At 35.3% G+C, this 288,358-nt stretch overlaps 4 protein-coding genes across 22 annotated transcripts; 2 read left to right on the top strand and 2 right to left on the bottom strand.

The window, feature by feature from the left end:
- Positions 1 to 67,938: 67,938 nt before the first annotated feature.
- On the bottom strand, positions 67,939 to 127,607 carry TMTC3 (transmembrane O-mannosyltransferase targeting cadherins 3). 4 transcript variants are annotated; one of them, XR_006709192.1, is made up of 16 exons: positions 127,423 to 127,442; positions 118,272 to 118,488; positions 106,756 to 106,974; positions 104,922 to 105,021; positions 101,105 to 101,220; positions 100,486 to 100,658; positions 94,505 to 94,757; positions 89,295 to 89,443; positions 87,388 to 87,508; positions 84,828 to 84,939; positions 80,357 to 80,460; positions 78,223 to 78,392; positions 75,853 to 76,079; positions 73,163 to 74,145; positions 69,881 to 69,943; positions 67,939 to 68,417 (listed from the first exon to the last, which is right to left on the bottom strand). XR_006709192.1 is itself a non-coding variant. In XM_045465236.1 (14 exons), exons 2-14 carry the CDS (start codon positions 118,458 to 118,460, stop codon positions 73,331 to 73,333), a joined length of 2,748 nt encoding a protein of 915 aa, XP_045321192.1. In that variant the 5' UTR covers positions 118,461 to 118,488; positions 127,423 to 127,532; the 3' UTR covers positions 69,961 to 73,330. The 4 variants fall into 4 exon arrangements, 1 of the variants encoding a protein (XP_045321192.1); XR_006709190.1 differs by lacking the exon at positions 69,881 to 69,943 and having other exon boundaries at positions 127,423 to 127,607; XR_006709191.1 differs by having other exon boundaries at positions 67,939 to 69,943.
- Positions 127,608 to 127,664: 57 nt separating this feature from the next.
- Positions 127,665 to 220,482, top strand: CEP290 (centrosomal protein 290). Of its 9 annotated transcripts, none has more exons than XM_045465231.1 (55): positions 127,665 to 128,268; positions 128,830 to 128,959; positions 129,116 to 129,193; positions 130,163 to 130,232; positions 130,498 to 130,544; positions 132,985 to 133,128; positions 137,388 to 137,441; positions 138,030 to 138,050; positions 138,180 to 138,332; positions 138,753 to 138,935; positions 139,616 to 139,705; positions 142,437 to 142,559; positions 143,627 to 143,750; positions 147,838 to 148,010; positions 148,693 to 148,855; positions 150,314 to 150,414; positions 150,486 to 150,573; positions 152,060 to 152,172; positions 153,723 to 153,807; positions 154,365 to 154,504; positions 158,847 to 159,011; positions 159,380 to 159,529; positions 161,558 to 161,673; positions 162,919 to 163,021; positions 163,112 to 163,342; positions 167,810 to 167,983; positions 173,025 to 173,136; positions 174,968 to 175,173; positions 176,080 to 176,231; positions 179,196 to 179,307; positions 180,114 to 180,569; positions 181,343 to 181,507; positions 182,821 to 182,928; positions 183,139 to 183,273; positions 184,462 to 184,728; positions 185,369 to 185,476; positions 186,525 to 186,724; positions 188,896 to 189,109; positions 190,309 to 190,446; positions 192,421 to 192,642; positions 192,969 to 193,091; positions 196,696 to 196,841; positions 197,206 to 197,361; positions 199,989 to 200,112; positions 200,961 to 201,185; positions 204,592 to 204,726; positions 206,339 to 206,425; positions 208,114 to 208,278; positions 209,306 to 209,428; positions 210,896 to 211,068; positions 213,113 to 213,254; positions 214,407 to 214,480; positions 215,005 to 215,099; positions 218,393 to 218,472; positions 219,484 to 220,482. In XM_045465231.1, the coding sequence occupies exons 2-55, from the start codon at positions 128,858 to 128,860 to the stop codon at positions 219,712 to 219,714; spliced, it is 7,665 nt and encodes a 2,554-aa protein (XP_045321187.1). In that variant the 5' UTR covers positions 127,665 to 128,268; positions 128,830 to 128,857; the 3' UTR covers positions 219,715 to 220,482. The 9 variants fall into 9 exon arrangements, 7 of the variants coding, with proteins under 7 accessions (XP_045321187.1, XP_045321184.1, XP_045321185.1 ...); XM_045465228.1 differs by having other exon boundaries at positions 200,562 to 201,185; XM_045465229.1 differs by lacking the exon at positions 138,030 to 138,050 and having other exon boundaries at positions 200,562 to 201,185.
- On the bottom strand, positions 220,451 to 232,273 carry CB4H12orf29 (chromosome B4 C12orf29 homolog). 3 transcript variants are annotated; one of them, XM_045465244.1, is made up of 7 exons: positions 231,929 to 232,270; positions 229,208 to 229,325; positions 225,915 to 226,010; positions 225,056 to 225,172; positions 223,423 to 223,620; positions 221,939 to 222,108; positions 220,451 to 220,679 (listed from the first exon to the last, which is right to left on the bottom strand). In XM_045465244.1, the coding sequence occupies exons 1-7, from the start codon at positions 232,085 to 232,087 to the stop codon at positions 220,491 to 220,493; spliced, it is 1,047 nt and encodes a 348-aa protein (XP_045321200.1). In that variant the 5' UTR covers positions 232,088 to 232,270; the 3' UTR covers positions 220,451 to 220,490. The 3 variants fall into 3 exon arrangements, with proteins under 3 accessions (XP_045321200.1, XP_045321201.1, XP_045321203.1); XM_045465245.1 differs by having other exon boundaries at positions 231,998 to 232,263; XM_045465247.1 differs by lacking the exon at positions 225,056 to 225,172 and having other exon boundaries at positions 231,929 to 232,273.
- Positions 232,274 to 232,362: 89 nt separating this feature from the next.
- CB4H12orf50 (chromosome B4 C12orf50 homolog) lies at positions 232,363 to 274,469 on the top strand. Of its 6 annotated transcripts, none has more exons than XM_045465242.1 (15): positions 232,363 to 232,383; positions 232,791 to 232,913; positions 235,034 to 235,142; positions 237,867 to 237,986; positions 238,328 to 238,448; positions 261,016 to 261,174; positions 261,624 to 261,701; positions 261,783 to 261,893; positions 264,047 to 264,157; positions 265,360 to 265,467; positions 266,825 to 266,941; positions 268,462 to 268,566; positions 268,821 to 269,024; positions 270,890 to 270,982; positions 274,105 to 274,469. In XM_045465242.1, exons 4-15 carry the CDS (start codon positions 237,975 to 237,977, stop codon positions 274,128 to 274,130), a joined length of 1,245 nt encoding a protein of 414 aa, XP_045321198.1. In that variant the 5' UTR covers positions 232,363 to 232,383; positions 232,791 to 232,913; positions 235,034 to 235,142; positions 237,867 to 237,974; the 3' UTR covers positions 274,131 to 274,469. The 6 variants fall into 6 exon arrangements, with proteins under 6 accessions (XP_045321198.1, XP_045321196.1, XP_045321199.1 ...); XM_045465240.1 differs by lacking the exon at positions 232,363 to 232,383 and adding an exon at positions 232,384 to 232,695; XM_045465243.1 differs by lacking the exons at positions 232,363 to 232,383; positions 232,791 to 232,913; positions 235,034 to 235,142 and adding an exon at positions 235,518 to 235,617.
- Positions 274,470 to 288,358: the final 13,889 nt, after the last annotated feature.

The raw sequence follows: 288,358 nt of genomic DNA, 5'->3' as shown, positions 1-288,358 counted from the left end.
CTGGTTCTGGAAATAATGAAATAAAAAAGATAGATATAGACCCTTCTTAAAGAAGTTTGACATCTGGTGGGGACATAGAGTATAAAGAAGTGATTACAGTATAATAATAGACATTAAAGAGGTATAAACAGGATACCATGAAAAATAACTGGTTATTGAAACACAAATTATTTGCAATTCAAAGTTGAGTACAACAATAAGTATATGAATATGTGATATGGGACCATAAAGGGCTCAAAACACTGAAGAAGTCAGGGAAGTGTTCACGGAAAAGGTATATTTCAGCTGAGGTGGAAAAGCTGAGTAGGGTACACCAGGTGAAAATATTCCGGTTGAGTGAAAGAAAGAACAACATATCAGACCATAAATTTGTCAACAAGCCTGTCTTGGGTAGGAAACACTAAGAATTTTCCTAAGAAGAACAGTAGGGTACTTATCAGGGAGTGATGTAAAATAACACCAGAGTAAGAGGTAGCTACAGAAAGTGAAAGGTGATTTGGAGTAAGCCAAAAATTGAACTTTTTCCTGTAGGCAGGGAGCCAAAATAACTTTTTACAAAGAGGAAGAACATGGATCAATTTTTAAAATTTATATCCAAGTTAATTAGCATATAGTGCAATAATGATTTCAGGAGTAGAATCCAGTGATTCATCCCCTACATGTAACACCCAGTGCTCATTCCACCAAGTGTCCTCCTTTACGCCCATTGCTCATTTAGCCCATCCCCCCTCCCACAACCCCTCCAGCAACCCTCAGTTTGTTCTCTATGTTTATGTTTTGCCCCCCCCATTTTTATATTATTTTTGCTTCCCTTCTCTTATGTTCATATGTTTTGTATTTTAAAATCCACATGAGTGACGTTTTATGATATTTGTCTTTCTTTGACTAGTTTCACTCAGCATAACATATTCTAGTTCCATCCACGTTGTTGCAAATGGCAAGATTTCATTCTTTTTGATTGCTGGGTAATACTCTATTGCATATATAGTCCACATCTTCTTCATCCATTCATCTGTCAATGGACATTTGAGCTCTTTCCATACTTTGGCTATTGTTGATAGCACTGCTATACTCATTGGGGTGCATGTGCCCCTTTGAAACAGCACACCTGTATCCTTTGGATAAAACCTAGTAGTACAATTTCTGGGTTGTAGGGTAGTCCTATTTTTAACTTTTTGAGGAAACTCCACACTTTTCCACAGTGGCTGCCCAAGTTTGCATTCCCACTAGCAGTGCAAAAGGTTTCGTCTTTCTCTGCATTCTCGCCAACATCTGTCTTTGCTTGAGTTGTTAATTTTTGCCATTCTGACAGGTGTGAGGTGGTATCTCATTGTGGTTTGATTTGTATTTCCCTAATTATGAGTGATGTTGGGCATTTTTTCATGTGTCAGTCATCTGGATGTCTTCTTTGGAAAAGTGTTTATTCATGTCTTTTGCCCATTTCTTCACTGGATTATTTGTTTTTTCGGTGTTGAGTTTGATAAGTTCTTTATAGATTTTGGATACTAATGCTTTATCTGATACATCATTTGCAAATATCTTCTGCCATTCCATCAGTTGCCTTTTAGTTTTGCTGATTGTTTCCTTCACTGTGCAGAAGCTTTATTTTGATGAGGTCCCAGTAGTTCATTTTTGCTTTTGTTTCCCTTGCCTCCAGAGATGTGTCGAGTAAGAAGTTTCTGTCGCCAAGATCTAAGAGGTTTTTGCCTGATTTCTCCTCGAGGATTTTAATGGCTTCCTGTCCTACATTGAGGTCTTTCATCCATTTTGAGTTTATTTTGTGTATGGTGTTAGAAAGTGGTCCAGGTTCATTCTTCTTCAAGTCACTGTCCAGTTTTGTAGCACCACTTGCTGAAGAGACTGTCTTTATTCCATTGGATATTCTTTCCTGTTTTGTCAAAGATTAGTTGAGTTGGCCATACATTTGTGAGTCCATTTCTGAGTTTTCTATTCTGTTCTATTGATCTACATGTCTGTTTTTGTGTCAGTATCATACTGTCTTGATGCTTACAGCTTTGTAATACATTTTGAAGTCCGGAATTGTGATGCCTCCAGCTTTGGTTGTCTTTTTCAGGATTGCTTTGACTACTCAGAGTCTTTCTGGTTCCATACAAATTTTAGGATTTTTGTTCCAACTCTGTAAAAAAAATGCTGGTGTTATTTTGATAGGTATTGCATTGAATGTGTAGATTGCTTTGGGTAGTATAGATATTTTAACAATATTTCCTCTTCCAATCCATGAACATGGAATGTTTTTCCATTTCTTTGTGCCTTCTTCAATTTCTTTCAGTGTATAGATTTTTCATATCTTTAGTTAGGTTTATTCCTTAGCATTTTATGGTTTTTGATGCAATTGTAAATGGGATCAATTCCTTGATTTATCTTTCTGCTGCTTCATGTTTGGTGTATAGAAATGCAACCGATTTCTGTGCATTGATTTTGTATACTGCAACTTTGCTGAATTTAAATATCAGTTCTAGCAGTTTTTTTGGTGGAATCTTTTGGGTTTTCCATATAGAGTATCATATCATCTGTGAAGAATGAAAATTTGACTGCCTTCTTGATGATTTGGATGCCCTTTGTTTGTGTTATCTGATTTTTAAGGCTAGGACTTCCAGTTCTATGTTGAATAACAGTGGTAAGAGTGGACATCTCTCTTGTGTTCCTGACCTCAGGGGGAAAACTTTCAGATTTTCCCATTGGGGATGATATTAGCGGTGGGTTTTTCATATATGGCTTTTATGAATTTGAAGTATGATCCTTCTATTCCTACTTTCTTGAGGGTTTTTCTCAAGAAAGGATGCTGTATTTTCTCAAATGCTTTCTCTGCATCTATTGAGAAGATCATGTGGTTCCTGTGCTTTCCTTTATTAATGTGATGTATCACATTGATTTGCAGATATTGAACCAACTCTGCATCCCAGGTGCAAATCCCACTTGATCATGGTGTATAAATCTTTTAATGTATTGTTGGATCTGGTTGGCTAGTATCTTGTTGAGAATTTTTGCATCCATGTTCATCAGGGAAATTGCTCTATAGTTCTCCTTTTTAGTGGGGTCTTTGTCTGGTTTTGGAATCAAGGTAATGCTGGCCTCATAGAATGAGTTTGGAAGTTTTTCCTTCCATTTCTATTTTTTGGAAAAATATTTTATCTCTTTCTTTCTTCCTTCCTTCTCTCTCTTTTCCTTCCTTCATCCCTTAATTACTATGTAGAAAGTGAACTGGAGTAAAAGAAGACATTGGTGGAAGAAAACCCAGTTGGGAGATAGTTGCTAAAGTTCAAAATAACAGCAATACACATCTGGAAAAAAGCAGTGACAGTGGAAATGAAGAGGTAAGGATAAAATTGAAAAGCATTTCTGAGGTAGAATTTGTAGATTGGTTCCTACGCAGGTGAGATTGTGTGGAAGGTAAGATAACAGGAGCAGAGACAGAAATGTAAGAATCGGGAAAGCTGGGAAGATTTTTAGCTTGAAGCCTAAGTGACATCATTGCCTTAGATGGACCATTCAAGGAGACAAGTAGTTTTAGGAGCAAGAAAACATTTCAGAAAAGAAAAAGTGATCTACTTTGCAAATTTAATTTCTAGGTATCTTTATAGATAATAAAGACATGAAAAAGGACATTTGAAATGGTTGATTTTTCAATGTAACATCCAGTTCTCAGGGAGAAATTGTATACAGTTAACCCTTGAACAACACAAGGGGTTAGACATGTCCCTCCACCTAGAGAAGAGAAAGTGTTATTAAGAAAATCATAAGGAAGAGAAAATACATTTACAACACCATACTGTACTTACTGAAAATAATCCCCATGTAAGTGGAGCCATGCAATTCCAACCCATGTTGCTTAAGGGTCAACTAGAAGCCCAGAGATAGTGAAGAAGTAAGTGGAAGGGATTTTCTAATCAACTTTCCTTTCTCTAAGAAGAGTCATTGTTACCTGCTGAGTTCAGGGTGAGGTCAGGTTGAGGATAAGAACAGTGAATAGAGATGGGGGAGACCAGAAGAAATTGGAAATGAGAAGGAAAACTTAACAAATACAAGTGAAAGATTTAGCAAGGAGCCAAAGTCAAGATGAGATTAAAAACTCTAAATTTATAGTTCTATAATGCTCTATAGCAAGAGAGGAAAAAGAAAATGATTGGGTTATTCTAAAAAGGTGGAATTTAGTTCCTCCTTGGAAAGCCGCAATAGGAAAGTTTGTAAAGTTTTGACACAAGCTAATAATACATGTACTAACATCTCTGGAATGTGGAAGCATGTTATATTTGCTTAAATACCTACGTGTGTGAGAGAGCTGTAGTGCATTCTTGGCTGGGAGAAACCAACAGATTAAAATGAGCTCTGTGGTGCCTGGGTGCTCAGTTGGTTGAACATTTGACTTTTGATTTCAGCTCAGATGATGATCCCAGGGTGGTGGGATTGAGACCCCCTTTCAGCTCCAAGCTAAGAGTGGAGCCTGCCTAAGATTCTCTCTGCTCCTCTGCCCTGCTCTATCTCTCTAAAATAAAAATAAATAGGGACGCCTGGGTGGCTCAGTAGGTTCAGCATACAACTTCAGCTTAGATCATGATCTTACAGTCTGTGAGTTTGAACCCCACATCAGGCTCTGTGCCTCTATGCTGACAGCTCAGAGCCTGGGCCCTGCTTTGGATTCTGTGTCTCCCTCTCTTTCTGCCCCTCCCCCACTCATGCCCTGCCTCTCTCTCTCTCAAAAATAAATAAACATTGAAAAAAATAAAAAAATAAAAGTAAAGAAATTGGTTAATTTTAAATATGAGCTTCCTGGTCATTAAAATATTATTACCAACATTTAGCAAACTGCTATACTAGACCATCTTGTGTTACTTTATCCATTTTAGAAAGGTGAAATTCATCTTATAAAAAGCTTAATTAAATATACAAAATATTTGTAATTTTCTTGACTATTCTTGACTTTTTTTTTTTTTAATTTTTTTTTTTCAACGTTTATTTATTTTCGGGACAGAGAGAGACAGAGCATGAACGGGGGAGGGGCAGAGAGAGAGGGAAGCACAGAATCAGAAACAGGCTCCAGGCTCTGAGCCATCAGCCCAGAGCCCGACGCGGGGCTCGAACTCCCGGACCACGAGATCGTGACCTGGCTGAAGTCGGACGCTTAACCGACTGCGCCACCCAGGCGCCCCTATTCTTGACTTTTTAATGCAGTGATATCCTTAAGAGTGTACTGTTTTCTTCCATTCCCTAAATAAAAACATAGTTGCATCATGACTTCTGATTATAACCAAAATTATACTTTATTCTTCTTGGTCCTTGACCAGTTTCCTCAGTAGTAGATAATATGATGCATACTAACTGGTTATTGACCTTTTGCTGACCTTGCTCTGATGAACATTAAATTCAGATGGAGAATCTGTAATGAATAGCGAAACACAAAGGCAGCTATTTTATTCCTCTGTCCCTTGACTCTTTGAGCTGAGAGAAGTGCCAACAAAATACAGCAGAACACAAATATTCACTGCTTGATATGCATCAGCTTATCTTGTTGTTGGCTATGCATTACCTTTTTCTGAATGGCACACAAGAAATTGTATGAGATACTAAGGCAAAATATTCATGTTCAAGTTTGTCTATGAACATGAATCTCCTTATATCACAAACAATTTAGTTTTCTTTTGAAAGAGTTCCTTTAAAGGGTAAAAGGACGTTCTATGAACAAGAAGATTCCAGGTCATTATCCTCAAACCTGGAGGGCTGAAGTGGAGGGGCATAATACAAATGTCATATTGAAATTGACTTAAGTGACTTGATCTGTTTGAAGTTATCCAAGTTCCAGAGCTTCCTTTTCCAGATCATAAACTCAGAATTGCCTCAGACTTCATATATATAAGCCTCCCACAGGATTCATAGCTTTTAGATGGTATTTGTTTTGACCTTTAAGGCCATCTGCATGCTTTTACTATTCTTTCTTGGTTATTCTAAAGATTAAAATGTGTATGTTGGACTTATATGAAATATTAACTTATATGCTTCCCTGACAGCTCTAGAACTTTGGAATACTTCAATTCCATTTCCTTTAATGGTAAATTAGACCATTTCCTCCAATTCTTCACTTCTTCCCTTGTGATAGAAACATACATCTATAACCTTTGATTTAAGGCTGGAGTGCCCCCACTAGAGCAAGCAGAGTATCTTTCCTTGAATTACTGATATTCAGCCTAGCTGAGCACCTGCTTCATCCAATGGCATGTTAATGGACATAATATGAGCAGAAGTTTTAAATGTGACTTTTAAGTTTATTTATTTTGAGAGAGAGAGAGAGAGAGAGCGAGCTCACACATGAGCTGGGGAGGGGCAGAGACAGAGGGAGAGAGAGAGAATCCCAAGCAGGCTCCATGATGTCAGCTCAGAGTCAGACATGGGGCTCAATCTCACCAAGAGTGAGATCATGACCTGAGTCAAAATCAAGAGTCAGACGCTTAACCAACTGAGCCACCCCGGCGTCCCAAGACTATGTTATCCGATTCCAATGATTAATCTTAATCTAAGTTTAATAGATAAATCCTGCCAGATGCTTGGGCTGTCAAGCATTTATTTCATTTAACTGACTTGGTAAAGCTATAGATAGAAACATAGCAAATCAGTTAGGAAGGCAAGTTCTAAAATAAGACTAACTTGGGTCTTAATCCTATTCTCCCATTCAATAGCTGTTTGATTTTAGTTGTTAAATTTCTCTGTGCAATTTCCTCATCTATAAACTGAAAATTATAATGGTAACTTCTACATGGGATTGGTATAATAATTAGCACATATAAAATACTTAGACCAATTCTTGGTACTAAGTAACTACTAAATACATGCTAGCCATTATTATTACCTGCTTCATCAGGGAGATTTGTGAGGCCTCCCTTGTATTCTTCTCCTATCCCCATAAACCAGGAATACCATAATAAAAGTACAAAATAGTGGGAGGAAAGACAAGATGTGACCCAGTGATAAATTCACAATACTTCTGCCTTCATTTGTGCTTGCTTGAATGTGTTTGGGGGGTAATGGAGATACTTCTCTTCTTTACTTCTCCTGGCCACAGCCTGGGAAACGAGTAGAGAAGAATGCAAAAATCTCACATTGCAGAAGAGAGAGATGATAAAATTATCTTGGTAATGCCCTGGCTCCTGGATGGGTGGTATGTTTGTCTTTGTCTTTATTCTTACTTTGGGTGTTGGCTGCTTTTAGTTCAGATATAATACATTCTATCTGGAATAAACATTACTAAATTTGGAAGAAGAACAGTTTGAAACTAATGGAAAATGGCCAGTGAAAAATGCTAAATCCAAATTACCAATGTTTGTGGCATATGGAAAATAAAAAGTATGAAATCAATTCATAATACAATGCTGGTGTGTAATTATTTCTAATTTCAGAAATAGTCATGGGCTAGATGAGTTTCTATTAAGTATTAAATGGATACAAATAAATGAAAAATTTATAACAGAGATCAGGTCTTGCAAGGAACTAGAGGTTACCTGCATAAAATTCCCTAAGAACAAAAAATGCAAAGAAAACTAAATGTGAGGGTTGAGTAAGTAAATTATGGCATAAATGGTGCAGCCATTTAAAAATGCTATAGATCTATTTTTTTAATCTAATCGTTTCTCAGCCTTTTGGCTAAGATCAAGTGAAATCTAAATGTGTCCAAGATATATTTTATGTGATAAAATCTAATTATAAAGTGGTCTTATAGCATGAAGTAATTTTAGTTACTTAAATTAAAAGGAGAGGGAAAAATTGCCTGTGTCCCTGTAAGTGTGTGTTTGACTATGAAACATTTTAGAAAGATGTACATAAAAATGTTAATACTGGTTACCTTTGGATGATAAAATCAGCAATGATAATTTTTTTAAAATTATTTGTTATTATTATTATCTAAAATTTTATAAATATTTTTCTTATGTATTCAAGGAAAAAATCTGTAAAGCTATTTCCATTTTCAAAAAAGTTTGATTGAAAAAGGTTAATCTTATCCATAAAAATTTAAATCTGAGTCTGCATTCATATGAATCATTTTTGAAGAGCAGTTGAAATAGTGACCAAGATAGACAGCAAAGGAATGCTTGCCATTCACTTTTTCAATGTGCAAATTTGAATCAAATTAGATTTCCAGTAAAGATGATGGTATATGACTCCATGTCTGAATATCACACTAAGCAAAATAATAAGCACAACAGAAAACAATAAAGGAATTTCCATTTATAAAGACATTAGTAAATTACCAAAATCTCTTCCTGTAGAATCTACTATATATTTGCCATTTTTAAAATATTTGATCTACAAAAGGGAAAGATACTCACCTTTGACACATATCTCCCATAATCAAGAGTGGGATGCTATTTGGGGAAAGAAAGTAAGCAGTATCCCTAAAAATCCTTTACTTGGAGATTGGACCCCTTGTAGTTTGGATGGGTTGCAGGAGAAGTATGGGTCACCATTTTGGATACCCTAGACCACAAGACCACAAGCTTTGTGAAGTCTGGAACTATAATTTTGTTGTTGTTGTTGTTAACAATCTTAACCTCAGTTTCTGGCATCTAATAAGGGCTGAATAAATATTTGTTGAATAAATGCCTGGAGTTGTTTTCCTTCCCACATAATGGCAGCAATGGAAGGAGAAACAAAGTGGTAATGTCATTTTAATTTAACCTAACCAAGTTTCATAACCAGGAGGAAACAGCTGCTCAGCCACAGAGGAAAGTTAACCAAACAGACATAAATATTCATCCATCAAGTAAAAATCCTGCGAGCCTTTGACCATTACACTGATATGGAAATCTGCCAGGATAATCTGAATCAGACTCTCTAAAATGGAGGAACAGCTGAAATCCAAAAAACTTAAGATTTGAAATAATGTGAAATCTTTTGCTTTTAATCACTGTATTGTACTGTGTCTTTTTCCAAGAAAGATGCAAGTAATCTTCCCAATGATTAAATTGTAATGATAGAGTTGTAAGATAACATTAGACTAAAATACTATCTTGTCCTTCCAGATGGCTCTAAACTAATTAGAGTAATAATAGAACTTCTCTGATGCACCTTTAAGCAAAGATTTAGTAATTCGGAACACTTCCTGAGAGAATGCACAAAAGCAACATGACTCAGAAAGTCAGTGTGCTACCCTACCAAGATCTGGTCTCAAGCTGTGTCCTATGCATCAAGGGTTCACAGGGTTCTGCTGGGTTTTAGAAAGGACTTGAGGTTTTATGGTTTTGCCTTCAAAATGTTTAAGTGTACAATACAGTAACATTAACTATAGGCACCATGGTGCATAACAGATCTCTAGGACTTCTTCATCTTGCATGACTGAAACTACACACACCAAACAGCAACTCTTCATTTTCCTTTCCCTAAGGCCCTGGCAACCACCATTCTATTTTCTGCTTCCATGAGTTTGACTACTTTAGATACGTCATGTAAGTAAAATCACAAGCCATGTGTATATACCACTCCATATCCGTAATTACATGTATGTAAAATTATAGAAGTCAAATAAAAATAAATAAGAAAAATAAATGGAAAGTGTTAACCGGAATTGTAGAAAAACTTACCAAATAGACACTAAGTAGAAATGCCTTAATTATTTTTCTGTATATCCCACATATTCTGGCTTTCATCAGTCTACAACTATAATAAATTTATACTTATTTACTCAAAAAATCATAACCAATTTAGCTATAAATCTTAAAGCAGAAGTTTATTTAATAGGGATGTAGTATATAAAATAGGTAGGTCAATACATAACTGTTAAATAACTGAAAATTACTCTGGATAACTCAAGCAAAAGAGTTAAATTTATTAGAATATTAAGATAACACACAGAAGTGAAAAACATTGAACCACCATCCTGCCTTGACAGTCTCAGGACAAAGACCGTTTGTGGGTCTTTAACATCAGAAACTATTGAACCTTCTCTTGTGTGTTCATATTAGCTATCTTTGTGCTAATAACCTTCATTCTCTCTGGGGCTCTGATCAAGTTTCATGTTTCCAAGAAAGAGAATTGGATTTGCCTAATGCCAGATGTGAAGCTATCCAAACAGCCTGATGGCAGGGCCCGGGCGGTGGACGGATCGGGACTGCATGGCGGCCCACCGACAGTGAAGCTTCTTGTACTCCTGCTTTTATGTAATTTGGCCTTAGCGTTGGTCAGGGCAGCCCCCCTACCAATGAAAGTACCTGGGGATTTGTCGGTTGGGGAATTGCCCACAACAGGCCCCCCAGGAAAAGAACCATTGGGGAAAGAAATAAGATTCCACAGGGAAATTATGCGGCCCTACATCCAGCCCTTGAGACACCCTATAAAGACTTCTCTACCTAAAGGAAGGATAGCCGCATATATTTCCCAGCCAAGAGAGGGACAAATGGGTTCAAAATCCCCACTCTGGCAACAAAGGAATGTATCTATGGATACAAGTTACTCCAACCCCTAGGCCCACTTGGCCCCCAGGAGGCATTCCAGATGATAACTGGACCTGGTGGGTTAAGGTACAGAACGGTTCATTAGTTCCTAGGTATACATGGTCTCTCCGGGAGCACATAAGGCGTGGGTTCCCAGGGCCCTCTTGGCTCCCTCCGGGAACCCCAGACCAAAGCGAATACTTTTGTTCTTTATACTGCAAATGGTTCAAAGAAACAAGAAGTCAGGTCCCTATAAATGTTCCACTTGAGGTGCTGAGAGCTAGATGACCTTTCATGAAAATAGCGAAGCAAACGCTTTATAAACTATAAATAAACATAGATACATAGTGAAAGTAGTATGAAGAAATTAATCAATAAGCAAAAGGCAGGAGGGAACATTACAAAGAAATAACCATGAGGTTCCTTAATGGGTGATTACACAAAGGAACATTTTTAGAATTAGGTAAAGCCGAGAAACATAGATGACACACGCTACAAGGAAATTGCTAACAAATATAATGCCAGGCTTGCCACAATAAAATGGCCAGTCTAACACACTGCTGTTTTCTGTGTCCATTTGTTATTTTCACTGATGCCATTCATCCTTCGGGAACCCCTGGACCTGCTGGGGCTGGACTCCGGCAACCTAACTTAGATTAAGGTATCTAGGTCCTTGATAAATCAGCCAGGTAAGTGTTTGGGGGGCAGAGGATGTTGACATCAACAAGGTACAGGGTAAGAAGTGAAAACAAAGACATTGTCCCAATTTGTATCACTGTAATGGGTTATCCTTATGATCAGAGCAATGCTCTCTTGAGGTAAAAATAGATGGTGGTGCATGAAGAGTCCTCTCAGAATGTGGCTTGACCACAATTGAGTTTGCTCTAGGACTAAAGCAAGAAGTAGAGTTATATATCTTAAGTTGATTTAAATAAGCAGAATGTAGTATGCCAAATCCTATATCCCTGGCCTACTACTAGAATTTAATGTCAAAGTTTCTCTCTCCTTCCCTTTCCTCCAGCTTCTGTTGATAGACAGTAGCCGTTATTTTCTTTGCTTCATCTTTCTCAAGATTGCTCCATAATGACTGAGAGCTGATTTCTCATGCACTTATGTAGCTCTTTGTTTAGCTCATTAGACATGGGAGGAGTGCATCTTGTTGGCTCATTGATCATGCTAAGTAGACAATATTACAGTAATAATATGCTAGAAAATGCAAGATTGTATCTAGCTTTTTTAACCAAAATTGTATATTCTGAACTTAAACATAGTCCAGCATCTTGCAATTCTCAGATTTCCACCTTTTTTAAGGTAAAATAATTATAAAAATATACTTGTAAAGCTTCCCTTATATAAGAATATCAGAAAACCATATGGCTGAGTATTTTGATTATCTATTGCCTTATAACATATTCTTTCAAAATTTAGCAGCTTAAAAAATGGAACATTTATCTCACTGTCTCTGTGTGTCAGGAATTTAAGTGCGGCTTACCTGGGTGTCTCTGGCTCAAGGTCTTTCATGGGGTACAACACCCATTTGGGGTGTTGGCTAAGACTGTGATCTCACTTGAAGGCTCAGCTGGGAAAGCATCTACATCCAAGCTCCCTCAATATGGTTGTTGATAGGATTTAGTTCCTCATGGGCTGTTGAACTGATGACCTAAGTTCTTTACTAGCTGATGGCTAGAGAGAGACTTCCAAGACAGAAGCCACGGTCTTTTTTGTACCCTAATCTTATAGGTGACATCCCATCAACTTTGCTACATTCTGCTCCCTAGAGAGGAATCGCTAGGTCTAATCCACACTTAAGACAAAAGAATTATTCAGGGTTCAACTCCCAGAAAGCAAGAATCATTGGGAGCTCTCTTAGAGTCTGCATTTAACACCAAGGAAACCCAGATCTATGATATTTTAGTATTGGAACCACAGGTATATTTTGATATTTAGGAAGTAGAAGAAAGTCACACAGCAAAGCACAATAAAGGAACATTAAGACTAAGAAGAGACTTTGGTTAAAAATGAAGGGCATTTATGATTATGGTTCTATAAACCAAGAGGAAAAATGGCTCAGTTGCTAAGACAGATATTCACAAACATGAAGACTTTTATACCAAACATTTACATCAAACATTTACTAGGCCACATATTTCTGTACAAATTTTAAGTGTATGCCTAGTTACCCTCTACAATAGGTATCTGTCCATCATGACTTGTGGTTATCAGTACAGAGTTAGGCAAAGATACTGGCAAGCTCTAGACAGCTTATAAAGGAAACCCTTGTCAATGCAAGAAAAATGAAAAAAAAATTAAATAATTTTAACAAAGTGTGCTTTCTTAAAGCATAAGAAAGACACATAGAAAGAAAAAAATGCAATAATTTAAATTGTTTATGTTAATACAAAAGCAAAATACTTTGAGGCAAAACAATTCAAGAGCTGTGGGCTTTCTTTAGCTCTATAGGAAACAGGCTAATTATACCTCCTCATATGAAAAATAAGGAGGATAACCAAATTCCCTAACCAAAAAATAAAAATCAATAAATTTAGATATTTTAATCTTCTTAATGAACTATGAATACAGATACAGATACACAGAATTAATGCCATATGGGAAAATAGAAAAAGAAATTTAACAGACATTGGAAGAACAGCTTAAAACACACAATTTGGCTATGTTAAAATCAACATGGCATGTTTTACTTAGGAAATGGCTGATGGTCTACCTTACTAATTACCCTAAAGTTTTATTTCTCAGATAACAGGAAGCTCTCTTTTATGTTTTTTTTTTTCCAAGATGAAGAATGGATAGGTGAAGCCAATAATGATACATTGGTGCCCTATTTAAAAAGCTGGGGAAATAATTTTAAATACACATTTTCAGATTAACTCACCAGGCAATTTAGGAACACAGTGATTGAAAGCTTTAAAAAGATATGAAAAAAAAACAAAAAACAGTGGCCCTAATATTCCTAGCAGTTCACCAAGATTTATTGAATGTCAACAATATGAAGAACACTCTACACCAGAGGTAGGAAGCCAGTGAACCATAGTTCACATCATTATTTTGTTTTACAATAATATTTTTTCTAATATTTATCATTTGTAAAAAGTCCAAAAGCATAAAAAAATATAAAATCACCCACAATAAACATCATAAACATTTTGGTATGTTTCCTATTAAAAAATACGTGTTTTTACATATGGATGTGTGTAGATAAATTTTAAATATTGACATATAATTTTTAGAAACTATTATGCAAATTTAATTTTTCCCACCTACAATGTCAGTGTTTTTTAAAATTATTATTACTGAATATACTTTTAAAAACATGACTTTTAGAATGTGTGTAGCATTCCATCGTGGTTGTAATACAATTCACCAGATCTGCTTGTATAACGGATATTAGATTGTTTCCAACCTAAATATTTGTTTTGTTTATTTTTTGTATTCATGTAGTGATAAACATCCTGAAGCAAAAATGTACTGGTCATTTATCATGCAGCAAACAGTCTGTGCTTTCAGAGTTCCTACTCTCATGGGGAAAAAGAGTTATAAATAATTACATTTTCATTAAAAGAGGTACAAACAATTATTGGCATATGGTAAATTCTAAAAGACAAATATCAATTGCAGGGCAAGTATAGGCAATACAGAACTACCTGCTTTCTGTCCACGGACCCAGCTAAGATCTCACAGAGCTCACACTTGCCTGAGCCTTGAAAGAGAAATATGAGCTTGTCAGACTATGAATTTAAAAGTTTCCAGGCAGGGAGGATCACGTGCAAGGATGGCATTTGAACTGTACTTAAGTGTTTTCTTCTTCTTTTTAAAAATATTTTCTTTTAATTTTTTAAATGTTTACTTATTTTTGAGAGAGAGACAGACAGAGAGAGACAGAGTGTGAGTGGGGGGCTGGCAGCAAAAGAGGGATAACAGACTCTGAAGCAGGCTCCAGGCTCTGAGCTGTCAGCACAGAACCTGATGAGGGGCCTGAACTCACTAACCGTGAGATCAAGACCTGAGCCAAAGTTGGTCGCTTAACCAACTGAGCCACCCAGGAGCCCCTTAACTGTTTTCTTTTTGAAACGCTCTCTTAATTTCCATGATTCCAAACTCTCTTCCTCTTCTCTTCCTCATGTTGGTGGAGGAATACACATATTTGCCTTTTCTCCTGTTTCCAGCAGTTGGGACTCCCTAACATAAACTCCTGGCCTCTTGCTACACTCCTCAAACGCTCCTCTACATGCAGAAGACAGTAGGTTCTGCTGTGGCTGAAAGTCATTGGTTTACATTTTATGTCAATCATCTGCTATCTCTGAGGATTTCAATATCTTTTCTCCTCTTTCTACTGGACCGGTGGGAACAGAAAGCTTAAGTTCATTTTTGAACACTAAATTTACGTACAGAACTTTTTTAAGACACAGATGGAAGTATGAGAGGAAAGAGGGGCTACCATGACTTTCCAGTCATTTAACTCCTCTACGACTGACTTCAAGCATTTAGCAGTAATTTTAGGCAATATCATCATTTCTGCTTTCTGACACTGTTTTTCAATTGGTTCTGCACTGACCAAAGAATAGGGGGTACTATGTATTTACCACCTAAAATCCCAGTAATTTGTATCCTATTTGAAATTTCTATGTCTGTTTGCTCTGAGAAGAACTGGTGTTTGGTTGGATGTGGGAGGTTAGGGATAGAGAACCAGATGACCCCAGATGCTAGAAGAAAATCTCTACCAAAGAAGGGAGAGAATGGGTGAACACAATGATTTTGGTTTTTGAGCTTAAGGCATCTGTGGGGGTCCCTAATGGAGAAATCAAGTGAGAAGTTATAAGAAGAGTTACAGCCTTGTTATGTGAGATGTCAAAAGTTTACTTCAGAGTATGTGATGAGTTGATCATAAATCAATAAGAAAAGAAAGTCAATTTGCAGATTATTAGAGGCAGTACAACATAATCATAAATAACAATAGCTTCATAAGAAGACGATCATATTGCAGAAGAAAAAAGTTTAGGAATCAGAAATATTGAAACAATTTCATTAATTTGAAATTTTGTATAATGTGAAAAGTATTTGCAATGATAATAAATTGTTGGTGTCTATATTTCTTTAAAATGAAAGTATGACAGGCTTTCCCATTTCTTTCTTTTCCTCTTCTGTCTTAATCTTAACAGCATTAATGTAACATGATTAACTGGAAAATGTCAGTGTCTTGGAGACCTAACTTAAATCTTACCAGGCTAGGTAAAGGAAATGTTATAGATTATCATTTAATATGTAAACTCTGACATTGGGAACTATGCCAGCTTTTAAAGAATAATTTATGACTCAAAAGCAAGCAGGAAAGTACCTAGCAGGTATGTGTTAAGTATTAGCTACTAAGATAAAATATAGCTTCCAAGAGGAGTATATTTGTAGTGGGTGACAAATATCCTTATCATTTTTCTCTTAATAAATGTGTGTATGGTTGTAGCACTTCATCATTTAGTTCACTAAAAGCTACATACAATGTGTCACATAAGGGGTCATAATGTATGTCAACCTAGGCTTCTGTGAGTTTTCAAACCTGAAAGACCCGTTTGCTATTTCACTGTGCTTACAAATTTGTATTCTTTACAAACAATATAAATAAAATCTGCAGGACTTTAAAGGAAAAAATAAATCACATCTGATTGGAGGACTGAAAAAGATTTCAGAGAGAAAGTCAAACTTGAACGAGACCATCATGAGTTGCACAGATGATAATGTGGCAGAAAGAAAAAGACTAGAAACACGGTGTTTCTCAAAGCACATTAAACATCCTAAAATTTTGAAATGGGATATTTTGAAATAATATTTTTCTCTCTCCTTGCTACTTTAACACTATGCAATCAAGTCAGCCGGACCTCTTGAAGGCCAGAAATGAAAATGAAAATGAGCCCCAGGTCCTTTTTGGGAATTCTTCAATTCCTTCTTAACTGACTTGTATTCTCATCCTTTTATTTCTATCTGGCTCTAAACTGAAACTATATATTTTACTTTTTGGATTTGGGTGTCTACATTCAGTTTCCCTCACTTTTGGCTATTAATTATCCTTACTAATTCTTTGACTTGTACTCAACCCTGCGCTGTGACACGTCCCATGCTAGGCTATTTCTGATACGATGGCTCTCCTTTGTTTTGGCCCTTTGGTACCCACTCCCAGTGCCAGGAATGGTTGGCACCCAGGACAGCTAATATGGATCCACATGAGGAAGGATTTGGACATCAACCATGGAAGTTACTTTTGTTTTATTGCTATTTTTTTTTCTGGAAATACAAATGTTTGTTGAAGGAAAGTATAAAAAAGAAGAAAAAAATTACCTGCAACTCCACTCCTCAAGATAAACACTATTAACCTGTTGATATATTTCTTCCTCATCTTTTTTCTATTTGTTTATATACATATTTTAAAAAATAAAATTGTGTTAATAGTACATATACATTTTGTGTTTTGATTTTACATACTTATTTTATAATAATAATTCCCAGTATCATTAGTTTTGGCAAAAAATGTGTTTTTTAATGGCTTGTACATTTATATATAAATAAAACACGATGAAACTGTATTATTAATTTATGTTGTTTTTTAATTTTTCACTATTGTATAAGAAACCCTAATATCCTGTGGTCTATATAGTACAAGTCACAATCAAGGAACTATAGGTATAAAGCTAGATGTAAGTACAAATAACACTAATTCTATACTTGCTCATGGAAAACATTCTTAAGAAATCCATTCACAGACAACTGAAAATTTTTGTAATATCCCTTAATCATTTGAGTCTATGCAAATATCCTGTTTCTCCTTAAAGTCTGCCCACCAAGTATAACATTCATCAGTAGACTGTGTCTACAGCAAGTATTACTGTGATGTTCTATTAGTGATTTTCTATTTCCCTCATTTCTTCTATGTCCGTTAGCTGAAAATCTTCAAAAAGGAAGACACATCTCTTCCCTCTCCTCAATTCATTCATTCATTCATTCATTCAATCATTCACTTATATCAGTATAGATTTATATATTGGGGGAGTGTATAATTCAATATTATTACTTTGTTCAAATTGTTATAGCACTGGTTGTTGGGAACTTTTTTAAGTAGGCTCCTTTGTTCTTTTGATATAACTCCATCTATGCATCTCTCTCTCTCTGAACATTCCCTTACTTTCTAGTATCACACAATGCTTTACACTAATTTTACATTTTCCATGACCAGCCCTGGGATCAACCATTTCTCTAAGGAGCCCAGATTCCTTTTATTGGATAACTATATTGACAAACCAAGATCTGGGCACTAGGTATACTCACTGCAAAAAAGACATCATTGCTTACAGGCCTTTTCAGCAGACAGAACTAGGAAATATGTGTGTGTATACTAATGACTATGCACACATAAAAATGTTTGCCTCTGTATCTATCTGTATGTATAATATAGTAAATACGGGTTTATGCTATTATCTCCAACTCTGACCCAGTACCACAAGGTTCGTTCTAGTCTTTCCCCTACTGGCTTATTTGTAAATTCCTTTTTTGACAGTGAGAAAACATATCCACTACAGCAATACCATGCAGAACAGTTCCATCACCCTAAAAATGCCACTGTATGGCTCCTATATAGCCATTTCCTCCTTTCTTTCCTAATCTTCAGCAACTAATGATCTGTTACCCATTCCTACAGTTGTCTTCTTCCAGAATGCCATATAAAGGAATCATACAGTTGACACCTTTTTGGGGTCTAGCTTCCTTCACTTAGCAAAATGAAGGCAGTATTTTAAACGCACTTCTACTAAACCTCAAAGGAAGTATTGCAAAAGCCCCAACAGGAGGAAATATGGATATAAAACGAACAGCACTTTGAGTCTTCCACTTCTGCTTGAACAGAACAAATGTGCTTTTATCTGTTATATATAGGCTTCCATATGCCATTTGGCTTTCAATTCTTTTTCTACTGGTTTAAGAAAGTGTTTATGCAGTAGTAGTAATAACGGAGGACTTTGGAACAATTGGGAAAGATATTAAAGATGAATAACAAAACATGGAAACTTGTTTGAATATGTTGAATAAGTGCACTATGAAAAATCCCAGGTATTTGTGTTGAAGAGTAGATATATGTAGACATCTCATCAAAACAGATTCAGAAGAAGAGAAGATCTGGAAGAAAAGCTAAATTCTGTTTTGAAATTTTTCTAAGTGAGAGGTCTATACTAATACTTTGAAGCTCAGTAATTAAATCTGAGTTAAAGATACAAAGTTGGAAGTTATTGCCTCATACACATTAATAAAATACATGGATATGAGTGAATTATCTGAAGGAGAGTATAGAAAAAGGGAAAATAATAAAAGCTCAGGATGCTGGTATGTGAAACACTCATATTTAAGAAGTAAAATATGAAAAGACCATGAGGAGACAAACAATCTACATAAAAGAAAGTCCAGGAAAGAATGATATCACAGGCTTCAAGAAAATGGGGTCTTTCAAGGATTTAGGTGCTTAACAATGTTAAAGATCAAAAAAGAAGAAGTAAAAGACATTAACAGAAAAACAAAAATGTTCCCCCTAGATTTGGCTGTTAAAGTTTGTTGGTGATGACAAGTTTCAGTGTGTCAAAACTGAAGTATATAGCAATTGAAAGAAATAAAGGCATAGTAAAAGAGTAGGTACAGCGTATTCTCTATAGAATAGAGCAAAAGAAAATAAAGGCATAGTAAAAAGAGTAGGTACAGCGTATTCTCTATAAAAGTTTGAGTTAGAAGAGATAAAGAATTAGGAGAGAAAAAAATGTGACCTGTGGGATGTACAGGGTTGGTAGTCTACATTAAAGCTCCTCTTTAGGTTTAGAAAAACTTGGTTTTTCACGTGTTTTAAAAATAATTGCTATCATTTATTCTCAAAATTACTCTTTTTGGTAAATATTCCTAAATGTGCTTAAGCTAAATTTTAGTTAAATGTTATATAAGATAAATAAAATTACATTCAATTAGTAGAAAATCTCTAGAATTTCTGAAGTCATATAAAAGAAAAAGTGTTTAAGAAATGTAAAAATTTACTTTTTGGAGTTAAGATGGAGAAGTAGAAGCAGGAACCTGGACTTACCTCATCTCTCAAACACAGCTAAATTAACATCACATCATTATGAACACCTAGGAAATCAATCTGAGGATTAAGAGAATAATCTGCATGCATAATGAGAGAGAGAGAACATGGCAGGTACCAGGTGCAGAGACAAAAACTGGGGGAGAGAAAAACCAAAGTGCCACAGACGGAAGGGAGCCATTTCTATGGAGAGAAGAGAGAGAAAGAGAGAGGGGGAGAGAAAACTGTGAGTCAAGTTCACGCAAGAAAAACGCTTCCTCAAAACCACTGACTGGGAAATCGAGAGGAACCGACTATTGCAAGTTTTCACCTACAGTGGAGCTCAAATTCTGAGGTTTTAGAAATGCGTGGCATTCGCTGGAATCAGGGACAATGCTGCTCCAGGGGAGAAGGAGCAGAGGACTAGGAGCAGACAGCATGGTTAGAGATCCCCTGGGTTGCATTGGGAGAGAATGTTCCCCTTCTTGGAGTACATTTGGAAGAAGGTATATTACCTGTCAAAGGGCAAAACACCTGTTGGGCACCTTTGAGCGGCTGTAACAGCAGGGGACAGAGGCATGTACTGAAGGCTGATAAAGTGGTCATGGTTTTTTGCTGTGTGTCACCTTAAGCTCCAGCTATGCAGCTGCTTTTCTGGGATAGAACAGTATTAGGCACAGTGCTATGAGGCTCTCCTCCAGAGGAGAGGGGATGGGGTCTACACCATGCCAGGTCTTTTATGATTTGTTGGAGTTTTGAATCCCTGCCATGCACCAGAGATAAAATACAGGAGAACTGTGGTTCCAGGAATGCCAACTGCCCAGGCACAGACAGAATGAGGGCAGGAATCTGACATAAGCCTGGGATACAGGAAGGGAGATTGTTTGCTTTTCTTTGAGGACTTCCTGAACAGCTGCAGGCTGAACTCCCGTGTCCAGGGAGGAGAGAGTGGGGTGACGCCATTTACCACCTCTAACTCCCCCACCTCCAACTCACCAGCATGGTCAGATTTCAGTGAGCAACACAGAGCCCCCAGTGGAGCCTGGGGCCACTTATACCAAACCCCACACCCCTGTGCCCTACAGGTGCATCTTTACTATGGCAGGACTGACTGTGAATCAGCCCAGTGGGCCTCTCACCCAGAAGACCAGCATAGGCCCCACTGCATGTACCAAGTCTACTGATCATAGAGTGCTTCAAAATGTCAGCTTCAGTTATGGCTGAAATAGGACTAGGCTTCTTCTTCTTTACTTTCGTTCTTTTTCATTGGAATCAGGCTTATTGTTTTCCTTTTTTTTTTTTTTTTAATTTTTTTTAATGTTTATTTCTGAGACAGAGAGAGACAGAGCATGAGTGGGGGAGGGGAAGAGAGAGAGGGAGACACAGAATCCAAAGCAGGCTCCAGGCTCAGAGCTGTCAGCACAGAGCCCGGCACAAACTCACAAACTGTGAGATCATGACCTGAGCCGAAGTGGGTCGCTCAACCGACTGAGCCTCCCAGGCACCCCTCCTTTGTTTGTTTTTGTTCCTTATTCTTTTCTTGTTTTTGGATCAGGGTGTTTTTTTATTTTAATCAGGTTTATTTTAACAAACAGATCAAAACACGCCAAGTTAAAGGTCCAAACACTTACTATTTCAAGCCAGAGAGGCTCTGCAGATGACTGACCTGTGGGAAAGAGCAGCCAAAACACAACAGCAGCGTGTTCACAGCATACACCAGAAACACTTCTTAAAGTGCTATGTCCTGGAGAGTGTATGACCCATTTTGATATAGCATTACTCTCAGGAGCAGGAAAAACATAATAAGCTTTGATAACACACAAAAGACAGAAACCTAGACAAAATGACAAGATGGAGGAATGTGCCCCAAAAGAATGGTCAAGAAGAAATCACAATCAGGGATTTATTCAAAACAGATATTTAGAACAAGAATTTAGAACAACAGTCATAAGAATACTACCTGGGCATGAAAGAAGTATGGAAGACACCAGAGAAACTTTTGCTACAGAGACAACAAACCTAAAAATTAGTCAGGCAGAAATAAAAAGTGCTCTAAATGAGATGCAAAACTGACTGTATGTAATCACAACGATGATGAAAGATGCAGAGGAATGAATAGATGACACAGAAGATAAAATTATGAAAAATAATGCAGCTTAAGAGGAGAGGAAAAGAAAACTATTAGATTACAAATGTGGACTTAAGAGCACAATAATATCCATATCATAGGAGTCCCAAAAGAAAAGCAGGAAGAAGGGGCAGTAGGTTTATTTGAACAAATTATATCTGAGAACCTCCCTAATCTGAGGGAGGAAGCAAACATTCAAGTCCAAGAGGCACAGAGAACTCCCCTCAAAATCAATAAAAACAGGTCAACCCCAAAACATATCATAGTGAAACTTGCAAAATACAAAATAAAGACAGAATTCTGAAAGCGGCTAGGGACAAAAAATTCTTAACCTACAAGGCTATACACATGAGGTTAGCAGTAGACCTTTCCACAGAAACTTTGCAAGTCAGAAGAGAATGGCATGATATATTCAACAAGAAAAATGGAAAAAAATATGCGGCCAAGAATACTTTATCCAACAAGGCTGCTGTTCAGAATAGAAGGAGAGATAGTTTCCAAGACAAGCAAAAATTAAAGAAGCTCATGAACACTAAACCAACTCTACAAGAAATTTATTAAAGGGGCCCTTTGAGTGGGAAAGAGAGACCAAAAGCAACAAAGACAAGAAAGGAACAGAGATTATCTACAGGAACAGTGACCTCACAGGTAATACAATGGCACTAAATTCATATCTGTCAATAATTATTCTGAATGTAAATGGACTAAATGCTCCAATAAAAATACACAGGGTATCAGAATGGATAAACACACACACACACACACACACACACACACACACACACAAGACCATGGATATGCTGCTTACATAACTCATTTTAGACCCAAAGACACCTCCAGATAGAAAGTGATGGGATGAAGAACCATTTATCAGGCTAAGGACATTAAAAGAAAGCTATAGTAACCATACTTATATCAGACTAACTAGATTTTATGTGAAAGACTATAATAAGAGATGAAGGAGGGCAATAAAACAAAAAGGGGCCTATCCAACAAGAAGATCTAACAATTATAAATATTTATGCCTCCAAATTGAGAGCAGCCAAGTATATAAATCATTTAATAAGCTTAAAGATACTCATTGATAATAAAACAACAATGGTAGGGGACTTTAACACACCACTTACAACAATGGATACATCATCTGAGCAGAAGATCAATAAGGAAAAAAATGGTTTTGAATGACACATTGGACCAGATGGACTTAACAGATGTATTCAGAGCATTTCATCCTAAAGCAGCAAATACACATTCTTTTTGTGTGCACATGGAACATTCTCCAAAATATATCACACACTGGGTCACAAATCAGGCTTCAACCAGTACAAAAGGATTGAGATCATAGCAAGCATATTTTCAGACCACAACACTATGAAACAACACTATTAAATCTAAAGTACTAGAAGTCCTAACCTCAGAAATCAGACAACAAAAAGAAATAAAAGGCATCCAAATCGGCAAGGAAGAAATCAAATTTTCACTCTTTGCAGAAGACAAGATACTCTATGTAGAATACCGGAAAGACTCCACCAAAAAACTGCTAGAACTCATGAATGCTAGAACTCATGTTGATACATGAATTCAACACAGATGCAGGGTACAAAATCAATGTATCGAAATCTGTTGCATTTACCTATAATGATGTAGCAGAAAGAGAATCAAGGAATCAATTCCATTTACAACTGCACTAAAAATAGTAAGACACCTAGGAATAAACCTAACCAAAGAGGTAAAAGATATGCATTCTGAAAACTATAGAATACTTATGAAATAAGTTGAAGATAACACAAGGAAATGGAAAAACATTCCATGCTCATGGATTGGAAGAGGAAATATTGTTAAAATATCTATACTATCCAAAGCAAGCTACACATTCAATGCAATCCCCATCAAAATAATACCAGCATTTTTTACAGAGCTGGAACAAACAATCCTAAAATTTGTATGGAACCACAAAAGACCCTGAATAGCCAAAGAAATCTTGAAAAAGCAAAGCAAAGAGGGAGGTATCACCATTCCAAACTTCAAGCTATATTCCAAAGCTATAGTGATCAACACAGTATTCTACAGGCACAAGAACACACACATAGATCAATAGAACAGAATAGAAAACCCGGAAATGAACCCACAAGTGTATGCTCACCTCATCTTTGACAAAGCAGGAAAGAATATCCAATGGAAAAAAGACGGTCTCTTCAAAAAATGGTGTTGGGAAAACTGGACAGCAACATTCATAAAAATGAAACTGGACCACTTTCTTACACCATATACAAAAATAAATTCAAAATGGATGAAAGACATATATGAGACAACATCAAAATCCTAGAGGAGAACACAGACAGCAACCTCTTTGACCTCAGCTGTAGCAACTTCTGACTAGACACGTCACCAGAAACAAGGCAAGCAAAAGCAAAAATGAACTATTGGGACTCATCAAGATAAAAAGCTTCTGCACAGTGAAGGAAACAATCAACAAAACTAAAAGGCAACCAACAGAATGGGAGAAGATATTTATAAATGACATATCAGATAAAGGGCTAGTATCCAAAATCACTAAAGAACTTATCAAATTCAAAACCCAAAGAATAAATAATCCAGTTAAGAAATGGGCAGAAGACAGGGACAAACATTTCTCTAAAGAAGATATACAAAGATATACAAGACACATGATAAGATGCTCAACATCACTCATCATCATGGAAATAACAAATCAAAACCATGAGGAGACACCTCTCACCTGCCAGAATTGCTAAAATTAACAACTCAGTAAACAACAGATTTTGGCGAGGATGTGGAAAAAGAGGAATCCTCTTGCACTGTTGGTGGTAATGCAAACTGATGCAACCACTCCAGAAAACAGTATGGAGATTCCTCAAAAAGTTAAAAATAGAACTACCATACAGTCCAGCAATTGCACTACCAGGTATTTATCCTAGGGATACAGGTGTGCTGTTTCAAAGGGACATGCACCCCAATGTTTATAGCAGCACTATCAACAACACCCAAAGTATGGAAAGAGCCCAAATGTCCATCAATAGATGAATGGTTAAAGAAGATGTGATATACATACATACATACATACATACATACATACATACACACAGTGGAATATTACTCAGCCAGCAAAAAAGAACGAGCTCTTGCCATTTGCAACTACATGGGTGGAACTAGAGTATGTTATGCTAAGTGAAATACATCTGTCAGAGAAAGACAAATACCACATGATTTCACTCATATGTGGAATTTAAGAAACAAAATAGATGAATACTGGGGAAATAAGATAAAAACAGAGAGGGAGGCAAATCATAAATTTTTAACTATATAGAACTAACCAAGGGTTGCTGGAGGGGAGAGGGGGATGGACTAAAAGGGTGATGGGCATTAAGGAGGGCACTTGTTGTGATGAGCACTGGGTGTTATATGTAAGTGATGAATCACTGAGTTCTACTTCAGAGACCAATAAGAAAGAAAGAAAGAAAGGAAGAAAGAAAGGAAGAAAGAAAGAAAGAAAGAAAGAAAGAAAGAAAGAAAGAAAGAAAGAAAGGAAGGAAGGAAGAAAGAAAGAAAGGAAGAAAAGGAGAAAAAGAAAGAAAGATAAAAAATTAGAAGTGGTTCACTAGTCCTCCTCAGCAGCCTGAATATTAAAGACCAAATTATAAATGTGTTGGATAAGAGTTTGTTGGATGAGTCCATTTTCAACTAAAAATAAAAAATTATCTTAAACAAACACAAAAAAATTAAATGCTGAATCCTGAAAATTTTGGAGTCAGAAAGGAAACAAAACACGACAATCCAAAGTTAAAACTAAGTCTGGTTGACATGATAAATTCAATCATGTTGGATTTAAGGAGAAAAAATACATATAATTCAATGACAATAAACAGTGGGATAACAGGGACAAAAAAAACCATATTGGTTATAAATTATTCTAATTAGAGCTCTTGACTTCAAACCTATGTAGTCAATAGATGCAGTTAGCTCTTCCCCTTAAGAACTGGAAATTTAATCTCTTGGAGCCTCCAGGGCTCCAAGAATAATAACAGCATCCTACCTTAAGTTTGCTTGAGGGGATTAAATGATGAAATAAAATGATGCTGTGATATCAAGTTCTGGAACAAAGTAAGTCCTCAACAAAAGGTTGATGATGACGATGGATTACTTCATTTTCTCAGTCCAATATAAGTTTACCTGGTATAAGACAGTAGGAAAAATCAAACAGGATTTCTAGAGCTTCTTTCCAAGTTTATATCATTTTCTAACTAAAAAAGTTTCATGATGAAGTCACTTGCACTGAATTTTCTCACACTTTTGATATATCACTAGCCCTCAAATGCTAAAGTATACCATACCTCTTTTATGAAATAGAAAATTAATGGTCAATTATGTCCAGAAAGCAATAAAAAAGAAAAGAAAAAAAATGATGTGGCAAGAATCTCATTTTCTTCCATAAGTAATAGAAAAAGTATAGTTGGAAACATCTTCTGTAAACTATTTTTAAAAAGGAAAATCAGAAAATTTCATTTTTCAATGATTTTTATTTTATTTGGCACACTTAGGTTGAGTCACATGAATTTGAATAGTTTACCCATATGATCAAAGTTAAAATTTGTTTTGACATTTTGTTGGCCTACTGTCTGGGATTTTTGGAGTAATTTGTTTAAAACTCTGACAGGAAACAATTGTTTTGGAGAACATTTTAATTCACAAAGTTTCAATAAATTATATCAGCAAGTATATTTGCTTTCAAAAACGCTTAAAAATACTTACTTTAATTATGTATTAAGAAAAAGAATTCAATTGGAAAAATGGCCCAGGAAAACCAACAAAATGTGGAGAGTTGTCTCAAACAAACTTAGAGAAAAAAATGTTTTTAATGCAAACTAAACACTGATTGAAAGGTGACAGACAAAAAATGGATGACACACCACAGTTTTTGTCTTGAGGATTTTAAATATACCCTTAACTGGGATATAGAATAAGATGTATGGACAAGAGTATCTAATTTCTTAGAAAATATTCAAAGAAACATGAAAATCTTGTATGTTTCCTCTTCTTATATGTTTGAAGTACCCTCTAGGAAAGCAGTTTAGGAATGTTAATTTTACTTAGAAAATTTTTAATTATTCTAGTACTACTATTTTTATTTTTAAAGTAAAAAATCAAATAAAAAGAAACATGAAAAAAGTAAAAAGTAATAATTTTTATCATAAACAGTTTCTATTTGTATCATTTGTAAATTATGCTATGCCTTTATTTTATAGAATTAGTTGAATATCAGTAATAGCATTTTTTTGTTGTCTTTTTTTTTTTTTTTAACAGAGCACAAGTAGGGGAGGGGCAGAGAGAGACGGAGAGAGAGAATCCCAAGCAGGCTCTGTGCTGTCAGCATGGTGCCTGATGGGGGCCTTGATCCCATGAACCATGATATCACGACCTGGGCCTAAACCAAGAGCTGGACATTCCTGAGTCACTGAGGAATCCCAAAGAGAGAGAATCTTAAGCAGGCCCCATGCCCAGTGCAGAGCCTGATGCAGGCTCCATCTCACAACCATGAGATCATGACCTGAGCCAAAATCGAGTCGGATGCTTAACCGGACTGAGCTACCCAGGCACCCCAGTGGCAGCATTTCTATTGCCTAATTTTTATATCACTAAGAATATATTGATTTATAATTAAATAGTGAATAACATAAATATCTCATTAAGCAAGGTATACAGTCATTAGTAAATATAAAGAAGTTCATCTTACATGAAAAACTTACTTAAAGGAAGATTTTCTCTAATTGAGAAAGGATTGGCACTAGAGTAAGTTACTGAGGTTGGCTAGAGAATATAAATTTTTGGAAATATTGATGTGTGAAATAAATGGTGATGTGACTTGCATATCCTTCACTTTCCTTGTATTCCAATATTATAAAATAAATTTGTATTTATGTATTTATGTTTCTCACTTCATTTGGGTTTTTGCTCAGATATAATCTTCTCAGAAAGGTTTTCCCAGATCATTCTATTTAAAATAGTCTCATTTCCAGCATGCCTGGGTGGTTCAATCAGTTAAGCATCCAACTCTTGATTTCCACTCAGGTTATGATCTCATGGTTTGTGGGATTGAGCCCCGTCTCTCTCTGTCTCTCTGCTTGGGATTCTCTCTCTTTTTCTCTATGGCCCTCCCCTGTCTCTCTCAAAATAAAAAAAAATAAACTTAAAAAATTAAAAATAAAATAGCCCCATTACCTTAACTTATTTTTGTTTATAGCACTTCCAGTACCTAATATTATGTATTTTATTATGTATTTATTTGTATGCTTATTATTTTTCCTCTCTTTAATAATTTCCATGAGAGCAGGTACTTTATTTTATTTACTGGTGTATCTTAGAACATATTTAAGTGACTGGAGTAAAAATGTGCTCAATAAAAATTATTTGAACAAATGAATGAATTATTGTTTGTCTTCCCTAATAGAGATTGCTCTTGAGGGCCAGAATATCACTCTCCAGCAGAATAATGTGCTTTAATATGGTTGCCTTATAGCAGAGAACTAACAAATTTTATTTTAATCCTATAAAAATCCTTGGAGAGTTCAGGAAGTTAATGTAGGTTTTGTGAAAAAAAATTAGAGTACTCACTTTCTGAAATGTCACCCACTTAATTTGGGCATGTTGTATAAATAACATAACATTCAAAATTCTCCTCCAAATTTATACAAATTGGTTTTCCAAATGATGATTTACTATAAGCAAAACTACATATATTGCAACTTCTCAGAGCTTAACTTTGCCTGTAACTGAAACTCCTCCTTGGTGGGATTATCTGCATCTGGTCCCTACTCATCCCCACCCCACCACCACTTCAAAACCTCAGGAAGGCTGGATAATGTCTCATGATCCAACTTGGATTACCAAATTTACTCTCTCTGCTACTCTTTTTACAGTTTTGCCTTATAGATCTGATCAGTTCCTTAGCTTACATTTGTCTCTCTCTAAATTAAGAGGTGAACTAGATAGAGGTTAACAAAGTTCTCTTTCATATCTTTCTATGATGTATATATCTGTTAGAAATTCTAATTGGTATATCAGAACGATAATACATTACAAAATACTTTTATTTAAAACAACTGCTTCTAAAAATAACTTTAAAACAGAAGTCATTTGATCATAAATTAAAATCACAAATATGACCTGCTACGAAGAGGTGACACTTATTGACCTACTGACACTCTAAATAATTACTTGGTTATCAGAGCAAAGCTAAATTAGAACTGATGTTTCTTACAAATGGGTTAACTCTTTTTTTTTTTTATTTTATTTTTTTTTTTCAACGTTTATTTATTTTTGGGACAGAGAGAGACAGAGCACGAACGGGGGAGGGGCAGAGGGAGAGGGAGACACAGAATCGGAAACAGGCTCCAGGCTCTGAGCCATCAGCCCAGAGCCTGACGCGGGGCTCGAACTCACGGACCGCGAGATCGTGACCTGGCTGAAGTCGGACGCTTAACCGACTGCGCCACCCAGGCGCCCCTGGTTAACTCTTATAATAATTTTTATTTGTCTAAGTTATATTATGGCAGAGTATGATCCACTACTCTGAATTTCTCTTCCAAACTGAGATGTAATTATTATTGTATATATACTGCCTTGTTTTCTATGCACCAGATTTATTCTGTCTGTTGTTAATGATAGAGTAAATACTGAGTGTTTTCTTTTACAACTAGGATTGCCTGTTAATTGTAAAAAGTATAGAGATTTAGGAAAATTAGTTATTCAACTACTGGTAACATTGTATTCCCTTCTAGTCATAAAATTATGAAAGGCCAAGATGATTATATAATAAATATATATTTATATATGAATGTATATGTACAAATATATATGTAATATATAACATAAATATATATTTGTATATATTAATATATGTTTTTATGTTTATATATACATGTGTACATATACCTATTTCCTTATAGTCATACAATTATAAAAGATCAAGATGATTATATCATAATCATGGTCACATATCATATATCATCATATAAATGAAGTACTAACTGAAATTGTTTTTACCACAAGTTTTTAAACAACATAGATCACACTTTGTCTTTTTCTGCATCTGTTTTAATGTTAAAATCAACATTTTCCCACATCATCAGTCTATTTTGTAATAGTCTTTACTTTCTAACAGTTTTTATTTTTATTTATTTTTATTTCTAGCAGTTTTTATTAGTTTTGTCAGTTATCTGTTACTGCATAAGAAAGGAACTCAAAGCTCATGGCTTAAAAAAACTACTTTATTATATCTCATTATTCTGTGGTTGACCAGGCTCAGCTGGGCAGTTCTAATTTACTATATCATGTTGACTGGGGCTGCAGTGATCTGGGGGCTCATTTGGGTTGGAATTTGTCCAAGGGAGCTCACTCATATGGCTGACAATTGATGCAGATTGTCAGGTGCTCTGGCCTCTCCAAGGGGCTTGGGTTTCTCACAGCATGGTGGCTTTGTTCTGAGAGAGAATGTCCCTACAGTGAGCATTCCAAGAGACAGGAAACAGAAACTGCTATTCCTTTTAACAGCTAGACATGGAATTAGCACAATGTTGCCTCCATTGCATTTCATGTGATAAGCAGTCACAGGACTTTAATTAAGGGGAAGTAAAATAAACTCCACCCCTCAATGGAGAGAATGAGAAATTTGGGTCCATATTTAATCCACAAGAATAGCTGCATAATTTCTACTTGTGTAGGGACCATAACTTAGTCAAAGTTAAAAATAATCTGCTAAAAACAACCAACAAAAGGAGAATGTTTATTATAATTAAGGCTAAGACACATCTGTGCAACTTTCTTTGGGTTTAGCCTGCTTAGGATTCACTTAGTTTCTTGAATTTGAAGGTTATGTTTTTTTCTGAATTTGAGACATTTTCAGCCATTACTTCTTTAAATACTTTTCAGCCCCATACTATTTCTACTCTCCTTCTGGACTCCAATTTTATTTATTTATTTTTTTGGACTCCAATTCTAGATCTTTTATTATAGTCCTTCAGGTCTCTAGGTTTTTGTTTTTATTTTTCAGTCTATTTTCTCTCTGTTGCTCAGACTGGGTAATTTTTACTGTAGTATCTTCTAGTCCACTTACTCTGTCCTCTGTCCACTTCTTTCTGCTATTGAGCCAATTCATTGAGTTTTTGTTTTTTGTTTTTTTGTTTTTTTTTTTTTTTTTGGTTACTACATTTCAGTTTTAAATTTTCTATTTGATATCTTCTATTTTTTGAGATTTTCTAATTTTTCATGTTTCAAACTTGATCATAAATGGTGCTGAAGTATTTTTATGATGGCTGCTCTGAAATCTTTATCAGTTAATCTCAACATTGGTGTCATCTCAGTGTTATCATCTATTAATTATCTTTTCTCATACAAGTTGAGATTTCCTGGTTTTTGCTTTGGGGGGTGCTTTTTCCTCTTCCAGGCAGTGTGGTGTCATCAGATACTTCATGGAGAACATGAAATACCACTTCTGCTTTTGACTATAACAAGGTTTTCCTCCCTGTTAGGATGTCAAAGAAGGTTGAACAAACCACCAAGACTTTCATCCCTATATGTCAGAGGCGGTCTGCTAAAACAGGTATTTCAATGAGGTTCATAGTCTCAGAACATAATACATAAAATGTGCAGGATATGATAAAAAAAAAATCCTATGCTTCCTGCATGACCTCCACTGACATTGCAGTTGAAGGAGGGCTTCTTACCACTAGATCATGATGAATGTTCTGGTTTTTTGCTTTGTCTCCTCTCACAGTAGTGGAAAGAAGGAGGGTGTTTAATATGGGCGGGCAGCAATAGAAATCCAGAATCTTCATGTGGCCTCTACAGAAACCATATGGTAAAAGGCCTGCTTATCACCAGGCAAGAGTGAAAGTCCTAGCTCCCTACTCAACCTTCTCTGATAACACTCTGGTGAAGAAGTTGAGAGTCTTTGTTATACTCCCAGGTAAGGGTGGAGGTCTAGGCTCCCCTTGGGGCTTTTGCTGACTGGGATGCCTACTTGCCTACTTGATCCAGAACTGTGTTTTTAAATTCTGATTATTTTCACTTCACATTTCATGAACATTTTCAAATGTTTTTAAACTCATCGAGAAATTGTTACACAGACCTCTCGAACATCATTTTTAACAGCAATCATCTACACTACCTTATGACAGAAATATCTTTAGATGGTGTAATTGCATGTAATTTTTATTTTCTCTGTCTCTTCTTGTCTGTAGTGTCTACATTCTCTTTTGAACATATATTGCTTTTGTGGTAGGATATCACTAGGTAATTATTAGTAGTAAACAAGTATTTTTATTCTAAATCAGACTAGCATTACATATATCAATAAAAATAAATGGTACAATATTATTAGAGGCAAATCACAGGAATTCTATCCATAGTTTAGAAGATTTGACAGAAAAAGTTTAGGAGTGCTATGTTCTTTAAGTAGCATTAAACTTTGTAAAAGTTAACTCCCCAATTTCTATCTTATAAGTCAGTAATATTTAAGGCATGTCCCTTTGTGTTCCCTCCCCTCCTCTTTCTCCTTCCACCCACTTAGTTATCACACAGAAAAACATTTCAGTGCTTCTTTTTTTTTTTATTCTCTGTTCTTCCATTGAAAAGATAAAAGTTAAGAATATCCTTAATAATCTAACTAAGGGGCAGATGGTCGTACAAAAATAACCAAGTTTACCAGAATCATGGTAAAAAAAAAAATGCCACATTTCTCTGAACATTGCCACTGAGCAATATGAATAAAAGTCAAGGTTTTTATGCTTCCCTTCCTCAGAACTGAAAAGTAAGGTAAAATAACACCAACAGAATTAGTTAAAAAGAATACTTCCCTTATTTATTTCACTTTGATTATTTAACCTAAAGCCTAAATCAGGAATACTTCAATCTCTACCTCATCTAGCCATTGAAAATCCTCAAGGTCCACAAGGCTGTGTTCTCTTTTCCTCTGTGCTAGACAAAGTAGGACCTCTTAAACTGCTTTATCTTTCAGCTTCCTCATCTGTAAAATAAGGAATTACATCCTCAAATGTTTTCCAACTTTGAAATGATTTTTACTCCATAGATGAGAGTGTCAGTGACTGTGCTTTCCTGGGAGGTCTGAGTCCTTGCTCTTAGCTCTGCACACCCCCCTCACAACACCTTCCACACAATGTAACCCAACATCCTTTGTTGACTGTTAGTAAGCTAAATGGAGTTTTTACCTAAGTGATAAACTAGTTCACTAAGCACTTGATTGAAAAGAAAATATTATTTTAATAACAGTATTCAGTAATTTTAAATCTCCAGTGGAAGACTGGATTCCATTCTTCTGATTTTTGTCAGACTACCTCCAAACATGCAGGTAAGGCAGCTAGTGGCATCAAAAAGAGAGATTTCTCCATTTATTTCTTTTTTTAATGTTTACTTATTTTTAGAGAGAAAGAGAAAGCATGCAGGGGAAGGTCAGAGAGAGAGGGAGACAGAGGATCTGAAGCAGGCAGCACATTGACAGCAGACAGCCCAGTGAAAGGCTCTAACTCACAAGCCATGACATCATGATCTGAGCCAAAGTTGGAAGCTTAACCTGAGCCAACCAGATGTACTAAGAATACTCCATTTCTAAATTAGAATCAAACTGGTAGGAACCTCTGGAGTCAAGAGAACTGTCTTTTAGTAAAATGATTAGGAAATATAAGCTTAAATGTCATTTTTTTTAAAGCACTGCTGTGCCATTTTGTTCATGTGGATGCAGTCCAAGTCACTAAGCTCTTTTCATTCATTCACTCATATATTCAACAGGCATTGAATTAAGTAATAAAAATTGTATTAACTACTAAAATATGGAAGACATACTCATTATGTTTGTGAATCTTAAAATTTCATTTATACTGGAGTGTGTCTTCAGAAGATGTTAGTAACTTGGTCTGTTTCTTAACGATGATAGCTCTGAAATGTGCTAATAGATTTACAAAGCCCTTAAAAAAGGGTGCCAGCAAAATAGAGATAGAGATAGGAGCCATTTAGCTTGTCCTAAAAAGTATTTCCTATATTGAGAGTATTCTCAATGAATATAGACAAGTATTTATCGTCTATAAAAGTGATTGGGGGAGGGTGGAGGTGGAAGAAGAGAGAATTTGTACAGACATGCTGACAAGGGATCATTTCTTTCAGATCCTGTGTTACATTTCACTTTCTCTATTGAAGTAATTGCCTTCAGGGGCGCCTGGGTGGCGCAGTCGGTTAAGCGTCCGACTTCAGCCAGGTCACGATCTCGCGGTCCGTGAGTTCGAGCCCCGCGTCGGGCTCTGGGCTGATGGCTCGGAGCCTGGAGCCTGTTTCCAATTCTGTGTCTCCCTCTCTCTCTGCCCCTCCCCCGTTCATGCTCTGTCTCTCTCTGTCCCAAAAATAAATAAACGTTGAAAAAAAAAAATGAAGTAATTGCCTTTGTTAGTGAAGTTTCCAAGATATTAAAGCTCCCTTCCCGCACTGCATCTATACCCTACTGGGTGGCTTGCCACTAAAGATGGCTGAGCTATATGACACTAGCTACACTTCAGCAAAAAGTGTGTACATTATTCCTTGCTAGCATTATTTCCAAACATCTCTGCTATAATGAGTTTGTCTGGAAAAGTCATAAACATCAAAAATCTTTCTCACTTTTATATCTATTCCTTAAAGTTTAATACATAGCTAATCTACCCTCCCTTGATCCTTTTTCCCTTGATTCTATGTGGGCCCCCAGATTGTTTTGTAATCCTATAAGAAATATTAGTCCCCTATCACAGAAGTCTTTCCCAAGAAAAAATTGCCAATCCAATCATAACATTCTGCTAGGAAGGTAAATCACAAGGATAAAGAGAATTCTGATTCCTCTTTCTTCCCATAAAAAGCCCCAATCCAGTATGGAAATCTCACTGTGTATAGATTAGCATCCACTTCATATCATTAGCCACTCTGAAGCTAGAGTAATGACAGTGTGGGAAATAATTTTTACTGAAAAGAATAAGATTACGGGAAATGTAGCATTTGAGAAAATTTTAGTCACGGCAATGTTGACCCAACTAGAGGGAAAAAAGACAGATAACCTAATCAAAAGAAATTCTTGGGCAATAAAAAGCTGATATTACAGAAAGATTTTACAAAAAGGAGACAGTCTTAAATTTTATATTCATTCCTATCTCTGAGACAAATAATGTTGAGCAACAAATGATGAAATGCTGAACAATTCTGCATGGGAACATTGACAGTACTGGGCAATTGATTTTATTTTATTTTATTTTATTTTTTTTTGCAATTGGTAGCTTTTATTTTTATTTATTTATTTATTTATTTATTTATTTATTTATTTATTATTTTAATATGAAGTTTATTTTCAAATTGGTTTCCATACAACACCCAGTGCTCATCCCAACAGGTGCCCTCCTCAATGTCCATCACCCACCTTCCCCTCCCTCCCACCCCCCATCAACCCTCAGTTTATTCTCAGTTTTTAATAGTCTCTTATGGTTTGGCTCCCTCCCTCTCTAAATTTTTTTTTCCTTCCCCTCCCCATGGTCTTAAATTTCTCAGGATCCGCATAAGAGTGAAAACATATGGTATCTGTCTTCTCTGTATGACTTATTTCACTTAGCATAACACTCTCCAGTTCCACCCACGTTGCTACAAAAGGCCATATTTCATTCTTTCTCATTGCCAAGTATTATTCCATTGTGTATATAAACCACAATGTCTTTATCCATTCATCAGTTGATGGACATTGAGGCTCTTTCCATAATTTGGCTATTGTTGAAAGTGCTGCTATAAACATTGGGGTACAAGTTGGGCAATTGATTTTAAAGCCCTGATACCCCTCCCTGATACAAGGGAAGTGGCCATTTCAATTCAGATGAGAATCGACACAGACTTAAAAGAGGGAGAAATGAATTTAACAATTAAATAAAAAGAAAAAAATCAAATACAACTGGTATAATATCTTTAGAGATTTTCCTTGGCCACATATCCCAAGGGTTTCAGCAGGTAATTCAGTTTAGTTTCCTAAGAACTGCATTCTTGACAGCAGGCTGTATTTATAGTTATTCTTAAGGTAATTGCATGGTAATGCATTATTTTGTCAAGTCTTAGTATATATTTAGTTATTTTCAAGATATTCCTACATTATCTTTGTAAAGTCCCAAGTAAAATAACTCTTTAAGCTTTTATTAAAGGCAATGATCTAATCCAATAAATACAAGATAATTGTTAATATTCAGAGTCCTGAATGGCTAAGGAAGCACAGCCATCAGAGAGAGAATAGTGCTATATTCTATACTATATAACTGATTCCCATTGAGATGTGCAAAGAGCTCCTGCATCAACCATGTCATAGACCCTGCTACTAGTTGGCAGGTAGGAGAAAACCCTTTACAACAATTTGTATTGCCAGCGATCTGAAATGTTTATGTACCTCCATTGTCAATGAGAGCATTCTTGGTTTCCTAACCAAAACTATAAGGAATAATAAATAGCAATAAAAATGACCACTTAATGTAATCCTAAAAGATACAGATTCAGAATATAGATTTAAAAAGGCACTTTAATAAAATATTAACTAACTGAGTATTGGAACTGGGAACTTAATGCATCTTAAAATTTATTCTAGACTTAAGGCATGTTTTGTTTTCTTCCAATTTCAGATTTACTAGCCATGACTATTAACTTCTTTAAGTTCTGTTTCAAATACCATCTCTTTAGTGAAGCTGTCTTTGACCTCTATCTGCAAATAGGGATACTTTCTCCAGCAGGACTCACTGTTCTCCATATGGGCTCCTAGAACACTTTGTATTTAACTCTGTCATAATTTGTTATTAGAGTTGGTTGTTGTTACGTATTCCTTTCCCACTAGCTGTGAAATTATCTAAGGACAGCATTTTATTAGTATGTTTATCCCCAGTGCTTAATACAGTGCCTAAAACTGAGTGGTCACTTATTAAATATGGGTTTGGTATATCCCATGTGCATCTTCATTTTCAAAATTCTCTGTGGATTATGTTCAGCCAAAAGACAAAAGACCTACTGACTTAAACAGACTTCCCTTCTGTTAAGAACTCTTTAAGCAAGTCTCAGATTTTGATGCCTTTATACAGCTATGGACATATATTATGAAATGTATTATCAGATAGATCATATGTCTGGATCACGTTTTTAAACTACATTTTATTTAAAGTCTATATGATCCATCCAGAGACAATTCAACTATTAAGAAGCAAAAAACTCTAAGCAGCTACTGAAGAACATTGTGTGATAGATCAAGTTCTTCTGGGTGCCTGATAAAAGGTTTTAAAAGGCTTCTGATTGAATTTTTTTTTTTAATTTTTTTTTTTCCAACGTTTATTTATTTTTGGGACAGAGGGAGACAGAGCATGAACAGGGGAGGGGTAGAGAGAGAGGGAGACACAGAATTGGAAACAGGCTCCAGGCTCTGAGCCATCAGCCCAGAGCCCGACGCGGGGCTGGAACTCACGGACCGCGAGATCGTGACCTGGCTGAAGTCGGACGCTTAACCGACTGCGCCACCCAGGCGCCCCTGATTGAATTTTTAAAGGAATTCATCTTTATAACCCTTGTAAGAATAAAATAATGTGATTAGTGTCTGACTGACAACAGGGTGTCCTGAATTCTTCTACTGATGTGGGTTTACTCTGAAGTATCCCAAGTGAAGTTGCTTTCAAAAACTTAACTTACTTACAGGAAAATGTCAATTGTCATGAGCACATGGTAATCATTAGACTGATGAGTACATGGCTTTCCTGTTTTGTGTTTATAGCCATTTGTTTCTAGTACACTTACCATTGTGTGTATCTTCCTTGTAGTGTTTTTGCTGGTGTTGATTTAGATTGAACTATGAAATTTTTGGCTAAGTACAGAAGACAAGAATTTCTTTAGGATTATACTGATATTTTCAGTCCAGGCCACACACAGAAGACAACACTGTCAGTGCCAGTGTCATGTCCTCAGCACATGAAAGGATGACTGAATTAGCATGGAAGTCTAATTTAACAAAATCCTGTAATGTTCAGTAATTAAATAATTACTCCTATTAGGAAAACTAGGGCACTCCTCATTCACCAGCAAGACAACAAAGATAGCATCAGTCCTAATCTCAATTCCAGAGGGTTTTTTTTTTTTTAATATATAGAAACTAACAAGCTAATTTTAAAATGTATCTGGAAATGTTAGAACCCAGAATATTCTACATAGTCATGAAAAAGAAGACTAAGGTTGGAGAACTTATATTACCTGATTTCAAGACTGGATATAAAACTATAATAACCAATCAGTGTGGGTCTGGCATACAGATCAACAAATAGATCAATAGAACAGAATAGGGAGCTCCGAAATGGACTTACACTTAGTTATTTGGTTTTTGATAAAGGCTCCAAAACAATCCAATGAGAAACAAAAGCCTTTTGGCAAATGGTGCTGAAATAAATGTTCACATGAAAACAATAAACTCTGGCCATACACACACCACACACAAAACTAATTTGATATGGATCACAGATGTAATCCAAAATTAACATCATGAAAATTTTTAAATGAAATATAGAAAAACCATTGTGACCTGGGGGGGTAGCCAAAGTTTTCTCAGATAAGAGAAGACATTAAATAACAAAACAAAAAATAATAGAATTCATTAAAATAAAAATTTACTCATTAAAATACACCATTAAGACAATTAATAGGCAAGTAATAGAGTACGAAAAAATATTTATTAAACTTATATGTACTAAAGGACTGATATCCTTTACTATACATATAGATATGGTATGTCAACAGCATGGTTATTTTGTTGGCTGTTTATAAGTAGGAACTAAAGAGAAACTGTAGCCAGATCAGCATTGGTAAGAGGAAGTTCAGATTGCTGAGCCCATGTATAGCTTCTATCCTGTCACCATGGCCAGTCTACCTATGAGTTCACTGAACAACTACTAGATGGAGAAAGAGATATTTGACATTTTGGAGAACATGTCCTTTGTACACTTAATTGTTGAAAGAGTTCTCTATAGTAGATGCCATTGAGTGAGGACTCACGAGACAATTATTTTCACACTAGATATCAAGCTTGAGAAGTTCATCCATATGCATTTTTCCAAACCTCCTTGCCACTACACTTTCAGTCCTGTTCTTCCTAAGTCCCTGGTCATAAAACCAAACCCCTAGCAATTTCCCATAAGTCAATGTAGATTCATTCTTCTGATCATCTTTTTTTTCTAGACAAGGTAGACACTAAAATGTCCCACTCAATGTTCTGCCTACTAGGGTGACTTATATTCCCTCTCTTCCTCCAGACCACCCCTGAGTGAGGTTGTCATGTTACAGCAGTGCAGCTATGGTTGGTGCTAGCAAATTATGTATACCCATCTATAAACCAGGCTTTTTTTTTTTCCTCCTCAACTGACTGGTCATAAGGAGCTCTCCATAATATCACAGGTGTGTACTGAAAGCAGTGAGAAAATGCAGCAGCTGGAGTCAGTGTCAAAGGAGCCTGAGCCTATATATACTATTTCCATTTGATGACAGAGTGCTGTTGTACGTGTCCAACTTAATGGCAGGTCAGAAACACCCAGTTTGAGATGGAAAGCTCAGGTCACATGGTCACTTGATGTTCCATGGCTAGGTATTCAGTCTCTATCAGGACCCAATAGGAAGTTAGGATGTATTTCTCAAAGGAGGAATAATAATCTGCAGAAAAAGGCAAAAGTTTACTCCAAAGTTCTGGAGGTCTGACATTCTCCTATTGGTGCTTGCAAGCAACTCCACAGTACATCAATATTTGCCATAGACGCTCTGAGTATCATTGGATCTGCTAGGTCATGAGGCCCAATTAGCAGAGCAACCTGTATTTGATGCCTTAACTTGCTGCACAGACTTCTCTTGCTCTGGTCCTTACTCAACATCAGGACCCTCATGGGTTACTCAGTAAATGGTTTCAATTAATACATTCAAATAAGGTGCACATTATCTTCCAAATCCATAATGGCTATGTAGCATCGAGCCCCATTTAGTGCTAGGTGGTACGGCACAACAACCTTTGAGGGGATATGTTCATTGGTTCCAAACCATTGGGCTTGAAATTTCAATGAAGGGGCAGACCTCTGAATTTTCATGTGATTTCTCTCCCTTCCTCTGCTTTGCAAATATTGGGCCAATTAATGCAATCTGTGAGTTGTGGTTTCTCTTTTTCTTTTTTTTTTTTTCAATATATGATATTTGTTGTCAAATTGGTTTCCATACAACACCCAGTGCTCATCCCAAAAGGTGCCCTCCTCAATACCCATCACCCACCCTCCCATCCCTCCCACCCCCCATCAACCCTCAGTTTGTTCTCAGTTTTTAACAGTCTCTTATGCTTTGACTCTCTCCCACTCTAACCTCTTATTTTTTTTTCCTTCCCCTCCCCCATGGGTTTCTGTTAAGTTTCTCAAGATCCACATAAGAGTGAAACCATATGGTATCTGTCTTTCTCTGTATGGCTTATTTCACTTAGCATCACACTCTCCAGTTCCATCCACGTTGCTACAAAAAGCCATATTTCATTCTTTCTCATTGCCACGTAGTATTCCATTGTGTATATAAACCACAATCTCTTTATCCATTCATCAAATCATGGACATTTAGGCTCTTTCCACAATTTGGCTATTGTTGAGAGTGCTGCTATAAACATTGGGGTACAAGTGCCCCTATGCATCAGTACTCCTGTATCCCTTGGGTAAATTCCTAGCAGTGCTACTGCTGGGTCATAGGGTAGGTCTATTTTTAATTTTCTGAAGAACCTCCACACTGCTTTCCAGAGCGGCTGCACCAATTTGCATTCCCACCAACAGTGCAAGAGGGTTCCCGTTTCTCCACATCCTCTCCAGCATCTAGAGTCTCCTGATTTGTTCATTTTGGCCACTCTGACTGGCGTGAGGTGATATCTGAGTGTGGTTTTGATTTGTATTTCCCTAGTAAGGAGTGACGTTGAACATCTTTTCATGTGCCTGTTGGCCATCCGGATGTCTTCTTTAGAGAAGTGTCTATTCATGTTTTCTGCCCATTTCTTCACTGGGTTATTTGTTTTTCGGGTGTGGAGTTTGGTGAGCTCTTTATAGATTTTGGATACTAGCCCTTTGTCTGATATGTCATTTGCAAATATCTTTTCCCATTCCGTTGGTTGCCTTTTAGTTTTGTTGGTTGTTTCCTTTGCTGTGCAGAAGCTTTTTATCTTCATGAGGTCCCAGTAGTTCATTTTTGCTTTTAATTCCCTTGCCTTTGGGGATGTGTCGAGTAAGAGATTGCTACGGCTGAGGTCAGAGAGGTCTTTTCCTGCTTTCTCCTCTAAGGTTTTGATGGTTTCCTGTCTCACATTCAGGTCCTTTATCCATTTTGAGTTTATTTTTGTGAATGGTGTGAGAAAGTGGTCTAGTTTCAACCTTCTGCATGTTGCTGTCCAGTTCTCCCAGCACCATTTGTTAAAGAGGCTGTCTTTTTTCCATCGGATGTTCTTTCCTGCTTTGTCAAAGATTAGTTGGCCATACATTTGTGGGTCTAGTTCTGGGGTTTCTATTCTATTCCATTGGTCTATGTGTCTGTTTTTGTGCCAATACCATGCTGTCTTGATGATGACAGCTTTGTAGTAGAGGCTAAAGTCTGGGATTATGATGCCTCCTGCTTTGGTCTTCTTCTTCAAAATTCCTTTGGCTATTCGGGGCCTTTTGTGGTTCCATATGAATTTTAGGATTGCTTGTTCTAGTTTCGAGAAGAATGCTGGTGCAATTTTGATTGGGATTGCATTGAATGTGTAGATAGCTTTGGGTAGTATTGACATTTTGACAATATTTATTCTTCCAATCCATGAACACAGAATGTCTTTCCATTTCTTTATATCTTCTTCAACTACCTTCATAAGCTTTCTATAGTTTTAAGCATACAGATCTTTTACATCTTTGGTTAAATTTATTCCTAGGTATTTTATGCTTCTTGGTGCAATTGTGAATGGGATCAGTTTCTTTATTTGTCTTTCTGTTGCTTCATTGTTAGTGTATAAGAATGCAACTGATTTCTGTACATTGATTTTGTATCCTGCAACTTTGCTGAATTCATGTATCAGTTCTAGCAGTCTTTTGGTGGAGTCTATCGGATTTTCCATGTATAATATCATGTCATTTGCAAAAAGCGAAAGCTTGACTTCATCTTTGCCAGTTTTGATGCCTTTGATTTCCTTTTGTTGTCTGATTGCTGATGCTAGAACTTCCAGCACTATGTTAAACAACAGCGGTGAGAGTGGGCATCCCTGTCGTGTTCCTGATCTCAGGGAAAAAGCTCTCAGTTTTTCCCCATTGAGGATGATGTTAGCTGTGGGCTTTTCATAAATGGCTTTTATGATGTGTAAGTATGTTCCTTCTATCCCGACTTTCTCAAGGGTTTTTATTAAGAAAGGGTGCTGGATTTTGTCAAAGGCCTTTTCTGCATCGATTGACAGGATCATATGGTTCTTCTCTTTTTTTTTGTTAATGTGATGTATCACGTTGATTGATTTGCAGATGTTGAACCAGCCCTGCAACCCAGAAATGAATCCCACTTGATCATGGTGAATAATTCTTTTTATATGCTGTTGAATTCTATTTGCTAGTATCTTATTGAGAATTTTTGCATCCATATTCATCAGGGATATTGGCCTGTAGTTCTCTTTTTTTTACTGGGTCTCTGTCTGGTTTAGGAATCGAAGTAATACTGGCTTCATAGAATGAGTCTGGAAGTTTTCCTTCCCTTTCTATTTCTTGGAATAGCTTGAGAAGGATAGGTATTATCTCTGCTTTAAACGTCTGGTAGAACTCCCCTGGGAAGCCATCTGGTCCTGGACTCTTATTTGTTGGGAGATTTTTGATAACCAATTCAATTTCTTCGCTGGTTATGGGTCTGTTCAAGCTTTCTATTTCCTCCTGATTGAGTTTTGGAAGAGTGTGGGTGTTTAGAAATTTGTCCATTTCTTCCAGGTTGTCCAATTTGTTGGCATATAATTTTTCATAGTATTCCCTGATAATTGTTTGTATCTCTGAGGGATTGGTTGTAATAATTCCATTTTCATTCATGATTTTATCTATTTGGGTCATCTCCCTTTTCTTTTTGAGAAGCCTGGCTAGAGGTTTGTCAGTTTTGTTTATTTTTTCAAAAAAACAACTCTTGGTTTCGTTGATCTGCTCTACTGTTTTTTTAGATTCTATATTGTTTATTTCTGCTCTGATCTTTATTATTTCTCTTCTTCTGCTGGGTTTAGGCTGCCTTGCTGTTCTGCTTCTAGTTCCTTTAGGTGTGCTGTTAGATTTTGTATTTGGGATTTTTCTTGTTTCTTGAGATAGGCCTGGATTGCGATGTATTTTCCTCTCAGGATTGCCTTCGCTGCGTCCCAAAGCGTTTGGATTGTTGCATTTTCATTTTCGTTTGTTTCCATATATTTTTTAATTTCTTCTCTAATTGCCTGGTTGACCCACTCATTCGTTAGTAGGGTGTTCTTTAACCTCCATGCTTTTGGAGGTTTTCCAGACTTGTTCCTGTGGTTGATTTCAAGCTTCATAGCATTGTGGTCTGAAAGTATGCATGGTATAATTTCAATTCTTGTAAATTTATGAAGGGCTGTTTTGTGACCCAGTATATGATCTATCGTGGAGAATGTTCCATGTGCACTCGAGAAGAAAGTATATTCTGTTGCTTTGGGATGCAGAGTTCTAAATATATCTGTCAAGTCCATCTGATCCGATGTATCATTCAGGGCCCTTATTTCTTTATTGACCATGTGTCTAGATGATCTATCCATTTCTGTAATTGGAGTGTTAAAGTCCCCTGAAATTACCACATTCTTATCAATAAGGTTGCTTATGTTTATGAGTAATTGTTTTATATATTTGGGGGCTCCGGTATTCGGCGCATAGACATTTATAATTGTTAACTCTTCCTGATGGATAGACCCTGTAATTATTATATAATGTGCTTCTTCATCTCTTGTTACAGCCTTTAATTTAAAGTCCTGTTTGTCTAAGTATGGCTATTCCAGCTTTCTTTTGGCTTCCAGTAGCATGATTAATAGTTCTCCATCCCCTCACTCTCAATCTAAAGGTGTCCTCATATCTAAAATGAGTCTCTTGTAGACAGCAAATAGATGGGTCTTGTTTTTTTATCCATTCTGATACCCTATGTCTTTTGGTTGGTGCATTTAATCCATTTACATTCAGTGTTATTATAGAAAGATACGGGTTTAGAGTCATTGTGATGTCTGTATGTTTTATGTTTGTAGTGATGTCTCTGGTACTTTGTCTCACAGGATCCCCCTTAGGATCTCTTGTAGGGCTGGTTTAGTGGTGACAAATTCCTTCAGTTTTTGTTTGTTTGGGAAGACCTTTATCTCTCCTTCTATTCTAAATGACAGACTTGCTGGATAAAGGATTCTCGGCTGCATATTTTTCTGTTCAGCACATTGAAGATCTCGTGCCAATTCTTTCTGGCCTGCCAAGTTTCAAAAGAGAGATCAGTCACGAGTCTTATAGGTGTCCCTTTATATGTGAGGGCACGTTTATCCCTTGCTGCTTTCAGAATTTTCTCTTTATCCTTGTATTTTGCCAGTTTCACTATGATATGTCGTGCGGAAGATCGATTCAAGTTATGTCTGAAGGGAGTTCTCTGTGCCTCTTGGATTTCAATGCCTTTTTCCTTCCCCAGTTCAGGGAAGTTCTCAGATATTATTTCTTCAAGTACCCCTTCAGCACCTTTCCCTCTCTCTTCCTCCTCTGGGATACCAATTATGCGTATATTATTTCTTTTTAGTGTATCACTTAGTTCTCTAATTTTCCCCTCATACTCCTGGATTTTTTTATCTCTCTTTTTCTCAGCTTCCTCTTTTTCCATAACTTTATCTTCTAGTTCACCTATTCTCTCCTCTGCCTCTTTAATCCGAGCCGTTGTGGTTTCCATTTTGTTTTGCATTTCGTTTAAAGCGTTTTTCAGCTCCTCGTGACTGTTCCTTAGTCCCTTGATCTCTGTAGCAAGAGATTCTCTGCTATCCTCTATACTGTTTTCAAGCCCAGCGATTAATTTTATGACTATTATTCTAAATTCACTTTCTGTTATATTATTTAAATCCTTTTTGATCAGTTCATTAGCTGTTGTTATTTCCTGGAGATTCTTCTGAGGGGAATTCTTCCGTTTGGTCATTTTGGATAGTCCCTGGAGTGGTGAGGACCTGCAGGGCACTTCCCCTGTGCTGTGGTGTATAACTGGAGTTGGTGGGCGGGGCCGCAGTCAGACCTGATGTCTGCCCCCAGCCCACCACTGGGGCCACAGTCAGATTGGTGTGTGCCTTCTTTTCCCCTCTCCTAGGGGCGGGATTCACTGTGGGGTGGCATGGCCCGTCTGGGCTACTTGCACACTGCCAGGCTTGTGGTGCTGGGGATCTGGCGTATTAGCTGGGGTGGGTAGGCAAGGTGCACGGGGTAGGAGGGGCAGGCTTAGCTCGCTTCTCCTTTGGTGATCCACTTCAGGAGGGGCCCTGTGGCAGCGGGAGGGAGTCAGATCTGCTGCTGGAGGTTTGGCTCCGCAGAAGCACAGAGTTGGGTGTTTGCATGGAGCAAGTTCCCTGGCAGGAACTGGTTCCCTTTGGGATTTTGGCTGAGGGATGGGCGGGGGAGATGGCGCTGGCAAGCGCCTTTGTTCCCCACCAAACTGAGCTCTGTCATCTGGGGGCTCAGCAGCTCTCCCTCCCTTTGTCCTCCAGCCTTCCCGCTTTTTGAGCAGAGCTGTTAACTTATGACCTCCCAGACGCTAAGTCGCGCTTGCTGTCGGAACACAGTCCATCCGGCCTCTCCGCTTTTGCCAGCCAGACTTGGGGGCTCTGCTTGGCCGACAGGCTGCCCCTCCGCCCTGGCTCCCTCCCGCCAGTCCGTGGAGCGCGCACCGCCTCGCCGCCCTTCCTACCCTCTTCCGTGGGCCTCTTGTCTGCGCTTGGCTCCGGAGACTCCGTTCTGCTAATCCTCTGGCGGTTTTCTGGGTTATTTAGGCAAGTGTAGGTGGAATCTAAGTGATCAGCAGGACGCAAGGTGAGCCCAGCGTCCTCCTATGCCGCCATCTTCCCAGTCCTCTCGTGGTTTCTCTTTTTCAACAACACTAAGATAACTCTGTGAACTATTCTAAACTGTCACACTGGATGGAGTTTTACATAATCCTGTGACTTTACATAGCATATACAATATCTTCTGTATTAGTTTCCCATTGCTGCTGTAACAATTGCCACACGTTAGAGGCTTTAAATAACATATACTTATTGTCTTACAATTCTGGACATAAGAAGTTCAAAATGTGTTGGCAGGTCTGCATTCCTTCTGGGGGCCCTCAGGGAGAATTGATTACTTTCCCTTTTCTAGTTTCTAAAGACTATCTGAATTCCTTGTCTCATGTCCCTGTATCACTCTGACTTTGTCCATGGTCTCATCACCTTCTCTGACTCTGACCCTCCTGCCTTTCTCTTATAAGGACCCTTGTGATTATTTTGGGCCCACTTGGATAATACAGGATTAATCCTTTATCTCAAAATCATTAACTTTATCACATCTGCAAATCCTTTTTACCGTGTAAAGTAGCATTTTCACAGGTTCTGGGGATTGGGATGTGGACATATTTGGGTGCCATTATTCTGTCTGCCACATCCTAAACTGAGGGCTGCCTTGAAAACATTTCAGAAGAATTCCAATCCATATTTTCTTTCTTTTGTGGTTCTTGCCCAGAATTTGTATAAAAATCAAAGTAAATACTTTTCCTTTGGCTGATTTCTGACTGATCCAATTGTTGTCTGTTTAACCCTTGCTTTGGTGTCTTGGAGCAAAGTGGAGAGAGATGGTGTTTCAGAGAGAGAGTGTGGGATCTGAGTCTTGGCATTGCTACTGACTATGGTGGGTTTGGTATGTTTTCTTATATGTAAAGTAAAAGCGCTTTTACTCTAGAGATTAAACTGCATGATGTAGGTTAAACACCTAGCTTGATATGTGACACAGAGAGGAACACTTCACAGATGCAGGTGGTTATTTATAACAGCTACAATTACTCATTTAGATTAGACACTCTTAACTCTAAGTGTCCATGAGAATCATTAACAAAACAACAAAGTCCAGGAACCACCCTCAGAGATTATGATTTAATTGCTCTATGATGGCTTCTGGACATCAGTATTTTTTTAAAAAGCCCCCCAGATAATTCTAGTTGACGATCAAGGTTGAGAAAACACTGACTTACATGAAGTTGGCTAGGATATTAACCAAATCTTTTCTTGTATTGTGGCACATTTAAAAAACTCTTTCTTTTAAAGTCATTATTTAAAAACATATTTTGCAAGGGGGTGCCTGGGTGACTCAGTCAGTTAAGCATCCAGCTCTTGATTTCAGCACCTGTCATCATCTCACAGTTCATGGGATCATGCTCCGCATCACTTTGGGGCTCTATGCTAACAGTGAGGAGCCTGCTTGGGATTCCCGCTTCCCCCCCCATCCCCCACCTCTCTCCCTCTCTCTCTTTCTCTGTCCCTCCCCTGTTTGTGCTTACTCTCTCTCTCTCTCTCTCTCTCTCTCAAAAATAAATAAATATTAAAAAATACATATTTTACAAATATAATTTGACTGAAGCACACATGTGGTGAACAGATGTACATTGATTGCAAAAGACTCTTTTTTCTCTAATGTGTTTAGGCTCTAAAAAATATTATAGTTTTATCTTTTTGACAAATAATGATTTTACTTGAAAAAAATTTATTCTCTATTGAGCATCCATAAGAGGTTTTCAACATTTTAATATAGTTTTTGAATATAGTGGGAAATAGTGACTCGTTTAAAAATTATCATTTAATATTTAATGTCAGTATTTTAACATAGCTCAGAAATTATTTCCAATATGTCTGAGGATATGTTCTTGCTAAAAACAATCTCTATGAATTTTGTCCTGTGGCTTCAGAATAAGCATTTGTCTCAGATTATCTGTTGAAGATTCTGATTGTGTGTCCATAAAATTAACAAGATGATTTAATGAACTCAAAACAACCAATTGATGAGGGTAAAATAATTTTGAAGCAAACTAACTGAATGAATTGACAGGTTATTTGAATTTATCTACATTTCTAAGTATCATCTATAGATTTAAAAATTAAATTATTGGTAATGTATAGAAAAGAGATGTATACCATATTCCAAATTGCAGGGGTTTGTGTTACTGTTATTTTAATTTTGGAATCAGTATTTTAAAGATAACTTTTAGTGAATTAAGCCTTTATTTGGGTTCAAATAGACTCTGACCCAGACTCATGTTTAGATATCTTTGTGAAGAACAAAATAAAACTGTGTATCCATATCAAGTTATTTTTGGGAATAGCTGGAGCAAATATCCTTCACAGCCAACTATTTTTATATAAGGATAAATAATGAGAAACAGAACATATATTTGAGTATCAAGCTAAGCAAAACAGGCAAAAATCAGGGTTCTCTCATTCATGAAAAAACTATCATATTTCCCCTTAATAACATAGTGCGTTAATCCCCTAAATATTTTCAAGAGAATAAATAAATCCTCTTGCCAAAAGTATCATTCTAGTAAGTATCAAAAGAAAACTAGCTTTTCTTATATTCTTTTCTACCAATTATTTACCATTTGCTACAAGTATTTTTTTTTCTAGATAAAAGGAATACATTCCTTTTGTGAAAAGGCTTTTTTTTTTTTTTTTTTTTTTTTTTTTTTTTTAAAGAAAGGTAATTGTAGGTCCCTCCTGGTCCTCTCTGTTGCTAAAATTATGGTAGAACAATAGTCTGCAAAATGAGATGATCCCATTCCAGTAGTTGTGCAAAGCAATCCATTGGGGAATGGGAAGAAAATATTCACTTACCTCTATTTATTATGTAGCATTTATACAGAAAGAAATAAAACACATTCAGATTTAAAATACGAATTGACAGTGGTATGTGTATATAATTTATAAATGAATTGCTACATATTGGGACTGTATACAAAATTATTTTTCTCTGAGTGATATGTGATCAAAGGAGTGTGAAGATTTGCTAGCATTGGTGCCCTTTTTCCAGCTGCATCCATGTGAACTCTGGATATGGCTGCAGAGTGCTTGATTTAGAAGTGTCTGAAAAGAGCGAATTTCTCTACGATAGAATGAGAAGATATTGGAATAGGATGGAGTGAATGGCCCATTTCTACATCCTAGTGGGAGGGATGAGGAAAAAAAGGTGAGGAAAAAGAAAGAAGGAAAAAATGGAGAGTCCAGGTTATTGCCTGTAAGAAGACCACATTTAGAAGTGTTATAGGGTAGTTTTGGGGTGCCTGGGTGGCTCAGTCGGTTAAGCGTCCGACTTTGGCTCAGGTCATGATCTCACGGTTTGTGAGTTAGAGCCCTGCATCGGGCTCTGTGCTGATAGCTCAGAGCCTGGAGCCTGGAGCTTGCTTAGGGTTCTGTGTCTCTTTCTATCTCTGCTCTTCCCCCACTTGTGCTCTGTCTCTGTCTCTCAAAAATAAATAAATGTAAAAAAAATATTTTTTTAAGAAGTCTTATAGGGTAGTTTAATAGCAAAGATTTTTTAAAACAGGGGCTTCTTTTACTTAATGTTACATAATTTAAGTGTTAGTTGATGACCTTTCTCCCATGATTCCCAAATCTCCAGTAAAAGTTTTTCCATCTGCCACAGCCTTGAATATATGGTGACTGGGAGGAGGAAATAAAGAGAAGAGGCCACATTCATATCATTGCCATGGCAGCAATTGCATTATCTGCTTCCTAGCTGTGGAATCATGAGCATCATGTAACACTGAGGCTTATCAATTTATTTCTAAAACTCCTCTTCCAGCCTTGCCCTGGAACCTTGACCCAACACTATGCTGCCTAACCTGGATTTCACCTTTTTTGGGTAACTCTGTTTATTTTTTTCTCAGTTACAATCCTTGAGTCAATACTGGTAAACTATAGTTAGTGTATTTGATTAAGTTACCTTCAGAATTTTGACGTATTTTCAGAAACATGGGCATATTAATGATGGTGAGAGTGTGAGTGTTAGTAGAGGAAGAAAAGGCAGTATTCCCAGGATACCACAGGGGATTTTCTAGCATATAAAAGGAATAGCACAGTCTCTGGAGTTTATCCAAGAAAAGAGGGCTTAAATTCAATACCAGGACCTGCACTAACAATGGAAATTTGTGCTATGATATAATGTCTTTGAGTCATAAGTTCCTCATTTAAAAATGGAGATAAGAATACCTACTTACCTAGAGATGTTTAAAAAAAAAGAAATGTTAAAGAAGTTAATTATATATGCATATAAAATGTCTGGCACAGAATACTCAGTTAATAGTAGCTGTTGTTGTTATTATTATAATAATAGTATATATATAATCAAATCTGGTCATCTAAACATTTATTAACCTCACAGTATAACACAGGATAACTTGGACAGGCAAACTACATAACTGATGTCCCAAAGTACTTCAATCCTAACTGATTAAGTCAGGCAAGTACCCTCTCACATATACACTGGATTTGTTTTACTCACACTATTATATTTTTCTCCTTATATGTTACATAAACAAACTACAAAATAAAATAGTACTTCAAAATCTCTTATGTTTATTCTTTTTTCATATAGCCTTACCTTATCCTTATCTTATTCTTTAAAATGTTTATGTTGCTGGCTGGCAAAAACAACCTAAAGACTTAAAAAAAATCCATGCCATATAAGCAGGGAAAAGTTTAACAGTTTCTCAGAATATGTGTTTTCTCTGTGTATGTGTGTGTGTTACAATAGAATCTTGAAGAAAAAGATTTTATACAAATCTAATAACTTTTTAATTATTGATGTGTTTTTCTCTTTTCCTTTCTTTGTCCAAGTTATCTTGAAATACCTGTTTAACAGGAAGGAGATAAGAACTTCTTACTAGAGAAATACAAAAAGTGAAGAGGTTGGATTCAGCCACTAATATGCAAACTAGCGCTCTGTGTAACCAAGAAACAAGATTACAGTTAAGAGAGCAAGAGAGAAAACTTTCCAGATTACTTCATTTTCTCCATTAAAATATCAAGAGCTTGAAGGACCTATCTCACAGAGCTCTCCTGTCCCACAGAGATACTTCTTAACCCATGACAGAAAAGCAGCCAAGCTTGCTTCTCCTCTGTGGCAGAAAGGAGATGCTATGAAGGAAAAGGAAAACAAACAAAAAGCCCATTTTCTGGTCCCAGGAGAGAATGGGAAGGGACAGCAAGAAAAAGAAGCATGAGGTGAGTGTATGACAACCTCCACCCCCTATCCCAATTTACTTTCAGAGAGAGGAAAATGTGGTTTAGAAAAGTGAAGGTAACGTGGGAGGAGAGTGACTGTTCCCCAATTTCCTATTTAAGATGTAGAAAGAGCTCACCTTATGTGATGCTCTTGTGGCTTGGCCATACTTCCTTGATGTTCTATGAGATAGGAGAGAGGGGCCTTAGGGCTTAACTTTGCCAAGCTGCTTTCTAGACTTAAATGATATGAATGAATGTTGAGAATAGAGAGATCAGCTATGGGGCTTACTGGGAGCAGCACAATGATCTCTGGCAGAGATTAAGGTTTGAGAGTTGGAGGACATGGAAGAATCTTGTGGGTCTGCAGCTAGCCAGGAATCAAGTCAGCTAGGGAATGCCATCAAAATCTGGTTAGGACAAGAGGCATCATTTTCTGAGTAACACTCCCTACAGACCAGCAGTAGAGGCTGCATCTAATTGAAATCAGATGCTAACCAGGGCTCCTCCACAGTAATTCTGGACTTTCTTTCCAACCTCATCTGGGAATCCCTTTCACCTTTCCTAGGTTGGAACACTTGTTTCTTGAAGCACATACTTCTTTGTTTTCATCCTCATTATTTTCTGGAACATACCAGTTTCCTGAAAGAGTTTTTTGGGGAGAGGAATGATCTTAGGTACCTGAAAATGTCTTTATAATATTGTAAGTATTATATTACACATATCCCTCAATTAACAGTTTTAGTTTATTTCTGAGAACCCATTGCTAACTCAAAAGTTGTTAAAAAAAAAAAAGAATAATTCCATCAGTTTTAAGGGGGGAAAATATATTGTATTTCTTTCCCAATGCAAAATAATACCCAAATGATTTTCACAGAAAAATATATCAATTGAGCAAATAATTACTTATATAACTAAACTATAATAATCTGAAAATAAATATACATGGTTTGTAGGTGAAATTTAATAATAAATCTTTATTGTGCTCATCAAGAGAAGAGTCAACTTGACAGTGGGTTGTGGTTAGTGGAGGAAAGTATAGGAAGCAATTCTTTGAGAGAGTGGAAAATGTGATAGATAATGAACTTTTAGTCAGGCATTCGGTATCTGAAGCAGGTATGCTTTATAATTTTGTTTTCTTTGAGACTGTGATAAAATAAATGCCATGCATGACCACATTTTTAAATATATACACATAATATTTATGTACTAAGGGTCATAGAAAACCATGTGTTTTCCTCCTTGGCTATTTATTCATATTTAAGAATGGGGCACTAAAATGCTGACTGGACAGTGTATGTTCAGAGGTTAGATGTGTGGATTGGGGGGTTGAGACTGTGTGGTGACTGAAAGGGGACACAGATGCTTGCTTTAGAACCCTCAAATTATAGAAGCTGTAGGATTTTCCTTTTAGACTGGTTTGTTTCTCCAGAAAGCACTGCTCCAATCTTTAACTAAGGAATGCATTTGATGGATGGCATAGGCTTAGCTATCAGTATTCTCAAAGCTGAATATGAGAGGACGGCTAGGGTCTCCTAGTTCCCTCCATATACTTTCAATTAATCAAGTCTTCAGTATATGTCTCTAAGGCGAGTGCCAGGCTGACTCAATTTCTCCAGAGAACAAATTTCTTTTATACTACCAGCATGCAGGAAGGTAGATACTGGCAAAAGGATGGAATTAAGATGCCTAACAGACTTTCAAACAATCTTTCTGCCCTCTTTGGTACCTAATGCTTCTGATTCATGAATGTTTATGGTTCTCTGATGCTTATCCTCTTGTGTCATTTGACATCTTTGTCTATAAAAACTTAGATTTCCATTTTTTCTTCTTTGCTTACATCAGTTACTAATTCGTTCATTGGCTTTCCCACTTCAAAAATTGGTTGACATCTGTTATATAACATCATCTCCCACCCTTTTGCCCCTTCTAGTTTATACATTGTTATTCATTTACAACAGTTTTGAAAGAAAAAGGGCAAACATGAGTTCCTCTATAATATTTAACTAAAAATTTTCTTCTCTCTCTTTTTCTCAGGAAAAGACAAAACAAAAGTTTGCTCATTCAAATGATTTTGAACTAAAATTTTCAGACCAAAGAGTAAAATTGAAGGACTATAATGACAAAAAAATGAGAACTTAGGAAGTGTTCTAATTGACCTGGAAGTGAAACTTGGGATAGTGTGGTATGGGGAGTTTAATTATTAAATGGTACCACAGTCATTAATGTGTAAAAGAAAAGACTTCAGTGTTAAGTAAACCTGGATTCAATTTGGGACCTGCCATTTATTAGCTGTCACCTAGAAAAAGTTGCTTTGGCTTCCTCCTTTGTAAAGTGAAGACAGCTAATGTCTATGATAAGGTTTTCGTGAGGCTTAAAGTAGGTAATATTAAGTGCTTAATCTAATACCTCACACAAACATGGTGCTCTTTGATAGTTATTACATAAATTTGGCTACCCATCATAATATTTTGTACTCCTGAAGAGTTCTAATTTCATAACACTATTATTTTTTTACTGTTTTTATATAGGATTTATATGGTATATATAGTAAATACATCATATAGAGTATGAGCATATTATATTGTATAAAGTATGAGTGAGCAAGTTGAAGAGGCACCGGCAGAAGAGGGATGCAGAAAGAAACATAAAGAAGAACCAGAATCTGAAGTTTCATCTTTGAAACCACCTATTCCCATTCTACTCTACCTGCCTTCCACATTGTAAAGACATTTCTACAAGTGGTGGTTGCTCAAAGTTATCCACTGAGCTCTCCTGTGGATGTTGAAAGGATTCGATCTATTCCAGGAAAAAGGAGTAAAATTTACAGCTGAGCTAAACCTCTGAGTGTCACAAAGGGTTGAAGGTTATGAACAGACACTTCACCTGGCTTCTTCCACTGACTCTATTCTCTGCTTCCCTGTGGTCTTCTTTGGGATTTTAGCATAAGTCTATCTTCAGAATCACAGGCAAACTTCCACCGGAGTTGTTGACCAGGGATCAAATGTACAGTATCATGTTTTGGTATTTGTTTGAAGTGCCCAAGGATATCAAATCTTGCAAAGAAAACCTGGAAAAATGCATGTGTTGGTCCTTCATTAAATTAAACTTCAGATTAAGGTCTAAATCTGAAACTTGAACTGCTTAAGGAAAATTGTAAATATTAAAACCACTTTTCAATCATTTTCCAAGCCAGGCAAATTTCCCTTAACCCAGCCTCTAACATATCTATATATGTATCTATCTACCTCCTTCTCTGTCTGTCTCTCCATTGATACCATTATGGAGTTACTAAAGTAATTCTCTTGTTTAAAGCCTTTTTTTTTTTTTTTTTTCTGTTCTAAGTTGAGCATGGCTACAGACAGAATCAATTTTGGAATAATTTGTCAAATAATTTATATTGAAAATTTCAGTGGGAGGAAAAGATAGAAACTCCACATATGCATAAAACTCTACCTAAATAAATAATACTACATGCACATATAAACGCATTTTAAGTTTAATTTACCCATTCTTATTCTTTTAACACCTTCAACTAATAACCACATTTATAGCCTGAACATTTCCTCTGGGCATAGAGAAACACTCTTTTATTTATTCCAAATTTTCTACCTCATTATTTTTAATAACATACATTGTCTTCTCAGTTATTTTCAAGGAGAAAATGATTAAAAGGCAGTTACAGATAAGAGAGCCTTTAAGGACTTCAAGGAAAGGGATCTGGTTTCAGGCTGAATTTACTATCTTCTTGATGCCTGATTCAGACTGAAGGCAGGAACTTTTTAGTATGCTAAGTTATAATTTAAAATTTTTCACATGTGGAAATTATGCTGGTGTCTGATAGAGTTTGGGGCCCAATCTAATCACACTAGTCCATCACAGTGGAAAACCCTTCCTGGCTGTGATCAGAGAGAGAGAGATGCAACAGACAAAAGGATCAGTGAGAATCAGCATGAGAAGGACTTGGTCTATTTCTGGGTATGGAGACAGAGGACAGGGAGCACAAGACAAAGAATGCAGGTGGCCTCTAAAACCCGAAAAAGGCAGAGAAATGAATTCTTTCCTAGAACTTCCAGGAAGGAACTCAGAGGTGGCCAATACCTTGTTTATGCATCTAACTTCTGACCCACAGAACTATAAGATAATAAATTTCTGTTGTTTTATATCACTAAGTTGGTAGTGACTTGCTATGGCATCCATAGAAAACTAACACACAAACTTCAGTAAATTTTATAATCTAAGCATTTCCTTAGTGTTTCAACTGTGTTAAAATAGAAATTATCTTAATAAAATATTTTCTATAATAGAGTAAGTAATTAAAATTTTTCAATATTTCATACGACAAGTCTAGGAGTTAATAAACTTTGTACATGAAGTTTTTACTCACAAGAATGCAAACAGCTATCTTAATCACAAGTAAATTTTAAAATTCAAAAGAAACTTCCAGTTATAAGACAAGTTTTGGGGATGTAATGTACAGGATATGGACTGTAGTTAATACTGTATTACACATTTGAAACTTGCTAAAAGAGTAGGTCATAAAAGTTCTTATCAGAAGAAGAAAAAGCTTTGTAATGATATGAAATGATGGATGTTAACTAAACTTATTGTGGTAATCTTTCACAATATATATTTATACCAAATTGTTACATTGTGCACCTTAAACTAATACAATGCTACATCTCAATTAAATCTCAATAAAACTGGAAAATATTAAGGGGCATCTGGGTGGCTCAGTCAGTTAAACTTATGACTCTTGGTTTCAGCTCAGATCATGATCTCACAGCTTGTGAGATCAAGCCCTGTATCAGGCTCTGTGCTGACAGTGCAGAGCCTGCTTGGGATTTTCTTTCCCTCTCTCTCTGCCCTTCCCCTGCTCACACTGTCTCTCGTCTCTCTCAAAAATAAATAAATTTTTAAAAAATTAAAAAAATAAAACTGGAAAATATTAAAAGTGCAAAACAAAGTGCTTTCATAATACCAAAGAAGAAATCTTATGTAAATATTAAAAATAATATACAATATCTCTTGTCACAAAGAAGCTATCAAATTAATTTCTTACTATGTCTCAAAGTCTATACTAGTCATAGCTACGTCCCAAGTGATCAAATATTCTTATCAAGGCTTGAAGAAATGACTTATAAAGCTGTTTGTGACATGTTCTAAATATATTTCAATTCCAGGTCTTTTGTGTATGAATAAAACCAAATATCAAGATTCACAAGCACAAATTGAAGAAAATACACTAACATCTGGAAATTTACATCATAAGAAGAGATGGTGTCATGGAAAACAAAGGAATAAATGATTCATCTTTTGGGAATGTTTGCTTCCTAGAAAGTAAAGGCGATTTTCCTCTAAAGTGAGAAATGTGGTGAATTTAACATAAAAACAGAATAGATAAGACAAAACAACCTAACATACTCAAAATCAAATTCCTATAGCAGAGAATAATCTGGATATTTTCTATAATAACATGCTATTTGTCAATGTATGTAATCAGTACTCAGAATAAGGCACCAAGCATGTTTAGATCTCTGCTGTGCAGAACATTCTGTTAGGTACTGTGAGATATTTCAGAAAATCTGGTCCCTGACATTAAAGAGTTTACTCCCTGCGAGTCAACGTAAGTACAAGTGAAATCATGTAGAATTACTACATGACAATTATCAAGGAGCACACAATATTAAAATGACATAGAAGAATGACAGGAATAAAATGTGATTAGTCAGGGAAGAGAATAGATAGGAATCCATATCCAGAAATAAATAGAGTTGCCAGGTGCACAGTGCAAATGGAGATGTGCTGAGAAAGCCACTTTCAGAGAAAAAATATGTCCCCTACCAGTCCTTCAAGATGACTTAAATTTTTGCCATTTATCTGACCTGTCAGCTATTCATCTATCCAGAAAATATTTATTGAATTCTACACACCAAGTTGCATGCATGTCAATGTAAGTATTTTCCTTTCTTTCTTCTTTTTTCTTCATTTTTGGGTCATTTTAAATATGATTGTTCTGTGGAAGAGATAACATAGATAATCATTATTAGATCCTAACATGTAATTATGACCCACATTTTCCTCTCCTCCCTCTTTCTCACTTCACTGAAGAATTACAGTAACCTTTTAGTTCATGTTCCAAACACCCATTGTCTACACTACTGTCAGAGCAATCTTCTAAAATTGTAATTCTCATTATTTTCTCATGGTATTGATTGCTATTCAAAATTTACCTGTCCAGTGGCTCGATTCTCCAGGGCCCTAAAAGAAAAGCTGAAGTGAAATGATGAAAAGTTTAGACACACACAGTGAGTAGTTCAAGAAATGACCTGAGCTTGACCACTTTTATGAAGTCTAGAGGTCCTGGTAAAACACCCACATGAGAGATATATAGGTAATGATATAATGGAGCATGGGTGCATGAATATATTTTTGAAAGGTATCATTTTCTGGAAAGAAAGATAACAGGTTAGCATTTGCTATGAGCATGATTGGTCTACATACAATCACCAGGAGTTTGGAACTTACACATTTAGCAATCAATCCATACAAAATTGGCAAGTCATAACATGAGGATGGGGTACCTTCTGAAGAAGATGAATTTTAAGGGAAAAGAGCAAAGAACAAGGGATTAATTCCTGGAAATCTCTATAGGGTGGTAGAAAAAAAGGATATCAGAGAAAGAGCATTGAGAGAAATAATAGAAGAAATGAATCTTATAAAATTTGTATTAGTGTTGTAAAAAAAAAATTCTATGTCATTTGCAGTCAGAGTTTGTATATGGGACGATGTTAAGTAAAATAAAGTATTCTGTGAAATTACTCCTGATTCTTCTCTGGGTCAGGAGGGTTTTGATATTAAGCAGGCTAAATGGTTCCAATTCTTCTTTTCTTGAAATTAAATAAACCAGAGCTGCTTTTTTGACTGTTTATAAAAGAAGAAAATGAGCTGCCAAGATGCAGTTAATAATATTGTGTATCTTTGAATTTGTCACGGAGGGACTTTTAACAAGCCCTAGCATGGCATCTTGTTTTTGCATACCCCAGCCAAATAACTTCTCAAATTTCTTATTCTTAAAACTGCTCATTAGTACAAGCTGGTAACCTAACTACAGCAATAGCCAAGAAACATTGCTTATTCAGCCACTAGAACAAACTGAGCTGCTTTAAGTGATTTTACCTACTGACTCATTAAAATGAACCATCATAATCCAATCTTTTTATTTATGCTGAAGTAGCTAATGGCTAAAGGTGTTTTAATTTATCAACAAGAGTTTATACATAACTTGCCTATGAGGAAAAACATCATTTTAGGATGTTATCCAAGAACATAGACCCTACAAGAAGAGACAAGAATCAAGAAATAAAAAGGCAAAAGGGGAAAGTTTATACAGTCCTGCAACTTTTAAATTCCCATTATTGAAGTGTTTCAGAGGTTGATCTGCCCAGAGATGGCCATGGCTCTTCCCTCCCTAGCGCCCCCCCCCCCGCCCCAATTCCAAAGCACATCACAACCTCTGCTTCCATTGTTAATTTCCCTTCTGCTGCTTTTTTAAAAAAAAAATTTAAAGTTTATTTATTTTTGAGAGAGAGAGTGAGGGAGGGGCAGAGAGTGAGAATCCCAAGCAAGCTCCACACTGCCCTTGCAGAGACTGATGTGGGGCTCAAACCCACAGACTGTGAGATCATGACCTAAGCCAAAACCAGGAGTCTGATGCCCAACTGACTGAGCCATCCAGGTGCTCCAAGGACCCTTCTGATTACATTGGGTCCGCCCAGATAATCTAAGAATAAATTTTTATCTAAACATCCTTAATTTAATCACATCTGTAAGAGCACTTTGCCATTTGAGGTAACATATTTACAGAATCCCAAGATTAGGATATGGACATCTTTTGAAGGCCATTATTCAGCTTACCACAATCACTATACCAGGGAACTCATAACTAACTGGAAAAGACTCTCAGCTGATTCATGAACTTCTTTAATTATATCTAACCTGCTACTTTTACAAAAATTTTTCACTGTATAGATGCACATTTGGGAAAGTGCCAGTTCTCTAAACTTTGTGTCTTTCACCTATAAAATGGAATTAAGGCCTACTTCCATAATAGGGATGTTCTAAGGATTAAATGACATAGTGGATAAAGAGCAATCCCCACTGCATCATACAAGAGTGCTGTGGCATTGTGCTAAAAAGTGAGTCTTCGGTGCAGAGGGGACACATTCAACTTACTGTTGCATGTTTGCAGTACACTGGAATTTCATACTAGTCACACTGAAACAACTTGAATTAAATTGCATGCTTGATGAGAGAAAGAAATAATGTAAAAATATATACCATGCTACCTGTCATTCTACCCAATAGACATATGAAAGAGTGAGTATGTAATGGGTTACCTGAATCTGCTCTTCCTTGGTAAGGTTCAGTGTTCTCAGTTGCCCATCCCATGTCTTACTCCTGAACTTTGTGTGAATATCAAGGATTTCTTTGCCTTTTTCTGTTTGAAGACATGAATAGAGACTACTTGCTCCCTTCCCACTTGCCCCTCCATGGAAATTCAGGCTACATTTCAATTTCTCATAATTTCCACCATTCATTAAGGTCATGAGTAAAATGTCTACCTCACAGACTCCATCCTCTGAGCTACACCTTGGCCATACTTGACTATTCAAGATTTTCAAAGACCTTCTGAGAAGTTGCTCCTAGATATGATCCCATATATGAGCCATCTATGAAGAGAGATAACTAAGGAAAAATAAATATCAAAAGAAAACACATCAAAAAGAAGAAAACACAACACAGGCATCTATTTAAAAAAAACGTATTTGGGGCGCCTGGGTGGCGCAGTCGGTTAAGCGTCCGACTTCAGCCAGGTCACGATCTCGCGGTCCGTGGGTTCGAGCCCCGCATCGGGCTCTGGGCTGATGGCTCAGAGCCTGGAGCCTGTTTCTGATTCTGTGTCTCCCTCTCTCTCTGCCCCTCCCCCGTTCATGCTCTGTCTCTGTCCCAAAAATAAATAAAAACGTTGAGAAAAAAAAATTAAAACAAAAAAAAAAAACAAAAAAAAACAAACGTATTTTACAGAATCATACCCTTTACTCCACTCCCTGAGACCTGCACAACCTGCCTCAATTACCCTTGTATGTGCTGACATTAGGTACATCCATTCTAGGAAAGCTGTGCCCTAAACAGTGAACTTGAAGACAAGACCTCCATGGTAATTACTTCAGTTGCTCTTTACAATTTTTAATAATTCTCTTTCAAGGATTGGTTTTTCTATTATCAATGTTCTGAGCTATAATCAATTGTTACCTTTTTCTCAGCTCTTTACCCTTATGCTTTCTTTCTCATTGCATTTGGTGTTCAATTTTGAGAAGAAATCTAAAGGATTTAGGAACCCATATGGCTACCTGAAAGAGGAGTGTTCTATGACCCAGCAATTGCACTAGGAATTTATTCAAAAGCTACAAAAATGCTGATTCAAAGGGGCACATGCACCCGATGTTTATAGCAGCACTATCAACAATAGCCCAATTATGAAAAGAGCCCAAATGTCCATTGACTGATGAATAAAGATGTGATTATATATCTATATATCTATATATCTATATATCTATATATCTATATAGATATATAGATATATATACATACATACATACAATGGAATATTGGTGATCAAACAGAATGAAAGCTTGCCATTTGCAACAATATGGATGGAACTGGAGGGTATTATGCTAAGCGATATAAGTCAGTCAGAGAAAGATATACAATTTCATTCATATGTGGAAATTTGAAAAACTCAACAGATAAACATAGATAGGGGAAGGGATGGAAAAATAAGATAAAAACAGAGAAGGAGGCAAACCATAAGAGACTCTTAAATACAGAGAACAAACTGAGGGTTGTTGGAGGAGAGGTAGTTAGGGTTAAATGGGTGATGGGCATTAAGGAGGGCACTTTTTCAGGATGAGAACTGGGTATCATATATAAGAAATGAATCACTGGGTTCTACTCCTGAAGCCAAGACTACACTGTACATCAACAAACTAGAATTTAAGTTAAATAAATTTTAAAAAATAAACTAGGAAGAAGAAGGAGGAGGAGTAGAAGGAGGAGAAAGAAGAAGGAAGAAAGAAGGAGAAAGAAGAAGAAAGAAGAAAGAACTGTTCTAGACAAAGAATGAGAAGTACAAGGGACTTGAAGTGGGAGCTCAGTAAGAAGACTGGCTGACAGGAAGTGAAACAGTTGAGAACGAGAGAGGTAGGAGCTAAGCCAGAAGGATAATGTAGGTTTTAAAAGCACATTAGTCAGACTTATTTCTTGAAAAATTTTCAAAAGGATACAAAATCCAGAAAATGTGAAAAAAAATTCCCTATTGTCCCCACTGTTGTGCAATTTTATCAGTTCCAATCTGTCTTTCATTAATGTCAGACTGACTCCAGAGAAAAACGTTGCTTTGAAAAAATTTTTTCTTGGATTATGAAGCATTGAAAATTTAAATGCTTAAAAATTGTGTATCAGATTTTTTTATAATTTCATGTGACAGGAAACCCAATCTAAAAGGGATTAAGAAGGGTTTAAGAACAAAGGGAAAGTAATTGCTTCATGTATCTGAAAAATCAATTATTTGATGGGTAAAGCGGAATGGGAAATTTAGGCTTCCAATTATGGAAAGAATAAGTCACAGGGATAAATGTACAGATACAGCATAGGAAATGTAGTCAATGGTACTGTACTAATATTGTATAGTGTGACACATGGTAACTACACTTGTGGTGGACATAGGATAATGTAGAGAGTTGTTGAATCACTATGTTGTACACCTGAAAATAATGTAACACTATGTGTCACCTATGTTTGAGCTAGCTGCTCTAACTCTAGACTTGGATTGTTCCTCAACCAAATCTAATGGAAAAAGAATGAGAGATTTTGGGAAGTTCCAGCATGTTACTAATTTTTATCATGTCACATACAAACTCCTGAACTTGGCTACAAATGGCCATATCCAAGGGGATGGAATATGTTTATTTCTCTCAGTTCCTATCCAGTAGAACATCCCTGAATGAATCTCCAAATGGTGGTACCAGAAATAGGGTGACTTGATGTTTGACAGCAAATAGACAACCGAGGAAATAAATGTTCATTTATTTGTCTACCCCATCTTTTCATCCAATCATCTTTTAAAATATCTCTATCTACATAAAAAAAACTTATGCTATGTCCCACAGAAAACACAATATCCTCACATTTCCCAAAGCAGTAACAAGTCTCATTCACTTACTGCATATATCTGTTAAGTACAAAATATCTTCTCAGTGCACAGTCTTTTCAGACCCATCTCTAACTCCTCTCAGCCCACAGAACTAATGCTATATAATACGTTTAATGAATACCAAAACATCCAATACACCTTTCCTTGCTAATCTGACATTGGGGAAGAGATACAACATACAGCAGTTGCTGCTACATAACTCATCATATCTTGCACATAGAGAAGGCAAAGACACTTCAACTCAGTAGTGAAATGTGGTTCCTTGGTCAACAAATCTAGTTGTCCTGTGCTCTCTAGAAGGATCTTTATTGCATTGTTGAGAAGGAAATGATTAATGACAGGTTAATAAACCACTTACTAGTGGGGATAATGGGGGGAAAGAATGATGTCCAACAGATCTTCTTGCACATAGGGATTCCCTAACTACAATATAGGATATTTCTGATCCATCTATTGTTCTTACTGTAGAAAAACCTGACATTTACAGATTTTGCCTGTATCTGGTGTCTGTAACCTTTGAAATATTAATAAAGTTTGATGTAAAGTGAGATCTATGATTTTAGTGGGTGTGTTTTGATAATTCAATCTAGTGAGTTAACACAATTGTTTTCCATGACCGTAACTGAGATGAGTAACGTAATTCTTTATCAGTGTTCTTTGTTTAACCTCAAGTTCTGGAGCCTGAGGATGATTTTCAGGTTTGAGACAACCCTAGCCTCTTGTTTGTAAAGAATGAGATTTCTCTAATAGTAAAATTTATTTAAACTCTTGATATAATTTTAATCTATTTTCATTCACTCTACAGCATGGGGTAGTAAACAAAGAGAGATATGAAGAATCAGTGTTTAAATCTGAAAATCACCCTTCAATTTCCTGTCTTCTAGAAATTGACTATGACCACTATTTGGCTTTAATTATGTGCTCCTAAAAAATATGCTGAAGTCCTAACTCTTGGTACCTCAGAATGTGACCTTATCTGCAACCAGGGTCATTGCAGATATAATTAGTTAAGATGGGATCATACTAGAGTGGGCCCTAAATCCAGTATTACTGGTGCCCTTAAAGGAAGACACATAGACACAGAGAGAATGCCATGTGAATGGAGGCAGATTCAAGTGATACATATACAAACCAAAGAATGTAAGAATTGTTGACAATAGTCAGAAGCTATGAAGAAGTCATGGAACAGATTCTCCTTCAATGCCTCCAGAAGGAACCAACACTGCTAACACCTTGATTTTAGACTTTAGCCTCCAGAAGTGTGAAACAATCAATTTCTGTTTTAAGCCATCCAAGTTTGTATTTTGGTGCAAGTTGGTACTCTGTTATAGCAGCCCTAAGAAACTAATACAGCTACAATGCACTGCTAATGACATTAGGCCTGGGCTGAATGTGTTTTGTTTTGTATCTGTGCCCCTGGACTGCATATTCCCAATGGGAGTAATTTATCCCCTTTTTGGGCCATGACTGCTTAAATGGAAATATGTGTGAGAAGTCGGAGATACTAGAATCTCTTCTCAACTACCATTCTTGCTAAGTTGTCCCACCTCTGATTTTGCTTGAGTCAACAGTAGCCTGGGGCAGAGAACTTGGCTTTTCCAACCCTGTCAATATACTTGCAGCTATCTCAGATTTCAGACTGCAGGTAAAAGGACCATCATACAAAACAATATTCTCTGATTTGTTTTCAGATGGAACAGATCCAGCTTAAAACTTCCTCGTTCTGGTTTGACCTTACTAATGACTCTATTTTGCTGAATTTTTCAAAACAAGTTCCCTTGTCCTGTAGTCTTGTTCAGCACAAGACACAGAGTGGACAATTTAACCAGTTATTTTGCTTATGCTTAATTAAAATTCTTTTCAAGTCTGGGATTGAGAGACCTGCACTGCCCACCATGGGACCTCATGAGCTTGGCCAGACAACATACACAGTATAGTTCCTGCTCAAAAGCTGGCACAACCAAATATGGCTCAAGATTCTTCCACTTTGGTTTACTTTATTGCCTTTCCAAATGTAGTTAGACCAGGTTTCTAACAATATCCACTGTGACCTTTTTGTCTCTATAATCAACTACTTTGTCCTGGCTGTATTCTCACATAAGATCTCTCCATATGGTGAGATGGTTGTCACAATTTTAAACTCACATTTTCTCTCAAGTCATTGAAGTGTTAGCAAAATCAAGGGTCATTTCATTGGCTTTGATCTGGTTACATTCTCATTCCTAAATGAATCATAGTAGATGGATTAATACCAAGTGCTTAATGACAAGTCTGAGCCATATGCTCTGGCCTCCACACCTCCAAAAACACATGGGCTCATTATGAGGAAGGACTAAATCCCCAAATGGCCATTTGCAGAAGTGGAGGACACTGAATATCGACAGTCAGAAAATGTGTAAATAACAGAATTAAAACTTTTTTTTAAATTTGTATTTGAAAAATATATAATGCCTACAGGAGAAAATAAAAACCACTGGACCAGTCAACTGATGAATGGATAAAGACTATAGCATATCCATATAATGGAATATTACTTGGTAATAAACTATTGATGAATGCGTCTAAAATTTTTTTTGAGTGTCTTAGCTTGGGTTGCTATAACAAAATGCCACAGACTGGGTGGCTTAAACAACAGGATATTTATTGCTGATAGTTCTGGAGGCTGACAACAAAGAGCCAGCAGGTACTCACGCCCAGTGAAAACTCTCTCCTTGCCAAGCAGATGGCTGCTGTCTTGCTGTGTTCTTATCAAGTGGGAAGACAGAACTCTGATCTCTCTTCCTCTTCTTATAAAAACACTAATCCCATCCCATCCCCACTGTTATGAACTTATCTAAACCTAATTACCTCCCAAGTGCTCCATCTCTGATTATATTAGGGGTTTAGACTTCAACATATGAATTTGTAGGTGGGGCACAAACATTCAGTACATTGCAAGAGTGGAAAGCCAGACAAATAATGTATGATGCCATACTGTAGAAAAGGTAAACTAATCTACAGAGGCATAAAGCAGATCAATTGTTTTAGGGACAGGGCTGGAAAGGAATAGTGGGACTGGAGGGACTACTCAGGGCATGAGAAACTTTGAGAAGTGTATATGTTCACTATCATGGTTATGGTGATGGTTTCACAGGTGTATATAAGTGTCAAATTTAACCAATTGTACACTTTAGATATGAACAGTTCACTGTATGTCAATTATCTCAATAAAACTGTTTTAAAAATATTCTATGGTACATTCTTCCAGTCATTCTCTGTATTTGATATTACTAAACTGATTGTAGAATTCTTTTATAAATGGTTCACCTAAATTTTTATTTTTCCACATTCTTAACACATCTTTTAATATTACACTTCTTTTTCAGGTTTATTATACATCTGGAAAAAAGCATGTATCATGAATTGCCAAAAATTGAACATATCTGTGCAAATATCCCTCCGACCAAGAAGCAGAACACCAGAACATCAATGCCCACCTCACATTCCTTTCCAATAAACATTCTATTTCCCTTCCTAAGAGAACCACTATTCTGACTTGTAACAGCACAAATTCATCGTGCCAGTTTTGAGTTTCATATTAATAGAATTGTAATAGTAGTATCTTTTGTGTTTGGCTTTATCCAGTATTATATTTGCGAGACCCATCCATGCTGCTTCATGTAGCAGTGATTCATGCATATTCGTTATATATTCATAGCATTTCATTGTATGACTATATCATAAATATCTCGTCTGTTTTTCATGAGTATTTTGGTTATTTCAAGGTTGGAGCTTGCACAGTTAATCCCAAGATTATTCTTGTACCTTGTAGAGCATGTGTAGGTATATTTTTGTCAGTACACCTCAGAGTAGAATTGCTGGGTCATGAATATTTGTATCACCCTAAAAAATTCCTTTGGCTTCCTTCGCTCCTGACCCATACTTTAGTACTAGAAATTTACAAATAGTCCGCTCTGGAATTGCATATAATTGAAATCATATATGATGTACTCTTGTATATGGCTTCTTTCTGCTCAGAGATACAATTTTTTTTTTTTTAATTGCTGAAGAGTGTTTCATTTGAATAGATTGCACTTTGTTTATCCATTTATCTGATGAGCATTTGGGCTGTTTCCAGTTTTGTTACCATGAATAAAGCTACTATGAACATTTGCATTATGATCAAAGAGCACAGTCTTGGAATTTACTGAGGTTTCCTTTATGGTCTGATACATAGTGTGGTTTTGTAAAGATTCCTTATGTGCTAGGAAATAATGCATATTGTGTCAAGTGACATTCTATATAAATTTAATAGGTCAAGGTTATTTAGATCTTTATCCACTTATTTTTTTCTCTGCTTGACCCCTTAGTTTCTCAGAGGATTTTGTTAAAATCTCTAGTTACAATTTCTGATTTCCCTGTACTATTACTCCTTAAAATCTCTAGTTACAATTTCTGATTTATTTCCCTGTACTATTACTCGCTGTTGCTTATTTTTAGATTATATTGTTGATGTATGTGTTTATGATGGACATGTCTTGTTACATTGTTCCTTTTACTAGTATGCATCATTCATTTTCTCTTCTCTTTGGGCCTTGAATTTTGTTTTGTCATGTATTAAAATTGTTACCCTGGCTTGCTTTGGTTCATATTTACTGGTAGGCTTTTTCTCATACTTTTGCTTCTATATAAAAGCGTTTCAGGGACAACATGTTGTTGGACCTTGTATTTATAATTCAATGTAATTTTATAAAACTTAGTTGAATATAATGAAAACAAAAGAGAACTCTAACAGCTTATTTTTTCTTAGGTTTAACTTATTTTACATTCATTTGAATTACTGCTACATTAGTCCTTTATATCTTAGCATCTTTTTTTGTACTGCACTTTCATTTGCCCTGGCCCCATTACTAAATTCCATTGGGCTACGGTGAGTTTTCTTCTGATGGATTAAAAGTTACACATTTTTTGTATATTTGTAGTATTTGTTTTTAACCTAAACCCCATAATCATGTTTAATGATGTCTTAAACTTTGCCACCGTTATTGAGTAAATAAACCATTAGTAAGCTCTCTTGTTCTTTTGGTTTCTCCCCTACCTCCTCCTTCCCTGCTTTAAACTGGATATACTTTCTTTTTCTTTTAGTTTCTCTTTCTTAAACTTATCCAATAGGCATGGGGTTTGGAAGAAAGGATGGGAGGAATGAACACCTCTGGATGTGATGTTTAATAGATCACTGGGTTCATGGTCCTGAAGTTTAGAGAAACTCTAGGCTGGAGGTTTGGAATCCTATAAAGCTGAAACCACTGCTCAAAGGAAACAGGGAAATAAAAAGGGTAGAAGAGAGAACATTGGTATTTAAGGTACAGGAATAAATTAAAAAGCTTGCAAATGACACTGCAGATCCATTACCAAGGGAAATTGCGGTGTCATATAAAGAGATCATGTATTAAAAATGTACACACTACAAAAGGTTCCCAATTTACAATGGTTTGACTTATGATTTTTTGCCTTTATGATGGTGTAAGAGATATACATTCAGTAGAAACTGTATTTCAGTTTGAATTTTGATTCTGTCCTGGGCTAGTGATACGCAGTATGATACTCTCTAGTCAGTGGTGGGCAGGATCAGCCAGCCATGAGATAATCATGTTCTATACCCATACAACCATTGTTTTTCACTTTCAGTACAGTATTCAATAATTACATGAGACATTCAACACTTTATTATAAAACAGGCTTTGTGTCTGATGATTTTGCCCAATTGTGGCTAATGTAATTGTTCTGAGAACATTTAACATAGGCTAAGCTATGATGTTCACGAAGTTAGATGTATTAAGAACATTTTCAACTTACAATATTTTCAACTTCAATGGGTTTATTGGTATGTAACCCCATCGTAAATCAAGTAAGATCTGTATATTCACTACTCAGGAATTAGTTTTACAGATGTCACTATTGAGCTTAAGTCCAATTCTGCTGACAGTTTGATTACTCTGATTCCACTCTCAAAAGGCAGTTACCTGGCCTGCCAGTGCCCATCAAAAACAGGATTCTGGTCACAAGTGGCCTTCTTGCAGTTACAAAGATTTTCTGTGGTCTTTCGCAATTCCTTGCTTAGATAGGCAGAATGGTGGAGAAACTCCATATCCCTCAAATAACTCCCACTGTATTGCCTGCAACTTTATAAAGAAAGAAGTTCATTTGATTTAACTGTTAAGATGACTAACAAGACCTATCATTTGTAGTTTAACATGGATTAATCAGATGACTTTCCTAATATCAGAAACTAAATCCATGGGGGAAGGAAGGAATAAGGACAATGGAGTTTAACCACTAAAGTCTTTAAGAAAGGGAAAACTAGAATGGTTTGGTGAGAAGTATTTTGCCTAAGGTAAAAACTGAAGGCATCAGGTTCCTATACAATAAAAACACGACTTGATGGGAATTATGCTATCCATTGGCAGAGTCACAGAAATGTTACTTTGAATAAAGTGGGTTCCAAAGAACATGAATTTGCCTGAGATTAAGTCTTCAGAGACTTTTAGGAAAGATTTTATCTTATGCTACCTTCCTAAAAGCAGTGAACAGCAAAAGAACAAGTTCCTTAGCTGGCTAAGGAACCAGCATTAAATATCTAATAATTTGTTTGCTATACGACCATCATTAACATTATCTCTGCTAACACATAAAGCAAATCATATGTATCAAATGCAAGCCTAAGCCTTGTGATTACATTAATTATTAACATCTATTATTTACTACATACCTAAGCCTTATGATTACATTAATGATTAACATCTATCATTTACTATACCAAGAAGTATCCTAAACAATTTAAATATATTAATATTTTTAATATAAATATATAGATTTTTCCACTTGCTCAATTTATTTCAACAAATCAACTTAGAAATGTCATAAAACTTCTGACATATAAACATACTGCCATGTTATGAAACAGATGTTAACACCCACTAAAAGTCAATAATCACTTGTTAGGAAAGCTGTTCATTAGTAAGGCCAGTCTTTAGCAAAACTAAAACCATTCTGTTTCTTTAGTTTTCCCAATCTAATAAAATATTATCAAGCCACAATCAAATAAAATAAAGACAACACTGGATGGATAGATCAGTACTACTGGTTGGTTACAGCTGTAAACAAATTCATGTTAATACTATGTGAAAAAAAAATTAAGCCAATTACATCAAATAAATCATGGCTTTTCTTTAACACAATTTACTACGTGATGTTAATTATGGTCCTTATCAAACATGTTTGGTAAAGACTATTTACAATGTACATGGCTGAGCATGCATTATTTATAGTTACAAAAATACCTGCCAGTTTATACAATAGGATATATACATATTAAACCTATATAAATGTAAACCAAGGACATATAGGTTAAACATTCCTTTAAGTTGTATTAGTAAGGGTGGTACCAAGATTTGAATCCAGGCAGATCCATAACTCAGACTCCTAATTATTTCACCACACTGACTTCTACTTATGTGTATAAAATTCCATATTTGAATTTGTCTCATTTTCTTTAGTTTCTGTCACTAAGGGTTGAAAATGTATCACTGTTCTTGAAGCAATTTAACACATCCTTCTCATATCACTGCTAATAAAAACTACCCACCAGCTCTTCTGTCTTTGTGGGGCAGAAATCTGTTGATACACTACTGTATTTCTCATCTGAACACTAAAAGGCAATTCAGGTGAAGGTTTTAAAAAGCATTTTATACTGAATATTTAGAAATATGGTACACACAGACACCACCATAATATAAAATGCATATAATATTAAACTATTTTCTTATAAACCCTTAACATGGATGGCTGATAGCTTCCAAGAGACAAAATTTTGGACAAAGGTACCAGATATTTTGGGGGGTTCATTTTAAATATCATTTAGTCATGCAAACAATTAGGAAGTTTTTTAAAAAAATAAATATGACAAATATATGGATTTCTGAAGTAGAAACTGACGTACAAATCTATATATTTTCATAATAGTTCTCATTAAAGCATCTTCAAAGAAGTATTCTGCAACATGAAGTTGAGAGCTCAAATTAGATATAATGAAAACGCATGAGGTTTTATTAGAATTGTGTAATTCACATACTAAATATTTACATAAACGTAAACACAAAATTGCAAACATATTTGTTTTATCCTCCAAGTCATGAGCTTCATGAAATCACTTACTGGTATAGTTACAAGATAAACCTCCCAATTCTGAATGTTAACAAGGAAATACCATAGGAGCAATAGGAGAAAAATGTAATTCTTTCTTCTGAGAAGCAGTGAAAAAGTAACATAACTGCCCCTTCGGGATTGTCAAAGCTTTCCTAGAACTCCTGGGGGAATATATTCTTTTGTAAAACAGTGAGAACTAAAACTACATCGCTTTACCAGCACACAGACCTATGATAAGCTTTCTTTCCAAACATACAGATGCCTACAACTATGAACCATAGGTTAGTGAACTGGACTAAAATGCCCCTAACCATCCATATCCCCATAAAGGCAGTTCCAAAGAGGTGGGAAAAAATCTATTACCTTTTTTCACTTGAACAGCTTCAATCAAATTTCTACTATGAGTTTAAAGAGAATAATCACCTTACACATAAGCAAGCTTGACGGTACTTAAGATGAAATAAATACTAGTTATCAGAAGAGCATAATTATTAAAACATCAAAACTTAACCGGGTTATGTTACTAAATTAAAAAGTTAACACAGAAGAGATAAAGAGGATTTTCTTGAACTAATTTAGAATTTCCTGAACTAATTTTGAGCAGTGGTCATTAACCCTGACTACAAATTAGAACCTGAGAACTTTAAGAAAAATAGAAGCATGGCCCCCTACCTAAGAAATTCAGATTAAATTGTTGTGGGGTGGGATTCATATTTAAGAGCCCTCCAGATGATTCTAATATGAAGTGAGGGTTGAAACATTAATTTAGAAAAATCATTAATTATTCAGGGTGGATTTGACTTAAATAAATTATTTAAAACTCAAATACATGAGCACTTCCTACATGATAGGCATTGTTCTAAGTGCAAATAAGGAGGAAATTCTTTTTTTCTATAAAAATCATTGGATAACAATATATTTTTTATCTTTTCAATAGTTATACAATTTTATTAAAATATTACTCAAAGCTCTTATTATAATCTGCTGTCATGAAAGATTCTCTTTACTTTTCTGAATTATCTTTGTTTGATACTATAACAGAAGAGATCAAACTCAGAAACTTTTTCTCAAGATACGTGGAGAGAACATAAGATTAACATAGATTTTGTTTTTCAAGTCATAGTATATGAGGTATTCTCCATCTTATACCTGGAGTCACAAATCCATAATTTAAAAACTGAAACTGGGTATTGCTTTAAATCCTGAATAGAATCTCCTAAATCAAAAATGAACTATGATTGGTGTCAGTGCTTGATTTAAATTGCCTAAAAAATAATCTATGACACAACCTCAGGGAAGCTAGTAAGAGTGGGTCTTTAATGTAGACTATGTTTCTTGTGACCTATTTAGAAAATATTTCTTTATAAAAACTTACAGTAATGATTTTTGAAACAATTTAGTTATCTCAGAGGAACAGAAATACAGTTTTTTAAATTCTACATAATTAGAAATCAGTTACTATCTCAGGATGATAGTTTGAGCTTTAACATTTTAAATTAAAACCAACTTTATTTGATACTGTAAAACTCATTTGAAATGTATTTTAACTCAAAAAATCAGATATAAATTAATAAATTTGATTTATATCTACTCTTCAACCTAACAGTTTTCAGGTTTAAATTTGCTAAAATTAACTATTAATCCTATATGAGGCTAACTACCTTTTATAGCTGGAAAGTATGCCAAAGACGATGAAATTTTGGTTAAACTGTAATATATGCATTTATAGGAAAATGAAACAGCAATTTGTTTTCCATAGTTGATGGAATTAAAACAGCTTTAAATTTTTTATGAAAGCTCAGTAGTCAAAATAAATATTTAATAAAAATATACACCATAGGAAGATATCAAGAACTTAGTGTTTAAAAATAAAACTTTGTCACATTGTTTTGCCTTCAGTTAAATAAAGAACTCAATTTAGTTGCTTAAAGTATCTAAGAATGATTAAGTATGTTTTTGGAACAATTAAAATTCAAATAACACTAGAGAGAGAACACTAAGATGAAAGAGAATCTTACTATGTTTTAACTCAAAAGTTTAAATGAAGTTATAATTATTGGAACTTTTTCAATCTGACTAGACTCTAATAAACCTGAACAGTTTGGGGAGTAAAAAATCAAAGATAGCTATGATTTATGTGGGGTTCATGCTGTGAAACTCTCAGTATGTAAAAAAATAAAAATACAGTATATATGAGCACCATTAGAAATGTGTGTATTGAAAACTTTACCTGATTAAAAATTGCATTTCAGAGTAAAGTTAAGGACAAGCACACAATTATGAAAAATACATTCTTAAACTAACATGTCATAGGACTTATTTTAAAAAGTTTTACCTGGCAGTCCTTCTAAAAATCAACCAAAGAACATAACCTAAAAGAAGCCAGTATTCTTTTGTGGTGCCAAGTTCCTTTGTTAAACAGAAGTTACCAAAGAAAAAAGAATGTGTTCATTAAGTGTTTTCAATCCATAGTCAGATTCCAAAGGTAACAGAAGGTAATGAAGTCAACTAATAAATGCAAATTCATAGCATAAACTAGCATATGTTGAATCTGCCCCCAAGGGTTTATCATTCAGGCTTTAGATTATTTTTGAGAGTAGTCAAGATTACTCTGCAGGTAGATTCTTCTACATAAAAGATACAAATTTGCCAACTGTAATTTAGTATTTCTGCTATATTTGCCAGAACTCAGAACTACTGTCATATCTTATACAATACATACCCTGGGGTAACACAGGTATTTAATGAAAATCGTATTTTGATCCTATGTAGAGGCAGCTCATGATAGACTGTCACATGTACACTTGTTGTTTTTTCAAAGCTCCCAGTATAAACAATCACATAAGATAGACTGAAGTTCTTTGAAGACATTGTCACATGATAAATAATGCTATTCACCATTTAAAATACGTTCAATCTCTTCTAGTCTTTTTAAAGCAGCAACTCTTTTTTTCTCAATTTCTTTGATTTCTTTTGTTGTTTTATGGGGTGTCTCTTTGTCTGTACTTTTTCCTAATAGTTTGTTGGACTTAGACTGACTTTTATTATCACTCGGTTTTATGATCTGTGTAGGTCTGGGTTCACTTCTTACTTCTTTTACATTTTCAGTTGGAATTTTGTCTCCTTCTACACCTGAAGTCTTACCAGCTGGGGATACTGGCTGTTCTGCAAAACTAGATGAGGATATTTTATCCCTGACTATATTCAAATGGCGTTGAATATATTCTTCATGTGGTGCTAATGCCAATGTTTCAACCAGGCATCTTTCAGCTTTTAGTAAGTCCTTCTCTTCAAAATAAACAACACAAAGATTGTGTTTTCCTTGCACATTGTTTGGATCCATCTCCAAAATTTTTTCAAAACATTTTTTTGCTCCAAGTATATCTTTCTTTTGATTCATCAGAATGTCTCCCTTTAAAATGAGACCCTTGATATGGTCAGGATAGTATCTGAGTAACTCTTCCAAAATTGGCAAAGCCATTAATTCCTTTGCAGTCTGAGAATACAGGAGAGCCAGATTAAACAAAGCACTTCTAAAATCGGCTTGTAATTTTATGGCTTTCTTCATCCACATCTCTGCTTCACTGTCCTTTTTGTCATCCATGGCAAGCATTCCCAAATTGAAATAACCATTAGCATCTTGTGGCTCTTCATTTATGTAGCTAAGAAGGCGTTTTCTAGCTTCTGGTCTAAGTTTAACCTCACCTAAGAATAATTTTTTTAAAGAAAAAATACATATTGTTAACAAATGAATTAATAAGCCTGAGGAACAAAAGCCACTTTCAGTATTTATCTAGTTAAGATTACAAAAAGACAGCATCAAAACAACTAATTTCTGTACCTACATCAAAAAGTGGAATGAAAAAAACCCAAAGTTTTCACAGGAAAGACAGTTGTGTTTGAAACACTGAAATGATAGCCTATTTCTTTTCCTTTAAAGCAGAAAGAGTGCCTCAAAAATCAGAAGGGATGACATACTTCCTTAGTTAAGAATCTAACTGGTAGTAGCAGAGGAAGAAAACACAATTAGGGGGAAGAGGCCTGGGATTTGCCAAAAATGACATGTATTCTAATCTTGACTCTATTAACACTATGACTTTATACATTAAACAAATAACTTCTCTGGGTTAGCCTGCTGAATTTTCTAGGCATTACATGGGATATATGTAAAACAGCTCAGCAAATAGTAACTACTACTGGATAAACAGAATGTTTCAGTCTTACAAAATCAGACTTTTAATTACTTCAATTTTTTCAAGATTTTCAAAGGTAAAAATATACCATTAAATATAAAGCTTATAAATTTAAATATAAATTAGGATGCAAATATTTGAGATAATTTCTATTGCAAATAAACAGAAAAACTTCAAGTTCCACAACTACAAATCTTAGGGTGCAATCTTGTGTTGAATACTGGGCATTTTTCATGATTGCCAAGGTTAGCTAACTTTACAAAAACATTAGCTTTTCTCTAAATTTGTGTTTTGAATACTAGGCATAAATATCTCCCTCTATACTTTTATTTGACAGTAAGATGAATAAAAACCATTGTAAAATAAATCAGTCAGCTTAAGTTCTTATCTTGAACTAGTTTTACTAAACTAGCCATATGACATTTGGGGTAGTTATGAGATCTATTTGGTCCTTACTCTAATATACTAAATAGAACAATGGCAAAAGTAAATTCAAATACCCTCTTTAACTCAAATACTATGATTTTATGATTCTTTCATTTTTTGTAAAAGTTTTTAAAAAGTATCTAAGATTTAACTACAAAAATCTAAATGTACAAATTTTTTCCAAATTAAAAATTAAGATTATAAATTATAAATACTGCCTTTTGTTGTACTACTAAAATACCCATGTATCAAAGATCCTAATTTACTGTCACGAATGATTTAGTTTTGTTAAATTACAAAAAATAGTAAATTACAATAATACGTCAGAAAATAAAACTAGATATAAAATGATACCAAAAGTACTTGCTCTTACAAATCAAGGTAAAATACATTGTTCTGTTTTTTTTCTAAAATAAATAGAAATATAATGCTTGTCTCCCTAGAAATAATTATATAAGAATTTTTGCAAGTTCTGATTATTTGGATGGTATATTTAGGAGTAAGAAATTATATATTTCTGTGCATAAAATTGACAAAATAGATTAAAAAGGCACTGCTTAATAGACTGCTTGAATATTAAGTCTTAACATATACCCAAAGAACTAATAATTGTGTTAAGGCATATTACTTGAAAACTTTACTTCAAGTATTTTAAACATTCTTATATTTATCTGCAGTTTTGATATAAACTATTCATAAAACGTTTGCTACTCATAATGTAATTTAAGTTCAGATTTCATTATACTTCAAACTATAATGTGTTTAAATATAGAACTATTTTAAGAAAACATACCTGATTCTTGCATTAATATAGCAGAATTGAATAATGCTAGCTTATGCTTTGGATTTAATTCTAAAGCACGATTAAAATTTTTTAGGGCTTCATTTGGTTCTTTAAGTTCAATATGAACAATCGCCAAGTTGTACCAAAGATCTGCATTATTTCTGTCCAGCTCTAGTGCTTTAAGATATGCTTCTTTTGCCTTAAGAGGTTTATTCATTTTTAAAAGCAATTCTCCTCTGTGGAAAAATCAAACACAAGTTTTACTTACAACATTACCGTGTCAATGTGTAGATACTATTTTTTGTAAGTTTCAACTTTTTCCACATATTCACAGCTTTCCTTTTTCCTTTTAACCCAGGCTTTTAAAGTTTTCTACCAAAAATATCTGAAAATGTCCTCAAACCTGAACTCATTAGTTTAGCAAATTTGGTCTGTTAGGTTTTCAAGTATAATTAAAGAAAGAAACAGCATACCTGACTTTAAAGGGTAAGATGCGGGGAGGTATCCAAGAAAGGGGAACAGAGAAAATATATTTTTTAATTGTATCTTGAAAGAAGGCAGACCAGACTACATCATAAAATTGGCAGCGACAAGAACGGGAGATTAAGTTTTCAGGGGACCAAGTAATAGCATTTGAAGAAGGAAAATAAATATGGTAGTGATGGGGAAATTCCAGTATTCAAATCTATGTTAGAAGTCTCGTTTATAAAGAGAATAAAAATTTTTCCCCTTCTTATATTAATTTAGTATTCTACAATGTATTCTTATAAAATGGCCATTCATTAAAATGAAAGAAAAAACTCCCCAAAACAACAAAAAAAGAGTTTTTAAAAAAGCTGACTAGTAGGCAGGGTAGGAGGGCACTAGTGCCACCTGCAGGTACCTTTGAGGAACACATGTGGAACGGAAGATCACAGTTTGAAAACCATTTTACAAATCCTTCTAATACGGATCTATTATCTGTCAGAGCTTTAAAAAGTCATTTTGGGGGCGCCTGGGTGGCGCAGTCGGTTAAGCGTCCGGCTTCAGCCAGGTCACGATCTCGCGGTCCGTGAGTTCGAGCCCCGCGTCGGGCTCTGGGCTGATGGCTCAGAGCCTGGAGCCTGTTTCCGATTCTGTGTCTCCCTCTCTCTCTGCCCCTCCCCCGTTCATGCTCTGTCTCTCTCTGTCCCAAAAATAAATAAACGTTGGAAAAAAAAAAAAAAATTTAAAAAGTCATTTTGTTTAAGCGCATATGTGCAAATAAATTTAGGCAGTAATATGAGAATACTTTTATTATGATACCATTATTTCCTTTAAGTATAAGCATAGGAATGAAATCAAATGAATGACTAATATCCTCAATTAAAGCAACTTCTGGAAAGAGCATCTGTCCAAGATGTTATTTTTTAATGCAGATTGTTGAATAATTCTTCATAGATTAACACATGACAGATTCTATTTATATATGCAACCCCACTAAACTTAGCTAATTTCAACAACTACTGGATAAAACTGAACAAAGACAGCCTCCCAACTTATGAACAGATTTTATCTCAAAAACTAATGAAATTCTGAATGCATTTTCCCCATAGGAACAATGTTAAAAATTATGATTAGGTTTCTGGGCCAGGGGATGAAGCAGAGTTTAATATACAATTTTACTCAAGTATAATACAAATGATAATCTTTACATGGTAAAATATATTAAGTTCTCTCTAACATGTGTGGCCAAAAGTTTTTGTACTGACAGCTAAAAAGTTTCTTTGTGATAAATAAAAGGCATAACAACCAATCAGTTGTCAGTATTTAAGAAAGCTCTTGAGAGTTGGATATTAGAAGTAATTATTAGAAAATACAAGTTTCAAGTGCTTTAAGTAAAAAAGAATGTGACAAGAAGTAAATGAAACTAACAAGAAGCTTCTACTCTTTCTTCCGTATAAAACCTTAGTTTGCTACTACAAGTGACAGTCAATTTCAAATCAAATCAATTAAATTTGATTGTAAGTTTAAACTAGGGTATGTTTCTATGTTCTTGGTCGCCAAATAAGATTACTAAAAGAAAAAAAAAGGCAATTTAGTTCAGACAGTCAAAATGTACATGCAGATACAGCTTCAATTCTCTGTAATACAACTTAAAAGTGAACTACAGGGGCGCCTGGGTGGCGCAGTTGGTTAAGCGTCCGACTTTAGCCAGGTCACGATCTTGCGGTCCGTGAGTTCGAGCCCCGCGTCGGGCTCTGGGCTGATGGCTCAGAGCCTGGAGCCTGTTTCCGATTCTGCGTCTCCCTCTCTCTCTGCCCCTCCCCCGTTCATGCTCTGTCTCTCTCTGTCCCAAAAATAAATAAACGTTGAAAAAAAAAAAATTAAAAAAAAAAAAAAAAAGTGAACTACAAATACCTGCTAATATAAGCCTGCTTGAAGTCGGGTCTCATGCTTATTGCTTGCCGGTACAGCTGATCTGCTTCTTCCAGCCGGGACTCATTTGCTCTGATCAGATTGGCCAGATTAATATAAACATTTAGGTGGTTAGGGGCAATTCTGGCTGCATATTTTTTACCAGGAATAATCTGTTCAGAAAAACATAATTGGATGTTTCAGTACCACATAAAAATAAAAAATAAGTATTCTTAGTAGCTTACTTCAAATATATATGACATAAAAAGGTTATGGTACCAGTTTGTATTGCTATACTGAAATAAGTCATAAAAATGTGAAAGTACCTACAGTATTTATAAAATGTTAATAAAATAATTAATATTTTGTGGTATTAAAGGAGATAATATTTTTCACTCATGCCAGCTCAATGGAATATTGTTAGCTTTTTATTTACATGCATCATTTTATAAAATCGTAACTAAATCTAAACTTTTGAGACTAAGGTCTGTTAGCATATTTGTATCAGACAAGGAATAGAAAGAACTCGGGTATCTTTCCTCTCAGTCTAGTGTATTTGTTACAGCATGTCAGCTTCCATGTTGTCAGCAAGGTACTTCCTGGTTGTGACAGGGTGGTTAATTTGTTAAGAGTTATACTAAAGCCTCATTTGGTAGAATTAGGAAGTAAAATTCCCTTGTTAACTGATTATTCAGGTTAAGTAAAGATTATAAAAGATATATAGACCCAAATTTTCAATGAAAGTAATAAATTATATCTGAAAAAAGTCTATATTGAACACAATATAACTTTAGAATCTTAGGACTGAAACAATGCTTAAGATCATGTGGTCCAACTGTTTTTGAAACATTTATCAAACTATATCTAATTATTTTAATATTATAATTATTAATATAATATTAATATATACTACCATTGAGAAGACTGTAGTGCAGTTTTTTTTTAATGTTTATTTTTGAGAGAGAGAGAAAGAGAAAGACAGAAAGAGAGAGAGCGTGCACCAGTGGGGGAAGGGCAGTGAGGGAGGGAGACACAGCATCCATAGCAGGCTCTAGGCTCTGAACTGTCAGCATAGAGCCTGACATGGGGCTTGAACTCACTCATAAACCGCAAGATCATGACCTGAGCCAAAGTCCGACACTTAACCAACTGAGCCACCCAGGTGCCCTGCAAACTATCTTTTCTGATGAAAGACAGGATCTGACTTTCCAACTTTCATGCTATAATATCCAATGAATTTTCTGCATGTGTCATTGTTACAACTGAACACAATACAGCAACAGAGGTGTATCCCCTCACTTTATTAGTTTTTTATTCATTTATCTTTTGATAGGAATAATGTTACATTTAGTGCTTAATGTACTATATAAAAATCTCTTCACTTAAAGTTACTTAACTCATTGATAACTTGTAATCAAGAATATCTAAAATTCATAGCTTTATAAAATTTTTTACAAACATAAGTTTAATCTTTGCCTTTTTAAAATTTATTTATTTATTTTTGAGAGAGTGAGTGTATGCACACAAGCATGTGGAAGGGGCGGAAAGAGAGAATTGCAAGCAGGTTCTACACTATCAGGCACAGAGTCCAATGCGGGGCTCGAACTCACCAACTGTGAGATCACGACCTGAGCCGAACTCAAGAGTTGGATGCTTAACCAACTGAGCCACCCAAGCTCTCCTAGAAATTTTTTTTAATTAAGTGAGCTAGAAAAGTAAATATAATCCTTTATAAAACTTGTAGTACTGTGCTCAGCAAAATAAGTCAGAGAAAGACAAATACTATATGATTTCACTCCTGTGGAATTTAAGAAACAAGCAAGCAAAGGAGAAAGAGAGGTAAAACAAGAAACAAACTCCTAAATATAGAGAACAAACTGATGGTTACCAGAGAGAAGATTGGCGGGGATATGGGTGAAATAGGGAATGGGGATTAAAGAGTGCACTTGTATGAAAGTGTTGACTATTATCACACTATATGTTAATTAGAATTTAAATAAAAACTTGTAGTAATAAATAGTTTATTGGACACTTTACATTTGTATCAACAAATTGAAGAAAAGATAATCTAGGTAATTCTATTCAATATGGACATCTAGTAGATATGACACAATAGGAATAAATTATGACAACTTACTTGGGGCATCAGGGACTTAGCCATCATGTAAGATTCTTCAGCTTCTTTGGTTCTATTTAAATTTTTATAAGTTCTTCCTACATTCATGTGAGCACCAATATCATCTAAAATAAAAAAAAAAATCATTTGTTGGCAAATATTCTAAATAGTATTCAATGTAAACCCAAAGTTTCTAGCAACAAAACACTAGGCAAAAAAATACAAAAGCAAGCAACAGGTCCTGCATCCTCCTTAAAGTTCTTCTAACACAGAATGATCGATGCTATACTAGAAAATTATGTCATGAAGTACTCTAAGGACAGAAACTGCATATATGACATGAAAGGGGAGATATAGAGGTAATAAAGAAATCTGTATCATTTCTCTTCAGATTTTACTATACTATACTAAGGCTTGTTTCCATTTCCTTGATGCATAGTTCTGGAATTCCCTCAAAATGTATGGCTCAACTCTAAAAGTAAAAAGATCTACAAGTGAAAAAGATCATGATTCCTAGAATTATTTCGAGTATTATAACTAACAAATATACACGCATGGTGGGATGGGGCAATGAGACTGAAAAAACTCTACAATTTTGTTTTTTAAAATTTTTCTGAATGTGGTCAGAATGCAAGTATAATAAAATATTAGGATTCTCCAGTACCACTTAAGATGCAGCAGCCCATCCTACATAACATATTTATAACTTTTTAAAAGGCTGTGTTACTATCAGTATGTCAGAAACTTTTATCTGATTTTCTGGTATGGAGAATCAAACCCACAGCAAATTTTTTCAGGGAAACAAAAAATATGTTATTTAAATAAGAAAGATATTAGGGCCCATTGCATACTACTTTTAGGACACATTTCCCAGTAAATATTTCAAAGGTTTGGAATAAAGATAGAAGAGAGAAAATCTTAAATCAGACAAATGTTATTGAATGAATCTCTCGCAGACATGACAAGGTTTCACATTATGATTTCTACTTGCCTATGACACCAATGATTTTGCCTGCTGAATAGTTTTCTGCCTGCACCTCCTAGGACACATAGGGGCCAAGCATATATATCTTAGTCATTCTCTTAGGACGACAGTAAACAGTCCTAAAATCTTGGTACATTATGTTTCAGGCTGGTAATTGTGCACACTGCACAGAAAATGTCATATGCAGCACAGGTTTGGTTAAAGAAGTAAGGGACAAGATTGGGAGGAAAGGGCTGATTTTTTGTTTTTTGATGTATTGCTGAGTCTTTTTTTTAAAAAAAAATTTTTTTTAACATTTATTTATTTTTGAGACAGAGAGAGACAGAGCATGAACAGGGGAGGGTCAGAGAGAGAGGGAGACACAGAATCCAAAGCAGGCTCCGGGCTCTGAGCTGTCAGCACAGAGCCCGACGCAGGGCTTGAACTCACGAATGGTGAGGTCATGACCTCAGCTGAAGTCGGGCGCTCAACCGACTGAGCCACCCAGGCGCCCCAATGAGTCTTAAGGGGTTTCAGGAGAGGTCAAGAGGGAAATAAAAAAAAAAAGAAAAAAAATTGCTTAGGCAAACCATTCCCAGTCCTGGCTGCAAATTAGGATACCTATGTACTTTCAAAGAGTCAGATAACCTCAGCACCACCTGACTCTATCAAAATAGAATCTATAGAAACATGATCTGGGAAAATGTTTTTACAAGGTTTCAAAGGAGGTTCTGATGTAGAACCAAGGTTGAAATTCACTGCATTACCAAGAGCATATAAAAATAGAGTAGGTAGTATTTGCTCTTATATAGCTCATTTTTTAAAATTTCAAATAAATCTATATCATTTATTTTTACGTATTTTTAATTTAAAAAAAAATTTTTTTTCAACGTTTATTTATTTTTGGGACAGAGAGAGACAGAGCATGAATAGGGGAGGGGCAGAGAGAGAGGGAGACACAGAATCGGAAACAGGCTCCAGGCTCTGAGCCATCAGCCCAGAGCCCGACGCGGGGCTCGAACTCACGGACTGCGAGATCGTGACCTGGCTGAAGTCGGACGCTTAACCGACTGCGCCACCCAGGCGCCCCGATTTTCTAAAGTTTTTATTTTTTTAATTCTTTTTTTTTTTTTTTAATATTTATTTTTGAGAGAGAGAAAGAGCCTGAGCAGGGGAGGGGCAGAGAAAGAGGGAGACGGAGAATCCAAAGCAGGCCCCAGGCTCTGAGCTATCAGCACAGAGCCCGAAGCAGGGCTGGAACTAATGGACCATGAGATCATGACCTAAGCCGAAGTCAGATGCTTAACTGACTGGGCCACTCAGGATCCTCAAATCTATACCATTTATTATAGAGATCAGAAAGTTACTTGGAAAAACTAAGTTACCAAGAACCTGAAAAAAATTAATTGTAAAGTGAGAATTTAAGGAAAGAACAAAGAAACTGGTAGTTTAGATAAACAAAATTCAGTGAAGTATTTACAATGTTATTGACATCAGCTCCAATCTTAGAAAGGAAATATGTTGGGGCGCCTGGGTGGCTCAGTCGGTTAAGTGTCTGACTTTGGCTCAAGTCATAATCTCATGGCTCATGGATTCAAACCCCACATTGGGTTCTGTACTGACAGCTCAGAGCCTCGATGGAGTCTGCTTCAGATTCTGTGGTCTCCCTCTCTCTCTCTGCACTTACCCCTTTCACACTCTACCTTCTGTATCAAAAATAAACATTAAAAAAAATTTTTTTAATAGAAGAAAAGAAAGAGGTTACCTACTTGGATGAAAGACAAGGCAAATTAATACCCACGGAAATCAGGTTCTTAAAATTATGGCCAGGAGATATTGTCATCAACGCAGACTTCAGACACTAGAGTAAGGCAGCCCTACTTTCTCAAAGAACTAAGGTAGCAATTAGATATCCTACAACACAGCTAATAAAATGAAAGACAAAATTTCTAAGCAGTTTCTTATAAGTTAACAGAGTTTTAAGATTTCAGAGAAGGAAATAACCATTACTAGAGTAAAGTAAATTTAAATTTGAAAACAAACAAAAAGGGTTGGAAAAGAAGACAAGATATAAAAAGCAATGACATTTAAATGACTTTTAAAAAGCTATAGGATTTCAACAGACAGTCCTGCTATTATGAGTGTGCTATCCAAACCAACAATAGCATGAATCTAGCAGTCTATCTTTAATTCAATGTAAATGAGAACTGACAAGTACTAGGCAACTTTGTACCTAATAATTCCTTTTCCACCAACAATGAAGCTAAGCAATCTCACACTGGTGGCCCTGGCATCTATGTTGCTTTCCAGTATTTCCTATCTACAAAATTATCTGTCAATTCATCTAAAGAGATAAATTTAAAAACACCTGAAAACTCATAAATACTCTTTAAACATTTCCATATTGACAACATCAAAGTTGAACTACAGGTCCATGATTTTTTTCTCGCATGAATAATTTCAAAGATTTGGACTTAGATAAAAATGAAATCAAAACAAACCTTACAGAATTCTGGTGTTCCTTGACAAAAATCTATCCTTGTCTTGTAAAGATGTTTATGGAAACTGCAATTCCATTTGTAAAAATTTTATCTTTGTGAATTGGAATTTTTTTTTTTTAAACACTGGTAACCATCAAAACAAAAAAACCACAATTCTTCGTTTAACACAACATGTGTGTCACCTTCTCAGACCACTGCATAATTTATAATCTTACTCGGGTTAAGCAAGAAAAGCCTTCAGACTCAATGTTTTATTTATTTTTTTAAAGTAATTTTAAAATGTTATGAATCCCTATTTATGTGCTCAACTGTTCTAAGGTTTTAAATATCTAGATACTTGTTACCCCACATTTTTACCTCTAGTCCCAATATCTATCCCTTATCTCCAGTCTTATGAATCTATCTGTGTATGTATAACACTGACAAAAAAGGACTCTTGATGTCCCTCCATATATGCCATTTCATCTATCAAATCTATGAAGAACACAACTAAAAAACAAAGAAAAAGCTAGGATGCCTCTAAATACCAAATTCAATGTTTCTAACTTTATGTACTTTTTCAAGTACTTTACGTACATAGAGGGGAGGGGCAAAGAGAAGAAGAGAAAGAATCCCAAATAAACTGGTTTACCTATTTTCTTAGCTCATGGCTAATTAGAAACAGCAATTTTGAGAATATTGTAGAGAAGTCATACTAATGGAAGTATCAGCAATTATCTCAAGAAAGGCAAAGAGTGACAACTGAATGAGGGGAAAAATTGTTTTAACACCGAGTACTTGTACTTGGCAAAGCTATACTTCACCAAATTGATTATCAGTACCACCCAACAACTCTGCTATATCAAAATAAATTCCTTAAATGTCTAAGTAGCTCTAACATATAATCCAACTCAAAATAAGCCAAAATCGAGCACTATAGTTTTCAAGTCACCTGGAATGAACAAACCTCTTACTTTTATTTTCCCAAATATAATTCAAGTTTTAAAAACAAGCTATCCAAATAGTTTTACTAATTAATAATGCTTACCTGGCTGAACATGAGTAGCCTGTAAGAAGTATTTCAAAGCTCTCTCAAAGTTCTTTTCATTTTCCAGAGCATGGCCCACATTATTCCATAATTTGGCATTATTTTTATTTACCTTAAATACATAAGCATAGATAGAAATTAGTTACAATTAAGAAAATACAACTCCAATTAACACAGATATTTATCTGGTATACCATTAGGAATGGAGTATTCTACAGAGATATCCACGAATGGGTGAAGGTGGTCAAAGATACAAACTTTCAGTTACAAGATAAATAAGTTCTATGGATGCAAGGTATAGTATGGTGATTATAGTTAACAATGTTGTATATTTGAAACTTTCTGAGAGTAGACCTTCAAAATTCTCATCAAAAGAGAAAAATTGTAAATATGTGACAGATGTTAACTTGTTGCAGTAATTATTTTGTAATATATCCATAAATTACATTGTACACCTTAAACTAATACAAAGTTATATGTCAATTATACCTCAATAAAACTTGAAAAAGTAATTGAGACTTTCTCCCAAAAAAGAAAAACTTGTGGATCTATATCTATATATAAATATATATATCTCCAATCAACACAGATATTTGTTTGGTATATTATTAGAAATGGAGTGTTTGACAGAGGTGTCCCCGGAGAGGAGAAATGAGCAAAATGAACATGGCTTCACCAAATTTACTCTCCTTCCTTTTAACATCAACATACTAAAACCACAGCAGTCTGATTTCATCTGTTTTATATATTAGAATTTTACTAAAACTTTTATTTGATCAAAGCAGCTTGGAGTTCTGGCTGGCTCAGTCAGTAGAGAATGTGACTCTTAATCTCAGGGCCGTGAATTCAAGTCCCACATTGGACACAAACCTTACTAAAAAGAAAACCAAAAAACAAGCTACAATGTTGTTTGAAAGCGCTCTATTTATATTCTTTTAGAAGAGAAGGTATTTGAACACGAGAATATATTTAACACTTCACTATTTATTTTTTAGGCTTATTATAAAGCTGTTTATGTCGTCTATTATGGTAATAGGAGCCCTGGGATTAAAGTTCTAAATTGATCTGTGCTTTCAGAGTTCACTGATGGGCATGGTGTTCCTGCAGGAAGAGGATGGTAGCTGGCCAAGGAACTAGCTTCAGTGACTAGGACTGTGGTTTTGAGGTTGTCCTAGGAGTAAGGATAAGCAAAAATCTTGAAAATTATGGGGCTCCACTGGTATTTTAGGAGTGCAGATAAAGACGAATGGTAATGAGGTCTCTTCTATTTATAAACTTCTGAGCTAGAGGAAAGAGTGGAGCTACTGAGACTAAATGATAGTCATGTGATCTTAAACTGATGTCAAATCAAGAAATGACATTGACTACTGGAATGAAGCAGTATTCTAGTAAAGCCAGGCAATGGGGAATACACAAATAGTCAAAAAGAATTCAAGAATTTACAGATTTGAAGAGAAGCACCTGAAAAACAAAATCATTGGTTTTAACTTTTACAGAAACCAAATTTTATGATTTTTAAAAAGACCTTATTCCTAGATGTTGTCCATTCTACAGAAATGCTTTATCACTCCTTCCTGCCGGTGCGTATCTTAACTACCATACTGTAACCACTGGTTATCTTCCACATAGTAAGGTGCCATTTTTGTTATGTATTTTATTTCATTGAATCTAAGATGCCATCATTTCTAAGACTCACCATTAAGAAAAAAATAAGCCACTAGGGGCGCCTGGGTGGCTCGGTGGGTTAAGCGTCCGACTTTGGCTCAGGTAATGATCTCACGGCTGGTGAGTTCAAGCCCTGCGTCAGGCTCTGTGCTGACAGCTCAGAGCCTGGAGCCTGCTTTGGATTCTGTGTCTCCCTCTCTCCCTGCCCCTCCCCTGCTCCTGCTCTGTGTCTCTCAAAAATAAATAAACATTTAAAAAAAAAAATTAAAAAAAAAAAAAGAAAAAAATAAGCCACTAATTGTTAAGATGGCTCTCACTCTAAGATTTATTCTGATTTTAGAGATGTTAAAAGGTAAAAATTAAAAAAAAAGAAAAAAGAAAAAGTGCACCTTTAGAACTAGTGAACCATATATAGTATTCTTAAATTTTTTTTTTTTAATGTTTATTTATATTTGAGAAAGAAAGAGCCTGAGCAGGGGAGAGGTAAAGAGGGAGACACAGAATCCGAAGCAGGCTCCAGGCTCTGAGCTATCAGCACAGGGCCTGATGCAGGGCTCGAACTCATAAGCTGTGAGATCATGACCAGAGCCAATGCTTAACCAACTGAGCCACCCAGGCTCCCCTACAGTATTCTTAAACATTCTATTATCATTTGAGCTTCTAACAACTATATAGTATTTAGAAAATTATTCATATATGCTGTAGACATACAACTAAGTACCATTCAGAGCCCTGGTTATGGTATATATTATATAAAGAACAAATTTTTATTAATCTTTTGGTGAAGTACTTAAAATTGACAGTTAAATGTCTAATTAAATGTAAAAACATCTTAAACATGACTATAAGAAATCATTAATGACATACTTTCCTGTCATTCTGGGTAATACTTTACCTTCAAGGCTGACATAAACAATGTATATTCAGACTCCCAATCCCAATTTCTGTGGAGTGTTTTTAAGGCATGAGTGAATATCACCATAGACAGACAAACCCAGGATAACTTTTTTAATACACTGTTTAAGAGAAAAAAGCAGAACAAAAACAACATTATCTATATCACCAGAAGCATTTTACCTTTTACAATAGAGGTAAGAAATATGTTAAATATTCCCAAATATCATGTTTGAGTTTATTTTAAGGAATGAGGATCCTTCTAACAATCATCCAACTTCAAAGGCAACACCAAAAAATTCAATATTATGCACACTGCCTTCTACTTCAGTCTTAAATTATATTAAATATTCCACTATTGGTCTCTATTTCAAAAAGTCTGCTTAAGTTTAATAACAAAAAATCCGATAAACCAATTTTTAAGTATGACTTTCTTTTTGGGGCCTTTACTTACAACTTGAACATTCTGAATTGTGTTTATCAACGGTCAATTTTATCATTGCTGTATTTTAAAAAAATTTGGCTTACCCAGACTGCATCTATACCACAGATTATCATGACATTCTTTGAATATTTTTACATTCTAAAGCTAGAGTTATTTATGATAAGTCATAGTAAAACTAACTCTTTATGTAATAGATACAATATAGCTTATATAGTTTTAGGCTAATTATTTGGGAAACAATTCCTCATGTATAAAAAGGTTACACTTCAATAATCCCTATGATCACATTCATTACTAATGTTCTCTGAATCTATTTTTTTTGTCTCAGTAACACAGTTTAACTTCTTTCATTTTGACAGATCCACTTAATCCGGATAAGAGTGCATGGATCAGAAAGAAAATGGACACTGAAGGCAGTAAGATGTAAATGTGAATCAAGAGTCTACTATTTACTAGCTGTGTGATCTTGAGGTAATCTGGTTCAGTAACCTGTATGAGTTTCAATTTTCAAATGTGCACACCAGAGTTAAGGAAAGTTAGATTAAATGAGAAAACAAATCTAAAAGGTCTATCATGGCTCTTGGCACCTAGGAAGCACTCAAAAACTGGTAGTAATTATAACTGGATAAACGGGTAGAAGAGAAAAGGCTTGGTAGATGTTAGCAAAAATTGTAGACATGGATGAGATCATCCAGAGAGAATATGCAATGTGACAAAAATGGCTGTGAATAAAACTCTGAGAAATAAATATTTAAAGAGCAGTTATAGCAATAAGAATCTGAGAAGAGACTGAACAGAGATGAAGAGACATGGAAGAGAATTAGGAGAGACACTTTTTACAGATGCCCAGGAAATAAATTTTAAATACAAGCACTGACTGGATTTAGTTACTAGAACGCAATGACATATAGAGAAGTCAGAATTCTGTGTGTTGAAGGATGACTAGAAAGTGAGAAAGCAGAGTCGGTGACCATTTCTTGCATATATGCAATGTGAATATTCTGTTCCTTAATTGTTAGTTTGAGGCCTCTAGGACATGGTAGTTATGATGAAGATAGTGATATCAAATTACAGACTGCTTACTATATGCATTTTACATATATTAAATCAACATGACTCACTTAAATAAGAAGCCTATATCTTAGTTCACCGCATGTGGAAGTGGCAATGGTAATTTGTAACTTTAGTCTCAATAATATCCTTGTTTTCATTTGGGTCTAACTCAAAGTGTGTTAGGTTTCAGGCTTACAACAAAATTATATAAATAAGAGAAAGAACATAGGGTGAGGTGGGTGCCATGGAGCTTTCTTAACTTCAATTACAGAAATATGAGGAAACGATCAAGATGGAAAATAAAAAGGTATAAAAATATGACTTATAAAACTAAACACTTTAAATACTTAAATGTATCACACTTAATTCTATAGTTTGTAAGCATTAAATGAACTAACATTTTAATTCACCTTTTGTTTGATATTTTCTGCCATCCATGGGCTACCAAAATACAGAACCCCATGCTAGGAACATATAATACTCGCTCAGCAACAACAAATCCCACTGGGAAGAAAAGGTTTGATGCAGGAATAAATGGTAATGCCATTAGACAAAGTGCCTACAAAGAAAAATAAGATATTTTATTTAAAAAATATGTGGACATTCAATAGCAAAATCCAAATATTGTATCATTTAACTTGAATGATAAATGACCATTAATTTGAATGGTTCACTGTACTGGTGGACCATTTTTAATAATACTCTAAACAATACTAGTTTAAACATAAGGAAGGCAACTTAGGGATAGTAATAACAGACATCAGGATTATGTCACCAAAGTGAGATCAAGCTAGGACTTATAACCAGAGATCATCCAATTAAATAAAAAAAATTTGGGGGGAATATATATAAATAAGACAATTTTTAAACATCCAACTAAAGTACGTGTGGTAAAAATAAACTGATAAAGATGTTAACAGGTTTTAACAAAAGAAAACCAACCATACAAGTTTTTATAATTTTACTACTGTAACTATTCAAATATTGGAAACTGAGGAAATGACATAAGGTATACTTCAGACAAGACAGTAGACTACTACTTCTGTACCCCAGCATTACTTGCATAACATTCTGATGGATCATATACATTTAACAGTGGCTTAGTATATACACAAAAATAAAACTGCCCCATTAAATAGTAGTCTTTTATTCTACAAGAATTTCTAAAATTCTAACACTGTACGTTGAAATAAAACATCATAAAAATGCTTAGATTGTTTTTGCCATTTTGAAAACGAGTTAACATAAGGTTGCTAGATTATAAAGCCATTAAAAAGATAGGATACAAACAGCTAGCACACAAATAACTTGTGAAAAGAAGTTGGTTGTTATTAAGACACCTGTTTCTATGGATATCTGCTTCCACAATTTGTTACCCTAACTTGTTTTATAGTATCTAACTGAATAACTGCAAATTGTTCCTTCAGCTTCAGAAGTTTGAGTCTTCTAACAGTTTGAGAGGAAAGATTGTTTTTCCTTTATTATATTTTTTTAGTAAAATATAGATACAGAGATGTGTATTTCTCCATCACAAATTAATGACTTGTAAGGAGGAAATAACTCTAAAGCACTACCAAACTGCTCAGTATCATGCTAATTTATAGATCTAAAATTTTAGTGTTTTCTTTTTGATCAAAAAGGTAAAACATTCAGAGTACATAATTCACTTTCCATTTCCCAAGAGTGCTTGATAAAAATAACCAGCTAGCTGCAAAAGAGACATTCCAAAATATGTAGTCCTTTTCTAAAAACAAATAAGCAAACATTTTTTTTAAATAATTCATGGCTTCCTTATAGTAATTTTATTTAAAAGAATTAAAAGTGTTAAATTCAATCAAAGATGCATTGGTTATGATGCATAAGCTGTATACACAAAAAACAATCTCACAAAAAACCTACTGGTTCCTAGATAAGGAATGCCTCTAATTAACTTAATGAAAAGTTCTAATATGTTCTCTACTGGTATATGCTAACCTAGGCAACTATGGCTACCATAAGTTCCTTCTTCAGTAATATAAAACTCTCTTTAAAACAACAGGTGTTAGGAGTGCCTTGCTGGCTCAGATGGTTAAGTATCTGACTTCAGCTCAGGTGACGATTTCATGGTTTGTTGGTTCGAGCCCCATGTCGGGCTCTGTGCTGACAGCCCGGAGCCTGGAGTCTGCTTTTGATTCTGTGTCTCTCTCTTTGCCCCTCCCCCACTTGCACTCTGTCAAAAATAACATTAAAAAAACAACAACAACAGAAAAGAAAAGGTGGTAGTGGAAAGCTCACAGAGTTTGGACAAATCTCTTTCACTTCTTATTTCTTATGTAACATAATAAGGTAAACCACTCAATCATCTTGCCAATCAGTGTTTCTTCATAAAAAGGGATTAATAACTGCTTATATTGTTGATACATATGGCATTTTATTTAGTAAGTGCTTATCATGGTATCTGGTACTTGGCAGGTACTCCTTTGATCTACTCAGTCCCTTCCATAGATCTTCAGAAAATATCACCATAAAAAATAACCTGTTTAGTACTCTCTTAAGGCAGTACTTAAGGTCACAATTGTTCTTTTATACACATAAAATAAAATTTATGTAAATCTATGCTTACTTCACTGGCACGATCCTCTCTTTATTTTTTATTCAGCTTACATTACATAAATCATTACTTTATTTGCCCAAATTTTAAATTCACCCAACCTTCCTTATTTTTCCTTTCTTTTAGCAGAACCTCAGCTTTGGATGTGTTCTACTATATATCTGCTTTGTATTTACCTGAACAACAAAGCACTACTAGAGACAGTCCCAAAGCAGAACAGATTAGTATCATCAAAAATTCATGGTCAACTTCAAAATGATTCTTAAGACTGCTCAGAATTTCTAGGTTTCTTTGGTAGGCTCATTCCCACTCTCCTAGATTTTAAATCTTGATTACTTTACTCAAACTTCTGATCCATGACATTTTCAGCAGGTGACTATACTTCCAAACATACAGAGAAAACTACACTCATAAAACAAGAATTCCTTCAATTCCCTGCTCCTATACCAACCAACATCCACATTCACATGTATTTCCATCCATTCTGAGATGTAAGAGGCATCTCCATCTGTCTCAGGCCAAACCTGAGCTGTATCTACATGGCCCTTGCTCCGCACAAATCTCACAATTAGCCATCCCTTCATTTACTCAGCCACTTTCTAATCAACTGTATCGTTCCTATCCATATTTAAATATGCTCGTCTCCCCAATCTTAAACATGTCCTTTGACAACATATATTTACGTTACCATTATGTAACGTTACCATTCATTATGTACTTCAGGTGTAAATCAAGTTCCCACACTCTTACGAAAGCACTTTTATAGTGGGGGTATGAAGTAGCTCATTTTAACCCCACTTAATCAACAATTCAAATCAATGAGTATGTTTTTGCAAATCAACCCATTATTGACATCCCCTGCTTCTAAAAGTCAGCCAACTGAGTACTCCAATGAAAGTGATTCTCCTACTTCTGAAGGTACACCAAATCTAGATCTTCATGCTTCCTCCAAGCTCTACATGAGATCAGTCTGTGATACTTGAAGTCGGCATAGTATTCTCTCACTTAGGTAGTAATAAATTCGAGTTTTCTCATCCTTTGAAATATTCAAAGTTGAGTTACCCTATGGGTTCGTTATCTACACTAGCAATCTTCACGTCCTCATCTCCTAATCAAATTTTTCCACAGAAATAAATTTCATTTAAGTAACTAATACACCAAAAGAGGTAAAATATGACTGATCTCACTTTTCTGCTTCACAGCATCTGTTAGTGATAACCATTCCATCTTCCTTAAAACATTTACTTACCTTTCTGTCCACTTGGTCTAGCTCCTACTTAGGTTCATTCTCTTCTACACAGTATCTAAATACAGAAGGTCTTTTTTTTTTTTTAATTTATTTTATTTTATTTTTATTATTTTCTCAAGTTAATATACAGTGTGCTCATGGCTTCAGGAGTAGAACCTGGTGATTCATCTCTTACATCTGACACCCTGTGCTCATCTCGAAAAGTGCCCTCCTTAATGCCTGTCGCCCATTTAACACACTCCTCACCAACCTTCAGTTTGTTCTCTGTATTTAAGAGATAATAATCTCTGTATTATCTCTTATGGTTTGCCACCCTCTCTGTTTTTATCTTATTTTTCCTTCCCTTCTCCTATGTTCATCTGTTAAGGTCCTCAAATTCTACATATAAGTGAAATCATAGGAGATCTTTCTCTGACTTATTTTAAGCAGGCTCTGCACTCAGTGTGGAGCACAGCGTGGGGCTTGAACTCAGGATCCTGAGAACAAAATCTGTATTGAGATCCAGAGTCAGATGCTTAACCAACTAAGGCACCTAGGCACCCCCAAATATAGAAGTTTTTTAAAGACCTACTTGTAGGTTTCTTTTCTTTTCACTCTATCTAGCCCCTTCAACTATCTACTGAGGAAGAATTAAGACCAAATACTCCAAGACATTAATTATGTGTATGAATTATCTTCTATTCCATGCATCTACAATGGTAATAGCTGATTATTATCTTTGAGAACAGTGACAAAACCCCAGGTGAGAAACCTCTAAAATCGCCATAGACTTTCTTAATCATATCCTGGTTTCAATTACTATCTCTATGCCAATACTGCCATCAATTTTTTATGTGTAGCTTAGGCGTCTCCTCTGAACTCCAGGCACCAGGTGCTATTCAAATTCCCCACTAGGATCAAACTCAACAGATCAAAAAATAATAGTAAATATGATCTTTCTCCCAAACCCTATATTCTTTCAATTGTCTCTATATATCAGAGATTAGCTTCAAATTTTTCCAAAATGCCAATTCCCTGGTAATCGGGGCCTTGTATTTATCATATCCTCAGTGCCTAAAATGCTGCCTGGTACACAGATCACAACAAAAAACTTTTAGTGAATGACTAAATTAATCTAGTGACTGCAGCTAGGTATGATGTATTTGTAAAGTATTAGAAACACTTTCTGGCATGTAGCAAATGCTCAAGAAAATGTTAACGATTATTACTGTCTTCAATAATTTAAAGGAAAACAAAACTGTCAGAAGTGACAGCACAGTAAGAAAATTACAAAGAAATACATCCTGAATAAGAAGACTTTGTACATAATCAGAGTCCTCTGAACATAGTAAAAAATAACTCATAGAATAATGAAGTCTTACTAATGAGTACTCAAGAGCTAATATGTTTCTAGCTGTCTACCTTACATGACATTCTTCTCTGTGTCAAGAAAACAAAGTATATAATATGATCCATTTCCTCAAAAAAAGTGTATAATCTACTTGGATAAAGAAGTAGAAGATAATGATGCCAAAAGGGATGCTTCATGATTTCAGAGTTCCTACCAAATAGGGAAATTTATAACCAGTTTTTATTTTACATGCTGAATATATATGCCTGCATATGAAATTCTGATATATATATATATATATATATATATATCTCCTAAAATAAATTAATAAATTACGGTGATGTTGAATAAACAAAAATACGGTTTCTAAGAAGATGCTTTGACAAATTAAAGGTGGTCTTTAAATCAACTGAATGTTGTATCAATTGAAAAATTAAGAAAGTTTTCTTACCATTAAAACAGTCTTGGAGGAATCACCAGGGTATCTGAGACTGAATACCCCCAAAGCCCCCAAAAAGCAAAAGAAAATAAATGTGGCAAGATTTCGAATATCTAGAAATGATTCTATAAGTGGTATTGTTCCCATGGTCCAATCACAGCACAGTTCCGAAGGATTTAATAGAAGCCAAGCATTCAAGGGAAGGAGGTAGTTAAAAGTTAGCTGCCTTGTAGGAGTTGGGCTTACAGCAGCTGGGTTATCAAATCTGTAAAAAGATTAAAAAAAAAGTTATTTAATCTAAAACACGTTTCAAACACAAAATTAATATGTAACATATAAATAAAATACCAAAAAAGCAGTATTTCATATGTAATCTCACTTAAAATGACAAAGTATTTTTTTATGAATACCTCAGTCCTTACTGAAGTTCAAAATGTCCAACCCTTATGAAATATCTAGTTGAGAATCTATGAGGAATGGTTGGAAGGGCAACTAGATCAGACATGTGTACCCTGCAGAAGTGCTTTCATTAAATTATAACCTGATTAAAAGTAAAAAGAACATTTTAATAGACTTGTAGGTGCTGTGCGAGTGCTTCTGAGAACACTAACCAATATTTTCTTCTGCATGAGACGCTTCTTTCAGCACTAAATGCTAATAAAAATTATGCTTCCTAGAAAGAAAGGTTTTCTTTTGTCATGGACAGAAAAAACTGTATCACCTATGAGCTTTTCCTCTTTGCTTAGACTTTTAGGAAGCTGAAACCAAATTTCCAGTATAGAATAGTAGCTGTATTTCCCTATGTAACATTTTATTTGTGTTCTACTTTTTCTCCTACTATGTACTAACATAAGCTTATACTTTTTTTCCAAGTTTTTATTTAAATTCTAGTTAACATACATGGTAAAACATATGTGGTTTCTGTGCAGAATTTAGTGATCCATCACTTATACATAACTTATATATAACATATATAACATATATATAAGTGCTATCCCAAGTGCCCTCCTTAATGCCCATCACCCATTTAGCCCATCCCCCACCCACCTCCCTCCATCAACCTTCAGTTTGTTCTCTATAGTTAAGAGTCTCTTACAGTTTGCTTATATCCTATTTTGTATTTGTCCAGGCCATGATATATTACATGTACGTTTCATTAATTCAGTCTGCTTCTTGCAAACTAAGTCAAACCATAGTCAAATCATTTTTTAAGTATATTTCAAATGAATGGCTTCAGATACTCATTTCTTTAGGCTACATTCAAAATTTTATTGGTTTTGTTAATATTAGTCTTTAAAAGCCCAATTTCTCATTTTATAATGAATGAGTTAATAAAAAAAATCAACCTCTACCATTTATTTGACTTGGTCTTCTTAAAAATTCAAATGGCTGGGAAACAGTAAATACTATTTAAACAAATAACATCATTTTTAAAACTTTCATATTTGAATGTCTACATATATGAAAAATAACAAATCTTGAGTCAAGGCTTGAATTACCAAATAATGAACAGAACTGAACACAAGGCTGTCTTTTTTCCTATAATCCACTATTCGAAGTTCAGTTTTATAATGAATAGTTTATTTAGAATAGCTGATTTAATAACTGTACTATAGAAAAAGAACATGTGGCAAAGCATGTGAAACCATATTATAGTCAACTTCACCGATAATTTAATACAAGAAATTTATATATACGCATACTTTTAAATGCTTATATTTGGAAAATATATATTTATATGTAATATAATCCATATAGCAATCCGCACATACACAAAATACATTAATACATATAAGCCACATTATCATACTACAGAAATGGAGATAAAAACAGTTGATGCAAATTCTCTAAAAGGGATAAAAACAGTAACACTGAATATGAGGGTAAAGAAGGAAATATAAAATATTTACAGTTTAATCTCTTTTCCATATTTTACTATTTAAATTAGTTGGTTCAGTTTAGCACAGCTAGACTCAGAAGTAAAAATTCATGAAATTAGAAAGTAATTATTCTTCAAAGAAAAAAATGCTACTGAAAGGAATATTGCGTGGAAATGTTAAAAGATCTTGCATGTAACGTTAGTCACTTAAATAAAATTGGATAAGAAACTAGTATAAATTTCATTTTTTTTTTAACTTTTTTATTTTTTTGAGAGAGAGTGTGAGTTGGGGACGGGCAGAGAGAGAGAGAGAGAGAGAGAGAGAATCCCAAGTAGGTTCTGCAATGTTAGGGCAGAGCCCCAATGCAGGATTCAATCTCACAAACGATGAGATCATGACCTGAGTCGAAATTGAGAATTAGATGCTTAACCGACAGAGTCACCCAGGTGCCCCTATAAATTTCATTATAAATTTTACCCTGAAAAAGGTGAAATGGGAAAATGCTAAATGTTAGAGCAGGAAAACAAGATATGTAGACTGTTAAATTCAGTATAACTTTTGCTTCTCGTCTTTTTTTTTTAATTTTTTTTAATGTTTTTATTTTATTTTTGAGAGAGAGACACAGAGTGCTAGTGGGGGGAGGGGCAGGGAGAGAACAAGACACAGAATCCAAAGGAGGCTCCAGGCTCTGAGCTATCAGCAGAAAGCCTGATGTGGGGCTCGAACTCACGGACGGTGAGATCATGACCTGAGCTGAAGTCGGACACCCAACTGACTGTCCCGCCCAGGCGGCCCTTTTTGCTTCTAGTCTTAAAGGAGAGAAGAACTGGACAAGACATAACACAGTTGGGTATCAGGCAAAGAAAGACAATGATACCCAAGAGAAGGAAAACAAATGAGGGAAACCCTACCTGGAAAGTTCAATACTTGGATACAGTTCTTAGTCTGTGGAGCATTGAGGGAGAACCCAGTGGAGCCTAGGAGTATCCCTGAGTTGTGAAGATGGAACTGGGATCCCTAGGAGCCCAGGTCGATAGAGTCAGTGGGGGAGAATACCAGAGAGAAGAAAGCTGCTGAGAAAGAGAACTCAGATCTGTAGAGGGTCTCCTTCCAGTTTGTAGTACTAATCAGAACCGATCAGCATATATATATGGAAATACTCAAGGTCAGTGTAGTGGGTTGAACCATGTCTCTCAAACATTCATGTCTATCCAGAACCTCAGATTTTTTTCCTTATTTGGAAATAGGTTCTTTGCCAATGTAATTAGTCAAGTTAGGATGAGGTCACACTGGATTAGGGTGAGCCTTAAACCAAATGTATAATCACTGCAGTGATACAGCAACACACCAAGGAATGCCAAAGACTGCTAGCAACCACTAGAAGCTACTAGGAAAGAGGCATGGAACAGACTTCTTCCTGAGAGTCTTCAGAAGGAACCAACTATGCCTGACACAGTTTGGACTGTGGCCTTCATCACTGTAAGAGAATAAATTTCTGCTGCTTTAAGCTACCCAGTTTCTGCTAATTTGTTACAGCAGCAGGAAAAATAATAGAAATAGGAAACTACCTCTCAAACGAATTAGATAAAAATTCTCAAATGCCATACAGAGCTAGGAATAGTTCCTCAGCAGCCAGAATAAAAGCTCTCATAAGTCACAGTCTATCAGACAGAATCGGTAGTGGAAGAATATTACCTCTATCATAAATGCTGCTGTGGTCTCATATAACAAAGTTTAAGAGCAAGACTAGAAGATGAAACATCTCTCAAATAACTTAAATGCATCCCAAAACAAAGCTCTAAAATATTTATAGGAATATATTAAAGTAAAACTCACATATGGCATCTACTAAAAAATTACTGGGCATGTGAAAAAGTAGAAACATATAATCTATGAGGAGAAAAATTATTCAATCTAAACTAAGAAATGACACACACAAGAAAATTAGTAGATGAAGACATTAAAGTACTAGAACATGTAAAGACATGAAACATAGAAAAAAGGCTTAAACAGAATTTCTAGAGATGAAAACAATGTCTGAAATGAAAAAACTAGAAAAAATTAAAGGGAGACTCGACATTGCATAAAAAAGACCAGTGAACTTGAATGCAAAGCAGAAGAAACTACCAAAATGAAAACGGAGAAAATAGTTTTGGGAGGGGAATAAACAAAGCATTAGTGTGACAACTTCAAAAGGCCTAATTTACATGTAATTGGGGTCCTAGAAGAATAGAAACAAATTTCAATGAGTAATGGCTAAAACATTTCCAAAATTTACATACTAAAACATATAGATTCTAAACTCAGTTAACCTAAGCACAGTACACATGAAAATAAAAGTAAGGGTAACCAGAAGTTTGTATCATTTGACCACCTTCACCCAAATTTTATTATATGATAAGTATGTCCTACAGTAGTAATATGCAGCATGGGGACTACAGTTAATAATACCATATTACATATTTGAAAGCTGCAAAGAAAGTAGATCGTAAAAGTTTTCATCACAAAAAAAAATTTTCTGTAATTATGTGTGGTGATGGATGTTAAGTAAATTTATTGTGATAATTTCTCAATACGCATATACTAAATCATGACACTGTATACCTAAAATTCATATAGTGTTATATATCAGTTATGTCTCAATTTAAAAAATAAAATAAAAAGAGAAACAATGGTGAGGAGAAAATAATAAAAGCAGGCATAGAGAAAAAGACACACTATATGCAGAAGCACAAAAATAAAGATGACAGAGGTTTTCCCAGTAAAAACAATGCAAGCTAGAAAATAGTAGAGCAACATTTTTAGAGTGCTGAATGCAAAACAGTCAGTGTAGAATTCTAAACTCAGGGAAAATATTTTTCAAAAACAAAGGTAAAATAAAGATATTTTTATATACAAAAGCTAAAACAATTTGGCATCAACAGACTTACAGGTCAAGAAATGATAAAGTCCTTTAGTCACAAACAAAAATGGTACAATACGAAAATCACATTAAATGTAAATAGCTGAAACACCTCATTTAAAAAACAGATTATCTGATCAAACAAAAAAGGAAAACTCAATTATATGCAGCCTGTAAGATATCAACTTCAAAGATACTGATAGTAGTGCCTGGATGGCTCAGTTGGTTAAGTGTTCAACTCTTGATTTCAGCTCAGGTCATGATCTCATGGTTTGTGGGATTGAGACCTGCCCTGGGCTCTGTGCTGACAGTTCAAAGCTTGCTTGGAATTTTCTTTCTCCCTCTCTCTGTCTCTTCCTGCTCTCTCAAAATAAAAAAAAAAGATATTGATAGATAAAAAGTAAAAAGATGGAAAAAGATAAACCACGTAACTCTAACAAAAGATATATAAAGTGAATTTCTGAGTAAAGATTATTACTAAGGATAAAGAAACTCATTAATAAAGGTAAAGGGATTAATTCATCAAGACATTATAATCCTAGATGTTAACCACTTGAAAATAAAGCTTTAAAACACATGAAGTAAAAACTACAAGAAGAAATAGACCAATCTACAATTATAGTCAAAGATTTCAACATCCTCTACTTAATAATAGAACAAGTAGATAAAAATCACTTAAACTATATAAGACATCACTTAATAACCAATTAAGTTAAAATAGGTTAAAGTTTCATTAGGTTAAAATCATTATTTTCATTCGTTGGTTTCATGAGTGTACTCAATATGTCAAAATTTACTAATTTGTACATTATAAATATATGCAGGTTTTAAAAAAATATTAATTATACAAAAAGCTGTTAAAAAAAACTTCAATGTAGGGGCGCCTGGGTGGCTTAGTCATTTAGCAGCCAACTCTTAATTTCAGCTCAGGTCGTGATCTCATGATTCATGAGATTGAGCCCCGCATCGGGCTCTGTGCTGACAGTGTGGAGCCTGCTTGGAATTCTCTCACCCTCTCTCTCTGCTCCTCCCTTGCTTGTGCTCTGTTTTTACTCTCTCTCAAAATAAATAAATAAACATGAAAAAAGAAAATAAAAACTCAATGTAAATCAAACACTTCTATTATAATCACTGAACATCAAGAGTTAAAGAAAGAATGAAAACAAAACAAAACAAAACAAAAACAAAAAAAAGAACCAGAATTTCCATACCTGGTGAATACTGGAAGTTGGGACTGAATGACCTGGACTCTAATCACAACAAGTAATAGTGTACTGAACATCAAAACAATGAGTTTTATTAGTGTCTGCAGCATAGAAAATGGAATATTACTCTTCCCACGGAAAAACTGTCCGGCAGTAGTACATAATAATGGCAAAGTATACTGCAAAAGGAAAAAAACAGTTTTAAATAACAATATACTACAACGTTTTCAATAATGCAATACATTCAAAATGCAAGATTAGATATAAATTGACTGTAATTATAAAATCAATATGGAGCAATGTGTGGAACTGATAAGGAATAAAACTGAGTCCAATAATCTTACCCAATAATGAATCATATTGGACGGTATTACTGTGTACATTTCAAATTACCTAATGATTCCATTATTGAAACTGAAACAACAGTCTTAAAAAACTAAAGGAGTTATAAAATGTTAAGTAATTTTCAGTGGCTACGAGGACAAAATATGCCAGTTTCTTGCAAATTTTTGGTAACATTATTGGTAAAGAGAATAATTTATAATGACACATTTAGAAACCAAGTTTATTATCATCAAATTCAAATAGGATAAAAGATAACAATAAAAATTGTATTTCTCCTTACCCCTTGGGCAATAAATACTTCATACACACAGCAAATTCCCACAACTGTTATTCCTTGTTCTTTACACAATGTTGCAACAGCAACTAAAACCACTGTCAAAGCAATTGGAGTCCATACTGCAATTTAAGAACAGAAAAATATAAACTACACAAAACAATTTTATAGTATCATAAATGAATATTTTAAGTTATACAACTGCTAGACATTACTAAAAAACTCATGATTCTATATTCACATTTGTGTTATTTCCCATTAACCTATACTTCATATTTCAAAATGTATTTAAATGTTGTGATTTTATATACCCAAAACAAAACATCGAAATGTATAACTTAAACTAAAAAATTTTTGTAGAGAGGAAAATTATCTAATGAAATGTTTTTAAAAAGTTTATTTAGTTTGAGAGAGAGAGACAGCATGCACGCATGCATGCACGCACACAGGGAGGGGCGGGGAGAGAATCCCAAGCAGGCTCCCTGCTGTCAGCACAGAGCCCAAAGCTGGGCTCAATCTCAGGAACCCTGAGATCATGACCTGAGCTGAAATCAAGAGTCAAATACTTAACCGACTTAGCCACCCAGGCGCCCTGAAATACTAATTTTTAAAACAAAGGTAGGGTGGCCAAATTGGAGAAGGGAAGCTTAAAGGCTGGAGTGTTGTGATTAATGAACCATGTATGTGAAATGAAGGCAAATTCTTTAAATTATTACACAGACATCTATATGTTTTATTATATCTGTCATTTATTAAAAACTTCAAACTGAAAACTACTAAGCAAAGTACAATAACATTCTTATTTTAAAGAGTATAAAAACTGAAACAGATAAATAGAATTTAAATTAATACTATTCTTTTAAAAAATCTGCATTAGAGGGCACCTAGGTGGCTCAGTCAGTTAAGTGTCAAACTCTTGGTTTCAGTTCAGGTCATGATCTCATGGCTTTGTGGGTTCGAGCCCTGCATTGGGCTGTGCTGGTAGTGTTCCTCTCTCTCTCTCTGCCCCTCCCCTTCTTGCACTCTCTCTCAGGATATATATACACACACATATATATGTACATATATATATATATATATATATACTTAAAAATACTATCAATAGAATATTCATAAGTCCTACTTAAATAGAAAACCTACTTCATCAACTTTAAGCAATATCAACTAGTTAGTAGTAATAATTTGATTCAAGAAGAATGAATTTTGAGAATAATTCCATATCTACTAACTTGCTTTATGACTTTGAACAAGTTTTCTGAGCTTAAGTTTTCCTACTGTAAAATATGACCTCCAATTCTTTTCAAGGTAAAAAAGCATATTGCAGTATAATTGTGTGACCTCAGGTTTATTTATTAAGAACATTAATCAGAGCAAAATCTCAAATAATTGACTTAAATCCAAGTATAAATAGAAAAATAATTCAGGAGTTTGATATATCTTCTTTTGTTGTTGGGCTTACTACAGAAATTCATTTATTTTTGAAATTGTTTTCAACTTTAAAATACTCTACTGATTAAAATTACTGAAAGGAAAATAACTCAAAAAACCTTCAAACACTATTGGAGATACCCAGTAAAACAGTATTCCTTTCCTAAAAAAAAAAAAAAAAAAAAATCTCATATTCTAGTCAGATCAAAACCATCAATACAAAAGTACATTATACCAAGGAATGAAACATAATGCTAAATTCCGTAAGAAATTCATACAGGAAAGAAATCAGTAGATGATTATTTACAAAACAAGCTGAACCTAAAGTTGAACCTTGAAGATATATACATAGAAAAACTAGGGAAGAGGTATGCATGCAGAGAGAGGAGGAGGGAATAAGCTTAGCAAATGAATGATACAGAGAATAGTATGAATGGAAGGGTATGAATATAATAAAAATTAGTGGGAAATAACGGCCTTGAAAAGATATTTAAAACAATATATCAAATGGCTTGTATAACCAGTTTAGCATATATTATTTGAGTCTCAAAATCACTCTACTGTGATATAAGGGAAGATGTAATCATGTGCATTTTTAAGATGAAGAAAGAATTTTAGAGGTGCAAAAAACAGTCATGCACAATAAAGATATCAGGACTTTAACTTGGTTCTTCTGACATTAAATTCAGAGCTTCTCCTAGTTTGTAATTCCACTCCAAGACAGAAAGCAAACAGCTGCATTCTGTAATGCTGGATTCAATCTCAGCAACTAACAGCTCTAATAAAGGCAAAAGCTTTATTGAAACTAGTCACTTCAGTTCTTCAACTTTTGGTGATTACATTACTGTATGAACACATACTTTGATTTTATAAATAGATCTCTGGGGTTAAAGTTAACCATGTGTAATTTTGTCCAAAACAAGTCCCCCTGCTAGATACACTAACAACACTTAAAAATATACACGTATAAATACAGAATCCATTTCAATCATTAAAATTCATTCCAATTTCAAAATATAGGTTTCTAAACTGAATTTTACATGTATAAAGATACAAACCTTTAGCAATCACATATATTCAAATAGTTATTTTAAGTATCTACTACATTTTGTGGAGGAGAAAGATAATAGTCATATAAACAAGATTTATTTGTTAACTGACGATCTAAGTGTTAATAAAGAAAAACAGAAGGTGAAGGGAAATAGAAAGGAATGGGAAGATGAGTGGTGCTGCTAATGGCATCTGAGCAGAAACCCAAAGTAACAGAAAGAAGCAAAGGCCCTGAGGTGGATCATGCTTTCAAAATGGGTGTGGGTCATGAATAACCTAGAATTTAAAGTGATCAAATAATTACAAATTGGAAACCTTTGCAAGGACACATATGTTAAATAGTGAATACAAAAGATGATGACAAATCTGTTTATGGTCTCAAGTATAAAATTATGTAATGTGGAATAGGACTATGGGAGTTAAGAGGACAGAGAGAGGTCCAAAGCAGGTTCGGCAATTTTTAATTATAATTTAATCGCTGACTTGGTCATTTGCTCAACAAGTATATACTGAACACCTACTGTATACCAGGAACTCCATTCCAGGAAATGGAGATAGAAACCTACCTATATTACAAATCTAAGACAACACTAAAGGTGTTTGGCTAAATCACTTATTTGTTGAAACTTAGTTTCCGTTAATGTAAAATTAGGCCCCTTATCATCAGTACTTTGGGTTTATAGTGAGAAAGTTCTCCAATGATGTAGGGAAAAAAAAATTAGAGTTAAAGTTTAGATCAACCAAATACAGGTTACTATTATGTAAAACCTCTTTCAGGTCTACTGTTCACACAAATCATTTTATTGCCTGGAACTTGTTTTCTGATAATACCTGGCATAATAACTAGGATTAATGAGCTAATGTGTACAAAGCATTTTCCAGGGTGGGCCACATGGTAGGGACTCCATAAATAGCTAAACTATGATCAACACCTAATAAAAGTTATATTCTAATAGGCTTTCAACTTTATCTAAACAATACAATTCATGGCCTTCACAGGTGTTATTACAGAAAGACAACTGAAGTATTAGTACTTGTATCTTTGATAGGTAACAAGAAATGGAACTAGGAATGACTCTAAAACTCCTATACTCTAGGGTAAATTTTTTAAGTTAAATTAAATACAGAATCTGTTAGTCATGATAAAATATAAACTGCATACAAAAATAATTTTTACTATTGACAATGTTGCATATCATGTTTGTATGTCCATACGTGCTGAAATAGTATAATATATAAAGATAAACCCAAGTGTGGCATATATTTTATAACAAATAGAGTAAATAAAAATTACTTAGCAAGTTTTATATCTATAGAAAAAAAAAATTAAATGTTAGACACTTACCTATGGAATTATCTGGTCCTTTTGATTTGGTATATGACAAAAATGCAGCTAGAAAAAAGATAGATGACAAAAGTTCTGCTCTTCCTACAACACCAGTTACCTAAAAAGGGAAAGGGAGAGGAGTTCATATTAATGAAGAACCTCTTGAAAATTTAACTACCATATATAATAGGAACAGCACTTTAGAAATTAAGTTGCCATAATTTTTCAAGCATATTTCAGTTTCTTAGACATTCTTTGAGTGCCCTCGTGTGGTGAATCTGTGTATCTTCCATAAAAATATATTTTCCAGTGACTCTACAATAGTTCTATCATCATCACTATTTTGAAATAATTACAGACCCACAGGGAATTGCAAAAATAGATACAGAGAAGTCCTGTGTACGGTTTACCCAGCTTCCATCAACAGTAACATCTTACATAATATTAGTACAATACCTAGAGTAGGTCTTAATTAAAAAAAAACAAAAAACCTAAGACCTTACATATTTTCTTAAAATACAGGTGTTCTTGGGGCGCCTGGGTGGCGCAGTTGGTTAAGCGTCCGACTTCAGCCAGGTCACGATCTCGCGGTCCGTGAGTTCGAGCCCCGCGTCAGGCTCTGGGCTGATGGCTCAGAGCCTGGAGCCTGTTTCCGATTCTGTGTCTCCCTCTCTCTCTGCCCCCCCCCCCCCCCCCCCCCCCCGTTCATGCTCTGTCTCTCTCTGTCCCAAAAATAAATAAACGTTGGAAAAAAAAAAAAATTAAAAATAAATAAATAAATAAACTTAAAAACAAAGTACTCTTGTGACACCTGGGTGGTTCAGTTGGTTAAGCATCAACTTTGGCTCAGGTCATGATCTCATGGTCTATGAGTTCAAGCCCCGCATCGGGCTCTGTGCTGACAGCTCCAAGCCTGGAGCCTGCTTCGGATGCTGTGTCTCCCTCTCTCTCTGCCCCTCCCTGGCTCATGCTCTGTCTGTCTCAAAAATAAACACTTAAAAAAATTTTTTTAAATAAATAAAAAATTAAAAAAAGAAAAAAAAGTACTCTGAATTCACTGTAGAATTTAAAACAACCTATCATTTTTATAAACATATGGAAAAATATCTGTTCAATTAGACATAAAAAGGTTCAAGACAGTGAGAGACACACACACCCCTTCTAATACACACAGACATTCAAACACTTGGAGTTTAAACATACACATTTTTGCTTACAACCAAAAGCTCATAACAAAGCAATCGAACAGAGTCCTCTTTGCTCTGTTGTGTGCAGTTTTGGGGTTTCACGGTTTTCAAGAAAAATAAAGTTATAGTTTAAGTATGTCTTAGGAGGTACTGGCTGACAGACATATTGGCAACAGCAGAGACAGCTAACAATTTTGAAACACATGGCAAGAGACAACATGAAAGTACTGAGTATCATCATTTGTTAGGATGTGTTTATGTTTACATATATTTTGATATATTTTCATCCTTTACTTAAATTTGCCTTACTAAATATTTCCTATCCTTTGAAACACAATGCCAAGTTGACAAATATTTTAAATCTATATTCATAAAAAAATTAGCAAAAAAGACCTATATTCATTTATATTTTACATTACTAATCTTGAGAAATTATATCTTATACCCTTAAATAATAAATGCTTGTTTCAAAACTTCTTTTAAATTTAAAAATTTTATGTAGCCTAGAAAGTTAAGACTTATACTAATTAAAAAATCTTCAATATTTGATTTAAAGCCACAGTTAAATTTTTTCTTAAAAACATATACCATTATAATCATTATGTAGGCTCTGCTAAAAAAAAAAAAAAGAAAAAGAAAAAAAATTGATTCACAGTTTTACTTACTGCTTCTGTGTGTATTGGGTGCACTGCAAAAAGTAAAGAAGCGATGACACTACTCCTGTTGTCCAGAAAAAGTTTGCAGACTTTAAGAAATATCACACTAACCACAGCATGAAAAATCATATTTAGGAGATGATATGACATTGGTTTCAGCTCACTAAACAGATAATTTAAGCGAAATGTCAATACTGTTAAGGGACGGTAAGACTTGTGGCTTCTCTCCTGAAAGGAAAAAAACAATCATCATCATTAAAGTACCATGGTCCTTCAGGGCACACAAACTAATTGCTGTATTTACTGTTGAAACTAGCAATAAAATAATGAAATGAATGCTCCAAGGATAACACAAACATAAAATATAGCTTTATAAGCTATGTTTTCCTATTTCCTTAGTCCCAAAACAAGGCAATTTCCTCTCCTAAATATAATGAAGAATCAACAGCAGAGGAAGAACATTTGACTTTTAACTCCTCTTTAACACACAAATTAAAAAAAAAAAAAAAAATAGGGGCACCTGGGTGGCTCAGTTGGTTGAGTGTCCGACTCCTGATTTCAGCTCAGGTCATGATACCAGAGTTGTGGGATCAAGTCCTGCATTAGGCTCTGCACTGAGGGGTGGAGCCTACCTAAGGTTCTCTTTCTCTGCTCCACTCTGTCCCTCCCCCCACTCTTGTGTGCTCTCTAAAAATAAAAATATAAAATAAAATATAAAATAAAATAAAAATATAATAGCACTGATCAAATTAGACCAAAAGATTCCTTCCAAAGCCTATATCCCCCATCTATACCAATGCCAGCATTTATATAACTGCTGGCTAGCTCTTCAAAAGGAAATATAAGAATTAAATGTTTACCAGCACAGTTTAAACGGTGAACTCTCAAAATGATACTGTCTAGTTGTTTTATGAAAAATAACTTTGTAATGTATACACCTGAATATATTAAGCCAAAAACTCACTAAATACTACACAGAGGATAATACAAAAGCAAAAACTTTCTTAGAGAACAGAAAACTTTATTATGATAGTCTCTACTGGCAAGAAATCAAATTTTATGTGAAGTTGCTGAATTTCTTTACAAACTGTAAGGTTCACTTAACCAGAAAAGTTTTACTGTAAGACAAAATTAAAGCCGATTTAAGAATAAAACATAGGTCAAAACCACATAAAATATTATCCTAGCTATTTTTAAAAATTTTAGCTCGGGAAGATGGCGGTGTAGGAGGACGCTGGGCTCACAGTGTCCTGCTGATCACTTAGACAGATTCCACCTACACCTGCCTAAATAACCCAGAAAACCGCCAGAAGACTAGTAGAAAGGATTCTCTGGAGCCAAGCGCAGAGAGAGGCCCACGGAAGAGGGTAGGAAGGGCGGCGAGGTGGTGTGTGCTTCATGGACTGGTGGGAGGCAGCTGGGGCGGAGGGGCAGCCCGCCGGCCAAACAGAGGCTCCAGTCTGGCTGGCAAAAGCGGAGGAGCCAGACGGAGTGTGTTCTGACAGCAAGAGGAACTTGACATCTGGAAGGTTATAAGTTAACAGCTCTGCTTAGAAAGCTGGAAGGCTGGAGGAAAACAGGAAGGAGAGTTGTTGAGCTCCTGAGGCGCTCACCAGGGCCATCTCCCTCGCCCACCCCCCAGCCGAAATCCCAAAGGGAACCAGTTCCCGCCAGGTAACTTGCTTGCACTGTGAAACACCCAATGCTGTCCTTCTGCGGATCCATCCCTCTGGCAGCGGTAGTGGGTGTGACTCCCTCCCGGTGCTGCAGGGCCCCTCCCATAGCAGATCATCAAAAGATAAGCTAGCTGAGACTGCCCCTCCTGCCCCTGTGCACCTTGCCTACCCACCCCAGCTAATATGCCAGATCCTCAGCACCACAAGCCTGGCAGTATGCAAGTAGCCCAGACGGACCACGCCACCCCACAGTGAATCCCACCCCTAGGAAAGGGGAAGAGAAGCTACACACCAGTCTGACTGTGGCCCCAGCAGTGGGCTGGGGGCAGACATCAGGTCTGACTGCGGCCCCGCCCACCAACACAAGTTATTCAAGACACCACAGGGGAAGTGTCCCGCAGTCCCGCACCACTCCAGGGACTATCCAAAATGACGAAACGGAAGAATTCCCCTCAAAAGAACCTCCAGGAAATAACGACTGCTAATGAACTGATCAAAAAGGATTTAAACAATATAACAGAAAGTGAATTTAGAGTAATAGTCATAAAATTAATCGCTGGGCTTGAAAACAGTATACAGGACAGCAGAGAATCTATTGCTACAGAGATCAAGGGACTAAGGAACAGCCAGGAGGAGCTAAAAAATGCTATTAATGAACTGCAAAATAAAATGGAGATGACCACAGCTTGGATTGAAGAGGCAGAGGAGAAAATAGATGAACTAGAAGATAAAATTATGGAAAAAGAGGAACCGGAGAAAAAGAGAGATAAAAAAATCCAGGAGTATGAGGGGAAAATTAGAGAACTAAGTGATGCACTAAAGAGAAATAATATATGCATAATTGGTATCCCAGAGGAGGAAGAGAGAGGGAAAGGTGCTGAAGGGGTACTTGAAGAAATCATAGCTGAGAACTTCCCTGATCTGGGGAGGAAAAAGGCACTGAAATCCAAGAGGCACAGAGAACTCCCTTCAGACGTAACTTGAATCGATCTTCTGCACGACACATCATAGTGAAACTGGCAAAATACAAGGATAAAGAGAAAATTCTGAAAGCAGCTAGGGATAAACGTGCTCTAACATATAAAGGGAGACCAATAAGACTCGTGACTGATCTCTCTACTGAAACTTGGCAGGCCAGAAAGGAATGGCAGGAAATCTTCAATGTGATGAACAGAAAAAATATGCAGCCGAGAATCCTTTATCCAGCAAGTCTGTCATTTAGAATAGAAGGAGAGATAAAGGTCTTCCCAAACAAACAAAAACTGAAGGAATTCGTCACCACTAAACCAGCCTTACAAGAGATCCTAAGGGGGATCCTGTGAGACAAAGTACCAGAGATATCGCTACAAGCATGAAACCTACAGACATCACAATGACTCTAAACCCATATCTTTCTATAACACTGAATGCAAATGGACTAAATGTGCCAACCAAAAGACATAGGGTATCAGAATGGATAAAAAAACAAGAACCATCTATTTGCTGTCTAAAAGAGACTCATTTTAGACCTGAGGACACCTTCAGATTGAAAGTGAGGGGATGGAGAACTATTAATCATGCTACTGGAAGTCAAAAGAAAGTTGGAGTAGCCATACTTATATCAGACAAACTAGACTTTAAATTAAAGGCTGTAACAAGAGATGAAGAAGGGCATTATATAATAATTACAGGATCTATCCCTCAGGGAGAGCTAACAATTATAAATATCTATGCACCAGATACAGGAGCCCCCAAGTATATAAAACAATTACTCACAAACATAAACAACCTTATTGAGAGAATGTGGTAATTGCAGGGGACTTTAACACTCCACTTACAGAAATGAATAGATCATCTAGACACATGGTCAATAAAGAAACAAGGGCCCTGAATGATACATTGGATCAGATGGACTTGACAGATATATTTAGAACTCTGCATCCCAAAGCAACAGAATATACTTTCTTCTCGAGTGCACATGGAACATTCCCCAAGATAGATCACATACTGGGTCACAAAACAGCCCTTCATAAGTATACAAGAATTGAGATCATACCATTCATACTTTCAGACCACAATGCTATGAAGCTTGAAATCAACCACAGGAAAGAGTCTGGAAAACCTCCAAAAGCATGGAGTTTATAAAGAACACCCTACTAAAGAATGAATGGGTCAACCAGGCATTAGAGAAGAAATTAAAAAATATATGGAAACGAAAATGAAAATACAACAATCCAAACGCTTTGGGATGCAGCGAAGGCAGTCCTGAGAGGAAAATACATTGCAATCCAGGCCTATCTCAAGAAACAAGAAAAATCCCAGATACAAAATCTAACAGCACACCTAAAGGAAATAGAAGCAGAACAGCAAAGACACCCCAAACCCAGCAGAAGAAGAGAAATAATTTAAATATCAGAGCAGAAATACACAATATAGAACCTAAAAAAGCTGTAGAGCAGATCAATGAAACCAAGAGTTGGTTTTTTGAAAAAATAAACAAAATTGATAAACCTCTAGCCAGGCTTCTCAAAAAGAAAAGGGAGATGGCCCAAATAGATAAAATCATGAATGAAAATGGAATTATTAAGACCAATCCCTCAGAGATACAAGCAATTATCAGGGAATACTATGAAAAATTATATGCCAACAAACTGGACAACCTGGAAGAAATGGACAAATTCCTAAACACCCACACTCTTCCAAAAATCAATCAGGAGGAAATAGAAAGCAGCGAAGAAATTGAATCAGTTATCAAAAATCTCCCAACAAATAAGAGTCCAGGACCTGACGGCTTCCCGGGGGAGTTCTACCAGACATTTAAAGCAGAGATAATACCTATCCTCAAGCTGTTCCAAGAAATAGAAAGGGAAGGAAAACTTCCAGACTCATTCTATGAAGCTAGTATTACTTTGATTCCTAAACCAGACAGAGACCCAGTAAAAAAAGAGACTACAGGCCAATATCCCTGATGAATATGGATGCAAAAATTCTCTATAAGATACTAGCAAATCGAATTCAACAACATATAAAAAGAATTATTCACCATGATCAAGTGGGATTCATTCCTGGGATGCAGGGCTGGTTCAACATTCACAAACCAATGTGATACATCACATTAATAAAAGAAAAGATAAGAACCATATGATCCTGTCAATTGATGCAGAAAAGGCATTTGACAAAATTCAGCAAACTTTCTTAATAAAAACCCTCGAGAAAGTCGGGATAGAAGGAACATACTTAAACATCATAAAAGCTATTTATGAAAAGCCCACAGCTAACATCATCCTCAATGGGGAAAAACTGAGAGCTTTTTCCCTGAGATCAGGAACACGACAGGGACGTCCACTCTCACCACTGTTGTTTAACATAGTGCAGGAAGTTCTAGCGTCAACAATCAGACAACAAAAGGAAATCAAAGACATCAAAATTGGCAAAGATGAAGTCAAGCTTTCGCTTTTTGCAGATGACAGGGTATTACACATGGAAAATCCGATAGACTCCACCAAAAGTCTGCTAGAACTGATACATGAATTTAGCAAAGTTGCAGGATACAAAATCAATGTACAGAAATCAGTTGCATTCTTATACACTAATAATGAAGCAACAGAAAGACAAATAAAGAAACTGATCCCATTCACAATTGCACCAAGAAGCATAAAATACCTAGGAATTAATCTAACCAAAGATGTACATAATCTGTATGCTTAAAACTATAGAAAGCTTATGAAGGAAACTGAAGAAGATATAAAGAAAGGGAAAAACATTCCGTGCTCATGGATTGGAAGAATAAATATTGTCAAAATGTCAATACTACCCAAAGCTATCTACACATTCAATGCAATCCCCATCAAAATTGCACCAGCATTCTTCTCAAAGCTAGAACAAGCAATCCTAAAATTCATATGGAACCACAAAAGGCCCCGAATAGCCAAAGTAATTTTGAAGAAGAAGACCAAAGCAGGAGGCATCACAATCCCAGACTTTAGCCTCTACTACAAAGCTGTCATCATCAAGACAGCATGGTATTGGTACAAAAACAGACACACAGATCAATGGAATAGAATAGAAACCCCAGTACTAGACCCACAAACGTATGGCCAACTAATCTTTAACAAAGCAGGAAAGAACATCCAATGGAAAAAAGACAGCCTCTTTAACAAATGGTGCTGGGAGAACTGGACAGCAACATGCAGAAGGTTGAAACTAGACCACTTTCTCACACCATTCACAAAAATAAACTCAAAATGGATAAAGGACCTGAATGTGAGACAGGAAACCATCAAAACCCTAGAGAAGAAAGCAGTAAAAGACCTCTCCGATCTGAGTCGTAGCAATTTCTGGCTTGACACGTCCCCAAAGGCAAGGGAATTAAAAGCAAAAATGAACTACTGGGACCTCATGAAGATAAAAAGCTTCTGCACAGCAAAGGAAACAACCAACAAAACTAAAAGGCAACCAACGGAATGGGAAAAGATATTTGCAAATGACATATCAGACAAAGGGCTAGTATCCAAAATCTATAAAGAGCTCACCAAACTCCACACCCGAAAAACAAATAATCCAGTGAAGAAATGGGCAGAAAACATGAATAGACACTTCTCTAAAGAAGACATCGGGATGGCCAACAGGCACATGAAAAGATGCTCAACGTCGCTCCTTATCAGGGAAATACAAATCAAAACCACATTCAGATATCACCTCACGCCAGTCAGAGTGGCCAAAATGAACAAATCAGGAGACTATAGATGCTGGAGAGGATGTGGAGAAACGGGAACCCTCTTGCACTGTTGGTGGGAATGCAAACTGGTGCAGCCACTCTGGAAAACAGTGTGGAGGTTCCTCAAAAAATTAAAAATAGACCTACCCTATGGCCCAGCAGTAGCACTGCTAGAAATTTACCCAAGGGATACAGGAGTACTGATGCATAGGGGCACTTGTACCCCAATGTTTATAGCAGCACTCTCAACAATAGCCAAATTATGGAAAGAGCCTCAGTGTCCATCAACTGATGAATGGATAAAGAAATTGTGGTTTATATACACAATGGAGTACTACATGGCAATGAGAAAGAATGAAATATGGCCCTTCGTAGCAACGTGGATGGAACTGGAGAGTGTGATGCTAAGTGAAATAAGCCATACAGAGAAAGACAGATACCATATGGTTTCACTCTTATGTGGATCCTGAGAAACTTAACAGAAACCCATGGGGGAGGGGAAGGGGAAAAAAAAAAAGTGGTTAGAGTGGGAGAGAGCCAAAGCATAAGAGACTCCTAAAATCTGAGAACAAACTGAGGGTTGATGGGGGGTGGGAAGGAGGGGAGGGTGGGTAATGGGTATTAAGGAGGGCACCTTTTGGGATGAGCACTGGGTGTTGTACGCAAACCAATTTGACAATAAATTTCATATACTGAAAAAAAAATAAAATAAAAATAAATGAATAAAATTTTTATGTAAGGGTATTCAAATTCAGCTTCTTTGCTCTCTTACCTCTTATCATATCTTGCTGGGTCCCTGGTATTATACTTGTAAGCTTTTCATCCCTACTAGGGAATGTTAGAAACCACAAGGAACAAATATTTCTCCTTTGAAAATAGGAACATTTTAGTATCTCTATACTGAGTACACACACCATGAGTGTTGTCTACTTAGAATGTTCTTTGCTGCTTAATTTCTGTACATCATTGGCTTTAGCTCAGGCAGACAAAATTATTTTTAAGGCACTATACTGAACTGACATGATTTGTATCCAAAAGCAAAAAAAAGGTTCTAGAAACCTTTTGGGAGCCTAAAATGTTACCATAGTTCCAATGGGACATATTTGCCAGCTGAATGGATGAAGTCTGAAAATGCAGGGGGAATAGGTTATTTTTAATTGCAATATACACGATTTTTTTTGTTAGGTCTATTAGAGAGCCATAGGTAATGGCCAATTAAAAAATTAATTATTAACATAACTAATTATAGTAAATCTTGGATTGCAAAAGTAACTCGTTCTTTAAGTGTTCCACAAAACAAGGAAATATTTCTAATAAATTTTAACTTGATAAATGAGTAATGTCTTACAATAGTAGTATGTGAAACAAAGTCACATGATCACAACTGAGCCAATGGCTCACTCTCTCCCTCTCTCTCTCTCTCTCTCTCTGTCTCTCTGGCTGTGAAATTGTGGGTGACCATCTCCCATGGTCACATGCTTGATCTCAGGCTGTGGCAGAAGTCGGTGGTTTCAGAACTCTGGAGGGTGCCCACAACTGGCACTAGTGTCTTGTTTGTCACTTCAAACCACCTATGTACGTACTTCACTTTTCCATACAAGAGTAAGCTAAGGAATGCTTTGTTTCATTTTAGGTCAGACTGCCTTCAGATATAGACTCTTTCCTCTGCTGTCTTACTGTCAGTTTCATTAAATATGACAAGAATTTATTAATACTGTATTGTAGTATCTCTGAAAGCGTATATGACGGCCCCCATGCAGAAAAAGGTTGAAAAGAAAGGCGGTGAGAAGGAGATGATCATGGTGGATGTTAAGAAGGAAATCATTGAGCAGTACAAACAAGGCATGCAAGTGGCCGAAATTGCAAGATTTTATGGGAAGTCTACATCTGCATCTCATCTGGAGAGGAGGAGAAAAAGGTAGAGGAATCCCTCACTTCAAATGAGATTAGGGAGATGTGTAAAATGTGGAAACGGTGCAAAATTTTATAGAAATGCACCACCCAAATAAGGCTGTGGCAGTATGAGTGATGAATTTAATGGCAATGCAATGTCACATTTCCACGAAATCCTCAAAAGGAGGCAAAAGCAAGTGCCAGTGGATAGGTTCTTTGTTTAAGTTGCATAAAAAGAGAAAGATTCCATGGAGTCTATAGATAGCAGTGATTCCGTTAGTGATTGTGAAAGTTGTCCTACACAATAACCCTCTTCTCTCTTGTCTCTCTCACACCAGCCACTAAAGTTTTCAAAGGTAAGTGCAGATTAATTTTTCTTTATATTTTGTATTTTCTTAATTTTATATTATATTGCAGTGTGGTAATGGAATAAGCTTAGGAATTCCCTGAGCCTGCACTGATGGGTTAACAAGGCATAAAGAATTAAAAAGCCACAGGATACTCACACCCAAATTTGGGTAAACAAGATTAGGTAAATAAGTATAAAGAGGGTGGGCCAATGCCCGCCCCAATACAAAAGTATATGAGGTAAATAAGATTAGGTATTCAGGGAAGATACCACCTGCCCCCCCCACCCCCCCAACTCCCCAACTTAGTATTATAGCAGAAAGCTGCTTTTGCAGAAGGACCAAATTAGGTAAACAGGTAAATAGGGCTATAGACCACTACAGGGCAAAGCTGCCCAGAGCAGAGCTAATTAACAAAAGAAAAGGTTCCCAGTTGACTCTGAGGTTACATGTTCCACCTTTCTTGTCCCCAGACAAGTGTAGGTAAACAGGTGGTGCCTGCGGTCTGCTGTAAACAACCTTCCTCTGGGCACCAGGATTTTTTGTTTTGTATTAACCCAAACCCCTAACCCCGCATATCTTCAAGATCCCCTTTCCCATGAGTCCACGAGTTAATGTTTACAGTTTCATTTTCTCTTTCTGCATGTTCATCACCATGTTTGTAAGCCTTCTGATCCTAATAAGAAAGGAGCAAGGACCCTTAATCAGGGGCTCTTGTCTTCTCCTGGACATTAGCCATCTTTCGCATTTTAATCCTGCATCCCGCTTTCTTGCTAGACAAGAAAGAACTCTAGGCCCAGAGTCTATAACATTACAGTACTGTGATCATTTTTATATGAATATTTTTGGGTTGTGGAACAAATCATCTGAGTTTCCATTATTTCTTATGGGGAAATTTGCTTTGACATATAAGTGCTTTGGATTACAAGCATGTTTCCGGAACAAATTATGCTCACAAACCAGTATTTTACTGTATTTACACAATTCATTAGTAATCTGAGACTCTGCTATGACAAATAATCATTAGCATAGCAGATAACAGGTTTACTCTGTGAAAGTACAGTAAAACAGTTATATTACGAACAAAATAATATAGATCATTATTAAATTCAGGTATATTAAAAGAAAATTTAATTACTCATATTATTAGGTGGCAATAGAAACATAGGCATGAATATAATGAGTGAATTAGCTGACAGTTCCCTGCTAATGTGAATCTCCATATAGCGGAGGCAATATCTAGTGCAATGGGATTATTTGCAAACGTTACCTTAAGATAGATATATTGTAGGCCAAATGCCAGAAGAGAGTGGCTCATTACAGCTCAGTGGTTCTCAACCATGGCTGCACCAGAGAATCACTTGGATAACTTAAGAAACACCCAATCCTCTACCCCCCCAAAATCCTACAATAAAAAAGCGAACACACACAAAAAGAACAAGACAAAAATATTGATGGTTACATCCCATTCTGAGCTAACTGTAACTAACAAGTTTGAGTAGAGCCTTGGTAACATTTTAAGTGCCCCAGGCAACTGTAATACGCAGCCAGATTTATAATACACCGAACCATTCAAAAACAGAGTATTACTATCTAAAGAATGGGTTTATAAAAGAGATGATCTAAACACTGAGAAGCCAAAAGGAGTCTAAAGATCCCTAATGTGCCAGTATTCATACAGTTCAGGAGAATGTTCTAAGCCCAAAATGTGTCTTTAAGCTCTATACTGGCACAAAAATCCTTATAAAGGTTTGGTGATCTGCACACAGGCTTCTAGCCTATCAGTACTTATGGACATCAACCATTAGATCTTTGTGCTAATTCCAGGCTTGTCAAGAAAACATATAATACCTAAATACTATTCAGAACAATTTTTCCCTAGTGGCATGTTTCCCAACAGGAAAAGAAGATGCCCATCTGAAAACAGGAGGAAGCAACAATCTCCACCATATATTGTTATTCTAATTTGTTCATTCATTTTGTCTGAGTCTATTGTTATGAGTATTTTCTTAGTGTGCCCACTTATAGGTGCTTTGAACAAAATCAAATATTGTATTTGTAAAGCTGAGGAAATCATATTGACACGAAGGTATGATAACTTTCATGAGACCTTTAATCTAGCCAGCTAACCTTTCAGTTTAAAATCTCAATGCCATGATTAAAATCACAACAGATACTAGCTTAAGTTGTAGGAATGGGTTCTAAGGGTCTCTGGGGATAAAAGGGAGGGGTAGAAGGAAATAAACTGACTAGAAAATAATGTATCTTATTATAGAACCATATTTTTTCCTCATTATCAAATATGTGTTTTTTTTAAAGGCTAGAATTAGGTGAGAACAGGAAGGTTTAAGAAAATAAAGTCTGCTTTTTAACAAGAAAAAATACTTATGTGCTGTGACTAAAGGAATGACAGACTTCACCCCCACCCTTGAGAAACTTCCATATTTAAAGCCTGCTTGGGATTCTCTCTCTCTGCCCTTCCTAAACTCATGATCACGTGAGTGCTCACATGCACTATCACTCTCAAAAAAAAAGTCTAATCTATTTATACTGAAGTCACATATTTTCAGATGGTTAAATATATCCAAAGTGGTCATCTCTTTGGCCTGAATCATGGAAAAAGAGAAAATTAGCAAGAAATAGATTTGTTTACACTTACTCATATCCTAATGTTTGGTTTTCACACACATATATTATTTTTAAAAAGATTAAACCAAGGTATACAACTAAGGAAAGAACCATGTACTGCTTTAAAGATGATAACCACATTTTCAACTTCCTATCTAACATACAAATTTTTGGGAAACAAATTCATAATTGCTATGATGCCAATGTTGATAAAGAATTACGAGTAATAAACTACTAGAATTATTTAAAATCTGAGATACATATAAGCAATAAATAACTACTTACCTCAGACATAGGGGTTCCCCAGAAGTCATTCTGAAATAAAGTTTTTAAAGGTGTAGATGGATGCAGGTCTTTATTATCCAGTATTGCTGAAACATCATCAAAAACAAAACCACAAAAGAGGCTGTTCCAATAGCAGGCAGTAACCACACCTACTATTAAGGTTACTTCTTTGAGGTTAATATCAGCCATCTTTTCCACAAGCACTTGTGGATAAAATCTAGGAGGGAAAAATCATGAAAATAAAATAAGCATCATTTTTTTCAAATAAGTAAAATTTTAGTAGAAGGATAAGTACAATAGCAAATGCTAATTCTCCTTGAGAGTATTTCAAAGCTCAGCTCAAATATCATCCACCTCTAAAAAGCATTAGCTGCCCACTCTCTTCAAATTTCTAACTTAAAATTATTTGCTGCTTCATGAATTTCATACCTCTACTACAATCACACCACTTAATCTCTGGATTTATATCTCTAGCTAACTAGATAGTGAATTCCTTATAAGTCGTCACAGGTCAGATTACTCAGGGAAACAGATATACATACAAAAAACTTTAAAAAAAACTAGTATGGTGTACTCAAGGAGTAGTAAATAAATCTTAGTGGGAAGGACAGTAAATTTTTGTGGGAAAACAAATATTTGAAAAAACATTGAACATGGATTTTCTGAAATGTATCTTGAAACTTCTATTTTAGTACTTAATATACTAGAAGATCAACTATTACCTAAATCAGGTGTCCAAACTTGAGGCCCACAGCCTTGCTTTGGTTAAAACCTTTTAAACATATCTCTCTTAAATGTCTCTATAGGAATTCTAAGCCTAAGCTAGCTGTATACTAGCCATTTAAGTATCGTCTCGTCTTTAACCCTGACTTGTTTGATTGATTTATGTTATCTGGCCCATATAAGCTTAAAACCCAGTTCTAAATAGTGTTTCTTTTTCTTTTTACCACAAATGGTTTTAATATAGGGAATGGGCTTCACACATGAAAATTCATAATTAAGTCATTGTTTTAGAGAGGATTCAGTGAGGGGTACCCGGGTGGCTCAGTCAGTTAAGCATCCAGCTCTTGATTTCAGCTCACATCACGTATCTCATGGATGCAAAGGATGGAGCCCCGTGTCTGGCTCTGCACTGACAGCGCAGAGCTTGCTTGCAATTCTCTCCCACCCCCTCCCGCTCCTCTGCCCCTTCTCATTGGTGCTCTCTCAAAATAATTTTTTTTTTTTTTTAAATAAAGGATTCAGTGAGAAAATGGTTTAGAGTAAAAGGCACTATAATAACTGGATGATACTGAAGAATCAGCCCTATAATTAAAATAAGGGTACTCTTGAAAAACAAGCTGATGATATACTTTTTTAGCTTGAGTAGTATCATTAGTATCATTTTAGGCTCATCACTTGTTGAAGATAGAACTATGCCCCTCTCCCAAACTGTCCACATCCAAATCCCCTGATCCTGTGAATATGTTACCTTACATGGCAAAAGAGACTTTACAAGTTGTGATTACACGGAGGGTTTTGAGATGAAGAGATTATATCCTTAATTATCTGGTGGGCCAATTCAATGACATGAAACCTTACAAAAGGCAGGCAGAAGAGTCAGAAAAGCAGAGATGAGAGTGATGTGACAGCAGGCTAGGGCCATAAGGCAAGGAATGATGGCAGCCTCTAGAAGGTGGAAAGGCAAAAAAACCACTTTCTTCATTAGATTCTAAAGGGACCACAGCCCTATTGACATTTCAATTTTAGTCTAGTGAAACCCATTTTGCATGTCCATAGTTATAAAATAAATTTGTTGGGGCGCCTGTGTGGCTCAGTCCATTATGCGTCTGACTTCAGCTTAGGTCATAATCTCCCGGTTTATGAGTTTGAGCCCTGCATCGTACTCTGTGCTGACAGCTTGGAGCCTGCTTGGGATTCAGTGTCTTCCATTTTCTGACCCTCCCCTGCTCATGCTCTCTCTTCTCAAGAATAAATAAACAGTAAAAAAATAAATAAATAGAATTTTTGTTACTTTAAGCCAGCATGTTTGTGATAATTTGTTATAGCAGCAAGAAGAAACAATACATCACTCACAGAGCCAAAAGATCTAAGGCCTGATATACATCTGGCCTAGATGTAGAGAGGAAGAATACAGTAGGGAGGGCAGAGAGAGATTTAAAATCAGACATAAGTTTATATAAAGATACACACAAGCCTATTAAAGTGCCTTTAGAATTGGATAGGAAACCTTAGAATATATTATACTTAAAGAAATGCAAAATCCAATGCTACCAATCACCAAAGGAAATTAGCTGTACCTTTTGAAGGATAGTTTTAACTAAAAGAAAAATTATCTAAGGGTTTATCTTGAGTCCACAAGTGACTTATCATCTCTAAAGAGTAAGACCTTACACCTTATTATCATAGAAAAAACTGATAGCACTTGTTTAAAGATTGGAGACTGACCAGGCATTATTTGCCTCACTCATTCTCAACTACACACTAAAACGACAAAGTATTAAATGAGAAAAGAAAGGGGGGTATAAATTCCCAAGGATAAACACCACTGGAGAGGCAATCATAGCAAGTTTTGGAAGCTGGAAAAACAAAATTTATCGAGTGACCTAACAGAGCTCAGGAAAGTGAATCTAAAGCTTAAGGTGGAAAACTTAAAAAGTTTTTTGCATCCCTGCCAGCATCAATCTCAAAACTGGTGACAAGATCTCAAGAAATAGGTTGGAACATATGGATTTGTTAGAATTTAGACCCCTTTCCCATTGGGTACAGGCAAGTGACCTCTTCTATAGCAGGGGAGAAGATCAGAGACTTCCTCTCTGAAATAGGTGAAATACAAGGTGTCTGACACAGAAGACACAAGTCAGAAGGTAGCAAACTGAAAATGAGGGTTAATCAGAAGTCTGTCTATATACATTTTGAGACACTCCAGCTCTTTTTTACAAACTGGTATAGAATCTTATAAAATATTACAACTCTGGAAACAAACAAAAAGGACTCTAAAAGTTTCCACAAAGAAAACAGGTTCCATACCAAAGATTATGAATCCAAACAAATCTTTTTTTTTCTTTCACTAATACTGGAAGCTAGATGCAGAAGAAAAAGGGAGTAATGCTTCAAGTTTCTGAGGGATAATAATTTCCAACCTAAAATTTTATGTTAATAAACACAAATTACCCAACTAAGAAACTAGAATAAAAATATTTTAAGACATTCAAGGTCTTAAAAACATTACCTCTGTCTCCTCTTTTCAGGAAACTAATAGAAGATGTATACCAGTAAAATTAGGGAGTATACTAAGAAACAGAGAGAGGGAAATCAGGAGACAGGGGATCCAATGCAAGATAGCAACAAAAGAAATACCCAGAAGAAAACAAAAACTAAACAAAACAAAGCAAAAAAAGAAATACCCAGAATGACAACCATGCAAGCAAGTCAACTAACCACTTCATACTAGAATAGGTCAGAAAGTTCTTGAACAACACTCCGAAGAAGATATAAACAGAGCACCTAATGGGTGAGAACCATGTTACTCTTACAGTGTGTGTGTGTGTAATTGAAATTTAGGAAAACAAAACAACTCAGAACATCCACCATGGGATAGATGAAAATCAGGTCTTGTGTATCGGTCAGAAACCTCTCTCCCATAAATAATGTCAGGTCCCTGACCTGGTGACACTTGGAGTTCTTACCCCAAACTGCTGTTAAACTATTTGGTTAAACATTCTCACCACAGGAAAAATTAAAATAAATAGAGGAAATAGGAGTAAATTAAACCCGTGGTTTTACTACTTCACAGTTATATTTGGGAATTAACATGTATTTGATTATTAGAGTACTTATAATGTTCAGAAGAATCTTATACACTGTAGACTCTTGATATATTAGCTTCAAAAATAATTTAAAATGCAATTTTATATGACACAATGATATGTAAAATATACATAATATTAAATTATTGGTCATGCAGTTTGTGGATTTAGGCTTTTTAGCTGAAAAGTATACTAATTTAGCCAAGTTTGCAAATATATTGGAATTTTTGTAAAGACTTGGGAGTTGCTATAGTTTTAAGTTTAATTTATTAGGTGTATACAAATTGTTTTAAGTATTGAGAAAATTTTGCTTTTTAAGTCAGGTGTCTTGAGTCCTTGAATAAAAATTAGGCTCAGTTGGTTAAGCATCCGACTTCGGCTCAGGTCATGATCTCACGGGTTCCTGAGTTTGAGCCTCCCATCTGGCTCTCTGCTCTCAGCACAGAGCCTGCTTCAAATTCTGTCTCCCCCTCTCTCTCTGCCCCTCCCATGCTCATGCTCTCTCTCAAAAATAAACATTAAAAAAATAATAAAAATATATTAAAATTATAAATGCAATTTTAAATTAAGGCAATTTAACCAAGTTTTAAATGTAGCTTATGCATTTAGTCCTTTCAATTTGAGTTATATAAAAAAGGGGGTGGGGGGGGGCGTGTAAGTTTACAAACATAATAAGACTTTTAGGTTGAATTTAAAGGTTTACAAAACATAAGGTTATAAAATGTTACTTTAAAAAACTTGGACGGTTCCCAGGATTTCTAAATATAGTTAGGTAATTAAGAGTTATACAATCACATTAAGTTGCAAACCGTTCCATTCAGTAATTGACGTGCTCAATGCCAACATAATAATCAAAACCCTCAACTTGATTTAACTTTAGGGATTGTCTTCTGCTCCAAGCTCAAGCTCACTGCAAATGAGAAGCCTTGTGACATGGAGAGGGGGTTCAATGCTTCTCTTTCTTTACCTAGAGATGATAGTACCTTACATGCTTGTTAAACATAAAGAAAAGGAAAGCAAAAATGCTTACTTGACCATTATATCAAAGATGAGATTCTCATAAGTGTTTGTTACCATGTACCCCTTTTTCTAAAAATCCAGTAGTACAACTGTGGAAAAAATAAACCTACAGGAAAATTTTATATGAATTTGTGACTAACCTGGAAAGTAGAGTTCTCTCAGTTCAATAATTTCATGATCTTCTTCAATAGAATAATCTATATTTTATGACTATTTTAAAGTGTATAAAACTTTGGCCTGCAAAGTTATGAAGTATTTACTCTGACTCTTCTAATCTTTCCAGTCTCATGTCAAGAGACAAGTGTCAGCTTGCTGCACACCAAGTCTTCTCTACTAGAACAGACAAAATGAAATATTTTATACACAGTGGATACTAAAGTTCTCATGGTTATGCTTTATTATAGATGCTGGAAAATAACCTACCATTCGTTTTCTTGATAAAGCAGCAAAAAAGGGAATGGAAGTAACATCTGAACAAAATAAGTTGACTGATACAGGGAACAGAGTTAGCAATTACAAAAGGGAAAGTCTTTTTTGTGAAACGATTTTGATTAAATAAAACTGCTCATAAAACCAGAGAGAAGACAGAAGGCAGGTCCAGGCAAGTGTTCCTGTAGCAAGGACATTTATAAAATTATCACATCTCTTGGTATCACTCTTCTCTTGGTAAAAACTGACTGATGCAGAAAATATGATAAAAAAAAAATAACAGTTTTAGTGATTTTCCTCAAAATTAGAGTGACTGAAGTAGAACTTGAGTTAAATTTGATTCACAGCTACGTACATACTATAATGCATAAGGACCTAGACCATAGCAAACTTGTTTCCTGTTGTATCACCCTTGTCTAGCTGTTGGGGAAGGTCATTGAAAAGATGTGACTGACAGGGGGGCCTGAGTGGGCCAGTTGGTTAAACCTCCGGTTTTTGATTTTGGCTCAGGTCATGTTTGTGGGATTGAGCCCCGCATCGGGCTCTGTGCTGACAGCACAGAGTCAGCTCAGGATTCTCTTTTTCTCCCCCTCTGCCTTTTCCCCACCTGCACGCCAAAATAAACTTATAAAAAACAAAAAACAAATGTGACTGCCAGCTGATCTATAAATTGGGCCCAAGCGATCTGTCCCCTCCAGTTGGAATGTGGGTTGTTTGCTTTTCATGCAAGCTTTGCTATCCCAAAGGCTACTGCAAGGACATAGCCTTGAGATAATGATATGGTGTTGAGAACACCTGCACAATATACTTGACTGAACCCAGTTAAGGCCTCTCTATATAAGCTTTTCAGATTGGGTGGGTGCAGGGGTTCATTAGTCTTTCCACTATGCAAGACAAGCCTCGTAGGTAAGTACCCTTTACTTAGTGAAGCTGCCACCTACCAACCTGGAATGGTCTTCCCCTTTGTCTCTCTGCCCTCCATGTTCAGAAGCCAGTTTCGGATTACACCTGGAAAGCTCCTAAGGAGGTTATAAGTCAATGCTAGGACAGTGTACAAGCTCAAAAATATTGTTAGAGTAAAAAAAAAAATGAAATTTAAGTAAGATTTTGCATTTTGTCAGGACTGTAATTGAGACCTGGGTAACAGTCTTAGATTCATTAACTATTAGGAAATTACTTAGCTTCTCTGAATTTATTTTCACTTCTGAAAAGTGAAAATAAAATTTACCATTAGACCAGGTACCTTGAGATGCTGGCAATATAAATGTGAACAAGAGGATGAGGGGAACTAAGGGTAGTAAAGATGAAAACAGACAAACGAAACTAGTAAATGAATATACAGAATAGTGATAATGAATGAAAAACAAGAAAAAAAACAAGGTGCTACAGAAAAATCAGATTCCACGAAAATAAATATGCAGTTTTAAGCACATGATTAGATCTCATCTCTTCCCTTCCTTGCTAAATTATGAATTAAAAACTGAACATGAAAAACGTAATTCAAATTCTTGAGTAAACAAAGTTACATCATTAGAATGTGATATTTACTACAGACAGCAAGACTGAAGAAGAAGCACTCCACAGATACTGGTTCCAGCATGCCTGAGGAGGTAGTATGGCAGTCAAGAGAATGTCCTCCAGCCAGAAAGATCCATGCCCAATATCACACTATTTAAGCACAGTACTTAAGTTCTCCAAGCTTAAGTTTTTTAACTTAGTTGGAAAATGAAGACAATATAGGCACCTACTCCACTGGATTGTGATGAAGAGTAAGTGAGATAGTGTGACGAAGTTATAGTATTGGCATTTGTATAGTTATGGTATTTGCATAAAATATACAGATTAATGGAACAAGACAGCCCAGAAATGAACAAAGGACCAAAAATACATAACGAAGAAAGTAGAGTCTAATAACTGGTGTTGAGAAAACTGGAGAGCCACATGTGAAAGAATGAAAGTGCATAATCTTACAGTACTCACAAAAATCAATACAAAATGGATTAAAGACTTGAATGTAAGACCCGAAACCATAAAACTCCTAGAAGTAAACATAAAGGTAAGCTCCTCGACACTGACCTTGACAATGATTTTTCTTTTTTGGATTTGAAACCAAAAGCAAAAAGGAAAAATAAACAAGTGGGACTACATTAAACTTAAAAAGCTTCTGCACACCAAACTATTAACAAAATGAAAAGGCAACTTATGGAATGGGAGAAAATACCTGCAAATCATACATCTGATAAAGGATTAGTATCTGAAATATGTAAGGAACTTAAACAGCTCAACAGCAAAAAAAACAAAAGAATCTGATTTAAAAACAGGCATAGGCACCTGGGTGGCTCAGTCAGTTAAGAGTCCAACTCTTGATTTCGGCCCAGGTCTTGACCTCACAGGTTCGTGAGTTTGAGCCCAGAGTTTCTTTCTTTTTTTTTTTTTTTTTTTTGTCAGGGCAGAGCCTGCTTGGGATTCTCTGTCTTCTTCTCTTTGCCCCTCTCCCATTCTTTCTATCAAAAATAAACATTTAAACAAACAAAAAAACAAAAGAACTTCTTCCAATGACTTACAAATGGCCAACAGTACATGAAAAGGTGCTCAGTATCACTACAGCAGGGAAATGCAAATCAAAACCCTGAGACACCACCGCACACCTGTCAGTTTACTGTCATCCTAAAGACAAAAGATAACAACTGTGGTCAAGGATGTGGAGAAGAGAGAACCCTCACACACTGCTGGTGGGAATGTCAACTAGTGCAGCCTCTACGGAAAACAGCTAGGAGGTCACTCAAGATTTAAAACAGAACTACCATATTATCAAGCAATTACACTTCTGGATATACATCCAAAGCAAATGAAACCACTATCTGGATGAGATATCCATTGCAGATACCCCCCATATCCATTGCAGAATTATTTACAATAGCCAAGACATGGAAATACCTTAAGTGACCACTGGCAGATGAATCAAGAAAATGTGGTATATACATACAATGGAACATTATTCAGCCATGAAAAGAATGAAATCTTGCAATTTGGGACAACATGGATGGACCCTGGGGGCATTATGCTAAGTGAAATAAGTCAGACGGAAAAAGACAAATACCGTATGACCTAACATGTCCAATCTAAAAAAAAAAAAAAAGAAAAAAAAAAAAAAACCAAACCAAAACAACCAAAAAACAAAAACGAACTCATTGAAACAAAGAACAGACTAGTCAAAAGGTAAAACTTAGAGTTACAAGGTACACAGGTTCTGGGGATGTAATACAAGCATGTGAAAAAGATAATGAACAGTATGTGGCATATAATCTCAGTAAAGGATACAACAAAATCATCATTCCTACATTTTAAAGACATTCATCAGATTTGTATCTTATGAAATCGGTATGTTTTTATTTTTTACTGAGCTATTTGTTTTACCCAAACACGTGGTTTGGAAAAAAATCTGTATATTTTCAGGAGGAAAATATATCAATTACAATTAAGAAAAAGTCCTAAAAAGAAGATAATTGTAAGAGGCAATGGTCCAAACAGTTGAAAATGTCATTTCAAGTTTAAGGCTTTTTGAGAAAGTTACCTACTAGTATATTATATTTCAGAATGGCTGAGCGCAGCAGGATGGGGAAACTTTGTCCAAAAGAACTGTAAACACCTGAGAACACTTTCATATAAGGGCATCTTCGGTAACCAAGCAAGTGACAGTTTCCGGGCTGGTGAGCACTGAGGCCCTTCTCTCTCCACCCCAGCAGTAGCCTGGACAAATTCTAAACTCCCCTCTCTGGAGCCTTCACTCTATGCCAGTACCTCAACCTTCAGGTCCTCCGATCCACGAAGGCTACGGTGCTACAGGTAAGGCGGACAGAAAAGATGTGTCCTTTTCTCGATTCTTTACTCACCCCGAAATCACGATCTTGGCGGCGCGGCCCCCACTCCACTGTACTGAATGGATTCTGAGAGCAAAGAAAACTAAAACTTTTTTTTTCTTACAGAGGGTACCACCCGGGGAACGTTTGCAAACCCCTAAGGAGAAGGGTGCTTCCCACCTCTTCAGACCTGGACCGAGTCCCTCCGCCCCAAAGCACGAGCTTCGTTAAGCCGGGACCGCTCCCCTCAACTCCTCCCCCGCCGCTGACCCGTAGCCCGACCTCACCTGGGAGCAGTTCCACCAGGAGATGGATTAGGGAAATCTCAGGAAAAGCGGCCCAGCGAGTGACGACACCGAAGGCACAGTCATGGTCTATCTAATTCTGGACACCGGCGCACACGCGCCTCAGCCACTGCGCCTCCCGCCTCCGGGTCGTTCCCCCACCACCCCAGCACCGTCGCAGCCTCCCGCATTGCACGCCGGGAACGGCCTACCTCCACATCTCAGAAACTTCATTTCCCAGCATGCACAAACTTTGCATGCAGAACTGCACTCTGGGATTTGGAGTCCTCATCCCTCACCTTCTCCCAGTCTTTAACAGAGAGTACAAGGGACCTTGCAGGAGAATCTAAACGCAAAGCATCACCCAGGGTCGTGAAATGTAGGCTCCCCTCGCATCCGGGGCCTTGTTCCGTCTTTAGCTGGGTGGGGAATGGTGTCGCCTAGCAGCCGCTGCCGCTCTTGATTGCACTGGACCAGTTGGCGGGATCCTGAGACCCGGTGGAAGCGCGCTGTGGAGCGGTGGGGCGTAGCGGCGGGACCAAGCTTGGTCCGTGGGGCAGATGAGGGGACGCTGCTGGTTGCCATCCTTGGTTAGGTGGGTGGATTTTGGTGAGAGGGAGCAGCCAGTTTCTTTCCAAGCAGGTTCTTTAAGCCTCAGGGCCCGTATGTAACAGCCTAGCTTCCCTGCTCCCTAGTCTTTGGTCGGCAACCCATTTGTCTTCTAGGTTCGGCCCTGGTTTCCTCGGCCTACCTGCGCCCATTTCAGCCGTTTCCTCACCCTTTTTACCCCCAGTTCCTGCTTCTCCGATCAAGATTCATTTTCAGCCTTATAGGCAGCCCCGCGCTTGGCACCATTAGATATTCGAGCGCCTCTAGTGGTAAGGGGGGGCGTAGAGGAGGAGAAGCGGAACCTTAGATCTGATCTACATGAGTCTTAGGAAGGGAACTTGTAGTTTATTCAGCTGGTGCAGCATCTGCTGGTTTGTGCCAGCTGTAATTTTGATCAAGGCTATATATATCTGTATATATGTATATCTATCATACAATTAAGGAGCCATCGCTCTTTGCTAACATCTTAGAGTTATAATGATGTAATCTACAAAAACAGTAATGTTGTTTACATTGAAAATGCTAATACCCACCTGTTTTGTTACAGAAGGTAAAGCGCAGTGAAAGATTTCACGATGCCACCTAATATAAACTGGAAAGAAATAATAAAAGTTGACCCAGATGACCTGCCTCGTCAAGAAGAATTGGCAGATAATTTACTGGTTTCCTTATCCAAGGTGCTTAACTGATAAACAATACATAGTTGTGTGTGTACATACACGCACAACTATGATTAAGTTGTCCACGAAATCAATGAATGTCACAAATGGAAGAGTTCTCATATTTTGCCTAAGGGTTATAAAATATAAAATAGTTGCTTTCTCTTTACTTAGGTGGAAATAAGTGAGCTAAAACATGCAAGTCAAGAAAATGTGATACACCTTTTCAGAATTACTCAATCACTAATGAAGGTTTGTATGCTGTGGGTTTTAACAATGGTTTTGATTATTAGAGGACGTTTAAGGAACTGTTCTTAAATAAGTTAATCTTTATGAAAGTACCAAGATCACTGAAAATGAGATTGCTTCAAATGTGGATTGAGGATTTTAGTGTGCGAAACATTGCTAGTTTCTGCTCTAAAGTTCCTAAAAGAATGTATAAGGGAAACAGGATGGGGGTGTTTAAAAATAACATACGGAGGTCCTTTGTTAATTATGTTAACATAATTCTGAAGTCAGAATGAAAAATATGAATGACTTCTGTAGGGATTTGTTAGGAGGGGGAGAGATTTTGGTGTGAGAGGCCTCATAAAGGGCAAAGGCCAATGAGTATACTGCAGGTAGAAATCACCCTAAATAAAAACTGGGGCTAGAAAATGTGCTTATTCTTTACATTCGAGGAGACAGGTGCAGAAAGTTAATAGTAAATTGTAGAGAAAATAAATGTTGGGTATAGTTTACAGTAGTCTAAGTGTATTTTATGCTATCGCCTATGAGGAGCTGTTAGGATTTTTGAGCCACAATTGATTGATTCAAAAGTATTCCTTAGGAAGGCTAAACTAGGTTTGTTAAAAGGACAGAATGAAGGGAATTGAAGCTGTTTAGACAGAACGTTGTGAAGGAGGTTAAACATAAGATTCTGGACTAGAATAATGACAATTGGAATGGGAAAAGATAGTAGAAAACATTACGGAAAAATTAGAACATTAGAAAAGTTACATTATCACATATGAGATTGAGGAGAAAAAGAGGAATCAAAGATATTTTGAAGCTGTCATATCCTTAAATAAGAAAGTCATCTATTCAACAAACATTTACTGAAAATCTCCATATCCCAGGTACTGAAGGCATTAAATACTAGGAGAGCAAATGAAACAAAGTCCTTGTTTTCACTGCTTTTGTAAAGGCATATTGAAATAACTTTTCTTTTTAAATGTTTAGATGAAAGCTCAAGAAGTAGAACTAGCTTTGGAGGAAGTTGAAAAAGCGGGAGAAGAGCAAGCAAAATTCGGTAATGCCCTGGAAGAAGTTTATCATAGTGTCCAATAGGGGACTCCGTTTAACATATTCTATAAAATGTGTGTATTCCCAACTTACTTTGAAAGACATGTCTAGAACTCCTGTTTTATGGATGAGGTATAGAAGTTACTTTCTCTTATGTTACCTTATTACAATCATGATGGAGTCTTTAAAAATAATTTTATTACTTTATTGAAATTTATGTAAAAGTTTGTTTTGAGATAAATCTGACCAATTGAAACTTTTTTTTTTAATAGAAAATCAATTAAAAACTAAAGTAATGAAACTGGAAAATGAACTGGAGGTATGTCCTTTTGTATTTCCCTAGGGTGTAATTGTTAATTTTATTACTTTGAATTAATACTTTTACAATTTTCTATTGTCTGGAAAATCACAAGAGTGATATTGTGTTCATAATTAATTGTTCAACATATATTTTATATATTTATTACATACCTTACATTCTAAGAATTGAGCATTCAGTTGTGAACAAAATAAAAACATTAAATAGCCTGAAGTTTACAGACTAGAGGGTTATACAGAAGATTACTAGTAACTGAGCTGGCATGGAGGCATATGGGAATTTGAGGAATAGTGACAGAAGGATATGGCAGAAGAAGTAGCTTTTGAGAAAGCGAAGAGCCAAAATATGAATGTAGTGTTAAGGAACCAATACATTGAAATTCCTGAGAATGTGGGAAGGAATGTGCTACAAAAATTAGCCTTTAAAAGGGAGAAAAGACCTTCTTTTTAATAGGAAGAATGGATGTGTATAGAAGCTTTTATGTTTGTATGTTTAGTACCTGGAAGTGGAGAGATTGAAGGGATTGCTAAAAATAAGAGGGGAAGATATATGGTCAAATTTTAAGGAAGATTAAGCTTCAACAATAGTGGAGAATGAAGTGGAGATTAGGAGATATAGAGTCAGATGATTTGAGTTCAAATCCTGATTCTTTTACTTATTAACTGTGAACTGGGAGGAGTTATTTTTTATCCCCTACTGTATATCCATCTCCTAGAAGAATATCAGCCACTCTCAGTTAATACTTACTAAATTAATTCTGAAGTTGGATTCATTCTGTTAGTGTTTAGCCAGGTACCTGCTGTGGAATGGAAGGATAGGGCTGTGGGAGATACTAGTAAGAAAGTGGTTGATGTGGTGATTATGAAATCTCAGCTGATGGGTAAAGAAGTCAAGATTTGATTGGTGGGAGAGGTTAGAGAGGAGTCCAGGGATTAGAGGGTCCTGTGAGGTCAGAGGGCAGGTATACTAGGAATCATGAGAGAATGTTTCTGCTGGCACAATGTTCTGGTGTGGGCATGAAAGTGGGAGGCTATAGTGAATTCAAGAAGCATGTAAAAAAAAAAAAAAAATGAGTGAGAGAGAGACCAGAATGAGAGTTATATGGATGTGGAAACTGCTTAGTGGGGCTTTTTGTGGAAGACTAGGAGCCATGTGCCAAAAATTCTCAATGAATTTTGAGAGAGAACAGTTGGGAAGTTAGTAGTTTGCTACTACCCTGAGTAGGTAGGGATTAGATAACTGGATATCATGTGGAATTCAAAGCAGCTGGAGTTTTCACAAAATGGTGGAGGAAGGATAGCCTGGAAGTTGCAGGTTGAGGTAAATCAACACCATGTCTTGACCCTAAGGTCTATGGGATGTGAAAGAATGAGCATCTCCCAATTAAAAGACTTCCAAAGGAATTAGTATATTAAAGGAACCAAATTGGACCTCAGGCTGGGAGATGGAGAGTATGATTTCAGTAAAAGGGCTGGGGGTATAAAATATTAATTTATCTTGATTTTTGAGAGCACAATGGAAGGTTTTCTGAAGGAGGAAAAGAGTGAGAAAAGTATTATATAGGATTAACACAACTGTTTTGTAAAGAAATGAATGTAAGACAGGTAGATGACAAAAGGATGTTTTGGACTATGAGTCCAAATAACAGGAACATGAAGTGAAATGGATTTAATTTGCCATAAGATTTTTTTTTTTTTTTAAAGTAAACTACCCCTAATGTGAGGCTCGAACTCATGACCATGAGATCAAGAGTTGAATGCCCTACTTACTAAGCCAGTCAGGTGCCCAATCTGGCACAACATTTTAAAGATGACCTTAGTCTAGGCCAATCTAGTACAGTAACACTAATCACTTGTGGTTATTTGCAAGTGGCTATTTAAACTTAAATTCATTACAATTAAAATTAAAAATTCAATTCTGTAGTTGCAGTAGCCACATTTCAAGTGCTCAAAGCCACCTGTAGGTAGTGGCTGTAGCACTCTACTGTGCAGAGAACATTTCCATTATCCTAGAAAGTCCTGTTAGACAGCAATGGTCTAAAGAGAGTCTGAGGGAAAGGGCAGGTTAAGAGCACCAGAGGTCAGCGACTGGTGGCCCTGGTGAGTTGTAGCCTGGTTTCAGAGTCCTGATGCTCAGGAGAAGCCTTCATAGCTCATTGCCTGTGTTCTCTGCCTGTGTAGTTTAGTCTGGGGTCTGTGGCTCAGTGGTTATAATAGAGCCTGAATGATTGACAGTCCATTTGTAGCTGTGGGTGGCTCAGAAAAAGCTTAAGGGTTTGCCAGTCTGCAAACTAAAGCTTAAATAAACAGTTTTAAAAACAGGTTCTTAAGCTAACATGATTTTAAACATCTGGTGCTGATTATAATACAAATTTAAAGTCAGTTTGTTGTTGATTCTCCAATTATAATGAGATTGATTTATAGTTTTGGTTTAATTTAAGATGGCTCAGCAATCTGCAGGTGGTCGTGACACTCGGTTTTTACGTGATGAAATTCGCCAACTTGAAAAGCAACTGGAACAAAAAGATAGAGAATTGGAGGACATGGAAAAGGAGTTGGAGAAAGAGAAGAAAGTTAATGAACAAGTAAGGAACATTTTTTCAATGAATCTTAACCATTTAAGTTACGTAAAAACACCTGATTATGCATTTTATAGTGGTAAGTATCAGTTAGTATGTTTTATGTGAGAATTGATGTACTGTATACTTATCTCTAAGGTTTTACATCACTGTTCATGTTGTCATCACATCTTTAAATCAAATTCCTTGTCTTCAAGAGTACCTCAACTTTATGCAATAAATAGCTATCCATAAAAAAGTAAAGGTTCTTAAGTTGTGTTAATGCCAACATTTTGTAAATCAATGCATATTTTAAATCATAATATTTCATCATTTATACAAATATAGTCATTACCTTTTAGGTTATTCCTTGTTATTTATAAAATACTTCATGCAGTGTACACTTAAATTTAGTTTGAGAGCAAAATTTTTGGCAGATGAATTTGTAAATTCCTGTCGGAAAACAACACGTTTCCTAATTTGCCTCACCTGTCAGTCAACTTATACAAAATCTGCTGCCCAAGTGTGGTAACTGTCCCATCCCAGATTCTCAGAAGCTTTCTCTACCTTTGTGTCCTTTAAGTGAATGGTGTATTATATCCTGAGAATCTTATTTTGTCCATTGTTCTCTTAGAAATAGAAGGTGGTAAATTTTAAATAAACAACAATGATTATAAGGTGATGTTGCTATTTAAAAGAATCTGTTATAAATTTATTTGTAAGGAAAAACATCCCTATTCTTGCTATATCCATTTTCTTATATAATTTAGAAGATTTCATATAAGAGTGAGCTATTTATACCCTTGTTGTAGTGGAAAAAGTATGGATTAATGGCACCTAAAGATTAGAAATAAGTTCTTAGAGGATTGTCTGTTTAGTTGACTCAGTAAAACGTAATAGACCTATGGCTTTCTTAATAATCATAAAGGATTTGGGGGCACCTGGGTGACTCAGTCAGTTAAGCATCCAACTTTGGCTCAGGTCATGATCTCACAGTTCGTGGGTTTGAGCCGCGCATCCACCTCTGTGCTGACAGCTCAGAACCTGGAGCCTGCTTCAGATTCTCTCTCTGCCCCTCCCCCACTCATGCTTTGTCTCTTTCTGTGTCTCAAAAATAAATGCTAAAAAAATAATCATAAGGGATTTAACCTATGATATACAGTAATGGAATTGCTTGTTGGGATGTTTGTGGTTTTCTAGACCATTGTTCTTCTGTCTAGCCCATGTATTAGTCAACTTTTTGTCATTCATACCACATACCCTTAGCGAATCACAACTACCTTGTCCATTCTTAGACTACTATCTTTATTCATAGGTACATACACAGAGAGCTTGAATACATAGGCTATATACCATTCTAGTTGCTAGATTCTTTGAGATGGAATATGAGTATGAGTTGTTGGCAATTTCTTCTTTGCCCTTAACCAGTCATTCAGTTTTATTGAGTATTCACAGCTTGCCAGAGACAGTTAGGGCAATAATATTCTGCTTCTTGATATTCATTGTCAATAACAAATGTAACATGGATGATACTCTGGGGTGGGATATCTAAATCAATCTTGAGGTTCAGGAAGTGATTTGTAAACTGAGACTGAAGTAGGAGTTAGTCTGGCAAGGGAATGGGATGGCCTTGGTGGTTAAAGAAATGGCATTCTGGGCTGAAGATACAGCATTTGCTAAGATCTAGAGGGAAGAGATGGCATGGTGAATTCAGGGAACTACAGTTACTCATTCTGGCTGAAATATAAGTAAAATAGCTAGTATAGAATCCTTACTAATTGCCAGTTACTTTATATGCACTCATTTGTTATTCCTCATTTCTTACTTATCATATAAGATAGGTAACATTTCCCCATGCTATAGATGAGGAAACTGAGGCACAGAAAGATTAAGTAATTGTCCATGGTTACAGAAATAATAAGTTGTAAGACCAGGATTTAAATCCAAACTTACTCAGTGAGTCTGTGTTCTAAACCACTATACTATCCTGCCTTCCTAGTTCAAACATTTGTGATTCTCTGGAGAGATAAGCACAGGCCAGTTTCTAAGGAGTTTGCTCCTTTTCCTAAAAGGAACCAATGAAGAATTTTGAATCCAAGAATATCATGATGAGATCTATATTTTTGAAATTTATTCAGCTTTAGAGAGAGTGGATTGAAGGGGACTAAGAATAGTAAGGAGACAGGTGTGGTAATTCAGGCAGGTGCCAATGATGGACTAATTAAAGTCATAACTCAAGGGATTAAGGGCTGGAGACACGTTTAGAGAGGTAGGTGTAATTGGATGTAGTGAATGATTGATTGTCAGACAAGAGGGAGGAAAGGAGAGGGGCCCCACTAAGTAGGGATGCAGGAGGGGTTTAGAAGGTGTGCAATTAGTTTTCACCTTTATACATGTTGAGTCCAAGGTCCCAGTGGGCATATTCACAAAAGAGATCTATGGATTTGGAATTCATGAAAGAAAGTGTGGATGATGATTTGTGAGTTATCAACATAGATATTGAAGCCATAGAAATGACTGTAAGGAGATCTCTGAGAAATGTCTAATGAATAGGAAGAGGTGCTTCAAGGAACAGCACTTTAGAAAGGACAAAAATAAAAAATGTGATGTTTGACAAAATAAGAGAAAAGAGCATGAGTAGTGTTAAATGCTTCAGTGTTCTTTACATCTCTGTCCTTGTTAAAATTTTCCAATTCATAAACGATGGGATTGTTTCTTACCTCCTAGCTGATGATGATGATGATGGTGATGATGATAGTAGTAGTAGTAGGTAAACTCCTCAAATTTGTGTAGCATTTTGCATTTTGTTATAAACTTTCTCTAACCTTTTTATTTTGAAAACTATCAAATAAACATGAATATACTCTTCATATAGATTCCCCAATTATCAAAATTTCACCACATTTATTTTACCTGTCAGTATCTTTGTTTTAAGAAAAAATCTTTTTTGAATGTTTATTTTTGAGAGACAGAGACAGAACACAAGCAGGGGAGGAGCAGAGAGAGAGGGAGACACAGAATCCAAAGCAGGCTCCAGGCTCTGAGCTCTCAACACAGAGCCTGATGTGGGGCTCAAACCCACAAACTGTGAGATCATGACCTGAGCCAAAGTCAGACTCCCAATGGACTGAGCCGCCCAGGTGCCCTTCTGTCAGTATCTTTGTAAACACATATCTCCCTCTCTTTCTCTTTGCTGCGTCAGTTAAGAGTTGACTGCAGATAAGATGATACTTCACACTGAAATATTTCAGCATGTCTCTTCTAAAAAGTGTATTCCCCAAAATAACCACTATATAATTACCATATGCAGGAAATTGAATATTTATTCAATACTCTACTAGTCTATAAACATATTTTTTTCTATTGGCCTAATAATGCCCTTCACAGTCCTCCACCCAATATCCAAGGTTCCATCAAGGTTCACATACTGATTTGGTTATTTATTATAGACTTTTAAATGTATTATAATTGCAAACCACTGATATTTTATTTTTTCCTTGAATAAGAGGCAAAAGCAGAAAAGTGAAAGGTCATAAGAGGGCTGGGGTTTGGACAATGGATGAAAAAAATCTATGATAATGGTTATAATATTTGTTTTGGGAAACAAAAAGAGTCATAACTGAAATCATCTATATGAGGAGAAGGAACACTCCATAATTTTTTTTGTTATTTCATGCACTGAGCATTGTGCTGATGACTTTATATACAATGTACTTAATTTTTACATCAACATATGAAACAGAAAAATTGAATTTAAGAGATGGTAAATGATTTGTTCATATCGTACTAGAAATTGGTGGACGAAGAATATAAACTTGGGCCAGTCTGATTTCAGATTGCTTCTTTTTAACCATTATGTTGTACTCCCTTATATTTCTAAGTAATTTAATGCTCAACAGAACACAGAATATTCTAGACCTGACATAGAAGAACTGCAAAATGCTAAAGATTTTGGACAGAAAATTACTGTTTATTAGATTTTGGCAGGAGTGGGGGTGGATAATCTGTATACAAAACTTTGGTTAGAGTTTTGGTTTTAGTTTGATTATTGAAGATTTTAAACTTAACCTGTTTTACTTTTCCCAATCCTTAGATTTCACAAATTTTGGGTTATTGTTCATGTCTTGGATTAACGTGAAATCCTTAACAGTTAATCATTCTCTACTTCATTAGAGAGGATTTCAAATTTAAATTGATCGGCTGAAAGCCTGGTTTTATATTGAATCACTGCTGAATTTTATTATTATTAATCTTCTTTTCTTTTTTTTTTTTTTTTGCTATTTTAGTTGGCTCTTCGAAATGAGGAGGCAGAGAATGAAAACAGCAAATTAAGAAGAGAGGTTGGTAAAAAATTTTAGTAGTGTGGCAGTTCAACAAAGATACTTGTTAAAAAAGTTTTTGTAAATTTATACTCTAACTAGAACTGGATTCTTCTAGTAATGTTTTCAAGCTGGCTGATTTTATGATATGAATTTGTCTCAGGGAAATAGAAAATGAGAGTTGAAGCCATCAATTACTGTATTCATCTCTTACTTTACGGTGGTAAATTTTGCTTTGTTTTATAAGCCATTCTTTGTTTGCTAACTGACTGTACAACTGGATTTCTGTCTTATCGCTCTTCTTTTACCTACTGTTCTTTTAAATGTTTTGTTTTTTCATGAAATCTTAAAAGTTCTTTATTATTTGGCTCTTTTGAGCCAAATAATATTTATGCATTGTTTACCCTTATAGGAGTTCTTATCTTTTTAACATAATCAAAATATTCTTTGTTTTGGTTGATTATGAGTATTTTTGCTTTCTTTGATCATCCAAAATAATATCTCATTCTCCTATAATTTCTCATTTTGGTTTTAATTTCTAATGCTTGTTTTTTAATTATATATTTCCTTTCTCGTTTCTAATTACATTTTTCCTGTTCTTTTCTGGAGAACAAACGTCTAAAGAAAAAGGTGAGACTTTAAGGGTGGTGATACCTTGGGAATTTCAAGATCTGTTTTGAGATCCCTGTTTAGAGGATGAAATTTTTGTTTCTCTGGATAGTTTCTTAATAGAAAATACTGTATTTGGTCTTCCTCCAGAATGAGCAACTTCGTCAGGATATTGTTGACTATCAGAAACAAATAGATTCTCAAAAAGAAACACTTTTGTCAAGAAGAGGAGAAGACAGTGACTACCGATCACAGTTGTCTAAAAAAAACTATGAACTTGTCCAGTATCTGGATGAAATTCAGGTAAAATAGAAGTCGTTTCAAGGCAATGATTCTTGTAAAATTTTAATCTTGTTATAATGTAAATCTAGTGTTTGGTCCAACATTTAAATCCTTTAGTAGAAATCTTCAACTATGCATTTGTAAACATGAAAGAAATTACATCTTTGAAGTTACAAATGTTGCAAATTCATTCATTTTATATGCCTATTTTGGGCATTGCTTAAAAAGAACTAAACTTTTTTAGGTGGAATTTGCTTTATATTTAATTTAATTGGTCAAAAACAATTGGTATTACAGACCTAGTAGAAAGAATTCTCTTGATCTAGTAGATCAAGTGGAAAGAATTCTCTGCTCTCCAGCAGACAGTTAAGACTCTGTTTAACTTTAATTTAGTTTAAATTTCAGTTTCTTAAGTTAACTATTACTTTTTAACTTTATTAGACTTTAACAGAAGCTAATGAAAAAATTGAAGTTCAGAATCAAGAAATGAGAAAAAATCTAGAAGAGTCTGTACAGGAGATGGAAAAGATGACTGATGAGTATAACAGGATGAAAGCTATTGTACATCAGACAGATAATATAATGGACCAGTTAAAAAAGGAAAATGATCATTATCGGCTTCAAGTAAGAATTGCTGTTAGATTAACTCATTTGTGCAGACTTCATATTGTATCATTACTATTTGTGTGAAGCTGAAAAGTACTTTAACTTTCTAGGATGTGTATTTTTGTCTTATGCTGTAATGTATTCTCTTATACTGTAATATGTTGCCATGCTGATCTATTTGTCCATATGTGTTTCTCTAATGGGACACAAGGTATCCTTTATGTATACCTCATTATTCTTGCCATTTAGGATATATAGTTGATACCTGAATGAATGTGTAGACAGCAATCCGGGAAGCTAATAAGTGTGGGGATTTTCTACTAAAGATTCTTAGAAGCCCTGTGGGCCATGAAGTTAAATTTTACACCTTAAAATAAATATAAATATCCTAGAAAAACAATACATTGCTCATTTTTTACATGGATTAAACTAGTGTAAAACATAGAATAATGCTGAAACATATACTTCTCTAGTAATGACAAATAATTATACCTTTGTAATGAGACAGAAACCATTAAATATTGCCTCTAACTACAGAACTGCTCCAATAATGAATGTGCATTGGTAATGTATACGTGTATACACGTATGAGGATGTATAATGTATATATGTAATGTATGTGTAAATGTGCATATATAACAAATATGTATATATTGTGCTATTTTGCGACAATTCTTGAAATAATTGTTGCCTTTTAGGTGCAGGAGCTTACAGACCTTCTGAAAGCAAAAAATGAAGAAGATGATCCAGTCATGGCTGCTGTCAATGCAAAAGTAGAAGAATGGAAGGTGTTTTTTTCAGTTGACATAAGGGGTTTTGCGTTCGTATTTTTGATTTCAATTTCTTAGTTTTCTTTAAAGGCCTTTGGTAGTTAATGACATTTTTATTAGGCAATATTTAAAGTACATCAAATGTCCTGGTTACAGGAGCACTAAGTGCTCTCTCTTGTGGAATCCTCTAGCTTATTTGTTAGTAAATGAGTTCTTCCACATCAGTGAGTTAAACTTTAAGCTGAACTTTTTGATAGAAGTCTAAGTCTAAATCATAACATATTTGTCCTCTAAAATAGATAATTCTAAGTAAAATTAAAACTTTTTCAACATAACTCATAGTTACTTTGCATATGTATTATAGTTCCAGGTTTAATTTTAGTTTTTTTAATTCTCACGTCAAATCAAACTATTGGTTTTCAGTGGAAATGGGAGAAAGGAAAGGGATCTTTTAGAATCATCTGAGTTTTTTTCCAAAAAACACCTTTCAGGCTCCTCCCCACTCTCCAACCCCAACCAAATCCCCTGGCCTTACCATATCAGAAGCTAGGGGTTATGATGACTATATATTTTGAAAAAAGTCTGAAGCTATTCTGAATGAGTAATTCTAATTTTAAAAGCTGTCATTTCCATAGTTAGTGTTTTTTAACAGTTCATATAAATCTTGTTGGCTATTTGGAATTGGTGATCTGGGAAGCTCAGATAACCTATATTTTAAACACAAGCAGTAGGAGTGGAAATGAGGCCCAAAGAGTCAATTGGAGATTAGTAAACTTTCTGTAAAAGTCCAGAGAATAAATATTTTAGACCATCTGGTCTCTGGTATAACTAAACTCTGCTATTATAACATGAAACCAGCCACAGACAATAGATAGATGAATGAGCAAGGCTGTTTCCTAATAAATCTTTATAAAAACAGGCAGCAGGCCAAATTTGGCCTTTGATTCTGTTTTTTCATTCCTGGATAAAAAGTTTTTACATTATTTTAATTTGGGAGGGAGAGATGGTAGTATAGTATTCTACTGCAGTTTACTTTGTTTTCACTTAATGCCTTTTAAGAATGATAAATAGAGTACTGGTTTATTCTTTTTAATTGCTTTGTAATTTTTCTTTATAGATAAGTTATTTATTTAATTGATTCTCTATTGTGTGACACTTAGCAAGATTCTGGTTTTTGATATTAGAAGCAATGTTTCAGGGGTGCAAGGGTGGCTTTGTTGGTTAAATCCAACTCTTGGTTTCAGCTCAGGTCATGATCTCATGGTTTCATGAGTTCCAGCCCCACATCAGGCTGTGCACTGACAGTGAGGAGCCTGCTTGGGATTCTTTCTCTCCTTCTCTCTCTGCCCCTCCCCCATTCATGTTGTGTGTGTGTCTCTCCCTCCCTCAAGATAAATAAATTAAAAAAAAAGAAACAGTGTTATAATTAATTCTTTATGTATTTGTTATTTTGCAAATATGCAGGTTAAATTGCTACAAGTTGTGATACATATCCAAATATATACCTCCAGTTTGACACTTGTCTTTAGGCTTTATGGTATTTTTTGCCATGAAGTATTTCTTTTTATATTATATAGTTTATTTTTTTTTTTTGTGCCTTTTTATCATAATTAGAAAGGGTTCTGAGTATAAAATTGTGTTCTCATACTTTCTTCTAGTGGCTCCTAATTTCATCTTTTACATTTAAGTCTTTGAAGCATGTATAATTAATTTTGGCATGAAGAATGAGGTATGGATGCAGTGGACCTACTCAGTCATCCAAACATTATATGTTGAACATTTTATCTTTCCCCTACTGAAATAGTTTTATTTTTAATATATACGAAACTTCTGTTGAATTTGAATTTATTTTTGGACTCTCTCCTTTATATTGATTGATATGTTTTCTAACCATGTATCTTTGTTTTAGTTATTGTTATGTATAAATATTTGTAAAAGCTGTTCATTTTTCAGCTTTTACATGCTTTCCTATGAACTTATTTTTTTTAATATAAATTTTAGAAACAGTTCTTAAAAATCTCATTTTAGAGACATCAGGTTGGTTCAGTTGGTTAAGTGTCCAACTTTTGATTTCGGCCCAGGTCATGATCTCACAGTCCTGAGATCAAGCCCTGTGTTGGGTTCTGGGCTGGGCATGGGACCTGCTTGGGATTCTCTCTCTCCCTCTCCCCCTTCCCTGCCCTCTATCTCTTTCTCTCTCTCTTTAAAAAAAAAAAAAAAGAAAGAAAGAAAAGAAAAAGAAGAAATCTTATTTTATTGGATATGTGATAAATTTATAAGCTAATTTATAAGTTGATTTTGGTATTTGGTTCGTCTAGCAAAGAACACAAGACATCCTTAATTCAAAATATTTTATGCCTCTTGGTGGCATTTTAAAGTTTTCTCCATAAAGATTAATTGTGCAAAACTTTTTTGTAGTTGTATGAAGGTATTTATAACATGGATAGGTTTTGGAAGCTTTTGATTGTTGAAAGATTGAATTTCTAAAGCAACAAAAATTTTTTAAAATGTTAAAACAGCAACTTAATGTATATTTTTGAATCATTTCTTACTTGAACTTAAGATTATACACACAAAAGGAACAATGATACGCAAATAGTTGCTGATACTTTGTTACTTCAAAGTGAATTTTATTTCCCGTATTTTCTTGAAATATGCTAATGGTATATATTAAGAGTATTTATCATAAGTGAAAAATGATTTGTCAATTTTCCTCTTATGTAACAGATCCTATGTTGTTTATATCTAGTTAATTTTGTCTTCTAAAGATGATGAAATTATTGAATATCAGCAAATGTTACATAACCTGAGAGAGAAATTGAAAAATGCCCAGCTTGATGCTGATAAAAGTAGTGTGATGGCTCTACAACAGGTAAAACCTTCTCAAAATTTGGTTTATTAAAGTAGTCAATGTGTTTAACTTAGTGGCTTGCACTATTGGGTATATAATAAAGTCTTTTAAAGTCCAGTCCCAAGAAACAATTAGAATTAAGTTTAGAGTTAGGAATAGAATCATTTTGTGTATTTTTCTGTGTTGATGCAGATAATACCCATATTGTTTTGATTGAGAATTATTTAATAAGAAACTTAAAAACTTTTAGAAACTTAAAAATAGCTTCATACTCTATTAACATTTATTATATCGTATGTTAGTGCTGAAATGTCCTGTATAATGTGAAAAAAGCTAAAAGTGCGGTTGTAAATTGTGCTACATATTTTACTTTTGGGACAGCTAGGTCGCTCGGTTGGTTGAGCATCTGACTCTTGATTTGGCTCAGGTCATGATCTCACGGTTCATGGGATCAAGCCCCATGTCCGGCTCAGCACTTACTGTGCAGATCCTGCTTGGCACTCTGTCTCCCTCTCTCTCTGCCCCTCCCCCACTTATGTTATCTCTCTCTTTCTCTCTCTGTCTCTTCTCTCTCAAAATAAATAAACATTTTAAAATACATAAAATAAAAAATAAAAAGATTTTTCTTTTGGTACAAATATATTCATGTAGCAGTTATACTTTCATCATCTGGGCTCTGTGGTCATAATCCAAAAGAGGGAAATTTTGGTAGTATTTGGAGGATAAGAACAATTGCAAGAGACAGTATTTTGAATGAAGCACTGTAAGGTAAAAGATGGTAATGGATGGGTCATGAGGAATGGTAGCCTGCAAGTCCTATGAAGCCATTAATATTAGAAAGTTCTGGAACTCCCTTTGCCGGGATGTTAGCCATTATATCCATCTGTGTTAGAGTGACAGCAGTGTACCTAACATTGTGTAGTGCAGTTGAGGGTCTACAAAGTAGTAGAAGACATAATTTTGATCCATAAAAAATATATTCTATGGTCTTGTTGAAAAAAACACAAGACCTACTTTTTTCCTTACTTTTAAAATGTAGGTTAACATTCATGAAGAAATAACATTCACTATTCAAAAATATTTTATAGGGTATACAAGAACGAGATAGTCAAATTAAGATGCTCACTGAGCAAGTGGAACAATATACAAAAGAAATGGAAAAAAATACTTTCATTATTGAAGATTTGAAAAATGAGCTTCAAAGAAACAAAGGTAATTCAATGTTGAATAAGTATATAAAGTTATTTTATGTACCATCCAATTTTACAAGTATTTTTATTATGTCTTGTCATTATATGTATTATTGGTTTTTCTTTTTGAATTTTATCATAATTTCAAAAAATTATACAGTATGTTATTACTACTTTACATATATTGCTAATGTTTAAATTTTTTTTTTTTTTTTTTTTAATTTTTTTTTTTCAACATTTATTTATTTTTGGGACAGAGAGAGACAGAGCATGAACGGGGGAGGGGCAGAGAGAGAGGGAGACACAGAATCGGAAACAGGCTCCAGGCTCTGAGCCATCAGCCCAGAGCCCGACGCGGGGCTCGAACTCACGGACCGCGAGATCGTGACCTGGCTGAAGTCGGACGCTTAACCGACTGCGCCACCCAGGCGCCCCAACTAGTGTTTAAATTTTTAAGTGATGGAGATATTTTCAGTAATTTTTCCCTGATGAAAATTACATTAACATTTATTACCAGATTAGTTACATGAAGAAATGAAAAATGGTGATATAATTAATTATACTTATTTATCCCCTTTTTTTATAATTAACAAAGAATAGAAGAGAATAAAATTGCGATGCATGTAGCAGCATTGTAGATAGTTTTCAGAAGTTCTTTGACTCATCAACATTTGAATTAACCTTACCCAATTTAATGTCTCATCTTATTCTCCCTACCCTGGGTCATACTGCTTTGCCTAATACATCTAAGTAGAAGCACATGCAACATCAATGGTCTTCTGTTTCCACAGCACTACATACCATAGTTATACCAGGGCACATTAATGCAAACTATTCATGATAAATTTATGACGGATTTAACATAGTTGCTGAAGATAAAAAAATAAAACACAAAGGGAAATAGCTAGGGAGTGTGTATGTGTGTAAGTGAAATAATGGTGGTGGTAGTGGTGGTTGGAGTTGTGGTTGTAATTTTTTTTACGTGTTTTTTTTGTTTTTTTGTTTTTTGTTTTTTGTTTTTTTTTTGGGAGAGAGAGTGTGTGAGTTGGGGAGAGGGACAGAGGGAGAGGTCTCAGTGTGAAGAACTACATGGGGCTCGATCTCATGATCCTGGGAGTTGGAGGCTCAACACACTGATCCACCCAGGTGCCCCTGTATGTTCTAATTTAGATAGTGAGGCAAAAGCCTCATTGAGGAGATACTTGAACAAATACAGCAAGTGAGGTAGTAATCCAGGCAGATATCCCTAAACAATGGGATGAGTGTAAAGGCACTGAAGCAGGAGTGTACCGAGCATGTTGAAGAACAACAAAGAAGCCTTTGTGGCTGGACCAGTGGCCAAGTGGGGTAATAGGTGATGAAATCAGAGAGGTAACCAGGGACCATGTCATATGGGGACTTACAGTTCACTATAAGGACTTTGGCTTTTATTTTAAGTGAGAAGAAGCACCAAAGAAAGTTTCTGAAGATGGGAGTGATATAATTTGATCCATGCTGTATCTGCAATAGACCATAGGGGTGTTAAGGACAGAAGTAGGCAAACCTGTTTAGGGCTGGGTTTCCAGCAGGTTCAGAAATGATCAGGTACTTAGTTAAATAGGACATGTTAAGTTTGAGATGCTTATCAGACATCCGACTGAAAGTATTAAATAGGCACTTGTATTTATAGAAGTCGAGATGGAGGACAACAGTCTCAGGCTCAACATCTAAATTTGGGAACCATATGTGTAAAAATGGTAGTTGGAGTCATGAAGCTGGCTGAAATCATCAAAGGAACAAATGTTAAGAAAAATAACAAAGATTGAGCCCGAGGATGCTTTTACTTAGAGGCTAGGGAGATGAAAGGGAGCAACCGAAGGAGGCTTAGAGATAGGGGAAATCAAGAATGTGTGGAGTCCTGAAAACCACATGAGGAAAGTCAGCAAGGAAAAGAGTAAGCAACTATGTTCAGAGCTATAGCCAATGCTGCGGATAAGTCATGAGGAGCACTGAAAATTGACTAGTGGATTTAGCAGTGGTCATTTTGGTTTAAGAGAAAGTAGGTAGAGATGAAATAAAACAGTATGGAAACTCTTTTGAAGACTTTGTATGAAGGGAAGGAGAAAAATGGAGTAGTAACTTGCATGAGGAAAAGTGTTTTTTCTTCTTAAAATGGAAGAAACAATCATGCTTCTAGGTTAAAGGAAAGATCCACTAAAGAAAAAAAAAATTGAGGCATTGATGAAACAGGAGAGAGAGAGAACTTCTGGAGCAATATCCTTGCGAAGGCATTGGGATGGGAGCTAGCGTTCCAGTGGGGTAGTTGGCCTTAGGAGCACAGAGAACTCCTCCATAATAACAGGAAGGAAGGTGGAGTGTGTAGATACAGAAGCAGGTAACTGTGTAGATGACCTGATGGTGGGAACAGGTGGAACTGTATTGATTGCTTCTCTTTTTTCAAGCAAGTTAGGATTGGGGAAGATGTGTTAGCAGTTTGAGGAGAGAGAAGAAAAGAGAAGGTATATAATGGCTATCTGGAAGAGTAAACACACTAGGGAAATGTAATATGATTGTTGAGCCAACAACAAAGCCCATTTGTTTTACTTATTTCTATGTGTATGTGTATTATGTATTTATTAGAATTATACTTTGACAGTAGTTTAAACTGCTTTAAAAGGGTGACTGATACCATGGGTTTTGCATATTCCAGCCACCAGGAGAAAAAGAGGCAGTTGATCTCTGCTATCAAATAAGAAACAGGTCTTACCTGATGACATTTCAGTCAGTCCACAGTCATATGACCCTAAAGTCACAGAAGGTGTGTCTACTAATATATACTGTATATCTGAAGTGAATTTGTAAATTGACCGAGGTTTTCATTGGCCAGCATTAGGTTTAGCTATTAGAAATAGAGATTTGGTAAATGGTGGCAAAATCAAGACAGAAGTTTATTTTTCTCCTTGTGTAATGATGTAGAATTAGGCAGTCCAGGGTATTGCCCTCATCTGTTTCATCCAAGATGGACCTTTCCCTTCCTATCCATATCCCAAACTGCAAGGTAGGGGAGGCAGAGCAGGAGGCTCTGTATATGACACACACTGAAGATTAGTCAGGTAAATATGTTGTGGAGAGCCATGTGGAAGAAGGAAGAATAGATACTGGGGAGGAGTCAGCCTCTGTTACATTCTCCATCTAGGCTTTTTACTCCAGAGAGCAGGGCTCGTTTCTTATAAACATACGTGATCTCCCACATGAATCCAGTACCACCTAAAGTATGTGCTCCAAATCAGTGGGTGCTCATGGTTAAGAATGATTTGTGTTGATCATAGGAATACGATATTTACCTCAAGCAACAGTTTGGTAGGGAAATCTAGGTGGAGATTTTGTAGCTATGAAGTTTAGCTGCAAGTGGCAGAAAAAAATCAAATGTAATAGTGTTTTAAACAGGACAGAAATATATTCTTCCATGATGTAAACAAAGTGGAAGCAACTAGTTTGGGGTTGGTATGATACCTGTTCAAATATTGGGTATCGGGCACCCTGTTACTTGTTGTTCTGCCTATCCTAACATGTAGTATCCATTTCATGTTCTGAGTTGTTTGAGTTCCAGACTTAATACCATATTCCAGACAGCAGGAAGGAAGAAAGAGACATCCAATCGTCTCCTTTAAAAACAGTTCCTGAAATACACATATGGCTTGTTTACTCGTGTCCCGTTAGTCACACAACCACATCTAGCTGTTGGGGTATAAGAGGAAATTTAGTCTGTATTTCAAATGGCTGTGTGTCTAACTAAAATTGCAAAGCTCTAAGGCAGTGGACAAAGGTTCAACAGTAGGAACAGATAGCTCATGGTTTTTGCCACAGTGATCATTCTTTGAAAACAGTGTTTTACAGTCTTTTATAATCCATAACCTTTCAGCTAAGATTTTATTGAACTTTTTAACTTGTTTTATCATGAAAATAAAAACAAATTTTATTTTAAAGATATAAAATTATAAATTAATATTAAAGGGATTTTCTTTAGTGACACACCTCTTTTCCTGCTTCCCGTATTGGAATCAAGGATTTAAAGGAAGAAGTAGTCAATTCAATTCTATTAATTCATGAATTTTTTTTTCCCCCTGTAGGTGCTTCAACTCTTTCCCAACAGACTCATTATATGAAAATTCAGTCAAAGGTTCAAATGTTAGAAGAGAAAACTAAAGAGGCTGAGAGAACAGCTGAACTGGCTGAGGCTGATGCTAGGGAAAAGGATAAAGAACTAGTTGAGACTCTAAAGCGATTAAAAGATTATGAATCGGTATGTATTTTTATCTTGTCCATCAAGGAGCTTACAATATTCTTGCCACTTACAGTGAGACTGTTCTATGCTGTATACTGTGTTCCTTTAAAAGCCTTCAGAAGTGCTTTGTGTTCAAGGTTCTCTTACTCAAACTTTTGAGTAGCATTTACTTTTCAGCAAGAGAACTGTTTTCTAATCATTTGATCAAAACATTTTGCCCAGAGAAGCAGCTTTGGTGAGGCAGCAAGTTTAGTTTTCTTGTCTAGATGTGACACCATTGGTTTATTTGATAAAAGTTATTTCAGGGACAGTTTTGCTGCCTACTGTGCCGACACACAGTGCTTACTCTGTACTTTTGGTATTTTTAAATCTAATTACCACTAAGACAGGCATCTAATGGCTTACGTATCCTAATAGTATCACTGATTTATTATTCCTTTCCTCCATTTTGTTATGTGTTTTATATGTCATTTTCTGAGTCACTTTGTTATTAGGATGCTATACTGGGAAGTTTCAGCTGTTCCATTTTCCATCATTATTGCTGGATTTGGTTTTTGAAAGAACAATAAAAAGCATTTATGACACAAATCTTACATATATGTGTACTTCCGCTTAGACTTAATAAGAAAATAAATTCACGAATTTGATAATTTATTCAAATAAACCATGTTATACTTAAATTAGATTGAATATTTTTCAGGGAATATATGGTTTAGAAGATGCTGTTATTGAAATAAAGAATTGTAAAAACCAGATTAAAATAAGAGATCGAGAGATTGAAGTATTGACGAAGGAAATCAATAAACTTGAGTTGAAGATCAATGATTTCCTCGATGAAAATGAGGCACTTAGGGAGCGCGTGGGTGAGTCATCTTTTAAGTCCATTGTTTGATCAACCCTAATTGTCAAGTCATTTTTTTGTTTTCCTTCTTGTTTATTCAGTATTACTTTAAAATAGGTGAGTGTTTTTTTTTTTTTTTTTCTTTTCCCAAATCGATCCTCTAAAAATATTTAAAACAAAAGTGGAGCTGCTCTGATTGAAGTGGGGTTGAGGATTAAATGGGGTTGGGATGGTGGGTGGTCAGACCTGGAGCAGCGTTTTATTCATTCTGGATCTCTTCATTAATAATTGCTTGTTTAAAAACTGAAAGTCTACTAAGTTAATACCACACGTTAGAAGTTAACCACCCCCCATCTGTATGACCCATGTTAGTTTGCAAAGTGCTCTTGTTCAGGTAAATTCATGGGGACATTTAGAAGAACTGGTTAAGTACTTGACTTTTATATTTATGCTGCTTAATTTTTACTTTGGTCTAGTATTTTAAGGTTACTATTGATTCTAAGAAGTAATTGGTAAATTTGGCTTGAAAGTTTATTGATTTCAGTAAATAGTTCATTAATGAGTATTTTTCATTTGAATGTTAAATTATGACAGTGCAATCTAAATTGCTACTTTGAAATGAAAATAAAAACCGAAATATTGATTTCATTATACTTGGTAAATCCCAGTTAATGCTTTCTTAGAGTTAAAATGATCATCTGCGAAAACTATTCTCTAGAGGAAAGAAAAGTAAATACTTATAAAGATGATTTATTTGTAAAATGTATGTAAGTATGACCCAGAATCATGCCAGTACCCCAGGTTAGCCTTCTGATCAGCTTCAGATCACAGCCAACTTTAAACTAGAGGTCGCTAAAGATGACTGAGCCAATTGGACAGCTGTCACAAACACCAGATTGTCTGTATTTGAAAGCCTCCAAATCTTGGTTTATACTGCTTGAGACGATCTTCATGTCTACTCAGTAATAGAAAGTTAGGCACGCTGGGGACATCAGACTAGTAATGATAATGCAATTTATATTGATATTAATAATGACTACTGTGTGCCGGGCATTGGACTAAGTATGTTGTATGGGTTAATTTTTTATACCCTTGACAACAAGCCAAAAAAATAAATACAGTATTATTCCTACAACTTAGTTAATAATTGACAGTGAGAATTGAGTGCAAGTCTGTTTTATTCCAAAGCTTTTGTTCTGAATTAACACATTCTAGGACTTTCATGATAACCTAACGTGGAGAAGAAGACTGATCCTGAAATATATTGTCAGGATTTCCGTTAATAATTGTGATAAAATATTGACTTGTAAGGTTATAGTTCAAATATCTGGAAATTCTTGCACAAAAAGTACCCCATTCTCTAGTGATACTGGCTAAATAAGTGATAATCATTTGCTTGATGATAACCAATTGCTGTATGAAGTTTTTATAGTTCATTTGATTGTTGATAAGGTTTTAATTGTATTGCTTTCTATTTTAGGCCTTGAACCGAAGACAATGATTGATTTAACTGAATTTAGAAATAGCAAAAGCTTAAAGCAACAACAGTACAGAGCTGAAAACCAGATTCTTTTGAAAGAGGCAAGTGTGATGGTCAGTTAGTTATTTTCTGGTTGAACTAAAAAGAAATACTAATAATTTGTACTTTGTAGATTGAAAGTCTAGAGGAAGAACGACTTGATCTGAAAAAAAAAATTCGCCAAATGGCTCAAGAAAGAGGAAAAAGAGCTGCAACTTCAGGTATATCCAAATCTATATTTGCAGATATATTCCAAATCTTTAAAAGAATCATTGGAAAATGAGTTGTCTGGAGCTGAAATCTTCTGTATTTTAGAAATATTAACATGGGTCTTCTACAAGTTTAATAAATGAAATGAAATAATGGCCTGATGAGAAGTATTTGAGTATCATTGGTTTCTATCCTAAATCTGAAACAGGTAAAAACAGAAAAATAAATAAATAAACAGAAAATAAGTGAAAAGAAAACTTTAGAATCATCAACTTTTGAAAACTTCACAGTTGGTCTGTTAATTTCTAGGCAATTCCAATACATTGTGATCAATAATGATAGAATTTAGTAATTTCTACATTAATATATGTGGCTGTTAATATTTTTTCCTTTCCTTAAGAGCAATGCATTGAAAACCTTTTGCAGATTATTCTTTTTAAGTAATGTTTTATTGAATAAAAATTAACTTTTTTATCTTACTTGATATCAGGAGAATAATTGGTTTAGTTTTCTAATAGCCATTGCATTGCCTTTTTTTCAGACCATAGAGAAGGAATTTTTTTTTAACTTCACCCAAGTCCACAAGTATCTGAATAACAGGGTTTTTTCATTGGTTTGTTTGGTTTGGTTTTGGTTTGTTTCGATTTTTTTAGCATCATGGTCTCTATATCAAAAAATTTCTAAAAGGAAAAACTCCATAATTTATTAACATATTAACTAGCTTACTCATTCATGGTTCTTAGCTATTTTATATGTCATTAAACTATTTTAGTAGTTATTAACAAACACTTTAATATAGAATAGGTAAAGAATGAGGGGCGCCTGGGTGGCGCAGTCGGTTAAGCATCCGACTTCAGCCAGGTCACGATCTTGCGGTCTGTGAGTTCGAGCCCCGCGTCAGGCTCTGGGCTGATGGCTCAGAGCCTGGAGCCTGTTTCCGATTCTGTGTCTCCCTCTCTCTCTGCCCCTCCCCTGTTCATACTCTGTCTCTCTCTGTCCCAAAAATAAAAAATAAACGTTGAAAAAAAAAATGTGCCCCTTAAAAAAAAAAAAAAATGATAGAAAGGCTAAAAGTCATATTAGTTTCTCATATTATTAATATTAAAAGTGAGCTGTGGGGTGCCTGGGTGGCAGAGTTGGTTAAGGGTCTGACTCTTGATCTCGGCTCAGATCATGATCACACAGTTCTTGAGATAGAGTCCCACAGTTCTTGAGCTCTGCACTGACAGCTTGGGGACTGCTTGGGATTCTCTCTCTGCCTGTCTCTCTGCCCCTTCCCCACTGGCACACACTCTCTCACAAAATAAATAAACTTAAAAAGAAGAATTAAAAGAAATAAGCTAGATTAGAAAGTTGTATAGGCTACGTGTGGATCAAGGATTTTGGAAATAATTCTTTTGTTTGAGTTAGAACTTGATTTTACTTTTTAAGAATTAAAGGATTGGAATAATGGAGAACTCTTTTATGTTTCTAATTTGTTAATTCTTTTATGTGTAGGATTAACCATTGAGGACCTAAACCTAACTGAAAACTTTTCTCAAGAAAATAGAGTAGGAGAAAGGAAATTCGATTTTGCAAGCCTCAAAAATATAAGTGAAACACAATTAAAGGTAAACAGTATAAAGTGTTGTTATGGCAAAGAGAACGAAGAAAAATGTTATTATCAGTGCTTTCATTTCTGCCTCCCATATTTTATTTTGGACATTGCATCTTTTTGTAGTTGTTAAATAAAAAATAAAATGAAACTTTTTAAAATTTAACCTGTTAATCCAAAGATCGATTAATGAGACCTTATTTACTCTGAGTATAGATTATGAGTTCAGATAAAATAGAGCTGCTGCATAGGAGACCTTCATTCAGTATTCCACAGTTATATCAGAATGGGCCAGAAGAGAATGTCACCATAGGATCATTATCAAGAATGTTATCTGAAATTCAACATAGTGTAGAAAGTGAAGTGGATCCTTTGGTCTCTTTAACTAAACATTCTTCATCCATACAAGTAAAAGATAATAATTCACCTCCAGAAATGATTACAATAAAGGAGATTTTTAAAGCACCATGTCTACAATCTTTAAGAAATCTAGAATCATTAGTCATTACCTTTAGTAGGAAGAGCCATGAAGAAATAGATGACTACTTATACTCTCTTTCTGACAACTCCATGAAGAATGTGTCTAGAAGCCATCAGGTACTTGAGAAAACTAGTTTCACACAAAACGGTTCATCTTTACAAGCCCTATCAACAGCTTCCGACTTGATGGAGAAGTTATCACTTAGGCAAAAATCTGTGATATTTTGTGAACAAATTCATGATAATAGGGCTGACGTGGAAAAATCACAAGTAGCAACAGCAGAAGATGAACAGGTTCATACCCAGATAAAATATGCTGATACCAGTTTGAAAGAAGGTATAATAAAGAGTGAAGTACCTTTACAGACAGAGGTTTTGAAAAGTGAACTTAAAGTTAATCTTCCAGATCCTGTGCCTATTACTGCACAATCAAAATCACCTCAGATAGATCCACTTGAAAATCTTATAGAACAGCTACAGAGAGAACTAGTATTTCTTAGATCTCAGGTGAGCTTTCCTCCAAATTACATTCCTGGGATCATTTTTTTATTAATGCCTTTTTAATGGCTTCTCTAACAAAGTTCTATAAAATAATAATTATAATAAGAATTTTTTGTTTGCATATAACACTAATTTATACACACACATTCTGTTTTTAAAAAATGTAAAAATGCAGTAAATTTGATATGAAATCATTGACTTGCCTAATTTATTATTTCTTTAGAATGAAGTGCTAGCACAGGATTTATTGATCAAGGAAGCACAGAATAGAAATGCAGAAATAGAGCTTGAACGTCATAGAAGCCAGACAGAACAGGTAGTATAAAGACAGACCATTAAAAGAGTAGATTGTGGTACTAAAGACAAAAACTTCCATTATATTTTTCTCCCTTTTGTTGTAGGGGCGGGGATCACCATCTGTTTTACCTTTCAGATTTTATTTTTATTACTGCTGCTAGGTTTCTATAGCTTGTTTCTTGTGTGTTACACCTCAGCTGATCAAATTTTCTTAACTTGGAAACTATAAACTATTGGGATAGTTTGTAAAAAAAAATAAATAAATTTTATTCTTTATGTTCTTTACAGAATGAATTTCTTTCAAGAGAACTAATTGAAAAGGAAAGAGATTTAGAAAGAGGTAGAACAGTAATAACCAAATTTCAGAATAAATGTGAGTTACTATTATCTCTTATTTTTCGATACTTATTTATCCTATACTGAAAACCATGAATCTAAAAGGATTTTAATACATTCTCTGTTTTCTAGTCTGTTTTTAACCTTTATTGTCTCCATAATACATAGACTTCAGTCTCATTCATCTGTTTGGTTTGCCTTGCTGTATTCGTTGTCAGAGAAAGTTATTAATCTGAATTTTTTGTAATGACAAATAAGTCAGTTTTTTTGTTGTCCAATAAAAGTTAAGTGAGAAAAACAAATTTAAAAGATTTTTAATAAAGTGAAGGCAAAGTATGTTCATGATTTCTTTCTTTCAACTATGAAATATAAATATGTATATATTTATATATATATGTGCATGTAATTTAATAAGGTATATCATTTAACTCAATTATTCACACATTGGATTTTAGTTAAAAAATTTTTTACATTTATTTACATTTGTATTTCCAAATGGGTATTTTTTCTGTATATGAAATATTTGTTATTTGTATAGAATAGCATAAATTGTGAAGAAGGTAGTCACTGAATGAGAAAAATGTGTCCTTTTAGTAAAAGAATTAGTTGAAGAAAATAAGCAACTGGAAGAAGGTATGAAAGAAATATTGCAAGCTATTAAAGAAATGCAGAAAGATCCTGATGTTAAAGGGGAAACATCTCTAATTATTCCTAGTCTTGAAAGACTAGTTAACGTAAGTTTTTTCATGTTAGTTTTGTTTTGTTGTTTCGTATTTTTAAGATGTTGTTCCACCGTTCTCTGGTCTTCATAGTTTATGATGAGATATTTATGGTCATTAGAGTCATTATTCTCCTGTTTGTTACATGTGGTTTTTCTCAGGTTGCTTTGAAAATTTCCTCTTTTATTTGGTTTTCACTAGTTTTACTATAATGTGCCTTGGTATGTGGGTAGGTATGTGAGTGTGCACATATATCTATGTATGTATGTGTATGTTTAGGGTTTGCTGAGCTTCTTGAATCTGTTTACTTATGCCATTTGTCACAATTGGAAAGTTTTCCACTTTATTTCTACAATATTTTTTCTGCCCCATTGTCTCTGGGACTCCAGTGACACATTAGACCTTTTGATATTGTCTCATAGGTTTTTGAGGCTTTGTTCATTTTTTTTTCTAATTATGTATCTTCTCCTGATTGGGTGATTGCTATGTATCTTTTTTAAAAAATTTATTTACTTATTTACTTTTAATTTACATCCCAGTTAGTTAGCATATAGTGCAAAAATGATTTCAGGAGTAGATTCCAGTGATTCATCCCCTATGTATAACACCCAGTACTCATTCCAACGGGTGTCTTCTTTAATGCCCCTTACCCATTTAGCCCATCCCCCTCTCCCGCAGCCCCTTCAGCAACCCTCAGTTTGTTCTTTGTATTTAAGAGTCTCTTATATATTTTGTCCCTCTCCCTGTTTTTATATTATTTTTGCCCTCCTTCCCTTATGTTCATCTGTTTTATATCTTTAATTCCACAAGTGAAGTCATATGGTATTTGTTTTTCTCTGACTTATTTCACTTAGCATAATACCCTTTAGTTCCATCTACATTGTTTGCAAATGGCAAGATTCCATTCTTTTTGATTGCCGAGTAATACTCCATTGTGTATATACGTATGTATGTATGTATACGTATATATGTGTGTGTGTATGTATATATACGTATATATGTATATATGTATATATATACATACATACACACATATATATACACGCCACATCATCTTTACCCATTCATCCTTCGATGGACATTTGGGCTCTTTCCATACTTTGGCTATTGTCAGTAGTCCTGCTATAAACATTGGGGTGCATGTGCCCCTTCAAAACAGCACACCTGTATCCCTTGGATATATATCTAGTAGTGCTGGGCTGTAGGGTAGTTCTATTTTTAATTTTTTGAGGAACCTGCATACTGTTGTGCAGAGTGGCTGCACCTGTTTGTATTCCCACCAGCAGTGCAAAAGAGATCCTCTTTCTCCGCATCCTCACCAGCATCTATTATTGCCTGAGTTGTTAATTTTAGCCATTCTGACTGGTGTGAGGTGGTATCTCATTGTGATTTTAATATGTATTTCCCTAATGAGTGATATTGAACATTTTTTCATGTGTCTGTTAGCCATCTGGATATCTTTGGAAAAGTGTCTCTTTATGTCTTTAGCCCATTTCTTTACTGGGGTGAAGAATTTGTTTTTGGGTGTTGAGTTTGGTAACTAACTCTTTGGATTTTGGATACTAACCTTTTATATGATATGTCATTTGCAAATATCTTCTCCCATTCCGTTGGTTGCTGTTTAGTTTTGCTGATTGTTTCCTTCGCTGTGTAGAAGCTTTTTATCTTGATGAGGTCCCAATAGTTCATTTTTGCTTTTGCTTCCCTTGCTTCCAGAGACCTATTGAGGAAGAAGTTGCTGTGGCCAAGGTCAAAGGTCACTGATATTTTCCTCTATCATGTCCATTTTTGTTTCAAGCATCAGCCTGAGACTTGTGAGACTTTTTAAACAGAATTTGGAGTTCCCTTTGGCTGGTTATTTTCTTTCTGGAATTCCCATCTCCGTTTCCTATGACTTCGGGCTCCATCTCTGGTTTTCTCAGCCAGAAAGATCACAGGTCACTACAACAAAGCCTGCCCACCCCACACCATCCCCTTCCCCCCGAAAAAAGGAATATTCACTTTTCATTGGTTCTGTCTTCCAAGTTTTAAGTCCTCTTCAAAATCTATTTGCCTTTGTTTATCTCCAGAACCTTTAAATAGTTGTTTTTTGTATTAACTTGTTAAGAATGGGTCTTTTAGGACCTTATACCACAAACTTAGAAGTATAATAGAATGTACTAAGAATATTTTAAATATTCCAGTGCTTACACATTGCTACAGGAATAATGTTAGCTATCAAATAATAAGCTATTTATATTTACTATGTAGAGATTGGAGAATTCTACAGTATTAATGAGCGTTACATAAACTTGAATAAAGTATACATTTTAAATTCTTAATATTTAAGGGGCGTCTGGGTGTTTCACTTGATTGTGTCCAACTCTTAATTTCAGTTTAGGTCATGATCTTTTTAACGTTTATTTACTTATTTTTAGAGAGAATGAAAGCGTTCGAGCAGGGGAGGGGCAGAGAGAGAGGGATTAGGACAGAATTCCTCTGCCAGTGCAGAGTCCATTTCAGACCTTGAATTCACAAACCCCAAGATCGTGACCTGAGCTGAAATCAAGAGTTGGACGCTCAACTGAATGAGCCACCCAGGCACCCCTAAAATCAAACTGCTTTCTTTTTTTTTTTTTTAATTTTTTTTTTCAACGTTTATTTATTTTTGGGACAGAGAGAGACAGAGCATGAACGGGGGAGGGGCAGAGAGAGAGGGAGACACAGAATCGGAAACAGGTTCCAGGCTCTGAGCCATCAGCCCAGAGCCTGACGCGGGGCTCGAACTCACGGACCACGAGATCGTGACCTGGCTGAAGTCGGACGCTTAACCGACTGCGCCACCCAGGCGTCCCAAGATCAAACTGTTTTCTAAGGGAAGCTCTACTTAGTAACCAAATACAAACAACAAATAGCCCAGGAAATTCTAATTTCGTCTATTTCAGTTGGCAGCTTCTGGTCTTCTCAGGACCCCTACTTCCAGAGATTTCATCTGCTTCTATCCTGGGTTGTCATTCTTTTTTCTGATTGGTATGCCCTCTGTGCAATTCACATGACCTTACCTGCTGTAAGAAATCTTCAGAATCAGTGATTGTTAGATATCTCTGCATTATGTACTTTATGTCACTTTCTATAGCCACAGGGTATTCTTCAATGCCTGTAATTACCATCTATTTTGACCTCATTTTACTAAAAGGCCATGTAGACAACATGGTGCTATTTGTCAGCAAGACAGTTAACTAGACTACCTTGTCGTCTGTCACAATACCTCCTTGCACCTACTTCTGTCTTCCTGGTATACCTTTTGAATTAGTATTAACTTATTTCTATAAGGCCTTCTCTGATCTCCTTGGGATAAAGGCTTGCTTTTATAAAACTACTGCCGCAAGTTAAACTCTGGATCACCCTCCTGAGCAGGAGATTGCACTTGGTTCTACTCATCTTAACCTTCCTTGTCTTCTGCCTTCCTTTGTGAAGCTTTACTTTGCAATTAGCAGTTTTGTTATGTATAGTTTATTTTTTTATTTTTATTTTTTTAAGATCTCAAATTTATCCTGAATCGTGAGATCATGACCTGAGCCGAAATCAAGAGTCAGATGCTTAACCAACTGAGCCACCCAGGCGCCCCTAGTTTCTTTAAAATGCAAATATATTTATATGTATGTACTGTATAGATGTGTATGGGGTATATGTATATTTATGTGTGCCATTGTCGGAGAATTAGGACCAGTGAAGCCTCTTGGAAAATATTTTACTGTTTGACATGTTATTTTTGTTTATCCAACACTCTTAGATAATACTCTGTTACCATACTTTGCATTTTTATCATCTGTGCTTCAACTGTGTGGAGAGGAAGCAATAAAAAGTCATTTAATTAAATGTAGTAACTATTTTATTCTTTTGCTTGTGCTTTAAATACAGGTGTTGCATAGTTTCAAAGTATTTGCATATAAGTTATCTCATCTTGACTGTATAAAAACTTTGTGAAGCAGACAGATCTAACATTACCTCTTTAGAGATAAGGAATTTAAGGTATAAAGAATTTAATTCACTGCTGAGCTAGTAAGAGATTGGTTAGGATTTGAACCCTAGTCCTCTTATTCCCTTCCAGTTTTTCCAGTCTACCAGTCTACTAAAATTAGGTAAATGTTTGTTAATTGTTTTAATGAGGTAATTACTATGCTTGGTAAAGCTTATGTAAGTTAATCTAGAGTTTTGTAAATTTAGATTCCTAAATAAATGGATTTAGCATATTTTGTTATACCTGGCAGTGGGAACAGTAAAATGCTTAAATGTGAATTTTATTTAAGGGTAATTTTTTAAATGATGATTTCAGTATTTTGCTTCACATTTCTTCAATATAATCTAAATATGTTAGGCTATAGAATCAAAGAATGCAGAAGGAATCTTTGATGCAAATCTGCATTTGAAAGCCCAAGTTGATCAACTTACTGGAAGGAATGAAGAATTAAGACAGGAGCTCAGGGAATCTCGGAAGGAGGCTATAAATTATTCTCAGCAGTTGGCAAAAGCAAATTTAAAGGTAAAAATTTTATTAAATAATAGAAAATGCTAAGCATTATGAACATAGGCTTAATATGAAACTTTTAATTTTTTTAAAATCACTGAGAAAATGCCTCTTAAATTAATTCAACAATAAGAAAACTCCTTTTTGGAGTTTTCTTAATTAAGTGGGAAATAACTACTTTCATAATAAAAAAGAATACAAAAATTCTAAGTCTATGCCTAGGTTTCTAAATAGAATTTGAAAGTATAATTTAATTAATGCCTGGTAGGGCATTCATACAGTTCCTTTTTAAAAATATTCTGTACGAAGTATAAGTTACTGCTTTTAAATTTGTCTTTGGGTGTAAGAGATGTGTTTCTCATTTCTGAACTCTGTCTTTCCAGATAGATCATCTTGAAAAAGAAGCCATTCTTTTACGGCAATCAGAAGGATCAAATGTTGTTTTTAAAGGAGTAGACTTACCTGACGGGATAGCACCATCTAGTGCCAATATTATTAATTCTCAAAATGAATATTTAATACGTATCTTACAGGTAGTAAAAATTTTGCATGTGAATAACAAAAGTAATTGATAGTATGTTTTTAATTTAGTCTTCATACATTCTTTTGAGTTCTTAGAATATTAGCATTGAGGTATATTTTTATAGATTTTGATATTAAATGGAATTTGTAAATAAAAGAAATTTATTCTTCATCTGCATGAGAAGCATGTTGACATATCTTGTGCACATACAGGTCATATGAAATATATGATAGTAGAATAATATGCAGCAGCCAAAGTAGTAGTGTATAATTAAGGGGAGACCTTTAATTTAGTGTTGGTTGGATAAGCAATTCAAGTGAATAAAGTCTTGACAGAGCTTTTTGGTGAAATGATTAGAATTGTTCCTTTTTTGTGTTAACTACAAGAAAAAGGTTTTAAACCGAATTGTCTTTAATGTTTTTCTTCCCTTTATCTTGTAAAGTGTTAGTTAATCCATTAGTGAATTAGGAAGGGAAGTGCTTGCCCTGTTTGTCATTTTTGCTGTCTATATTGTGGTCATTGTGAATGGCCTAATGAGAGGTGCTTTTCATTATTTCATTTGAAGTGTAAATACCCATAACATTATGTTCATTAAAAATATAATTATAGGGGTGTCCAGATTGAACGTCCAACTCTTGGTTTCAGCTCAGGTCATGATCTCATGGTTTTTGAGTTCAAGCCCTGCATCAGGCTGTATGCACACAGCACAGAGCCTGCTTCAGATCCTCTGTCTCCCTCTCTGCCCCTCCCCTGCTCACACTTGCACTCTCTGTCTCTCAAAAATAAATAAATGTTAAAAAATTTTTAAGGAAATATAATTACAAAAATGCGTTTGAAATCAATGAAAATGCATTTTTGATTATAAGCACTACTGTTTCCATCTCCTAGATGATCCATTTGTAACTGTACTTGAGTTCTGATTATCAAATACTTGTTTCTGTATTTGGAAATTAATCTTTTTTTGAAAATTAGAATTTGTGTGTTATCTAAGTCAGGGAGGGACAACCTTACCACTTATTAGAACATTACTTTATAGTGCATGTTATATTACTACTTTTAAGTTTATAACTTTAGCAAATTTTTTTAAGTTTATTTATTTTGAGAGAGACAGGCAGAGAGAGCAGGAGAGAGAGAATCCCAAGCAGGCTCCATGCTGTCAGTGAGGAAGGAGCCCGACATGGGGCTCGAACTCATGAACTGTGAGATCATGATCTGAGCTGAAATCAAGAGTCAGATGCTTAACCAACTGAGCCACCCAGGCACCCCTTAGCTCTTTATAACTTATTCTCCTGCAGTATAGGACACTGTCAACAAGTAATGACAGTATTGTCACGTTGCTTGAGATGAAATTCATTTTTTTTATCTTTATAGAAAAAAAAAAACATGAGAGGTATTGTGGTAGATTAGGGAGCACGTATTGGGACTCTGAAAACCTGTTCATAGTGGCAAAACAGGTACTTGGACTCCCATACCTAAGAGTGATGGACATAGCCAAAGCCTTTAGAGTCATGACCTGATTTCAGTGTTCGATCTGCATGTAAATGTAGCATCTGACACCAAGTTTGCCATACTATATATGCTTAGAAATGATTACCAAGTGTAGTGGTGATGAGTTTTTTAATGTTAAGCTAATCTTTCCAAGTCTCTTTCTTCATTTATAAAATGAAATAATTGGAAAGGACATTTGAATAGAGGCATGAACAGTTAAGTTCACAAAAGGGTCTGTGAGGCTGAGTGGACTGGAGGTAAGTTTGTAGCCATTGTATCTGATAATTTATATGGTTACGGAAACTAACAAATATGATAAAAATAATGTTACCAATTTTATAGTACTTCTTTTTAAACATATTGCCTCATTCCATATGCCTTAAACTAAAATGTTCAAAATAGTATAGAAATTATCTGAGCTGCTAATGGATTTGGTAACTATTCTCTTCTATATATTTTTCTGTAATCTTGTCAGATTATGAATTTATACTTTCGAATATAAAATATATTCTTATTCTTTTTTAATCCTTATTTCTAAACCAATTTTTAGGAACTAGAATATAAAGAAAATAAATTAAAAAATTTAGAAGATTCTCTTGAGGACTATAACAGAAAATTTGCAGTGATTCGTCATCAACAGAGTTTATTATATAAAGAATATCTAAGGTATAAATGTTAGCAAAACTTTATAATTTGGTTGCAGTATGTTCTTATTAATGATGAAACTAATGTAAGGGAACACTTAGGTATTTTGTTTTACCCTTCCCTCATACCTCTTTCCTCCTATTTTATGTCTTAGTTTCCTTATCTATAAATTTCTGAGATAGTAATGCCTTTTTCATAGGGTTGTTATAAAATTTAATTAAATTGTTATATGGAAATGCTCAGATATGAGCATTTGGTAAATGTCCTGGCACATGAATATTTTGTAAATGTCAGCTGTTAGCATCATTCTTCATCATCACTGTCAGCATTATTGATATATATCCATTGAGACTATTACATTTCTCCATATCTCTGCTATTTCATCTGTATCAACAGAAAAATTTTATTATTAGTCATTAGAATACCTGAGCAAAGGTAATTTAAACATGAAGGGTAATTATTATGTGATCTAACAAGAAACCCAAAGCTAATTATAGGGTAGGTCATGTTTAGGGGTTGTTATTATCTCCTATTATAAAACAGATGCAGGAGTTCAAGAAAGATGGAATCATGCCCGCTGAAGAAGAGGCAATTTTTTTTCCACATGACTTTTCATTTTTAGATAAAACATTTTTTCCAAAGTCTTCTAGCAGAGCAGATTTTGACTCAGATCACTTTAGCCAGAGTTGGGCCAATGAGCTGTCCGAGTCCTATGTTCAAGTCCAAACCATTCAGTAGCAAAGAGAATGAATGGTGTCACTGTAATTTGTTTATGCTGACTGGATTTCTGGTGACTGGAATGTCTCTTGGGTGGGTAGCAGTATCTTACACACCTTTTAAGTCAAATGATTTCTAATAATGTTTGTATTCTATATTTCGCAAGTATTTAACACTGAAGCTTAAGACTAGGGTCTGAAAATTGAGACCTAATTTCCAGAATTACTTTGGAGTGTTGATTATTTTCCTATTTTCTGTTTTCAATAAATTGTTTATAAGATCCATCATCAGTTGTTATATTGTAACAGTTGTAGAGTTGTGATTTATGGAATAATGAAAGTAACTTGATAATTTCTTTACACTGCATTTATTTAATAAAACTATAACTTACAGGCTAAATCCTTTTGGAATGGAATTTTGAGTTATTCTGTTATCGGATACCAGTAGCTATGATGTCTGTTATTTCATGAAAACTTTAAATTTCCATAATTTAAAGTTATCTTTTTCTGTAAGTATTAGGTTTATTATATTGTCATTTTTTATTTTAAGTGAAAAGGAGACCTGGAAAACAGAATCTGAAACAATGAAAGAGGAAAAGAAAAAACTTGAGGATCAAATCCAACAAGGTGCTATAAAAGTAAAAGAATATAATGTGAGTAAAAACCCTTCAAAATCAATATATACTATTGTACAAATTAAGATAGCTACGTTCACTAAATAATGTAAACGTGTCTTTGTGCAGAATTTGCTTAGTGCTCTTCAGATGGATTCGGATGAAATGAAAAAAACACTTTCAGAATATAGTAGAAAAATTACAGTCTTGCAAGTGAATGAAAAGTCACTTATAAGACAATATACTACTTTAGTAGAATTGGAGCGACAGCTTAGGAAAGAAAACGGGAAACAGAAGAATGAATTGATATCAATGGAAGCTGAAGTTGGTGAAAAAATTGGACGTTTGCAACGATTTAAGGTACATCTGATTTTCTTTTTTTTTTTTTACTCTATGAAAACTTTCAGTTATGAGGAAGAGAGGATCATACAATGAACAGCCATCACCTGGATTAATAGTTAACATCTATTTTTTTTTTTTTTTAATTTTTTTTTTCAACGTTTATTTATTTTTGGGACAGAGAGAGACAGAGCATGAACGGGGGAGGGGCAGAGAGAGAGGGAGACACAGAATCGGAAACAGGCTCCAGGCTCTGAGCCATCAGCCCAGAGCCCGACGCGGGGCTCGAACTCACGGACCGCGAGATCGTGACCTGGCTGAAGTCGGACGCTTAACCGACTGCGCCACCCAGGCGCCCCAATAGTTAACATCTATTAACGTTCTGCCATAATTGTTTCATCTGTTTTTTGTAGGAATAAATTGTAGACATTTCTTCCCTAAATATTTTAGTGTGCATTTCTAAAAAAGCCTTTTTTTGTTTACATAACCACAAACTTTATCACATCTAACAAAATTGGCAATAATTGCCTCACATGATCTAATGTCCCGACCATATTCACATTTCCTCCATTATCCCTGGATCCAGTTAAGGACCCTGTGTTGTATTTGGGTATTACATGTCATAAGTATTTTTTTTCATGTCTTCAATATTCATAGAATCTCCCCTGTTTTTCTTCTTCTCTTTGTGAAAAATGTTGAAGATTCGTGATTATTTTCTTTTGTAATTTTGTTTGTTCCTCTATTTGTTATTTACTAAAAGCTTTGAAGCCTTGTTTATGTCAGATTAAACGTTTTTTGACAAGAATACTCCATCAGTAATGCTTTGTACTTTAGAAGTAATTATTTATATTGCATCACTTCAAGAGATGGAATGTCTGGTAGTCCTGTGTTTAATGAGTGATTATTATCTTAAGGGGGAGACAGCCATATATCTCTATTATAAAGTGATTTAGTTAACTGGTGATATTTTGGTCCATGCAAATAACCAATTCTTTGTCAGTGCTCATAATGGGTTTAGCATCCACTGATGATTGTTGTTACCTGACTCAGTTATTTCATTAGAGTTGCAAACATTATTTTTCTAGTTATATTATACTTTCTACACTTATTAGCAGATATTCTTTTATAAAATATAGACCTTTTCTTCATTAGCCCAGCCTATTCGGTTATTTTGAAGTATAGTTCCTACTAGAAAGGCAAGACAAAAGCTTCATCCTTTCCTTTTAATGACTAGTCTTCAGAAATCAGAGTTGATATACTCTGCTTCTTCTACCTGTTTGCCCGACTTCCCCATCTTTCTCTTCTTTCAGTATCATTACAGACTAACACACTTAGTCATTATTTGTCTTCATTTTGGCCAACGGGACCCCTTTAAAGCTAGTTCTTGTTTCCTTTTGACAAGAATCCAGTAGTCTTTGAACCAAGCCTCAAATGCTGGTTTCTTTTCTGGCACAACAGGATATCCAAGATTTACATTGAATACTTTAATCCAGACTTGGAATAAACCATTTCTCTAAAGTACCCTGGTTATTTTTAGTGGTAAAGGCATTTAGATGCCAAAACTGGTCACTAGGTGCTATTGCTCTTGAAATGTCATTGCTACTAGTCCTTTTCAGTGAGCAAGTTAGGAAAATATGTGTATATTTAAAACATGAGTTCATACTGTTATCTCCACATTTCAGATTTAACATAGTGGGGTTTAGGAAATAGTATGGAGTTTTTACTAACATTTGATTTTATACTCATATTACTTTTTTCTTACATGGAAATCTGTTATTAATATTAAAATAATTATTCTGTAATATTTACACATTAATTTGAAGATAATCTTGCATTGGTATTAGCAATAACAACAGCAGTGCTACCAGATTTAGTTTAAAATATCTTTATAGTTCTTGGGGTGCCTGGGTGGCTCAGTCTGTTAAGCGTCCAACTCTTGGTTTTGGCTCAGGGCATGATCTCACGATTTTGTGAGTGCAGGCCCCACATCAGGCTCTGTGCTGACAGTGAGGAGCCTGCTTGGGATTCTCTCCCTCCCTCTCAGCCCCTCCCCTGCTCACTCTGTCTCTGTCTTTCTCAAAATAAATAAATAAACCTAAAAAAAATTTTAATTTCCTTATAGTTCTTATTTTCCTTAGAATATCTTTCAATAGGATGTATAGTCAAGGTAATATATTCTACAGTAACTTGAAATAATTCTCCTCCTTTTGAGGTTATACTATAAATTTGATGTATAATTAGGCTCATTTGTTTTGCATTTGTCTTCAAACTCATAGTTACTTTTAGTTTCTTTTTTAAAATTGATTTGAATATATGAAACATTTGCATCTTTTAAACATGTAGTCAGAGAAATCTTCTGTCCCTGTACCTTTGACTCCATTCTTCCCTAACTGCTATAGGTAACTGATCATCTTTTTAATGTTTCTTTTCGAAGATATTAACAGACACAAGAAGTTGCATGCTGTGTGTACTCTTCTATACCTTGCTTTACATCTTGTCTTATATAGCTTATTTTAAGCATGTACATGTTCAGTTTACATGTCCAAATTTACATAGGATCATATAAACGCATAAGCGTTCAAAGTAAAATTAAAATGAAGTTGAGTTCCTTTTAAGGATAGTAATAAGTGAAATTGTCATGCTAACAAAATTACTTTCAATATGATCTTAAAGCTGAATCCTGATGCAGAAAGGAACTTGTTGAATAATTAAAGCTGTTTTTATTTGGACATGTGATAAGGACATTTTGAGTCTTTTTAAAAAATTTTTTTAGTGTTTATTTTGAGAGAGAGAAAGAGAGAGTGAGTGAGCAAGTGGGGGAGGGGCAAAGAGAGGGGGAGACACAGAATCCGAAGCAGGCTCCAGGTTCTGAGCTGTCAGCACAGAGTCCAACGCGGGGCTCGAACTCACAAACTGTGAGATGATAACCTGAGCCAAAGTCGGACGCTGAACCAACTGAGCCACCCACGTGCTCCAGGACATTTTGAGTCTTAAGAAATGTACTTGTTTTTTACTTTTGTGCTTTCCTGAAGTATTGCAAATATAGTGAGTGTGTGAGATAGAAGGGGAAAAAAGAACTAGAATGTTCTTCTGTTCAACCTGACTATTCGACCTGGATTTGGGGAGATAGTACACAACAATTGGAAAGCTGAAAATTGGATATTTTTAGGAGATGGGAAATAGGAAACCCCTCCCCACACAAAGAATGTGTGAAATCAGATTCTAAGAGTAAGGTAGAATTATGTGTACTTATTTAAATGGAAAAGAAGCTATCAAAATGAGATATGAAGCACTACCACAAATATTTCTCCCTCATTGCTATCCTTCACGAGAAATTTTAACTGTAGTTCTTTATCTTCCTCACTTTATAAATTTGGTTATTCCTTGCACTACTTCGTCAACTTTAGAGAGAAGTTCAGATGTTTCTTCTTAGTGTTAATACAGAGTCTTCGAGTAGTGAATTTTTATAATTGTATAGCTGATGAGTAGAATGTAAAACAAGTAACTAAAGTCATTGGTATTATTAGAGACAGCTAATTGAGAGAAAATTTTTCTCACTAAGTATTGTTTCTTTCATGTGAATAAAAGGTTTTCTCTTTTATTACAAAACTAGTCTGTGTAATTATAATAAGCAGAAATAGGTAAATTGTAATGTGGTAAATCTAATTTTGCCATTCAGCTAACTAAAGGCAAGTTATTTTTATGGTTATGAAATTTAGAGAAGCCATCCAGAGGTACATTCTTTTTTTTTTTTAATACAATTTATTGTCAAACTGGCTAACATACAGTGTATATAGTGTGCTCTTGGTTTTGAGGGTAGATTCCTCTGATTCATCGCTTACATGCAACACCCAGTGCTCATCCCAACAAGTGCCTTCCTCAATGCCCATCACCCATTTTCCCCTCTCCCCCACCCCCATCAACCCTTAGTTTGTTCTCTGTATTTAAGAGTCTCTTACAGTTTGCCTCCCTCCCTCTGTTTGTAACTATTTTTTCCCCTTCCCTTCCCCCATGGTCTTCGGTTAAGTTTTTCAAGTTCCACATATGAGTGAAAACATATGGTATCTGTCTTTCTCTGCCTGACTTATTTTACTTAGCATAATACCCTCCAGTTCCATCCATGATGCTGCAACTGGCAGGATTTCATTTTTTCTCATTGCCAAGTAGTATTATTCTGGGTGATACATATTTTCTTGCTGCTGTGTATTATGCTTTTCTGAAATTGAATTTCATTTCACTATGATAGTTATGAAAGGATTTCCTTTTTTTTCATTTTTATTATGATTTAAAATTTCTAAATAGTACTATTTCTTCTACTAAAGAAATGAATAATTATTGTAATATTTTTAATACATAAGAAATCTTTTCTTTAGTGATTCTAAAATCTGTTTTGCTTTCAGCTATATTATCTTATCCTTCTGAAAAGTGGCTAGTACTTCACTAGGAAAAAATACACCAACTTGACTCAGTGTGTCTTTGTTTACATAGGAAATGGCCATTTTCAAGATTGCAGCTCTGCAAAAAGTTATAGATAATAGTGTTTCTTTGTCTGAGCTAGAATTGGCCAATAAACAGTACAATGAACTGACTGCGAAATACAGGGACATCTTGCAAAAAGATAATATGCTTGTTCAAAGAACAAATAACTTGGAACACTTAGAGGTAAGTGTATATAGTCCTTGAACCTTGTAATATTAGCTATTCCTCTTGGGTACTATCTGTAGGTGCGGAATGACTTCATCTTTTCATCCTCCTTAGTCCACTTGCAGAATTTTATTGAATCAAGCCGCTTAGCACCAGGCACTTAAAAAAGAAACAGAAGCATGAACCAGACAGGTTACAGATGATTGTAACCGAAAGAGGAGGCATCATTAAGTACCCATCCTTCTCTCTTCCCCCTGATCCCAGTGCAACTTATTTTCTTGTACCCCTTGGTTTATGTTTCTTGGGATGGATATAGCCAAGAATGGCTCTTCCTGACCCTGGATGAACTCTGGAAATCCCCATCCTTTCTAACTGTACAGATAAGAAAAATAGGATGAAGTATCACATATTCATTCAAACAGTCTGTGGATATGGCCCAGAACCCTTGTCGTCCTCTTCTAGCCACTTGACCTCCATACCTTTAACGCAAGCAAAACCAGCTCCTGATTTGTTCATCTTCCTCTTCAGAAATAGGGGCTTGTGCCTTTTGACATCTTCTCTTTTGTGATCTTCTCCTAGGAGTGGAATGAGGTCTGATTTTGTTAGCTTCATAGATTTTACTTGCTTAGAGGGACACATTCAATAAAACACCCAAATGTTATTTTGAATAGCTGTGAATGACTCCTATAAAAATATCTGAGTGATTTATTAATACTAACTAGCAATAATCATGATCAGTTTACTTTTTACTGTTTTGCCAAAGGGAGAGGATTATGTTAATTTTTGTAGAAAATTTTGAATATTTAGGTGTGGTAATAATTTATTTTATTTTTCCCTATTTTTCATGTCCTTTGCATTCTTCCTCTGTATGATTTTAGAATCCATGTAAGAAAAAAAAAAAAAAAAAAAAACAAGAAAATCCATGTAAGAAACATATTATGTAGATAACAGCAATGAGTAATTTTTAACTTATTTATCTATTTTTCCAAAGAATATTTTTCATCTTTCCTTAAAATTAAAAAAAAAAAATGCATTTGTGTTATATTCTTTCCCACATCTCGATTATAATTCTGAGTATATTTTTATCCCTATTAACAACGTGTCAGTTTTATTCTTTATTATGTGTATTGTGGTAGCCCTTACTCTATCCCTATCTCCTGTGTAACCCCCTTCTTACTTCCACCACAATGGTCATTCTAAATATGAATCTGGCCATGGGACAACGCCTTTGCTTCACACCTATCAATCACTGTCAGTCACTTAAAGAATAAAAGCCAAATTCCTTTTGTGATTAGCCCCCACTTACCTCATGTCATCTCCTATGGTGCTCTAAGTACTTTTACAATTTGTTTTTGAAATTGAACTACCAGTTTGCTGGGACACAGTGTTTTTTCTCATATATATATTCTTATGTACCTGCTGTTTCCTTGTCTCGAAAGCCCTCCCAGGGCTCTCCACTTATGTGCTCAGTGAATTTCTATTCATGTTTAAAACTTTGTTCAGGGGCACCTGGGTGGCTCAGTCAGTTAAGCATCTGACTTCGGCTCAGGTCATGATATCTCAGTTTGTGAGTTCGAGCCCCACATTGGGCTCTGTGCTGACAGCTCGGAGCCTGGAGCCTGCTTTGGATTCTGTGTCTCTTCCTCTCTCTGCCTCTCCCATAATAAGTAATATAAATAAACATTAAAAATGTTATATATAACAAATAAACATTAAATAAATAAATAGTAAATAATAAACATTAAATTAATAAATAAACTCAATATAAATAAACATTAAAAAAAGAAAAACCTTTGTTCAGACACTATCTTTTTTTCTGAAGCATCTTTCTTTATAGAACAAAGTCTCTCTGTCTATATTCTCTATCTTGTACCTGTTTCTGCTATTTATATTACATCATACTAAGAGTGTTTGTATGTCTTCATCCCCTACTGGAATATATTCTTCTTGATATCAGGAAATCTATTTAATGCACTTTTATGTGTTTAGTACTTCCTCTTTGGCACACAGAACTAATAAATGTTGACCTCGAGAGAGTTATTAATGGTGTAGAGCCATGGTGCAAAAGTCATCAGATGTGATTAGGAAAGTGTTGATGCCTTTCAAGAGTAAAGTTCCTTTTTTCTTTTTTTTAAATTTATTTATTTTGAGAGAGCGAGAGCAGGGGAGGGGCTGAGAGAGAGCAAGAGAGAGAGAAGCCCAACCAGACTTCATGCTCAGCGAAGAGCCCAATGCAGAGTTCAGTCTCACAATTGTGAGATACGACCTGAGCTGAAATCAAGAGTTGGCCACTTAACTGACTGAGCCAACCAGGAGCCCCAAGGGTAGACTTTATTGAGAGTAAAAGTGGTAAAAATCAATTTTCAGAATATAAAGAGAGTGGATGATAAGAAAATGCAAAAACTGAATGGGTGGGTGATAAGGCAACAGAAAAACTAAAAATCTGATGATAGAAGTAAAAAGAAATTAGATACAGGTTGAAGTAGGATCAAGAGAAGGATTTATTTTATCAACTGTTTTTTTTTTTTTTTTCTTTTTTTTTTAAACAGGCCAATGAAGTTTGAGGGTAGAGGGAAAGAAAGTTTAGAGCAAATAGAGAGAGGTCAATTGAAGATTCTAGAGGTGGGTGGTAAAAGTGTGGGTGCAGGGCACCCCACCGAGGGCAGGGGAATAAGAATGGCATCTGGAGCAAGACCAGAGTTCTTGAAAGTCTGGAAGTAAGAGGGAAAAAAAGGTAGAAAGATGTTAAAACCCCTAAGCCCTCTTTTTTTTTTTTTTTTTTTTTTCCCTATGTATTTATAGTATCTAGAATGGGGTTGTAATTGTGCACATTACCGGAAAGTCACATTGTATTCCCTTATCTTGCTTTCTTTTTTATCATAACGTCCCCTTAAAAAAAAAAAATAAATAAAAACTCATTATCCTGTTATTCTTCATAATATGTATTATGTAACATTGTATTATGTATTGGCTTCTTTTCCAACTACCTCCTGCCCAACACAAGTTCTAGGACAGAATTTCTTTATCATTCAAGGGCTTAGAATACCTGGCATATAGTTAGTATTCTGTTTGTTAAAACAAAGTAAATGAGCATATTAAATTTATGTGCCAACTCCTACATTTTTGTGTCCAGTCTGCCTTTTCGGTACTGTAATGGGATTATCTATTTTACAACTCCTGTTTCAAGAGGATCTCAAATTTAACATATCCAGAATGTCTGTTTCTTTCATAGTTGTTTCCGTTTCAATAGGTGCTGCTGTTATCTACTCCATGAAGGCAGATAACTTAGAGTTACTTTCTGTCATTCCTTTCCCCTGTCATTTTTATTTCCCAAATGTAATTCATTCATATGTGTGTCTTTTCTCCATCTTCACTGCTATGACCCTACTCATCAGGATTTTATATTTTCTTAATTTTGATTTCTCTGCTTACCCCTTTATTTATTCTCCACATTGCATTCAGAATGGTTGTTTAAAACGTCCTTCTTTTTTTTTTTTTTTTTTTTTTTCAACGTTTATTTATTTTTGGGACAGAGAGAGACAGAGCATGAACGGGGGAGGGGCAGAGAGAGAGGGAGACACAGAATCGGAAACAGGCTCCAGGCTCTGAGCCATCAGCCCAGAGCCTGATGCGGGGCTCGAACTCACGGACCGCGAGATCGTGACCTGGCTGAAGTCGGACGCTTAACCGACTGCGCCACCCAGGCGCCCCTAAAACGTCCTTCTTAAAGAAGCTCCTGAGTGGCTCAGTCAGCTAAGCATCCGACTTCAGCTCAGGTCATTATCTCGCAGTTCATAAGTTCAAGCTCTGCTTTGGGCTCTGCTGACAGCTCAGAGTCTGGACCCTGCTTTGGATTCTGTCTCTCCCCCTCTCTGCCCCTCCCCTGCTCATGCTCAGTCTCTTTCTCAAAAATAAATAAACATTAAAATTAAAAAAAAAAAACTTCCTCCTTAAGATGTTTAAATGATTTCCTATTATATATTAAGTTAAGTTCTAGTTCCTTATCGTGACATACCATGCCTTGCCTGGTATGACCCCCTATTATCACTCCAACTTTATCTTATACCACTCGTCGCTGTTATTTTTGCTGTCTGTGCTTAAGTCCTCTAATGCCCCAAACTCAGTCCTTCATCAGAGCATCAGGGTTTATCAACACATAGCTCTTCTCTCTTGCTGGCTTCTTGTCAACACTGGCTCCTTGAGCCCTTGGGTGGCTCAGGTGGGTAAGTGTCCAGCTCTTGATTTTGGCTCAGGTCATGATCTCACGGTACATGGGTTTGAGCCCCACATGGGACTGCACTGACAGTGTGGAGCCTGCTTGGGATTTTCTCTCTCCTTCTCTCTCTGCCCCTCTCATGCTTTTGCTCTGTCTCTCAAAATAAATACATAAACAAAAAAAAAAAAAAAAAAAAAAAAGGCTCCTTTTCATACCTTAGCTTTTGACTTAAATGCCACCTCCTCAGTAGTTAATACCTTCTTTAACCTTTCTATCTTGATATGGTTCCTTTTATTTTGCTCTGGATCCATACTCTGTTTCTTTCTAGATCTTTACATTCTTAGAGTTTTTGGTTTGCTTACCTGTTCACTGTCTTCTGCCTTCCATACCCTCCCCAACTCCTGCTACACACAGATACCCACAGATGCTAAATGGTGAGGCCTGTGAAGGCCAGTATTTTGTCTGTTTCTTTTCACCGTGGACATGAAGTACAGCACCTGACATGATGGTGTGCTAGTGATGCTCGGTAACTGTGTGAGAAACTCTAAGAATTCCAGCTTGGCCAAAGTGAACATAGCAGAAGCTAATATTCGGAAGTCACATATTGGATATATAAGATTTTGATTATTTTAACATACTTTCTTTATATATGTGTGTGTGTATATACGTGTGTTTGTATATGTATGTGTGTATATATTACATGTAGGGGAGCTCCTAATTTTGTTTAAAAAAACCTGGATTGTGAGTTTTAGGAGATATTATATAAAGTTAAGTCAATATCACTTATATCATATTAGTCTGAATTATAATGTAGTTTCTCAGTGATGTTTCTGTTTTATTGAGTGTGAAAATGCATCCCTGAAAGAACAAGTGGAGTCTATAAATAAAGAACTGGAGATTACCAAGGAAAAACTTTACACTGTTGAACAAGCCTGGGAACAAGAAACTAAATTAGGTAAGTATGATGACTCTGATAATGTAAAATGATGAAGATCTAATAGTGAATACGTTATTCATTTATAGTTCCTTTTCTATATCAGATGAAAAGGAAGTATTTTGATAAAAATGAACTCTGCCTAACAGTTTAATTTAGCAGACAGTTGATGAATAGTATCTTATGCTAATCTCTACCAAAATTTGGTTTTTAGTTAGTAGATGAGATTAGTTCCTAGTTGAATCATATATGTTAAAAAATTATGACAGAGCATTAACTATTTTGAACCATTTAACCATAAAGACTGGTGATAATCTTAAATACCTATATTTTAGTAGTATATTTAGAAGTTTTCCACTGCATGTAATATGTGTAAAGTTATATTAGGAATGTACCATTTAATACATTTAAATTAAAAGGTCACCATAAAACATCAAAATAATTTTGGAAAGAGTTTATATTGCCTATAGTTTTACTATTATTATTTTTTTGTATTCCCTTATACATGTTTACATGAGCACTGGGTGTTGTATAGAAGTGTAGAATCACTATACTATACACCCAAAACTAATATTACACTGTATGTTAACTAACTGGAATTTAAATAAAAACTTAATAAAATAAATAAAATGTAAATGACTCTAATAGTAAACATACATATACTGTAAATTATAATGAACATTATATACTGTATTCATTTAGTAGATATCAATATATTTGCTTTATTCATCATTCTTACGCATACAAATATCCATGTAATATCTTACTGTTTGAGTGATTAAATCACGAGGTCTTCTTATTTTTGCTGCTGTTTATGGTGCTCAATGAACATCTTCATGTATATCTAACAGATATTAAAATCTTTGTGGGTCCTGCTAGGATTTTCCTTATTCATTTTTCAAATGGTTTTCCATATTCATTTTTTAAATGGTTATCTTAGTTTATGATGTTTAAATAATTTTATCTTACTAGCATTGTGCTTTATAATTTTCAAATAAATTTGCTCCTTTGGATAAAGTGTTTTTATATGTTTGTTTTCTAGATCTTAGAGCTCTAATGTTATTCAAGGTTTCTGTTACAAAATAGAGCTGTTTTATTAAATTGGTAACTGGGACATGTAGTAGTTTAGTGGAGCCTAACATTGGGCCTAATATTATCTAAAATAAGCTATTTTTAGAAATGTGATTTTTAATTCTTTAAGAAATTAAAAGTGAATTGATTTCCATGTAACTGCTACCTGAAAGAAGGTATCATTTAAGCTAAAATATAAAAAAAAAGAGTATTACATACAATTGTAGTAAGTTCTCTGTTCATTTTACTCTGTCTCTCTTAAATAAGTGCTGGATTCCCTGTAGAAATTCCTAAATTTCTATAAGGACTAACTTTTATTATCATTTGACTGATGAAGAATATAAGTTCCCGAGAGATTAAATGGGATAGGCAGTTTCCAAACAGTAAGTAACAGAGCTAAGACTGGAATCTAGGTCTATCATAATTCATAAGGCTCGTGTGTTTTCTGTGGAACCATATTATTGCATCCTTGTATACAGTGTCCAGGGGTGCCTGGGTAGCTCAGTCAGTTAAGCGTCTGACTTCAGCTCGGGTTATAATCTCATAGTTTGTGAGTTTGAGCCCTGCATCAGTCTCTGTGCTGACAGGTCAGAACCCGGAGCCTGCTTTGGATTCTGTGTCTCCCTCTCTCTCTGCCCCTCCCCTGCTTGCACTCCGTTTCTCTCTCTCCCTCTCTGTCAAAAATAAATAAACGTTAAAAAATTAAAAAAAAAAGTTTCTAAAATATTTGGCATCTAATTTTGATAACAGCTTGTGATTGACTTAGTATTGTTGCATATAGGAAATGAATCAAACATGGATAAGGCAAAGAAATCAATAACCAACAGTGAAATTGTTTCTATTTCAAAAAAAATTACTATGCTGGAGATGAAAGAATTAAATGAAAGGCAGCGGGCTGAACATTCTCAAAAAATGTATGAACACGCAAGGACTTCATTAAAGCAAATGGAAGAACGTAATTTTGAATTGGAAACCAAATTTGCTGAGGTTTGATACAATTTTTATCATGCAATTGGCATAAAGGATTAGTCATGTTAGACATTTTATATTGTAAGAGATTTGTTTGTATTTCTGAAGTAATGTTAATATAGTGCCGTGTTTCATAAAAGATGTGTTTTAAATCTGAAACGTTTAAAAAGAAGACAGGTATTTCTGTGAATGAGTTCTTATTTTTCATCAGCATTACATTATTAGATTTAATGTAAAAAGATATTATTTGCTTAGTAATGATAATTGCCTTCCACTACCATCCATTCATTTAACAAATATTTATTGAGTGCCTGTTACATGCCAGACACTGTATGGAGGCTAGTTTTATCACAGGAAATAAAATAGGCAGTAATCTCTGCTCTTGGGAGTTTACATTTTAATAGTAAGTTTTAGACTTTTTTGATACGCTCAGAAATATTAAATTGGTTGGCAATTAAAACAGTTTGCAAATATTCAACAATTAATGATGAAGCGGCACATTTATAATGTTTACCTTGAGAATTAGTATACTTTTCAAAACATATTTGTCATTTTGTTTATTTTAACTGAGTCACTAAGTATATGTTAAGATTTTATTAACTCATTTATGTTTATTTATAGATGATATAATTGAAGTCAAGCATAATGAGTATAACTACGTTTCAAACAAATGTTAAAAAATCAGATTCAAATATTAGACTATGAGTTGTCTAATATAAATGACTTTTGGTGGGTTGGCATATAACCTGAGTTCTTATAATCTGTTCCTGACTCTCTTTACCCTCTTCAATCTGTTCTTAATATTTCACACTCAATTCATTATCCAGACTAATGCTAAGTAAAGAGAACTGTGGTAATATCTAAGTTGAGAAGAAAATCTCACCAAAAAGTAATATATCTGAACATTTTTGTTGCTTTTCTTAGCTTACCAAAATCAATTTGGAAGCACAGAAGGTGGAACAGATGTTAAGAGATGAACTAGCTGATAGTGTGAGCAAGACAGTAAGTGATGCTGATAGGCAACGGATTCTAGAATTAGAGAAGAACGAAATGGAACTAAAAGTTGAAGTGTCAAAGTAAGTGCATGCAAACTTTTTAGTCATTACGTGCATCTACTCTAATTGATTTTTAAGAAACCTAATTACAGTGGTTCGGGGTAATATTCTTAGTGGAATTGATACTGGTTGTTTTTATTTCTGTTTTTTTGTAAGAATAAGGTTAAATACTAACAAGATTAGTTTTTAACAGGCATGAATAATAATACTGAAGAGGAAATAACTTTTCAAGATTCATATTTTTCAGAGTCCAGGAATAGTATTGCAGAAAGCACTGAATTTGGAATCAAGACCCTATGCAGTCAAGTTCTTCCACATACTAATATTTTTTTGGAGGGAAGTGGGGTGGTCAGTCAACTTATTTAAACTTAAGTTTCTTATATCTGATAAAAAGTTAGTATCCAGAATATATAAAGAAATTATACATCTCAACCCCAAAAAAACAAATAATCTGATTAAAAATGGGTAGAAGAAATGAACAGACATTTCTCTAAAGAAGATATCTAGATGGCCAATGGACACATGAAAAGATGCTCTCAGCATCAAGGGAAATGCAAATCAAAACTGCAATGAAAAAACACCTCACACCTGTCAGAATACTAAAATCAAACCATAAAAAACAAGTATTGGCAAGGATGTAGAGAAAAAAGAACCCTCTTGCACTGTTGTTGGGAATGCAAATGGTGCAACTACTGGAAAACAGTATGGTTGTTCCTCAAAAAGTTAAAAATAGAACTACCCTAAATACTACTAGGTATTTACCCCCCAAAACAAAAACACTAATTCAAAGGATACATGCACCTCCATGTTTGTAGCAGCCTTATTTACAATAGCCGAATTATAGAAGCAGCCCAAGTGTCCATGATAGATGAATGGATAAAGAAGTGGTGTGTATATGTAGGTATATGTATATATATAAAGGAATATTATTCTGCCATAAAAAAGAATGAAATTTTGCCATTTACAACGACATGGATGGAGCTAGAGAATACAATGCTAAGTGAAATAAATGTCAGAAAAAGACAAATACCATATGACTTCACTCATATGTGAAATTTAAGAAACAAAGCAAAGGGAAAAAAAAGAGAGAGGAAGAGACACAAACCAAAAAACAGACTCTTAACTATAGGGAACACACTGATGGTTATCAGAGGAGAGGTGGGTGGGGGATGGGTTAATTAGGTGATGGGGATTAAGGAACGCATTTGTCAGGAAGAGCCCTGGGTGACGTATGGAATTGTTGAATCACTGTATTGTACACCTAAAACTAGTATAACACTGTATTTTAACTATACTGAAATAAAACAACATAACATAAATGTAAATAAAATAAATATATTAAGAAATTGCTATAGCCACCCCAACTTTAAGCAGCCACTACCCTGATCAGTCAGCGTCATTAGGGAAGACCCTCCACCAGCAAGAAGATTATGGATAGCTGAAAGCTCAGATAGATGATGGTTAGCATTTTTTAGCAATAAGATAATTTTTAATTAAAAAAAACAAAGGGGTGCCTGGGTGGCTCATTCCGGTAAGCATCTGGCTCTTGGTTTCGGCTCAGGTCATGATCTCACGGTTCGTGAGTTCGAGCCCCGCATCCAGCTCGGTGCTGACCTCATGGAACCTGCTTGGGATTCTCTCTCTCTGCCCCTCACCCCTTCCCCCCATTTCTCTCTCACTCTCTGAAAATAAATAAACTTAAAAAAAAATAATGAAATAACTTGTTTTTTTCTCCTTTTTAAGGGAGCACTAGTATCTCTTCTACTTGTTTCATAAGATTGCTGTAAAATGAAAAATTCAGATTTTGATTCAGTTTACATTTTTTGAGTACTATATACTGTGCTAGGTATTAAACATATATTAACTCGTATAATTACACTTAATAACCTTAAAGTAACATTGTGATTTTTATTTTACATGTGGAAATAGTTTATTCACTTGGAACACAAAATATATCTAAGGAGTAAATATTGTGTGTGAGATAGATGCTATGTACTCATTCTCATGGGTGATTTTGTGTTACTTTAGTAGAAACGTAATAGGAGCCGTAACATAAGTTGATCTGTCAACCACAAAATAATTTGTAAAAAGGGTTTTATGATTAGCGTATTATAAAGTAATACCCATTTTTTTGGAGTATTGATAGTCCTTTGAGAATGTCCATCATTTTCAGCCCATTTCACTATGAAGGACTCCATTTTGTATTCTTCCTCTTACCTCATAGACCTCACCTTTTGAGATAATTTAATTTATAATTATGCATTTTATTATATTTTAATTTTTAAAACTTATGTAACTGGTAATGAGCATTTATAACCAATATAAGGGAACCTTATTTATATGTCACAGTGCACTAAAATTATTCTAGCCCGGAGTAAAATGAATTTTTGCTTTACCTGTGTGATCGTATAATAGTAGTCTTGGAGAAAATTTAATAATTTACCATCAAGCTTCTCCCATTTTTTGTAATTGTAATAAGCATATAATCTTTCTTTTTTTCATTTCTGGTAGTTTGTAAATTTAAAGCATATATTAATCCACCTAGGGAACCTAGGAATCTTAAATTTCTGTATCCTTAACTGTACAATTATGTCAAATAAACCTACCTTAAACCTTATTCTAGCTCTTTGAAACTAGGGTAATAAGTATCTTATGAAAAAAGTGTGGGAGATTAGTCCTATGGCCATATACATTTGGAAAATGCTGTATAGATAGATAATTTTTTACTTTGGAACTTTTCAACATTGCATACAATACTATGTATTACGGATTTTCAACGGGGAGGGATGTTGGGAATGTGGTTTTTTTGACAGAACTCTCATGGAATTATTTCATTAAATGGTTTAGGAAATTTTGCTTTAGTATGTCACACCAAGAAGAGATGCTGGAAATTAGTGGCTTTTCCAAAAATCTAGAAATCTGAAATACTAGTATTTACTTAGAAAATGGACCTAATTGTTCCTGAAGTATTTTTTCATTTCCTAGACTGAGAGAGATTTCTGATATTGCCAAAAGACAAGTTGAAATTTTGAATGCACAACAACAGTCCAGGGAAAAAGAAGTAGAATCTGTCAGAATGCAACTGTTAGACTATCAGGTAAGTACAGTATTGGCTCTTGTAAGTGGATTTTTTTCTTTTTCCTAAATTCACATTAGATTTTGGATAATTTTATGGTTTTAATCAGAGGCTGTATCAAATGGAAGCTCCTGTACTTGTTCATTGTAACCTGATTAGAAAACTCTTTAATTTGAAATATCTTTCATGATACAGGAAAACATACATACCTACAGGTACATTGTGCTGGTCGCTAATTAAGGTTTGACGAGAAAGTCTTTCAGAACTGTATTTTCTCGTATTAATATGTAGCTTTTTACATATTCTCCCATTATAAATTTTTTAAGATTAAAAAAGTTGTCAACATTAGTGTTGTCCCAGCATTGTTATTTACATATGGAAGTTTAAAAAAAAAACAACAAAACAGTAATATGCCAACTGTTATTTAGTTGGATACTAGATTTAGATTTTAAGTATGTTTGATTCTGGGGTTTTTTCTTTGACAAGTTTTTGGTAATCTGTATTAAAGCCAGGCTAGATTTTTTTTTTTTTTTTTCAACGTTTATTTATTTTTGGGACAGAGAGAGACAGAGCATGAACGGGGGAGGGGCAGAGAGAGAGGGAGACACAGAATCGGAAACAGGCTCCAGGCTCTGAGCCATCAGCCCAGAGCCTGATGCGGGGCTGGAACTCACGGACCGCGAGATCGTGACCAAGCCAGGCTAGATTTTTATAGGATCTCATATAGCATACTTTTTTAAATTTTATGTAGTAGGTCGTGGTTTTAAATCCATGAAAAGTGTCATTAGAAAAACTTGAAACTTATAAATATATACTCTTTATATCAGGCACAGTCTGATGAAAAGGCACTAATTGCCAAGTTGCATCAACACGTCGTCTCTCTTCAAATCAGTGAGGCTACTGCGCTTGGCAAGTTGGAATCAGTTACATCTAAACTGCAGAAAATGGAGGCCTGTAATTTGCGCTTAGAACAGAAACTTGATGAAAAGGAACAGGCTCTCTATTATGCCCGTCTGGAGGGGAGAAACAGAGCAAAACATCTGCGCCAAACAATTCAGTCTCTCCGACGACAGTTTAGTGGAGCTTTACCCTTAGCACAGCAGGAAAAGTTCTCTAAAACGATGATTCAATTACAAAACGACAAACTTAAGATAATGCAAGAAATGAAAACTTCTCAACAAGAGCATAGAAATACAGAGAACAAAGCAATGGAAATGGAATTAAAGTTAAAGGGGCTGGAAGAGTTAATAAGCACTTTAAAGGATGCCAGGGGAGCCCAAAAGGTAAAACATTGGTTTTTGGTTCAGTATTTCCAAAAGAGTTACAAAGTAATTTTAAGTTTTTAATAAATAGCTATCTGAAAAATGTTTTGTATAAGACAAAAATTCTAATTACGTTATTCATTTAGGTTTTGTAAGTTAAGTCTTGGCTATTTGAATGTCTAATTGTAAAAATAAAATGAGACTCTTCTAAACTGTGATTTTGGTAGAAATGCTTAGATTGTATACTATCAAAGAACATTAAACATTCTAGAAAAGTTTATATATATTAGCTAAATACTAATTTTAGTTATTCATAAACATTATAGTGGTTATCAGTTGAATTCTACCCTTCATAATTATTATCTGTTTAAAATTATTTACAGGTAGTAGGCCCACATTTACTTTTTAATATAATTTTGTTTTTACCTTCATTTGGTATGCATTAAATGAAAAGTAATTACCTTGCTACTTAACTTTAATCTCTAGGTTAGAAGTATTTAGGATTTCCATTTTTGAAAGTAAAACCAATGTTTCAATTACATATATGAAAATAATAAATGAAAGTGTTAGTATTATCCATTCCCACATAATTTGAAGAATGTTTTATGTTAAGATGGCACATATTTTTATAAAAGTCTATGAAAATTCTAAATAAACTTTGCTGTGTGGCTGAACCAAGAATAATTTTTATCTCAAAGAATATGTATTAATTTCAATGAAAATTATTAGGATCAATGGAGAAATAATTATATGGACAGTGTTTACATTTGTACATGTAATTTATAAATGTTTAGGTAATCAGTTGGCATATGAAAATAGAAGAACTACGTCTTCAAGAGCTTAAACTAAATAGAGAATTAGTCAAGGATAAAGAAGAAATAAAATATTTGAATAATATGATTTCTGAATATGAGCATACAATCAGCAGTCTGGAGGAAGAAATTGTGCAGCAAAACAAGGTTTCATTTTATATTTATTTTGTGGTCTTGTTGCTAAGATACTAAACATAAGAATATTGTATGAGTGATTCCATTATTCTCTTTTTTTTTTTTAAGTTTATTTATTATGAGAGAGAATGTGTGCGGTATGCATGTGTGCGAGCTGGGGAAGGGGAGAGAGAGAGAGAATCCCAAGCAGACTCTGGGCTATTAACCCAGAGCCTGATATGGGGCTCCATTTTGTGAACCTTGAGATCATGACCTGAGCCGAAACCAAGGGTCAGATGCTTAACCGACAGAACCACCCAGGCACCCGTGCATTATACTCTTAATTGATTGTAGCTCTCATTATTATTATTGTTATAACATATTCCTTGTCTTATTTTTGTTAATATTTATTTATTTTGAGAGAGCAAGTGAGCAAGCATGAGTGGGGGAGGGGCAGAGAGAGGGAGAGAGAGAATCCCAAGCAGACTCCAGGGGGCTGTCAGCACAGAGCCTGGCGCAGAGTTTGATCTCACATGAGGTCATGACCTGAATGGAAATCAAGAGTTGGACTCTTAACCCACTTAGCCAGCCAGGTGCCCCTGTTTCTTATTTTCTAAGGCATTCAAAAATTTGTATTTATTTACTTATGTTGTAATAGTAGTTTTAAACTTAAAAGAAATAATACATAAATTTATTTGATAATTAATTTTTATTTTGACATTAGTTATGTGACTCTTCACAGTTACGAGTCTACTGGCTCTCATTGATGGAGTAGGAGAAGGCAGCTTGGTGTAGAATAAAGCACATATACTTTAGAGGCAGACAAAATTCCCTAAGCTCATGCTTCCTTGCCTCAAAATTTGTTATTCCCTCCACTTAAAGTGTTCTTAGCCCAGATCCTTGTATTGTTTATGCTTTCATTGCTTCTGGGTCTTAGCTCCAATGTCTTACCTCATCAGTGAGGCCTTCATTAGCCACCCAGTATACAACAGTAAATTCTACCATCAAGATTCCCTAACTAGGGATTATCTAAGTTCATTTTTCTCCAGCACTCATCATCCTGTAACATATTACATGCGTATTTATTTATTGCCTAGAATAGCGCTTAGCACATAGTTCATGTCATTAAATGTGATGGATGGATGCATGCATGGAGAGATTGAAATCCTGACGTCACATTTTCTATCTCTGTGATCTAAGGCAAGTTACTTAATCTCTCTGAGTTTGCATCCTTTTTCCATAAAATGAGAATACAGTGACCCCAAAGGGTTGTTGTAAGGATTAAATAAGAACCTGTATGTAAACTTTTTTGTCATATGCTTGGTGAATGTCTGTGTGTTTGATAGTTTCATGAAGAAAGGCAGATGGCCTGGGATCAAAGAGAAGTTGAGCTAGAACGTCAACTAGACATTTTTGACCATCAGCAAAATGAAATACTAAAAGCAGCACAAAAGGTATGAATGATTAACTCTGTTTGCTACTCTATAGCATGGCCTATAGTGTTAACCCACAGAAGTGGGTTTAAAGTCCAATCAAATTTTATTGATATTGCCTTCTTTTATTTCAAATATAAGTGAGGTTTAACCATGTTTTGTCCTATAGTTGTAACAGTATTATTCTTAATGATGTAACTGCTTTTTCTCAAAATTGCTATTTCTTAATAGTTTGAAGAGGCGACAGGATCATTGCCAGACCCTAGTTTGCCCCTTCCAAATCAACTTGAGATTGCTCTAAGAAAAATTAAGGAAAATGTTCGAATAATCCTAGAAACACGGGCAACTTGTAAATCACTAGAAGAGGTAATAAGAAGAATTTGCATTTTTATTAGTGTATTATTGGGTATGTTTCTAGAATTTTCTAAATATTTTTTAACAGGGCTGAAGCATAGAATCATGAATCTGTTGCTAATTCTAATCTTCTTTTCTACTCTAGTATAATGTTCTTAATAAAGAGTATTATTATAAGGAACACCAGATAGGGTTAATGTGAATCATTTCATCACTACTTGTCACTCACTGATGAGTAGTAATAAACATGAAAGGAAACAAAAAGCATCTTGTAGTTTTATGAGCAATATATTACCTTTTCTCTATATGATCAAGAATTGTTTTCATACTTGTTTATTTTTATGTTTTATTTTGAAGTGCATGCTGTATGTTCTGAATCAGTTTCAGTTCATTCCTTTTATGGGTGGTAAAAGGTTTGCAAGAGAGCTAGAAATTATTTCTTTTATCTGGGTCTTAAATTTGATTAATATGTGATCAAATCTCTTTATTACATCATACAGAAAATATAAACTGAAGATGATTTTCATTTTGGTTTGCATCTAAACATAGTAATGGTAAATACATTTAAAAATTTTGTAAGTAGTAAAAAAAAATTGTAAACAGTACATTTTTAATCAATTGAAACTTAGTTTTTTTCAGTAATTGTAGGATTTGTCACTTATGCGAATTGCCACTGAGTTATTTGATTTAAAATATCTGCCTTAATCCTACAGAAGAGTAAACATTTTTCCTATTTTATTTTAATAAGCTACAGATTTTATAATGGTGATTCATTGACCTAGGCCACTAAAGTTCCAATTTTTTTATACTCAGCTGACTTTTATGGCTTACTTTTCTGGGGCTCTGATAGTTATTGGGCCAAACTAAAAGAAATGATTTATTACATTTCCTTTCTAAATCTACTACCACCACACACATTTCTAGTTCTAAAATTACAAGAGCTAAATAAAGTAAACAGTGAAGTTTATAACACATTATAATCTTATAAATAAATGTGCATGCAGACAAGTGTGCTGCCACATGGAAATATAAGAAATATAGCCTTATTAATATCAGTATATCACTAATATAAGTATGATGTGAAAAATAAAGTGAAACTCCTTTTTTTTTGCTTATAATTAATCTGACCAAAATTCAGATGAAGCATTCTAAAATGAAAATGTATACTTTAATAATTTTATCATGATTTGATCATTGCAGAAGCTAAAAGAAAAAGAATCTGCTTTACGGTTAGCAGAGCAAAATATTCTGTCAAGGGACAAAGTCATCACTGAACTAAGGCTTCGATTGCCTGCCACTGCAGAACGTGAAAAGCTTATAGCCGAACTAGGCAGAAAAGAGGTAGAACCAAAATCACATCACACACTGAAAATTGCTCAGCAGACCATTGCAAATATGCAGGCAAGGTTAAACCAAAAGGAAGAAGTGTTAAAGAAGTACCAACATCTTCTGGAAAAAGCAAGAGAGGTATGTTATTACATTATGCTTTGCTCTTTTCTTTATTATGTTTTTTAGTCAAATGCCAAATACTATTCTTCCCTGAAGTGGCAGTTTGTTTCTTGTTTTCAAGTGATTCTCTTTAGGAATTTTTACTTTCACATGATTGGATTAAAGCTCTGTCAGTAAACCTGGCAGTTTGTAAATGTGTATTTTTCTCTTATGACTGACTAAACCAGGACTAGCTGTCATGGTGAAACCGTTACGATTTGGAAAAATATCAGTGGAGTTTATAGGTAAAGATTGAGGCAATAAGTTAGAATGAAATCTATCACACTAGTTAGCAGTCAGTGGAAATCTGATTTGCTAGAATGTTGGTAGGAAAATCTATAACATTTAAAAAATTTTCTAGAAACAAGTTAAAAGATGATGGATACATATTATTCTAATATTAAGAATAAATTATGATTTAAGGCTGGATTTGCCAATATGAATATGTACCAGGGGAATAAATACTGGTGTAAATGTACTTATATGTACGCCATACAGGTAATGTTCCTTCCCTATCTCATAGGGATTTTGGAAGATTAAAGGTAATAAGATATTTAAGATCTTTAGAATGTGAATTTATTTAATAGTTTATGACACAATTTTGATTTGCTATAAACAGGAGCAAAGAGAAATTGTTAAGAAACATGAAGAAGACCTTCATATTCTTCATCGTAAATTAGAACTACAGGCTGATAGTTCACTCAATAAATTCAAACAAACAGCTTGGGTAAGATTCTGGGAACTTTGTTCTATCCTTTTTTTTTTTTTTTCTTTTTTTAAATTTTTACTTATTTTGGTGGAGGCGGAGGGGCAGAGAGGGAGAGAGAGAATCTCCAGTAGGCTTCACACTGTCAGCACAGAGCCTGATGTAGGGTTGATCCCACGAACCACGAGATCATGACTGGAGCTGAAATCAAGAGTCGGATGCTTAACAGACTGAGCCACCCAGGCACCCCTGTTCTATTCTTTGTTGATTTTTGAGACCATATAATTGAAAATTTAGCTCTCATGTTTTTTTTTTTTTTTTTTTTTTTGAGTAGAAGCCATCCTACCTGTGTTGGAATAATCACAGCTCTGATCATTTTTCCCCCTACATCCACGTCTTTAGTAGCTCACCACTGCCTACAAAATCATGTTTATATTTATTAGCCATGTACTCAAAGCCTTGCATGATCTGACTTCAGTCTTTCTTTCAAGTTCTGTTCACCGTAAGTTTACCAATATCTAACTGCTTTTCATGTTCTGAATTCAATTAATACTTGCTTCCTTTGATCTTTGTCTTCTATATATGTGAACTGACCTAACTTTCATCTCCTAACATGGAAATCTTACCATTCTTTTTTTTTTTTTTTTTAAGTTTATTTATTTTGAGAGAGAGAGAGAGAGAGAGAGATAGAACAAACATGAGTAGGGGAGGGGTGAAGAGGGAGAAACAGCAAATCCCAGGCAGGCTCTGCACTGTCAGTGTGTGTCTGAAGCAGGGCTCAAACTCACACATGTGAAGTCACGACCTGAGCTGAACATATCTTAGCATTCTTAAGCCTTAGCTAATGAATTCAGTCAACATTTATTGATCGTCCACTACATGTGGATGCTTTGCTCAATATTGGGACCACAAAGAATAAGATCTGTATTTCTTGTCTTCATAGGCTAGTAAATCATTCAATTTAAATTAGAAATCATATTTTGATCATTTGAGGAACCAAATTAAAATTATGGAATAGGTATGGCATTGGGTTGTACATGCTCATGGCTAATTTATTCATATTTCCTAGGATTTAATAAAACAGTCCCCTACTCCAGTTCCTACCAACAAGCATTTTATTCGTCTGGCTGAGATGGAACAGACAGTAGCAGAACAAGATGATTCTCTCTCCTCACTTTTAGCCAAACTAAAAGAAGTATCTCAAGATTTAGAGAGACAAAAAGAAATCACTGAATTAAAAATCAAAGAATTTGAAAATACCAAATTGCGGTAAGTTTTAGGAATGTATTATAAAAACAGGCAAATGGTAATAATGATAGAATGAGGATAAATGTAAGCATTTGCTGTGTCATGCATGGTCTAAAACCTTTATGTGTATTATCTCGTTTTATCCTCAGGACTATTATGACATAGATTATTCTCTCCATTTTTCATATAGGGAACAAGGCCACAGGAATGCTCAGTAACATGCCTTAAGAGGAGATAGAAAAGCCACGATTTGAATCTAGTTAATCTGGCCCGAGAGCCAACTCATGATTCTTGTTCTATACTCTCATTTTTAACTTCTTTAATTCAAGCATCCATTTAATCATCTATAAAATAGAAATGACCTTGTCTCCTTCTATATGAAGGCCAAATGATACTGTATGTGAAAGTAATTTGAAAATTGTAAAGTAACATATAAATATGGAACTTTTGTTTACACACCTGTAACAGTTTCTAGCACATAACAGAGGTTCAATATTTGTTGAATGAAAAATTATTTTTTTAAATTAATCATAGTGACAGCATTCATTTGCTCTATTAGAGATTTTAAATGTTGTTCAACCAGTTTATCAGAATATAGATTTTAGATCTAAAATAGGTTTATAGTGTATTTTGTAATCATTGTAGAATGTTAGGAATGAGAGAGTGTCTGCATTGTGCGAATGGCAGCCTAGGTCCTTGGATTGCCCGTGCGAAGATTTACGTGGGGATCAGTGCTCAGAATAAAAACATCCAGAAGGAAAGTAGCAAGCACAAAGCAGTTTATTAAAGCAAAAGTACACTCCAAGGTGGGAAAGGAGAGTGGGTAGGTTCCCTGAGATGGAATAAGCCCCTAGGTTGTTTTGGAATTAGATAGTAATGGGTTTCTCTGGGCTGGGAGAAGCCCCATCATTTGGGAAACTCCTCCCACAGTTTGGGAGGGGGAGTCTGACCCTGTAACGTTTGCACCAGAACCTTCATGTGGCAGGTGGGTCAAGGAGGAGTAGAGGCAAGTAGGGGTATCTATGCATTATAGTGAGTCTAAGGGTTACCCTGGGGCAGAGGTGGAAGAGGAGAGTGCATGTTCTCTGCACCTGTGGCTCTTGATCTATCAGGCCCAGGGTCTTGAAGCCACAAAGCCCACATGTTGAACTCTGGCTTATAATGTGTGCTTTTTTTTTTTTTTTTTTTTTTTTTCTTTTAATTGTGGTCCTTGCCTCCACTTCAGGCCTCTGTCATTCCCTTTCAAGGACTTAGGACTCTGCCTCAGGGTGTTCCTTCCACTGCTCTTGTCTATCCTCTACCTAAAAGCTGTCTCTGTGGACCTCAATTTCTCATCTGAAAAAATGAGAAAGTTGAACTACTTGACTTTATAATTCCATTCCAGCTCTGAAAGTCTTACAATTTTATATTCTTAACCTACTTATCCAAGATGTCTCTGACAATATTAACACTACTTTTGCTTTATTAAGAAGCTACCACTTTTAAGAAATTACTCTCTGAAAGAAAAAGAGAACCAGCAATAGTATTTGGTATCTTTTCAATCTCATTTCCCCCATTGTATTAAATTTTCTACATGAGATGTTATTTTTGGTAAGTTTCTGTCATGTTTTGGAGTATAAAATTGCTTGTGCTTTTGAATCTAATTCCTGAGTGTAGAAAATAATCATCTTTTGAAATACCTTGTATATATACAAATTTTTGCCACATGAAATCCTTGAGTGGTTGTTTTGTACCTTACCATTGTCATTTTAGACTAAAACTGTACTTTTATTCTGTGTGCACATGGATATATGTATTTTAATGTGTCTTAAGAAATTATAGACCTGTGTGTTTACTTTAGTAAGACCTCATATTTTCATAATTTGATGATTATTTGTAGTAACTTCAGTTTTTGTTACATCTTGCAGGAGACATAGTATTTAAAGTGCTATTTTGTTCCTTATATTGTCTAGAGGCACAAAATTACTTGATGCAGTTGTTGCCAAAAATAGTAAATAACTACAAGGAAAAGTCTATTTTATGTGAAGTTTAAGGGTTAAGTGGAACAAAGAATTGTTCTTGTTTTGATTTGAATTAAGACTTAGGTTGTAGGGATACTTAGGACCCAATATTTGCTCTTTACAAAATTCCTATCAATCAAAGTGTTAATTGCAGCAACCTCTCCATTAAATACATGTGTTTGCTTATATTAGGCTCCAAGAAAACCATGCATATGAAATGAAAAAAGTGAAAGCAGAAGTAGAGGATTTAAGGTGTCTTCTGGCCCAGTCACAAAAAGAGTCACAGAGTTTAAAATCTGAACTTCAGGCTCAAAAAGAAGCAAATTCAAGAGCTCCAACAACTACAATGAGAAATCTAGTAGAACGGCTAAAGAGCCAGTTAGCCTTGAAAGAGAAACAACAAAAAGTAAGTAACAACAGAGTATTGTCAATATTTAGGAAATATATGTGGTAATAGATTGTTTTTAGAGAAGACTTGTAAAAGATTATATATATAAATCTGTTTTACTAAAAAATATGAGCTTTGTCTTATGCTATTAAGTAGGATATTCGCCTTTTGGTGGGGTTTTAAAGTACAGATATAGCCCAGTTTCTTTTTATGTTGTCATCAGTTTGATTTGTGGGTTATCTGTAGGAAATAAGGGGAAATCTTAATCCCATTATTTTCTCTCCTTTTCTAACTGGGATTTTATGCTACTGAGGCTATTTTGAATAATATTTTGAATGATTGAACAATTTTGGGGAGTATGAGGGACATAATGACAGGAGGAAAGTTTAAAGAAGGAAGTCACAGAAATAGATTTTTGAGAAGCAGTTGGTCAGCGGATTGTCTGAGGTATTTTTAAAATTTATCTCAGGTTTGAGATACTCAATTGTTTTAGAAGGTGCCACTGTATTTCTGTGCTAGCTTGTGAAATTTATTGGCAAATTTCAAGTCTCTTCTAATCCTATCATTTTACTTGTCTATATAAATTCCGTTAATTTCACTTGTACTAAGTAATTCAGATAAATATCTAAACTTGGATATTGAAGGGGGGCACCTGGGTGGCTCAGTCAGTTAAACATCTAACTTCAGCTCAGGTCATGATCTCATGGTTCGTGGGTTCAAGCCCCATGTTGGGCTTTGTGCTAATAGCTCAGAGCCTGGAGCTTGCTTCAGAATCTGTGTCTCCCTCTCTTTCTGCCTTTCCCCAACTCCTGCTCTGTCTCTCTCGCTCTCAAAAATAAACAAACACTAAAAAATAAATAAATAAACAACCAAACTTGGATACTGAAAACAAAACATACGGCTTTTATAGCACAAATGGCTTGATTTAATATTGGTTCTCAAAATTGGTGTCAAGATTTTGAACTCACATGCAGTTTGAAAAGAATTGAGTGCAATTATTATAGAAATTTCATTTGAAAAAGTTGGACTCTTTGTGAATTCTGTTTGCGTAAAGACATGGCATTCTAGGAAGATAGTTAAATTTTAGGAAAATTTTAGGAAAATTTCCTAAATTTTAGGAAAAATTAGTTAAAAGTGATGCATGTTAATTTTTTTGTATTATGCATTGTTCATATAAAATATTAATTCTAAAAAAGTGTATATGTTATAATATTCAGGCACTTAGTCGAGCACTTTTGGAACTCCGGACAGAAATGACAGCAGCAGCTGAAGAACGTATTATTTCTGCAACTTCTCAGAAAGAGGCAAACCTCAATGTTCAACAAATGGTTGATCGACATACTAAAGAGCTAAAGGTGAATGTCAACACATTCATTAATATAACAAAATTCCTTATAATTACTATTAGAAGAGGATCCACTTTGATATATAGCAATTTTGATAATGAATAGAGAATTTATTGTAATGAATTACTGATAGATAAACACACATTTTTGAGTAATAAGAATCTTCATTGTTCTCACACTGATGGTCATCTTGGAAATTAGCAAAAATAGACCATTATTAGCTACTTCTTCCTAATAGAATTAACGAAGATTTTACTTAGAATTTTTGTTTCTGTGTTGATGAGATATGTATGTAGATTTCCTTGTTTTATTTCTTTTGCTTCATCAAATTTTTCTAATTTTTACTAGTTCATAATATGAGTTAATTAGCTTTCCTTTTTTTCTCCCTGAAATAGTTTATGGAGATTATATAGTCCTTGACATTTAATCCATAGAGCTGTGTAACTCTGAAGGCATTTTTGAAGTTAAATATGTATTTTTTTGGCTATGTATTTTATTGTTTTCAAACACGATAGAGCATTAGATTTGGTGATTTAAGATTATTTTTACAAAACACATGTATTTCATAATGGTTTTTAAATTTCTTTACATAAAGTTTCATAGAGTATATTCTGCATAACTTGAAAAATATAAAAATTGTGTTTTATTTTGTTTGTAATTTTGATTTACTCTCGACTTACTTGTGTGTGCTCTTCACCACCATTAAATTGTGTAGGGACTGGATTTTACTTAGGTGTTTTTGTTTTGTTTTGTTTTTAAGTTTATTTCTTTAGTAATCTCTCTACCTATCATGGGGCTCAAACTCACAACCCTGAGGGGCACCTGGGTGGCTCAGTCAGTTAAGTGTCTGACTTTGGCTCAGGTCACGATCTCACAGTTCATGAGTTCAGGCCCCAGGTCAGGCTCGGTGCAACATCTCAGAGCCTGGAGCCTACTTCAGATTCTGTGTCTCCCTCCCTCTCTGCCCTCCCCTGCTTGCATTCGCTCTCTCTCAAAAATAAGTAAACAGTAAAAATTTTTTAAAAAAACCTCAGGACCAAGATCACCATCAAGAGTCACATGCTCTTTTGACTGAGCCAGCCAGGCGTCCTTCTGTAGCTTTTTTGAATCTCTCATTGTACCTATCAAGATTATCAGTATGGTTGACAGTAAAAACCCATTAAGTAAATAAATATATAAACAGGAATACCCCTTTGTTGATTTCTTCCTCAATACCTCTTTGCCTGAAATGTCATCTCTGAATCCTTGACAGTCTTAAAGTCCTTTTTCTTGAAGCCTTTTCTGACTTCTCCTGGACAGTGTATGTTTCTTCTAACTGTATTACAATAGTGCTAAATTTCTTGTTAGTGTTATTGGTAACAATTTTGACCTGTAGTAGTTTATCCAACAAAACCTACTAAGTACCAGTATTTTTATCGCTGTTACTGTATGGGACAGCTGGGAACTCCTGTATAGTGGGTGGCTTCAACATACTGTCAAGCACTGCAAGTTACCATTTTATGTCCTGTCTTTACAAAGTGGGTTAGTACTACAAGTTAGAGATTTTGTTTTATACTGGCATTTTAAATGCCATGTACATTCATATGTCCTTGTTCCTTTAAATCAGTTCCACCGTAATAAAACCTTTGCTTTTTTGATAAAATTTTGTTTCTGGGTGTTTGCTGAAGCTGAATTGCCTTAGACTGTTTCTTCATGTTTTGTTTTTCTCAAAAGAGACTTGGTTCATATGAAACAAAGACAGAAAAATATATGTAGTTAGTGGGGTTTTTTTCCCTGCGACCTTAAAAATTCAGATTGAAACTTTACTTTTAGTAAGTTTTAATTTTATAAGCATTAACTAACCCTTTTTTAATAAGTATTATTAAAAATAATTTGTTTCAAGAAAAATTTAGATCTACTTTCTTTTTAATAAGTAATAGATGTATTATATTTTATTGTTGATACTTGATGAAGATTCATGAATTAAACCTCTCTTTGTTTTAGTCACAAATTGAAGACTTAAGTGAAAATCTTTTAAAATTGAAAGAAGCTCTTAAAACAAGTAAAAACAAAGAAAACTCATTAACTGATAATTTGAATGACTTAACCAATGAACTGCAAAAAAAACAAAAAGCTTATAATAAACTGCTTAGAGAGAAAGATGGAATTGATCAAGAGAATGATGAACTGAAAAGGCAAATTAAAAGACTGACCAGTGGATTACAGGTAATTTTATGTTTAATTGTGATAATGTCTTTTATTTAAAATATGTAGGTAGTAGTTTATTCCCACTTTTTAATTTCACCTATTTGCTGAAACAACTTTCAGATCACTTTGATTAATGTGGCTAATTCCTTCAGTGACCTCTGTGGTATTTGTTGTTTTAGAGTAGCCTATCTTTAAAATGCAGAAGCATCCATAGTGCGTCAGTAGTGCATTTAGAAAATGTGGTTAGCTATAGCCTCAAAAGTTTCTATAATTGGCCTATTTATTGTGTATTTTGTTTGATACTTTTTTACTTCTAAAATGTAAAAATACATCTTATATTTTAGGGAAAATCTCTGTTAGATAATAAACAAAGTTTAATTGAAGAACTCCAAAAGAAAATTAAAAAGCTAGAAAGCCAACTGGAAAGAAAGGTGGATGAGGCAGAAATAAAGCCTATGAAAGAAAAGGTATGTGAAGAAACATACTGATTAATATGTTTAATGTAATGATAGCCTAACTTAAATTATATAATTGATGAATAGGTAATATACGCTAGAGGCTCCTGGGCTGCTCATTTGGTTGAGAGTCTAACTCTTGATTTTGGCTCAGGTCATGTTCCCAGGGTCATGGGATTGAGCCCTAATTCGGCTCCATGCACATGGAGCCTGCTTCAGATTCTGTCTCTCCCTCCCTCTGCCTGCTCCTCTCCCCGGCTTGTGCGTGCACACGCGCGCGCTCTCTCTTTCTCTCTCTCTCTCTCTCTCAAAAAAATACTGTATTAATTTGAGGACCTAACACGTAATATAAATAATATAGAGAAGTCTAAGATGAGTTTCTGCCCTTTAGAAATTTAGTGACCCTAGATCATGACCTGAACCAAAATCAAGATTCAGACACTAACCAACTGAGTCATGCTGGTGCCCCTATAATGTAATTCCTGCTCAGAAGTGACTACAACATCATTATGTCCTGTTCCTGACAAAGTACCTCTAAAATCCCCTCACACCTTACATATCCAGCTTTTCCCCAATATAGTTGTTTATGCAGGTAGGTGCTTTTGACCTTTGGGAAAGAAAGTTGGGCATTTTTAGTCTACTACCTTGACCCAAATGTGTCCTTTTTATCATCCAGTAGAATGGACTGTTAGTTCAGGGTAAACAAAGTGATTTGGAATTCAGTATTGGTAGTAATCAATAACGAAACCACTCATAAATTGATTCTGTAATGTGAGAAAAGTTGCTTAAAATTTTCTAACAGGTTAACTAGTCAACTGTTTTGTAATAAATATTACTGATAGAAATTATCAATCCTCTAAATCCCTTCAATTGGCTAAAGTGCATATAATTAAATTTGTTACAAATAATAAAATGAAGACTTATATCAGTAGCACTGAAAATATCAATAGAGACCTGAGAAATATTGGTGTTAGTAGTAATGTTTGCCCCTGCAGAAAATCACAACGGAGAAGCTAAGGTTAGGAAACATTTTTATTATAAAATTTGTGCAGAAAATATTCAATATCTATAAAATAATTTCAATAACATGGACATAAAAAAGAAAATTAAGGAATTTTAATGCCACTGAATAGAAAATAGTAATGGGATTAAAATGTCTTAATAGAGTATATTCCAAAAAATTTTTGTCCTATGAAAATTCACCAGTGTTAGTATAATTTTTATTAAAATATTTTCATTTATATACATTGAACCACAATACTTGCTTCTGAAGCTTTTCTGGTAAAAATTGCAAGATAAAAATGTCCTTATTCTTACAGTTTGCTTTCTTTGCTGCCTCCCCACTTGGACGAAGGTCTAATCCTCGGATACTAGTTCCTAACCTGATTCCTGTCAGAAAGCCTTGTGACTTTGCCTAGACTCCTAATCTCTGTTTCAGTTTATTTCTCCTTAAAATAGAAATGATACTATTTGCATTGCCAATTTCCCAAGATTATTTTGGCAGTCAAATGAGACAATATGTGCAAGTCTTTTGTAAGCCATCAAGTCCATACCACTGTATGATATTATATTATTACTAATTAGAAAAAGAGGACAACACATAGAGCAACACTAATATTAAATTTTCTATCCAGGAATCCAGCAAGAGTATTATTTCAAATTCCACAGTATTGGGCGTTTCTAATTTATGGATGTTTTTATACTCAATGATTTCATGCTGAAATTTCTGTACATTTTTCTCTGTCAACCCACCCCCATGCCTTACATTCCTGTGTTTTTTATGCTGTTATACTTTTCTCCATAGCATTTATTATTATCTGACATACTAGAGATTTACCTATCTATGTGTTTATCTTTTGGACTATAAGCTTTAATGGCAGGAATTCTACCTGTTTATTGTTGTATAACCACCACCTACAACAGTCCCTAGTCCCTAGCATGTATTAGATGCTCAGTATTTGTTAAATGAATGAAAAATTTTAAATGCAGTCACATTATTCTGAAATCCATCCTAAGTGGCTCTTGGTACACAAACCATGAAAAAAGAACTTCTCCCTGCATCTTCTCTTCTCCCCCAGTCAAGAACAGATCTGTGGTGATGTTTGCCTTTGTTATTTTTTTCTTGTGGTTCATTTTTAAATAATTCCAGCCTTGTTTCCCTCAGTCTTACTTCAGGGGCTGGTATCAGAGGGTAAATGCCCAATTCCATGCTGCAGAATTATTTATTTATATACCATTATGCCCAAGCTAATATTTACATTCCTGGAAGTACACAAAATTTCTTGTATATATTTCAGAAAAAAAGTTAATAATTATTAAACATTTACCAAAGTTTTTATGTTTTTTTAAAGGATAGTTGCTAACTGAATTAAATAAATAAAGTAAAAAATTGGCCAGTATCAAAGAAGATAGTTTTGATAGGGCAACATATCTTAGATGGGCATTTGACTTTAAACTATGGCTTTTAACTCTTTCAGCCCTGACATTGCCTTTTGTAATAAACAGTGTTTTATAATATCCACATGAAATTTATGGTTAATAGAAATTACCTACATGTGTAATTTCAAAAATATCATTATAGGGGTGCCTGGGTGGCTCAGTCGGGTAAGTGTCTGACTTTGGCTCAGGTCATGATCTCACGGTTCGTGAGTTCGAGCCCTGTGTCGGGCTCTGTGCTGACAGCTTGGAGCTTGGAGCTGCTTCAGAGTCTGTGTCCCCCTCTCTCTCTGCCCCACCCCTGCTTGTGCTCTGTCTCTCTCTGTCTTTCAAAAATGAATAAACACAAAAAAATTTTTTTTTAAATATTATTATAAATGCCCTAATTGAAATATAAAGGAGAAACAAAATAATTCACAAAAATAATATGTTTCTACATCTGTCATGTTTCAACATGAAGATGCTCTGGCATACTACACTAGAAAACATAATGAAATAGACTTATAGCATTAAGGTGAATTCAGAGCTACAAGTGCAAACTGATGGAAATGTATTCAGTGGCATTACTAATGCCATTAACTATTTCTCTTCCGTGCTCAGCACTTACCAGCAGCTAACATAGTACAAAATATTTTTTTTCTTGCTTTTTTTCTGTATTTTGCTCCCCTTCCCTGATCTACCCAACCAACATAAATTAGACTATAATGCTTTTTCTCTGATCAGAGAGTGCTTCTACACTTAATGCCGAGAGTGGTATGGCAGATGATTAGCAGTATATAACCATCTGTTGGATAAGATTTGAAGAGGCTGTGATGCTAGGAGATTGCTATTTTGGTCAAAATTGGGTTGGTCATTTGTACATACATATTTTTGTTAGAAGCTTACGTTGGTCATGATCATCTTTATTAGAATCTTTACTTAAAGACTTTTAAGTCTGTTGACATTAGTCCAAACTGTTCCCTAGAATTTTACCTGTCAATAATAGAATACAGAACCTTTAAACTGAAGGGCATTTTTGTTAGTAGCTTGGCATGTCTAAAGATTCTAGACATTATATAGCAAAATGAATGTATTCACATATTCCCTAGGAAGTATTGGTTTACCATTGTTCCAGTAAATTGTAATTAATAAATCTTGAAATTAAAATATTGGTAATTTTCTCCCTCGTTATTGTTTACAGAGTGCCAAAGAAGAATTAATTAGGTGGGAAGAAGGTAAAAAATGGCAAACCAAAATAGAAGGAATTAGAAACAAGTTAAAAGAGAAAGAGGGGGAAGTGTATATTCTAACAAAGCAGTTGAATACTTTGAAGGATCTTTTTGCCAAGTGAGTTTAAATTTAACCCTAGTTAATTATTTGTGAAGTCTTTAATTGATCTGGAAGTTACATAGTTTTATTGTATTTGATAGTACATATTTGATGTTATATTTGAGAAATTTCATAGTTTTAATTATGATTTATTATCTGTGATTCACTTTATTTTCTTTAAAATGTGTTTAAAATTATTTTAACAATTTGTAAACGGAGTTTCCTACAATTTTGAAATGTTAGCTAATAGCAAATACAGCAAGATCTAGTTTTTGGGTTTTTTTTATGATGTTGTTTAATTAGTAGTAAGCTTCAGTTTAATAAATTGAACAAGTAAAACAGTGAATTTTATATTTTCATGGTGCTATATTGAATCCCACAGGGCTGACAAAGAGAAACTTACTTTGCAGAGGAAACTAAAAACAACTGGCATTACTGTTGATCAGGTTATGGGAGTGCGAGCTTTGGAGTCAGAAAAAGAGTTGGAAGAATTGAAAAAGAGAAATCTTGACTTAGAAAATGACATATCATATATGAGGTAAGCTGTTATGTGAAATGTGGGACCTATTACAATGAAGAAATACTGGCTGACCCATAAAAACTGATGTAATGAATGTGTATTATTTTATTTAGGCTTGGGTTCTGTTCTCTTTTCCTGTGGGAATTAAGATAGGTTCTTTGTATGCCACATAATTTGGATTGTATTCTTGAACTTCTGAATATCATGTTGTGAAACTTTGGATCTCGGTTAAATTCTATGGAAAATGTAGTATTTTTGTTTTCACAGGCAGGCAATCTTGTATAGGTTCAGGCCCCAAGTTCCCACCTGCTTTCTATGGGCTGTGGTTCTAATATCAGTTTTGTTTTCAAAGCCTTTATAGTCTCTTTGGTTCCGTCCTGCCTGTGCACCTCCCTGTTGGAAGTCTGGTATACGGGCTGCCTTCCATCCATTAGTTCAGTTCTGTGAGTCTTTGCTACTGTAAGATCAGATTCATGCACACACAGCTCAACATTGAGGCCAGAAGTTCATGAACGACATTATAGGATCCCTTCCTTGAGTTCCTCCCTTTCTGCCATGTCCCTGACACTTTCTGTTTCCTCAGGGCTCCCCCTTTTTGTATTTCAGATGAAATCTGGGGCTCTGGTTACCCTGTTCTACTGTTTACTTTAGCAATTTTTTGTATGTCTGGAGCCAAGCATTAGGAGGGCAGAAAGGGGAATAGGGAGGGAGGGGGCTACTTCCCGTCTATCCCTTTAGTAATCACAACTCTACCAATTTCCTAAATATTTTGACTCCTGTGGGTTCCCATGCAGCCTATGCCACCAGTAGCATGGGATTGCTTGAGGGTTGGAGTACGAGAGAACGGAGAGAACAAAAAAATATTGGGGGGGTGGGATTTTTTCTTGGAGAGTATCGTAAGTGCCCTCTCTCCTTGCTGGAGCTAGAACTCTAAGGCTTCCCTGGAGCTTTCTCCCTCAGTGCTAACACTCACCTTCAGGTTTCGAGCAGTGTTGTGTTCAGCCCAAGACACACTAGAAGCAATGGAAAGGTAAATTGCTGCCATTTGCTGCGCCTTCAGATTCTGGTATAGTGTCCCACTCTGTAAAATATTTACTTTTCAGAGTTCTCAAATAGCTGTTCCATGCATTTGGGAGAGACAAGATTGGGTGTGTTTACTCCACTCTACCTAGAACCAGACCCCCTCCCTGCACCCAGTGTCATTTCTTTAGCAAAGCTTTTGAAATTGGTTTCATCATCTCTTTCCAAGCTATGTCTTCTGATAAAATCATGTCTTAACACCCAAAACTGTAATTTTCTGCTTTATTCATTTCTTCTTAGATGAACTTAGATTAGTTTTACAAAATTTGTTACTTCTCCTTCTAAGTACTTACAAGCAGCCCAGAATCATATTAATGATTATTTTCTAAGTGTGGTACCTGCCTGTTATATTTGGACATGGGGATACTTACTGTTCTTAATTTTTTTTTAATATGAAATTTGTCACACTGGTTTCCATGTTCTTAAATTTAGCATGTTTTTCCTCTCCATTGATCTTCAAAAATTACCATTAGTGTTTCTTTATTAATGCCTGTGATCATGTCTGTATTAATGTAATATGAACTTCTTTAAAGAAGTACCCATGAGTTTCTAGCCTACATTCGATTCCCTTTTTTTTCTAAGTCATTGTTTCTTAAATCCTTCAGAATTTTCCTTGATGGAGAAGAAAAAAGTGATTAAGAATTCTTTCTTGCAACATCTGTTTTGTAGTTACTGTCTGATCCCAGTAGTGGCTCCTTCTCTTCTTTGTTTTTCTTGATCTAAACATGTGTTCAAAACAATGTTAAACCCTTTTTTTCTCCTTTGCAGTTTTCACAGGATCAAATATTTTCGTTTTGAAACCTAATACTTTTAGAGGTTTAATTTGTTTTTTCTAATAATGTGAACCTGTATGGGCTGAAATAATTGGAGAAGATTTGATAGAAGAGATTGAACTGGCCTTCTGTCTCAGTTCAACTGTGAATTTCTAAATTTTATGAATCAAATCTAGATATTAAAGGGAGGAAGGACATTCCAAGAAAGCAGAACTCTAGCAGAGACATGGTGGCAGGGGTGAAACTTTCATGTTGGGTAAGGGCAGATTTTTTTGCCTTACTAAAGGTGGGCTCCTGGACAATTAGGTTGAATAGGTATAGTGAGGCCAGATTATGAAGGGCCTTAGGCGACACATGTGAGACTTGGAGTAACAGACTGTTATCTGGCACCACTAAGAGCCTTTTTTATATTGTTGAGCTTTTTGAGAAGTATGTCATGAAATTATTATATAGTGTTTTAAAAATAGTATTTTGATTCATCTTTCACAATTCCATATAAATAGATGCATGTTCTTTAAAGATGTTAATGTATTTCTATAAATCTAAATACACTTGTTAACTCATAATTCAAAAGAGCCCTACAGTGAATCCTCTGTAATATATATATAATTAGACTATTTATAATCTAAATAGTCATGTCCTAATTTTTATAAAATTTACAAGTTTTATAGAAATTAAAATAAATACAATGTTAACAAATACATTATATATTTTCTTTTCTGTATTTTAATACAATAAAGCTGTGAAAAGTTGGCGTTTGAATAGTAAAGAGTCTCTTGCTTTTTATCATAGGACCCGTCAAGCTCTTCCTCGAGATTCTGTCATAGAAGATTTACATTTACAAAATAGATACCTCCAAGAAAAACTACATGTTTTAGAAAAACAGTTTTCAAAGGATGCATATTCTAGACCTTCAGTAAGTGTACATCTTTTTATTTTTCTGTTTTTAATAAAAGTGATATAAACTTTTACCTTTATCTGGGCCAAAACCTTAAGCTTCTTCTTATTAATATTAATGTACTAAATCCAACTTTTATTTTTGCCAGGTACTGATGTATATTAACTTCTTTAATCCTTCTTACATAAGTAGACCTAAGATTCTTTGACTTTGCATAAAACTGTATTCCAGAGATTTTAAAGAAGTTATTATTTTGAGTTTTGCTGTGGCAAGAACATACAATTAAGTAAATTAGAAAAATACAGCATTGTTTCCATTCAAACGTGTGATATATTTCTAGTTTTCCTTTATAAAAAAATCATTAATGTAGACTTGTTTGTTGTATATTACCTTAAAGCAATAGTGTGTATATTTTTGTTATTTTTTTCTTCTTTTCATGTTTCTTCTCTTTCTTCTGCTTCAAGCAGAATCTGTTATGTGACACAACTACGCTTTCTACCCTTGCTACCAGTGTTAATAAATATAGGCATAATATTTATCACAAAAAGAGCACTTTCCACAAGAACAAAAAAAAACCCATAATGGTGTTCAGAATTAAAAATGGGAAGGGAATAGATGCCAGTAACAACTTACATCATCAGGTACCTAAAAATATTCTACGGCATTACAGTAATGAAGAAAGACACACAACAGAAGATATTGTGGATTCTGCAGAGTTAAATAAATCTGAGGCAAGACCAAAAAATAAATCAAGTCCGTTTAGGTCAACTAATGGTACCATGGCAGATGTTAAGTCCAATTTTGAAAATGAACCAGATCCTGAAATTGAGAAAATTAATCAAGACTATCATGAAAATAATAAACAGGAACATGAAAACAAGGAAGAGAATGAGCTAGGCAAGAATGTGAAAGGAAAGGGACACACAGCTGAAGATGTGAGTCACAACCACCACATGGATCCAGAAGGATCTGCCGGAGAAGACCGTGATTGTGCCACAGTTGCTGCTGCACTGACTGAGAGTGCTGAGGAGGAAGCACAGGCAAATTCTGAAACCGATGTACCAGTCCAGCCAAGAAATGAAGTGTCCCAGGTTTGAGTCCATGGCAGTCCTGTGTTTGTTTCTTATAGCAAGTGGTATACAGTATGTGGTGCAAATGGAAATCAATTGCGTGGGATTTGTAAAAAAATATTAACTATTCATGAAGTGTGTATTAAGCTCTAATTGATGAGTTCCTATAAAAATTAATGGTTATGCATTTCTTATTGATTTTAGTACTCACTGTTTTACCACTGGCACTCACTTAAAAAATGTTAAGTAACAGGATAACAAAAACCAGGCTCTTTAGAGGTGTGCATTTTGCCTTAGAAATTTCTAACTCAAGGTGCTCTGAAATCTCATCACAAACTTTTATTACAGTGAATAATATCAGTAAAAATGTGTTAGGATACTGTGTGACATTATTTGGTCATCTTTTTGCCACATATTTTATAACATACTTTTTTATAATGAATAAAGGGAGTTTGCATGTGTTGCTCTCTATGTTGTATTAGGCTCGATGCTGAGGTATAATTTTCACATATTTGCAGAGTATTGTTTCTGTTTTACATGGGAAGCTTGGAGCATGAGTTTCATCTCTAGTGATGCAGAACCAGGATCTAAACACAGGTCTAACTTCACAGTTGATGGTCTCTCCATGTACACACTACTTTTGGTCAGTTTGCAATGCAGTACAGACTAAGACATGTTTGTCTCCACTTGAAATCAAATAGAATATATCTTTTTTTTCCCCTTATCCTTTCCACCTAGATATGCCAGTCACCTAAGTCCTAAACACATCAATAAAAACAAACATTTAAATCTTAAGAGAAAATGGGGGGAGGGGGGGCTGGTGCCTGGGTGGCTCAGTTGGTTAAGCATCCGACTCTTGATTTCTGCTTAGGTCATGATCTCATGTTTCATGGGATCAAGCCCTGCATCAGGCTCCACACCAATAGTGTGGAGCCTGTTTGGGATTCTCTCTCTCCCTCTCTCTCTGCCCCTCCCCCACTCTCTCAAAATAAATAAACATTTAAAAAAATAAAAATAAAGGTTAAGAAAACTTGGATGAAAGTGACTTAATTCTTATTTCATATCTTTATCCAAGTTCATAATGCTTCTCTTTTTTCCCTTGATAATAAGTAACTGTAAAATTGAGGCTCCCACTGTGTGTTTCTTAACTCCCATCCACTAAGAATTTGGTTTCTAGCACTGTATTCCTTTCAACAGGATTCCTCTTCCATAAAAGAATTGGAAATCTCATAAAATTCATTATGCAAGAATTTTACTTATATTACTTTTACACAATACAGAGTTTCATTAGAATTTGTTTTCCAGAAATTGGACGATTTCAACTAATACTTTTTGTTTTTTGAGAATTGTGGGGAAAAAACGATCTGTATGTACTTACATAATTGCATCCATGTTTTAGGAGAATGTGTTAAAAAAAAATCCTCATGTGAGATCATCAGATAGAATTACTCTCTTCTGTGGTTGATAATTAGCAAATATTATGTCTGTCAATCAGTAGTACCCATAAGTGTTTATCACTTGTTAAATCGCTACCACAGACAGAAGAGATGAAGTGAGGGTGACAGAAGAGCTCAGGGACAGGGCATTCATTACAGATTTCCATGTCTGAAGAGGCCTTAAAAATTACCCCATCTTGTGCCTTCATTTGTAAGATGCAGAAACTGAGGACCTTGCAGGTGGCATGCTTTGCCTAGTGTTAGCCTAATAGTAGCAGAATCAGAATGGATACTTGGGTTATTTGACAGAGAATGAGCATAAGCACAGACATATTCCTGTGGTACAGACATTAACAAATACGTCTGTCTTTTGCACACAAAGAGATGCACACACATTCCTTTGAACAAAGACAAGTCAGGTTGGACACAGGCAGTGTTTCTGCCAGGGTTCTGCACCCTCAGGTCAGAATCAAATAGCCTAGAATTTCTTTACTTTTCTATATTCTATGTTTTAATGTCTTTAATTTCTTTTGCTTTTATTACCCAAGGGTAAATATATTGGAATATGAAGTATTTAACCTACTGCTAATTTAAAAGCTATTATACAGCCATGGATATATTTGTATAACATTGCATTTTTTAAACTATAATGTCTTTGGAGTTATTGGCTTGATAGCCCATCAAACCACAGAGAGAGAATGGGATGGGGGAGGAAAAACTAAAGCTATGCTGAGTACTTGCACAAAATGTTTCATATGATGCTCATAACAATCATAGGAGGTGGGTGGTTTTCTACCCCCTTTATAGAAAAAAAGAAATCAAGCACATATTTCTCTTTCAAATGACCTGTAGTTTAGAATGAGAAGTAAGAATGAACATAAATAATAGCCCAAGGTAGATTCGTGCCAAGAGAAATGCAATATAGTGTTACTGGATTTCAGAGGAGGAAGTTATTACTTGCACTTAAGGAACGAAGAAGAGCTTTCCGAAAGAGGAAAGAATTAAGGCACTTCTTTTTGGAGGCTCGTGTGTTAGTTTGCTAGGGCTATTGTAACAAAGCACCACAGATTTGGTGACCTGACAAATTTATTCCCACAGTTCTGGAAGCCATGAGTCCAAAATCAAGGTATTGGCAGGGTTGATGACTCCTTTAACCTGTGAGGGAAGAATCTGTTCCAGGCCATTCTCCTTGGCTTGTAGATGGCCAGTTGTGCCCTCTTTACATTATCTTCTTTCTATGTATATCTCTTTTTCATAAGAACACTACTCATACCGGGTTAGGGCCAACCCTAATGACCCTAACTTGAGTACCTCTGGAAAAGCCCTATATCCAAACAGGGTCACATTCTGAGGTACTGGGATTAGGACTTCAACGTATGAGTTTTGGGGTGGGGTAGGATTTAGGGCATAATATAAACCATAACAAATAATAGTCATATTTTACTTTTGGACAGGAAAAATTAGCACAAATTAGTCTTAGAAGAGCATACATGTAGACATTATATGTGTGGATGTTTTTAAGACATACTTCACTGTGCTGTCTATATTAAACTGTATTACCTTTTCTCCTGCAATTTTTATATTCTGACTTCTTTAGGGTCCTTTTTTTTTAGAGTTCTCTAATTTTTCATATTTTTTGAGAGAAAGTGTACCATTTTAGGTTTTCTTATCCAATATGTCCTATATAACTTTTATTACTAACATTTAAAAATATTCCTGGGGCGCCTGGGTGGCTTAGCCGGTTGAGCGCCAGACTTTGGCTCAGGTCATGAACTCACAGTCTGTGGGTTCAAGCCCCGCATCGGGCTCTGTGCTGACAGCTCAGAGCCTGGAGCCTGCTTTGGGTTCCGTGTCTCCCTTTCTCACTCTTTGCCCCTCCCCTGCTTGTGTGTGCTCTCTGCCTCTGTCTCTGTCTCCCTCTCAAAAATAAATAAACATAAAATAAATAAATAAATAAAAATAAAAATATTCCTAACTTTATTTTCCTGAAGACTTCAGGAATAGAGTCAGATGAACACTGTCAAAGAGAACAAGAGCTTCAGAGGGAAAACTTAAAGCTGTCATCTGAAAATATTGAACTAAAATTTCAGCTTGAACAAGCGAATAAAGATTTGCCAAGATTAAAGGTAAATTTAATGTTCTTTAGTTAAGAAATCTAATACCTGAAAACCTTTTCTCCCTCTTTGTATTAGTTTATGAAGATGCCAGAAACTCATATTCATAAAATATTATGGTAGTGATATATTTTCTACATTTGTTCATGTAACAGTTATTTATTGAAAGCCTACTTTGTTGTCAGGTACTCTTCTAGGTGCTGGGAAACAGAAATCAAAATATTTCTTGCACACATAGAATTTATATTCTAGTGGGAAAGGCTTATAATAAGTAATATGCAGTATGTCAGCTGATGTTAAGTTGATGTTAAGTGGTAAGGAGAAAAGCATGGTTGGTGTGAAAGGTGTGTGTGGTGGGGGGAGGGTTGGTTGGGACTGTATGGAATTGCTATTTAAAATAGGGTAATTAATGGGGCGCCTGGGTGGCGCAGTCGGTTAGGCGTCCGACTTCAGCCAGGTCACGATCTCGCGGTCCGTGAGTTCGAGCCCCGCGTCAGGCTCTGGGCTGATGGCTCAGAGCCTGGAGCCTGTTTCTGATTCTGTGTCTCCCTGTCTCTCTGCCCCTCCCCCGTTCATGCTCTGTCTCTCTCTGTCCCAAAAATAAATAAACGTTGAAAAAAAAAAAAATTTTAAATAGGGTAATTAAGAAGCCTTTCTTAATAAAATATTTTATCAGAGAGCTAGGGCGGGAGGTTAGGAAGTGGGTCATACAAATACTGGAAAGAGAGTTCCAGACAACAGAAATAGCAAGTTCAAAGTCCTGAGGCCAAGTGGATGATTGGTATATTTCAAAAACAATTATCACTCTTAATTAGGATATTTCTTTAAAAAAATTAAGTCTTTAAGCTTAAAAAATTAGGATAATTATCTCTTTTAGGAATTTTGTTTTGATGTTTATAAGAAGTTTATCTTTGGTTTTCCAAATCTCATCCTATTTATGGGAATCCCTTTTTCTTTTTGCTGGCTAATTGTTTCAGTTCTGTTTTCTAACCTGGAATATTAGCAGTCTGTTAATTCCACTGGTAATGATATAATTAAGTTATGTCCTGCTTCTAGAACACTTATTTTTACATTATTAGAACCCATACTATTAGATCAGCTATTGCTCTCTACCATCTGGATAAGGATCTATATATGTCATTTATGGGGTGGTTAAAATCAGAGTTCTAAAACTGGAAGGGTGCCTGGGTGGCTCAGTCAGTTAAGTGTCCTACTCTTGATTTTGGCTCAGGTCATGATCTCACGGTTTGTGAGTTTGAGTCCCGCGTGGGTTCTGCACTGACCACGGGGAGCCTGCTTGGGATTCTTTCTCTCCCTCTCTCTCTGCCTCTCCTCCACTTGCATGCACATGCACATACACTCTCTCTCAAAATAAATAACCATTTACAAAAAAACTACATTTATATAAAGGCAGTAATGTGGAAAAGATTTCTTGAAATTTACATATAAAATATTCTTGTATCACTGCACTTCAACATATGTCTTAGTTCAAAGTCCTTATTGCTGTAGAGACCTTGTTCAATTAGGCTATATAGTTGAAGAAATTGATAGTTCAAATGAATTGTTTTCCTTTTCAGTGGCTATAGCTATGTTAAACTGTCATGTGTTTGCTTTAATCTTTCAGAATCAAGTAAGAGATTTGAAGGAAATGTGTGAATTTCTTAAGAAAGAAAAAGCAGAAGTTGAGCGGAAACTTGGCCATGTTAGAGGGGTGAGTGTGTGAGAATATGACATATATTTGTGTTGATTTCAGCAGTGATAAGCTGGAAATGAAAAACAAAAAAAGTTTGGATACATCAAAACAGTAGTGATATACCTTTACTTACCTGTAGTCTTGGTTTTTATTCTGCAGATCTACAATGTAAAACATCATTAAGCTTTTCTTTGTGTTTCAAATTAATGTATTTTAACATTAACAAGCTGTAACGTGTCACATATAACAAGCATTTTATTTCAACTGGACACCACATCATCTTTTTTCATTGCATTTCCCTTCACACCTTGAAAACCTTTAACTTCTAGGAATCTTCCTTCTGTTCATTAAGGTAACTACTCACTGCTCCTTGGTCCAATTCTAACATTTTGTGACTATTTTTTTTTATGATTTCCATGGCAACTTCTTAGTATAATGCTCTGTAAATGTTTCCTAGGTTTTTTTATTCTTATGTTTTTCTTCTAATGTTATTTTGTATTCATTTTTTACAATGAATAAATGCTGTTTTTGAGGCCCAGGCCAAAGATTTAAACCCCTGTTGTTTTCATGTTAGCAAGGGGCACAGATAGAAGCAATCAATTTTAAAACTTATTCAAGTAATAACACTAAATATGTGACAGATTTGGTGAAAATACTGAGTTGTTATTAGAAAAAAGTATTCAGAACAAATATCTAGCTTGACAGGAACATTCATTTCATAAATAAAAACCTGGGGGTACCTGGGTGGCTCAGTTGGTTAAGAATCCGACTTCCACTCAGGCCATGATCTCACGATTTATGAGTTTGAGCCCCCTGTCGGGCTCTGTGCTGACAGCTCACAGCCTGGAGCCTGCTTCAGATTCTGTGTCTCCCTCTCTATCTGCCCCTCCCCTGCTCATGCTCTCTCTCTCTCTCTCTCTCTCTCTCTCTCTCTCTCTCTCTCTTTCTCTCTTCCCAAAAGTAAATAAACAATAATTTTTTTAAATGGGTTAATTTGATTTTTAATTATGATAGTATGTATTAAAATTATGTATTATAAGGTTATTCATTATATAGTGTGAATACTGACTAAAATGCAAAAAAAATAAGCAGATTATTTTACTCAACTATTTATTTTATTTTAAAGCATAAGCAGTTGAACTTCCTAATTGGTGACCTATCTCTGTTGATAACTCTACACTAGGTTTTTTTAATTGCAGATGTCTCTTGTATTTATACTGGACAGAAACTGAATTTCTTAATCAGTGGCCATTGTTAGAAAATCACCTCTATTCTGCAATTCAAATTTGGTAACTCATGAGCTCTTTAATGACACAACTCTTCTTTTGTGTTTTTTTTTTTTTTTTTTTTTCCCCATGTAAAAAGAATTCTGGTATACTGGAAAGAACATTAGCTAAATCGAGTATTTAGGTTCTTAGCTTTATTCATTTGGAACAGACATCAAATTTAGAGTATTTAAGCTGTTACTCATTAGCTGCATGACTAGGAATATCAAATTCTCTGAGTCTTGATTTGCTTGTATGTAAAGTAAGAATTATAATTCCTATTGCATAGGGTTATTGTAATGATAAATTGAATACAAGTTTTGGCTTCAAATGTTAGGAATCAGAAATGAATGTAATAATGAGTGTGTTGTGTTGTTGGTGTTTGATATCATACTCTTTCAGATATTTGATTGAATAAAAAGTTAATATATTCTTTTGTAGTCTGGTAGAAGTGGAAAGACAATTCCAGAACTAGAAAAAACCATTGGTTTAATGAAAAAAGTAGTTGAAAAAGTCCAAAGGGAAAATGAACAGTTGAAAAAAGCATCAGGAGTACTGACCAGTGAAAAAATGGCTAATATTGAGCTGGAAAATGAAAAGTTGAAGGTAATATATTGTCAAGTTGGCTAAAATACAGTGTATACAGTGTGCTCTTGTTTTGTGGTAGATTCCCATGATTCATCGCTTACACAACACCCAGTGCTTATCCCCACAAGTGCCTTCCTCAGTGCTCATCACCCATTTTCCCCTCTTCCCCTCTTCCCCCTCCCATCAACCATTTGTTCTCTGTATTTAAGAGTCTCTTATGGTTTGCCTCCCTCCCTCTCTGTAACTGTTTTTTTACTTCCCTTCCACTGTGGTCCTCTGTTAAGTTTCTCAATGTGATAATTTGCATGGAATGTTTTCACCATTATAATTTCCATTTTCTTTTAAATTTTTTAAATGTTTATTCATTCTTGGGCGGGGGGGGGGGGGGGGGGGGGGGGTGAGGGTGAGCAGGGGAGGGGCTGAGAGGGAGGAAGACACAGAATCCAAAGCAGGCTCCAGGATCTGAGCTGTCAGCACAGAGCCCGACGCGGGGCTTGAACTCACAGACCCCGAGATCATGACCTGAGCCGAAGTCAGATGCCCAACTGACTGAGCCACTCAGGCACCCCAACATAATTTCCATGTTTTAAAGAAAATTTTTAAATATATTCCTGCTATTTAAAACGGTTTTAAGAGATGCAGTAACTGTTTTACATATACAGAAAAACCTGTCGGAGACAAGGCCAAGAGAAATTAGAGTAGCTCCACTTGGGCATTTTATTATTTCAAGACCAATGGTTCTCACTCTGGCATCCTCACTCACTAGTGTCTATTTTCAAATATGCAGGTGCCTAAGCCCCCAAGCCTGACATTGATTAGATTCTTTTGGGGTGGGTCCTACCATAGGTGTTGTGATTTTAAGCCATCAGCTCATTCTAATGTGTAGCCAAGGTTGGGAACCTCTGCTCTAGATGACCAGTATGAAAGGGAAAACTTTAATTCTATCAAAAATAATCTCTAAAACTGTTATGGATTAAGTTTTACGAGTTTATAGGATCGTCTTTTATTTCCTTGTTCCGATAATGTATAATTTATCTTTTACTAGGCTGAATTAGAAAAACTTAAAGTTCATCTTGGACGTCAGTTGAGCATGCACTATGAATCCAAGACCAAAGGCACAGAGAAAATTGTTGCTGAAAATGAAAGACTTCGTAAAGAACTTAAAAAAGTATGACTTTCTTTACTCATTATAATTACTTTTTTATCTTAAGTAATATATCTTTGAAAAAGTGAATGAAAAATTTGATGAGAATGTCTATTCAAAGTAGATATTCAGAGACTTAGGAATTGTATCTTTTTGGCTGCCATCCTTTCACTATGAGGAACATTGAAAATACAAAAATTAAGAAGCAGTATAATGTAGAAGCCACATGTCTGGGAGTCAAATCCTAGCTCTATTACTAACTGGCTGTGGAAACAAGGACAAGCTACCAGCCCCTCTCTAATGCTCAATTTCCTCGTCTATGAAGTTGGGAATCATAAATATCTCTTTCACAGAGCTGCTGTGGGACTTAAGTGAGTTAATATTTGTGCACATGGCCTAGAACAATGATTGGTATAGAGTAAGGAATATATGAAACGGTTATGTTAAATAGTAAGATCCCTTTCTATTTAAGTCGTAAAATATATTCCTTGCCCCAGACAACTAGGTGTTGTTATTTATATGGATGATTCAGTGAATAAACTGAAATTGAGATTTTTAAACTGGTTACAATAGTATCTGAATATATTGTGAGGCCGTAGTGGTAGTGTGCTTTGCATGGATGTTTACTAGTGGAAATAATTTATGGTACTTACACATAATTTGTGCTTATAGCTAGGTCTCTCAAATATTGGTCAAAACAAAACCTCTTTTAAGTGTGTTAAGACATTATCCCACCCATTATTCTATAAATACTATGACAAATGTCAAGTAACCAAACAAAATGACAAATTTATTGTTTTTATTTTTTTTAATGTTTCTTGTTTTATTTTTGAGAGAGAGAGAGAGAGAGAAAGCACGAGTGGGGGAGGAGCCAAGAGCGAGGGAGACACAGAATCTGAAGCAGGTCCAGGCTCTGAGCCATCAGCCCAGAGCCTGATTTGGGGCTCAACTCACAAAACACGAGATCATGACCTGAGCCAAAGTCGATGCTTAACTGACTGAGCCACACAGACACACCAAAAATGACAAACTTAAAGCAGCCGCTAGAGTAAAATACTTGCAAATGTATTTTTTTAATGTTTATTTATTTATTGTGAGAAAGAGTACGGGTGCATGAGTGCGGGAGGGGCAGAGAGAGAGAGGGAGAGAATCACAAGCAGGCTTTGCACTGAAAGTGGGGCTCGATCTTAACAAATCGTGAGCTCGTGACCTGAGCCAAAATCAAGAGTTGGATGCTTAAGTGACTGAGCTACCCCATGTGCCCACAAATGTGTTTTTCTAACCTGATTTACATCATCTGTTGTTCTAATTATTATGATTATACTGCTGTTTTAGAGTAAAGGAAACATTGGATTTTTATTAGAATTTTAATCAGCGTTTAGAGCTCCAGGTTACTTTTGTTTTCTAATTTGTGGTGGTAATTTTGAATATATTGCATCTATGAGAACAGTATTGTTTTGTCATCATGTACTAATTAGCCTTTAATGATAGGAGACTGAAGCTGCAGAGAAATTGCGGATAGCTAAGAATAATTTAGAGATATTAAATGAGAAGATGACAGTTCAACTAGAAGAGACTGGCAAGAGATTACAGTTGGCAGAAAGTAGAGGTCCACAGCTTGAAGGTGCTGACAGCAAGAGCTGGAAATCAATTGTTGTTACAAGGTAGGAACAAATAATTTATCATTTGCACAAAGTTTAATCAGTTCCAATGCTGCCTTTATTGTTTCAAAAGAATAGGACATCACTCTGATTAATTTAGTTCTTTCCTGATGAACTATTTGGTTGTTTGCTTTACTAGGATACTTTTGGCAGTGCTAGGACAGAAAAAAGTGTTTTTTTCTTCCTTCAAACATTTAATGAATGTGGGTGGCAGGATATGGAGACACTGGGGCTGGGGCTGGGCTGAGGGTGTTGGAGCTGGGTCCTTGGTTCCTAACACAGTACTGAGAGGGCTCAGAATCCACTCCCCTGCTTTCCAGTTCTCTCTTAACTCTGTGAGAAGGCTAGTGCGAGGGGGTAAAGGAAATAATGTGTGACAGGTAGCAGGGAAAAGGGGTCTCTTTTGTCTGCTTGGACCCCAGCTGAGGTGCTCAACCACCGACTCTATCCAGTAGAGTTCTTGGTTGGTCCTTTATTTCCTTCTACAATCACACGTAGACTCAGAAGGGATTTTGAGTTACTTAGAGATTTTTTAAGCAGATAATATACTCAGTACGTACTACATGCCACACACACTCTGCTTCACGTTAGATGTATCTCTAAAAGGCCGACTTTGTCTGGTTCCTGTGGAACCAGGTGGTTTCCATGACTTTGGAATACCTAATTCTCACTGTGACCTTAAATAAATTACATCTCTTCTGTGAGTTCAAGTTTTGTTGTTGTTTTTTTTGATCTATAGAGATGGTCGTCTGTCTTTCCTTTTCTGAAAAGGGTTCTGTGAAGCTACAGAAAAGATTATTAATGTGAAAAGGGTTTATAAGCATTTGAGAGGGGTGATACTTAACCATAATTGAAGAGGACTTTGCCTTATACATAATTCGTGTGTTTTTAATCTGTGCACTGTACAGGTAACTGAGCACTGGGTAAGGCCTTCAGTAAACTCCTGAAAAAGTTATGTAAATTGTGTAGAATCCACTTGACAGAGTGAAGGCTAATCCTGTCTGATCCTTGACCTCAAGAACCTCCCTAAATTCAAAAGAAAAAAAAAACAAAACTTGTTTAAGATCTGCAGCTGGGATTATACACCCACCTCAGTGAAGTGTTTAGAGATCTCTTCTGGGACCCTTGACACATTAGATCTCTCCCATGCTGCAATCTTCATAGATGTTCTATTTACTCAACAGACCAATGCCATCTGTTGTCATCAGTCCTTATACTGACTGCTAAGACAGGCCGGGTGATGCTGCAGCTATTATATATGGGGTGATCAGAGAAGATTGGGTGGCACTTGAGCAGAGAATTGAATGAAGTGAAGGAGTAAGCTTCTGGTATTTCATCCCTTCGGTGGAGTCTGTCAGGTTAAGAACACTCCTCTCTGATCGTGGTTTCTCAGATTTACCAAAAACTATTTGAGGGGCGCCTGGGTGGCTCAGTTGGTTAAGCGTCTGACTTTGGCTCAGGTCATGATCCCATGGTTTGTGAGATCGAGCCCCATGTTGGGGTCTGTGCTGACAGCTCAGAGCCTGGAGCTTGCTTCGGATTCTGTGTCTCATTCTCTCTGCCCCTCCTAACTTGTGCTCTGTCTCTCAAAAATAAATAAATGTAAAAAACAAAAACAAAACCATTTGAATGTATTGAAATAATAATTTCTGTTCCTTATAATGTCCTTACCTGATTTTGTTGCCAAAGCATTCTTTTTCTTTTCTGTGGGAAACTTTGAATATTATAAGCATTGTCTCCCTTTAAGGTGGTATGATATGTTTTTAAAATCATTTTGGCTCAGTGTTTTAAAATTTCCTTTTGGAGTCTAGATTTTTTTAAATTATTGGTCATTTCTTTAAAGGTTACAGATCTATTCAGATTTTGTCATATGCCATTTTCTCACCCATGCTTTTGCATATTTTTCCTCTCCCAATAGTGTCCTTTTGGTTTTGCTCTACCAAAGAAGCAGTGTAAGATACTCTGTTATTTTTAGTGTAATTACTTGAACTGGCTTTTAAATCAATGAATTATTTCCATGTCTACACTATTTTTTTTTTACTTTTAGAATGTATGAAACCAAGCTGAAAGAATTGGAAACTGACATTGCCAAAAAAACACAAAACCTTACTGATCTTAAACAGCTTGTAAAACAAGCAACAGAGAGGGAACAAAAAGCTAAGAAATACACTGAAGACCTTGAGCAACAAGCAAGTAATTTTTCTTTATGAGAAAATAATGCATTTCATCTCAAGCCACTTCTTGGCATTATCTTATGTATATAAAAATGAACTCTTGGGGCAAATGGGTGGCTCAGTTGGTTAAGTGCCTGACTTCATCTCAGGTCTTGCAGTTCGTGAATTCAAGCTCTGCATGGAGCTTCTGCTGTCGGTGCAGAGCCCGGCTTCAGATCCTCTGTTCCCCCTTCTCCCTGCCCTTCGCCTGCTCAAGCTCTCTCAAAAATAAGCATTTAAAAAAAATTTTTTTTAATGGAACTCTTAATTCCTCCCCTAGAAGGCCCCTCTTAAGTGAATGGCACCACCACTCAACCATTTAAGCCAAAAGCCTTAGATTATCAATTCCTTCTTTCGCACCCCATCTTTTTCATTAAATAACATCAGCTCTTATTTTCAAAATTTCAAATTTGATGTCTCCACACCTCCAACACTGTCAGTCTAAGCTATTCTCTCACATGTGAACTGTTACAATTTCCTAACTGGCCTCCCTGCTTCCACTCTTGCCTTGTTTCACTTTGTCCCTATTCCTGATCTCTTCTCCACATAGCTGAAGAGTCAGCCATTTAAGTATAAAGAAAATCCTAGCACCCTGTCCTCAGAGTCTTCTGGTGGTTCCCTATTACCCCAGAGTAAAATTCTAAAGTGCTCTGCATAGCCTATAAGGACCTATGTGGTCCGGTATCTGGTTTCCTTTCTAGCCTCATCTTTGCTTTCCCTCATTCACACTGACCTTCGAGTCCTTTGAATTGGCCAAACTCAAGCTTTGGGATCTTGCACTTGTTTGCCTCTGTACCGAAATATTTTCATAGCCCCCTAGGTCTCTGATAAAACAGAGGCTCCTCAGACCTTCCTTAGCCCTTCATATACGTTCCATGGCTCTCCATCCTCTTACCCTGAGTTATTCTTCTTGATAGTCCTTCCTTCCTCTGGCACATTACTATATCCTCAGTGCCTGGGCAAGCAGTACTCAGTAATTATCGAGTGATTAGTGAATAGAACACCATAGATAAGTGCTCATATGTGCTTTTGGAAAACCCCACATTCAAGATGCTTTACTGAAAATATGTATCGTTCTAAAACTCTAGTTCCATATCAAACTTTGCTCTCTTTTTATTGTGCCCAAAGATTGAGATTCTCAAACATGTTCCTGAAGGTGCTGAGACAGAGCAGAACCTTCAACGGGCGCTTCAAGTTCTAAGGTACATTATCTGTTCATATGACTACAATTTAAAAAAAAAATCTTTTGATATAACCAGGTTTGCTATATCTAGAGATTAGGATTTTTCAAACTTGATGCCTAACAGGCTTATCAGTCTTATTTCATCCTTCTAATGCCAATTACTCTTTTACATAATAGATGCTGAAAAAAAACAAAACAGGGTCAACCAGATCCTAATTTGCCCAGAGGCAAATATTAATTAATGAAAAAAAATGACTTACTTTCCGGATTCTGTGTGGAATACTCCCATGAGGTTCCTCCAACAGGAAAACTCTTAAAAATGATATCAGATCAGACTTTACAAAACAAAGAATTTTCATTTTCTGACCTCAGTTTGAGAATGGTAGCATTACAGTAGTGAGAGTAAATGAATAAATGTTTACCTTTATAACTATCAGCAAGTTATAAGCAATGCACATCACACAGTTTATAAGAAATACTTGTATTTTATGAAGCAATGTCTGGTTTTTGTTATTGTTTTAATACATAATCATTGTGTTCTAGATTAGCTAATAGACAGCTGGAAAAAGAAAAGGCAGAATTAATCCATCAGTTAGAAGTTAACAAAGACCAAAGTGGAGCTGAAAGCACCATATCTGGTAAAGTATTTTATAACATACTTATAGCATGTGAGCTAACCCAAGTGTTTTAATTAGGGTTTGCCTTTTTTATTCAGATTTTTGATGACTGTCTTCGTATAAAGTCAAATCGCTGGAACAGGTTTTTAGAGCTCTTTGCTTCTTGCAACAATAATGTTCCTATTGAGTCCTTTAAGTTGTTTATAATATTGAGTAGCAGGTGCTCAAGTGTTTTTCTCTTTGTGTTCCATATGGTGTTAACATTTAATCATGATACAATGCTAAGCAATGAATACTAGGTCTCTTGATTCCATTTTCTAAGTATAGGCCCTTTTAAACCCTCTGAACGTTATCTTCTAAATGTTGTCATCTTATTAACTTAAAATTAACTACATATAGTAAACATTGCCTATATTTTTTTATCCTTTTACAAAGTAAAACAAAGTCTAGCCTTCTACATGCTTCTATTCAGAACTGATTAATCATTCTGCTGTGTGCATATGTATACATATATGCATATGTGCATTATGTATACATACACACACAATTAATGGTTGATCCTCATTATTTTCAGATTCTGTATTTGTGAATTCAGCCACTCACTAAAATTTACTTGTAACCCCAAAACCAGTACTCCTGGTGCTTTTGCAGATACACAGCACTGAAAAATTTAACTTTTGACCCGTGTTTTTCAGATGAGATGCAACAAAATGAAGCTCTGCATTCTTATTTCAGCTCTCATATAGATGAGAGACAGTACGAGGTTATGGAGACAGTATGAGACAGTACAGCATAGGGTGATAAACTGGTTCTGGAGCCAGTTGGACAGGGTTTAAATCCCAATTCTGACACTTACTAGTGGGGCAGCCTCAGAAGAATCACTTGATATTTCTGAATTTTTTCTGAACAATTTTTTTTAAAACACAACAGAATTGACCAGGGGCGCTCAGTCAGCCACTGGGTGGCTCAGTTGAGCATCCGACTTCAGCTCAGGTCATGATCTCGCGGTCCGTGAGTTTGAGCCCCGCATCGGGCTTTGTGCTTGACAGCTAAGAGCCTGGTGTCTGCTTTGGATTCTTTGTCTCCCTCTCTCTCTGCACCTCCCCCACTAGCACTCAGGATGAGTTGTTTCCAGGATTTAAAATTTTAATCTATGTGAGATCTGAGTATGTATATGTATGTACGTTTTCCCTATGAGTAACGGTTTAATATTCACTAATTCATTGTTCACGTTGACTTTTTAGAACATCACTGTAAACAAGAATCATTTGTTCATTATGTATATTTGATAGCCTGATGGAAATGGCAAATTCTGTTCCAAAGGATTATACCAATTTATATCTGAACAATCTTGGATTATTTCATACAGCTTTTTCAGTATTCCACCACATATTCTTGTTACTACTGTGTATGAGCTATCATGTAGGAGTTGTACCAGACACTATGCTAAGTGCTTTAACAAGGATTTCATAACTTTGATAACCCTGTGTGGTGGGTATCATTGTCTTCATTTCACCTGTGATTTTTACCTTAAAGAGGCTAACACGGTCACAACAGCTAGAAAGTGAGAGAAGTAGGATGAAACCTAAATCTGAAACTCCAAAGCCCCTCACTGTTCTCTGCTATTGATGACAGAAACTGTATTACTGCCAAGAAGCAACTAAAAATAGTTAAGTCAGCCTCTCTCAACAGGATCTCTTAAATTTTTTTTTTAATGTTTGTTTATTTTTGAGAAAGAGCATGAGCAGGAAGAAGGGCTGAAAGAGGAGACACAGAATCTGAAGCAGGCTCTAGGCTGAGCGGTCAGCACAGAGCCCAGTGTGGGGCTCAAACCCACAAGCTGTAGGATCGTGACCTGAGCCGAAGCTGGACATTTACCCGACAAGCCACCCAGGTGCCCCACAACAGGATCTCTTATCGCAGCCAGCTTAGTGTACTAGACTAGCACAGTACCAAAGACTTGTTAATACTGTTGACATTAGGCTAGTTCTCTCTAAACCTCACTTTCCTGAGAGGAAATTTCTGAACCCTATATTCTTCATCTATTTAAAGAAGATAGATAAGGATACCTGTTATATTTCAAAGACTGTTAAGGTTCAAAATCAAACCAAAACTGTCTTGGCAATCCTAAAGCACTATTTAAATACAAAGTAGCAACAAGAATATGTGGGAGAATATTGAAAAAGTTGTATGAAATAGTCAAGTATTGTTATTAATTGGTATAATCCTTTAGAACAGAATTCACCATTTCTATCAAGCTATCAAATATCATTAAGCTAACTTTCAGGAAGTGCTATACATAATAATCACTTTTGCTGCACTATTTCATTACTAATCTTTGTAACATAGCATCCCAGTGATTAAGAACCAACTCTATAAAAAATTTTTCTATAAAAAATCATTAGCACTTTCTACAAAGGTGAGTGAAATTTTGAAAAATATTTTGCTCTGCTTTCCAAATTAATATGGGTTCTGCTAACTCTATTCCCAAAGGAAAGGATGAGGAAAATATTTCCTGTCTTCAACTTATAATTAGGGGACCATTCCAAATGATCCTTAATAGAAATATGCTTCCTATCTCATTCATGAAAATGTCAACTGCCCATTATATTTTCAAACTTGAGCATTACTTTTAAAATTTTACCCTTCAATGGCTGCAAAATATGACCTGTGTAGTGTTTAAAGAAAATGGTTCTAGTAAAGAGGGCAATTAAATAAATCCTACATGTCCAGTGATTCTCATTATAAAATTAGAGAAGGTGAGGGGGGTGGTAAGAATCTAATAAATTAAAGCCTTTGTGCTCTATTTGTGTACTTAATGTTTTCCAACCACGGTACTTAGGATGTATTATTCCACACTGCCTACCAAGTTTTTCACGTAGTAATTACACAGTAGATGTGTATTGACCGATACGGAACAGCCAGTACTGTTGGATATCGGGAGCCTTGGCCGATACCCAACTTGGGTTGGAGCCCCTTCCCTAACAAACAGTCTACTTACTCTTTTGCTGTACTTTGAGTACCTAACAATTTTTCCTGGCTCTATATTTTTTCTCTGGAAAATAATTTCTCCCATGTAAAAATTAAGCTGATTCTACACATTTAATACCTAGCATATTCCTTTTCTCTTGGTCTGCTACAGAATTACCTGAGAGGTAGCATTACAGTATTCACATCCTGAAAAGCGTTCCAGTCATAAAACACCATATTTTTCCAGGTTCTGGTTTCATAAGTTCTCTACTTACGTTCTCTAAAATAAATCCTTTGTCAGAGTGGGGAAAAGTGGAGTCTAATTTTTATAATTTTTTTGGCAGATCTTGATCAACTAACGGAAAAGGTAAAAAATTTAGAGACACAGCTCAAAACCTCAGATATAGAAAAGCAGTATTTGAAGGTAATTAATTTTATCAAATTATAATATTATAAATGTTTTGTGAAAATAGCTGTTAAAAACAAATTTTATGAACACTATGAGTTTTAAGTATGCATCCTAAAAACTCCTGGGGTTACATAATATACTTAATATTTTGACCTTAACATTTCAGAGTTCATTATATTTATCGATGTTAAAAATACTGAAGAGCTACAAAAAAAAAAAAAAAAAAAAAAGAGAGACAAAACAAATAGGATTAAAGAGTAAATTTATTTTTTAATTTTCACAAATATAGCTCATTATTTTAATATATTTTCTTAAGTTTTGGGTCACACTGGGAACAGTGCCTTTTATTTCCTTTTGAAATTCTTTTCAAGAATAGCTCCCTTAAAGAAAGATACTTGCTATGCTTTACCTCTTAAAGAATCTATAAACAGAACGAGAGAGCATGAATTGGAGAATTAACTAGTAATCACTGGCTATTCTAAATGGTCACTAAAGTTCAAATGGTCCCTTTACCAGAGGCCTCTTATCCAGGTAGAAGTTCTAGAGTTTCCCTAATCCTAAATATATATACACACACACACACACACATATATATGAAGTCGACTATTAAAAAAAAATAGGTATTTGTAAAAATATAAATGAAGCCTAAACCAAAGAATCTTAACCAACATAACTTGTGTAGTGAATAGCCAAGTCTTTGATTACCTCAGTGAGAGTATCTGATATGCTTTTGGATAAAGATTAAATATCCACCCCCTACACACACAATTTAAGAACTGATAAATTCCAAAGACTAGGACATAATTTACAGAACAGTTTGATTTGCCAGTTAACAAGTTTACTTAAAACCTTGTACAGTGATACCTTATTAACAGAATCCTAAGAAAATACTTCTGCCTATATAGTTTCTTTTGATTATTCAAGTTACTTTGGATTTTATGTTTGTAATTACATCTCTTTAGTTCAAACCTAAAGAATGTATTTTATTCCTACCTATACCTTTTAAAGTTATCATGTTTCTATTAGGAGGAAATAAAAAAGCTGAAAAAAGAACTGGAAAACTTTGATCCTTCATTTTTTGAAGAAATTGAAGATCTGAAGTATAATTATAAAGAAGAAGTGAAAAAGAATATTCTCTTAGAAGAGAAGTTAAAAAAACTTTCTGAACAATTTGGAGTTGAATTAAGCAGTCCCGTTGCTGCTTCTGAACAGTCTGAAGATGAAGAGGAAAGTCCTGCTAATTTCCCCATTTATTAAGGACCACCTATAACTGTAGTTTTATTTATTTATTAACTTTGTAAGTTAAAACTCCATCAGGAAATCAAGTCTCTGACCTACATGATTTCCATCTCCATATCCTGTACCTTGGAAGTTTTAGTAAAATTTACTAGATATCCAATTTAAAATTAAATTGGAAATTTACTAAAATTTAGTGAATTTTAAATTTAGTAATTTAAAATATGAAATTTTAAACATTAGAAAAGTATATTTTTGAAGATTTTTAAATTATGTCTATCAAATGAGCTATGATGAATTTCTGTACATTCATAATATTTAAGTTTTTTAAAGAGTATGAGGGTGAACTTTAATAATTTTAACATTTAAAATTGGACTTTTACATATACTTACATACTTATATGTGTTAAGACTAATTTTATATATATGTACATGTATATAAACATGTTATGAGGTTACAGCTATATGTTTTAAGTGTCTAGTAAGATTAAATTGTTTTTTAAATTCTTTAATCCTCAAAATTAATGATCCAGAATGTTTAACTGCTGTTTTTAAATTACTACCCAGTAATGGTAGACAGAATCCAACTTTTGTACAAGGTGGGGAGATTACTATTACATTTTTTTAAGTTTAGTGGTTGAAATATAGACATTTGCAACTGGGAAATTCATTTCCTGAAATGCTAGAAGATGTATTGCTATATTAGACACTGAACCTTGAGACTTTTTACCTTCCCCACATGGCAGAATATTCAAGGTTTAAATATAATAAAGCTGTTTCTTAATTGCATTTCTAGTTTATACATCAAGTATGATATCTCTGAGTCTGCCAAATTTCTGATTATCTATTTTTGAAAGAAGATTAAACAAACTCTTAGCATCAAAGGCACGGTCATACTTGTTCAGGTTCATGTTGATAATAACGGGTTTTGAATTCATGTAAGTATCTGGAATTGGCCAGCATAAACCAAGATGATGGCGATGAACCTAAAAAGAGAAAAAAGGGTATTTAGATTTTAGATTTTATTACCTTCATTCACTTACAAATATTTGAGTGCCCACCATCTGCCAGGCACTATTTAAGGCTCCACTTTCTTACCCTTTTTTTTTCATAGCTGTTCTTCTCCTGACATATTATATATTTACGTGTTACTGTCTATCTTCCCCATTAGACTGTGAGCTTCATGAAGGCACAGACATTGTTTTGTTGACTCTGTATTTCCAGCACCTGGAAACATGCCAGGAACATAATCAGGGGCTCCATAAAAATATAATGGAGTCTGTTGCTGAGTGCAGAAGCTAGCCAATTGAAAAATATGGGCGGAGAGGCATTCTAAATATCATGGGATAGAATGGTGCTTTTTGCTGATTGCAGTTACTTAAGTATGGTTAGGACATATACAGTATGGGTATGCTTGGCAGCTGGGGGTGTACAGCAGTTCCAGAAAGTGAAGCAAGGGTCTGTCATGAATAATCTTTATGCCACTAAGCAGTTTTATGTAGCAAAGTAACATTTTCACTTACTGTGAAGAATGGACAGAAAAGGGAGAAGACTGAAGATAACATTTAGGAGGGTGATATAGTAAATCAAGCATGAATTTTGGCTTAACTTAAAATTAAATGCCAACTGGTTGGGGAGAAGTATATATTCAATAGATCAGAATCTTTAAGAAATAATTGTATGTATGAAATAATGGAGAGAGGGGTTAAAAATACTATCTAATGTTTTGAATTGCTGGGAGTTGGGGTTGGTATGACGAAGGTCCAGTTTTGAACATTACTAATTTCAGGAAACCTGTCCGAAATCGAGTAGACAAATCCAAGAGACAGAAAGGGCACAAAGTATAAACAAATTGATTCTGTAAATATTAACTGTCACCCTGGCACTTTTAACTCAAATTCTATAATCAAGTTTGGGAAATGTGGAGTTAAACTATGCTGATTATCTCAGAGAGCATTCATGTGCAACATCCACAAGAAGGGAATATGTAATGTGCAGTTTTTCCAGACATTTTCATCACCTTAATTCTGAAGGCCATGTAGGACAACCAAAGCCCCAGAGAATGAATGCACATTGGGAAACATTATTTTATCATATAAATAATGGTGGCATGTGAGATGAGGAAATTAAATTTCTTTACAACACATTAGAATTAACTGCAATTTGTACAGAGTATTCTCGTGCCACTTCTACTTTGTTTTAGGAACAAGACGAAATAATCCCACAAGCTATTTTTTGCCATTACCTTGATTAAACAGCCGTCATTGCAATGCCATACTATTCCTTCAATTTTACCCTCTCTGCAACCTTCAAACCAGGATAATAGATCATTGTGCTTCAAGGTTGGTAGATTTCTTATTTGAAATGCCCCATGTGGTATAAGAAGATGTAATGGATGCTTCTTGCTTCCTAACCCTAAATGGTAAAAATTTCCATTAGGCACATAAAGGTTTCAAAAAGAAATGAGAAAATTTACTTCTCCAAATAAAAAAGCCTTTTAAAGCCTTTTAAAACATTTAGGAATAAATTTACCAAAAAGTTTAGTTGGTTTCCTGGAAGAGAGATATACCACAAGTGATCTCATTCAGAACTGTCACCTTACCTCATTAAATCTAAATTTCACCTTCATATACTCTACACTAGGGGTCAGCAAGCTATGACCTGTGGGCCAAATCCAACCGAACACCTGTTTTCGTAGTTTCAGTGGAACACAGTTATACCCATTCTTTTTTTTTTTTTTTAAAGCATTATATTTATTAACATAATTCCATTTGTTGTTTTTTTTAATTTTTTTTAACGTTTATTTATTTTTGAGACAGAGAGAGACAGAGCATCAACGGGGGAGGGTCAGAGAGAGGGAGACACAGAATTTGAAACAGGCTCCAGGCTCTGAGCTGTCAGCACAGAGCCCGATGCGGGGCTCGAACTCACGGACCATGAGATCATGACCTGAGCCGAAGTCGGCCGTTTAACCGACTAAGCCACCCAGGCGCCCCTATACCCATTCTTTTAAGTACTGTTTATGGCCTTGTTTCAGAGGTATAGCCTACAGAACCTAAGTATTTATTATCTGTACTTTTACAGACGTCTGCCAACCCCTTCTCTATACCATTAGCCAAGTTCACTTATCATTCAATGTTTGCCAAACAGCCACACTGGATCTCTGATAACCTGTATAATTACTATCGTAACTTCTTTATACCTGCCAATCAGTCAGCTTCTGATCTCTATACAGGATTTTCCTATTCCAGCTTTAATGTCCTTGAATCCAGCTTCATCTGCCTATCAACAATGTACTCCCCAGTGCCCTCTGGACTTCGACTCCATTCGTCATAGTACAGATTCTAATGCTCATTATGCTATTCAGTGTCAATTCTTTAATTCATTCTTAGCTATTAATACTAATTACCTAGCCATGAAAAACATAATTTTCATTCAACTCAGTTCACATAAATTTTAAAAAACAAAAAATTACACTTGAATAATTACCTTTCATAAATAGCTCTATAATGTTATCATAGGAAAGAATGAGAAGTTAATTCAACCTTTTGGATTAATGGTTAGAGTCATGAATAAATTTCTCCATGGACATAAATAGAAATGGCTATAATTCTAAAGGCTATTTAACTCTTATTAGTCATTTCTTTAGTGTGTGTGTTTTAAGTTGAACCCAGGAAGTTCTTTATAAGTGACAGTTACTGTAACTAAATAGGAAAAGGCTTCACTCACCATATGGGTTTCCATTAATATTTGTTCCGATAAGCTCTAGTGTTTGTTCTAGGAGATCTGATAGCGGCACTGCACTAATTTCCAAAAGACCAGGATCATCAGGATGATGCTTCAGTACCAGGGCAACTTCAAATTCATAATTAACTACAGAGGAATGCCAGCAATACTGTTTGTTGTTTTTCTCCACTGGTACCCAACCTATCAGGCAAAGAAAACACTATTACTACATTGCTGTTCTTTGGATTTAGACGTGAGGTAATTTTTACTTTTGTTGTAAATTCTCAATGTTTTTTGGATGTTTATCACACACAGATTATCATTTTTTAATCAGTGATAATGTTAACAGTTTTACTACTCAATCACAATCATTTTTTAATAATAAGGTTATTTTTTTATTCTGTTGAGGAATTAACCTGTTTGGTGATTCAGTACAGAGCACTCAGCATTCCTTTACCAGAAAATTTACCTTTTCAAGAACTGAAACTTATTTATTTTTTTAAGTTTTCTCTCCACTTTATCTCCAGTTTCAAGGACAACAGACCATGTATTAAGTGTTCCACAATTCACTGCACTGTTCCAATATTTACTGAATAATGTATTGATTCCATATGTATTGAACGTTATTGCTATTCCTCACCCAACTCCTGTTACCAGAGTAGGATCCTTCATTGTGGACTATTGTTTATCAAACAATCACTAGGCTACATATGCCATTGTGACCATCCTATCTTTGGCCTTCGGTAGTCATTCAGGTGACTATAATAATCTTTACTGGTCCATTAGTCTCCAGGGAAACCCAACCTACTTTTATCATAATCCTGCTTTAAAAATTTAAATTTAGTTCTGCTGCACCCCTGCTTAACAATCAACTTCAGGATGAACTTCAAACTCCTTTAAATGAAATATAAACCCCTTTAAGATCTGAGCCCATTCCACATCTCCAGCCTCAACTTTTATAATGTCCTCCAGGGTCATACACCCTAAACATTCCAGCCACAGAGAAGCATTACATAAAACTTCCAAGACTCCAAATCTCTGCTCTTCATGGGAGTTTGCCTAAACTGACCTTCTCTCTTCCCTGCCAGCTAACTTCCTGGTTCCTAAGCTTCAGTACAGATGTCCTCTCCCCTTAGAAGCCTCCTCTAAACACCACAGGCTGATCTAGAGTTCTTCCTGTTTTCTCTGACTATACCCTGTGGATGCTTTCCTTTTAGTTCTTAAATCACACCAATATTGCATTTCCTCTGGTGTCTAAAAGATCAAGGTTCTGATCTTCATTTTTGTATTACTAGAACCTGAGTATTCTGCACATTATAGGTACTCAAGACATGTCTGCTGAACTAAACCTTAATCTGGGGTATCTTTCCATTCAGCACACTTTTGCAAAAATTTTCGCACCCCCAGAAACTATAGGTAGCAAACTAACTCAGAGAAGATTCTAAACCTGTGAGGACATTTTTAATATAAAACATCTTTATAGATTATTAATATAAATTAGATTCAGAAATTTTGTGTTATACAGATAAATACTATAAAGAACCAGATTAAAATTAAATTATGCAATTTCTGGATCTTTTGTTCTTTTTACAAGTTTTAAAAACAAAAGCACATTTTAGAAAAGTTTTCATGATACCAGGAATGTGTCCATTTTCATCAGGCATCGGATTCCCATTTAATTGTTCTATTTCCTTCGCTGGTATCCAGCACTCTGGAACAGGTTTGAAGTCCTCCTCAACATTCCAAAAAAATTCTAAAATAGTTCAATAATTTTATATGTGGTGATGCTTTAAAAAAAAAATTAAAAAGACTGAATAAATTCAACATGGGAACAGGTAGTAAACCCCATTCAGGTATCATATTTATTCTCCATCATCAACACCATGTGACTGCACTTCTCAGGGTTAGAGTATACTAGCACTTTAAATTTTCAATTTTGAACCCACCACCATAAGTAAATAGTGCATAAAACTCTAAAGTAGCCAATGTTCCAGTATGTGTAGATTTATGACACATTTTTAATACACTATAAGTGTGTATATATAAATATATACATGAAAGAGTGGATATATAATGATTAATGTATGTATCTACTTATAAAATACTTAGAGGCATTTTAACATAATAATTAAAAATACTGATAATCCTTTGAGATTTGTGCCTGATTTATAAAATTATGGACTTCTCTCTTAGATAACAAAACCAAAATGTGTTACTCTTTATAATATATATATAGAAATACGTATGTTTTAATAATATCAACATACTCTAATGAGTCATAAAAATGTTAGGAAGACAATTTAAAATATTTTTCAATAACAACCTCTTACATATAAAGATATTCAATTACAATTTTCTTCTTTTCCCTAAGTGCTTAAATTTTAAGAAGGATATAATGTGTAGAATACCACAGCAAGAAATAAGCCAAAAACTATAGATTTAAATCAGAAAAAAATGAAAAAAAAAAAAAAAGGAAAAGAAAAAGGCTCACTAACCTTTTGAGTTTTGTTTTGAATGTAGAAAATTTTTAAATCTTTTCTCAGCTAATTTGTTAGGTTTTCTATCTAGCCGAGCCCAAAGGTATGGCTGACCTAAAAAAATGATATTAATAATAAAAGGGAACAGTATAAGAGGCAAACAATAAAACTTACCTTGGAAGACATTTCAGTATAAAGTTTTCAATAAACAGTAGGGTGACCTTCCCTAAAAGCAGCAATCCTAGATAACAAAGGTAAATATGTATTCTAACAGACACCGTATGTGATGTATTCTTACCAGCAGTACCTGATTTAGTAAGACTGAAGTCTTTGGTTGAAGAATGGTAAACCTGAGATAAAAGTAAATATGTAACCCTGTCATAAGGACATTCCACTGCCATATTTTATTAGCAACTAGAATTTGTGAGCAAGCTACCTCTATACTAAATGGAAACATATCCAGATTATCATATTCACACTTTTCCTGAAACGTAACTGTGCGCTGTAAGGGTTAGTTCCCAAAACTCTGTAATTAGGCTGAGCTGTTTTGCATGGCTCTGATCCCTGGTCAAGGCATGAAACAGTGATTATTAGTGATTTGTAATTATGGACCTAAGAAGTTTCAGGCAGTGTGCCTGCATTCTTTACTTACAGCAGTGAGACTAATGAGTCTTCTACCTGGTTTTAGTAAGACTCCTGGAGGGCTCTGCAGTTGAGGCTGGTTACTTAGCAGGAAGATGCCTCTGTGACCAGCAGAATGTAAAATTCCTCAGCTGAGGGGTGCCTGAGTGGCTCAGTCAGTTAACCAACCATACAATTCTTGATTTCAGCTCAGGTCATGATCTCAGTTTAAGCCCCACTTCAGGCTCTGCACTGACAGTGTGGAGCCTGCTTAGGATTCTCTCTCAAAATAAATAAATAAATTAAAAACAATAAAAATCCCCAGCTGAGACTCCATTTTGGATTCCATTACCGAAGTGTGTTCTCTTCATACATCAGTGGTTCCTGATTGGAGAAAATGTGTCCCATTAGGACCTTGGGGGCTGGGAGCAATGGAGACGGGGATCGGTGGGGAGGGTACCAATAGGTGCTTTCACCTGGTCTTCCCAGACCCTTTGCTGTGATGTACATCCTTACTTTTCATGCCCTTGATAATACTGTGTACCCTTTACCTGCAATAAATTGAGGATTTGCAATCACTGTCATTTGGGGTCCTGTCCTGTAAGTTTTCTTTAATAATCCATTCATGCTTAACTGCCACTATTATACATCACACATGATGATGCATATTTAAGTTTTTTAATGTAAATATGAAAGCCTGAAAAATCCTTTAGTTTCTTCAAATATACTTTGAAATTATTGATTATAGTTTGTTTCAGACATTACGTATTACCTATTAACTATCCCAGTAAATAATATGAAGAACCAGATTAAAATTATATTGTCATTTCTGGTTGAACGGACCTTTTGTCCTTTTTACTACTAAATATAAAAAACTCATTTCACTCATACCCATTAAAATGGCTACTACTACCAAACAAACATTTGTGCTGGTGAGGATGTGGAGAAACTGCAACCCTTGTGCACTGTGGATAGGAACATAAATCATGCAGCTACTATGGAAAACAGTACGGCAGTTCCTCAAAAAATTAAAAACAGAATTACTATATGAGCTAGCAATTCCACTTCTTTGAATATATCCCCAAAAGACTTGAAAGCAGGTCTCAAGGAGATATTTGCCCACCATGTTCACAGCAGCATTGTTTATAACAGCCAAAATGTGAAAGCAGCCCAAGTGTACAATGAGGGATGAATGCCATATACATGAAACTATGTGGCACACACTTAAAATTATGTGGTATATACAAACATAATGTAGTATATACACACAGTGAAATGTTACTCAGCCTTAACAAGGAAGGGAATTCTGACAGGAATTACACCGCGGATGAACACTGAAATCAGCTTGTCAAAAAAAGACAAATACTGTATGATTCCAGATGTATGAGGTATCTAGAACAGTCAAAACCATAGAGACAAAGTAGAATGGTGGTTGTCAAGAACTAGATGAGGAGGAACGGTGAATTATTTAATGGGTACTGAGTTTCAATTTTGCAAGATGAAGAGTTCTGCAGATAGATGGTGGTGATAGTAGCGTAACGATGAACTGTACACTTAAAATGGTTAAGATAGTAAATTGTGTTATGTGTATTTTAATCACAATTAAAAATGGAAAAATATGCACGTCAGAAAAGATTTCCTGGGGGCGCCTGGGTGGCACAGTCGGTTAAGCGTCCGACTTCAGCCAGGTCACGATCTCGCGGTCTGTGAGTTCGAGCCCCGCGTCGGGCTCTGGGCTGATGGCTCAGAGCCTGGAGCCTGTTTCCGATTCTGTGTCTCCCTCTCTCTGCCCCTCCCCCGTTCATGCTCTGTCTCTCTCTGTCCCAAAAATAAATAAACGTTGAAAAAAAAAATTTAAAAAAAAAAAAAAAAAAAAAAAGAAAAGATTTCCTGATAACAGGAATGTGTCTAGTTTACATTTAACTGTTCTGTTTCTCTTGCTGGAATTAAGAGGTCATTTTACTATCCTCAGGAAATCACAAAGATCATTTCTCCTTTCAATGCATTTTTTTTCCTTAACTGACAATTTCTATTTTAGTTTCTAGCTCTTAAAAGGCATTAAATTGAAATCAATTAGATATTGCCAATAGTAATAAAAACTAAGGAGTTGGCAGCAGAATCAGTGGCATAAGAACAAGGTTTAGGATTAAACACAGGTTCCATCACCTATTCAGTCATTCATTAATTATATGGCCTTGGACAAATTATTTAAGTTCTCTGAAGATCGGTTTCCGTATCTGTGAAATGGAGAGGCTACTGTGCAAATTAGAGATAACATGTATAAAGCATTTATCACATTGTCTGCCTTTAATGAGTATTAAATGTTAATTACCTTTTCCTCCCTCAAGAGAAAGAGAAGTGTAACATTTGTGACTTTATTATTGTGCTATTATAGTTAGAGTGCGAAGGGTTTATGAAGGGTAAATGCCCCATTTCAGATATATATATAGTTTGTAAAGTGATTAAAGATATTTGTAGGGGGCGTGGGTGGCGTGGTCAGTTAAGTGTCCAACTTTGGCTCAGGTCACGATCTCGCGTTTTGTGGGTTTGAGCCCCTCATCGGGCTTAGAGCCTGGAACCTGCTTCGGATTCTGTGTCTCCCTCTCTCTTTGCCCCTCCCCTACTCGCACTGTCTCTCTCAAAAACAAACATTAATAATAATAATAATAATATTTGTAGTTTTATTTTACCTTTATAGTTAGTAATATAACAACATGTTCCATCCACTTTTTCTGTTGGAATTGCACTGTATATATCTGCATCTAATGCCTTGTGACTTATAGTTTCAGTTGCCAAAACTTTAAATGGCTTAAAAAAGAGAGAAAGAAAACTGGTTTAAGATCAACAGTCTCTACACCTTCACACATACTCCCACCTGAAATGTTAATTTCACTATTTCTAAAGTATAATCTCCTGCTTACCTTTCAAGACAATTTAAAAACATTTGTCCCGTGAAATTCTCATGAATCACCCCTTCCTTTCTATCACAGCAATACCTGTTTTCTCACACAGATTTGCAATTACTCATGTTTCTTTATCCACCATAATGAGCTGACACCAAGAACTGTGTCCTATGCAGCACTGTATCCCTAGCACAGACTGTTCCATCATCCACTTGACAACTTGACAATTATTTGCTAAATGCCTTCTATGGGTCAAGTAAGCATTGTCCTCCACACTAGGAAATATAGAGGTTAATAAAAAAAGAATACCTGCCTTTGGTAGAACTTTCATTTGAATGAGTGGGAAAATAGTAACAGAATGTATAATACAATGTCAGGTATAATTTATAATTGATGCTAAGAAGAAAAATAAATGGGACTCTTTCAGCTTTAGCAGTAAATTGCAAAACTTACGGTTTTCCTACTGTCAGGAAGAGCCACCAAGACCAACAAGAATGGAGGAAAAGACAGTTTCTGCGATTCCTACCAACTTTTTATCTCTAACTTATTTTTATTTCTGAGAAAGACTTAAGCCACCATTTTACAGTATTAAATTAACATTCAACTTTCATGTGAAAAATACTGCACAATACTGGTGTGTACAGGTTTAAAACTAGTATGTGGAAGTACTATTTCAGAGTCAGGTAGACTTAGGAAATTAGCACCGTTCTGTTCCTGACTCAGTACTTTCAAGATAAAACAATGATCGGGGATTTATCACTAACTTCTGCAATTAGTAGCAGACGATATCAATTTAACCTGTGGTATCAGAAGAGAGGAGGTTTGGCCCAACAGCAATGTTTGTGTGTTTTCAAATTTACCAAGGATCCTACGGAGATTACTCTGATGGAGCTCTTGTTGAGTCCCCAAATATTCCTTCCATAAGAATCAATTTTCAACCACTCTTTGCTAACAACATGTCCAAAAGACAATATAAGATACCAAAGGGTACACAAAGTTCCCCGTCTCATTGAAGTCTTTAAACTGTGACTGGAAAAACAAGGCATGTATGTTTAAAAAGTAATAGTAAATGTCAACTGAGTGATCCTCTACAACTTCTGGGTGGAAGAACTCACTGGGATAACTAAGATGATCAAAGATTTCAGAGAAGGTCTGATTCGAAAATCCTGAAAGTAATCCAGGCAAAGTGCACAGCCTGAGCAAAAATAGACAAGACTGTGCCCGGAGTGTTCACAGGATGAAACAGACTTTATTCAAATAGAGACTCCCCTTTAAGGAGGCAAGTCTGTCACAAAAACACATGGCATTTTCTGCACTTCAAGAGTAGAATGGACCTGATTAATGGGAAGCCTTAAATTACAGTTAAGGATTTGGATACTATGCTATAAATAATACTGTAAGCTAATCTTAACTACAGAGGGACACGAACAGGGGCTTATTTTTCCGGGTGTAGGGTCCTTTTACAAACTACACGCTTCCACCCCCAACGTACAAAGTTGAGAATCACAGCTAGAGTGAATCACTACTTGGTTTGTTGTGACTAAAAAAATACAAGTTTGGCAACTACTGCTACAGACATTTACTAGTTAACTGCAGGGTTTTGACTAGGGAAGACCCTAACAATGATCATTCTGGGTGGCAATAAAGAACGATTAGGCAGTGCCATAAATTGTGCATAAACTATTAAGAACTATAACAGCAATGGCACTAAAAAGGATGTTATAAGGTAAAAAGTGTCAAGGTGAATGGAAAATTGGCACAAAAAGGTTCCAAGGTTCATTCTTTAATTCAACAAATATTCACCCAGTGCCTACTACACCTCAGGTCCTAAAAATTGGGACTAGAAACAAGGCAGTCTCAAAACAAGAACACATGTGCAAATGATGTAAAGGGGGTGGGAGCCTATGCCAAATGCACATGATGAATTTTGTATGATGAGTTCAAAGTACTCAATATCTGGGTATTCTGCCATCAAGGACTTTCCTACATATTAAAGAATTACCCTGATACTGGCTACTAATCATTCACCAGTACTTACTAAGGTCCCTCAATGTGTAAAACCCAGTGCTGAGAGAAACACCCAGAGATGGGAACACTAGTTAGAATCAAGCAGGTAATTACTGGTAACAGTACGTGAGATCTGATCTTTAGTGACCTAATTAGGCTAGTTGTCAACACCACCATGGTTCCTAGGTTAGAACTGGCAAAGCAAGTCTTCTACAATCTCCACTTTGTCACCACATTCTCGAAAGTAGAAAGTTTGGACTGCGGTGATTATGCGAATCTTAAAGGGTCTTCCCCAAAAAGGTGGTAAACCTGAGAAAAGGAACACTATTTAAGATGTGGGCTTTCAATTTCCATGAGACGGCAAGTTTGAATCGCCTCATCAGAAAACTTCTCTCGTAGATTCCCTCCCTTGCAACTAACAAGGTACGAGAACCTGGAGCTCGGGGAGTAGAGACCCGTATCCCAGACCTCCCCAGCGAAAACTGCAAAAAAGCTCCCGACCTGCAGGACGGCTCTATAGCGCCCAGCAGCCCCTGCGCGGCCGCTCCACGGGGCCGCACACCTCGGTACCTGATGCTCCCTTTTGGTGGAGGGCTCCTCTTTCACCTCCGTCACAAACACACATGGCATTTTCCGCTGCACCGAACCTAGGCGCCTCATGGTAGGCCCAAAAGACAGAGCGAATGCTGAGCTCGTTTCCAAAACAGCACCCCGGCCAGGAGAGCGACCCCTGCAAACAACCGCCGTGCTCAAGCCACGCACACTGCGCGCGCAAGCACGGCGGCAACGCCCCCACGTCCCCCAACGCCAAGCGTGGGGCGGAGACGCACGCGTAGAAGCGGCCACCTGACCGCGGCGCCTTCTGGGACTTGTAGTGCGGAACCCAAAGTACCTCCGTATGCACTCCCGCGAGCGTTGGTCCGGTGTTACCATGAACGAGATCCGTTTTCTGTGTTGTGTGTACTTAACCACACTGATGATAACTGATGTAACTGATGATATTTATGAAAATTAAATGATATCAAGTTATAAGTAAAGAATCATTTCAGATGGCGATTTAACACCATTCTGGTGAAAGCTAATTGCTTGTTTTCTTTAATAAGTTCCTCATTGAAGCATTATAGAAGTTTAGAAATATCCAGAGACATTTCAAGTCCTAATGGAAACAGATTTCCCAAGAGGAGTGCTAGAAAACGCTACAATTAAAACACCTGGGAAACCACCCCTCATAGTAATACAGTTTGGATTACGCCTCATTGTGCAGCATAGTATGGTCGAAATTGGTTCTGATGTTCTTTCCTGAATGCAAAGTTTAGCATTAGACTAATCCAAAACCCGATTTCATTCTCAATTTTTTTCATAGGAATCTCATTTATCTTCAGTATGAGCTCCAAAAGAATCCAAATGGCTTGAGTTGTTGGGAGTCAGTCAGCTGCAGAGCTAAAAACAGCTTTATTTGACTTAGTGCTTAAAAGAATATTGGAGGGTAAGTGATAAATTAATGATTGAGTAAAGTATTAAATATTTAGTAATAGTAGCCTTTCTGTCTTGTTGAGGCTAGTAGTCTTTACCAGTGAAGTTTTGACTACTGCCATTTTTATTTGCTTGGACAAGACCCAGGTCTCATTTCTATAATTGTGTTATCGGCAAGAACCATAGAGTCCAGCATTTTCCTGACTTAGCCCTTGGAAAAAAATATCTATATATAAAAGAGGGTTTCCAAAGAATAAAATATCCACCCCCCCCCAAAAAAAAGCGCTATTTTTTTTTTTATTACTGGATTCACAGAGGAAGAGAAAAGAGATTTGCCATTTCAAAGTATTTACTTCCTCTTCTTTTTCTCCTAGGAAAACACAAAATGGCCAAATATATATAAGGGACAGGGGCGAATAGAACACCTGATGCTGGCTGTGAGCTATTGGGACCAGACACTTAGTATTGTATAGTTAAGCATCAGTGATTTTCTGTTCTTCCAGAGGAATCCTAACAAGCAGCTTGTTTCATGGGTCTCAAGGGAACAACAATTAAATAACCCTCACAACTATCAACTGCCATTTCCCAAACTGCCACAGAATCTTCTAGATCCAACATTATGTCATTTCTGAGAGGGATCATCTTCTAAAACATTCTACTTGCTGTTTGAATAGTGGCAGCAAGGCTACCATTCCTCAGGAAACACTCTATTTCCACTGCTTTGATTTTATCAGTGCTTGGAGCAAAGCCTTTGGCTGAGACAGAGGAGCCCAGGTTAGGGGGGAGACACAGTTCCAATTCACAGTTACAAATGGGGCTTCTATTCTAATGGGTAGCAGCCAACAGCTTTGCCTGATTCTCATAAACCTGAAGAGCCAGCAAGGAGTTACTACCAGCCCCTGTACTTAGAGTGCTATTATTGGATCACAAACTGAAAGATAGACTTTCTTCTCTGACTGATGTGTTAGTGTTCTAGCAAGCACCAAAGATGAAAGACACTCAATGTGAGTCTACCTTGACCAACACAAAATACTTACAGAATTTTCAGGCCTACTCCCAGTGGTGGAGACAAATTTCCCATCACTCTTCATTACAGGGAGTAAAAATCCTCTTGAGTATGGTCACAGCTTTTCCTGAAAGACTAGAGTGAATTTCACATCAGGAAAGAAGTGAATAAGGGGGAAAAAAAAAAAAAAAAGAGAGAGAGTTTTGTTTAAAAAAAAAAAAAAGAAGAAATTAAAGCTCCATGCTAAAGACTACCAAAATGTACAGATCTATTTACTGCTCTTTGCAATAACAAAACAAAAATTCCTATCATGGTTTGACCTGTTTTTGCTGTGTCTAATGGAAATGTAATTGTCCCCAACAAAATCTAAAAGGTAAAAACCTTTTTTTTTATCCTTTCCCCTATGTTAACCATGATGTTGCATGTAATCATGCAATAATGGTGTTTGGTAACAGTATTTGGAAATAATCCATGCAGCTAAAAGCCCATAGGCAGAGAGAGAATTTATCTGGAGGAAAAGACCACTGAAAGATATTTCTTAGAGATGCTGCTCTCAGTAATTTAGGTGCTTAAAATGAATACTTTGTTGTTCTAGAGTTAGAAAATAGAGCAAAACAGAAAGCAAGATATTAAGGTTTTTTTTTTAAATATATATCTTTGCTAATATTTTCAAGGGTTTAGCCAAGTCTTTATTCTCTACCTCTTCACTTAAATACTATCCATTTATTTTTACTTTTTCTCTTATTTACAGTTACAGGCACACAACTCTTTTCTAAATTTTAGTTTATTTTATTTCTTAGATTTTACCTTAAAGTATTAGATTCAGAGAGTTCATACCAATTAGTCTGTTTTACTTAACGAAAATGGGAATCCATATATCTTTATCTTATTAATTTCCAATTCAAAGTACCTTACATTTTAAAAATACATTTTGATCTACTAAACTGTCATCTCTATGGCATCTTCTACATCACCTACTATGAATAATTTTATTAAATTTTGCTACGTTTTAGTTCTTTAGGTAAAAAAACTAAGATGAAGAAAGACCTCTAACTGCTGATTGAAATGTCTCATTCTGGGAATCAGAGTACTTCACCTTGTCTTCAACAAATTCTCAAAATTTACAGACACTCTGGAACCTTTCTGCTATAGGAAGAAGTTATTCCTCCTTTTATGATGGATGAAAAATGAATGAATATAGCTACAAGATGAATAAATAGTCCAGCTTATTTCCAGGTACCTATTAAAATAACACAATCTGAATGATTTTTTCCCAATTCATTGGATAGCAGTAAGTATATATTTAAATAATTTTATTTATTATCTTGGAGTATAGATAGTATATTTACATATTTTAAAAATGTGTTTTTTTTCTAAACCATATATAGAAATGAGAATTTAGAAAACAGCTATTTACTTGTGAAATACTTAATATTTTTGACTATGAAATGAGGAACTAGTTTAAGTCCCATATTCAATCAGAACATTAAAAGATAAAATATTTTATTTTTACTAGCCTATTTGGTTAATATACTAAAATTGAGAAAGAAAGACCATACAGAATTCACTAAGATAGGCTGGCCTGCAGTTACGCGTGAGGTCAGTTATGATGAGCAAACAATGGATTAGGTAACAATGAGGAAAATTCTGGAAGTTTGAGTTTGTGTGCTTACTAGCAACCACATTCAACATTTCTGCAAAGCTAGAGAAGGTATCTTCTAATTTAAATTTCTTTAAGAATTATCTATTATGTAATATACTGTCAACAGGAGGTCAGTTTTAAAGGAATACTACTGATAGCCTGAAAGACTGTGGAAAAGAAATTTTCCCCCCTTACACACTGATAGTTCTCATATTTGCATTCCTGCAATTCTTATATTAAAAAACATTGGATTAGCAGCAAGAGAGTTGAAAATGGCAGAAGTTGGGAATGACTGCTATTTCTTTTTTAATTCAACATGCATAAAGGTAAATATTGTACAATTTATGGTACTTCACATGCTTAAGCTCTTTAGTAGAATGAAGGAAGATAAGGCAATAATTTGTATTGCTGAGTCAAAATTTATTATTTTCCTGCAAAATATTATACATATTTTCAATCTGAAGTAAAAGCTTATCATGTATTTTTGACATATTGAATTTCTCTAAGGAAATTAAAATTATTATTTGTTTACAATTGTTAAATGCCTATGGATTTTTTGTCTTCATGTCTCACTTTTGCCTATATAATGGCTCATAGAGACATCAGATTTTTAATACTGAAACATATTGAAACATTGTATGATACATCATATTGTTATGGTTAGTGTGATTCCAATCATATAAATTCAAAAAGTTAAATTCACCTTACTATCAAACTTAGTTTAATAAATCTAATTGATTTCCTATTTGAAATTTATTAACCCAATTACTGAATTTTTCCCTGTTGACATTTAACAGCAAATATATGATAATGTGGAAAAAGGAAAAGAAGCAATATAAACAAATTAGCTAAATATGAATTCAAGTTTTTAAGGCTAAAGGGGAAAAATATTCAAGAGATTAGAATTAATGGATCTCACTGAAACCAAATAAATGTAGAAACTTGGAGCTTCATGTTCATGCCAAAATGAAAGACACAATGAATGTGATTTAAAGTGTTTCGTCTCTACTAGGAAAACTGAATGGGTTCAACCTCTTTGACCATAAGAATTAAATCCACTTCAATTGCCTGTCCCCTTATAATTAAACATAGAGATGATAAATAATAATAGAATTTCTATTCCATATGTGCAGAGTTTTGTCTGTTTTACTGCTGTATCCTCAAGTACTTAGCACAGTAATTTATGGGTGGTAAATTCTTACTAAATAATTAAATTATTAAATAACAATAATGATAGCAACCACAATACCTTCCTCACATAATTTTTACAATCTGTGAAGAGGGCATTTTATTCCTTTCATACAGATAAGGAAACTGAGGCACAGAAAGGATGAGTAATGTATTAACTTTGTAACTATGGACAAGTAATGGAACCAAGAGTTCAAATACTGGTTTATCTAGCCCCTGTCCACTATCCTATACTACGAGATCCACAAATCCACTTTTAAAAAGGGGAAATAGTGAAGACAGGAGTAAGAGGGTAATAAAAGATAAGAAAAAAAAACATGGAACATGTGCTAAAAGAGAATTCAATGGAATATTTTTGTTGTATGTGACATACCTCTCTGTCAAGAAGATAATGGCCTGCAGTTTTTCCAACCGTGGACCTATGTGTAAAAGATGCAGACTAAAAAAAAAAAAAAAAAAAAAAAAGCAATAGCATCCCATTAAAATGATCCACATTTGCTTTTGTTGGTATATAAAGATGTTTATATATGTATTGGCACAATTGTTTATCTCTGTAGACCAAGGGCATAAAGCACAGAGATTTGTAGCATAATGTGGTAATTCCCTAAAATTCCACAATAATATAAAGTTTAAGCTCCATTCACTTCCCCTGTAGAAACACACTTAACAGTATCTCCATAGACTAAGAAAACATTATCTAATAAAGGGATTGATTAATGGAGATCATCTTCACAATTAGAATATGACTAGCGTTTCTTAAAAACAAGACAAACAAAGAACTGGCTTTTTCCAGAAAGAGAAATTAAATTGTTCTGTCATTGGATTGTGATTAAAACTATCACTGCTCTCATATATCTATTCTTAGTGAATCATATGGACTAACAGATAACAAAAAGTAGCAATTTATCAGTGACTTGTGGCATGTTGTACTATTTAATCGTTATATTATCAGTCTCTCACTAAAATTAAACACATGTGCTAAAATTTAGACCTATGACTTTGTTTTGTAGTATTTTTTGTGATTCTAATTTGATCTAGTCATATCTCCTTTAATTAATTAGCAACCTACTGTTGTTGAACACTAACGCCAGTATGTTGAGTTTGCTATACTGTTTACTTGTTTCTTTTAGGGTTCCCAGTGCCGATTCCGACACTGTGAAGAGGCCCTTGGCAGTGACACTGTGTGCTCATTATGGAGAGAGGGAAAATGTTTAGATCCACTTTGCAGATTTAGACACATGGAAATGCAGGTAGAATTACGCACCATCATCATATTTATTAAAAGGATCTCCCTTCAATAATATTGAAATGTACACTCTTACAACACAATAGAGAAAAAATGATTCTTTCTTCCACTACTTAATTTTAGGCACTTTGCATGTTGCTCAATTTAAATTCTTATAAAAATGGAGGGCTATATTTTAGAAATATCCATTGCATTTTTCTAATAGCAGAGTTTAGAAACACTGAAAGCCAGAAAACATACATGATCCTAAATCAGTAATCGTGATAGTTTTGTCACATGTAGCACGTTGTATTTATTTTGAGTATGGCACCTGATCATTACATTTCCCCCACCTCCTTTGTCTAGCAAAACTGCAGCATTTCATGCTTCTGGGAAACTCAACCTCTTGGTTGTGTGAAGATCAGTTGTATCTTTTATCACAGCAAACCTCGAAATATCAATGGATTATTTTTGCCACCAAGTAGCAGTGAGTATATTTTTTTAATAACATGGACATATACCATATTATAATCTGGTTTTGGAGTAGCAGTGTAGAATGACAGATTAAATGAATTATGGCAAAATGAATGTGATTTGATAGCCAATGGATAATTTGGGATGACTCTAGAATCGTGAGATAAGGCTTAGAATGAGCCATCAAGTAACTGCCAAGATGAAGTGAACAAAGAGCAAGTTAAACTTTCTCGGTACATGGCTAAAGTGGAGTGGATTCACCTGAAAGTGAAATGACTACTGACCTCGCTAGGCAGAAGGAAATTGTGTCTCAGCAAAGCATCTTTCAACTGGAGCCAAGCTTGGCTATCATGCCTCACTGTTGCTCCCTGTGAATGTGCAGAAATCTATCTTATAAGGGGGCATGCTCTGGGCTGCACACTTCAGCTTCTAAAAGAACAGCTGTACATGTGGTTCTTCTTAAGCTTCAGTTGTGGAGAAAATGCAATCCCATTGCTGCAAAAGCTGTGGCACAATTCAATCTACATAGATGATACTGAGACTGCTTTGTGGTGAATGTCAACATAAGTTCTGGGAAGGGGATACAGAGGACATGATACCCCAAAACAGTTAGTGGCAAGAAGCTTGCTTAAGGAGTTGGGATAGTCAGGTTTCCCTAGTGCTATAGCTCTACACAAGTCTCCTGCTATGGCCAATCGAATCATTTTAGAAATGAGCTTATAGGTTATCAGTCCTTTAGGATTTGAAAAATTGGCTTCAGATAATCCTTGGCAAATGGTAAAAATTAGGTCCTCTACCTTCTTTTGGAAAACTCTTGACCTCATGGCATTCATCATATATACAATGCCTTGATCAACAATTCTCTTCCTCACTAGACTGCAAACATCATAAGGATGGAGATCATAACTAGTTTCCTCACCAGTGCTCTCTGCAGTGTCTGGAGCACAGATATTCAGTAAAATTGGATGTATAGATAGATGGATGGGGGGTGGACAAATGACTGGAAACTACTGGGTACCTACTGTAGTGAAAGTTATTGTACCTACTAAGTGATCAACTTCGCTTCATTGGTTTACATAGAGTATGATTTTATTTCACCAGGAATGTTGTACTAAATTCCTTCTACATAGTTAATACTCTGCTTCTTAGTGGTCTATGATAAAATTACTATTTTTCAAACCAGTTCTTTCAGGACTAGAGGAAAACAGACTGTGTCTCTGTACAAAAGAAGGGTACAACTGACAATTATTGGGCTCCTCATTGTTAGAAATGCCCTGAGCTAAATTCTGTAGGGATTACGTGTTTTTTACTCTAATTTTTAGACATAGAATCTGGTGGCTAAAGGTAACTTCTGGCTTTTCTGGAAGTCTTAATTTCTTCAACAGGTATCAAGACTGATTCTGACTCTTAGAGTAAGCTTTCCTCTCTCTCAATAGAATCAAGACCAGATCCATGCACTGGGACCAAAGCCTAGGCATTATACCTTCATTGTAAGAGGGATAAATGAGTTTCATAGGCTGCTAATACCCTGCTTTCTCATACCTCCTTCCTCTACAGGCACAAGAGGGAGCCCCATACACCCATAACACCCTCCCACACACCCTCAACACACAACCCTTATCTGTTTTGAATTCACCAGGACCAATTTCATTCTGCCCTTTATTTCCATTTATCTGAGTTTATTTTTGAACAATAAAAACACTCCTGTGTGTTTATTATTTGCTCTCATACCACTACCATACAACACTTTAGATGTTGTGGATTTTTCCCACATCAATGATTTTTTTCCCAGCAACACTCTACACCACCATCTGGTGTCCTACAATTCAGTTCTAACACTACTAGGAGTTAACACAGAGCCCATGGGTTGAGAGCTCCCAAAAGACTCCCCCACCCAAAAAACTACTTCAGATATCAATCAAAAGTAGTAGATCCCCAGGCTACTCAAACTCCTAACTGGGCTACATGATCTCCCTCCTCAGCTTCCATCATCTGATAGAATAGTTCACAGAACTCAGGGAGCTAATTACTTGTGTTGACCAGTTTATTTTATACTATAGCAAATCATAAAGGATACAGATGCACATTCAGATGAAGAAGTACATAGAGTGAGGTCTGGAAGGATCCAGAGCACAGGAACTTCTATTGTGGAATTGGGGTGTGCTGTCCATATGCAGATGTGTTCACCAATTTGGAAGCTCTTCTAATCCCATATTTTTGGAATTTTTGTGGAGGCTTTTATTGTGCAGACATGATTATTAACTCAATATCCAGCCCCTCTCCCCTTCCTAGAGGATGGGGAGGAGAGGGCTGAAAGTTCTAAGCCTCTAATTATGGCTTGATCTTTCTGGTGACAACTCCCCTTCCTGAAGGTATTAGGAGCCCACCCAGAGTCATCTCTTTAGAGCAAAGGACTCTCCTATCACCCAGGAAATTTCTGAAATTTGAGTTCTATGTCAGGAAGCAGGGTCAAAAGCCAAACATTAGAACAAAAGATGCTCCCCCATACTGTTGTTATTTATGAAATTACAAGGATTTAGGAGATCTGTTCCAGGAACTGGGGATAGAGACCAATATATATGTTTTCTATTATTTAATATCAGTGAATACCAGAAAGCCCATCTCTCAATTGACTCATGTCTATCCTTATTTGGTCCCTTGCATCCATGCCTCCCCAACTTTCCATTATCAGCAGGATTCTTCCTCAACTTCCTCTCTGAACTTTCCCTTCATCTTCATGTCTAAAGTAAGCATAATTTTCTTCTCCAGACCCTACTTCTCCTGCAGCACTTTGCCAAATGGTGGCTGTTTTTTTTCTCCCAGCTCTCAAGTAGCATTTGACCTGGAGGTGAGGTAGAAGGTTTCCTTGGTCCTTACTGCCAACTTCAAACTGCTCTCTGTCCCTTCTCCCTAAAGCCATCCAGCTTGTATTTCATGCCAACAGATTATTAACAGCCAACAGTGTTCCTGGTTTTTTTTTTTTGTTTTTGTTTTTTTGTTTTGTTTTGTTTTGTTTTTGTTTTTTTTGCCTCTGTTTACATCCATCCAGGTCTCTCCTTGTTTTTCAGAAGTCTGAACTCCTGGCTCATTGTCCTCACATTGTACTCCTGTGTCAATTCTTGGTGATTTCAATATATAAAAATATGATATGCACATCACCCTAGCCTCTCAGTTCCTTGAACTCAATTCCTCCATTGATCTTTTCTTCCCCATCTCAGTCACTCTCTCTTAGTCATAACCAAATGCTAATTACCACCACGTACCCCATGATCTCGATTACATGCATTTCACCCTATGACTTATTTTCTATTTCAGTCCTTCCGGATTCTTGAGGTAAACAATGCTTCAAGTCCACTGGGACCTTCAATTCATTGTTTGTACCATCTTTTCACAATCCCTTACTCCCCGGATATCTTCTCGAACCTCAATCTAGTAATCTGTCCCTTGCATACAACTTCTACTCTCTTGCTACTTTCTGCCTTCACTGTACTTGCTTAGCAACCATAAACACAACTTGCCACCTACTCAGTTCCTGAATCTATCACAGCTGAACATAGCTTTGGTAAAATATGTAGGTGTGCTTATTGAATTAAATTCATGACCAAAGACCTCAAATGAGACCTTAATGCTGACTGCCAATCATACTACACAATACTTCCCCAGTTCTTCTATATTCTCCTAGACCTTCGTTTCATACCTTTCTCCTTCCTTAAACCTCCTATCCCCTCACCCACCTTAGGTGATGACCTTACATCTGACTGAACTGAGAAACTTTAAGTAATGAGGATAGCCTCCACAGATTTCCATCACTATACTCATCTATTAGAATGTGTACTTGCCTTTTCCCTACTCTTACCAAAGATGAGCTCCTAGCCAAAGACTATCTTTCCATTTATTAACTACATCTTATCCACTCTGGTCTACTCAAGAACACTGATGCAACAACTCTTTCCTCTGTCTTCTATATCATTTTTTTTTCATTTTTATTGGATCATTCCTATCAGCATACAAGTATATATTTATTTCTCTAATTATTAGAAAAAATACTCCATTCTCTTGATTCATTCTCTCACAAGCTACAACCCCATATTTTTCTTTCCCTTTGTAGCAGTTCTCCTCAAAACGGTTATCCCTGCTGTTATCAGATCCTCCTCTCCCATTGTCTCTTAATCCTGTGTAAAAAAAGGCTTTTCAGCCCCTTTCACCAGTGTTACTGTTACTGGTGTTAAATTGTTAAATCCAGTGGTCAAATCTCAGTCTTTATATAACTTGAACCATTAGCAATATTTGATGCAATGCTATACTTAAAATTTTTTTTTCTAACGCTTGTGTACCTAGTGCTCTATTTTCACTCTCCCTTGTTGATTTTTCCTCAACTTCTTACATGTGGAATGTTCTAGAAGATAGTCCTTAGTTCTCTTTTCTGTCTACTACCTTGGTAATCTCATATCTCACATCCAATCCATACAAAAATCCTGTTTACTTTCTTAATATATCCAGAGTCTGCCTTTTCTCATCATTCCTGCTACTCCCACCCTGGGCCATGCCACTACCATCATCTGATGCCTGAATTATCGCAACAGCCTCTTAACTCTTCAACTCTTGTCCTTCTATGTCTGTTCTAAGCACAGTTGCCAGAGTGATACGCTCAGATGTCATACTTCCAGTGGCTTTTCATTTAATTCAGAGTAAAAGCAGAGTCCTTAACAGAGGCTTACATGACCCTAGTTGATTTGATGCCCTGTTGACTCTGAGTTTATCTTACATAACTCTTTTTCTTGCTCACTCTCTCCAACCACACTAGTTCCCTTGCTTTTCCCTGCTTTAGGGGCTTTGCATGAAATGCTCTTCTGTTAATATCTTTATGGCTAATTCCTTTACCTCTTCAAGGTTTTCCACAAAAATGACCTATTAATGAGGTCTAGTCTAAACACTCTTCTTAGAATGTAGTCAGCCTTATCACTTCCTCCCTACACATTTCCAATATTCCTGGCCTTGCTCTCCATTCTTTTTGAGATACACACACACACACACACACACACACACACACGTTTCAGATACAGTAGAAGTTCCTTGTTTGCTACATCTATTGTTTCTTGTCTGACTCTGCCCTATAGAGTGAAAGCTCCATAACAGCAGGAATCTTTATTTTGTTCACGGATGAATCCCAAGCACTTAAAGAAGGAACATAATATTACCCTTCACACAGTTGCCAATTCCACCCTAGGATGTCCTGAGCAGTATGGATTTGTGTTAAGCAGGCAACTATTTTCCCTCTGCCCAGACACATTTCTGTTCTATAGGAAAGAAGATTTAATTTCCAGAACTGAATTAACAAACTTAAGGAATTAACATACTTGTTTGAGTTATGTATTGAACTACCATATCATCTGTTCATTTAAAAAATATTTCAACTCCTCAATAAGAATAATTTGATTTTCTGTAAACCTAATCTTTCCTACAGTATTTCCAGGAACACTGATCTACCAAGGTTCACATTAACCCAAACTAGGACCATAAATTTTCTCACCTTACACAAAATTTACAAGGTTATACCTTTATTACAATCCACCTTTTTATGTTTCAGTAAGGGCATATGATTAATAAATTCAGGGTGGGATTATGACAACTTTTTATTGTAAAATGTAAGTATCGGCTCACACATAGCACTGTGGAGTTTATGTATAATGTTGTCTCTTAGGTTAAAATAAGGGAAAATTTAGATATTTATTTTTAGGAGCAAGAGAGAGAGAGAGAAAGCTAGCGCAAGCAGGGGAGGGGCAGAGGGAGAGGAGGGAGAGAAAGAATCTTAAGCAGTCTCCTTGCCCAGCACACATGGCACTTGATCTCAGGAACTGTGAGGTCATGACCTGAGCCAAAATCAAGAGTTGGGCACTTAACCGACTGAGCCACCCTGGTGCCCCAAATTTAGATATTTAAATGTGCAACCTGTAAAACTTTCTAGGGCTTCTGCTTGAGAAATTGAGACCCATAATGGATTGGAGCCACAGCCATGCTATCTAAGTCACCAGCTGTGCTCTTCCGGAATGAGCTGCTTGCCAAAAGCAATTTTTCAATATGTGATTTGCCATTGTATATCTTTAAGCACTAAGTGCAATTATCAAAAGTTCTACATATTTTGTCTGAGAATATAAAACTGCCAGTTAGTCTTTTTGCAATTTAAAATTTAACCTGCTAGCAAATTAAAAAAGGTTTTGGACTCTTTTGAAAGAGACTTCATTTAAATGTTGCTAAACCAGACATTTAAAAAAGAGGTCTAATCCCTCTGGTTACCATCCTCAAATTTAAAAGCAAATAGCTAATAAACTAAATCATAATGCTAAGAAAACATAATTCAGTTGATATTTGCTATAATTATAAGAATTTTCTAGGCATTTCTGAGTACATATTATATTTTCTTTGCAAGCATGGTACGTATGTGCTCTTTCTTCCATGGTATACATCAGAGGTGAGCGTATTCAGACAAACCCTTCCCCTTAAGAAATTCTCTAAGTTTAGTTCAGGGATAATTTGCTCAAAACACAATGGCTCAAACACTGAAGCACCTGCTCACCTCCTTGGCTAATTGCCACATTATTCTACGATAGATAATTGAATAGAATAATTTGATTCTTATTTTTTCTAAGTCAGTGTCTTAGAGGTGCCTTGGACAGCTGACACTCTGACCAGTTGAAATGAACTTTAGATCAGCTCACTTTAGAAAGTCAATTTAGGGGCACCTGGTGGCTCAGTCAGTTAAGCGTCTGACTTTGGTTTGGGTCATGATCTCGCAACTTGTGAGTTCAAGCCCAGAGTCAGGCTCTGTGCTGACAATTCAGAGCCTGGAGCCTGCTTTGGATTCTGTGTCTCCCTCTCTCTCTGTCTGTCCCCTACTTGTGCTCTGTCTCTCTCTGTCTCTGAAAAATGAATAAATGTAAAAAAAAATTAGAAAATCTAGCCTATTCAATATGTGTACATGACCTTTTTATTCTAAGCATTGGCAAACCATTGTAATTTATATGGTTCTTAAATAGTTTAATAAACACTTTGACTTGAATATTTGAGTCGGCAAAACAGACTAATTTTGTGTGTGGGTTGGGGGGAGGAACAGTTGTTAATGGTTATAAGAAGAAAAGAAACGTGTTCAACTCCATTCTTTCCTCTTTTGGGAAGAGGGGGATGGGTAGCGTAAATGCCCTAACCCACACAGTGGTGATGCCTGGAACAATTTGTGGTTGGATGGGGGACTCTTCATCCTGACTGGACACTGTTTCTGTTCTCATCTTTGGTCCAAAGTGCTTGTAAAAGTGCAACAAAATAAAGGCATGTACTCAAATAGGAATTTTCTAGGCCTAACATTTGTTAGTTACCTTTGCATTTGAGACCTCCACCGATTTGTTCTTTAGGATTATGTAAACTGAAACTTTAATTATGATTTAAAAAAAAATGAAGTCAGGTGACGAGAAACAAGAAAAATCTCATATTCAGTGCTTTCACATAATTTCTAAAATTAAGTATTTTCTTGTGGCAGCACTATGTTGGGCACCTTGCATGCCTCTTCACAAAAACCTGCTAAATAGATACTATCAACATCCCCATTATAAATGAGGAAACTGAGGCCTAGGAAAGCTAAACATCTTAGGCAGGATACCTGGTTCTGTTAGACTCTAAGACTGTCTTACAAAAACAAAACAACAACAAGAAAACCAGAGATGGCATTTCAAGAATGCTCCAGTTCTTTTGGTTATTTGAGTGGACTCACCCACAAGACTTCTAACCCGGCTTCATCCTTTTGAGAGGCTAATTCTACCCTACACTTCCCTACCCCGTAGTGTTCCTTTTAAAACTATTAAGATCCTTTACTTTAATAGAAAACTCCCTTTTTTCTTTTAATTTACAGTAAACAGTGAACTACATCTGGCATTTCTGAGTTATGTATATTTCCATTAAATAAGGTTTCCTCTTTCTCTAAGTTTATTTTTTCCATTTATTTGTGGCAACACATCAGTGAAATTTCTTCCCTTTAATCATCCGAAGCCCAGAAGTGAAGGTACCCCATCTGGTGTTCACCTAATCCAGAGGTCCTCAACTCTAGCTCCTAATTAGAATTACTGGGGGAGTTTAGGGGCGCCTAGGTGGCTCAGTTGGTTAAGTGTCCGACTTCAGCTCAGGTCATGATCTCACAGTTCCTGGGTTCAAACCCTGCATTGGGCTCTGTGCTGACAGCTCAGAGCCTGGAGTCTGCTTCAGATTGTGTCTCCCTCTTTCTCTGCTCCTCCGCCACTCACACTCTGTGTCTCCCTCTCTCTCTCAAAAATAAATAAAACACTTAAAAAATTTAGAATTACTGGAGGAGCTTAAAAAAATAATAACCAACAATGACAACAAAAAATTTCCTAGTCACCACCTAGACCACCAATTAAACTGGTAAGTGTTGAGTCCAGCCTTCACTGTATGTTTTTCCTCCAACATTTCACTTCAAACATTTTCAACAGAGAAGCTGCAAAAATAGTTCAATGAACAGCCATCCATGTACTCTTGAACAGATACACAAATAAACATTTTGTCAAATTACTCTTTTCCCTCTATTGTACTTACATATATGTAAGTATAATATTTACCTATATGCATATAATGTACCTATACTTATTTATCCCCGTTTTTAAGAACCATTCAATTACTTGGAGATCTAATGAAACTGCAGTTTGATTCAGTGCGTCTAGGCTGGGACCTGGGTCAGCATTTCTAACAAGCTGTCAGGTTCCCAGGACAATGTGTTGAATAGTGTAGCCTTATAGTTGTTTTTGTTTTTTTCAATCCAGGATCCAATTAGGCACCATTTATTGCAATTAGTTGTCATGTCTTTTTAATATCTACATGATTTTTTTTCTTTCATTTGACATTTTAAAGAGTTCAGGCTGGTTGCTTTGCAGAATATCCATTTATTTATTTATTTATGTTTGTTTGTTTAAAAAATTTTAAATGTTTATTTATTTTTGAGAGAGAGAGAGATAGTGCGAGTAAAGGAGGGGCAGAGAAAGAGGGAGACAGAGGATCCAAAGCAGACTCTGTGCTGAGAGCAGAGAGTCCCATGTGGGGCTTGAACTCACGAATCAACCATGAGATCATGACCTGAGCTGAAGTTGGATGTTTAACCGACTGAGACACCCAGACACCCCCAGAATATATTTTAAATGGGAATTTGTTTGTTTGTTTTATCCTACTTAGATTTAGATTCAACATTTTTGGCAAGAATACTGCAAAGAAGATGAATCAGTATATTTTAAAAACTATACAGATGTTTCTAATGCCCTAATCAAATCATTCCATGAGGTTTTTCCTAAAGAATTATGAAAAGTAAAGAAAAAAATTGAAAAGCCTCTACTCCGGGAGTTATACAAAAAAATAATCATTTTTTTTACTCTTTCAAGCAAAGGGAAGGATAGTACCCAATTCCCAAAGAATATGAATAAAAACAACTTATTTGTCTAAAAATAACTGAAATATTCAAGCAAAAGATTCTTATAATCTACCTGTTTTGCCTTTGTATTTGTGTTCTAGTTATGGAAGGAATTTATAGCAGGGAATATTGCATTATGATGACAGCATGCATGACATCTGAGTGAAAGGAATTGAATTTGTTTTGAAAATAGATTAAGCACAGGAAGTAGTTGTTCATTTTTGAAATGTCTGGCCATGACACAGTGGTCTATCATATATACTAAATGAGATTCTGTTGGTTGAAAACCACTGATGTCCTGTTAAATGTTTAAAAACTTATTCTCCTCCCTGTCCCCACTCTGCCAAAAATAAAAACAAAAGCAAAACAAAAGGCAGAATTTGCTTATTTCCATAGAGCAAATATTCTTACCATCGATGATTTCAAGTTACCAATGTAACATCTATCAGCTTGCAAAATAACAATCAGTTCTCATTTGCTGATCTGAGTCTACTCCAGTACACCACTGATTTTAAAGACAAACCCACCTTCATCAGATTTGAGGTAAAACTGGAAATTATTGGCGCATGTACCTGAAGAGATTAAGGACAGAGCTGAACTTAGACCCAGATGTATCTAGGGCTTCCTTTGCCAACCCTTGGCTCTGGGCTTGTTGCCATTCTCCGCATACTAGAGTTGCCCCCAGAATCCCAAAGATGGAGAACCCTGAGTCAGACTGGATTAAAATCTCATTTTGCCACATACTTCCCACCATAACCTTGGGCAGCTTAATATCTCTGTGGCCTAGTTTCTTCATCTGTATAGTAGAGATAGTAATAATACCTATATCATGGGGTTGGTTTAGATATTTAATGAATTAATACCTAATAGTTCAGAAGAATCTCTGGCAATGAGTAAACACTCATTATTGTTATCATTACCATTGTCATTCCAAAGTAAACTCTGAAGGAAGAAATCTTTTTCAAGTTAAAGCCTTAACATTGAGCCTCATCTAATGATGTGGGAAACATATTCATCCCTGGTAATTGTTCAGGCCAAGGGAATAGCTAATCCTTGGGTCTAGGATGTCATTGTCACTCAAATTAAAGGAGTTGAAGATGGGGAAAAGGAGATTCCCTGAAGGAAAACTAATGTCTTTTGCCTAAAATGAGGGAAGGAGTGACTACAAAAACAGTGATGTTACTACATGATATAAAAAAGGTATGTCTTTTTCCAAAGAGTTAGATGAAATCGATCTGATCACACCAAAATTGATTTTAGTGGTATGAAACCATGCTATAGGTAGAAAAATCAAGGTGATGAAAATGATCTATTTGTGTAAATTCATGGAAAGTACATTACAGTACTTCTTTAAAATGCAAATCCCATGGGAAAGTTACTGTAAAACAACAAAGATATACTAATATGTATCAAAACTGTTAGTACACCATTGTTTTAACCACTATAAAGAGGGAAAATTTAACTGTCTAAATGGAATTTTTTTGTTTTTGCATTACTTGATTACCAACTAATTCACCTGAATTATTTTATTCCATAATTTAACTGGGTAATTTCTTGTCACCAAAATTGCTGTTTTTCCTATACTGTAACTTTCTCCTGCTGATGTATATTTTAATACACTCAATGGCAAGGTTATCATGAACATTGGTCTTTATTTTTGATGAACTATTCCTTAAAACATTTTTGATTAAACTCATCATAAATTTAAATAGTTGCAAAAGTTCCAACATTTTATCAATACTGACATTTAAAAATCAAAATCGATATACTCTTGTAAATACATCAGATGACATTTGAATTGCCATATGATTTGATACTCATCATATACTTTAAAAATATAAGAACAATAATCTCAATCAAAATTCAAACGAGTCCTAAAATTTATGTAGAACTGCAAAGAGACCAAGAACAGTGAAGACTGCTTGAAGAACAACAAAATGATAGCACTTGTTCAACCATATTTCAAGGCCTATAAAGTGATACAGATTAGAATAGTGTTGTATTAGCCAAGGGCTAACCAAACTGACAAATGGGATAGAATAAGAAGCTGGAGATCCCTGCAGAGATGGATACTTGATTTGTAACAGGTGGCATGGCTGATCAATGGGTAAAGGATGATCTTTTCAGTTAATGAGTTAAGGGTGGATTACTCTGACACCATACATAAAAATTAATTCTAGGTAAATTATAGACCAAAATGTAAAAGGCCAATCTTCAAAGGTTTCAGAAGGTAATAAACACACAGAAAGTATTACCTATTGAAGAAATCATGAATAAATTTGGATGCATTAAAATTAAAATCTGTATTCACCAAAAACACCATAAAAGAATGAAAAGATAAGCCATAGAATGGGAGAAAATATGTGCAGCATACGTTGTTACATGACTTCAATAAAAGACTTTAACTCAATTGTTTGAAGAAAAATCAAGACAGAGAACCTGATGGAACAGGTTTCTCTGTAGGCATTATTGACATTCTGGCCTAGATGGTTCTTTGGTGTGGTGGGGGTGAGGTGAGGTTGGGGGCGTGGGGGTAGGGACTATGCTATGCATTATGGGATTAGCAGCATTTTTGGCTCATACCCATGAGATGCCAACAAAAAGTACACTCAGCCATTGCCAAATGTTCCCTAGGGGAAGGAATAAAATCATCCCCAGCCGAGAACCACTGTGGTAGAAGAATTAGCAGAAAGCATAAACAAGATTTTGAAAAAAATAGGAAATCCGAATGTCAACCAACAAATGAAAATGTGATCAATTTATTAGTAATCAAGGAAATGAAAAAGGAAATCACTTTGAGATATCAAGTTACACTCATTGTATTGGCAAAAAATTTTAAATCTACCAACTGTTGGTAAAACAAAGAGCACTGGGAATTCTTGGGCACTGTAGTTAGTATAAACTGAAACAAGCACTTTGGAAACAGTCTAGAATGGTCTCGAGGAAATGTTATACATAACTTAGTCCAAGTAACTCCACTTTCGGAGCATATATCCTAAAAATATTAATTCCCATGTGCATCCAGATATAGGTAAAAGAATGTTCACGGCAGTATTTTTTTGTAATGCCTGAAGGCTAGATATAACATAAATGTTCAATAATAGTGGGATATATAAAGAGATTGTAGTACATTCATTCAATGGATACCGTACAGTAATGAAAATTAATAAAAGAAATATTCAAGCAAGGATACATCTCACAGTTATAATGTTGAGTGGTGGGAAGACAGAAAAAAGAGTGCATACTCTTGAATTCCATTGATAAAATGGAACATTTATAAAATTAAACTTTATTTTTAGAAATACGTACTTAGTAGTGAAACTATAAGAAAAATCACAAAGTGATTATTATAAATCACGATGAACATACCTAGTGTGGGTAATGAAGGAAAGTGATATGAACTGGAGAGGACACAGAGGGGGCTGTTATTTCTTGACTTAAGCATTGGCTTTGTGATGTTTATTACATTACACATTTTATGATTTGTGCACTGTTCTGGATATGTGTTATATTTGACAGTTTTCAAAACGTGATAAATACTTCAAAAATTTCTTCAGAAATTAAAAAAAAAATCTTTTCTTCTCCTAAAACTATTATTTTCATTTTCTTCCTTCACATTTTTATCCAAATCTAATATTTTTGTGCTTGAGTTTTATTGAGCACCTATGAAATTTAAGTATAATAAAAATGTATATATAAATTGAAATCTAAATTTTTGTTTTATTTTCTATGACAGCAAGTCTCTACACTATGGATCCTCATAATCATTAACACATTTTTAAAATAAATTTCTTTAGGGTTGTTATTATTACAATTATTATTAATACATAATTTGTAAACAGCATAATTACATTGCACACTTTGATAAATTATTATTGCACATAAAAATAGACTTTTATTGGAAAATTATCTATTAATGAGATAATGATCAAAATTATTGTCATCTGTTTATGAAATAAAAAGGCATATAGCTAAAAGCCAATATCCAGCACTAGCATGTTATTCTAATTCTACCAAGAGAGTTAGGAGATAGTTAATATTTTATAAGCTGAAGTAAAGTGAGGACTGATTTTAATAAGAACAATTCATAATATTATTTGATTAAATGGGTCCTAACTACCTCATGGAACAACACTCAGTTAGAAGAAAGTCATTTCAAAATATTTTTTACCCATTAGTTTTATCTAAGATATCATGAGTAATTTGGCAACCCTGTAAATAATTACACCTGAATTAAAAAAAAAATTGTGATTCTAAGGTAACTTTCAAAAATGCATTGTAAAGGGTTCCATGGATCTACTCCCTAGTAAGGCAACAATAGTTGATGAAAATTATATTAAACAAAAAGTAAAGTGTCTGGAAATTGTCCTAAGGACATATAGCAAGTTTATTTATTCAAGAAATCTGTTAAATATCAGTAAGAACAGCAAGTCTGGTATTCAAATCACCACCCACTCCCCTTTCCATTCCTCAGTTCACTGTGGCAAAAGTTCTACACCAGGTGGTTCAACCAAGAACACAGGGGGTACTCTGCCTCCAGCTCCCTGCTGAGGACTATGGTATCTTCCTAGGAGGAGCAGGCTGCTACCATTTCTCATACTCCCTCATTCACAGCTTCATGTTCAAAGAGCTCTATTTTTCAGGCTGAGAGTTCTGGGTCTTCTCCTATCCAGCCCCACTCATGGGGCAGTTCTATTACAGAGGTAGCAGGCTTAGAATAAGAAGCCCCAAATTACCCAATTGCAAGAAGGAACAAACCAAAAATATCAGAGGCTATCCCCCTACCTAGTGCCTGCTTATAAAGCAGGAGTGTCATTCCAAGAGAAGTGAGTGCCTGTCCCTGTTCCCAATAGTGGCACTACGGTTTTTCTTAGGCAGGAGAGGTAGGCTGTAAGAGCAGAGAGCTCTGAGGCTCTCCAAAAGAGATCTGAATTTATCTGGAACAGAACAGAGCATGGGAAAGTTTATAATTATGACACTCTGGAAAACAATGGCGAGTTTGGGGGTAAGAAATGATGAAGAGACTGGTAGCTCTATGAGAGCAACAAGCTAAACTGTAAACCAGATTTGACCAAAGACAACCAAGGAAAGAGTTAAGAAGAGCTCCCCTGGGATTGGAACAAACTTGAAAGACTGGACTAAAAGACTACCTCTGCAAAGGGATCAGAACTTAAGTGAATCGAATGGTGAAGCAGATTATGCCTGAGTGCACTAGTGAAAGTAATAGAGCAATCAACCAGCAAGGAATGGAGTCTGACAGCTGTCAGAGATACCAACAGAGGTAGATAGCTTAACAGAGAAACCAAGGAAAGAGACAAAGAGAGTCCTGATAAAACCATTGTCATTCTGGATCACTGTGGATATGTCAAGGCTGCATCCTCTGAGGAGTGACATCAGGGGCTATATAGAGTGGGAGAAAATAGGTTTTGCTAAAATAGTTTGACCAAATCACTAAAATATTAAAAATCAAACAACAACAAACCCTTGGGCTAGGGTTGAGAAATCAAGATCCAGAGTTGCTACAATATATTGCCCAAACTGTCCAGTTTTAAGAAAACTATAAAAAAATGTATAAGACATGGAAAGATGCAGGAAAGTGTAACTCACACATAGGAAAAAAATGTAGGCAACAAAATGCCTTGAGAGGGCTAAGATGTTAGAGTTAGTAGATATAATTTAAGCAGTTATAATATTTTCAAAATTCTACAGAAAATAGATATTGTGCTTAAAGATATTAAGGTAGGTATAATGATAATGTCTCAATAGAGAATATCAATAAATAGATGCAAACTATGAATAGAAATGAAATTGAAATTCTAGAGTTGCATAGTATAACAATTGAAGTGAAAAAAAAATATTAGAAGGGCTCAACATATTTTAGCTGACAGAACAATCAGGAAACTTAAAGAGATTATACAGTCTGAAAAAGAGAGAGAAAACAGAAATAATGGTTGAAAACTCCTCAAATTTAATGAGAAATATTAATCTACATATTCAAGAAGCTCAACAAATTCTAAATAGAATAAGCCCAAGGATATCTGCATCCAGACACACTGCAGTTAAAATGTTAAATGTCAAAAACAAAAACAAAATTTTTGAAAACAACAAAGTAAACATAATTTGTCACATATAAAATAACCTCAGTAAGATTCAGACACACTGTAGTCCATAAGGCAGTAGAAGGACACAAAGTACTAAAAGAAGAAAAAGTATATATGCATATGTATATAATTGTATTTTTGAGCCCATAACATTTAGAAATGTAATATATTTGTCAATAAGAGCATAACGGAGGCAGGTGGGAGAAAATCTATTTAATAGTATGGAAATGATACCAGGTGGTAACTCAAATACATAGAAATAAATGAAGAGAATCAGAAATTATAAATAAGGGGCACCTGGGTGGCTGAATTGGTTAAATGTTCAACTCTTAAGCTCATGATTCATGAGTTTGAGCCCTGCATCAGGCTGCGTGCTGACAGCATGGAGCCTGTTTGGGATTCTGTATTTCTCCCCCTCTCTCTGACCCTCCCCTGCTTGCACACACTCTCCCTCAAAAAAATAAACATTAAAAAAATTATATAAAAAAGAAATGAGAAATAAAAAAGTTAATATGACAAACCCTATAGATATATATTTTCTCTTCCCTTTCCTTGAAGCTCCTTTAAAAGATACCAATTTAGGGGTCCCTGGGTAGCTCAGTCAGTTGAGCATCTGATTCTTGATTTTGGCTCAGGTCATGATCTCACCAGTTTCATGAGTTCAAGCCCGACATCAGGCTCTGTGCTGTTAGCCTGGGATTCTCCCTCTCCCTCTGTCCCTCTCCTGATTGCACTCTCTGTCTTCCTCCAAAATAAATAATAAATAAAAAATCTTTTAAAAGATACAAATTTAAGCAAAGTAAATAATTATAACAATGTATTTTTGGGTTTGTAACACATATAGATGTAATATAACAACAATAGCACAAATTCGGAAGGGGGAAAAAGGAATAGAGCTATATAGGAATAACCTTATTAGTTTTAGCTGAAATTAAATAATATAAATCTGTGATTTATACACAGGTGATTATGGTAAGTTAGGAAGTATATGGTAAGCTCTAGAGCAACTCCCAAGAAGATACCTTTAAAAATAGGGAAAACTCATAAAAATAACCAAAATATTGCACTAAAAAATACTCACTCACTGCCAAAGAAAGCAGTGGAGGAAGAGAGGAATAAAAAAGCAAACAGGAAGTAAAATGACAGATAAATATCCAATATATCATTAATAGCATTGAATATGATTGGGTAAAAATACAGAAAAACAGACACTGTCAGATTAAAAATAAATATTCAACTATATGTTATCTACAGGAGACACATTTTAGTTTCAAAAACTCAAGTTGAAAGTGAGAGGATGAAAAAGATGTACTATGCAAACAATTATAAACAACAAGGAAATAGAAGTCTTGAACGACTATAAAACAACACAACTGAATATATCTGTAGAACATTCTTTGCAACAATAGCAGAATACATATATTTCTCAAGTGCAAATGGAACAATCTCCAGGATAAAGTATATATTAGGCCATAAAACAAAGCTCAATAAATTTGAAATTGTAGAAATCATACAATGTCTGTTCTCCAAACAATGGAATTAGAAATTAATAGGAGAAAAAAATAATGGTAAATTCACAAATATGTAGAAATTAAACAACACACCTGCAAACAACCAAGAAATTACATGGAAAATTATAAGAGAATTACAAGGAAAGTTAGCCAATGCTTTGAAATGAATGAAAATGAAGAAACAGCATACTAAAACTCACGAGATGCACCTAAAGCAGTACTTAGAAGAAATGTTACAGTTGTAATGCCTACATTTAACAATATGATCTCAGGGGTGCCTGGGTGGCTCAGTTGGTTGAGTGTCCAACATTGTTTGGTTCAGGTCATGATCTCATGGTTAGTGAGTTTGAGTCCTGCGCGAGGCCCTGCGCTGATAATGCAGAGCCTGAGCCTGCTTCACATTCTATTCTCTCTCTGCCACTCCCCTACTTGTGTGTGCACTCTTTCTTTCTCAAAAATAAATATAAAAATTTTAGTAAAAAAATGAAAATATGATCTCAAATTAATAACTTGATTTTACATTTTAAGACTCTGGAAAAAGGAGCAAAGTAAACCTAAAGCAAACAGAAGGAAGAAAATAATACAGAGTAAAGCAGAAATAATGAAATAGAGAGTAAAAAACTGACAGAGAACATCAATGAAAGCAGTATAAGATCAAGGAAATTGAAACTCTAGCTAGACTAACCAAGAAAAAAAGAAGTAAGACTGAAATGACTAAAGACTGAAATGAAAGAGGGGACATACTACCAATCTTACACAAATAATAAAGATTAGAAGGGAATACTATGAACAAATATTATTTTACAACTAATGAAATGGACAACTTTCTAGGAAGATACAAACTACCAAAACTGACTCCAGAAAATAAAAATTGAAAATCTGAACAGACATATAATAAGGAGATAGAATAAGCACTTAAAAATCTTCCTACAAATAAAAACTCAGGTTCATATGGCTTTACTATTGAATTATACCAAAAATTTGAAGAAAAATTAATAACCAACTCTTCACACTCTTCCAAAAATATAGAAGATGGGGGACTATTTTCCAACTCATTTTATGAGGCTGGTATTTACTCTTATTTTAAAACCAGACTAAGACATCACAGGTAAATTACAGACCAATATTCCTGGTGAATAGAGAGACAAAAATATTTACAAAAATTATAGAAAATGAAATCCACCAACATTTAAAAAAGGATTATATTCCATGACCAAATGAGATTCATCCCAGAAGTTCAAGGTTGGTTTAACTTTTAAAAATCAATTACTGTAATACACCACGTTGATAGAATAAAGAGGAAAAAACATGATCATAATGAAGAAAGTGCATTTAACAAAACCCAAAACTCTTTTGTGACTAAAAAATAAAGAAATAAAACACTAGCCAAACTAGGAATAGAAGGGTACTTACTCAACCTGCTAAAGGATATATGAAATATCTCCAACTAACATCATACTTAATGGTGAAAGACTGAAAGCATTTCCCCTAAGATCAAGAACAATCACGTTCATTCTTGGCATTTACATTTAAGCCAAGGATGTTCATCCTTGTCACTTGTATTCAAGCCAGAGGAATTGGGCAATGGTAACAAATAAAAGGCAATTAGCTTGGGAAAAAAGAAATGAAATTATCTCTATACATATGGTATTATCTTTTATTTTAAAAATTCTAGAAATCATTAAAAAACTATTAGAACTAATAAATCCACCAAGGTTACAGGGTAAAAGACTAATATATGATAATTGGTTAGATTTCTATTTATTAGCAAGGAACACACAATTAAACAAAAATTAAAGGAAAATTAAAGGAAAAAATTAAAGGAAAAAAGCAGTTACACATAATAGCATCAAAAAGAATAAAATATTTAGGAATTAATTTAGCACAAGAAGTACAAATATTACACTCAATAGAAAGAATAGCTCATGTTCATACATTGGCTATATTGTTATCATAGTAATTCTCAAATTGATCTATAGTTTCAATGTCACCCTTGTCAAAATCCCAAATGACTTTGAAGAATTGACAAGCTGATTCTAAAATGTATATGGAAATTCAAAGGACCAAGATAGCAAAAACAATCTTGAAAATGAAGAACAAAGCTATAGAGCTCAGTGTTAATAATTTCAAAATCTAGACATTATTACAAAGCTATAGTAATCAAAACCACCTGATACTGGCATAAAAATAGGTATATAGCTATAGATCAATGAGATAGAACTGAGAGACCAGAAATAAACCTTTATATCAATCAACCTAAGGTCAATTGGTTTTTGACAAGGATACATAGATCATTCAATGGGGAGAAAGAGTATTTTCAACAAAGGGTGTTAGGGCAACTGGATAGCCACATAAAGTTATTTTGTACTTCTTCCTCACACCTTACACAAAAAAATTAACTCAAAATAGATAAAAAACCTAAAGAGCTAATGTTATAAAACTCTCATAAGGAACCTTAGGTTATGCAAAGCCTTCTGAGAGACACCAGAAGGGCAAGAAACCAAATGAGAAATGGATTAGATTTTATCAAAATTAGAAACTTTTGTGTTTCAAAGAATACCATGAAGAAAATGATCAGACAACCCACAGCATGGGAGAAATATCTGCAAATCCTATATCTGACAAGGGGCTTGTATCCAGAATATATAAAGAACTCTTGTAACCCAATAATATAAACATAATCTTATGAAAAATATGGACAAGGAATCTGAAGACATTTCTCAGAGATTTACAAATGGCCAATAAACTCATGAAAGATGTTCATCATGTATCATCAACCATTAGATAAATGTAAATTGAAACCACAGTGAGCTACCACTTCATACCAATCAAGATGGTTTAATCAAAAACATATAGTAAGTGTTAACAAGGATGTGAAGAATTTGGAGTCTTCATACATTGCAGGAAGGCATGTAAAATGGTACAATTGTTTTGGAAAACATTCTGGCAGCTCCTCAAAATATTAAACAGAGTCAGCATGTTTCCCAGTGATTCCACTTCTAGGTATATATCCAAGAGATGTGAAAACATATGTCCACATGAAAACTTGTACACAAATGTTCATACCTACATTATAACAGCCAAAGCAGTGGAAATAACCCACATATCCACCTTCAGATGAATGGATAAATTGTGGTATATGTCTACAGTGGAATATTATTTGTATAAAAAAGGAATACAGTATTATTACAGGTGACAGCATGACTAAACCTTGAAAACACTATGGTAAGTGGAAGATGTCATGTACAAAAGACCACATATTGTATGATTCCACTTACATGAAATATGTAGAATAGGCAAATTCATAGAAACAAGGCATGTCAGTGCTTGTGTAGAGGTATGGGTGTTTGAAAGACATGAAGAGTAACTGCTAATGGGAATAGGTTTCTTCTTTGGAGTGATGTCCTAAAATTAGGGCAATGGTTGCACAACTCTGTAAATATACTAAAAACTATTGAACTGTATATTTCTATTGGTGACTTGTATGGTATATGAATTACATCTCAATGAAACTTCTAAAAATGTGGCTCTAAAATTTACTGTTTAGAATGTTCAGTGAAGCTTTTCTTTGCAGCTAATGACAAGTCTTGGGAATATATATTGAGAGTAGCTAAAAAGCTTTATTTAAAGCCATGTTTTTCCTTCAGAGTTTTTACCAGTGCTTTCCTTCCATTGATGTCAAGAGACTTTCCCCTCAAGAGTTATATATTATATAACATTAGTCCAGAAATGGGAGAGGCAGAATTTTTTCAACAAAAATTCTTAACTGCTGCCATACTCTACCATGCATTTGAATTTAGAATGTTCCAAAACGGACATTAGCACTTTTTCTAATACTTTGTGTATTCATTTTCTGTTACTGCTGTAACAAATTACCATCAACCAAGTGGCTTTAACGACCCATTTGATATCTTGTAGATCTATACTCTAGAAATTCCATGAAGACTTTCTGATTAAAATTAAGCTGTCTCCAGGGAAGCATTTCTTCTAAAGACTCTGGGAGAGAACCTCTTTCCTTGCCTTTTCCAGTTTCTATAGGCCTCCTGTATTCCATGGTTCATGTCCTCCTTCTTCCATCTTCGATGAAAGTCAAGTCCTTCTGACACTGCATCACTTGACATAGTTTCCATTGTTACATCTCTTTTCCTGGCTCTCTTTCTCTGCATCTCTCTTCCATTTGTAAAGATCCTTTTGATTACTTTGAGCCCACCTGGATAATTCAGGGCAAAAAATCTGCCAATTTTAAAGTCACCTGATTATGTCTTAATTCTACCTGTAGCCTCAATACCGCTTTCTCATATAACTTAATACATACACAAGGTCTAGGGATTAGGACATGGACATCTTGGAGGGGGGGGGTATTATTTTGCCTACCACATCATGATTTTCTCCTAGTAGAAATGTATATAAATTAAGGTAATGGAGAAAGCCCTATGGGTTTATGGTAGTTTGGTTTATCACTAATGGAGGATTTCTCTTTTGAGCATGTGCTATAGTAAATTCTGGCATGAGTGAAGGGTAGGCCTTTATCTTGTACAGTGGAGGAAAGGATATTGTGAACTTAAGCCTGTTCTTAGGCAAACCAACTTTAGGGGAAAGATAAATATGGAAATTGAGGATCTGGAATTGTATTCCTTGCTTTCAAATAATTGGGATATGGCATACCCACCTAAAGACTTTCTATAATCTAGAACCCTAGTTAGATGATCATTCATTTGGGGCAGTGGTTTCCAAATTTGGCTGATTTCATAATTACCTGAGACTTTTAAAAAATAAAATTAGATTTCCAGGCTTTAATATAGACCTGCTAAATCAGAAGTTCAGAAAGCAGAGACTTAAAAGATGTTTTGAATAATTTCTTTAGTTGATTCTGGTAATTAGCCAAATTTGATAACCACTCATTTAGAAAACAAAGGGGGTTGAACTGATGATGAAAGAAGATTCATATGTTCACTAGCTTTTTCTAGTAATTGCTTGTTAGTTTTGAAGGTTATAAGACATTTAAATATGACCTAGAACTTTGGACAGTCTGACCAATGTGTAGCCAATAGAGGAATGTGAAAGTTTCACTCTTTCTCACTTCCAAGTAATCATGCAGCCACCGAAAACTAGAACAATTGGATTATTCCTGTTTTGCTGTATATACTCTGCCATTATAAGCTATGCCATATTTGAATCTGCTTTCATTAATTTGTTGTAATTAGTTAAGTTATTCTTATTCACATATATAGTGTAAGAATACAGTGATACTTATGATTACTATGCATTTATACCAAAAGTGTGATATACCAAGTCATGGTTATAATTCCTATCTAAAATCTATGAATTGGCATATTTTCTGCACTTTACAGGCAAAATGTTGATCTTTTTTAGTTTGATAACCTTTCCAGAAATAAGATGAGATACCTCTTAACAAAATGCATAATAAATCAGGAGGTAACTGTTGATCATTAGACATGTATATAATATAGATCTTAAAAGGACAGAAACTTTGTATTTTCTCTGTAGATATCACACCACAGAAAGAAACTCAGGAAGGAATTCCACCCCTGACCCAGAGTCAGGAACCTCTGAAACCTCAGGAGAATATATCACGACCCATTCATCATCCTTTAGTTTTAAAAACTAACTTTGAGGAAGAAGAGGAGGAAGGAGATGAACATAATGGTTAGTAAGGCTTTTCTCAGATTTACAATGAACATTCAAAACCCTATCATGTTTTTTAATTTATTTTTTAACTGTTAGAGGTTTATAATGTAATAAATAGGGCAGAATTTGGTAAGAAAATAGCTTCAATTTTATTAAGTATATTAAATTCATTATGTTCTAATTTGTTCTATGTCTATATATGATCATTTGGATTGGAGAGTTTTTGTTGTATGATGGCTGGGAGATAGACCTCATTTAAATAGGGACAGCTGCTTACACTGATTTTTCTAATATGCGAAATATGGCAATTTGAGACATTTACTAGTATGCAAATTACTGATTTTAAAAATTTCAAAAAACCCCACCTGTGAGAACAATATTTGGGATTCTTAATTCTGATTTGTATATTTTCATACCATTTGGCTTTGAGGCAATTTAATTAAAAAAGATGTACATATATCCTATAGATGCATCTAGTTTATGGACAAAGACTCCTGAAGAAATTGAAGAAAAAAGAGCAATAAAAGAGATGTGTTATAAATCTGGTAAGAAATCAAACATTTGTGGATTTTCTAATGTTTGATGTGACAAATATACTAACCACTAGCTTTCTCATGGGAGATTAGGTGAATACTACAGATTTCATACTCCAGATATTTCATCATCAAAAAGCATAGCCTCTACAGCAGACAAAGAGTTAGAAAAGCCTTTGGAAAATGGCAGTGAATTGCAAGAAGGTAAGGCATGAAAAGGCAGCATTTCAAGGTGATGTATAAGAGATACTTGGTGTGATAGGCTGTGAATTATTTAGTAAGATGTACACTAGAGCTAATGATAAATAATACATCAGAATTGAGAGAGAGAAGGAAATGCTTTTATCAGATGACCTAAATTTAATATGAAAAGCTGCTATTAATTATGCTTTCCCAGAGGAGGTGCAGAATGAAAAGACTACATAAACACATGGGGGCGTTACACCCTCGATGCAGTAATTCTATAAATAACTTGCTTTTACCATCTTTTTTTTCTTTGCAAATCACTCTCCCTGTGAAGTAGGCGCTATTTTCCTCTGTGAATAGAAAGGACAACCTAGCCCTAGAAGGACAAAAGGGAGATCACAGGATGACGTTAGTGGCAGAACAAGGATACATTTGTGCATTGAATGAGTGCCTTATGTGTACCAGGCAATTTCAGAGGCAATGCAGCTGGATTATTCCAAGGCTGGACCCTTCATGGAGCTTATGCTTTGGTGAATCTGATTTCAGTGTTGGTAAACAATTTGCCGTTAAAGGCAAGATAAGAAGAACATTATTTTCTGGATGTAAAACCAGAAACTCAGAGAAAATCCATGGGTGTTACGAGTTTATATGGTTTTCCTGCCATGAGGATGAGATGAAAGGCAAGTTTTGCTGAAGTCGGAGATTTGAATCCTCTCCTCTCACTAAAAGTAAAAAATGATAATTGGGAAAATCTCCCAGGATCAAGACAAGGGTAGGATAAAGTAGAGGATAAAGAGTAAAATGCCTGCCAGTCAAGTACATATGTGGTAAACTATTTAAACATATGGCAGTAGGTGGCAGCAACATACCATTAGATGTTAGATGTTAAAATGATAGGAAAGACTTAACTGATAGGCGAGCACCACATCTAGAGAAGGGCACATTGCCCGCATTACCTGGACAAGAAAGCAAAACCAATAATACAAGTCAGCAATGAATATAAAAACGGTAGATTACCATTTGGGGATTAAAGATAATTACATGTACTTTCGCCTTAAATTATGGTTTTAAAAGCCTTTTATATTTAAATAATTTCAGTTAATTCATGAATAACCTTCACCAGATTTTCCCAAATATTAGCGTTTTACACATTTGATTTTTCACTCTTCCTTTCTCTAAATATATACATTGTTATTTTTTCTAAACTGTTAGTGTAAGAGTAGGTTGCAGATATGATGCTCCTGCATAACTCTTACATAACTTTAGTATAACCATCAAAATCAGGAAATTACCACTGATCTGATATTATTTACAGAATTTTAAACAAATTTCACCTGCTGCTCCATCCATGTCCTTTATGGTAAAATGAACTTTTTTTTTTTTCTGGTTTAGAATCCAATCCAGAATCACATGGTGCATTAGATTATCATGTCTCTCTTTATTCTGCTTTTTTTTTTTTTTAATTTTTTTTCAACGTTTATTTATTTTTGGGACGAGACAGAGCATGAACGGGGGAGGGGCAGAGAGAGAGGGAGGCACAGAATCGGAAACAGGCTCCAGGCTCTGGGCCATCAGCCCAGAGCCTGACGCGGGGCTCGAACTCACGGACCGCGAGATCGTGACCTGGCTGAAGTCGGACGCTTAACCGACCGCGCCACCCAGGCGCCCCTCTTTATTCTGCTTTTAATAGCTTATTTTAGTAAAAAATTATCTAGAGATGTATAAGAAAAATTCTAAGAATTATTTAATTATCACAGTATAATTACCATTTGTCAGTGGTAGACTCTAATGCTTTTTACTCAATTTGTTCATGATGAATAGGTATAATCAAAAGAAATATTATAAAATTCATTATATGAAGAACATAGCAAATAAGTTAAATATATTATACATACATAGTAATGTTAGATTGTTTAAATTTTTAAATTGCCATTTAATAAATAATACATATAGGAAAACAAACTTGCTTGCTATTTTCTCGATAATTATAAAATATGCTTAAAATTCATATATTTATAAATTTATGTTCATCATATCACTATGCAAACAATAATTGCACTAACTTTTAGGCTTTTTACTATCATCATGAATTTTATGTAAGTACCTAATGGCTCCTGGGGTGATTTTCTATTTTTTTCTTTTTTTTTTCTTATTTTTACTTAATTTTTTAGGGGATGGTCTTACAGTTCCAACAAAATTTAGCCTATTTGAAAGGCAAGGTGAGATAAAAGCATCATTGGATAGGAAACCAAGGACTGACATTGCTGCTTTTGAAAATGGAGGTGAGTTAATTTATAACTGGTTGATTCTGAATATATCACCATATAATAAATGAGTCAAATTTCCTCTCTCATAACTAATTTTGTTTTTTCAAAATCTTTTTGACATTTCTATTGTTGGCTTTGGGTAAGACACTTGAGGCCTGGAAATGTATATAATTAATTGCTATATATGAATCCTTATTAGTAGAATGTCTGACACATGAGGTGCACTCTGTGAATATTTGTAGAATAAACGATTTTATGTTTAAACAATTGAATGGCTAGATGAATGAGACATGTTTATAAAATTGACAGATGTCTAGAAGTTAATATGCTGGATCGATGAGCCAAGTTTAAACAAGGTAAAGTCAAGCTGTGATAAACATAGTCTTGCATTTAAGTTCAAGACATTAATGGTAGATTTTCTTCAAGTCGGGAAAGACTCGACATGATACAGATTGTGAAGAAAAAAATAAGTGTTTTTGTTGTCCACAAGGTTTAAAAATTATTCAGTAATTGGTGATTGCTACCAAATAGCTCAGGTAAACTCACATTGAATTATTAGGAGTAGTATAGGAAGATCATTAAATGTGATAAATCATTTAAAGTACCCAGTGGAGTGTCTGATACATAGAAGAACGCTGCATAAATGTCAATTATTATTATACCAGTTCCACTGATTTCTGTACAGGGTAGTCCACATTTGTGTGTCATTTTTAAAAAAGGCTACTTGAAACAAATATTTTATGTTACAAAAGTGTAACTTGTATGGTGAAGAATCTGGAAATTAAGTATATAACATTTAAAACAATTATGGATGTTTATCTTGGAAAATGGAAGAACTTTAAGGAACATAAAAATTGCTTTCATATATCTGAAGATGTTATACTGAAGATAAATTATATTTATTCTGAGTACCTCTAAAGGGTGGTACAGGGTAGAAATAAAGATTTCCATATGTTAAAGGAAAATTAATTTTGTTGACTATGTGAATTTTTTTGCAATTATCTGTATGTAAGTGTATACACTGTATATTCATATACATATATATGCACATGTATTAATTTAAACATATATGATATATATAGAGATGTGGGTAGTATCACTAAGAAGTGTTTAAACAAAACTGGCAAAGGTATATTGTAGAGGATAATCCTGTATTGGAAGATACTGTTTTACAACTTTCTGCCATCATAGCCACTGACAGTAAGGTATTGTCATAGGAGGTGACTGTTATGTTCCACAGAGGATCATATTCCTTGGAGTAGATGAAAAGGAAGCTGTAACTGAAGAGAAAGAAATTACCGTGTCAAAATGTTCAAATACTAAAGGTAATGAACCATCCTATAGTTTTAATCCGTTCATAATTTGGATTGAGAAATGTAAATATAAAGCTTGACACTTGAAACCAATATAAGAGGCAAGGTCATAAATTAAAATATACACTAAATCCAGTGATTTGGAGTCAAGAGCCCTAAGGTTTCAGTCCTGGTCTGTCCCTAAGTGTTTGACCACAAGACTTCATCTCTTTTAGCTTCAGTCTCCTTATCTGAAATATTGGCCTGTTGGACTACATAATTTCTAGGAGTCTTGCTAGATCTACAGTTATTGGTTCTTTTAAATGGTAAAACCAAGTCCTTTTTAGTTTCTTTTTCCAACTTCAAATACTCTGTGTGATTGAATTTTCTTAAAAAGCTTTGTTTGTGAACACTGTGAAGAGTATTAATTTCATGATGACTTCTATGACTTCCTCATTTGGTAATTATTGCCAACTATAGTCTGTGAATAATCAAGAGATATAATAAAATCATAGTTTGTACTTCATAGTTTTGTACTCCCCTTACCATGGTTAGCAGCCCCCAGCTAGTACCTCTCTGCTAGGCAGCTCTCTTAGTCACAGACTAAAAGTTTAGCTGTCCTGTAATTAGAGGGCTTTACATATTCTGCATCCAAATGTTAAACAATTTCATCTACTGTTTTGCCCACCCTTAAATAAACATTTGAAGAATAGGTTAAGGCACTTGTGATCAAATAATTCTTATGGGAAATGATATGTAAATCTTTTCTTCTCACTCAAAGATGGAAACCTTTTGCTGAATCGGTCAAAAAAACAAAAAAATTCTAACTACAGTAATAACCGTTGCCACTCTTCACATGTGGCTGTTTAAATTTAAACTAAAATGAAATTTTTAAAAATTCAGCTCTTCAGTTGCATTAGCCATATTCCAAGTGCTCAGTATCGACATATGACTAGTGGCTATCATTTTGTACAGTACAGACTGAGAAAATTTCCATCGTTGTATAAGGCTCTATTAGACAGTCCTGCTCCAAAGCATAGAACACACGAAAGTTGTCCCACTTAAATTATTTCTGGAACCTATTTTTAAATCAGCACATATGATTTAAAATTGATAACCTTCTGATTGTTTCTTATGAAATAATTAAAAATATTGCCACAAATATATTATTTATATATTGAAGATAATGTCTGTATATCAGATATTTAATGTTTTGTTAGTGACAAATTTTGGGGACTCAATGTAGTGGTTAGGGAATTTCAGTGTTGTAAAAGTTAGTATATATATTTTAAAGAGGTATACCCATCATATAATGTTTGGAAAGTAAAATACCAACTGAAACCTTCTTTTACTAATATTGATATTTTATTTTTTAAATTTGCTTTAAAAGATAACAAGGACAGCCCTCATCCAAAGCGTTCCCTAACTACCCGACTAGTACCTACAACGCATGTATTAAATGCTACTGAGAATATCAGTATGAAGTGCAGAGAGGACCCCTCTTCAAGTGAGACATTAGCTCTATCACTTTTTGGCCTTAGATATATTTGTCTTACCATGGATTTGTTTTGCTTATTTGAAATAGAATTTTTAAAATGAAAGAAAAAAGGATGTTTTGAAAATTATTCAGGATTAAGAATTAAAAACAATATTCTTCTACTAACTCGGACAATGAATTGTGATGTAGGTCCTAGTAAATTATATACATACCCACTAGTTTAATTTAGGTATTAAAATTAATGATATACTACCTTCTTGGAAGATTCATTAGTACACCCTTTTAAATTTAACCCATAGTGGGATACATTGACAAATTTTTATTATGTGTTGGAATATTTTTCATGATTTGGCTTTACCATGCCATTCTGTATTCTGAGCTACTTCTCTTGATACAATTAAGACTCATGAATCTTCCTTCCTGTTTCCTTCCTTCTTTCCTTCCTTCCTTCCTTCCTTCTTTCATTTATTTCATTTACTGAAACTATAATGTTCTTGGATCCCAGCCAGGCATTGAAGGGAACCATGATGGTTTTACTCCTAAGAAGCTTAGTAACATTTGTTAAAAATATGGTTTCCAAATCCTAGGAGTGGGAGCTTGAGAAACATGATGGCTTACTCCTAAGAAGCTCAGTTTAGTGACATTTGTTAAAAATATGGTTTTCAAATCTTAGGAATGGGAGCTTGAGGGTAAGGGTGGAGCATGATATTTGGAGAGGAGGTGGTGAATCAGAATTCAAACTTAATGCTTAAGCTGAATTTGAGAGCTAGGGCAAAGACAGATTTAGTAGTCCACTACAGAGAGCTAATGTCATCTACATAGTGAACTTGATGTTCATTTTCTCTGTTCAATAGTGAATGTTCAGGACCTCCACACAGAGAAATAACAAAGAATGGCCTGTATACTAAATTGTTTTAAGAGTCTCTGGAGAAATGTACCTTAGAAATTCCTAGAAGATTGAGCTTGTATATAAATTTTTCAGTGTAAAAATATGCCAGTAAAAAGTGAACAATTTAGTACTATTAGCACTTACAATTCTGACTACTTAGTCTTGTTTCACCAGACTAACCTTATACTCAAATTCTTAAAGCTTAAAAGAATAAAGTAATATTCACTAAAAGTATTTTACATTAATCCACCTTCTTAAGAGGTAGATTTATGTTCAAAATAACAATTCTAAAACTACTTAAAAATAACATTATAATGAGATATATAATTATATTTGGAATATAATTTTGTATTCTTTTAAACAATCCACAAATTCTTTTTGGGGGGAAACATTTCCTCTGAGGAATGCTACATATCAAAAGTTTTCTCATCAATCAATTTTCAGGATAGGCTTTCTCTTGAGGGTGGGGTGCTTTAAAAAATAAGTCACACTTTGTTCTAGAAAGTAAAATATTAGTGTAGTGCATTTATTTTTTTCTCTTGCTTGACATGTGTATGCACAGATATGTAATTATCACCTATAGTAATTTTCAGATGAAAGCATCTCTTAAAAACCTGTAAAAATTTGTATCTTCTTCAAGTGAATGATGTCCAGCCAGTGAGGAAGCCTCATTTTAAAGGTGTGAAGAAAAGAAAATGGATTTACGATGAACCAAAGAATTTTCCTGGCCCAGGAATGCAGAGAGGTAAAGGATCTATGTATTTGATATTTCTAAATTATAATTTGAAACAAAATTAAATATAAAATAATATTTTCTACCTGAAAAACAAATTACTGTTGTGCAACATGTTATTTTACATGTCAACCCAAATCCTATAGATTTAATTCTCTTAGCACACATTGTCTTCCATAGTGCAAACATTTACCATGCAGTATGTTATTTATGGGTATGAAACCAGCTTGTTTTATCCCTCACTCCCCTCCTGCTTTCTTTCACAGCAGTACAGGCCCCAAATCCCAAAAATAAAATGAGTTACCATCGCAATAATAAAAACAGAAGTGCTGAGAATGCATCCTATATCCATGTTCAGAGAGATGCTATCAGGACTGTCTCACTGAGTGCACCTCCCCACAGCAGGCCCACGAATAGGTCCTACAATAAAGTCGATGTTAACAAGGAACCCAAACTCAACCTTTGTCCAGGTGAGACTCTTTCTTTACATGATTTACTCATGCACGTGGTTTGCAATCCCATGGAATCACCTGATGGTCCAAGTAATCGTCATCCCTATCCAACCGGTGTTCTGTTTCCAGGCCATCACTACCACCATGATGTCTTAGAGAACTAGTGGGAAGATTTCTTCCACAAGCAGGAGTGCACACGGTTTAAAGGATATGTTAGGGGGCACCTGGGTGTCTCAGTCAGTTAAGCTTCCGACTTCAGCTCAGGTCATGATCCCATGTCTCGTGGGTTTGAGCCCCATGTCAGATTCTGCTGAGAGCTTGGAGTCTGGAGCCTGCTTCAGATTCTGTCTCCATCTCTTTCTGCCCCTCCCCCACTCACACTCTGTTTCTCTCTCCCTCTCTCTCTCAAAAATAAACATTAAAAAAATTAAAAAGAAGGATATGTTAAAAAATGTGTTGGGTGCAGATGACTAGACATTGAACCTCTCTAGTGTTTTGTCTCACACCATCACACTTTGTTCCCCCTGGATAAGCTTTATTTCACTCTTGAGGATTGTTTTCAAATGGTTGACATTTTCTTGTTCCACTAACCGCATTGTTCAGTCACCACTTTCAGGTAGTGTCTTGGCTTTTCTTTAAGCCTTCATGATCGCTTTCTGAAAGGGTTAGTTTGGGGGTTAACTGCAATATTTTTTGACAACCTCTCATCTCTCCCACCATGCGCAGATTGCTTCTAAATCATTTCATCATGTAATAGGCAAAGTCATAGTATATATCAGTAAGTACAAGGCCACAAGGGAGGAAGGAACCGTATCTTTTCTTCCCGTCTCAGGTGAATTTTGCTCTTTTGAAGTTGGGTTTCAGTTTTCTCAACTTAACAAAAGGCCGCTTAATTCCCTCTAATTTTGTGTTTGTATTTTCCTGTGTTCACAGTCTAGTTAGTGGAGTTCTGGATGTTGTGTACTTTCTGAAACATAAGTAAAAATTCAGTGTCTCTCTTAGGTCCTTACTTTTATAATTTAAATAGAAGTTAGCTTTATTAAATTGTTTTTCTTCTATTTGTCTTAGAAATAAATGATATATGGGTTTATATGTAAAATAAGAATATTCTTAGGTGAAACAGTCTTAATTTTATTTATTACTATTGTTTTATTATTAAATTTATTATTTTACTGTGAGTGGATGGCTGTCTAGATCTGTGTTAAGGTGGTCACAGTTATGTTCACTATTGCTTTTGGGCCATCGGTGCAAATGTCAACACAGGAAAAAAAGCAAAGAAATTCCTGGTATTATTATGAGCCATGCTTTTAGAATCATAGCTGCATAGTAATACTTAAAAACACAAATAGAACATTGTTAGATAATCATTCAGATATAAAGTTGCCAGAGGAAATGAGGTATTTATAGACCGAGTCAGTATATAAAGGCTTTGGTTTCCTTGGGATAGTGAGTTGGTAGTACGGTAGAGCAATCACTGCCATCATGGGAGTCACTTTATGGAAGGTAAAGGGAATTGGCGGTGCCTTCCAGATCTTTTCTTTCTTCTACAAGTATTAGCAGAATTGTATGTAAAATCATGGTAAAGCAAGGCAATGAAATATTTTGATCACATCCAGATATCACAGTCCCCTTTAGCTTAGCCTCATGGGGAGAGCCTTATTTGAAGAATTGGGCAGCCAAATAATAGGGACATAACCATGTTCATTGATAACATATATGGTCTTAATAAACTCACTTGGGTTCCTAATGCCTTAGCTTTGAAATGCTAAAATAAATTACTCAGAGAATAGCTTCACCTCTGAGATGTTTATAACTTTGAGACACATTTGGAATATGATTTTAAAGTAAGAAAATATTTAATTCTGGTCTTCTTTTTTTCTCAGATAAATATATGTCAACATCATATAATGGTTCAGCCTGGCGAAAAAGGATTCCTTTTTCAAAAACATATTCAAAAACTGAAAAGATATATACAGGTAAATATTTACTAGTGATTTTAACGTATCATACAATTCTAAAAAATGAATGACAAGTTTCTAAGGTCAGGAAACATATTTTAGAAAAATTTAGAAAATTTCCATGATATTGGAGTTTAGTAGAGATCATGTAGTAGCAATTTAATTTCCTTTTTTTTATTGTGTTCTCCTTTGTGTTATCAGAAATCTTCTGAAAAACCTCTCTCCTTAGATACAAACTTAGCAGTTGCAGCAATTATGTGTTAAAATGTATCCTTTGTTAAACTGCAAAGTGAATATGTAAAACCATATCTTAACACAAAATATCAAAGCCCTACTATTATCCACCATACACAAATATTAGCTGATGCAGTCTGACAGAGCACCTAAGATGAAGTTTCCAGGCCAGGATACTCTGAGTAACTGTGGTGTCCCCCTTGTGCTCTGCTCTCTGGAAGAGTGTGGGGATCCTAGGAACCTCCCCAGGATGAAGTTTGAGGCAGACCCAACCTCAGGTGATTGTTTTTCTAAAAAGCTTAGTGGCTTCTCCGAGCTGATCTGGGACTGGCACAGCAGATTTGGAAAACCACACAGGATAAAACAGTTGCAGTTACTTTTCAGAAATTTGAATCTTTCAGAAAAAAATAGAGAGTTCCTACCTAAATCATTAGCCTAGAACTTTCAGAATCATCTGAAATCCATAAACTCTTTTACAAGAGCTTCCCAGAATGAAAACTGAACATATCCAGGTTAGAAACTGTCCACTTTCCAAAAAAACAAACAAACAAAAAAAACAAAACAAAACAAACAAACAAACAAACAACAAAAAAAGCAAAAACAAAAAAACAGCTGAGATCTTAAGTAGTATCTTAAGATACTCAAAACTCTTGACTTCAACTGTGCAATTGTTTTTCTTTTTTGGCCCAGATCTTTCAAATCATATTATACTCCAAGAGAACTCTGCTGTAGCGCTATTTAATCAGCTATATTTTCTCTTAGATTTCTGTGGGTTTTCACATGTAATTGCATTTACTTTTGGGGGAAAGGACGTGAAAAGCTGGTAAAAATCCTGGATAAAACTACACATTGTTGAGCCACATCTTTTTCTCCTGTGGTTTCCTTGTGGGTGCGATATTATTTGGAGTATTAAAGGGCATGCTCCTCATCCCCTGTCCCTATCCCAGTGACTGCTCTTGTTTCCCGGCAGCCTTCTCCTCTCCCATCCTAGGTAGTTAAACATGAATTACAGAAGGATTTGGGGGGTGGAGGGATCACATCAGAGCAAGAAACGTGTACCATCTGTGTATGGCACAGGAAAAGGGATGTGCAGGGGATGTAAGCTTATGAAACTTTTTCCCATTCAATCTGTAGAGCAAGGAGGAGGGTATGGAGAGGCAGCAAGGAACCAGGTACAGTGGGGGGCCACTTATTACATACAAGTCCCCTTCTGCTCTTCTCCCGTCACCTCCAGCTATGCCAGGGCTCAGGGACAGAAAGTCAGTGATGGATTTCCCTTTGAAGTTTATAAGAATCTGAACATAAACAGGATCTGCATTGTACGTCCCAGATGCAACCCAGGGAGAAAAGCTTTGGAGAGAATTTATCAATGTCATCTGGTGGTGGGAGTGTCTAACATGAGACAGGGCTGGAGACAGCCTCTGGAGATTCCCAAGCTCCAAGTTTGCTTGGGAGGGCATCATGTATTCTTGTGAGTTTCAAGTGAAAGTGAGTTCCCCCGGAGAGGGCCAGAGGGCTACACAAAGTCTCCTGGCTGGCACTGGAAGCATAGCGTCAAAGATGACTTCGTGGTCAGGCCCTATTAGAGGAGTGGACTCCAATCTCAAATTATTACGAGAATCTCAAAAGATTGTTCTGCCAGGGAGTGGATTATAAACCAAATTATCCACTTGTTACTTGTGATTGAAATATTGTCTGAGGGCAACCAGCAATGATACCACCTGGGAATTCGTTAGAAATGTAGTATCTCCATATCAGACATCCTGGATTAGAATCTGCATATTAACAAGTTCCCCAGGTGATTAAGAGGCACATTAAAGTTTGAGAAACCATAGGCTATGTTGTCTGGACCACCATTCACCAGCACAGGACCCAGGCCTTGTGGAGACCCAAGATTGCTGAAATAATATTCTCTTCCAAGCTGTCATAATGAAGCAAACATTGTCCCCTGTTCCAATCCTAAAAATGAGGATAAGCAGCAGAGAGGTGAGGGAGGGAGGGAAAAAAATCCTGAGGAAGAATTTCAAATCGAATGTGGTTGAAATATAAATGTGAAATGACTAAGAAATCACTGAAATTGACTAAGTTTATGTGAAAAGGACTAGATAAGTTTTCTACATCGGGCAGAATGGGGACACAGAGTCAAGAAATTAAATAGAATTATAAAAATAAAGTTTTCTTATTTACCTGAGCTTTTGACTGGGAAATTTGTAACCCCTAAACTCCTATCCTTTCCAATTGTTGTTGTGATTCTCAGACTAGAGAAAGACTAGCTTGTGTTTCTTCCCCTGCACTTCCTGCTAGGGCACAGAGGAGCGATTTCAGCATTTCCCAGTGGACAGATGGGCTGCTGGAGAGAGGAGGCAGAAAGCACAAGCTGCCACTAGTCTATTCCACTAAGGAATATCTCAGAGCCAAGGCTACAGAAGTGTAAATGGGCAAGAGGAGCCTTTTGGGAAAATGCTGTCTGATGCTATGAGGATAATGCAGTAGGAGAGAAAAATGTGTGGGAACCAAGGAGAGGAGCAAAAGGCGATTAGAGATGTCAGCCCTCCCTTGAGGCTGCATGTCCTTTCTGATCAGGATAGAGCTGGTGTGACTGGAGGTGCCTGTCTCTGTAGGATAGAACATCCATTCTGTTCATTCTGGGTGTACCAAGGTACAACCTTATATGTAGTATTGTTTCCATTCCTTTTCATCCCTCTATCCAAATGCAAAAGCTTTGGAAAGAAATGGAATTAGTTTGTATGGTGTTTTGAAAATTTATGAATTAAGACAATGAGCTTAGTTTTTGTTTTGCCTTAAGATGTATGGTAAGTAATTAGCCAAAGAAATGCAGAATGATGGTGCCCTGAAGAATGCTGAACAAGAAAATAATTGAAGGATTTTCTGTGTTTTATTATTAGAGCCAAGAAGAAATGGGAGCAAGTAAATCTGGAGGTTGAGAGAAGAGAAAAATGAGAAAAGAAAAGTGCCAGATATCATCTGATTTACAATCAAAAGTGAAAATTCAAAGAATGAGATATTCAAGTACTCCATACTATGTACTGGGTAGCCAAAGATGATAAAATGCAAATTCTGAAAATAAGATGCAGGAAGTACATTGTGCTCTTTCAAAACTGATAAAAATGCAAATTACAAACAGCTGCCTGTGTATTTATATAGGTCTGGAATTCATTCTATGTATTGCCACAAACATTTAATAAAATTTAAAAGTTTGACAATTAAAATCATTCTTTAGTTGTAAATAAACTAAGTTAGATTGCACACATTGAGAAGTGAAATTGTGCCTTTGATCTCTGTTTTGCAATATTCTTTACAGAAGAAACCTCACATTTTCTTTCTTTACTTAGATTTTAAGCTGGGCCCTCAGTGACAGTAACAGATAAAATGTAAACAAAATCAGTGAAGTCCCAGGGTTACAGTTTGGTGATGAGTATGTTAGAGGAATTCCAATAGAAATGCACTTTGATGTGTTGTAGAAAGGAAAAAAGAAGATTGTTTTTTTAGGCAGGGCAGTGCTGAACAATGTCTTTTAATTGGCAACTACAAAATCTATCTGCCGAGATGGGCTAGATTCAGATATGAAAAATAAACATTTTTCTAGTGAGAAAACAAAAATCATACAATCATATTAAAGAAAAGGACTTGTTAAAAGAAAAAAAAGTGAATTAATGAAGCGATGTCTCAAAAGTATTAGTGAGATTTTAAGGCTTTAAATAACTCTGGAAATATAAATGTTTACAAATGAAAGACATCACTTGAAAACTTATTTCCATTTCTTTTGCACTTGTTTAGAAGAATAAATTATTAATTAACTTTAAAAATCCATCTGCAAAGTAACTAAAACCAGAACTTAAAATTAAGAATTTATTCTTCAAATTTAAAGATCAGGGTGAGAGCAATATACGCAATTAACCTTTCAAAGGGTGTTTTTGTAAGTTTGTAGCATTTATACTTCTGAGTTTATTAAAGCTCAGAACTTCTCTAAGACTTTGGGACACCCTGTATTTATATTTGCATGCACCTTGTGGATATTAGTAGACTCTTGTTCAATATTTATTGTGGAGGTCATCAGAGTTTAAGCTTAGAAATATTTTAAAACATTCTATAAGGTACAATTCCAGCATGTGGAGTAGTAAGTCCTAGTTTCTAGCTTCTAATGGTGTTCTGTCTACCCACTTTCAAAAACATGGGGGTATAGTCATTTTGTTTTCACAAATAGTGTGGACAGAAATGAAAACTGTGCCAGCAAAATATCTTGGTGAGAGAGACAGGATGCAAGAGAGTAGAGTTGAAAGCCTGTCTAGACGGAGGCTGATAGGAAACATCCATAATTCCACTTAACAGATCCTCATGTCCTTCTAAAACTTCATCTAGTGCTAAAGAAGGAAGCATTCTAAGAAGGAAGTTCAAGTGTTCTTTCTCAACATACAGATTCTCAGTGTGTACCTTTATTACATGCAAAATGCTGAAGACTGGATGAGGAAAGAGAAAAATCTGAAAGAAGACTTGAATGTCACTCTCTTGAATGTGTATGTGCATTATTCCCAAACAAGCGGACATTTTTGTTACGATAAACTTTGTCTAAGAGGACCAAGTGGATACATAAACCAACCCTGTTTTTATATTTGTGATTTAGGGAAAAAGCATGACTTTAATGCAGTAAACTATTAGCCAAGAAAGAAGACAGCAAGCCCCCCAAATAAGGATAGAGGATAACAAAGATAAGTGGACCATCCAGAAATGTACTAAGCCAGTGAGAAGTTATGCCTGCTGACTCCTACACATAAAAGCAATGCATTTAAGCCTAAGTTTATGGAGCCAGCAGAAGGCAGTTGCTTTTCTGTCACATACAAAAGCTTTCAATGAATTTGATGGATGTACTATGATTCTATTCTTTTCAAAATGCATCAGTAATAAAAATAATAAAATAACATTTATTCAGTGTTTAGTATATTAGTTTTCTAGGGCTGTCACAACACAGCACCATAAACCGGGTGGTGGCTCAAATGATAGAAATTTATTGTCTCGTAATTCTGGGGCTATAAATCAAGGTGTTGGCAGCATTGATTCCTTCTGACGGGTGTAAGGGAGAATCTGTTCCTGGCCCATCTCATTGGCATTGTAGATTATATCTTCTCCTTGTGTCTCTTCATACCACTCTCCCTTGTGTGTGTGTGTGTGTGCGTGTGTGTGTGTGTGTGTTTATTCAAATTTTCTCTTTTATAAAGACATGAATCATATTAGAAACCACTCTAATGACCTCACGTTAACTTGATTACCTCTGTAAGGATCCAATTTCCATAAGAGGTCAACTTCTGAGGTAATGGTGGTAAGCACTTCAGCATATTAATTTGTGTGGGGCACATAACGATGTCTCCTGGATCTTCCCAGCATGGGGAGGTAGGTCTTAAATGACAAATCAACTCTAACATTTCCATCTCTCTAAGCCTTTGAATTCCTTCCTTTACAAGTAAACCAAGGCAGATATGGCATTTCTGGCTCACTCACTCTGGGCCCTTTTTAGTCCATACTTGAGCCAACAAACCAACCAAACTGTTGGAACCCTTTATAATTCCCCGAGTTGTGACATTAAAAGTAGAACCACTGCTTAGTGTGCCCATACCAACAAATTCATTGGAATTCAACTTCATGCTACTTTCACTATTATTCCACATCTTTAATATCCATTCCCACACATAGTCCCAGGATTTTTCTTTGTATAAATTAGCAAACTCAAATAGTTTTTTAGGAATGTATTATACATCTCCATGGGTCACACTTTATACCTCATAGTTGGTGAGGCCTGGTGGGACTTTAGTCTAATTATAGGTCTACTAGCAAAGAGTAGTGGTCAGGGTCAGTCCTGAGGGGAATCAGCATTAGTTTACATGGCAACTGCCTCAGTTAATCTCAGATGTGGGTGGTGTGGCTGCTTCTGTTGGGAATGGAGAGGCTAATTCTACTGGCAAAGATTCATCAGAGTTTAGGGGCTAACGTGTCCTCAGCTTCATGAGGGCCTTCCAACATGTCTCCATTCCAAATTTCAGGACAATGTTCTTTCCCAATCAATATCCTCACTGTAACAGTAAATAACCTGTGAGCTTGGGAGTTTAATTTGCATTGCAATTCAGTCACTCACAGGATGAGATTATAGATTTGTTTTTCAGAAATCCCAGCCCTGTGTCTATGAGAGAAAGGGGTCTTTTTATCAGGGCAGCTTTCAGATTGTTTATGTGATGTGTGAGCTAGGAATTCAAGATCCTTGCTCCTCATATGTGTTTGGCTGTGAGTATACAATGGTGATATTTTCTGTATTTCTATTGTCATATCACACCGTGCATGATCAGTGCTCTCTTTACTACTAAAATTAGAGTCATTAGCGTCTTTAAATATAATCATATTAGAGAGTCAGTTTTAGAATTCCCAGAACCAACTCAGAAAACTCACCTCTAATATGTTCCTGTAGAGCCACTCTCAGCACCAAAATCTGCATTAGGGTTCTCCAGAGAAACAGAATCAAGAGAGGAGATCTATATATAATTTATAATCTATAATTTATATAGAGAGAATAATTTTAAAGACTTGAATTACACAATATTTGAGACTTTGCAAGTCTAAAATCTGATGGGGGAGGCCAGCAGACTGGAGACTTACTGGAGTTTAAAGACAGTCTGATAGAGAATTCCTTCTTACTTGAGAAGGTCAGCCTTTTGTGCTCTTCAGGATGAGCCCCATCCATATTATGGAGAGCAATCTGTTATACTCAAAGTCCATCAATTTAAATGTAAATCTCATCTAAAAATATCCTTGCAGAAACATCTAGAATAATGTATGACTAAATATCTAGGTAATGTGGCCTAACCAAAGTGACACATAAAATCAATCTACCAGGATAACCCAGATGGTCCCACTATTTTAAGGTCAGATGATTAACAACCTTAATTCCCCTTTGCCATATACTCTAACATATTCACAGGTTCTAGGGATCCAGGTGTGGGCATCTTTGGGGAGCTTTTCTGCCTACCACAAATACCTTTCTTATGCACAATAAAACTAATAGTTGTTACTACATCACAGGCACTATACTACATGAAATAACTCATTTAAACATTAGTACTTCATCCCATAAAAATAAACTATGAGCTAGGGATTATTATTGCCCCCATTAATGAGAAAATTAGACACTGAGTAGTTAGCTTATTTGTAATTGGCAGAAGCAGGATGGTACCATGTGTGCCTGTGACTCTAGCCTATTCTCTACACTCCACTAGACCTGTTGCATATCTGATTATACTTCCTTTCCTCAGGGCCCAATTTACTCTAAAGCCATACTGGACCACTCTGGGCCAGTGATAACAACTTTGGAGTCATGACAGTAAAACTCATAGTCAAGGTTTCTTCCCTGTTACCTCCCTTTTGTCCTCCCTTAATAGTGGTGTCGATATGTTGTTCATAGCCATGTCTTTTCCTCGTAAAATAAGGAAAAAGCAAATATCAGAACATGTATATTGTATTACATTTGAGTTTTCTGACAATCAAGGCAAGAAGAAAACACAGCTATATCAGAAAACTATACTAGTGCCCCCTCAAATTATTTTTTCACAGTACTATATTCTAAATGCAATTCATTTTATGCAAGCATACTGTAACTTATTAGTTCGTTTGGGCTGCTATAACAAAATACCCACCCACACACACACACACACACACACATATATATATATATATATATATATATATATACACATACAGATACACATATACAAGGTGTATATGGAACACAGCAGGGAATGGGAAGAAAAGAAGGTGCACCTTGTTCCAGGAGATTGAGGTTCTTCATGCTTCTAGTTTCTAGTGCAGAACTCTGAATTTTCCAAGAATTCTAAATACAAACCCAAGTCTTCTAGTTACTGTGCAGGGTTATTTGTTAGCTTGATTTATAATTTTTAAATATTTAGATATATGGTATGTGAATCTTCATATCTACTCTTTTCTAGGCTCAGCAAATATTAGGGATAGTCTTAGCACCCACATGCCAAAGAGAAACAGTTTCTATCTATTTTTCATCTTTTCCTATTAATTCTGTAGCAGGTGGGATCTGAACACTGTTTCTTTTATGCAAACTGTGGACAGAACAAGGAAGTCTGTATTAACTGTAACAGGAATCTAGATTTTTCCAGAGATTTGTCATCACAGTGAAGGAGCTAGGCTGAGCAGAAGGGTCAGTGTTAATTACATTTTGTAATATATTTCAGGTGGGGAATGTACTGGACAAGTATGTGATTCCTAAATAATTTCTAATTCCTTGATTCTACACTGCCTAGGTAATTCAGAGGCTTATTGTTGTGTGGAGCTGTTGTGGATATTAAGAAAGCCTTAGGCAAAACCAGAAGTTCTATAAACTATTCTGTGAAAAGTAATGCATACCATTGTTCTTTGCTATTAACCAAAGAGTGATTAGGGAAACTCATTTGATCTTGTTTAGTCCTTCTTCTAATCTTTAATATTAAGAATCTAAAGCAAAGTAAGCCCAAGATTTAGAATAGCTTCATAATTAAAGACAGTACTAGAATGTCTTAAGTGGTCATATTTTCTCAAGCATTTCCATGCTACTTTGCTCTAGTATTACATTATTAGTTGTTGTAATAATAAGGTAATAGATTGAACTTAGTATAGTGCCTGCAACATAGTAACTACCCAGTAAATTGTAACTTCTATGAAAACATAATTAATTGTAAACAATGAAACATGAATACTCAGTTTCTAGCAGTATGGTAAAATATTTATTCAAAGAATAACATCCTTTTTTGGAAGAACATACCAAAATATGCCACATTTAGAAATAACACACTGTAAAACAAAAACATCTCTTTCAGTGCATGTCTGCAGTAAGGAAAGAAAAAAATTTCCTCAGAAACCAGAATGACAAGAGGGGAGTCCAGAAGAATAAGGAAGCATGAGAACTGGTGTTTGCCTTGGAGTATCTGCAGAATCTTGGTGCCACAGAGTTTGAACTTTAATGGTCCACAACTGGAGAATGAGAAACAATGTCTAAGGCATAAACAGAGCTGGGGACAGGATGAAAAACTTCACAAAAATCCAGGACCCATTAAAGATGATAATGTTCAGAGAGGAAACTAGAAAAAGAACAATTACCTTGTAGACACAGACAGTGTGAATATATAACCTCTTCTCTTAAAATTTCTAAAGACCTAACTTTTTTTTCAGGTGAATATTGGGTTTGAATCAACATTATCAAAATGTCCCAATATACTTTAAGTGAAAAATATAGTACAAAGTGTTGTCAAATTGGTATGTGCCCCAGGCACTTGGATGAAGCAAAAGTAAATCATTTCTGGTTTCTGGTCTCTAAATTCAGATACCGAGGAATTGCCAAAGAAAAAGTCCCAAGTAATGCAAATTTGTAATTAAAAAATTAAACACACAGAAACAACCATTGGTCAACTATAGCAACAATATATTAAATCAGACCTGCAAAAAATATGAGAAGTGTTTTTCATAATTAAAAAATAAAATAATGCATTGAAAATATGAAGAATGACAAAAAGCTATCAATATTGACCAGAAATATTGAAAAGGAGGTGGAAAAAATAAAGGATAGAGATTAGAAATTGCTGAAGAAAGTATAAACTGAAGGATATATTTGAGGTAAGTTATTAATAATAGATCACAGAGAGACTAAAAAATGTAAAATATAAAAGAAAGGTAAATAGAGAAAAACGAAAGGTAAAGAGATAAAGCATAATTGGAGTTCAGAGAAGACAATACAGAAAATCATAGAAAGACAAGATAATGGTTGGATTTTTCAGAATTGCTAAAAAACACCACCCTTAGATACAGTAAGCCCACTGGGTCAAAAGAGAATGAACAAAAAGAATCTCATATCTGTACCCTCTGCCTGGGACTGTAGTATATCAAAAATAACATCTTAAATCAAATAGAAAGAAAAGACAATTTGCCAACAAAAAAAGAAATATTATGTCCATATTAGAATTCTACATATCAGCAGATCCATACAATAATGAAAAAATCAATGCATTGAAAGATAATAATCTACACAAGAATGTGCTGCCACTTTTCAAGAATATGAAAAAAATAAAAATCTTTTAGACAAATCAAAACTGAAATCTTTGCCAAGTTACTAAACTTACATCTGAAGGAAATTCTTCATGAAGGAAAGTGATTTACAAAATAATCTTGACGACCAAAAAGAATTGTTAACAAAGAACATTAATTTATGGCTTAATTTAAGAAAACGATGACTGCATAGGCAATAACAATGTTTCCTAATTTGTAAGTTCAAAAAAATCATGATAGAACTAAAATCTTAGACAATAAGTATACATAGGTTATAAGAATGGGTTATAAGAATAGATTATAACCAGATTTAAGGGAAACTGAATTTCTAGTTTTGTTGAACATATAAGATTGTGTGGAATATACTTTATACGTTGAAGGGGGCACCATGCAAATCATAATCCAAGTACAAATATACTGTACTTGTATAAAAGAGTAAGAAATGGTATAATCTTAGACACTATGCATGCTAAAAATTTGTAGAATAACTGCAAGAAAAGAGAAACCATATTATTGACTAATTGGTGGAGGGAATTAAAGGGAATAAGAAAAATTTTTAAAAGTGAAAAGCACGCACGTGAGAAGTTCTACAAAAAGCACAAAATAAATCAGCAAAAATAAATTCAAACATATCAGCAATCACAATGTAAATGCAGAGAATTCTAATTGATTAGTATTTTTATAAGCTGTAAATATTATCCAGCTGTATAATATTTCAAACATATCCACTTAAAACTTCAGAACACAGAGGGTAAGATGACAGGGTAGGAGGATCCTAAGCTGACCTCATTCCATAGATACAACTAGAAAACACCCACATCAGTGAAAATAACCCCGAAAATGACCTGAAGACTGGCAGAAAAGACTCTCTACAGCTAAATGTAGAGAAGAGACCACATTGGAAGAAGGTAGAAAGGGTGGAAACATAGTCCAGAGCTAATCAGATCTCCAGGACTATCCATGGAAGGGAGGGAAACCACAGGAATGAAGCAGGGAAAGAAACGGACACCACACCAGGTATCCCAGGCATGAGGAACCTACAGAGAGAAGATAAATTCTCATAACATTTGGCTTTGAAAACCACAGGGGCATAATTTCATGAGTTTTTACAATCAGCAGGTCTTAACACCTGGAACTTTAAAAATCAGTGGCCTCAACTTTGAGAGAACCAGAAGGATGACAGGAAACTGAATCCCCACCCTCAGAGAAATAGCACAACAAACAGCTCAGTGAAGATACAGCACGGAAGCAGCAGTTTGAAAAATGCCAGTCGTATATGTGAAGATTTATTTACTAATCTCAGAAAGTGCTGGAGGGGCAGGAATCTTTTGGGAGAGTTTTTCAGGAACAAAGAACTGGTACTATTTCCCTCCCCCTCCCCTACTCCCAGCCTAGGCACACTGACACCTGTGGAACTAGCATGGGGCAAACATTCTCCACCTAAGTTGCTAAAAGTGAGCCCCACTTCTGTATTCTACTGAAGATCCACCCCCTCCAACCATTCAAGGTAGGAGTTTCCTAAAGTGGCTTCAGGTCCTCTCCCACAGCAGACCCACATATACCTTGCTAACACAGTGTGCCCTTACCTCTTATTATGTTGTGGACCTGCCCCCTCCAATATGCCCTTGGCCAGAGCCCATCCAAAGTGGAGCCAGAAGCATGGCAATGTGCAAACAGCCTCAACAGGGATACCACCACTCTAAACTGACTCCTGCCCAGGAGTGAGAGAAAGATAATTACACACACCAGTCTCACTGTGGCCCTTGCAGTGGGCTGAGGGCAGACATCTGGTCTGACTGCAGGCCCTAACCAACAATGAAAGCTTCTCAGGGTGCAACACAGGGAAAGTGCCCTACTGTTCAGTGCTGTTATATTTCTGGCAAACAGATGGTCTGACTCAATTCAAGCCCAAGGCATCCCCAGACTGGACCAGTAAAAACACAGGGACCAAATCCTGGCTGCAATAGGCAAAGAGAACCATTGCAGATGGTTAGACTGAAGGCAAAAGTGGCTCAGCCACTTTCTGATGAACATGGGACATTGCACTGCATGGCACTACAGGACCTCTTCTTCATAAGGTCACTACTTTCAAAAGCAGGATACATAGCTGAATTTCCTAACAGACAGAAACAGACACAGAGAGTTAGACTAAATGAGAAAACAGAAGAATATGTCCCAGGTGAAATTACAGGACAAAATCACAAGAGAGCTAAATGAAACGGAGGTAAGTAATATGACTGATAGAGAATTTGAAGTAAGGATCATAAAGATACTCATTGGACTTGATGAAAGAGTGGAGAACCTCAGTGAGACCATTGACAAAAGGACAGAAGACATAAATAAGAAATAATCAGAGATGAAGAACTCAATAAATGAAACTAAAAATACACTAAATAGAATAAATAATAGACTAGAGGAAGCAAAAGAATGGATCAAAGACCTGAGGATGGAGTAATGGAACAGAATCAAGTTGAACAGGAGAGAGGAAAAAAAATAAAAATAGACTTAGGGAATTCAGTTACACCATGAAGCATAATAACATTCACATTATAGGGATTCCAGAAGATAAGAGAGAGAAAAGGGGGCAGAGAGTTTACTTGAAGAAATAACAACTGAAGACTTACCAAATCTGGGCAAGGAAACAGACATCTAGATCCAAGAGGCACAGAGAGACCCCAACAAAATCAAGACAAAGAGGTAAATACCAAGACATATGGTAACTAAAATGGCAAAAAGTAGTAACAGAGAACTTTAAAAGCAGAAAGAGAAAAGGTAACAGTTACATATAAGGAAACCACAATAAAACTATGAGCAGATTTTTCAGAAGAAACTTTGCAGGCCAGAGGGTATGGTATAATATATCCAAAATGGTAAAGAAAAAAATCCTGCAGCCAAGAATACCTTATCCATCAACATTATCATTCAGAAAAGAAGGAGAGACAAAGAGTTTCCCAGACAAACAAAAGTTAAAGGAATTCATGACCACTAAGCCATCCCTACAGAAAATATTAAATATGACTCTTAGAGTGGAAAGGAAAGAATATAAGTAGCAGAAAGAAAAAGTAGAAAGCACAAAAGGTACAAAAATAAGTATATCTGTAAAAATCAGCCAAGAAATTCACAAAATAAAAGGACATAAAGTATGACATAATAAACCTAAAACATGATGCAGGGAGGAGTAAAGAATGGGTCCAAACTGGGGCACCTGGGTAGCTCAGTCGGTTAAGCGTCCAACTTTGGTTCAGGTCATGATGTCATAATTCATGGGTTCGAGCCCTGTGTTGGGCTGTGTACTGAAAGCTTGGAGCCTGGAGCCTTCTTCAGATTCTGTGTCTCCTCATCTCTCTGCCCCTTCCCTGCTCCCATTCTCTCTTTCTCTCTCCCTCTCTCTTTCACTCACTCGCTTGCTCTCGCTCTCTCAAAAATAAATAAAACATTAAAAATAATTTAAAAAAAAAGGACGGTTTCAAACTTAAGTGACCATCAACTTAATATAGATTGCTATATGCATAATATACTGTATACAAATCAAATGGTAACCACAAATCAAAAATGAGTAATAGATATGCAAAAAATAAACAGAAGGTAATCAAAGTGTATCTCCAAAGTAAGCCAGCAAACTGTGAAAGAAGGAACCAAGTACAAGACAATAATAAAATAAGTAACAAAATGATGACAAGTACATAATTATCAATAATTACTTTGAATGCAAATGGACTAAATGTTCCAATCAAAAGACACAGAATGGATGTGACAGAATGGATAAAATAGCGAGACCAATCTATCTGCTGCCTACAAGGGACTCATGTCAGACTTAAAGACACATGCAGCTTGAAAGGAAAGGGATGGAGAAGCATTTTTCATGCAAATGGAAGTGAAAAGAAAGTCAGGGTAGCAATACTTATATAAGCAAATAGACTTTGAAACAAAGACTGTAACAAGAGGCAAAGAAGGACACTAATAATAAGGGGGGACAATCTGACATATAAAATTCATAAATATTTATGCACTCAACATGGAGGCACCCAAATACACAAAGCAGCTAGTAATGAGCACTAAGGAAGTAACCAATGGGAATGCAATAATAACAGGGGATTTTAGCACCCCACTTACTTCAATGGATAAATCATCCAAACAGAAAATCAACAAGGAAACAGAAGCTTTGAATGACACATTGTAGCAGATGGACCTCACATAAGTTCAGAACATTTCATCCTAAACCAGCAGAATACACTTTCTTTTCAAGTGCACATGGAACATTCTTCAGAATAGATCACATATTAGGCCACAAAACAATTCTCAACAAATTCAAAAAGATTGAAGTCATCCATGCATCTTTTCTGACCAAACAGCTATGAAACTAGAAATTTACTATAAGAAGAAATCTGGAAAAAACACAAATACATGGAGACTAAATAACATGTTACTAAACAATGAATGAATCAACCAAAAAATCAAAGAGAAAATAGGGCCGCCTGGGTGGCTCAGTCGGATAGGTGTCAGACTTCAGCTCAGGTCATGATTTCACGGTCGGTGGGTTCAAGCCCCGTGTCAGGCTCTGTGCTGGCAGCTTGGAGCCTGGAGCCTGCTTCAGAGTCTGTGTCTCCCTCTCTCTCTTTCCTTCCCATGCTCAAAATCAGTCTCTGTCTCTCAATAATAAATAAACACTAAGAACAAAAATAATAAAAAATCAAAGATAAAATTAAAAAGTTAATGGAGACAAATGAAAATGAAAACACAACAGTCCAAAATCTTTGGGCTGCAGCAAAAGCTGTTCTAAAAATAAGTTTTATAGCAATATAGACCTACCTCAAGAAGTAAGAAAAATATCAAATAAACAACCTAAACTTGCAGTAAAGGAACTAGAAAAAAAGAACAAACAAAACCCAAACTAGTACAAGGAAGAACATAATAAAGATTAGAATTGAAATAAATGAAACAGAAACTATTAATAATAACAATAATAATAATAATAATAATAATAATAATAATAGATCAATAGAACCAGGAGCTGGTTCTTTGAAAAGAAAAAAAAGTCTTCAGTCAGACCCACCAAAGGAGAGAGAGAGAGAGAGAGAGAGAGAGAGAGAGAACTCAAATAAACAAAGTTAGAAATTAAAGAGGAGAAATAACAATTAACACTACAGAATTACAAAGAATTTATAACAGAATATTATGAAAAATTATATGCCAAAAAATTGGACAACCTAGAAGAAATAGGTAAATTTATAGAAACATATAACCTGCCCAAACTGAATCAGAAACAAATAAAAATTTTAAACAAACCAATTACCAACAATGAAACTGAATTGGTAATCAAAAAACTCCCAAGAAACAAAACTCCAGGATCAGATGACTTCACAGTTAAATTCTACCATTTAAAGAAGAGTTAATACCTATTCTCAAACTATTTTAAAAAAATAAAAGAGGAAGGGACACTTCCAAATTCATTCTATAAGGCCAGATTTACTCTGATAAAGACACTACAAAAAAAAAGACAACTATAGGACAATATCTCTAACAAATATAGATGCAAAAATCTTCAACAAAATATTAGCAGATTGAATCCAACAATACACTAAAAAAATCATTCACCACAATCAAATAGGATTTATTCTCAGAATACAACTGTGGTTCAATATTCACAAATCAATCAATGTGATAGATTACATATACAAGATAAAGAAAAACCATATGATCATTTCAATAGATGCAGAAAAAACATTTGATAAAATACAATATCCACTCATGATAAAAACCCTTAACAAAATAAGTTTAGAGGATACATACATCAACATAATAAAGGGAATATGTGAAAAACCTCCAACTAACATTATATCAATGTGAAAAATTGAGAGATTTCCCCCAAAGATCAGAAGCAAGACAAGAATGTCCATTCTCACCATTCTTATTCAACATAGTATTAGAAGTCTTAGCTAGAGCCATCAGACAAGAAAAGTAAATAAAAGACATCCAAATTGGTAAGGAATAAGTGAAACTTTCACTATTATCAGATGACATGATGATATATATAGAAAACCCTAAAGACACCACCAAAAAACTACTAAAAGTGATTAATGAATTCAGTAAAGTCACAGGATACAAAATCAATATACAGAAATCCATTGCATTTCTATATATAATAATGATGTAGCAGAAAGAGAAATTGAGAAGACAATCCCACTTATAATTATATCAAAAATAATATAATACCTAGAAATAACTTAACCAAAGAAGTTAAAGGCCTGTACTCTGAAAAACTATAAAATATTGATGACAAAAATTGAAGATGACACAAAGAAATAGAAAAGATATTCCACGCTCATAGATTGGAAGAACAAATATTGTTAAAATGCCCATAAGACCCAAAGAAATATAAAAACCTAATGAAATCCCTATCAAAATGCCAACAGTATTTTTTACAGAATTAGAACAAATAATTTAAAAATTTTTAGGGAATGAGGCTGCTGGATGGCTTAGTCAGTTGAGCATCAACTTCAGCTCAGGTCAAGATCTTGCAGTTTGTGAGTTCTAGCCTCATGTTGTCTCCATACTGACAGCTAGGAGCCTCGAGTCTGCTTTGGATTCTGTGTCTCCTTCTCTCTCTACCCCTACTCTGTCTGTGCTCTGTCTCTCTCTCTCTCTCTCAAAAAGAAATAAACATTAAAAAATAACATAACATAACATAACATAACATAACATAACATAACATAAAATAAAATTTGTATTGAACCACAAAAGACCATAAATAGCCAAAGCAATCTTGTAAAAGAACAAAACTGGAAGTATCACAATCCTAGATTTCATGATATACTACAAAGCTATAGTAATCAAAACAGCATGGTACTGGCACAAAAACAGACACATAGATCAATGGAACAGAATAGACACCCCAGAAATAAATCCATGCTTATATAATCAATGAATCTTTGGAAAATGATGCAAGAACATGACGAAAAGTATCTTCAGTAAATGGTGTTGGGAAAATTGAACATCTTCATGCAAAAGAATGAAACTAGATCACTTTATTACACCATAAACAAAAATAAACTCAAA

Source organism: Leopardus geoffroyi, chromosome B4 (genome assembly GCF_018350155.1).
Source record: "Leopardus geoffroyi isolate Oge1 chromosome B4, O.geoffroyi_Oge1_pat1.0, whole genome shotgun sequence".
Classification (NCBI taxonomy): domain Eukaryota; kingdom Metazoa; phylum Chordata; class Mammalia; order Carnivora; family Felidae; genus Leopardus; species Leopardus geoffroyi.
Note: the sequence above shows the minus strand (reverse complement) of the source record. Positions and strands in the feature narration are given on the sequence as shown.

Bases quoted from the DNA above. Each gene is read 5' to 3' on its own strand.
- TMTC3 (XM_045465236.1), bottom strand. From the start codon at position 118,460: ATGGCTGATATTAACCTCAAAGAAGTAACCTTAATAGTAGGTGTGGTT. The intron at 100,659-101,104 runs GTAAGGAGAAAT...TTCCTTTTGCAG, and splicing joins AAGTATTTATTGCCCAAGGG to TATACTTTGCCATTATTATG. The intron at 78,393-80,356 runs GTAAGTTGTCAT...TTTTCTGAACAG, and splicing joins CTAAGTCCCTGATGCCCCAA to ATTATTCCTGGTAAAAAATA.
- CEP290 (XM_045465228.1), top strand. From the start codon at position 128,858: ATGCCACCTAATATAAACTGGAAAGAAATAATAAAAGTTGACCCAGAT. The intron at 154,505-158,846 runs GTAAGTTTTTTC...TAAATATGTTAG, and splicing joins GTCTTGAAAGACTAGTTAAC to GCTATAGAATCAAAGAATGC. The intron at 209,429-210,895 runs GTATGACTTTCT...CTTTAATGATAG, and splicing joins TTCGTAAAGAACTTAAAAAA to GAGACTGAAGCTGCAGAGAA.
- CB4H12orf29 (XM_045465244.1), bottom strand. From the start codon at position 232,087: ATGAGGCGCCTAGGTTCGGTGCAGCGGAAAATGCCATGTGTGTTTGTG. The intron at 223,621-225,055 runs GTATCATGAAAA...TTTGCCTGATAG, and splicing joins TGAAAATGGACACATTCCTG to GTTGGGTACCAGTGGAGAAA. The intron at 220,680-221,938 runs GTAATGGCAAAA...TTCTCTTTTTAG, and splicing joins ATGACGGCTGTTTAATCAAG to GTTCATCGCCATCATCTTGG.
- CB4H12orf50 (XM_045465237.1), top strand. From the start codon at position 235,821: ATGGCAGAAGTTGGGAATGACTGCTATTTCTTTTTTAATTCAACATGC. The intron at 261,702-261,782 runs GTAAGAAATCAA...ATGGGAGATTAG, and splicing joins AGAGATGTGTTATAAATCTG to GTGAATACTACAGATTTCAT. The intron at 269,025-270,889 runs GTGAGACTCTTT...TTTTTTTCTCAG, and splicing joins CAAACTCAACCTTTGTCCAG to ATAAATATATGTCAACATCA.